Here is a 239729-nt window from a genome sequence, read left to right on the forward strand (position 1 = left end):
TTTAGCACCTCTTAGCTTGTTTTTGTTTTCCCCAAGTGCAAGGCGCATTGTGCCTTAGCAACCACCTAGAAACATCAAAAATCTACTGACATGTTTGCAGTGTTTATTGAAGGGAGGGGGGAGTCATTATTTTTAGCTTTCAGGATAATTGGCAGATGCGGCCCTCTGACAGAGCTGCCTGTCTTATCAGCAAAGTACAGAGCATATTTAAAATATAAAATAAAATAAAACTTCTGAGGCCATCTTTTCACAAGGATTTCCAAGGTTGTAGTTAGCCTCTGTCATGTTTATTTTATTTATTTTTTTTCCCTGCTGCGTAAAACGAATATTTCATTCCCCTTTATTGTTGTATGAGAGATCTTTCAGTGGCAGCCTGCTTTTTTTTTTTTTTTTTTTTAGGGATCTCTCTGTTTGCTGATTCAGGTTGCTCTATTTACATTCAGTGAATTCTCTTTATATTTCTATAGATATACAGTAATAAAATTCAGCTTTGGTAAGCGCTTTATCCTGGTCAGGATCGCAATGGACTCACGCAATGGCGTGAGGTGGGAAGGGAATACACACTGAATGGTATGCCAGTGTCAACAAACTTAGCACATCTTGATTTGGCAATTTTATTCCACTCTTCCTTGCAAAAATTCTCCAGCTCTATCAGATTGCAAGGGGTTCTCCTGTGCACAGCGCTCTTCAAGCCAGTCCACACATTTTAAACAGGTTCCGACCGGGACATTCCAAAAACGTTGATCATCTTCTTCTGAAGCCGTTCATTTGCTGGGTTGGATTTGTGCTTTGGGTCATTATTGTGCTGGAAGGTGAAAATTTTCTTCCTCTTCAGCCGTCTGACAGAGGCCTGCGGGTTTTGTGCCAAAATAGATTGTTATTTGGTGTTATCCTTGAGTCGCTCGATCTTGACTCGAGCCCCAGTCCCAGCTGAAGAGAAGCAGCTTCATAACGTGATGCCGCCACCACCATGCTTCACCGTGGGTATGATGTTCTTTGAATAGTAAGATGTCTTGGGGGTTTTTTTGGTTGTTGTTGAGGCAAATTAATATTTACTAAATGGAGCTAAATGGAAAAAGAGCCGTTTTTTTCCCCTGAAACTTATGGTTGTCACTGATAAATCCCATAATTCATTGGGGCAAATCCAGTCAACACACCTATGATTAGCTTTAGCTTTAGCTAGCTTTATGGGTTTGGAACCATATACATGAGAAGAAAAGAAGTAAACATTGGAGACTTTGTCTCCACAACTGCACAGCTTAATTTAAGCCACGTTCAGCATAAAATCTCCTAATAGTCCTTGAGGAAAAGCCTTTTGCTTCACCACAATCATGTGACATAATCTCCTGCATTTTTATAGAGGACAATCCTCTTCACAGCATGTCTATAGTCATTTCAGAACAATGCTCCAAAGTCAGACCTAAATCTAGCTAAAAGCAAGTCTTAGGTGCATAATGTTGCATTCTTAGACTGCATTCTTAGACGCCTTTTAAACAACGTTCACACCGAATAGTCATTAACATTTTGGCAAAACATATGCTGCATTGTGCCTCGTTCAAAAAGCAGCCTGGGCTAAAATGTGCTGAACATGCTGCTAAGCCTGGCCTGAAATCCACAGGGGGATAATAGACTTCAGCAACACATCTCTGATGTCTGGATCCCTTTGGAGAGCTATTCGCAGACATGTTTGCTTTCAGACAGCTAGGAACGGCACAGCTTGCTTCACATCTTCTGCTGCAAAAGATATAAATGTGTTCATAGTAATGACGTTGTCAGGCACGGACAGGGTTTGGACGCCAGTGCGGGGTTCTAGTCAACGAAACAGACAAATCCAAAAAGGGGAAAGACGGGCGGGGTATCAGGTGATCAGAAGACGGATTTAACTAGGGTAGCCAGAAGTCAACAAAACAGACAGGAACGAAACTGGAAAAGTGCGCACGCAAACAGAATGCTCGGTAACGTCAAACAAGACTTCGCAGAAAGATCTTTGTAAAGATATACTGAAATTCTGGGTTATTTACGGAGTGCGGTGCATCATCCATATTTCCTGAAGGTTTCATTAGAATATCTGTTACTCATTTAAATTGGTTGAAACGTTTGTTGAAAGGGTAAATGCAAGTTTTCATAGATTCACTGTTGGAAAAAATGTTTCATTTTAAGAGTTGAATGTTTAGGTTTAAGCATTTAATTCTTACAACTGAGGATATAAAGAAAATTCTTGGTAGTGGACACAGTTTGACATCAAACAAATCAACCATCCAAGTGACCAACAAGGGGGAAAAAATTGCAACTCATGACTAATGTGACTGATCCTTAATGAAAGTGTCTTGTTTATCATCCTTCCTGGTATTAGACAGCAGTGCACAGGGAGCGTGAACAGGATGCGGAAGTCCACTAGAGTGAAGGGTTACTGAAGAGTCCTAGATGAGTAATTTGGCTGCTGAACAGAATCGGCCAAAAGCACTCAAAGTGAAACCTCTTCACGTTGCCCGGAATTACAGACTGTTTGCGAGAGGTTTGAGTTCTTTTTGGTGTAATTACTTTAGAGCAGTGATCATCCACCCTGTTCTTGGAGCTCTATCTTCCTACAGAATTCAGTCCAAACCTAATCTGTCCAACACACCTGCTCTATGAACGTAATTAGTCTCGATTATCCAGGTCAGTTCTGTTGCAGATAATAAATAAGATAAGATAATAACAGATATAAAGGGCTGCAGCAAGGTACACCTTCAGGAATCGGCTCGGTGATCGACGCTTTAGGGCGCTTTCACACTTGACCTGAATGCTTGACTCGAAGGTTCATTTAGATGAGGGGCTCATAAGCGTAGATTTGCTTTCACATAAAGGAATTTCTTCCCTACCTTTGATCGCAATTCCGTACGTTACTTTTGTGTATGCAGGTTTGCAAAATGGTAGACACTAGGTTCTTCCGCTCGCTGTTTTGATTCATTTCCTTTGCCAATGAACTGGTTCCTTTGGTACCAACACTCAAGCAGCTTATTGGATGCCATTGCACAGGAATATCTACAAATAAGGGGCTGTTCTCTTTAGAAGCTGGTCTTCTAAAAGAAGATTTTCGCCATGAAGGCCAGCACGAGGTGTGCGTTTTTTGCTAATTAAAATGTTCCAGTCCTATGAAGAAAGTCTAGTTTTATACATCAGTAAGGGGTTCCATCTCTTCCGCTGACAAGCCTTTCACTGCAAACACTAATATAGAAACAGGAACTAACCTGACAAGTTGAACCAATCACGTTACTTGGTATGCAGCACAGAGAGAGATGTGGATTCCACCAAGGTTAATCTGAAGTGAACCTCAGACCACCATTTTAAAGCTGACCAGGGATCAGTTCTCTGGAATGCTCCAGGGCTCAAACAGCTTTCACACTTCACCGAATATACCAAACCCTTGGGGCAAACAACCCAGTGTCCAGAAAAGATGAAAATGACCGTAGAGAAGGCACAATGACCTTACAGTCCAGTGAAAATTCAAAGAAGCTGGAACACAAGAAGTGTGCTTTGAGAATCAATGGGAATCAGGAAAACAGCCGTGACACAACCTAAGATATCTTCATCTTCTCTTCTCTGGCTCTCTGGTCCCAGTCTAACTTCTGGATAAGGACGACCTTGGAGCAAGTACATTACTTGACATCGATACCGCTGGATTTCGGACAACATTTCTTCATGCTTGGTGATTAAAGGTAAAAAAATTCCCGGCTTCTTTGAGGTTGAGTCTCTGAGCCATCAGATCATTTTCAACATGCGTTGCCCATGCCTTCTTTGATGGCGATTGCTGCACTTTCCGGTGCTTCCAGAGAAGTCAGCATGGTACCTGACTGGCATTCATCTTGCACATGTGACCCAACTATTGCAACCTTCATCTCTGCATCAATAAGAGCATCAATAAGCGATGGTATGCAAACTTGCCGACTTTGATCCTTCCGCTTCGTGCCCTTTTAGCACCTTTTAGAACCGTTAGCTAGCATGCTAGCTAATAATTTAGCAGCACTAACAATGCATTCCTAGTTCACAATTGAGCAATGTTAAGTAGTATGTCAAAACGCTCTGACGTTTGATAACTACGATGAACCGCTTGATTATTTTCTGCCTTCCAGCCAGACCTGTTTTAAAAAAAAAAATGAATCAACACCTTCTGACCGATCAGAACGGAGAATTCAACAACTCTATGGTATAAACAATATTATGTGGGGTTTTTTATTTTTTTTTGAATGGAGCTATTGACTTTGCGAACTCATTTGTGTAGAACGTGAAATATCCACCACAATTGCTGAGAAACAGCATTTCTTCTTACTTCATAATGCCTACTGTGCTTTTCTCTGGCTGGCACACAATATATCCCAGCACAATATATTCAGCCTCTAACAAACGCGAATGTCTATGTAGACCCGTGCTACAATGCTAGAGGTTATGTTTGAGATGGTGGAGGGCCTCGGGGATTGTCTAGCCAGCATCCTTCACCGTATCTCTTTAAAGAGAAGTGACATATTCACTGTCAACCTCGAATTGCCGTGTGGAGTCTGGGCGAAGCAGATAGACCGTCTACATATACACACACATACGTACAGCAGCATACACTGACATACACACTCATCATCTTCATAGCTTAGAAGAATCCCACTTTTGTATGACTGTTGTAAGAATGCAGTAGGCAGGGCCTGTTCATTATTCAAAGAAAGACTCCAAAGATAATTGTCTTGCTTGGGGTTTGTTTTTTTTTTACACATTTAATTGCGTAGAGATGATGATCTCAGCGATTGGTGGTCAAGTGGAAAGTGAATGTGATTCATCAAATTTCTTCCGAAACCATGCTTCAGTGATACCCAGATGAGACTCCAGAAGAGAACGCAAAGCGTGTTGATTGTAGTCTGCAATGCATGACCGCGTGCTAGACGAGTCCTTAATTGCTACCCTGGCATCTCTGACAAAGATCTAAAATCGTTTGCCAGTCGAGTCTGAAATCTTGCTGCTGTTTCCACATAATTAGGATACAAATTGCCCCAAATGTATCCCCAAATGCCAGGCTGTTGAACGGAAATGAATCTGGATCTTTACAAATCGCCTCACCGGAGGTCTCGGTTTGGTGCCAAACACACAAAGCGGCATTACATTGATGTACAATTAACCTTTGGATGGATGTAAAACAGCTGGTGAAGCAGCGGCGCTGGCTGGAGATCAGTTGCATGACATTGTCGCCGGTGTCTATCAAGAAAATTTCCATAAAACACTTGATGTCTGACATTTCCAGAATGATGAGAAACCTGACGTAGGTAAACATGTGTGAATTAATATGCATCGTTACCTTCAGAAATGAGAAGAATTAATTGAAATCACAAGCAAATGTGAAATCATTTTTTTTTTTTTTTTTTTACATGCATTCACAGTATGCTAATAATCCATATGCTCTCCGGTGCCAACCAAACACTTGGACAGCTCGGTGGCTAACACACTACAGCAATATCTGACTGTTATGATAATGTGAGATATCCCCTGACTTAAAAGCAGTACTTTGATGCCAAGCTAGTCACTTCTGAAGTCCTGGCACCCATGAGGAACTGTCTGTGCACCGAGTGAAACCTCCGTGCGAGGACAGTTGCAGTGAAAATGGCTGCCAGAGGTCTCAGGCCTGGCCCGGGGCTCCTCGCCGTAAATCAGCAGGATCCATTAAGCGCGCAGTGAGCACTTTCCACCCTGGTAATACATCTCCTGGCAGTATTTCAATCTCCCTTTTTTTTTGCCGACACCTACAGCATTTTTTCCCTTAATCTTTAAAATAGCGTCGACTGGCGGTTAGAGACCTTGTCCCATTTGTTACCTTTTTACTGTGCGCTTGAGACATGCTGACCCACATATTGTGACACCAATTAAAGCAGACAATTTATTCTAGCTTAGTCGTGAATAAGGAAGATTCAGAGTCAGCTCTGGGCTTTCCGGTCAGCTCCGTGAACAAAGCGGATCTGTTACGATGTCCGCGTGTTTATTATACGAATAGACCTGGGGTTATTTATTTATTTATTTCAAAATCACGATTTCAATGATTAATCGAGTTACTGCGTATTATTTATAGGGAATACATTTTGCAGGGAAGGAGAAACTATTTACCCATTACAGCTTAGTAGGTGTCTTAGTTCTTAATCTCTGCGTGATTGATATTTAATAGGGGAAATAAAGAACAATTGGTGCGATAGGAGCAGACATTATTGGGCATCTGGCAGCAGCAGACGTTTTCTCTGGAACTGATAGATTCACAGCGGGGTGGAGGTAATGTTTCACTTCTCCACTGATAGGGGCATGACAGCTGGAAATCCAATATATGAGCTTGTTATGCATGACTCCGGTTTTATAACAAATGATTAGCAATGCTGCGTAGCCATGTGTTTGGATGAGCACCTGCAGCCCTTTCCTCTTTCATGATGAACTGAAAGAAAAGAGTGTTAAAAACACATAGATGAAATCCAGAACACGTATATATTTGGGTGGGTTTTCTGAGAGAACGGTTCGATGTAGAACCCCATAACAGAGTGTTTCCCTTAGCGTGAACCCTTTAGTTTTCAGCCCGACTTCACCTTTTTAAAGGACGTGTGAGTGGCACTGGCAAAAAGTAAGCAATAAAACATTCAGATTGGATGCTGGAAAAGGAAAATAACGAACAACGGAGTGGTGTGATGAAGTCCGAGGCAAAGTGAGTCACTGTTCCCATCCACAGCGGATTATTTTCCAATAACAGCACATCCCGAAGTGTTTTATTCCTCTTATACCACGGCAGTGTGCCCATTACAATTTTTAATGCATTAATGAATGACATGTACGTTTTTATCTATTTATAGTTACATTTAATGTTGTGGAACATCATTACATTACATTATAACAGCTATAACCAGCCTCTCTTTTTTCTCTCACTATTGAAGTTAATACGCACGTTAGTGAGAAACCGGAAAACGCAAAGTTTTTCCCCGTGGTGGAAAAAGTACTGTTACAAAGTTCTGACACTGGAGACTCCTTCTGTGAACGTTAAACAAACATCTCCTAACAGAAACCATCACCATATCAATGACTGTATGTTTCTCTGTGTTAATAATAATACACTTTATAAAATCAGATGAATTTATTATTAGGGTGTTACTAAATTGTTACTATAGAAACGATAACGTATTATATAACTATAGATAACATAATGTAACTATAACGTAACTATAGCAACGTAAATGAAAACTATAGCCCTGTGGTTTGCATTACGGATAGAACTACTGTCAGAGCTGCTGTTATAGGAATCAACACCTTTTGACCCCTAAATATGTGACATCATTTATTTAAATGTATTATTATTTTTTTTTTTTCTGTAATATAACTATTATCATTATTATAGAATGTTAGCTCCAGTGTTAATCTCGCACCCGGACAAATGGCAAGTCAAACAGCTTCTACACATTTCTGCCCTGTAGGTACTGTCTAGAACTGTATTTCTCCCGCATGATGACAGTATACCTCTGGGGTTCCAATGAACCAGGGGTTATCAATTCAAGGCTCAAAGAACCCTTACTGCTATACTTAAAAAAAAAAAAAAAAAAAAAAAAATTCATCTCTTGGCACACCTGAGGCAGGTAAGTGATGGAGAATACTAATTCCCCAGCTCAGCTTTGTGGACTCCATCATCACAAGCTCAGAAAACCGCTGTTCTAGGTACTTCATCATGCTTTTAGTGCGAGTAAAAGTAAATAAATAAATAAATAAATAAAAGGCATACACGTGCCTCATGAAACTTTGGTCAATCTAGTTACTTTTATGACCGAGAGGTTGTAGATGTAATAAAATAAGTGTACTTGTACGTTACTGGAGCGGATATATTTATGGTGGTCATTTGTTGGTTTGAGGAAATGAAAACCAGAGTTATAAGAACTATAGCTCTTCGTCGAATTACATGATGTCAGAGGTTCTGGCCAGACGTTTGACCTTTGCTTGGTTCGGCAATATATCTGAGCTGAATGTGTTCTAACGCGAGCAGTTATAATAAAGTATTGCTGCAATGAGCGTGGGAATACTGGGCCCTCGGCACACTCGTATTTGGACACACATACTGTACGCACACTTTCCTTCATTTCTGCTAGCTGTTGTTGTAAAGTCTACGAACACACAATAGCTTACCTATGTGAATAATGAAACGAAACCAAGCCCAGAATGCACATAAAGCACAACCGTTCCCCCATGGGATCAGGTTAAGCAACCAGTATAACCTTTTAGTTGAAGAAGTGCTGACAAGTAAACATTTCGAGGTAGATCTTGCTCATCGCAGCAACATACTCTACCCACCCTCGCGTACAAGCTCAGTGAAAATCCGAACATGCTACATGCACTATCGACGTTCTGTTGCATTACAGAAACAAGCCTTGAACTGCAATCCTTATTAATTTTCCTGTGACAACATTAATGGAGTGCAATGGCCCGTCCTGTTCTTTCTGTGCACTTGTCTCGGTGGGCCCTCCCTCCAGTGGACTCAGACACGCTTTCCTGTCACTCGGGGTTTGGGGGAGTCGCGTTTCATTAATACGAGTCAATTTTCACATGGTTTGCTCCGATATCAATTGAGCTCGTACGCATTCGAACAACCACGAACAAAGGATTTGCAGGAATCAGTGTAAGTTGGTGTGTTGTTGAGGAAAGAAGATGGAGGAAGATCTTAAGCCTTTTTCCTTGGATATGTATTGTACGGATAAACGCCCGAAGGCTCTTGAATGACATTTTGGTATTGTGTACAGAGTAATGAATTATACAGTACCTAAATGAAAGCATAGATGATAACGCCATGTTTGCCTGAAAACATCATTCAAACGTTTGTTTGTAGGTTTGTTGATCATATGCAGGAGTAATGCTACATAATTTGCTAATGACCCGATCAGAAGTAAAATATCCTGTATAGAACCAATATTTAGCATTGGCTAGAATTCGCTTTGCTGCCGAGCTAGTTATGTTATGTTAGTTACTGGAATCAATGCTAGTCTAACCTGGCATTAGCAAAGAAAGCATGCTAACTTAGTTAAACATAGCCGGTTAATGGTGGCAAATTAGCTAAAACATGCGTGTTGAAATTAGATGCTTCATTTTTATTTGCTTACTCCAGCATACCGAAGCATTTTACCGAGGTAGGGCCAGACGCACTCATCCTCAAGTTCCACACTGAAGTCCAGTGGCTTATCTACATTCAGACACACACATACATTGTGTAGTATGTGGAGCCAATTCGATTAATATATTAATATATTATCCACTGACTGGAATGACAAAACCTTTGAATACTTTGAAGGTCTAAATACAACTGTAATGAATAAAAAATTATTATATATTTATATATATATATTTTTTTTTTTTTAAAAAAATGGAAGTGTATCCAGTTCAATAACACCAAAATAAACATGGCAACATTATATTAAATTATTGCAACAAAGCCATTTGTGCTTGCTCCATGCTGACACGTCGCATACGCTCCGAACTACCAGACAAATGTATCCTAACTTCTGGCGTCTAAAATAAACAGGGTTTGCATGTCTGATGACTTTGGGGAGTACATTAAGACGGCGGGAGCCCCAGATGGGCGTCGCCGTTCCACTCAACGGGCCCCGTTTCATTATCTCGCCGTGTTCTCCCCTGACCTGCTGCAAAAAAATGACAACTGATTTACCTCAAGATCAATTTGTATGTAAATCAGCGAAGAGTTGGAGGAGCGACGGAGTGGATTAACAGTAGTCATTTTCAGGTCTGCTGACTGTCGGTCGGGGGAGGTACATCCAAATGGAGAGGTTAATGGAGCTGATTTAGATAATGTGACCCTTTTAAAAAAGGAAGCCCCATCCTCTACACGGCCCGACCCACCCTGCCCACGTTTGCCTGAATCTAATTGAACTGCACCCACTTCTCCCCCCCCCCGAACATTTGAACCATGAAAGCCATGGAAGGTCGTCAGTATTCAGACCACAACTGTGTTGTGCTGGAAACATTATCACACACAAACGTCTGGTGTCCTGGTTTTTAAGGCCCTGCTGTGGGGAGAAACAGCCCGTTCTTTGGTCATCAGCATGGACGTTAAAATATAGCAGGCGGTCAGTGAGATGACCTTTTATCTGGGATGATAAATGGCCGCTCTGACTCACAGACAGCCTTGCCAATTTCCTTCCCCTTTGATTCCCGACTAAGGCGAAAGGTCCTTTCTCGAACTTGTGTGGAGCATGCCGGATGTGGCGCTTCTCAACGGGAGCTGTGTGACTCTTTGTGAAAGCACAGATGTTTTGGCAGCATCTCTTCTTCACATCTCTCCTCGCCTCTTCTTCCTTCCTTCACATCTCTCCTAATAATTTCAAAAGCATTCACAATCAGACCACAAGACTTTACATGATTGTGGTTTTATACCAGTCAGTTGTCATGATTTGGGTGCCGTTTGGATCCTACTGATATTACATTTACAGATATGTACAGGAAAATAAAAGTAAAAGACATTTTAAACACGGGTAAAGTGTCCTTCACGGCAGCCTGTGCACGGTTGAAGAAACTTAAATTGACATTAATAAAGCCTACAAAATCTTAGAATACAGCATTTTGCTTGTCCCTGGCAATAATGTATACTTTATATAGACTTTTCCATCCATCTATCCTTTCATCTTCTGTACCACTTATCCTACACAGGATCGAGGGCGAGCCTGGAGCCTATCCCAGGGAACCCGAGGCATGAGGTAGGGGACACTCTGGATGGGGGATTCAATCACACACACATTCACACACTACAGACAATTTGGAAATGCCAATCAGCCTACAACACATGTCTTTGGACTGGGGGAGGAAACCGGAGAACCCGGAGGAAACCCCCGAAACAAGAGGAGAACACGCAAACTCCGTGCACACAGGGTCGGAAGCCAGAATCGAACCCCCAACCCCGGAGGTGCAAGGCGAACACGATAAACGCAAGCCACCGTGCCCCTACTGCACGTTCCCTTGAAATATAAATCATTAAATCTCATTATTTTTGCATTAATATGTGAATCATTTAACAGCTCATGTGCAAAAACATTCTTTTCCATGACTTATCTATTATCGGCGATAAAAAAATGCACATTTCATTCCTACAACGTTCACTTAACCCGTATGAGATAGTCACATGTTTAACAGCAAGTTTCCTGAAGAAGAAAATAAAAAGTTCTGTTTTTTGTTTCCCCTGATTTTTGATCTTATCTTGAGGCAAAGCTCAATGAATTGAACAGCTATCCTCTCCTACTCTCCTAGGTGGCTCACTAGGACCTAGACTGACTGGACAGTCGCCTTATCTGCGGAACAGGAAGTGACAGAGTAGATGAGATGGACAGGATTTTCTAAAGGAAATGTGCCCATCTCTTTCCACCCTTCCACATAGTACAGCTACGACCACTTTGATTTTACTGCATTTGCTTGCCCGGCCAGTCAGAGAGTCAAGAACAGCTGACCTTGTTTTCTGGTGCTCGTGTTTTCTCCACTTGAACGAATCGATTATTATTTTTTTTTTTCCTAAAGAAGCATGATTTTTGGATATTGTTAGAATGTATGTATGAATATGAGCCAGAGATGCCTTGACCTCTGACATGCTTTCCATGCTACCATCAGATTCTAGTTTCAATTTTACCGGCTTCTCCGCTACCCAGCTCTCTCAATCTGTGGGCGTCGTTGGATGAAGTCAAGGTGAGGTGAGGATAAATACATAGTACAGGCGCATACTTTTTTGAGATGAAAACTTACTGCTGTGAGAATCTCCGAATAAAGGAATACACAGTGCATTGTTAAGACTTTTAAAGTCAGTCTTTTTTTTTTTTTAAATAGATTTTTCAACATTGAATCTAAGAAGCATAAGAATTCTTGCATTTAACCGTTGTTCACCCGATCTCAGGTAACAACCCTGAAGGCTGGGACAATCATCATGCTGTTTCCTATAGTATGTACTGTAGAGAGGTTTTCATTCATGTTTTAAGTCATTTAACTTGACATGCACATTGTTCTTGTTGAGCACATTTAAAATAAATAAATAAATTTAAAAAAATAGTTTAAATACATATTTGAAAATGCAATATGATTGGATCACAAATAAAACCCCAGTCATGGAATCACCCAGATGTCATACATAATAAAAATAAAAGCCTAACAATATGCTCAGCAGATGTCAGATGCTCAAATGTCAACACTGAAAGAAATTTTGCTAATGGATCGAGAGTAAACTGTCTTTCGTCGAAGGTTCTCGCCTGCTTGTCCTCTGCTTTGGCTAGTTTTTCCGACACCTGTACGGGACGAGGACGCGGTTTGCGCCGTAGATTGATGGGTGACTTTGAAGGCTGAGAGCTTGTGACAGGTGACAGCTTGTCAATAGTCATTTTCGCCTCCTCTGTCAGTTCCTCAACCGGTAGCTCTGAGGAATTCTGATTATTAATGATTAATGTGTCTTTAGGGGAAGCATATCATAGCACTATCAAACACCATCAGTTGGTGATTTTCTCCAACATGAATATTTGATAGAAATGAATAAAAAGCCTACTTTACGCTGACCCAAAAGTGCAAAACAGCAAATGAGTATATATGTATGTGTGGAAGCAGGAAAAATGGGCAAGCGTAAGGATCTGAGCGACTTTCACAAGGACCAAATTGTGATGGCTAGACGACTGGGTCAGAACATCTCCCGGTTCCTGGGTATCACGCAGTGGTTAGTACGTAGTTAGTAAAAACAAGTAGTTAGCACCCGAGATAATAAAAGTGGGACTTGCTATAAATAGCCTTGCTTGATTTAGCATTATAGGCCAATCCACGCTCAACAAATTTCAATTACAGCTTCTTTTTTTTTTTTTTTACCATTCAGTCACATCAGATTTGGCCAATCAAGGCTCATACGAGCAGCGTACGAGCAGCCCTAGCAGTTCAGTGACGATATAGGGATATGGCATCCAGTCCAATTAGAGAGCTGCTAGTTTCACTCCAGCTGCACAACGACTCTTAATTAAATTATACGACAAGTATATAAATGTTATTGCAAATAAAAGCAAACACCCTGGCAATGATCAAAGCTCAAGAAGCAGCATGGTAGAAAATATACGACAGAATAAATGTGTAAGAACATACAATTAATACAAGCAATCATCCATCTGTGCCACTTATTCTACACAGGGTCGTGGGGAGTCTGGAGGGTATCCCAGGGGACTCTGGGCACAAGGCGGGGGGACACCCTGGACGGGGTGGCGACTTGCTGCAGGGCACAATCGCACCCACACCCACACAATCACACACCTACAAGTCATGTCTTTGGACTGAGGGAGGAAACCGGAGTATCTAAAGGAAACCTGGGGAAACCTGAAGGAAAGCACAGGGAGAACATGAAAGCTCTGTGCACACAAGGTGGAGGCAGGAATCAGACCCCTGACCCTGGAGGTCCGAGGCAAGCGTGTAAACCACTACGCCAGCTCGCCGCCCACAAACAATCATACGAAAGACAGATTGGTAAATTGGTTCTAAAGTCAAAATGAACACGCTTAATACATACTTCATCTCTGTGTACACATAATGGATTCAACCAAAGTCACATGACTGAGGATTTGGCTGTCCAGTCTCAAAATTTGCTGTCGTATTTTTGTCATCTTTCCGGATTATTTGTCGTTGTGTTTTTACGGGCGAACGTACAACTACAACATATTACTTCCATTGCTAACGTCAACCATTTTATTTTACCTCCTGCCTCTAATCCATTACTTCAATCAGAGTAATTATGCAGCGGTTTCCTGTTTGCGTCATCTTTTTTTTTTTGCCTCCGTTCCCACCAGATTCTGTACAGCAGATTTGGCACTGCTTCTTTCTCTTGTCACACACATGCACACACACTGACACACGGAGCGCGGCGGCTGCCACCAGATACAGGCCTGCTGTGCAAAATTACACCCATAAATCATGTCATGGCCAGTTTAATTTTATCTGCAAAGCTAACTAGGCTAAACAGCCAACAGCCAATCATGTGCCACAAATCCCAGAGATGGAGGAATAAAAAAGCTCTTTGGGTTATTAAATGGAGATATCATCTATGTCTGACACAACACAAGCTGCCTATGTTTCATAAAACGGTTTGTGATTTAGAAAGGGGGGGGGGGGGTAAGAGTATACTGTCTGTCAGTTTGGGTGATGGTAAGGTTGGTCGCAGCAAGGCTCTCTGCCAACACAATTCATCACACACACAACAGCTCATGTAAGCGTTTTTATGTTGTTGTTGCTGCTTAAGGTTATTTATTTGAAACAATAAAATATGAATTGAGTGTAATTTTAAATCAAGAAACTGGGGTTGTTGGTTTTTTTTCCTCCACATAGCAAACACATTGAAGTGTTTTTCCCCAGTTAAGCACTGCTTGTTGTCATTTTAATATGAAAATTGCCTGCAGGATATGAAGCTAAAAATCCCAGAAAGACAATGTGTGCACTTCCTGGGCAGTAGATTTTGTGATTTTTATGGCAGTGTGACAGATGGACGCGCGCAGGTCTTAATTGCACGTCTCACCGGATGGACGGTAAAGCAGCTGGACCACTTCCTATACTTCCGCGTCTAATGCCGTTGAATACAGTACATCAATGAGCTAGAACAATGCGCCAGACATTAACGCCACTTGAGTGTAGCTGCAGATAACAAATCCCATTTTACTCCGCTCTGCTCATTTGCTCAACCCTTTAGAGTCCTTCTCTAAATGTACTCCATATAAGATGGCAAGCTCTATGTGTCGCATCTTTCGCAATCCATTAACCCCCCCCCCCCCCCGAGGGCACCATCCTTCCCAGCATTCTAAAGGGTGATGATTTTAATGGTGATGATTTTAAGTACACGTGCCATTGCACAGCCTCTGGAAGGTAAGGGGATGCCAGGGGTGGGTGCTGATGACCTGCAGTTTTTATTTCTTCCATAAATAACTCCATTAAGATGTCTGTAAAAGCACGCCCAGATGCCAGAGATGGGGGGGAAGGAGCGAACATATGTTGGGTTGCATTGAGATTCTGGAGGATCGCCGTAAGGGAATAAATAGAGGACAATCATTATGCTAAAGTATCGAATAACAAGCAGTTCATCAAAAAACAGTCTGTCCATTTGGCAACTGAGATATAATGAAACACGAGTGTTTGTTTTTTAAACATATAACATGGAGCATATGCGTAATTACCTTGGACAAAAGTTTCAGTGTTTCCCTGTACAGAGCCAACACCCATTGGCTTGAAATTCACTTCGGACGGAAGGGAAGTTGTTGAACTCTGTAGAAAGAGTTCCATATAAATGCTCACTGATGCCTCGATAGCGATCTATAGGTTTGGATTGCAAGCCAGTTCGGAGGAGTTTCTGAGTTTTCATAAGCATGTCCGCTTCCCTCCCATCTCCCAAAAACATTCTGGTTGGTGGCTTGGCTACTCTAAAATTCCCCATGTGTCAATCCTTTGGGGGGGGGGCATGGTGGCTTAGAAGTTAGCATGTTTGCCTTGCACCTCAGGGGTTGAGGGTTTGAACCCCGCCCCCTCCCTGTGTGCGTAGACCTTCCATGTTTCCCCCATGCTTCAGGGGTTTCCTCCGTGTACTCCGGTTTCCTCCCTGATTGGCATTTCTAAATTATCCCTAGTGTCTTAATGTGTGTGGGATTGCGCCCTGCAGTGGGTTGGCACCCCGTCCAGGGTGTCTTCTCCACCTTGTGCCACGAGTTCCCTGGGATAGGCTCCAAGCCCCCCGCGACCCTGTGTAGGATAAGCGGTACAGAAAATGGATGGATGGATATCATGGGTAGGTATAACCAAAAAATAATAAGTGTAAGAGTGGGATCTGAAAAACTGTCCCTCTAGTTGAGAGAAATGATGAATTTGAGTGATGTAGTTGAGGTGTAGGAATTGTCAGGAGAATAGTTTAGTGTTCATATGGAGAACTAAACCGATACAGGTACAGTCATTGTGTTTATACCCTGAGTGTGCATGGTACCCTGTAACGGACTGGCATCCTGTCTAGGTTGTATTCACGCTTTACACCCGATGTTCCTCAAATAGGCTCCAGATCCACCACAACCCTGACCAGGATAAACCTACAACTGAAGAGTTACAGCTCAAAGGTTTCTGTTAGAAATATTCTTTTAATAACGTGTATGTCCAATCTTTGCCCTTATAACTGTTGCTCTCATCTCTGATATGTCCTCAGAACAGCTTTTGGATCTTCATAGTTGTAATATCCGGGCCCTTTTTGCCCCCCCCCCCCCCCCCCCCCCAGATGTAATACACTTGTCTCTTTAAATGAGGTTTGACTCGAAAACCTGACCTTGACTGTACACTAAAAGTGTAGAGATTAAGTTAAAGAAAATCTGTAGTATTGAAAGTACTAGTGCAGCAAATGCCTACTGCTTGAGGGCAAAGTGAGTTATGTGTCTAATCCTAGGTTTTAAACATCTTTAGGCAGATGGTGTTTATTAAACCGGATCCGTGCGGTGCACTTTGCAGACAGAAAGCCAAGGCAAGGTTAGCAAGTAGCCTAAATAGACACATTTCCATGTATCTTATCAAAACCGATGGGTTTTCCCAAACATATACTTAAGATATCACAGGATATGAAGTTGTTATAACAGGAAATGGATTAGAGACATACACAGAAATATATTTAGTGATTTTGGTGTCACTTTTTTGTCCCTTGCACAAAGCATTCTATATTGTTCAAATTCACCAAATGCTGTCGCCATCTTGGTTCTGATAGAAAAGGAATTGACATTCAGAAAGCGTATCTTTCGATGTTCGGCAATCAGCACAGCAAGCGTGTGTGTTTTTCCTCCAATTGTGTGTATAGTCTTTAATGACAGCAAGTCCAGAAGCCTCCAAGAAAGCACCGTTTTCAGATTCTGCTTTTCATACATAGCGCTCCAGTACTGTTTGTGTTTGTTTGACCTTTTTTAGCGGAGGAGCAAGAAATGGATGAGATGTCAAATGGATGGAAATGAGACAGCGCATTTGAAAAGGGGCCCATAAAGAACCTCGAGTGGCACCAGATCAACAATAAGGGGATGAGTCAGGTTTTACTGACGCTCTTCTCTCGGCTTTGGGGGTAATTTGCTGATGAAATGGTTTTATGTGTCATATAATGTGCTGGGGTTTTTTTTTTAAGAGAGAGAGAGAGAGAGAGAGAGAGAGATGAGGGGGGGGGGTTGGTGTTGGACGCTGCTTGACATGGCTTTTTTTCCTCATAAGTGGCTTGCCTTTAGAGGTGAAATGTGAGTTCTTGCTAAATACCGCAGAGGCCACTACATCAACAGTACGAAATTGTATTTTCTCAAGTGCCTGGAGGGGGTGCTCACACCGCTAGCGTGCTGGTTCTAAGATGTGCAACATGAATGGGAGGAGTAATTAGGTGAACACACTGTACAAAGAAAGAGTGCAGAGGGCTGAGCATCTTTTAGGTTAATAGCCCAAACAATATTGCTCACAGCCTTCTGAGAGGGAGAGAGAGAGAGAGAGAGAGAGAGAGAGAGAGTGAATGGAAAACACAAAGGCAACCCATGTGCAGACTCTTTGGGAGTGTGTGTGTGTGTGTGTGTGTGTGTGTGTGTGTGTGTCTGTTCCCGGGGCACTCGAAAGAATAAAAGCCCCTAAATAATAATTTTGACAACCCTAGGGGGCACTTGATGTTATGGCAGGCTCCTATTTATGCAGGCCTAATCTGCCCCCCCCCCGCCCCCTTTCTCTAAATGCACTGATCTAATTATTGCATGTTAAATGGGCATCTGGTAAATGGCGCATATAATGATGCGTTCCCAGTGATCTGCATTAAGTGCCCGCTTGTCCTGCTGCAGGCTCCGTCACACAAATCGGCCCCCGTCTCTGTCTCCCAGCGTCCTCCCCTCCATCTCCATCACAGCTTGGAGCCTGGCGAGTAACCCCACTTAGAAGTCGGCCCCGGGTCCTTGGCGCAATTAACGGAGCCACCGCTTTGATTGATTTAGTCCATAACGGGGTGCTCTCCGGGAAGTCAGCTGACCAATGCTGGGGAGGAAAAAAAAGAAAAAGAAAACGCGGAAGCGTCCTTGCTCGTGGCTGGGTTTTATTTGACAGTCGAGATTTATGAAACAGGCCAATTTTATGATTATTTTCTGATGCTAATTAATGAGCGAGGTGAAAAAGAAAAGCAGCTGCACAATGGAAAAGAGGCTAGCGCAGGGATCTCTCTCTCGTCCTCGACGACCTTCAGATTGCGTCGGACCCCACTGCCCCGGGCTCTGGGAACGGCATCGGGGTCTCAGTGGGATGAAACGTTTTGACATTGGCAAAGTGGTGCAATCATAACTCCCCACCCCGCTCCCCCCGCTCCCGCCTTTACACCGTCTACTGTTATTATGGACTAACACTTTCTGTTTGGTTTGCTATAATGAAAATTAGAACAATATAGCTTTCCCAAACCTTCCAGTACGCGCTTCATGTCTCGTTATTGTTGTTTTTTTGTTCAGAATGTGAACAGTTAATTGGCTGCACTGCTAACGATAATACGAGCAAATTCTGAAGTGAAAACAAAGTATTTCTCATTTATTATTCATCTGTAGTGACCGAGTATGAAATAACATCCATCCATCCATCTTCTATACCGCTTATCCTTTTCAGGGTCACGGGGAAACCTGGAGCCTATCCCAGGGAGCATCGGGGACAAGGCGGGGTACACCCTGGACAGGGTGCCAATCCATCGCAGGGCACAATCACACACACACTCACACACCCATTCATACACTACGGACACTTTAGACACGCCAATCAGCCTACCGTGCACGTCTTTGGACTGGGGGAGGAAACCGGAGTGCCCGGAGGAAACCCCGAATGAAATAACAAACCTTGTTAAATAACAGTCGTGGTTCTAAATCTTTGAGTATTTATCTTTACCATCAGGGAAACTTGTCTCAGAGTGCCACTTTGTAAATGCTCTTAAGTTGGGATTTATATATTATTATTATTATTATTATTATTATTATTATTATTATTATTATTAAGAGTTTTATTCTTCATCTGTTTTTACAGCACTGCATATGGAGCTATTATAACCTAATCCTTCATAATTCTTACTTTTTTTGACTCTTGAATCTTGAAGTTCACCCAGCCTTCCATTCTCGCTGCCTGAGAATAAAGATCATTAAAAAAAAAAAAAAAAAAAAGCAGATAAGCTCTATTTTCATAACTATAATGATCTTTTTTCCAAGCTGGAGCCAAACCAGTTGGTTGGAATCCCAGGGCGGTCTGTGCCTCCGGCTCCCAGGTGAGGCGTCAGAAGGCGACGTCAGATCTGGAACGTCTCGTCTTCTGCACACCGCAATGACCTTTCCTCACATTATCTGCTATCATATTATTAACTTTACGAGCTTGGATTTATGGAATGCGGCTCCTCCTGATATTCGCTCTAAATGTCGAGAGAAGGACTCATTAGGAGACCTTTAGACGGTTCTTTTCTCTCTCTTTTTTTTTTTTGGTTCTATTCTCCTCTTGCTTTAATTAGAGGGCCGGGACAACGTATGAAGAGCGCAGAAGAACAAAGGGACTGTATGTATTCTTCATCTCTCCATGGGGTGCCTTCGCTTTCCATCATACTGTAGCTTGTCATGGTGTTCCTGTTCTTTATACAAACCCACCCAGGATGGGAACTTGATATGGAGCCTGTGTGTTGTCCTCATGCTTGCTCTATCACTCACAATCTCGCGTACCAGTCACCTGAAAAATCTTTTATTACAATACTGAGTTTGTCTGACATAACAGATGGATTTTGAGCGAGGGGAGGACAGCGTGCAGCAGAATGAATGATCGTCTCAGGCTTTTCTTTTCTCTCTCTCTGCTTAATAAGACCCAAATAATAGAGGGGATTGTGACAACAGGAGCAGTCGTAGATCTGAACGAAACGGACAAGCCAGTATAAAGATCGTCGCTTGTTTTTTTGTATTTAATTTTTTTTTTTTGCTACTGTGATGCATTTATTTCTTGGCTCTGATGGCAGAAATCAGAGTCTGCTCCAGACCAGAGTCTCCAGTCCCCCATGTGCTTTAATAATGGGAGTTCATTGTTAGCAATTCATTATTAGCAATAATTGTTGACCTTTCCGCTTCGAGCAAGCTTGCGGTAGGTGCGCTAGTGAGCTCTATCAGCAGCTGCGTGTCGAAACCCACCGAACGACACGCTAATGAGTCGTGATGTTTTGCAGAAACGGAAGGGTAACTGCGCAGATCACAGGTCAGAATGAAGAGATAATTAGGTGAGCTGCGCCACGCCACCACACGAGGCAGCAGAGTGCAGCGAATCAGCTGGTTCTCTGCTCTCTCTCTCTCTCTCTCTCTCTCTCTCTCTCTCTCTCTCTGGAAGTGGATCCATGGATTCGTAGTGTTCGCCTGGTAAAGGAACCACTCCAGGGGTGTTTGAAGGACAGTACTGAGACAAACCATCCATCTTTGAGAACACTGGTATTTAATGTTCCTTTCCCCCATGTGGTCAACTGGTGCAATCAATTGTTCCATGATAGGAAATGTCTTCACACGGCACTGTGAATAATTATCAGCAGAAAGCGTCCTGATACGATAATAGCTGACATGCGGTTGGAAAGTATATGCTTATTGTCCCGGTAATGGACGTATCAGTCACACGGCTGCTGTCTGAACCAGGTATCATTAATTGTGACAGGTACGGTGATGATGAGGAGAAAGAAAGGACACGGAAAATGATTAATGCTCCATTTTTTTTTTTTTTTTTTTACAAGAGTCAAGTATTTACTAAGGAATGTGTTTATGCATATGGTTTTAGGCATACAGGTGCCTGTTCTTTATTAAGGGTTGAAAAATTGTGTCTCTTGTGATCAAATTCTCAATCAGTTATCCAGATGGACAATCGGAGTTAGTATTATGCCACAGCAGTGCTGAAGAAGGCGTTTATAATAACGAGCTCATACTAATCTATTATTGCTTGTATAGTAACAGAAATATGGAACGGACGATCTACAAAAAGGGATTTTGGATTTGATAAGGTGACGTTTTCTCTAGCGTGATGTTTGTTTGATGTTTATGGAAGGAGTCTCCAGTGTCGGCGCTTCAGTGGGAAGTCTTAGGGACGGGGAGTTTCTCTGGAACATGACAAGCTGTGGGGATCTTGGAACAACTTCAGTATTCTTATTGCTTGTAGTAATAATAATAAGAAGGTGAAGAAGAAGAAGAAGAAGGAGAGGAAGAAGTCAGAGAAGAATATGTCTCTACATGCTATTATTATTATTATTATTATTATTATTATTATTATTATTATTATTATTAAGGAAGTAATTGATTTAATTGATCTGGTTCCACTCACGTCTCTTCAAGCTTGCCTTAGTTTGACTAATTAGTTAATATGGGACCTAATTTCCTTATATCCAGGGGGGAAGGTGGGTGTGGTTTCAATTTGCATATTCATAGATTTCTCAAGGAGGGTAAACGTAAGCGTTTAGCACCTATTTTTGTTGCAGATTTATTATCTAAACCATTTACTATCTAATATAAACAAAATATGGTCCGTGAGCGACTTTTTGACACTTTTGTTAAAGTTGCAAATCAATCAAATTTTTGATTTGCTTTGTAATCAAATTGTAAAGCAACTAACCGGCACACCATGAGCAATTGCAATTCCAAGCCCAGGTGTGTATTACTATACTGCACATGTATAGCATCTCTTCCACATGGCACTTTATTAAAACGCCCTACTGTGTCCAATCCTTGGTGTGTTTTGGCACAGCTGCCACCAAACCAACTTTCTCCATTCCATCCAGCCTCTCTTGGCCATGCTTTCCTCCAACACAAAGCTCATCTGGCAAGCCTAATTTTTGAACAAACGCACAAAAAAACAAGAACCCAACTCTGCAAGTCGATCGGTGCCCGACTCGGTTTGAGGCCCCAACCACACCAGACTGGAGCTGTACACTTGAATGCGTCGGTTTACTGACGCCAGCTGACATGCGCTGTTATTAAGACACATCAACAGTTGGAGGGGGTTTTAGAGACATGATGCCGTTCCTGTTTTTCCCGAATGCTGCCTGGGCCCCCATCAGATCCTTCACCTGGCTCTCTGGGTCTTGTCCAGGAGTCCGCCTGCTTCTTACACGCTCCGCTGGGCTGCAGACTCGAGGGGGAGGATAGATCCGGGGCTGAAAAACACGGCTGAGGGAGACAGCAGGGCCAGCAGATCTACTCCTCTACCCACCATCCTGCCTGGAGCGCTGCAGATGCCACCTCGCCAGCAGGGATGGCACAGTGTATCAGGGGAAGCCAGAGCTGCTGGGTTTGCTTTTGGTTCAGCACAAAAACGACCGTTGTGGGCAGATGGGGCACAATTATTGTAGTTTGTTTGACAATTTTGGGGACCAGTCATCACCTAGCCGAGCGCAGGCAGATGATTGTTTTATTGTGTCGTTTCTGAGTCTTGCTTCCGAGGCTTGTATAATGCGTCCAAACTGATCTGTTAACATGCTGTCACGCCGGATGAATGTTTATGTATTTGTGAGAAGTGATCAAAGTAAGTGCTCAGAAAACGATGCTTATAGAGTGAAACGCCGCCCCTCCCGATTCGTTAACCCCCCCCCCCTTCCCCCCAAACCATAAATCGACGTATGTACAAACAAACGGTTCTCAGCACTCGCACAACGAGGTGCAATGAAGACGCTCACGGTGCCAAGCATGTGTCAGATGAGCGGAGGCAGAAGGGGAGGTTTGGGAGTCAGGCAGCGAGCCCTACAAATGATCTCTCAACATCAGCATAATTAAAAAGCATAAATCTATACAGCAGGGACATTAATATTGTCAATCATGCGCTCCGAGGCTTAAGATTGGATTGGATTCGTTCGCAGCGTCTACTTAGCAAAGAGTTGTCTCGCAGCACCCCGAACAAGGGGAATTGTAGTTCGTCATGTCTCCGACAACGTCGCGTGAAATCCCCCTGTGGAGAACTCGAGCAAAAAGGATGATTGGTTGTTTTGCACAGTTGAAGGTCGCAGAGGTCTGTCGCGTATCATTGCATCATTTCTCGGTACAAACAAACAAACAAAGAGTTCTCTCTTTTCCTGACAGTCTCCTCCACTGGGAGTCTATCAGCGAGGCGTATGACTGAGGCCTCCGGGATGTGAAGGTCACCTTTTTTATTTTATTTTTTTTTTTTTTGCCAGTTCCCCCCAGGTTGTGTTCACACCTCAGAATCCATCACCTGGCGTGGAAGTGGTGATAGGACGTCCTCCCCTCCTCTCGGCTCCGTTTTTGGGCAGACTCACTTGGGACTCAGGTGCGCCTCCCTCTCTGTGAATTATTGACCTGCTGCCAGAGGAATGAGGAGGTTGGTGATTCCAATGACGGTGAGGACACTGCAACTCGCAAGTTTTCTATAATCCTTCAGCGGTGCAGAGAGAGAGAGAGAGAGAGAGAGAGAGAGAGCGAGAGAGAGAGAGAGAGAGCACACTACCTTCAGGGTCACTGGAGAGATCATTTTGTTGTTTGTTCCACTTCTGCTCCAGTTGAGAAGCCAACGGTGCAACCGTGACTGAATAATGAACAGTTTTCTGACGATCTAAATACCCCACTCCATAAATCCTGCACGCATGCGGAGACGCCGTGCCAGATCGAACGAGTCGTTATCGAATGGTCATGGTTTAATGAGTGATAAATAAAATTAGCCAAAGGTGACGTTAGTCGATAAACAGACAGGGAAAGATGCTTACAAATCCTCCACAGATTTGCGACTTAGGCTGTGTTAATGAATAATGAAATCATAATCAGCTTCAGTGTTGACATCAAACACTTTTTGCATCTCAACAAACATTTCCGTTATGTTTTATTCGGCTAATTTTATTTTCACACTTTGCGCTCTAATCCCTGTAATGTAGTCAGAGATTTGAGGAATTACGCTTCGTATTTTTCCTTCGTCGTCCGGACCGAGCTAAAGTATCCTTAATTAAAACATAACATTCCTCTTGGAGTGTATCCACTGTCGGCTTGACGCGATTACACTTGGCAGAGATCTACCTCTTGTGAATAGTAATGTGCCTTCGACTTGACAATGACAAAAGCCTGGGAATATGATTGTGTCACCTGATATATGATACAGTATTAATACCCATGCATTAGCATGTCAGAGTAAATAAATGGAAGTGCATTAACGACTATTAGACCGAGGAAAAGCAGGGTCACGTATTACGAAGTATGCTTGCCGGATTCATTTAGATTTTTCTTTCTTTTTTTCTTGCAAAAAATTTATGTAATACGTGAGAAATAGACTTTCCCAGCCCGGCGTTTTATTAAAAAAATCTCAAGTACAAATCAGCCGCTATTGCAACAGCAACGGCAATATACTCCTCGTTAGATTTCAGCTAAAAACGTAGTAGTGTTGCACAAATTATGATTTACTGCTTTTAATAGATGATGATGGAAATAGGGCTAGCAATAGGGCAGAAGAGTGCAGGGAACAATTACACGAGAATCCTCCGGAGCGTATAGCCACCTATCATCAGTAGCCTTCAGATACAGTCCATGCAGACATCAGTCAAGATCATGATCACTTCAAATTACGGTCCCCAGGAGAAGCACCATGGCTAACGTAATGTCATTTCCATTGATTGTTATGATACTGACAAGCCATGTTTGGACAGAGGCCCTTGCATTAATTTTAACTGATGATGACATTGGTCATTTTTCCCGCTCTAATTCCATGTCAGGCTTGTAGCAGCGAAAGTACGGGCTGAGAACAATCGGCTAGCGAGGAGACAAAGGCATGCGCTGAATTCCATTGTGTCTCTCGTAGGGCCGTGTTTTAGAGTTGAGTTATGCGCGTGCGGTGAGAATTTAATACTGAAATTGTGTGCGTTTCTATTCAGGCTTTTTTCTTCGGTGACATTGGCTTGACCAAGGATGAGCAGTTCTTAAGTCCAGCTCCACTGGCCGTTTGACGTAACCAAAATATGTCATGCAGAAATGTATACGTTGGGCTGTATATACACTAAAAATACCTATAATGCCATTTGAGGCCAATGGTAAAAACACAATACTAGTAATTCATTAATTAATGAGTTCATTTATAGTGCACAGCACTAAAGGTAAAGGACACAGCATCGTAATCGGAGACATCGCTTCTCTCAAAGATTATGGATGAAATTACGAACAGCGCTTACTTAAATGCTTGGTCAGCTTATCTTTCAAAGTGTACGGTAACGGTACGTTTATTTTTTTACAGATGAGCACATCAAATGAACCAAAACATTGGCGGTTTTATTAATTGGAACAAAATGGGAAATTAAATGCGTGTCTTGAGGGTATCGAGTGCTATTCTATAAACGATCAACTGCCCCTGTGTTCGAATTTCATCTGTATTTCATCAGGATGTTCATTTGGGTACGCTTTGAGATTGTCAGGTCAGCTCGGAACGATTGGCGGGCCGTGATTCCAACAACCAACGGACCAACAACGGGTTAACTGACCTCACTAAGCACCTTTTTTTTTTCTTTTTCTTTGGAAGAGCATTATAAGCTTTGCCCTGAAGGTCAGGAGGATCGTTTCAGATTAAACCTCTTTCTAAACACGGCGTTATTGACAGCATGTGAGATTTACTCTGATCTATGGACATGTCCTGTTCAATTATGTAACATACTAGATTAAAAACATGAAATATTTAAAATAAAAAAAATTTAAAAAAGGCTTATTTTGAGAGGTTGCGAGGTAAAGGATTTAGCTGCTAGAGAACCATTTATGGGCTCTCACAAGTCTCGACTGCTCGGTCGAAGAAGATTAGGCAGTGACTAAAATTAAGGTTGCTATTCATATGCTAACTTCATACAGTATGTTCACAAGAAAATTACATATTCACAACTCACTCTTGGCACATTATCATTATTTCAGAAGTCTAATTTATTTGATGATTCTGAGTTGTGATGCGTGGCAGAACCAGTGGCAGTTCAATTTGATGCATGCTAAGTGCGAAGTATATTATAATTCGACCCAAAAAGCCTCTTTTTTTTTTTTTTTCATATTAGCGCGTACATTTCTGAGGAAAGCATTAATATTCGACTCACTTCCATTATCACTTTGTCTTTACACTGTTCCTAATTCACGCGTTCACTGGAGCGCGCTAGATTCTTAGCCGCAGTCATAAGCAAACTTATGTCAGTTTGCCAGCCATCAGTGTTCTCGTGACTAGAGCCCCTTTAAAATCGAGCGGATGGTGTGTTTGTGATAGATCGGATGTATGGATCGATACTTATTGACATTCAGACATTTCCTTTTTAAAAACAATCCTAATATAAGAATATGTGCTTATTTATTTATTTACTTACTTATTTATTTATTGAACAGAATGTGACCTTGAGAAGTCAAATACTGTAGGAGGTAATATTGATGTGCTACCTTCTCCTTCTGCCACCTTCTTCTCCCACCAGCCCATTTCTCACACTCTCTCGCTCTCTCTCTCTCACACACACACACACACGTACTGTATATATACGCACATTTGTCTTACTATTCTATTCTTAGGACGTTCCACTGACATAATAATTAATGCAGCTAATTAATGCTATACCCACACCTAAATCTAACCCTAACCTCAACCTTAACACCTGCACACCTGCTCATTCATGCAATTAACCAATCAGCCAATCATGTGGCAGCAGAGCAATGCATAAAATCATGCAGATACAGGTCGAGAACATCAGTTAATGTTTACATCAAACATCAAAATGTGGAAGAAGAAAAAAAAAGAAAAGTTACTTTGCCCATGGCATGTTTGAGTGATGTCACGACAGGCAGGTCTGAATATTTAAGAAACTGCGGATTTCCAGGGATTTTCACACAAAACAGTCTCTAGACCCGAACAGTCTTTGTAAAAGATCATAAACCGAAGATCTTATTTACCTACAAAATACATAGACCTAAGATTTCAAGGGTTATGAGCTCAAAATCACGATTTAATAAAAATCGCTCACTCTGGGGTTTCTGTGATGTGATTGGCCGTGCAAGGAGTTCTGCCTGGCAACAAGAGAACTGATGCACTGATTGGGAGATAACTGCAAAAGGTCTGGTCTGTTGTTGGTACCGGTGTAATGAAGTTCAAGAGTTCATCATGAGTAGGATAGACGACTCCGTGTGTGTTTACAAAGAAATGCATAAAATCATATAGAGGATGCTTTGTAAATAAAGTTACATTTTGCTAAAAAAAAAAAAAAAAAGGGTTAATTTCTCCTATATCGAGAGACTTTTGGGACACCTTGTATTTAAGGACACTTGAAGAGAACACCAAGTTAAGTCAGATGAATTATTTAAGTACACTACAGTATATGAGGACCAACTTAAGTGAACTTAAATATACGAGTTCACTCAATTGTGTATAGTCAACTGTAGATGGCTACAGTAACTCCAATAACTCCTCTTAACGACCGTGGCGAGCACAAAAGCATCTCAGAACACGTCAAACCTCAAGGCGGGACTGTCTACAACAGCAAAAGGTTCGGCAAAAGGTTCCACTCCCGTCAGCCGAGTCCGAGTTTCAGGACATTTTCACTTCGTTTATGTACGCAATTGAAAGGAATAAGTGATTTACGCATGGCAGTGTAACCTGTTTACGAATTTGCAGCAAATTTGCCAATTATACGATTGGAAACCTATGAATTGAGGATCACATTTTATGTAAATTTACATGAGCTCGGGGGTGGGACTCAGGGGCAGGACTTTTTATTTAAAAAAACAAAAAAAACAAAAAGATTTACTGGATATTTCTGAACCACATCTCTTGTGTAAATGCTCCTGAGAACAATATACAAATAAATCCAGCTTGATAAATGAGCACCATTGATTGCGTCTGCTTGTTTTTTTTTTTTTAAAACCCTCAAAATCTTAAACAGATCGGTCAATATCTAAAATATTAAAAGTATTACCCATAAGTGTTATTTGTACAGGGAATATCGATTCCAGGTGTAATTTTTTATCGATTCTGTCCCCTCCCCATTGAAGCAGAAAATGAGATTTTTCTATAATTTATATTCTTTGACGTGCAATGTCATTTCCTCTCAAATGTACCCAGTGGTCAGGATTTGGCCTAAGTGGACCACTTTAAAAGTTTAATGACTCTTTCAGGTTGTATCTCAAGGTTGTCGTATTTCAAAACCGAAGCCACATAACAATTATTTCTCCGAGTCTTGACAGAGATCCCCACCGATGGACGTCGACCAGGGTGCGGCGCGACAAATCAGCTCGAGCATTCCGTCTCCACGAAGCCTCGTTCAGAATAGCTAAGCGTAATTTTATGCCGTCCGCCCTCCCTGTCACAACAGTTTATTCATTACAGACTACACTAATAGGAGCTGCTAAAAGCAATGTGTCAGGAATGGCAGCCTGTTGTTTGGAATACAGGTTTTACTGTGGTCAGACTAATTTGCTGTAATTGGAGAGTTGGCCCGAGTCCTTATCGGAGTGTGTGCTGTCTCCCATCTCCACTGCACACGCCTGTTCCTGGACTCGCATAATTACTGCATTCAGTCAGCCTCCTTGGAGCTGCGTGCAACGAATTTCTCAGTTTGATTAGACGCGCAAGGCCCGAGGGTGGCTCCTTTGAGGTTTTAATGAACACAATCTTCCAACCCTTGTAGATTGTAATCTGAAAACTGAATGATGAGTTTAAGTGATCGTATTAAAAAAAAAAAAAAGAAAAGAAGAAGCTCTGGTTATTTGGAGGTCCGGGATAAAATTCTATAACGCAACATCTGCGCACGCATCCACATTAACCCGTTAATCTAGCTAGGTAATCCCCCTGGTAGATCTGCAAATTGTAATCTAAACATGTCAAGAACTAAATTAAGCCAATATGTATAAGCAGCACAGGTAATTAAACTTGTAAACATGAATGAAATCATCAGTGCTAATCAGCTTGGTCTCTGAGCAGGTCTGCTGGGGCTTTGCTAATCATCTTTGGGTCCCTGATAAGCTCTTATCAAAGCTTGGAGCTTGCAAACCTTACTAAGATGCTCTTAGAACCTGCCGATCTTTCCTAAGTCTTTGAACCCATGAAGACAAGCGAGGACATTCTGTGATTCAAGCATACCTCTTATGCTTTCCGTACGTGCTACAGTCAGTACGTTTACATGGACAACGATAATCCGATATGAACCCGATTAAGACGATACTCTGATTAAGAAACTAGCACGTAAACAGAGATTACTGATGACCTTAATCCGACTAAAGTCATACTCGAAGTAAACACGAATGGAATTAAGACGTGTGGAGTATTCCTGTTTTAATCGCATGATGGACGTGTGTTACAGACATGTACACGCCTTAATCACACTATTAACGCCGTGTGGGAGTTTTCACCGCATTGTGCGACAGGACACGATCACACACGGCAGCGCTCAACATTTTACGGCAAACAAGAGAGCGTCCCAAACCGCGTAATTACCTACTATAGGCCTGTAGTAGGAGAAATACGTGCATCTCGGCTACTATATAGACGGTAAGTACGCGGTTTGGGACGCAGCCCACGGCTTCAAGCAGTCGTCCATTTGCACGTACAGCACGACAAATAATTAACCGCACTTGAAAACATTTTTTCATAAAAACACCCAAAACTGAATACGGTCCCATAACGAAGATGAACTGTACGCCGATACGTGAAATTCTGGAGGGACGTCGGACGGCGTGGCGCGGTGACGTAATGACGTGTGCCGTTAATCGAACTATGTTCTAGAACACGTAAAACGGGAACATGACAGGAGTATTCTAAAAGCGACTCACGTAAACACCTCAATCACGTTATTATCTTACTCAGAGTAAGGTCAATAATTAGATCACTGCCGTCCATGTGAACGTAGTCAGTGTTTATGATGGCATTATTCAGCGTCCGCGACTTGTCAAGTCCAGAAGTTACGTCAATATATATACACATTTAGACTTGGGTTATTGAGAGATTTTGATTGGAGATGAAACCTGCAGGAAGGTCGAGGTCAAGGAAGAGAGCTGGGGACCACATGTCCAGACCAACACCTTTAAAAACAAGCACTTGTCCTTAGACCTGAAAAAACTCAGGGATAGAAAATGCGGACCGAAGAAGGAAATCTCTTTTTTCCCCCTTTGTAGTGAAATGTAATATGATGTAACATAAAAGCGAGAGACAATTAAAAAATATATATTATCAAAAAGATTAATAGAGTGATGTATGAATCAGAAGATGACAAGCATTACATGAAATAAGCATCTAATAATAGCCTAGTGTATTTAATAGTTCTCAATAATTATCACATTAGTCACTGTAAATGTGTTTTTATGCCTTTATTTAACACATTCCATCCATCCATCTTCTGCCGCTTACTCCTTCTTCAGGTCGCGGGGGAACCTGGAGCCTATCCCAGGGTGCATCGGGCACAAGGCGGGGTACACCCTGGACAGGGTGCCTATTTGACACATTGACACATTTTAAAAAAAAAAAAAAACACTCGAGCCAGCTATTATTATACTATTATTTAGCATTTTATTTTTTACATCCCATGCTGACAGTTTTTATCACACTTTTCACTCTCTTAATCTTATATCTGCAGATATGTCTGAGCTCGGAATACCACTGTGTGCAATTTTACTATGAAATTCTCACTGTTTTTGAACTCTGAGAAGGACCCATCTAGTATAACTAGCAAATGTGTTGCATTTGCTAGCTGTATTGGATCACGAAGCACTGTCAGCACGACCAAAGTGTATTGATGGATTTAATCGTCCTCCGGGATGCCATCTGTAGCTCAGATATTCTCCTGACATGTAGCTTAGCATAAGCAGGCCCGTCTCCAGCAGTCCATGATCCTCCTAAAGACGAAAGGCTGCAGAACTTCTCGGTGGCCGCACTCGAGGGATGGACCGAGCTGGCACTGGGTAAAATTAGCCTGATCCGTCCTAAAGCCTTATCGGGTTTGCTCACAAAGCCAGCTTGCAGATTTACACAGCAGTCCGTCCTGTGGAGAAGGCTTGGCTGTCTTAGCGTGTCTTCGTGCCAAGAGATCCAAGGCATGGAACACGTGAAAAGAGAGATGAATGATGAAAGACCATCTCATCCGAAAATAAAATGGCTACGGAATGAGTTTTGAGTCTGTTGTATGAATCAATATGTGCAAACTTATTCATGATATATATATATATATATATATATATATATATATATATATATATATAGTACCTATTATGAACAAATTTATTATACATGACACAAGGCATGAGTTTGACTCACTAATTCATACAGGCAGACTGCAAAATAACAGCCCCGTTCTGCATATCCCATAAGCCGTACATTTGATTGGTGGCTCCACTTAATACCTCCTTAGAGAGCATTCATCGGCTGACAGCAGAACACACACCTTCTGGAGTGATCTAACATCGCCTCGGAGCCAAATTAATGTGACAGTGACAGCTACCTGCACAATTCATTATTCAACCACAAGAAATTAAGGTCATAAAACAGAAATGAAATAATGCGCTGTAACTCATGGCCCTAGTAAAAAAAATAAATGCTTGAGAGAGGACATTCAAGAGCGAGTCGCTTTGCCTTGAAGTTTGAGTGACTCACCGCAAAATAAATCCCCCGAATTTGATTCCGGATTCGTTTGATTTGTATTTTAAGCAGGATGGCAACTCTTTTGATAATATCCTTTCGCCGCAAAGTATTGCTTCGCGTGCAATTTAAAACAAAATGTGGAACGGCTCAGCGGGGATGACCTTTTGCTAAGACGTGAGATTGTGAATACCTGTGCTCTCGAGATGTCTTATCGGAAATTTCTGCACGCCGTCTGTGGTGCTGTAATCAAAATTCAGCTTAAAGGAAATCGTTCCCTCCCGCATGCTTAATGAGGTTGACCGGGCTCGTTCTTGGGCTCGGAACAGAACACCTACATCGCCTTCGCTCTACCTGCGAGCTGTATATAATCAATCTCACATGGCAAAATGAATCAACAGTGAAGTCGCTACAACTCTCGCTTTTCTCACTTTGGACAAGACAGACACGCTGGGAAAAAAAACACAAAACATGTCTTTTTAATGGAACGTGTTTATCTTGCCAGGCTTCTTCGTCTCACCCTGCATGAGTGGGTCGTTGGGTTGTATTAGATTACTGCAGTGCCTCGTGGAGACGGAAAAGCGAGTCTGGGTGAGACAGCTAAGAGTTTTTCTCCCTTGCCCTGGATATTAGCCTCAATAATGGCACGGATTGTTTTTCCGACTCTCGCACAGCTGTATTCCCATCTGCCTCGGCACTCCGGAGATGCTGCCTAATTGATAAGCACAATAAGCACGTTAACAGTTTCGATGATGAAGGCCCAGGCTCATTTGCATAAATAGTGGAAACCCCATCAGGGATTGTATGTGTGGGGGTTATATAAGATAAATAGATAGAGAGATAGATAGATTGATGGCATGGATGTAACATAATGCTTTATTTGTAATGCGCATCCAGTGTAATGCGTTCTAAATGGATAGAAATACAGGCACACTATTATTATTATTATTATTTTTTCATCTGCTTGAGACTACGGGTGCTCATCAGAACTAAGATCTGAGGCCTTCCGCAGTGATGTCTGTTGTTGTTAAACGACACCTTTTGGCGGTACTCATGTTCGATGCACGTGAATCGAAGAGGGCTTTGACTGAACGGACGTTATGACGACGTCACGTGACGCGTTTCGCGCCAAATCCGTCGATCAATTTCAAGCTCTTCCTAATATGGCGGCCTTTGCTTGATTTCGCAGAATTGCAAAAATCCTGGAAGGACGGTTCGGCGGTTTAAATTAGGATACTTTGTGAAATAGTCTATATAGAGACAGGAATATTTGGAGAACTAAACAAATACAGATGCAGACAGCAGTATTTCTGAACAGTCTATAAGAACAATATAAAGTATACACAGACTACAGTAATATACAAAGGCGCTGATATATATATATATATATATATATATATATATATATATATATATATACTCGCTTTCAACATCTACTTCATTTTTGTGCATGCAGCCCCTCAGGTGATATAAGTCTGAGATTTTCGTTTGTCTTAGCTGATGTTTCTTGAAGAGGGCGATATTTTGAGTTATGCCTCTCGCCTTGCAGTAGTAATGAGAATACAGAATACACCATGAATTACACTGATATCAGGTCGGATCTGTTACCAAGCAGAGGCTGCGCCATTAAAACGATTAAAAGAAGTGATTTATTTGCACATGAGCGGTTCTTTCTGGCTGAGTGGACTTTCATCAGTTAAGTCACCTCCTTTGCCAGGAAAGAAAGAAGGGGGAAAAAACAAAAAGCTTAAAAGGCTTTTACACTGTCCATTACAATGCGGAATAGCAAGCGCAACCATGAGCATCCAATGCATTCGGCGATGCCCCGTTCATTTAGTTTGACATTCAGAAAGCAATCCATCACCCGAGCACGGCCATTACTGTGAGCCATACGAAAGCGTGCTGATATGTCGCATAGAGAGCTGTGATTCTTATAAATGTTTGTCACCATGATGGGAGAGCATCTGCCGTTTGCCCACGCTGTTTCCAAGGATACGATGGCGGAGAAAAAGAGCTCAGTAAGAACACTCCATCTGCTGCTCCTCTGTTCATCCCACTTGCCCACGACCCATTTCCCCCCAAAAATTCATCTGCCAGCTTGCAGTTCATTAGTGAATCTTGCAAGCATCATTTAAAACTTTTTCTCTCCACCGCCACGTCACGGCGCGCCATAAATCACTGTCTCCTCCAGCGGCCGGGTGGAGGAAGCGCCACGAGCCCGCTGCCAGGACGCATTGGAAACGACATTGCTTTATCCACATAACGTCATTTCTGTCTTGTCAGAGGCCATGAAAACATAACGTATGAAGAAATTGAATTCTCCGAACGAACCTCAGACCTCCACCTTAATAGTCCTGCTATGCCTCTTCAAGTTATATTAAACAGTGCTGTTCTGATCTCACTTCCTAAATGGGTTCTGCTTGGAAGCGCCTCTGGTAGGGCTAGACATAGAAGTTGCCCTGGATGAACAAAAACAAACAAACAAACAAACAAACAAAGCTTTAGCGTTCTAGCTTGAACCTTTTCCTTCTTTCGGCCTTAAATCACAAAGCAGTTATAGTATTAAATCTTCCCCTAAATATGACTAAGACCTTTATAACCAGATGTCCCAGGGTAACTGAATTCAAACTTACAGCTATCAAACTGATTAAGATGAACTCCAATCTAGGTTCTGGTCCATGCAGGAGATCCGCTGCATAAATACAAGATGACCAACGTGTGCTCATTCTTATTCTGCACACTACCAGCGCATTTTCTCCCTAATTCATTCTCTCCCCCGGGATCTCATTGGCGAGTCTATAAATTCACATTTTGGTGTCAGTTTTTGGATTCATTGTGGTGGGAGTTGGAGTGCAGGTTCAGCAGATCTAACGGGTTTGAGATAGAGGATGCGCCGTGGTCTTGGATGTGATATATTACTTTCTCGGAACCATTTGATAATTACACTCAAGAGTTTCTGCGCGCCCTCAGGCCAAAGCAATACGGTAGAAGGTTAACAGTTGATGAACATATAATTATTTTAGCCGGAAGCAGCCAAAACCGGGGAACGAAACATGAAATATGTACAGGATTTTCATTTTTAAACTTTTTCCAAATAATTTTGGCACTTGTGAATGCTGTTTAACGAATATATATATATATATATATATATATATATAAAAAGGTTTAGATTAATACATGGTATAATTCATTGTGTCATTAGTAACAGTGTACACTGGAACTTGTATAGCAGATGCTCAACATAGATTGTTGATCTGGTAAAGTTTTCTGTAAGGAGACATTTATTATTTAACATTTATGGAAGGAGTCTCCAGTGTCAGCACTTTGCATTAGTCAGAGGTATAGCTGTGACTTGAAGTTTTCCAAAACAGCAAAGTTTTCAGGACAGAACTTTTTTTTTTTTTAATTTTATTTTTTTTAATGCTTTTTGTTTTTCTCTGTTACATGACAAACTGCATTTATTTATTTATTTTGCATTATAACTTCGAGAGAGAGAGAGAGAGAGAGAGAGAGAGAGAATAAAATAGAGAGGCTGGTGAAGGATTACAGGATGTGATAACAGATGTGAAAACTAACTTGTTTCACAGATGTTACACAGCATTAAGCGTAACTATAAATGGATAAATTGTATAAATATATAATGAGCTAAATGGATAAATGACAGGGATATGATTTGTTGATGAGAGAGGCCAGGAATGGTACGGTAACTCAAGTAACTACTCTTTACAACCGTGGTGAGCAGAAAACCATCTCAGAATGCACAAAATGTCAAACCTTGAGGCAATCAAGAAATCCGAGGCTATAGAGGGCAGAGACTCGCCAAAACTGGACAGCTGAAGTATACTTTCTATATAAATAAATATAAAGATATGTTTTATGTAACAGAGTGCCAGAAAAACTGCATATCGACTGCGCTTACAGATATAAATGAAGGATCATGACATCAGGACTGGTATGGATTCACTGCATCAGTGATTACTGACTAATTTGGCTTCTTTATTTTCCGCTCTGGGCTTTTCTCATCGACAATATGCAGTAATAGTCTCGGGTTCACCCTAAGTGGGCTGATATTTTTCTACCATTGATGTTTAGACAAGAAATATGCATGAGCAGCAAAGAGGACAATATAAAGATGATTGGACTTGAGTGTGAGTCAGTCCTCATCAGATAATGATAGTGCCGCATACCACAGCCAAGCTTTTGTATAATTTTCCCAGCATCCGCATCACTAGAACATGGAGCAGGAGTCTGAGAGCTCTGTGTCTGGCTCTCGCTGCTCTCAAACACTCGTGTCTGGGAGCACCGGATGTTTACTGTGCCACTGCCAGCAGATTTGTGTGAAATCTCCAAACCCGATCCCCCGGAGAGCTTACGGCTGGCTCTGACTTGCCCGTCTGCACTTGTGCAAAATTAGCCCCTAGATTATATATATATATATATATATATATATATATATATATATATATATATATATATATATATATACACACACATACATACATATATATGTGTGTACCAGGATGGATTGTAAATAAACTCATTGCATGCATTCAAGCATTGTTTATATTCACAGGCCTGGATCTGATGTTCATTAGGCTTAGCTTTTATTTTGGCAGTTGGATAATTATTACAGTTTACAATGTAGAAATGTAGTTTGGTTGCGTTGCGTGGGTTTCACAGACAGCAATCTGTTTCCGTATCCAGTCCAAAGCTCTCATCATCGAGGTGGAGACAGGTTGCCTTTTCAAGCTCCACTGACTGTCCAAGAGTGCTGTTCCAGTTTTTTTTTTTTTTTTTTTTTTTCCCCCCCACTATTCCTTGATTGTTTTTTTCTTTCTAGTTCATGTACTATTGTATATTTGATTCTTAAAGTCAGTGGTGGGGTCTGTTCCTCTCACATTCTCACATTCAGTGGAAGATAGTCCAGTCTCTGTGGTGTCCCAGGCGCTGTAAAAAAAAATAATAATTAAAAAGTATGTGCATCACCAGGCTGTATACTTACCTGTCAATTTCACAACCAAAATTTCTTCCACTAACATTCAAGCAGCCTACTTTAATCAGTTTGGTATTGGGATGTAACACAATGACACTATCTGTACCTGTTTAATGCGCCAGTTATCTGTATCTGTATTCAAATTTAAAGTGGGCGTGGCCTAAACCAGAAGGGTTTTGTTGTTATATTTTGTTTACATTTTTTTAAATTAACCCTTCCACTATACCCCAGAAGTACAAATGTGTGCAAGACTGGTTTTTTTAGGTTGTTTTTGTTGTTTTTTTTTAAATCCTGCTCATGCAGTTATTATTTGTGTTCCTGGCCGCAATATATACCCGAAATAATAGACTCATTTAAAGCGAATGAACGAATGAACACTCTATGTTTATGTTAATGAACGTAGTCTTTGTTTGTCTCACAAGCTTCATATCTGACTGCTGTTAAAGTTATATATAAAAAAAACAACAAAACAAACAAAAAAAGTGCGAATGTTTCCCAGTGCACATCACTAGATTCAACCAGATGCCTTGGAAACCTTTATGGCAAACTTTCTTAAACAAAACAAAACAAAACAAAACAAAAAGAATAGTGTGCTTCCTGTTCACATTTGTATTAGTATCGGTTCGTTCCAAATAAATGTAGTCATATTTGGTTTGGGCCTAAGGAAAGATTGGATTTCAAAACTGATAGATTGAGTTAAAGTCTGACAAAATTGCTTACTGCACCTTTAACTCACCTTGAATTAATCTCATGGTAAATCTACAGTATCTGAATTGTAATTTGTATTATTTGATAATCTTTGGTTAATTTCATGTGAATGATGTTGTGAGAAAAGCAAAAGCTTTTTATGTGTTTGCCAAGTGTGTGTGTGTGTGTGTGTGTGTGTGTGTGTGTGTGTGTGAAATGTTTGTTCATACAGCATTTACGTGTTTTTTTTTTTTTTATACCATCAAAGCCCTCTCTCTATCTCATCCCCTAATTACACATGTCCCATGCCAATCCTTCAGCTTGAAGTTCTCTCCTTTGGATTGCTCTTTATTCCGAAGCTGGTCATTATCTCAACCATCTGCTGCACATTGAAACCCCAGATTCAGCTCATGTCGTCCTTTCTGCTGATCTTTTGTTATCAGCGTGCATCTGGAGCCTGTCCAGGAAGAGAGACCTCAGGATGCGTCACTCCCAGAGTTTTTCAAGTGGATGTTCACTCCGGTTCCTGTGTATTTCTTTTCGCGGGAAAAAAAAAAAATTGCCGTTGTCCTTTTTTTTTTTCCTTTTTTTTTTTCGGTTTCTTAACAATGAAATGAATGGAGTACATTATGCGCTCTGGATTGATGGTACCTAAAACAATTTGTTTTATGCAATGAATAATTAATGTCAGCAGTGCACTGAAAAGATTTAGTTATGCCTTGCAAAATGTTATCGCACTAATGGTATTATTCAATTCAGCCGTTCCTAAAGTACCAAAATAAAATTGACTTGAATGGCTGAAGGCTAATACATGGGGAAAAATGATGCACAATGATGAGAAATTGCAATGTTTCTACTTAACCGAATGGGTCTAGCTCATTCAGACGGCCGAGTGTGTGTGCGTGCTTTCGTTTTATTCAGAGGAATTGCATTGTTTATACTCATCTTTTGTCATGCGAAGTAAAAAAGAAAAAGAAAAAAAAAAGCTTTCCATTATGAGATGGCAATTAATTGCTTGCCTGCAGCGTTATTCAGACTTTGTCATTCTTGAGCTGAGGGTTCAAAGATACAGAGTCGAGTGTTGTGCAGAAAAACTCTGTCTGTAGCAGTGGCATTCTCAGCACTATCCCCAAAAGTCCTGGGCCATGGCTGATCCTCTTTGCCTGTCTCCTGTGACAGTCAGCCTTCCCACAGCCTGGAGCTGATTCCATACATTTGCTCTTCCTGTGCTCTGTCGCACAATCAATAGTCACCCTCAAGGGTCTCAGAGAGCAAGATCAAAGATCCCAGTCATCATGTCTGACAAAGTCTCCCCCCCTTCCATACTGTTTGTGCTCCTCCACTAAATCTGTGCCGTTCTGTTAAACTTTTAAAGTGCTCTCGATTCCAGTCTCGAGAAACAGAATGTTAGCTAATCAGAAATGTCACGATCTCTCCCTTTTATGCACGTTTCTCGTGCATGCGTGTCTCGTTTTTATATTTGTCGTTGACATCAGACTGAGTTGCGGTCAAGTTGGTATCTGAAAATGTTTAAAGTTCCCCTTGGACACAAAACGAGACATTTAAAGTGGTTATCTTTTTTTGGATAGCTGATTCTGGTCCTATAGATGTGTTGTTGTTGTTGTTGTTGTTGTTTGTGGATAAAATCTGTAACCAAAATGCGTTACAGTTTACTATTTAAAACATCCATTAAACACTTCTGTATTAGGAAGCCACCAAGCCTGCATGCTAATGGAGCTAACTGACTAGCTAACTAAGCTCATGTTAATGTTGAATATAGTTTAGGATGTGGTATATTTGATAGGTTTAGCTGATGTTAAATAAATTGCTGAGGAAACACTGATGAAAAGCTGAGACTCAGAAACTAAAATGCTGTACCTGTTACATAGGCTATGTGTCGCTAGCCAGCTAGCTAACTTAGCTAATGTTATGAGTGAATAAAATTCTCCCAGTTATGGTACATTTGGATAAGTTTGGAATGAGAGTGGACATAATAAAATGTGTCTGATTGGGAGCTAGTTTTAGCAGTTAGCTAGCCAGCTTTGTAACTTAGCTAATATTAATTAAAATAGTTTGTGTGGTAAATTTTTTTTTAACAGGTTTAGCTGGCACTGCATACATTTCTGAGGAAATGATGATGAAAATTTGAGACGTTAGTCAGCCACTATTTGGCAGCTGTTATATTGATTACATTTGAGTCTTAGATATCAGGCTAGATGCTAGCTTACTAGCAGTCCATTAGCTGGCTAGCTGTTATGACCAGCAGGAAGACAATAAGTTTTTAATCCTAATTGTATATTCATGTATAGCTAGCAATTTAATAAAGCCAAAGGTGTCAAGGTGTAGGCCAACCCCCCCCCCCCCCCCCATGTTTTTTTTTTTTACATGTTTAGGAGATATTCATTGCAACTGTGTGGTTGTTTTATGACTAGATTTTGTAGAACTAAACTGAACTGATGCTAGCAAGACACTCATTGAAAGATTTTTGTTTTGTTTTTTTTGCCACACCCTAGTCTTTAGAGGACAATAATGACATTGTAATGACTTTGTTAGCAATATATAAAGCGAAATTTTTTCATACTATTACTAAAAAATAAACAGCATTTTAATAATAATAATAATAATAATAATAATAATAGCACATTTGACTCGCACCTCTGAGGTTAAGGGTTCAAATCCCACCTCCGCACTGTGTGCTCAGAGTTTGCATGTGTTCCTCATGCTTCGAGGATTTCCTCTGGGTACTCTGGTTTCCTCCTCCAGTCCAAAGACAAGCGTTGTAGGCTGATTGCAATGCCCCCAATCCCCCGCTCCCCGCGACCCTGCGTACGATAAGCGATGTGGAAAATGGACGGATGCATTATGTGCCTGTCAACAAATCCAAAACCAAACACAATTTGACAGAAAATATATGGGAGAAAGAAATACAAAGAGAGGAAAACAATACAATGAGGAGAAAAACTCTAAAGCGCAAACGATACCGAGTGGCAAAAACTGCCAGGCGGAGATGAGTAATTGAGCCGTGTAGACTGAACAACAACAAAAAAAGATACTGATTTATTGTTCAGCTAGGTGCATGTTGCATGCTATGTGTGAGTGTTCATATAAACGAACACAATATGCAATGAATATGCAAACATTAATGAATGTTGCATGGTTCATTTAGAGAGGTGAGATTCATAAATTAGTTCAGTAGATGCTGCTTTTTGCTCCACTGCCCCTCGAGCAACGTCAGCCTAATTATAGGCCACAACACAAATCCTCAGTTCTGCTGTCTTGAAAACTTTCAGCTTGGCTTTGCAGTAAAACTCTGCTTTTGCAATAACTGTGGCTCTTTGTGTGCTTTCAGAGCCTGCAACGGAATTCTCCAGTTTCCTCTCGTCACATTTCCTTTGCATGGACGTAGTTCACGTTTACGGCCCCCATAAATATGTCAGCGTGTGCGTATAAAAGCATGCCATGAGTATTATCAGATGCACCGTATGCCGTGCGATAGGACTTTTGACCTTAGTTAAGAGAGCTCTCGTACGCTAAGAGGGTCTAATGGTTACACTTAGCGGTACGGTGGGTTTTTCAGACCTCTGCGCTACGTATCGTGAGTGCACTACATGAGCTGTCTAGACCTGTTGATGGGCATGATTGGTGCTCTTGTTTTAGCTGAGATCACGGTGAGCTCTTTAATAGCTCAGTCAGGGTCCAGGACGTGAGGCGTTATTTCCCTGCTCGGGTTTGGCCTTTCTGATTAAATTAAATGGTAAATTATAAATGAGGCAGCTGAGTTTAGCCTGGCTGCTCTATAATGATCTGTTGCTTGGATCTCCATTATCTTGTAATTCCTTTGCCCTTCATTTAAGTCCGTATAAAGACTGATAAAGGAAGTTAAATAGAGATGGCACGGATACATACTAAGTTTGACCACCAAATGCCCTTGCAGAAGATGGTTTATAAGATCCTACATTTAGGCTGGTTTTAAGGGAAACGGACCGGTCCAGAAATATGACCTTTTCCTGCTTCTGGTTCACAGGAGCACGAACTCCTGGTAAATGTTCCCTTATTCCTGCAGCTGGATGAGACAGATTATAGATAGTTAGCATATAATTTACATTATGATCTACTGCTATGAATGGATTCTTCTTTGGTCAACATTTAACACAGAGTAGATTAAATACTTATCATGTCCACACCTTATTTTAGAAAACGGTGTAATTTTTTTTCTCTTTTTTCTACCAAATGTGGTATTATTTTGCCAAATGCTGTCATGACAAACTGAAAATTCATCTGCAGTCCTCCAGGTGGCAGCCCAGCTGTTTACAGTCATCTAGTCCAACATGCAAATATAATAACAAGCTGCTCTCCACACTGACTTTCCAGAAAAGTGTAGCTGAGCTGAGCTTTATGGTATTCACATTTTCAGAGCTCGTATACAGTAAAACTAACCCTGCTACCCTGCACCCCCGTAAATCTTCCCTCCTGCTGAGATTAGATCCAGCCCTAATCTCACACACCCGTTTCAGCTTAATCAAGGTTTTCAGCAACATCTGAAAATGGGAGCCAGGTGCATTAGATTACAGTTGGAAAAGTCAACAAGAGGGCAGATTTTCTACAAAATGAGGTTGGGAAAGCTTCAGGTAGAGCGATCAACAGATACGGTAGGGTATGAACATCTGTAGCTGTGTCTCAAATCACATACTGTGACCTGATACTTGAAGGTATTTACTTCTAGATACATAGAGCATTGCACATTCTCATAATCAATTATTAGCTATTTTGGAAACGTCACCTGGTTTTAGATAGTTAACCAGTGTTTGCTGTACAATGTGTACTTTTCATTATAATGCTAATGCATTACGTAAACAACTATGCCTTTGTCTGGGAACTCCAACTCTAGAATCCCCAACCCAGAACCCCAGCCAAATCTCACCTGTTACTCATTACACCATCTGAGTGTATATATACACCTCTATGCCCATCAGTTCTTTGGTAAGAATGGTTTGTGCTTTCTCATCAATCAGTGTATGAAGACTGCTATCTTTCTCTGGATTTTGCCGCTGTTTGCTTAGTTGTTTGGTATTACGCTCATTCTGTTCTCTCTCTCTCTTTCTTCCTGCTTTGCCTCTGCCTGCCAATTTAGGAATGTTTGCCTAGTGTTATTTTCATAAAGAAAACCAGTGTTTGATTTCCATCTGTGTTCATCTCCGCTAATATTGTCAAAGGCTGACATATGACTTAACCTACACATGGTGGGCAGAGGTCCTGAGTCACACTAATAAGCTGTCGTCATTCAAGTGGTTCGACTGGACCCAGCTCTTTATTGCTTTCAGGAACAGCTGTCCTCTCTCGCTGCCACCGTAGGCAACTTTTCTTCCTAACTCAGGCTGCAAGACCAGCCATTATTTCATGTATGAATAGAGGCAATCTTTCATGATGTCAGGGGTTTGTTCTACAATGCTCATTATATATTGTTCATCAGTTCCCGAGTACTGATTCTTTCCGAATCACTTGTAATATATCTTTTAACAGGCAATGCACTTAAATGGGCGAATGCCATCTGTACCAGGGTGAAGAAGTGACTAGAACATTTTTCTGGACTTATTAGGAATCACTCTTGATAGAGGAGGACTAGGGGCAAATGAATGTTTCTGTTCTCATTGGGGACACGTTCACGTGCTTGAGTTCCATAGTCTGGCTTCAAGTAGTGGGAGACCCCTTTTGGTGGTCATTAGAAAGGGCCTTTGTTTGGACCTGGTTACGAAATAGGCCTGATGTGATGGTTCTGCTACCCTTGATTCTTGTATCGAACTTGCCATCCATTTGGACAGCCTCCTTCAAGAACGCCATTGGGAAAATCACGTTGAACCACCCACTTTGGAAAGACAAGTGGCTTCGATCATTAGTGTTCCCAAACCTATGCAGCTGGAAGGTTTCCACCTTTCTCCGATTAAAAAACTCTGGCGGTAGTAATGGAGGTGTTTTCTTGTACTGCGGAAAACCAGCCATCGCCATGACTTGTCGAACGAGTGACACTGTGCTTCTGTGCTTTACTGGTGCTTCTGAGAACTTTAATAATCTCCACATAGTGAAATCTGGCATCACAAGTATGACAATATCCCTGACTTTACATATTCAGGCTTTTCATGAGAGACCCACCCAGTATTTCCTCTCTGTTAGTGCCACACACCAAGATGAAATTCAGCTCTTCACGCTTTGGGGGGTGGGGCACGGTGGTGTAGTGGTTAGTGCGTTGGCCTCGCACCTCCAGGGTTGAGGGTTCTGTTCCTGTGTGTGCGGAGTTTGCATGTTCTCCCCGTTCTTTGGGGGTTTCCACCAGGTACTCTGGCATGACTGGCATGTACAAGTGAATGTGTGCGTGATTGTGCCCTGAGATTGATTAGCACCCCGTCCAGGGTGTCCCCCCATGTCCCATGTTATAGGCCCCAGGTTCCCCGTGATTCTGTAAGTATAAGCAGTACAGATGGATGGATGGATCCTTTGGGTGACACGATATTCTGTCATTTAGGCCTCCTCTGGCTCAGTAAATACAATCCTCACATCAGTTCAGAGAACCTAAACATTACTTAATGGTCTGACTCTTGCACTGAAAGCCCTAATTACTCATGTTGGTAGAGAGCCTATCTGACCAAACCCACATAGAGAATCCTGTCCAGTATCAAGACCTAGTAGCGGTATTTTGTAAAACAAACGCCATTGAATTGATTCAGGACACTGTACTCTCCAGGTTATGGTACCTGTTGAACACAAGACTATAGAAGAATACATATCTGAAACCCATGCTCACAGCTACAACAGGTCCTCAGAATCACCCTCAGCCACCAAATTTCTATGTATGTAAGACGAAAAGGCCTTCATATTGCCTACTGGACTCTTAACAGCATCACAGTAACCTAGCCATATCCTTTCCCACTAGTACCATCTGCTTTGCAACAGCATCAAGGTGCCAGTCTATTTACTAAACTTGAGTTGCGTATGAATGGAAGAGATAGAGATGAACAGAAGACGGCTTTCATCATTCATTCAGGTCAATATGAATATTTGGTGATGCCATAAGGCTTGGTAAATGCTTCATGTACAAGGTTTTAACAGACGTGTTGTAACCTTCTGTAACTGCTTATATTGACATTTCGATGTACTCCCCATCTGTCTTTGAATGTGTAAGACATGTCAGGACCATGTTAAAAAAGAACTCTTAGAGAATAAACAATTTGGTAATGCTCAGCTTACCGTCTGTGTGGAGCTTTAGATGGCATAGATAGTTTCCTGTTAGATGGCATGGTGACTCATCCCATTCAGGATGTACTGCTGCCTTGCACCCACTGATCCACTCTTTAATTTCGGTCATTACTCTAGAGGGGTTTACGATATACAACCATAATAGATAGTAGATACTGTTTGCAATGAATCCACTCTTACGAATATTAAGGAGTCACAGTGCTTCCTGTGCAGTTTTATTTTTGAATAAAAGAGGGCTAAAACTTACATAGTGTACCTTTATTGTAAGCGTTAGCCCAATTTTGTACGTGGAATACTCAAACGAAAACAGCGAATGGATTTGCATCGGTCTTAAATAATATACACCAGATGAGCAATATTGTTTATTACTTTTTGATAAACGATGGCGTTAAAAACAGGTCTTGGCAGTGAAGGGGAATTGTGCGATGACTACTACAATGTGTGCTTTAAAGTTCTGCATATTTATATAAGTGTATTCTCTGTACATTTCTCATGCTGTACTTTTTAAATCTGCACTCCTGCTCTTTAATAATGCCCCCCATTTCTTGTCCTGTCTTCCAGCTGTTTTCAATTCATGCCTAAATGCGACTTCACCCACCCACTGTCTGGCGAAAAGAGTAAGAAGAACAAGAAGGAAAAAACCCCAGCGAAAACTAGAGCGAGCATGGCCTGTGATGAAAAGATAGGGCCACACAAAGGCCATGTTCAAAAACAAAGGAGCCTGCCAGGCCGGAAAAGCCTGCTGGGTAATGAGGATGTGTCCTGGTGGCACATCTGCACTGGTCTGAACCCAATGCTGTTCTGTACAGTACTCAGTACACATCTCACACCAGTTTAGTTTAGTTTGATGGGTGATAGTTGATGTGATTATTTTGTACAGATTTGGACTGACAGCAGCTGCAGTTCAATCTCCAGTGCAGAAAGACAGAAAGGATAAGGAACATCCGGTGATCATTTGAAGGCAATCGTTTGAGGTTCACGTTATTTCCCAAACTCGAGGAGCTCTCGTAGCTCTCGATTATTTTCCGGTAGAAATACCGCAGGCATGGTGGGTTAGTGGTCAGCACGTTTGCCTCACACCTCCAGGGTCGGGGGTTCGATTCCCACCGGGGCCCTGTGTGTGCGGAGTTTGCATGTTCTCCCCGTGCTGCGGGGGTTTCCTCCGGGTACTCCGGTTTCCTCCCCCAGTCCAAAGACATGCATGGTAGGCTGATTGGCGTGTCTAAAGTGTCCGTAGTGTATGAATGGGTGTGTGAGTGTGTATGTGATCGTGCCCTGTGATGGATTGGCACCCTGTCCAGGGTGTACCCCGCCTTGTGCCCCATGCTCCCTGGGATAGGCTCCAGGTTCCCCCGTGACCCTGAAAAGGATAAAGCGGTATAGAAGATGGATGGATGAATAAATACCGCATTTCTCGTGTCAATTTCCAAGTAAATTCTCTCGTATTCAGCATGATAAATGAGACCCGATGTTTTTTAAACTTAGCAAAACTTTTACGCTGACGTGAATCTGTCCTCACATTTACAGCAGTACATTGGTGAGTATATTGGTGATAAAAATGACTGTTGAACAACAAACATATAATGTGCCATCTGTGGTGCAGTGCATTATCATTACCTCAAACAATCTGGTGCAGCTCAAAGAATTTGTCAAGGAGTAATATGTACCCGGGGGCAGAAACTGGGTAATTGATATCATCGCCGCTAAGTTTTTCGGGAGAGAACATATGGGAGTAGGTCTGCAGTGGAAAGCTTGGCTCGGGCGCTGAGGGAAAGGGTGCTCCTTGACATGTTTGCCTTCATTACTCATAAAGCTGTTGCTCGTCTTGACATATTTCCTTTTGCGTGTAAATATAAGGCAACACGAATTAAATCTTCGCATGTGATTGCAGCATTTTGTGGCTCGGCGGCTGTTTGTTTGGGGGATTTTGGAATTGCAGCAGACTTCTCGTGACGATGCTTGTACGTGGGGGGTTTCTTTCAGTAGACTCAAAATGTGTGGGTTTCTGATTGGAAGCCGAAGCTTTCGACGTGCGGGTTCATTACAGAAAAGAAACAAACGCAGATGCATAACAGATCAGAAAAACAGGAAGGCAGGCAGACTTGATGATGTGAGAGCAAAGCCTTCCAAAGCTGGCAATCTAAGACGAGGCCGAGACGTGCCCGAATTCACCAACGCTCGATGCGAAACCATGACTGTGCACTGCTCCACTGACTAGCCGCCGTGTCTGCTCCGGCCTGCCTGATTGATCGTCGGCATATAATTGACTGCAAGAGCTCTAGGGTTTTGTCGCTCCTGACCAATCCTGGCTATTCACGATGAAGAATAAATGCTATGCTACACCCCAGCGATAAATAATGGGCCAAAAACGAAGGAGCGCGTCTAGTCCCAGCGCCCATTTTACATTGCGATGTCTTCTAATTGCTTGATCTTGAATTCTATTACATGACTCCTGTACCTGTTCTCGTTCCCAGACGCATGTGTTCTCCCTGAATTTGAAATTCATGTACTGTCGGAATCGTCAGTCACGCTGACAGCTCCAGTGGAGACGGTGCTGCAGCTGGGAACTCGCAAAAAAAAAAAAAAAAAAGCCCCAAAAAAAACGTTCTACCAGAAATATTGCTTACATTAGAGGTAATTTTTCAAAGGTGGAAAGATGATGTGGGAAGTGTTAGAAATTGCACTGGAATTCCCCTCCCAAACACACACACACATACATACACATTGAAACTCAGGGTTGTTTTTGAAATATGATGATGCATAACACAACATGATCACTTTTATTAGTTTTTTTTTTTTTCCATTCAACCTGGAAATCTTTCATAAATACCCTAGAAAAACAATATGCGTGTGCTGTGCTTGGAAGGGAGCACCGGTTTTATGCAAGGAGCACACACGTTTGTCTCGTCGTATTTAGTCTGTATTTAATTTATAAAAGGGAATCTCACACACACACACACACACACACACACACGCAGTATGTTTGTCTTACTTTCCTTGTGAGGACGTTCCACTGGCAAAATGCTGAAATCTAATTCATTAATGCTATTACACTTAAATCTAAGCCCAACCCTAACCCCAGTGAACAAAAGGAAACCGTTTTCGGCTCTTTTTAGATTTCCTGATATGGAAAAGTCAGACATTTGGTCCCCACCAAGATATAAAAACATGTCCTTAACCCAAATCCCTTTCAATTAACCTCTCTATGCATCAGTATGGGATTTTCACAGTGGCAGGCATTACAGTAAACATCAAATTATTCTCTCCACGGCTCCTGAGCAGCCAGGAACTGTCAATTTAACGCCGCTCAATAGCTTCCCTCGTGCTCTACTTTCGGTCGGACCCCAGGACGCACTCGGAACAGACACGGCATTAAGGCACACGTTGCACGGACATGTTTAAAGACCAAACACTCATGATAGCCCTCAAAGCTGTTTTGCCTCGAAGCAGCAGTTTGGCCAAAATAAATAAATAAATTTTAAAAGCCCCGAAATCAATCAGGCAGTATATGTTTACTGTCTAAAATGTATTTCTTTAGCTACGAGGGAAGCTTATAACCTCTAGGTTCGCATTATTATACGGCGAAATCAATATGCACTGGCCTTAGACTTATGTGCTTATGTGGTTTCATTTAAGCAAGTCAGAGGCATGTAGGAGGCGTGGCCAAAATTCTTCAGGTATTCTACTGGGCTCCCTCCAAAAAAAAAGGTGTAGCTAACATGATGCTTACATTATGGCATGCTAGTTAGGCAATTAATTGCATTTATTACAGACTAAAGAAAAGAAAAGAAAGTATAATCTAAAGAAGAAATTCTACAGTTTATTCCTTTACTGTGATGTTGAAAGACCTTTATGTTCTGCAGGGACGTCTGTATGGAAACGACAAATAATTACACAGGTAACACGTAACCTAAGGACGGTGTGAACAGGGATGCATGACAGCTGACATCTTTGTGGTGTGCTCTTGTAGGAACTCTATGTACAGTGTGACAGGTGGTGTGATGCAGCCAGAGTCACTGTTAGCACCTGAAGTTTTATTTCGCTATAATAACACGTCCCAAAGTGTTGCGTTCTGCTTACACCACAGCACTTCGCCATGAGCGTTCTTTATTTATTAAAGAATGGCACACCTTTCCCACTTTCTTACAGACGATGTGATGTTTATGTTATGTAAACGTGTATTTTTGTTGTTGTTGTAGTAACTGTTGGAGCGTGAGAGAGTGCATTCAGCAAATAACTCCTGTTATATACCACTGTAATGGCCTTTGGGGCTGTCCAGGACTTTTTCCAGAACAGGAACAGATATATCTGTAAATCTTTGGGAAACAAAAACGCATCGAAACACTGCGTCGCGTCAATATTGACATTCTTCATATTGTTGCTACGAGTTATTCCCTTCACAAAGACACACTATGCAGGTGTTCTGAGCTGGAATGAAAATTGAGTGCTTTCACAGTGATGGGACCATTACACCTTTAACCGCAAGAGAAAAATGCTCCATTCAGGCTTCTAGGATTACTAGAAAATTACACGAAACATCTTATGGGGCAAGTCACGACATCTTTGTCGACGGAGCGAGGTTAGAGCCGGTTCTCCCTTGAACTAATGAATCATTGACAAGCCTGCATCAAGCTGACATTTGCCACTGCTTGAAGCGCAGCGTAATAACAGTGCAGTGGCAGTTGAACTGTTGCTACTGCTTTTTGTCTAGGACGATGCACAGATCTCCCTTCGATTGGGCATGCGTGTCGAGACAAAGAGCACTCCTCTCACGAGCTTCGCCAGACCTGTTTTCTTCCCTTTATTTATTTATTTTTTTAGCTGACGTTGCCTTTCAGGCCGCTCATCTTGAGCCTTAAATCTCTACCCCCCACGGGACATCTTTAAACCTGGACTTTAATCTAAATCCCGTGCATTCTCTGTCCTAAAGTCTTTTTCTCGACATCAATTATCGTATTGCCATTTCAACATTCCTTAGAACAAAGGCGTGGATAAAATGGCTTTGTGGCTCTAGGATGGCGTGTATACGCAGACAAGATATCAAATAAAAAATAAAAAATAAAAAAATAAAAAAATAAAAAGACACTGTAGGCCTGTATCATCCCTGCTGTGTATTTACATCAAAACCCAAGCTAATCTTCTCGGTCTGCGTGTCTGTAGGAGTGCATAGTGTGTAAATCAAGAGCGCAGTGCACATTTAACGATAATCACCCCAGAAGTGCTGTGAAGCAAGAGACAGCTGGTAAAGAAGATATTGCTTTCTTTTAAGAACTGAAATGAAAACATCTTTACATTTTATCATCAACCAATACGTGCAATATATTTAGTCATCAGCATACGCTGTCAACAATGTTGTTTACTAATAATAGCGTACATAACATTTTTAATGAACTAAACACCTCCGCATCATACTGTTTATCCATTTACAGCGACATTTAAGCTAGTTCCTGTGGTAAACAGCTATAAACAGCCGTTTCTTCACCAGACACTGTAATCTGTCTCTTTCTTCAAGTTAATGACAAAAAAAAAACGTAGCTTGATGTTAGAGAGAAAGCAGACAGCGCAACGCTCGTTGTCCTCACGATGGCGGGAGACTTACTGTTACAAAGCACTAAAACTGGAGACTCCTTCCATCGATGTTAAATAAACCACTACTGAAAGCTTCACTTTGTTAAGTAATGACACATTTTTAATCTGTTTATTCGATTATGTCGAATGCCCACCAGAGAAGTCCACGTGAATGAGTTAGAAATAGAAACGATAGCTATATTAGAACAAAGGCACTACTGCAAGAGCCGTGCTGTTCAGATTTGAGAATTCAACCGTGATATATATATATATATATATAATAGACTATATCCCAGTCTTTCAGAAACCATGTATTCTCACTACTGGGCCACCTGAATGTAGTAAAGTACAGAAACTGTATATAATGCCGCTGTCTCTCTCTCTCTCTCTCTCTCGCACCCTTCACTAATTCTTTTTCTTCTCCTTAAAGGAAACAGTGTCGTCACCATGATTATGTTAAGAAGTTGAATCCGCATAATGGTCCTGGCAAACGGGGTGCTATAATTAAAGTTAAGTGAGCAGATGTCGAAAGAGAAGCATTTTCTACCATAACACATGAGGTTTTGAATTTAACACCTCTGGGCAAAGGAACCCTATCTAAATGACCCTGAGGCCCCCGCCTCTTAAATAGTGGTTTGTAACCCTGGAAGTGGTGTAAGGGTAGCCCCTCCACCCCCACCCTCACCCCCACTCCTGCCTGTTCTCTCAGCCCTCTGGACAAGGTTGAAGCCCTTCTGTTTCAGAACGGATCAAATGTCTGCTCTTAAGTGCAGCAACGTTGTAAATGAAACTGAGATGAACAATATTTGCATTGTACCTACAAGATGCCTTCTCTCGCTCGCCGAAGCGAGAGGTGTGGGAGGGGGCCGAGAGCGTGTTTCCGACATTACGGGATCACGTTGCCACCCATTAAAAGCACGGAGCCTGCAAGTAATTGCGTTATGTTGAAACCGAGCCCCTTTTTTCACCCCAAAACTGTCAGAAGAGTGACTTATCTTCAGCCTGTGAGTCGAAATGGTTTATTCAGAGTGCGTCTCATTCCGAATGAAAGTAGGTCGCTTCAGATTGGCAGAAAAAAAGAATCCCTTTTTTTTTTTCCCCCACCACTAGAGTTATAATTATGGACTCATAACAGCAGGGGTAAAAATCTGTGTTTGTGTTTATTGACAGGCCCCACCATAGTTCACTGCATGAATTGTTTCCATCTGAGCAGAGGAATGGAAATCTCAGCGGTGAACCGTTGATGTTGGCCATTCAGGACTGAAGTAAGCTTTGTTTCTGTGACCAACCTAGCCTCTTTTCATGCTTTTTTTTTTTTTTTTCTTTTACAGTCGCTGAGCTTAGGTAATATACGAAAATGCCAGCAAACATGTAACATGCTGTACAGAAATGCATGTGGGTGTGTGTGGACTATGACTTTTCTGTTTTGTTTATTCCATGGAGTTATTTGTGGTCAGAGAAGAGCTTCATTTACCTCAGTGTCATTCTGTGTGACACCTCCAGGCCATGGACACAGTCCACCGAAACAGGTCTAGCATCCAGATGTGCTTCACAGTTAGTTGGATTCAGCTTTAATGTTAATGGTGTAAACCTTTGTTTATTAAAGAATGGCAGATGGGAAAACCTATCTGATGTTTTTATGTATTCTGACGCCTGAATATCGAACATCCCATTATCCAAAGCCATGGCCATGATTAATATCAAAGTGTTCTCCCTTTGCTGCTATAACAACCCTCCGTCTTCTGAGAAACCTTTCCACTAGAGTTTGGACTTTGGACAATGACTGTGGGGATTTGTGCTCATTCAGCCACAAGAGCACAAGAGAGCAGGCACTGAAACCGATGCCCGGGAAGAAGGTCCAAGGTGTTCATTGGGGTTGAGGTTCTATGCGGGCCACTTGAGTTCCTCCACACCAACCTTGGCAAACCGTGTCTTCACTGACCTTGTTTTGTGTACGGCGCAAGGTCATGCTGGGACATGTTTGGGCCTCTAAGTTCCAGTGAAAGTAAATCTTAATGCTACAGTATACAAAGACAATTGTGTGTTTAGAACTTTGTGGCAACAGTTTGGGGAAAACCGACATATTGGTGTTATGGTCAGGTGTCCACAAACCTTTGGCTATATAATGTATGTCATGATGTTGCCAAGATACCGGCGCCAACTGTTCTGGATAATCGAATAAATATTCGGTAACTATGGCAACGATTTCTGGACAAAAATAAAATCTCAAGTCAAAAACATTTACAGTTCATTTTTCTACCCCAAATGAGCCGAGTGAAGGGTTCTGAGAGGGCGGCGTTCTATGCACACGTTCAATTTAAAGTTCACCTGATGCCTTCCTGCCTCAGAGTACAGTGTAGATAGGCAACATTTAAAAAGAGATATATTTTGGACATTGTGCTCTTTACTTTGATAGCCATCTGCTTCACAGTGCTCAGCCACCTGCAATTTGGCGAATTTCCTTTGTCATTTGTTGGCATGCTTTGTAGTTGGTCTTTAATGAGAGGGTTCATATGGGGCTAGAGACTTCCAAAGTTCTGAGAGGAACCCCCACTATTACTGCTATAACCTCAGGGTCTGGGAACACAAAGGCATGCGTGATATCTCCCATCCAAATCAGGCCTAAAGCCGCTATTCGAACCCCCTATCAGGACCGTACCGTCCCCTCTCAGCAGGGGGGGTGAGTAGGGGAACCGAAAAATATGACAAGCCCTTCTCCCAGGGCCACAATCTGGATTTATTTAGAACAAAAGTGGCACTAAACCCCCTTTTGTTTTCTTTTCTTTGTTTTGTTTGTTGTTTTGGCATTTGGGCTCCGGTTTCTGCACCTTCTGCAAAACTCAGCCATCGAGTCCTTGTATTTTGTTCCGTGTTTGGTTGTAGCATTACTGTCACTGTATGAAATGCAACTCGCTGATGCTGAAACGCTTTGTCTCCATTACATGCTGCTCCCTGATTTATGAAAGTGTCTCCGGTACAGGATGATTTCTCACCTCTGGTTTACATATTCTTATTTTCCTCCAAGAAATAATGACTAAACTGGGGATAAGAATGATTTCGAGGCGAGACATGAATCTGTCGTTCAAATATTTCTCGGGTTTGTGTTTCATCCTTTATTTTTAACGTTCCATGCACACCCTGACACATTGGCTGCTTGCATAAGTCTATCTTTTTTTTTTTTTTTTGCTTCGTCCGTGCTATTCTCTGGTGATATAAACCGGCATATGCAAAGCTGGCCGATCCTCTTATGACTTGAGGATACGACTCTCCAGAGACAATTAAGCCGAGAGAAAATGTTTTGATTCTCATTTTCCGGGCTCGGTTTGCATATTGTTTCCTCCAGGGTGAAATTCATTAATGAGGCAAACAGGTCATCGGTGCCATTGTTGCCTTGGGAAAAAGTTTATCCATCATATACAGGCTTATTCATCCATCCATCAACATACGTGTGCATATTTTGCATGGACGCTTGTACTCATGCATACGACACCAATACGAGCTGATGACTGCGAAGGCGTGAGTTATGAATGCTCAGGGTTAGAGCTGGGGTGTGGGAAAGGGTGGCAGCTGTCACACTGGAAATAATCTTTCTGACGCCACACCGACTTCTGACGCCAAGTCATGTCTCTGCGAGGTTTATCACTCATATGATCTTCACGCAGACGTGAATCATATCTATCTTGATTTGAATCTTCACTGGTACCACCGGAGGTTTTAAAACGTTGAACTTTCAAGCAGCTTTGAATGATAAATGTCATCGATCAGGGTTGGGAATCGTAATGCGTAATACAATAACGGCATTCATTTGGCACCAAGGTGCACTAAGATTGCGCCAAGGTGCAAAATGGTTACTCTGTACATGCATGCCTTTCCTGTGCATGATACACATATGACAAAAGGAAGAAGGCAACAAAAGGAAGACAACATCTTGAAAACAGATAGCTTTGCCTGATCTCGGATTATCCTCTGTATCAAGTTTTGCATGTCTGCGTGAGTTTTTGTCTGGGTTCTCCAGTTTCCTCCCACTCCCCCAAAAACATCCCAGTATTTAGATTGCCTTGTCTAAACGAGTGTGTGAATGTGTGCTCGCTTGGCGCCTTGTCGAGGACTGGCGTACCATCCAGGGTGACGCTTGGGCTGGTCTGGAACAGGACTTTTTGGTGCATGGACTCTCATAGTGTGGGAAAACCTGCTATGACTAATCACAGTGCTCCAGTCCTATGAAAGTCTGGTTCAGTATTTCAATAAGGCATTCCAACCCTTTCCCTTCTTTTGGTTGACGCAAACCCCAGATCACTGATTTCAAGAGGACCACTGATCTGTTCTTTGGACCGCTCCGGGGCTTGTACACAGCTCTCACACAAACGCAACTGTGAAAACAACCTTAGTGTTCACAGTATCCACCTTAATCCTTTATTTAAAACCATTTGGAATGCCTTTTCTTTGTGAACTAAAGATATGCTTTTTTTTTTGTTTTTTTTTTTGTCTCCAGCCAGAAATCAAGAGGGATGCAATTAAACATTTGCACTCAACTATATCTGATGCAGTCCTTGTAGTTTGTACCTCCTGCTTTGCACAGTTTGAAGTTTTCCCTACCCTCAACACACCCGCTCTAACTTATTATGGATTTAGTAATTAGCTGATCAGTTGGATCAGGTGTGTCAGCAGTCAAGAAAACCTCAAACTGTGCAAGGCACTGCCGTTGCCTTAAGCTGGGTTTATACTTTAAAATCACAGCGGTCTGTCAAGATTATTACTTGTCACACAGTAGTATCTTGGCCAAATTCTAAACCAGACTGTGTGATAACATGTGTTCTATATGTCAGATCCCACGGTGAAGATTCTCTAACAGGCAGACCTGCAAATTAAGACAATTACTACGTTCTGCTGTGCAGAAACACAAACATTCTTCAAAAATAATAAGGATATTTTCTCCTTTTTTATCCTATCGGTGGCTTTTAGACACGTGCTATATATCACTATGTATTCGCTTGAACTACGTCTTTGTCGACCTCGTGTCTAAAAAAAAAAAAAACACTTCCAAGGTTAGTGACTTTTCTTATGCTTAAGTTCTTGTTTGAATTCTTACAGATACTCTGAACGCGATCCGCTTTCGCCTTGTACGGTAAAACAGATCGATTCGGACCCTCCAGTCCCTCCGGACGGCATGCTTCCCGATGCATATGCGCACGTGGTCGAGTAATGAGGCATAATAGCCTCCACCATGTTGCAATAAAACCCATACACACATACACATACCTCCACCCCCACTCCTTGCTGCAGCTCATAGAACCGTGCTGCTTCCTCGACGCTGCACATATGCACATACGCACATATCAGATGGCCGATATGCTGATGAGAGACGTGTGTGGTGATATGCAGCAGGCCTGCCTTGCGGTGTGTGTGGACTCCATGCCCCTGTGGAGCGCCCCCTCGCCCCCCCCACGCCCCCCCGCTAGGTCAACCCTCCTCCTCCCTCTCTCTCTGGGAAATGTCACCTATGTTTATCAGACCCGCTCTGATGCACAGGCTAGAGTTACACGAAAACGATCCTTGTCCTTTCCTCCGTGACCAGCATATGATCGTGCGTGGGAGACAATGTTAGGCCTGATATGCCTACCAGGGGTCAAATATTGACTGCTTGGGTGTTTTGTTGCTTCTTAACACTGCCTTGTTTAAACTGTATTACTCTGTATTGCATTTATAATACATTACGTTTATACCATAGCACTCTCGAGTGCGCGATTCTGATGGGTCGGAAGAAAATGCGGATTTATTTGCCGTACCAGCAGCGCCGATAGTTCTGGAATAACATAACGATATGTTAATATGAAGTTATTGTTACTATAGTAACCATTTATATATTGACTTATACAGTGCGCGTCCTGCATGAGGTGATTATACGGTGATGTTTTCTGTAAGATATTTATTTAGCTTTAATGGAAGGAGTCTCCAGTGTCAGCACTTTGTAACAACTTTAAGAAGTTTTCAGGACAGAGGAGTTTGTACTTCGGTAACATGACAAGCTGCATTTTTTTTTCTTTCTTTCTTCGTCTTATTAACTTCAAGAGAGAGAGGTAAGATAGAAGCTGGTGAGGGAACGGGTATTTTTAGCTGCTTTAATGTGAATGATATACAGGAACGAACTTGTTTTGTAACTTGGACGTTCTACAACATTAAACCTAGCTATAATCAGTCCCTCCAGGATTTTGCGATTTTGCGCAGAAAATGAATGCAAAATCAAGCAAACTCGGCAATATTGGGAGGAGCTTGCAATTTTTCAAAATTACCACAGATTCTCCGCAGATTTGGGCCAAGATGCGTCGTGTGAGGTCATCACAATGTGCATTCAGACAAAGCCCCCTTCGATTCACGTGCATCGAACATGAGTACAGCTAACGGGTGCAGGGGCAGATCCGTGGGTAAGATGTTGGGCTACCGATTGGAAGGTTGTGAGTTCAGATCCCAGTGCTGCCACTTCTGGGCCCTTCAGCAAGGTCTTTAACCCTCCACTGCTCAGCTGTATAAATAAGATAAATGTATGAAAATTTCTATTGGGCAGCGGTAGCTCAGTGGTTAAGATGTCGGGGTACTGATTTCAAACCCCAGCACCAGTGTTCATGGCCAAAACAATCCCAAAAAACTCCACGAACTCCTGCATGGACCGTACACTCGGATAACCGCAAACTTCTCGTTCTATTGTAATTGTTAGCCATTTTTGCTGTGGTTTAAATAATAAATGCTTTCAGGAATGCTGTTATAAAACAACGTGCTCCAAGTGTATTATTCCTCATTTATCTCACAATAAAACATCTCCACCATCTCGAACCATCGGTTAGCCACTTAATGTTGTCACATTAGTAAAATATGGAGTGTTTTTCATCATTTGCGTAGCGTTCTCGGAAAGATTTTATTACCTCCGACTTTAGTTTCCTGCAGAAATCCACATAAATTATCATTAACAGACAAGCTCGACACTCCACTCATTAATCATGACAGGGGATTTCCTTTCCTCTGCCAGTGCTCATATGTGAGATCTTCTGAAATCCCTCATCTTGTGATGTCGAAGACGACATGATTGAAACACACACCTTAAGCAAAAGCGTAGGTTCAAGCTCTTCCAAGAGGAAAAAAAAAAAAAAAAAAACCTAGACATGAAAGGTAAACTGAGAACGCTGGCATTTTAGCATGTTATGAGGAATGTTTTCAACTTGTCTGACAGAAACCGAGATTCGGAGCCTTTGTTTCAAACGTGGTGTGAAACATCTGGGTGGTCAAGAACTCCATTTCATCTGCTGTCATCAATCTGACAACACTGTTTTGTTTTGTTGTCTAATTCTGTTCCACTGCCAGTCAGATAAGTGCAATCTAACTGAAAGAAAGCGTTCCGAAGAGTTTAATATTCGACAAATTACTTTTTACAAACTTTGAGTTTTCGCTGTGGATCAGGGTTTGTTTCGGGGTTTTTTTTTCTTTCTTTCTTTTTCGTCTGTATGATTCAGGCTACTGGAAGAATAGTGATTTTTTTTTCATTATTTGACACAATTTGCACCACAGTCATTAAAATGATAGGAAAGTGTAGCTCTCAATTTCTCCCCGAATCATTTGAAGTTTTCAGCCACAATTTTCTGCCCCGCTACAGAAAAGAAAAGCAGATTACTTGTGGGTGCCACAGTGCAGGAAGTCACAAGATTGTTTTGAACTGTGGCAGTTACAGAAATAAATAGGTAATCACACATTATTCACATCTCTGCCTGATTGCAATCAGCCGTGCTATTCTCCTGCAGAGCAATCTCACAGCTGTTTACAGTGAGTTCCACTCAGCACTGAACAACAGGTCTCTTTTCCTGAGAGACGTTACTCCCGCCACAACACTGAGTCCGGTTTATCCTTCATACTTCAACCTATGAAGTCACACTGAGCCTTTAATACTGACGGGAAAAGGAAAGAGGTTCCACGAAGTTCCAAAAATGATTCAGATTCTTTTTGTGATGCTTTTTTTTTTTTTTTTTCTGTCTCCAATTTGCGACTTCCATTCAGGAAAATCGGGCGGAATACGGAGTTTGGATACTGTATTTGAATATGAAATTATTTGAAGTATTTGTATTTGAATATGAAAGTCCGTGGTATATTTAAGAAATGGCCATGTTTGCCAATGATCTGTGTTTGTTTTGAACGTGCTAGGGGTAAGATTTGCCTTTAAGAACATGCAGTGTTAAATTACAGACTTTAAAAAATTAAAAATCTAAACCCTAAATACAAATCTGAAAAACTGAAGGCGCCTCGGTGATAAATGACGTCGTGGAATTTAAACGTGTGCGTGCTAATATTTTGAATCTTAATGAAACTGATCAAATATGCGTTTCATAGATTTGAATTATACACACGTTATACACAATGTGTTTAATGAACGTACTTTTTCTTCTTCGCTTTAAATATGCAAGGGGGTATGGTTTGCCTTTGAAAACATAAAATTGAAAATAACGTCGTGGGTTTGAGATCCGAACCCTAACCTCAAAAGTTCAAATCACAAAAAATAAAATGATGTGACTTGTGCCAGAGGTGAAGCACTCAGGATTCCCAGGGAACAGTAGATGTTTTTAGACTATTCAAACAAAGAATACATTTTTATGTCCTACTCAAATAGCTAGTAATTGTTTATGGTTATATAATGTTGTCGCTCGGTAGACTATGCTAACCATGCTAAGTTTCGTTAGCAGTTAACAGCCGGTAATTTGGCTATTTCAGTAGAACATAAAAACATTAGATGCCCTTATGGTTCATATATTGCATTTTGACTCTAACTTTTGAGATTTGTATATAGGGTACTATTTTGTTGTTGTTGTTGTTTTGTTTTAACAATCTTAAAACCATAACCTATCATTTCAAATTGCATATATTAGAAAAAAAAAACAAAAAAAACTTACTCCTAACAAGTACAAACCAAAGAAAGAAAAAAAAAACATTGGCAAAACGTCACTTTATTAAGTAGAGCACAGGAAAAATATTATTTTATTTAATGCCACGTGCAATATGTAATTCAAATAAGATCCCGAATATTAGACTTTCCGAGTTGGAATTCTGGGACGTTATTTCAAAATGGCGGCTCCTACAGAACAAAGTACAAGCGACGGTAGTGTGTTTTACGCCATTAAAACAGACTTCTAAGCATAATATTTGTATTTCACATGCTTTATTTTCACAAAATACACCAATTGAAAGGCTCGTTTGCTTTGCGTAAGTTTTCCGATCAAACCACATGCTTTAGTTTTCTTTCTTTGTTTCAACGTTATGGTGCAAATCATATTCTATATCTTATTCTAAGTCCACTCTTAAAATAAATGAAGCACTAACCAAACAACCCTCATTGGACATTTTTTAAAATCCATTTGGGAGCTTTTTATGTGTGTGTTCACTTTTTCCATTTAAAACAGGAGGTGAGAAGTAGGACGTTCCAGTGTCGGAAAATATATCCGACTGAGTTCCCAGTGGTCTTGAACGCAGCATAAAATCTCTTCCCTTTTTTTTTTTTTCTCAAATAAAAAGAATACATGTTCCGGACATGTTCCAGTCTACCTCATGGCATCGTTTGGTTTTCCATGGTTCTCAAATCCAACAAGGGATTCTGGGTTTTTTTTTGGTTTTTTTTGTTATTTATTTTTGAATATACAGTAGTTCCGGGGGTGGAAATCTCAACTCACTGTTATCAACTTCATTATATTTATTATTAAGCCATTATACTTATTAGGCTGTTTCACTGGTCAATTTAATTAATTAATTAATTAACTAATTAATTAGGTTCAATCCAAACCTTTTTCTGGATTACAACATTTTTTAAATCAAAAATCATACATTTTAATTGTTATTTTTACGTTTGTGAGAGAAATCTGTACTGAAGGAGCAGTTTTTATATTTGATTGTTTGTTTGATGACAGTTAGCCACGCTACAGTAAATGAACTCAACAGAAGCTGAATCAATAATTAACGTTACTATCGGATCTCTAGTACAGGGTTGCCAGGTCTCGTGTTTTCGTTTGTGTGTGGGGTTTTTTTTTGTCCACAGGGTGGGGGCTGAACATTCTTTGTACAGTCGATATCACATAAATGTCTTACAAGTCAGGTAAATAAGCTGTAAGTTTCTTTTTCTCAGTAAATTCAGAGTTTTATTACATACTGTACACAATGCGGGGTTATGTTTAAAATGTTGTGCACTCACAGGTGAAATACAGCGTTTTAAGCACTTCATTTCACAGAACCAAGAAAATATTACCAGTCCAGGTTTTCTTTCTGAGGTCAGAGAGTGAGAGTTACTTGTTAATGGCCTTGAGTCATTGTGCTGCAACCAACACATGGCAATACTTCATGAATATGAAATACACACACACACACATACACACACACACACACACACACACACACTATTGGAACGGCAAGGCCAATTCATTGTTTGTGCTATACACCAGAGATATTTCGGTTTGAGATGAAAAGAATGATATTAGATGAGAGTTCAGGATTTCAGCTTTTATTTCCTGGTATTTAAATGTAGATGTGTTAAACAGCATCAAATATAGAACTTTATGTATCAGACCACCCGATTTTGCCGTAGCCTCTTTAAGTTGTTGCTTGTTTTTGCTTCAGGAGACAGTTGGGTTTCAGTTGGGTGAAGGTCTGGTGATGGACGTGTCCAGTCTAAAACCTTCCACTTTTCCCCCGTGATGAAGTCCTGTGTTGAGGTGGAAGTGTGTTTTGGATGGTTGTCTTGCTGCATGATGAAGTTCCTCCTGATTCATTCGGATGCATTTCTCTGTCAATTGGAAGACAAAATGTTCCTGTAAACTTAAGAATTCTTTCTGCTGCTACCATCATGAGTTCCATCATCAATAAAGATTAGTGAGAATGTTCCAGAAGCAGCCATGCAAGCCCAAGCCATGACGCTACCTCCACCATGTTTCACAGATGAGCTCGTATGTTCTGGATCATGAGCAGATCCGTTCTTTCTCCACACTTTGGCCTTTCCTTCACTTTGGTAGAGGTTCATCTTGCTTCCAAAACATTTGTGTCTCATCTCTGTATTTCTTTCTGTGAATTTCAATCTGGCATTCAGATTTTTACTGCTGATGAGCGGTTTGCATCTTTTGGTATGGAACCTATATTTCTGCTCTCTGAGTCTTCTTGAAACGGTGGATTGTGAGACGTTCACCCCTGCCCTGTGGAGATTGTTGGCGATGTCACTGACTATTGTTTTGGGGTTTTTCTTCACAGTTCTCACAATATTTCTATCATCAGCTGTTCTTGTTTTCATTATCTGTTCCCCAGTACACCAGAGGTTTCCTTCTTTTCCCGGGACATTCCAAATCGTTGTATCGGCTACGCCCAATGTTTCTGCAATGCCTCGGATCGATTTTCTCTCTTTTCTCAGCTTCAAAATGGCTTGCTTTTCTCCCATAGACAGCTCTCTGATCATCATGTTGGCTTATTCTTTTTAACAACAAATGCGGTCTTCACGGATGAAACTGAAGCCTAAAACCAAGAGTAGATGTTCAGAGCTATTTATCATTTACACAAACAGGACACACCTGGGTAACAAGAAACATCTTTCAGTCACATGTTCCAAAATTTTTGCTTTCCTACAAATTGGGTGGTCTGATACACAATGTGCTACGCTGTATGTTGTTTAACAAAAATACAATCATACATAAAATCTACATATAAAAACCAGGAAATAAAATTCTAAACTCTCTTCTGAGATATATATATTGTATTGTTAGTAATGGCCCTGACCTATTTGCCACCCATGCTGAAACTGTACTTGTTATTGCCTCCTACAGTTACTTTTTCTCTATTGTTACTGCTTGTTATAGCACAGTTCCAGCTCTGACCTATTTGGCAGTTGGTGAAGTGTTTTTGTTTATATATTTATATATATATATAAATCGAGATAGATTATTTACATTTTTATAAAAATCTGCAGAACTATAACATTAACAAAAACAAACTAAACAGACTATTGTTTAAAATGACACTTTATACCATAGCTCTATTGAATTCTCAATTCCGATTGGTGATTCATTTTCCATAAAAGCAGCACTGACAGTAGTTTGGCTGCAAATAATGGATGTACTGTATATTGGAACACCCAAAAATGCTTCGAAGCATTGAGTACTGAGTTCTCTTTTATAAAACTGGTCACATGGTTAGCACAACTACACTCCAAACTATTTAAACCAAACAATGAACCATTTTCCCCTCTTGCTTGGATACAACACGCACTAAGTGAGCACAAGTTCCCCAAATCTTTCATTCAGTTCTGTTAATCTTATGTGCCAAATGGTGTATTTATAGCCTGCAACGTGCAAATGCTTGCATACGCTAAATGGCGACACTTATCTCTTAAATCTAACATGAAAATGAACTAGGTATCAGATTGCTCTGAGAGTCACAAATGCTATGCAAATGGACAACAGTCAAAGCCCCCCCCCCCAAAAAAATATCATGGATATAGAAACAAACTACAGATTGAATGTATGTGAATTACCACTGATTCGCATTCCCATCTGACGTCCTACCCCTTGTGAACCATCTATAATAAGTAAAAAGAGGTCACTTCTGGAGTTATTTTGTTGACTGTGGGCCCAGCAGGAAACAGAGGACTGGATGAAAGTAGGAGTAGGAGTGATGGATGGAGAGCGTAGAGGAAAAGGGAGAGGAGTGCGAGTGTGTGTTGGCTGAGAGAACAGAGAAGATCCTGAGCTATTATTTTGCTTTTAAGCTAATTACAGCCCAATAATAATTACAGGATTAAAAACATTATATAGCAAATGAGTGTTTACTACTTCATTGATTTAGGTACAATAGTAGATCTGCGTTAATGCCAAGAGTTGTTCGGGTTTCTTAGGCGATTGATTGACAAAGTGTGTTTGCATTGTGTAAAAGTTCTGCCAAAAGCTTCCTGTTCACATCGATGTAAAAAACAAACAATAAAAAAATATTTTTTTTTTTCTTGTTACCGAACATTATAATTTCTAGGGATTTACATGATGGGCACTCCAAATAGTCTAACCCTTCTGATAAATTAAAAAAAACAAAAACATGGTATTTAAGAAGGAATGTCATATCATTTTTGATATGGTGCTGGTAACTTTTCTATAAGGACATATCTGTTTAACATTTAAAGGAGTCTCCAGTCGCAGTGCTGTGGAACAGTCAATAGGTTTTCCGCCACATGAAAGTCTTCAGGATGGAGGACTTGGTGCTCTCTGTTTTGTCACACAACAACAACAGCAGAAGTGGTGTTCTTTGTGTAATTAACATCGAGATAGTGGAAAAACAAGTGAGAAAACTAACGGGGGCTAACTTGTCACACGGATATTCCGCGTAAATATATCAAGCTGCAGGGCGGCATGGTGGCTTAATGGTTAGTATGGCTCGCCTCGCACCTCCGGAGTTGGGGGTTCCAATCCTGCCTCCACCCTGTGTGTGCAGAGATTGCATGTTCTCTCCGTGCCTTGGGGGTTTAGTACCGGTTTTCTTCCACCAGTCCAAGGACATGCTTTAGGGCTTGTTTGGCGTTTCTAAATTGTCCGTAGTGTATGCCATTCTCCCCTATCATGGGTTGAGAACTCCATCCAGGGTGTCCCCCGCCTTGTGCCCCGAGGCTCCCCTGCAACTCTGTGTAGAATGAACGGTATGGAAAATGGATGGATGAATGTATATCGAGCTGCATTAAATAACCCAGTGGTTGACTATTTGATAGAATAGCATGCCCCCAGATGTTTTATTCCTTCCTTTACAGTAGTTAATGGAGTCCATTTTGTGTGACTAGCAAATAACAGGAAGCAAATGGCTTCCAATAAAAGTCATGGCACGTTCTGTGGTCAAGCTCCAATGTGCACTCTCCATATCAATAATGCAAATGGAGAGAATGCCTCAGAAAAAGGCAAAAAAAAGCTATCCTGAAATAATTACTACAAAGAAAGTCACGATTCCTTGGTTTGGAATGCATTTTTTTTGTTAGTATTTTATTTCCGTCACCATTAGAGACCTCAATTTGACCTCAATTGACAACTCCTATGTGAGATCACTAATGCGGCTGTACGGGTAGTTTAATGGCACATATTGATCACCTTCTCCTCTGAATCTGTCAATAGAAATGGTTTTAAAGGCCTACTTAAGGATGAGGACACACGTGACAGAGGTAACGGTCCCTTTTACCGGCTTGATGGATGTCTGTTAAAGAACAGGCTGCTGTTTATCTGGCACGTGAAAAGCTCGAAGCACCTTTTGCCGAGTTCTTGCTGTACGAGTGACATCAGGGCTACACAGTATTCCTAACTTTAAAAATAGTCCAGATGCAACACAACGTACTTGGTGTCTCCTTTGTTGGGAAACTTTTTTCATGATGATTATGCACTTAATGGCGCCATGTGGTAATCTGTCATGGGCCGTGTGATCGGAGCCGCCGCCGTCATTGCTCACTGTTGCATTGGGAAGTTCGTCGTGATTAATAAATTTAGACCTCACAGGTTGTCCTTGACACACTTTTCCAAGGTGGGAAGTACACTGACCTTGTCAGCTGGCGCGGTGCAGCTCCCCCAGGACAGCAAAGCCCAGCGCCCCTGCTGCATCGATCTTCACAGCCCCGCAGTTCTCATTCCAAACCCACCCCCTCCTCCTCTTCAAATGCCTTGGGCTCACCTCCTGATAGCACCTTCTCCAGGTTTGATTAATGCATGTTTACTTCAGCAGGTCAAACCCTTCATTCGTAATAGAAGAGGAGGGGGAGGGGGGGTTTACACATTAAGCCAAAAAAAAAAAAAAACAGGAAAAGTGTGATTTCTCTGTGCTTTGTGATGGTTAAGAGAGAAACACACTTTTTCAAGAAGCGGTGAAAACTCATTTCGAAGCTTCCGATGGTTGTTGTCCCCCCTGCAGGAAGACGTGTTTCACAATTTCTCTTTACACAAGAGTCTCCAAAGGGAAGAACATTTCCTTTCCTGAATCAGAGGGAAGCTTGTTTTGTGCTGCAAGCGTGTTTGTCGAGTGTGCATGTGTGTACGTGTATTTATATTGGTAAGGGATCGAGGGAGATATTTGGACAGCGCTGAGGAGGAGTGAGCAAAGCCTCCGTGCCAGCGTTTGTGTGGGCGGGTACGGTGGATAGAAGAATAAACAGAAGCTTTTATGCTCTTTAAAAGGTTACCGAGCGAGTCTTTGATAGTGACTCATCCTTGACTTTCGAAGGCTGAAAGCCGATCGGGTCCTCCATGGGCACATGACGATGCGAAAAGCGTTCTTCTGTTCATTGTCATTGGAGGTCAGGGTTTGTACGATGTTTATCCTCAGGCATGTTTTCAACTGGTGCCAATATCTATTTTTTTTTTTTTTAAATCCAGTGTTTTTCTAAAACGCACGCTCCTACACGAAGACACGCTTAATATCAGCACATCGTTACAGTGGACGCGGTGCTGTGTAGGTGTTGTAGACAAACGTTCTGCCACATGCCACTCTCGTTATCTCTGACACCGTAGATCAACACGGCACAAAAAACGCGGGAAGCAGCTAATGATGTCCCGCTCCTTGAAAGCAGAAAGAGGTGACCGTTGAATCCTCCCACGACACATCTGCAAATGACTACAGCGCCAATACACGCCGCACAGTCAGGGCTTAAAAAGGAGCGGTTTGACTTCGACATTTATTAAAAAGAAATACACTTTCCGCTGTTCATTGGTATTTGTCAAGAATGCGCCATTTTTAACTGTTCGACAGGAATGGAAGGCTACAGGAGGCACAGGAGCACCAGAACTGGACAGTTGAAGCTTGGGAAAATGTCACCTGGTCTTTATTAATCCAAAGCTTTCCGTTGTCAGTGAACCCGTCCTTACTGTAGCATCAGATTCCTGACGTGGTCTTTTGCTGTTCTAGCCCATCTGTTTCAAGGTTCTTCATACTGTTCTGTGCATTCCGAGATGCTTTTCTGCTCACCATGGATGTAAAGAGTGGTTATTTGAGTTAGCATAACCTCCCTGTCAGCTTGAACCAGTCTGACCATTCTCCTCTGACATCTCTCATCCACTAGATGCTGCTCTCTGGATGGTTTTTTTTGTGTAAACCCTAAAGACTTTAAATCCTATGAAATCAGCAGTTTCTGAAATACTCAAACCTGGCACTAATCGATGTCAAAGTCACTGAGATCAGATTTTCCACCTTTCTGATGTTTGATTAACATTAACTGAAGATCTTAGCCTGTATCTGCATGGTTTTATGCGGTGTTTCCACATGACTGGCTGATTAGGATAACTGCGTGAATGAGTAGGTGTACAGGTGTTCTTAATAAAATATCATTTTGTATGACACAAAGATGCTCCTAAGACTAAAATGCTGTCATTCATTGACAACTAATATTTAATATTTGACAATCCTTATCGTTATCCGTACCGTATATCTTTTTAGTCAATAAAGACAGCGCCCAATTACATTTGAAATTCGTGAGATGCGATTAAAATACAAGTCAATATAATACACGTTAGCGGTGAAGAATGTATTTAACAAAGTCTAAAGTCTCTCTTGAGAAAAAGTCCAAAAGCTTTGTTAATATTTACACGTGGAAAGTTCCTCGTATTCAGAGTTGGCTTATGCATGTACTTGAATCGATGTGCTGTCAAAACAGGCTAATAAATATAAAAACGATAATTGTGCTGTAACACAAAGAAAAAAAAAAACAATTACGGATATTACCGACCCTCTGTCTGTGCGTCATGGAACTCCAGGGGTTCGCAGACATTAGTTATAGAACCACTAACCTTCGAACCCATCCAAATGAAGGCAAGGTTTTTTAAAAAGTCAACTTTTACTGCATTTTATACCGAAGTGTGGTTTAATTCTGAGATCTGAAAGTGTCCATTGATTTAGTTGGTTAGTTTCCGGTTGCGAGGGAAAAAATCCCTAGATTTACATGAATGCTCTCATTACGATGCGTTACCGTTTCTATAGTAACAGCTAACTCACAGGGACTTATGAACAGAATGAAAATGTTCTTTAATAGATCAAACAAAAAGAACATTTCCTATAACATTTAACAGTGTTAAGGACACTAATCAACGTTGGGGTGGTGACGGTATCGATGTTTTCTATCCATCAGGCAACACCGTTGATTATTTTCCTATAACAGCACATCATAAAGTGCTTCATTCCTTAGATAGGAAACCTTTTCAAGCGAGAACCGACACGGTTTCAGTTTACTAGGATATTTAGATATGTATCGATACGTTTGTGTTATTTTTCCATCATTATCGCTGTGTAGCTTCTGTCTGTGCACACGTGCCCTCTCTCCAGTCTAGGAAGCTCCACAGATGACCTGGAAGTGGCAGGTGGAGAGAGCGTGATTGATGACATCATTTCACAGGCGGTGGCCTCATCTCCGGCGGCTTTTGTGCGACGGTGGCGGCGGCGATGCGAAAATAGTCTTCGAATTAAAACACGCCCGATTTCGCACTGTGTCCTGAGAGGATCCGTCTTCCTGGCTCGTGTATCAAACCGAAAATCTCCTTGTTTGCTGGAATCTTCAAAGCAAACAGAAACCAAATGCCACGGAGGTGGCTCGAGGCGACCGTTATTCCAGGAACGGGAGGAAAGACCTGTCAGCGCGTCTGCCGGATCACTTTCACGTGCATACTTTGCGTTTGTACAGTCAGGAATATAGATGAAGGCTATCCTAAGTGAAAACATGTCTCCCCTGGTGTGTGTGTGAGGTCCTGTGTTAGGTTTCATGTGTCCTGACCTTCTTTTTTTTTTTCTTTTAACAGAGCTTTCACAAGTGCGGTGGAGCTTTGATCCTACTGCTGGAGCTGTTCACATCGGGCAAGCGTCATGACGTTTTATATTTTAAACACTGACAGCAGCCTAGACACAGTTTGAAGGTTTTTTTGCATGTCATATGGTATTGATCAATTGTTCAACTCACTGTATGCTTTTTTAAAAAAAAAAAAGAGTACTTCTTTGAAGGCAAAGGTTACATGCCGTGGTTTTATGACAACATTTTATTGCTACAGTACTGTAGACATGGCGTCTGGTTACCAAGTCGAGCAAGTTTACGTTATGATCAGATGAATGCGGTAGCTAGGACGATTACATATAGACCGTGCTTGTTCTGCTGTTTTCATTTATGCAATTTGTAGCTTCAATCAATAATTTCCCACTTTTTTTTTTTTTTTTTAAATGTGCATGTCACATGTCTTTTAAGTGCATGTATCTCATAACAAAATACTCCAAAGAGCACTTTGGAAATATTACTGGGTTGCCTGAGTGCACTATTATTCCAGAAAGGGCAGAATACTCATCTGACTAGCACACGTAAGGAATGAAAGACTGCCGCTATAGGAAAATAATCAACAGCGAGGTGGAGTAATGCGTCCGGACGAGAAGATGACGTACCCTTTCCACCCTCGAGTGGATTCTTTTCCAGTAACAGCGCAACACCGTGTTTTATTTCACTTATACCACAGCAATTTGCCAAGTATTTCAACGGATTATTTATGAATCCATGACACGTTGTGTTCCCTTTCATGTCGCGTGAACTTCACGCAACGTCTCGTTCCCTTCTCATGCGTAACCCAGACGTTTTTTCAACCATTTAAATGACATTTAAAGTGACGGAAGGTCTACCAAACAAGTTATTTCCTGTTATCACTTAGTTATTGCAGCTCTAAACACTCTTTCCCTCACTAATGTCTCTTTTTTCTTTCTCTCTCTCTTAAATCGGTGGGGGGGGGGACGCAAAAAAAAAAAAAAAAAAATCCTGCCAAAGCTGACACTGGAGACTCCTTCCCTAAACGTTAAATAAACATCTACTTACAGAAAACTTCAACATATCAATGATTCTAAAAAAAATAAAATAAATTCTTGCTAGATTATGTGAAGTCTCCTCCATAAAGGTCTCTGTGAATGAGTTGTTACTATAGAAACGGTAATACTATATACGATATACTATAATAACGGTAATATAAGGAGTGCATTAATATAAACGTAGCTTTAGAATGATAGCCGGAACTACTGTTAAAGCTGTATCAAAACCTTCTGACCAATCAGATTCTTCAATTCAACAGTGCTGTGGTATAAGTAAGGAATAACACGCGACAGACTGTGATCTTATACAGGAATAATGCGCTGGGGGCGGGGTGATGGGGTACAACGTGCAAGGGGATTGCCGCTACCCCTGAAGTTCATTATTTTTGCATAAAAGCACGGTTTGTTGTGTGTTATTCTGCTTATACCGCAGCGATTTGCCAACGATTAGGATGTTTAATTTATTAATAAATGACACATTGTGCATTGTGGTTTAGAGTTAGATTTAATGTGGTGGAAGTTAGCTCCTGTTATCACTTTTGTTACAGCTGCAATAAACAGTCATTCCCTCACCAGCCTCTCTCTCTCTCTCTCTCACACACACACACACACACACACAGTGCAACCTGTCATTTTACCGAGAAAATAGAATGCGTTACCGAGCTCGAGAGTGCTGAGAGAGTGCAGGCGTCTCTCTTTCCATAAATGTTAAATAGACATCTCCTAAAAAGATTCATCACATCAATGATTCTAAGAATTATGTTGTCAAACAACATGTTTTTCAATCCGTTTATTATTGGTCTTAGATTTTGTGGCGACCAAGCCCCTGCGTATGAGCTGTTACTATAGAAACAATAAGACATTACAACGAGCGCATTAATACTAACCTGTGTTTCATGTTACAGACAGAACTATGTGTGCTGCTGTACGGAAATAATACGTACCTCCGTCTCCTGACCAATCAGATTCCAGATATCAGCCTGTGGTCGTAACTTTTTTGACAGTACATACTGAGAATATGCTAGGAACACTTCTGTGATCTGGGTGACTCCTTTTAATGCATACGACTCAGCTGTATCTTATGAAACCTGATAGTTCTAGGCTATTTCTTCGAACAGAACCCAAGCGGGTTTCTCAGGTTTCTATTCTATTTTTTTTTATTATTATTAATTTATTATTTCTACTATAAAATATTTACCTTTTAAATTTACAGTAACGTCCTGCACATTTGCCAAGTAGCCACTGTAATGCATATTTACAACATTCTTACTAAGTACTAAGTAGAAGCGTTTGGTTGTAGCGATACGATTTGTCTTTAGATGTCCTCTTGTTCATCATCTGTTAAAGGTTCCTCGAACTCTGACAGAGATAAAGTCTCTGTCTCTGCTGTTTTTATAGCAAAACATATTCTTATAGATTAGATTAGATCCAGAAAGATCTGATACTTTCTGTCTGTGTGTTAGTCACAACACAACAATGAACAGTACGTGGTGTGTTTGTAGTGTACATATTAAGATTTGTATATATGGCATCACAGATGTGTCCATCCATGTTCCGTACACAGGGTCGTGGGGAGTCTGGAGCTTCTCCCAGGGAACTCGGGGCACCGACCCATCGCAAGGCACGAGCACACACATCCACACACTACGAAAACTTTCACACTTTCTTTTTATTGTAATATTATAACAGAAATCTCTTCTTTTCTTTTTTTTTTTTCCACTCAAAACCCACGCAAACTTTTGCACTCTACTGTGTTGCTTCATGTCCATGGTCATATCACAAATGATTTATCAGTATCAGTCACTTACTGTAAGAAGCGAATTTCTTGTTTTTCATCCATCCCGCCTCGAAACATGTTTTGATTTTTGATTATGCCATCATGCACACGAGGGGTAAATATATTAAGCAATATGATGATGTCATGTTTCATCTCACCGTCAGTCTACTATCATCAAAACCTGCTTCACTCTAAAAATAAGTCACGGCAGGTGAGATAAATGGGTTTTGGTTTCTGTTTATCTTTAAGCAAAACGTGTTACTGAGCCTGAGCCTGATAAAAACGTGTTGTTATATAACAAAGCAAAAATATATATATATAATTGTTGCTTCCCAAAAATATGCTTTGGTTATGAGAAATTGCCCCTAAGGAGTTTGCATGTTCTCCCCGTGCTGCGGGGGTTTCCTCTGGGTACTCCGGTTTCCTCCCCCAGTCCAAAGACATGCACGGTAGGCTGATTGGCGTGTCTAAAGTGTCCGTAGTGTATGAATGTGTGTGTGAGTGTGTATGTGATCGTGCCCTGTGATGGATTGGCACCCTGTCCAGGGTGTACCCCGCCTTGTGCCCCATGCTCCCTGGGATAGACTCCAGGTTCCCCGTGACCCTGAAAAGGATAAAGCGGTATAGAAGATGGATGGATGGATGGATGGATGGAAATTGCCCCTAAGTGTGAATGCATGCCTCGTAACGGACCAGCGTCCCATCCAGTGTTCCCATTCCTGCCTGAAGTCCGATGTTCCCGGGATACCACCGTTCCACTGACCTGAACATGAACGAATGATGAATATTATCTGTTCTTTGAAAGTCTCCACAGTTATTAATTAGCAACTTGTAACCCCCAGATCATACAGCTCACGAATCTTATCACAGCTGAGACAGACCTCGTATTTTTTTTTCCTTACTAATCCATGATGACATCATGACTTTGCCTATTTTTTGATGCATAGGACTAATAAGAAAGTAAATCGATATTTTGACTTTCGCCTGTGAGTATTTTTATCCCTTACAGGACGGTAATGGAGGAAGACAGTAAATAAGTGGATTGGGGGGGGGGGGGGGGGGGAGGTTCCTGACAAATGAATCCATTAACATTTCCCTGTGTCGCCTGGCATGAAGATTTGCCGTTTATGGGGCAGAAAAAACAGGCCCATAAATCTGAGCTGGCTGTGAGCAAAAAAGAGCCACACGAGCCTCAGCCCTGGAATACACCAGCCCATGATGCAGCACTTTATCCCACCCAGAAATGGCATCTTTATCTGCCTAAATTAAGTTTTGATTCCTTGCCACATACGGCATCGCAAATCACTTTTAACACTCATATCAAGTGCTGCAGTAAAATATGCCTCGGGCGGTTGGAAGGGCGTGTGCGAGGGGTGGAGGGAGAGGGGTATATTTATATTTTGTAGTGTCCGCTTTTGTCTCCAGCCAGGATGCCAGTAATCTGTCTTCTTCTCACCGAGCAAAAAAAAAAAAAAGAAAGAAAAAGGAGAACAAGTCAAGGTTTATAGCCAGAATAAATTTCCAGTTTAAATTTGATTTTTTTTTCTCTCTCTTTTTTTTTTTTTTTTTTTTTTCAAAAGTAGTACATCAAAAAATAGGTTAGTGTGACTTCTGTTTCAGTTCACTGCGCCGTGTGCCACGTGCCAGCTCGGCAGTTTTGAGCCTGGGAAGATTGATGGAGCGTGTTCAAGGGCGCCGATGGCTCGCGCAGATTGTTAATGTCTTTGTTAAGTGAGTTGTGGAGTGATGGGAAGTCTGACTGACAGGTCTTTCATCATTAAAAGGCTTCTGAGTGGCAGGTGATGTGAAAGCATATGCAGAAATCTTGAGAGGAGGGGAAATGGGGTGTATCACTACAATATCAGGTTCTGAAGGAATAGCTGTAGGTGTGTTCTTTGTTCTGTGGGAGGCCGTTGAGGGCGAACACTTGTACTGTTAAAAAATAAATAAATAACTTCCTCTGGCTGTAAATATATTTAAAGGTGCATTAGTGGAGAGGAAAAGGTCTCTAATGGTGAAACGGGTTGGGTTGAATAAGATTTCAATGATTTTTTTTTTTTATTGATCATTGAGCCTGACCCCATTTTCACCCATGAACACAAAGCTCCACCTCCAAAACCTATGGTGCTTCAACTAGATTTAGCTAGAAGACTGAGAAGAGGCCAATTAAAATATAAACAAACATTCTGGGCCAGAAGGCGGGTTTCCAAACTGGATTTTTTTCAGCTACTTAATACACTTGTTCTGAGACAATGGTTTAAACTATTTTTTTTAAAAATCATTTCTACATCATATTTAATTTAATCAAGAATTAAATAAAAAAAATATTGACTATTGTACCTTTAAGGAATTTTTATCAAATTGACATAACGTGAATGAGTTCTTAATGAGTTCTGAGCAATTTTTACTAGTAACATATAAACATATACTTTAAAAAAAAATAATAATGTATTAAATTTTACTATCTATTGTTTAGACCATTGATTTAAATAAGAACAACCCCAGATGAATGTCTTTTTAATTTAATTAATTATTAATTAACACGTAGGGCACTGTTCCTTTGCCCACAAGGGTGAAATGAATACAGTAACATTTATTCATTTAGCACAGGGGGCAAGGCCCCCCAAATGGCATTAACGCTTGACCGAGGCCCCCCTTTGCAAGATGTCTTTAAAACACATTAAAAATACAGACTTCTGAATATATCCCCCTTTTATTTATTAGTAATTACCTCTTTGATCTTTACAATACATTACATTACATTAGGAATTGATTGTGTGTGTGTGTGTGTGTGTGTGTGTGTGTGTGTGTGTGTGTGTGTGTCTGTGTGTGTGTGGTTGTCTGAGAGTGAGAATCATGTATTTATTTATTTTTCACACCAGATTGTTGAGGCCCTCCGGGCGCCCCCTGGTGGCCCCCAAGGGGGCCGCGGCCCCCACTTTGAAAACCACTGATTTAGCACACACTATTTTGCATTAATATTTGAAAGCAGTGTTCTATAAGTTTATTTTCAGGTGTTTAATCTCAGATGTCACTGTATATACTGTCATTTTACTGCTTTGTCAATCAGGTCTCCCGGCTTTAAATCGTCATGAGCAGTCACCCATTTCTCTCCTGTGCTCTTGCTCAAGTTTTGGGCCACTGCTCCTGAAAATGCCTGTGCACATCTTGAGATGAAATTATTGGTGTTTATTATTAGTGCGTCTTTCTACGTTCGATAATAAACGATTTGAAATCATGCAAGTTTAATTCACGTTCATTCTTATAGAGCCGGTTTGGTTTTGTTTACCCCTACGTGTGCTGTAGAACTAGTAGTTCCTTACTTAGAACTTCTACTTTCATTATTGACTGAAAGGGGTAATGATAATATCAAACCCGGAGAGAAATGTATGAACGGTGTCAATATTAGGGAACAGCCTTAGTGTGTGTTAGTGGCGGGTGATGTGTGAAAGCGTCTGCAAGAATATTAAGTGGAGGCAACTATATCGAGTTCAGAAAGAAGAGCTTTCAGTGTGTGTCTGTATTGCTGCTCTCGCTCTCTCTCTCTCTCTCTCTCTCTCTCTCTCTCTCTCTCTCTCTCTCTGTATATGTGTCCTTGTCTGATTAACGCTGGCACAATTCATTAACGTATAATGGCCCATTAACAGGTTTACCACTGTATCAATTAAGGGAAAAACCTCCCCTAAAAGGTGATATGCAACAGGCACTTTGTTTTATTTATGCATGAGTGCCTTGCTTGTCTGGATGCATTTTATCTTTCCACTCTTTATATCGCCGCACTTCCATTATGTACTAAAGAATCGGTTGATGCAGTTTTAATATGGTTCGTTCTGAGGTTGAACACTCCAGAGGCGCATGAAATCCTTTTTTTTTTTTTTTTTTTAACTGTAAAAAATATATCTAATGAAAAAGAACCACCTCACTCAAAAGTCAAGTTTACAAGTGTGCAGTAATAACCTGATTTTTTTGAAAAGGGTTCTGAGATGGTCATGAATACTAGATACTGGATTCCACATATTTATGATGCATCGACAGGCTGCATAAGATGTATTACTGTAGCACAATAAGCATAAAGTTCTTTCAAATCATGCACATATGTCTTTAATTTAATCATTTTCCAGATGTCCCAAATTACCAAAAAAAAAAAAAGGTCCAGGTTAATTGGGACAGTCTTAAAAGGGATTTAAAGTAAAACACACTGACATTAATCTAATATATTCTTGCCCTCTTATAACCCAACTCTAATTATGATACATTTATTGCAAAGTAGTATGGCACCAAAGAGACAAGCAGAGATACGGAGAGACCGAAAGAGACAGATGATAGGGAAGAAAAAAGAAAAAAAGGTTATGCACAGAGATTTTTACTTAGTGTATTGAGTTCATATAATTTTAGAGATTGTTGTTAAATGATCAAACATACTGTTCCAAATGACCAAACATACTGTCTCATACTGTTCCAAATGACCAAACATACTCTCATACTGTTCCAAATGACCAAACATACTGTCCTATACTGTTCCAAATGACCAAACATACTGTCTCATACTGTTCCAAATGACCAAACATACTGTCTCATACTGTTCCAAATGACCAAACATACTCTCATACTGTTCCAAATGACCAAACATACTGTCTCATACTGTTCCAAATGACCAAACATACTCTCATACTGTTCCAAATGACCAAACATACTGTCCCATACTGTTCCAAATGACCAAACATACTGTCCTATACTGTTCCAAATGACCAAACATACTCTCATACTGTTCCAAATGACCAAACATACTGTCTCATACTGTTCCAAATGACCAAACATACTCTCATACCATTCCAAATGACCAAACATACTGTCTCATACTGTTCCAAATGACCAAACATACTCTCATTCTGTTCCAAATGACCAAACATACTCTCATACCATTCCAAATGACCAAACATACTGTCTCATACTGTTCCAAATGACCAAACATACTGTCTCATACTGTTCCAAATGACCAAACATACTGTCTCATACTGTTCCAAATGACCAAACATACTGTCTCATACTGTTCCAAATGACCAAACATACTCTCATACTGTTCCAAATGACCAAACATACTCTCATACCATTCCAAATGACCAAACATACTGTCTCATACTGTTCCAAATGACCAAACATACTGTCTCATACTGTTCCAAATGACCAAACATACTCTCATACTGTTCCAAATGACCAAACATATTGTCTCATACCGTTCCAAATGACCAAACATACTGTCCCATACTGTTCCAAATGACCAAACATACTGTCTCATACTGTTCCAAATGATCAAACATACTGTCTCATGCTGTTCCAAATGACCAAACATACTGTCCCATACTGTTCCAAATGACCAAACATACTGTCTCATACTGTTCCAAATGACCAAACATACTGTCCCATACTGTTCCAAATGACCAAACATACTGTCCCATACTGTTCCAAATGACCAAACATACTGTCTCATACTGTTCCAAATGACCAAACATACTGTCTCATACTGTTCCAAATGACCAAACATACTCTCATACTGTTCCAAATGACCAAACATACTGTCCCATACTGTTCCAAATGACCAAACATACTGTCTCATACTGTTCCAAATGACCAAACATACTGTCCCATACTGTTCCAAATGACCAAACATACTGTCCCATACTGTTCCAAATGACCAAACATACTGTCCCATACTGTTCCAAATGACCAAACATACTGTCCCATACTGTTCCAAATGACCAAACATACTGTCCCATACTGTTCCAAATGACCAAACATACTGTCCCATACTGTTCCAAATGACCAAACATACTGTCTCATACTGTTCCAAATGACCAAACATACTGTCTCATACTGTTCCAAATGACCAAACATACTGTCTCATACTGTTCCAAATGACCAAACATACTCTCATACTGTTCCAAATGACCAAACATACTGTCTCATACTGTTCCAAATGACCAAACATACTGTCCAATACTGTTCCAAATGACCAAACATACTGTCCCATACTGTTCCAAATGACCAAACATACTGTCCCATACTGTTCCAAATGACCAAACATACTGTCCCATACTGTTCCAAATGACCAAACATACTGTCTCATGCTGTTCCAAATGACCAAACATACTGTCTCATACTGTTCCAAATGACCAAACATACTGTCCCATACTGTTCCAAATGACCAAACATACTCTCATACTGTTCCAAATGACCAAACATACTGTCTCATACTGTTCCAAATGACCAAACATACTGTCCAATACTGTTCCAAATGACCAAACATACTGTCTCATACTGTTCCAAATGACCAAACATACTGTCCAATACTGTTCCAAATTACCAAACATACTGTCTCATACTGTTCCAAATGACCAAACATACTGTCTCATACTGTTCCAAATGACCAAACATACTGTCTCATACTGTTCCAAATGATCAAGCATACTGTCCCATACTGTTCCAAATGACCAAACATACTGTCCCATACTGTTCCAAATGACCAAACATACTCTCATACTGTTCCAAATGACCAAACATACTGTCTCATACTGTTCCAAATGATCAAACATACTGTCCCATACTGTTCCAAATGACCAAACATACTGTCCCATACTGTTCCAAATGACCAAACATACTCTCATACTGTTCCAAATGACCAAACATACTGTCTCATACTGTTCCAAATGACCAAACATACTGTCTCATGCTGTTCCAAATGACCAAACATACTGTCCCATACTGTTCCAAATGACCAAACATACTCTCATACTGTTCCAAATGATCAAACATACTGTCCAATACTGTTCCAAATGACCAAACATACTGTCCCATACTGTTCCAAATGACCAAACATACTGTCCAATACTGTTCCAAATGACCAAACATACTGTCCCATACTGTTCCAAATGACCAAACATACTGTCTCATACTGTTCCAAATGACCAAACATACTGTCTCATACTGTTCCAAATGATCAAACATATCAAAAAAGTTCTCAGTCAGTTTTGCCATGCTTCTTCAGATTATGATGGAAACACTGAACATTTCTGAAATGTATTATGTGTTTGGGTATTTGTTTTCCCAATGGCAACAAAGCTCAAGTGACTCAGGTCACTTTGTGCAGTTTTATAAGTAAACTGGCTGGTAAGCATCTTGTACATCTGCCACTGTTCTTCTGGAGATTTTGACAGTCACAGTTTTTCTAATTTTGCAGGTAAATCCTGACGGCTAGCATTCGTCCCTTTTTTCTGAAAAGTGGTCTATTATGAACGATGTCACTTTCTTTACTGAAGTCGAAACATTTTTTACGTAACATATCATTTCGGCTGGAAAAGTAACGTTCGATCATCTATAATATATATGTTTTTTTAGTGACCTTATGATGCCGTAGTCATAAAATCTAAGACAAAATCCGTATTAAAAAAATAGGTTGATAAGACGTTTGCACAGTACTGTATACTCACTCTATTTTTTATATTATATTTACAATAAAGCTGCTTTAATTAAAAGCCCTCATTCTGCCCTCTAGAGGTTTCTTGTATGGGTGTATACGCACCCTGGTAGTTTCTCATCCTTCATTAGCAAACCATACCTCATTTTCATTTAGTAGTAAATAAATATGTTCACAGAGCAATACATGTGAGGATGAGCTCACACCCACTCTGTGTGTTAAGCAGCCTCTGATGCATCAGTATGCACCCACTGCTTTTAGTCATCCATAAAATAAACATACACCATCTATTTTTTGTTGGATGATATTTTAGATATTATCCCTGTGTGACATAACTGCATTGTTGTTGCATGAGAGAAAATAACATCAGGAGGTCAGAATGTAATGATAAGAATAACAAACATACAACAATATATTTACATAAAGCAAAGGAATCTACCATTTTAATGTCAGAAGACCAGGCACATAATAACCTCTTTAATTTTTTTTTGGCTTACCAGTGTAATGGGGATGTGAGACCCACCACACACTGAGTGTCCACAGCCCCATCACTGGCACAGCAGCAAAGCAATTTTCCACACAGCTCGTAATTCAAATCGAAATGCCAGGGAGATGTCAGCCACTCATCGACATCATTGTTCTCTTCTCAAAAAAAAAAACTAAATTGATGTGAGCTGATAAGAACGGCAAGTTAAATTACACTTCCATTTAAATACAGCCCAATTTAGCACTCCGTCTTGTTAGTCGTTAAACTGACTACCACCTTCTTGTTTATATTTATATATATATATGTATATATAAGCTTGCAGATATAAACTGGTCCAGAATGCTATGATGCTGTGATGGAACACTTTGTGAAGCTGATAATTACTCGTTTGTTTACAATAGAGAGTTTAACTTTAAATTCTCATAGAACATGTCAAGATTTACATTCCTGTCTCATGTAACTGCACACCTTCACTATTAGTGTCACTGCAGTTATGGATAATATGCTTTAAGGTATAATAAAAACTGTATAATAAGCCAAGACACTAAAGGGTTAACTATAGAGTCTGAAAGTCTGGGTCAATAGCAGAACCTGTTTATGTATTTATTTATTTATTTATTTATTTACATTTCTCTGTAGCTCAAGCGTTTTAGCCTCAAACAAGGTTCTTCAGCGAATTCTTCACCGAGAACTTTCCAAGAAGGTAAGAGCCTTGACCTTTGCATCTTTACATAACTATCCAGTCGTGTGAACGTCGGTCCAAAAAGAGGACTGTAATCAGTGTCCCAGAAGCATTGCAACGTTAGGATCATCTTAACTGGGTGAGAGAGTGCTCCGTGTGAGGCTCGCTCTACCATTTAACGCGCTCGGGAAAGGTTCGTCATAAAGAGACAACGCCAATTAACACTGTGTGTTGAGGTTATGCGTGTGCTGCTGTTTGAAATATATAGTAATAACAATCGAAGAAATAAACTGAATGAGCCTGAACTCGTAAAATAAATAAATAAATAAATAAAATCCGTACAAAGCATTCCACAGATAAACAAATATTTAAATTTCATGCAAAACTTCTTAAAAAGATCATATAAATTGGTCATGTATTTTTGCAAACAAGTCTTGACCATGAAGATATAGGGGGCATGCTTCCATGTGAAGATAATCAAAAATACGCTGGAGTCTAGAAGTGTTTTACTCCGCTTATACCACAGCAAATTTCCAATGAACATTTACACGTTTTTAGTTGTTGTTGTTGTGTTTAGTTGTTTTTTGTTGTTGTTGTGTTGTTGTTGCTGTGTTTAGTTGTTTTTTGTTGCTGTGTTTAGTTGTTTTTTGTTGTTGTGATTAGTTGTTTTTGTTGTGTTTAGTTGTTTTTTGTTGTTGTGGTGTTGTTGTTGTGTTTAGTTGTTTTTTGTTGTTGTTGTGTTGTTGTTGCTGTGTTTAGTTGTTTTTTGTTGCTGTGTTTAGTTGTTTTTTGTTGTTGTGATTAGTTGTTTTTGTTGTGTTTAGTTGTTTTTTGTTGTTGTGGTGTTGTTGTTGTGTTTAGTTGTTTTTTGTTGTTGTGATTAGTTGTTTTTGCTGTGCTTCCTTAAATACCTGTGAATGAGCTGTTACTATAGAAATAGCACATTATAATGAGCGCATTAATATAAACCTGTGATTTGGCGCTGCACCACTGCTTGCTATAAAGCACTCCTAAACATATATATTCCAGTGTAGTTACAGCACAACGCCTCTGTCTCACCTTCTTCACACTCACTTTCTATATAGTTATATAGAATTGACCAAACTCCTGTTACCCTTTAGGCCACACAACCTTGAGCGCAGACTTTCTGATTAAAACGGCTGCTACGAGGATATAAAGTGGAAATTGCACTAGATGAAGAAGACAGATTAAAGGAGCCTACCTTTGCTCAGCGTTCTAGGCTCTTTCTTATTGGGGACACTCAGCAGTGGAAATGATGTCAAGGCGAGTCACCTCTAGTGCTCTGTGGGATAAAAGCGAGGCATTACTCAACAAAACACAGTACACACTCCTGTCCGTGTTCTCATCAGTGAGCTGTCTTTTAGGTCTAGAAAGCCACCAGGTCATTACACCGGCCTCATGAGCTTTAGTTAACAGTGTATACCAATTCAAGTCTCTGTTCAATTCTCCAATTTGTCAGAAGGTGTTGATTAAACAGAAGCTCTGCCGCACAAGGCGAATCACAGGTTTATATTTATCCGCTCTGTCACATGTTATCGGCTCTATAGTAACAGCTCGTTCACCGGGACTCGTGTAGCACATAACCCACGCCTAAAAATGAGCGGATTGTAAACAACGACAGAAAAAAAAAATCACAGACGTGAGGCTTTATGTGAGGAGACATTTAACGTTTATGAGACGTGCCAGCACTTGCAGGTTTTGCGCCTTAGAGGAAGCCTTCAGGACGGAGGAACTGCCTCAGAGAGGAAGACTGCTGAGGGAACGACTGTTTACGGCTGTTATAACAGCAACTAACTTGTTCAGCAGCATTAAGTAACTATAAAATGATTTTTAAAAAAGTACATCATGTCTGTAGAATGTTGTAGAGACGGTTTGGAGCAAGTACAGAAACTCGGGTTTTGTTTTATTTGTGCAAATCACATAATAATAGTAATAATAATAATCTAACGTGTAGGTTAACACAGCAAGACAGGCAGGTGGGGGTCATCGGCGGAATATCCGTAATCCCAGACATTAAAACATGTGAGGGTTAAAACTCGGAACACGGAAATATAAACTGGGAAAACCCGGCTCAGTAACGCACAAACGCAAAGGAAGACAAAGGAACAGTAGCGTAGGAATATGCAAACTCATTAAAGGCTAAACACAAAACAGGCGCACACATTAAGTAACAGACCAATGACGGGAGCGGAACAAATCGACGTGGCAATGTGAACAAAAAGCACATGGAGTGAATTCAAAGCGAGACATGATAACATGATAGTAAGAGTAACTCTAAGTGTCGGATTCCTCACTGTTGTTTATACCCTGTGGCCTTGGTTATATTTCAAAAGTCGACCTCTTTCGATGCACCGCGTCTCTGGAAATGTAAAAGTTAAGATTCATAAGCGTTCTTTTTCTAAGCCCTCCAGCACAATGAATGAGACTTGACACCTCATTTTGCCTGTTACAATGAACGTCTAAGTAGTTGTGACAGCTTCCATCACTTCATGACTTCTTTTGTAGCACTATTGTGTCAGTTTTCTTTGGATGTTCTCTAAGACACACTGACACTGCATAGACGGCCATGTTCTGTCACATTCTCTGACACGGACTGTGTGTGTGTGTTGTTTGCATTTGTGTTGGATTTGGAATCAGAGGAGGTTAAGATGTTAGTGCGTGTTAAACAATGGGTCCATCCCCCCCCCCCCCAAAAAAAAGCTTAATAAGGAGAGTTATAGAGGGTTATAGAAGTGTAACTCCAGACCAATGCAAAAAGCCAAACAAAGTTTTACACACACACACACACACACACACACACACACACTAACAAGACTTAACAAGACTAATTACGAAGAACAAGTGTGAACAAACTACACACTGGTGCGAACAATGCCCACGAGTTGTGAACAGGATGAACCTGGAGAAACAGGATATAAACCGTCAGAGTTCATCTAGATCTCAAATGTCGTGTACCTTTTCTGTTAATGTAAACAATTGAGTTTTAATGAGACACATAATTTACAAGAACTGCCAAAAACACTTTTTGCACTCAGAAACAAAGCAATGTAAGTATAATAAATAAATAAATAAATAATACACTACTTTTAGATACACACTGTATACATCGATCAGCCATAACATTGAAACCACCTGCCTATTACTGTGTAGGCATGGACTCCACAAGACCTCTGAAGGTATGCAGCACCTGTTAGATTAAGTCCTGTAAGTTGTGAGGTCGGGCCTCCGTGGATCGGACTTGTTTGTCCAGAACATAACACAGACGCTCGATCGGATTGAGATCTGGGGAATTTGGAGGCCGAGTCAACACCTTGAGCTCTTGAAACCGTTCCTGAGCAATGTCTGCAGTGTGTCAGGGAGCATTATCCGGCTGAAAGAGGACGCTGATATTAGGAATACCGTTACCATGAAGGGGTGTACTCGGTCTGCAGCGGTGTTTAGGTAGGTGGTACGGATCAAAGTAACATCCACATGAACGCCAGGACACAAGGCTTTCCAGCAGAACATTGCCGAGAGCATCACACTGCATCCACCGGCTCGCCTTCTTCCCACAGTGCATCCTGGTGCCGTCTCTCCCCCATGTAAGCAATGCACACGAAGGCCACCTTCTTTCATTGCTCCATGGTCCAGTTCTGATGCTCGTGTGCCTAATTGTAGGCGCGTTCGAGTGTACAGCGGTCAGCATGGGCGCTCTGACCGCTCTGCAGCTACGCAGCCCCATACACAAGCTGAGATGCTCTGTGTGTTCTGACTCCTTTCTATCAGGGCCAGAATTAACTTCTCCACCAGTTTGTGCTACAGTAGATCTTCTGTGGGATCGGACCAGACGGATTAGTCTTCGCTCCCTACGCGTATCAATGAGCCTTGGGCGCACATGACCCTGTCGCCGGTTCACCGGTTCTCCTTCCTTGGACCGCTTTTGGTAGATACTAACATCAGCATACCAGGAACACCCCACAACACCTGCCGTTTTGGACATGCTCTGACCCAGACGTCTAGACATCACTATCCGGTCCTTGTCAAAGTGTCTCAGATCCTTACACTCGCCCATTTTTCCTGCTTCCAGCACGTCGACTTCAAGAACTGACTGTTCACTTGCTGCCTCATAAATAAACCCCACGCCTTCACATGAGAGAATCAGTGTTCTTCACTTCAGCTGTCAGTGGTTTTAATGTTATGGCTGATCGGTTTATATGTACTTGTTGTTTGTTTTTAATACGACTTCATTAAAAATGTATCATGTTACAATATATTATAACATATTTGACAATAACAGTCACGATTTTGTTTGTTTTTTTTCTAGACTACTACCTGCTATTTCGTCGTTTCTATTCGGTGCAAAACAATAGTGTGTTATTTGGAAATAGAAAAATCCAGGTATCAGTCAATTCATTATATAGATTTACATCACATCGCGGTTGAATTCTTGAATTTCTGATTGGTCAGAAGGTATGTATTTGTTCGAATGAATTCAAATCACAGGTTTATATGAATGTGCTCGTTCTAATACGTCATCGCTTCTCTAGTAACGACTCGTTCCCGTTGTTTGGCGGATGAGCATCATGAAAAAAAAAAAAGTGTGTAATTGATGATATGGGTTTCTATAAGGATAGACAATTATGTAGCGTTTTTTGGAAGGAGTCTCCAGTATCAGAGCTCAGGATTGGTCAGAGATAAAGCTGACTTTATCAGCAAAGTATTCCAGGATGGAGGAAAGTTTTGTAGCATAATATTTTTTCTTATTCATTTCAACAGAGGGGGAAAAAAAGAACCTAGTGTGGGAACAACTGTTTATAGCCACTATAACCTAAGTAACTTTGTCTTGTGGACCTTCTACAACATTAAATGTAACTATAAATAGACAAAACGTATCAGTTGTCGTTTAATTAACAAAAATTGTAATCGTTGGTGAACGACTGGCTGTGGTACAAGAGAAATAAAAGACTAACTGTTGCTAAATGTTTTCCTACGAGCTTTATGTTTTATTCCCTAGTTGAAAGAACTTATTTAGATATGAAAAGTAAAGCTAAAAGTGTCTGTCAGATGGTTAAAGATTCCTGTTTTGGCCTACATAGACTTTTTCTGAATTACCGCTTAAATAATACCTAGCCATGATGTATCATTACAGTGGAATAAACTGAGGAGAACAGTTTCCTCCCAAAGTTACAGCATTTAAATTAGCAAAATGTTTGTACAAAAAGTTTCTAAACTGAACGAACAGAAGGCAACTTACATGACTCAACGCGAGCGTTATTAGGAAAGCTCCCTGACAGATTCTACAGCAGAATGTGAAATATACTGCATTTTTAAAAGTTCAAACATCCCATATGCACGCTCCTGAAGTTTTAATTAAAAGGAATAGCTTGGCCGTGTCACGGCATAACCGTGGAAACCACCACTGAGAAACTCGATGTATTCTGCACTCACAGTGCCACGTCTAGCGTTACACAAGCAGACCACCCATGATAACACCCGCCTTGTGTGTAAATGTGCTTTTGGAGTTGTCACTTATAAAGATTAAAGGAAGTGCAGCGTTAATGGTCACACAGCGAGAAGGAAGATCTCTGATCCGAGGGCATGGTGGAGTTCCAGTGGCTAATATGTAGAAAGGCTCGCAGGAGAACTTGTCTGTGAACATGTCCAGCATCAAAGAGTCTCATGTCGTGACTTATACATAATACAAGCAAGTTGTTGCTTTGATTTTATGGCTTTTGATTTTCGTGCATTTGATAGGCCTGCCAGACTTTAAAGCTATCCATCAGGAACTGCTGAAGGAGCGCAGGGTCTTTTTTTTTTTTTAAAGGACAGAGTTCAGAGAAAGAGAACACCATGTGTTACGTCCACGCTGCTACACAGTAGTAGCTAGTGAAGGCTGTCAGTTCAAATTCCAAGCCTAACACAATCTTTCTCAATCATAACAGCTGGAGTCTCAGGAAATCACGGAACCCTTTTTTTTTTTTTTTTGCCAAACCATATTATTATTAAGGTGGATAAAGCAGGATAAAAAATAATACCAGCCATGGTAGATTTTCCAAGTTGTAGCCAAACTTTGGCTTTTATTAATTTGTTCATGCATTGATCAGGGTCATGGTGGATCCTGATCCTATCCGGGGAACACTGGGCACAAGTTGGGAATACACCCTGGATGGGATGCCAGTTCAATCGCGGTACACCATGCACACGTAGGATAGCCGACGATTCACCACCATGTTTTGGGAGGTGGGAGGAAACTGGAGAACCCTGCGAAAACCCATGAGAACACAAGGAGAAGTTGCAAAACTTGGCAGACCCAAGCTCAGAATCAAAGCAGACCCCTGAAGCTGTGAGGCACCAGTGCAACTCACTGCACCACCATGTTGACATCTGACTTTTAGCTAACATGGTTTACTAACCTAAGTCCATGATGTAACAATTCCATGCAGGATGAGATATACATTCATATTGCTTTTAGCCACTTAACAATCCAACGATCCATCGAGGAATGCGTTTTCTAAAAATGTACTTCAAACAAAGCTGCGCTAGCTTTAGCATGTGGCTCCCATCCAAAGATCCATTAAGAAAGCCTTAACAATCTAAAGATCTATTAAGGAACCCTATTTCTACAAGTGTAAATTGTTCAAACAATGTTCTGTTAGCGTTAAAAGCATTAAAAGTTCAGTTAGACTATCCACAGATCCATTGAGGAAACATTAACCATCCAAAGATCTATCGAGGAACTCTTTTTCAAAAAAATGTAGCTCTTCAAACAAAATTGTGTTATTACTAGCATATGCCTCCCATTGTGTTAGACCATCAGAAGATCCACTGAGGAACCCTTAAAGATCCAAAGATCCACTGAGGATCTCTTAAAGATCCAAAGATCCACTGAGGAACCCGTAAAGATCCACTGAGGAACCCGTAAAGATCCAAAGATCCACTGAGGAACCCTTAACCATCCAAGGATCTATCGATTAACCCTTTTTCCAAAAGTGTAGCTGTTCAAACTAAATTTGGTTGGCAATAACACGTGTCTCCCATTTTGTTAGACCATCCCAAGATGCATTGACTTTAACCATCCAAAGATCCATTGATGAAACTTAACAATTCAAAGATCTATTGAGGAATTTTTTTTTCTTCCATTGAGGAACCATCCAAAGATCCATGCTGTTCAGCATTACCATGTGGCTCCCATCCCAAGAACCGTTGAGGAACCATTAACCATCCAAATATTTACTGAGGAACCCATAATCATCTAAAGATCTATCGAGGAACCGTTTTTTCTAAAAGTTTAAGTGTTCAAACAAAATTTGTCACGAATCAAAGAAAAATCTGAAGCTTCGTATTTAATAAACAACAACAACAACAACAACAACAAAAAAGACAAATAGAAAAACTACTTTCAGGTTTAGACCACGCCCACTTTGGATTTAAGTCCAAATGCAGATACAGGTCATGTTATTTTGTTAAACCACTACAGTTTAACCATGAGCAGATGGATTTGGTGTTGTTAATTATGCAACGCTGCAATTTCTTGAACCATAAAAATGTAACGTGCCCCCAAAACAGGAACGATTGATGAGGCCATGTTGCACGACACCCCTCCTCTTATCACATCTTCAGACAACATGCACCAAGGCCTTGGGAGCAAAAATCTGCTCTAGCTTAGATAACTCAGGTTATCAAGGCTTGTGCTTCTCTTCCTGCCATAATTATCGATTTTGTCTCGTGACCTGAGAGCATGTTTTCGCAATTAGGGTAGCTAAATGAATATCAGGAGAGCAGCGATAAGCAGTGCAAATGTACTTAAAGAGGGAGAGAAAGGGGGCGTCGGTGATTAGATTCCGGAGAGCTTTGTGTCCTCCAGCCTGCTCAGTGATATAGATGTGGCAAATAGGGGAAATAATAACAAGAACGTTGTCTCCTTTGATGAAGTTAACACGGCTGCACTTTTGTTGAAAGTTCAGGAATTGGGTCAGAAAAACCAGTTGTTCTAAGCAGGCTGCAGATGTGTAGAGGGAGTTTTAACACCGGTGAAGTAGAGCATAATAAACAATGAAACAAACACGACTAGACATAGCGTAACGCCATCTATTAGCATCTATTAGCATTTTCTCTGCGCGCTAACTGTTAAACCAATCCGACCTCACTTTCAGTTAGCTATTCAAGGCTTATAGTACTGTAGGTACCATTCAGTACCCTTTTTTTTCCTGAATCCAAAATGTAATGACACTTTTAAAAATCAGTTCAAAATTGGTTTTTGCATTTCTCTTTTTTTTTTTTTTTTTTTTAGGATAGCATATATGATCACATTACTTTCGGTTAAAAAAGGAATTCTGTAAACACATGTTTATTTTTGTATGTTCACAAAGCATAACTTTCTTTCCTCAGCTCGGGTTACTCTCCACGTGGAGTCTCGCGTGTTCTCCGATGTCCGTGTGTTTCCTCTGGGTTCTCTGGTTTCCTCCCACCTCTCACACACCCACGCCAGTGACTCGAAATGGTGAACGAGTGTGTGAGCGTCCCTGTCCCGGGTGTGTTCCAGTGATCACGCTCCAGATCCACCGACACCCCCCCGAATAGAGCAATTAGATGAAAATATGATCTGAAATTGAATTTTATCTCCATGAATGTTCAGATATCTGTTACCTGTTGATTTTTGTTGTTTGCTTGTTTATATATATATATATATATATATATATATATATATATATGTTTATTAATGCAGATAATGCAGGCATTCTTTGTATAGCTTTGAGTTGAATCTACCTGAATTATTTGCTTTGGTAATAACATGATTTATAACATTCCAGCCAATAAAGCACTACTGAACTGAACTGAACTGAATTACGCGGCGTATGTGCAGGTTGATCATCCGCTCCGTTATTGTGTTATCCGCATCGGGTTTTCTCCTCGCTGCGTGCGTGCGTGTGTGTGTGTGTGTGTGTGTGTGTGTATTCGCGTGCGCGTGCGCGGATTGGTGGAAGCGGCATGGCGCTGGCGGAGAGGCGCGCGCTGCTCCAGCACTCGGTCAGAACGCGAGGCGCGCGCGCTTGACTCAGAGGTGAAGGAGACCGTTCAACCGGATGAGGAGCAGAACTTCAGTGTCACACCTTCACCGTGCTTTAACGTTGTTGTTGTTGTTGAACATGAGCTCGGCGCTGGACGGCTGATTCTTTCTTTCTTTATTTTTTTCCCTTCTTACGCGTCGCCGGTTCGGATCGCGCGAACAGACGAAGGAGGGAGGAAAAGAAGCAGAAGAAGCGCGCGCACCGGGGAGGATATTTACGCCGAAGCGTTTTGAATGTTTTGAGGTGCGGCGTGTTTCTCTCGGTTCAGGAGGCTCTCACCAAGAGTGGGGTTTTTTTGTTGTTGTTGTTGTTGTTTTTGTTTTTGTTTTTGTTTTCTTACAAACAAGGACAACTTCAACATTCCCCGACGGACGTTTGGTTTGCAAAGCGCACAAGTTATCATTTTCATCACATTGTAAAGTTTTGGTGGAAGCGGAACAACCTGACGCGCCGCGCGACTCTTTCAATCAATCAGTCAATCAGTCAGTCGGTCAGTCAGTCTGATGCGTATCCGTCGGCGGATTTCTCCCGGTGCCGTCATGGGGAAAACTAGGGAAAAGACTGCGAAAGGAGAACGAGGGAGCGCTGGATGCTTAGTGCACGTCATTAGAACAATTTTTCTGCTCGCCGTGTTCGTCAGCACCAGTAGAGCTCAGGGTAAGAGATCTCGCTTTGCTCCTGAACGCGGTAGGCGCGTGCGGAATGACGGGCGAACGCGCCGCGTGCGTTGCGCGTTAATGAAGCCTGGCGCGGCGCGGCGCGGCGCGAACTTCACAGATGTCAAGTGATATAACGTTAATGCGCCAAAAATAAGTTTCAAAAGATTCCCAGGTGAAGGCGTGCTTATTATTCTTATTATTGTTCTTATTATTTGCCGTTACGCACGCACTTGCAAAAAAAAAAAGATTATATTAAATGTATATATGTATATGTGTGTACACACATATACACACATTACATATATATATATATATATATGTATATATATATGTGTGTGTGTATATATATATATATATATATATATATATATATATATATATATATATATAGTGTGTGTGTGTGTGTGTGTGTGTGTGTGTTTGAAGTGCTAAAAGAGCACTTATTGTGCAGAATAAATAAAATAAAATAGAAATATCTATGGTTATAAGGTTATGCACTTGGAGAAATATTCTCAGACTGCTAAAACTAAAGATCTTTCTAAAAATAATTCCATATTAGACAAGTATTATTTCAAACTTAATAATAATAATAATAATAATATCATTATCATTACTCTTGCTATTTTTCTGAGACCTTAGTATGCATATTTTCCTACACACTGTACATACAGTAAAATACATATCATTCCTGTACTGTTAAAAGCCTCGATTATGCTTCGTGCTTGACATTTGTGGTGAAACTTTTTTCTTTTTTTTTATAGAATAAAGCGGTGTGATGAATAGAACTGATAAGTGTGATGGCTTCCGAGTCATTAACCTCCATTCCTGCGCTACTCGGACTTAATTATTTCTATATTACATATTCTGTGTTTGAGCCATGAAGCGTAAAGTGTAGCACCTGAACAGTTAATCGAGTTAATGTATGATTTAATATGTTTGAACTGATGTGTATTAAACTGATCACACAAGGCTTTGTGGGCACACACGCTGCTCTTTGCTTTCTGCCCTGGGATACGTGTTTGTGCGTTCTTAATGGACTCATATGCCACGTTTCTTGAGATGTTGGGCGTTTTCAGATCTCGAATTGAACCCTTGAACCTAAAAGACACTATACGGTCCTTGAACATCTCATTATTGAGACAGCTGGATGTTCTGGAGCACTGGGACGTTGAGACGCGTACACTTTATCAAACTGCTTGATATTTGGGTCTTAATGTGTAGTATTTATAGCAATCATACCTAAAGGATCAGACATCCATTTTATGTTCTCAGGCGATATTATGTTCACTCACTTTGTTTTTCTTCTACCTGTTTCTCATCAATAATTCAGAATTAAACTCGTGTTGGTGTTGTTGTTTTGTTTTTTTAATGCTGGATAGGCCAGCACATCTGTCAGACCTCTCATGCTTTTACATTCTGTCTCTTTGTGCTCCCGGGATGCTCTAGAGTCAAGTTTCTGTACTCGGTATGTTCCAGACGTCACGTCAAGGCATGAAACCTGCACGTCTTCATTCTGTGCCGTTTACAGGAAAAGCGTCAGGGGCCTCTAGGTTTAAGGGACGGAGTTGATTGTTATCTGGGTAAACAGTTTCAGTCATCTTGATCGTGTCGAAGAGACAACGTAAAGACCCGCTACTTCCATTAAAAGCCAGTTTGCTAAATCTGCACTCTGGCAAATGTTTGACAGAGGCTTAAACTCCCCCCAGAGTGGAGCTCAGATAGGTCTGGTGTGGGTTTTTTTTTTTCTTTTCTTTTTTTCTTCCAGTGCAGGTGGCCGACTTCTGCTGATCTTGTAGTTATGACGATCACAAAGGGAATGCAATTATGCCCAACTAAATCCAGGACAACGAATTTGTTTTGGGTGGGTGGGGGGTGGTGGTGGTAGGAGGGGGTGTTCGGTGGAGGCGGTGGTGGCGGCGATAGGGGTAAGTTTACACAATGCTCCTGTTGTCCTTTTGAATTCCATTTCATCCTCCAAAACCCTACAATGCATTTGAAATTGAATATGAAAATGAATAACCCGCTGAGCTCAGACTATTAAAAGACCATCACTAGGATGGATGGATGGATAGAAAGGAGAGAGAGAAAAAAAAAACACGCGCTTATCCAGGAACGCTTGCTTCGTTAATGTGTAACATGGGAAAGGAAGAAGGCTCCCCAGCTCCGGTTTCTGAAGGACACTGCAGGATGACATAATCCCTCCATTACATTCCATCTGAGTACAAAGGAAACATGAACCAGGTCGCTTCATGTCCATTAAGGAGTCAATATTCACGGAAAACACTGTTTGCACCTAATTAATGGGCCACATGTGTGGGGTTTGTTTATTTATTTATATATATATATTTTTTAAAGAAACCAAAAAGCTGTGCATATTCCCAAATTCCCCGAATCCCAAACCACCATGTTTCCACAGCACTATTTAGTTATTCAAAGACTCACTTGAATTCTTGAACAGCTGCCGCTCTTCTGAAGTCTGAAGATTCCTCTTGCTCTTTTCTTCCACCTTCTGCTCCTCAAGCTTTTCCATCACCCCTCTAATTTTCCACTCACGATACACTTGTTTTAATCAAGTGTACCAAATGCAGGTTACAGTGGCTCAGAAAGTGAAGTGCTCAATCCCAGATTGTCTCGGTGCTCTCATGACACCGGGGTTTCAGCTTGCTGTGGGGAGAGAGAGAGAGAGAGAGAGAGAGAGAATAAACCTAGTTGATCCAAAAGTATAGCGAAAACAACTGACATCTCGGGCAGAAAAACGTCTGAATTTGAACGAACTGTGCGGTGTCCAAGGCAAGTCAAGAGGGATGTGGGGAAGAGACTTTCGGTCTAGCTCTGAGAATCCTTCGTGGAAATGCATGATGGTTCTTCTGGCACCCAGATGGAATGGCGTGAGGATTTGGGGCTGAAGCAGGCCCGACTGTCTGTTTGAATATGTGGATCCTCCGTGAAATCTGAAGATGCCAAATGTGTGTAAATCGTTCTTGTAAAAAGAATCCGTGCCCTCTCTGACTTGACTCTTAAGCTGTGGTTTCTGTGAAAGATCTGGTTATTTCTCTCACAATTCATCGAGCACTACATAACTATAAAGCGTTTGGGAAGCGTCAGGGAAAGCTGCGCATGTAACGCTCCAGACAAGGGCTCCTTGTTTGTCCTCGGAGCTCATAATGACCTCAGAAAGCCGAGCCCGATTCGAAAGCCGCAGAGCCTGCCGAGTTGGTCCTAGCATGAGTTCACTTTTTCCTCTTCTCTCTTTAAAAAGAATGTTTTTTTTTTCTTTTTGAAAAAGATTTGCCCTCTGAGTTTTGTTTACGGAGCCTGATTGCAATGAAAATATTCCCACTACAAGGGCACGCACTCAGTATAACAGTCGCTAAGTGTAAGAACATCCGAGTAAGCACGAATGTTATTGCTATCATATTATTACTCCAACTACTTCCCTCGTTGCAAAGCGTTGGCGTCTCTAGGGCACTGCTAAGGTTACTGCCATCGCACAAAGGCGGCATTGTGCACAAGAAGACTATCACGCAATGACCTAGCCTAGGTAATTCCCTTAGGATGACATGATGTAGGACCGTTTTTATTCGCGGGCTTGGGAGGCCACGGACGGCGTAAAAAAAGAAATTTCAGAGCCTCTTTCAGACCGCTCTCTCGCTCTGCCTCCCTCTGTGAGTGCGGTTCGCTCGTTCCCATGCTGAGGAGATTTTTTGGGGGTGATAATTACTGTGAAAAGTAGCTTGCTGAGGTTGCAACTCTCTGTCCTGACGTCACGCGAGGACTTGAGATGTATTACCCGATGCAAGGAAGTAGCTGTTTCTCCGTCCAGCTGTGCAGGTAGGTTAGCCAGCCAAAGGCAAACGCAGTGACAGCTGCCTCCTCTTCCTTTTCCTCAGGTCTTTGTTGGGGGGGGGGAAAAATTGGAGCTGAGAGAAGGACTGCGTGCAATTAATCACCCACTGTCACTGCCGTAACTACAGGGAAGGCATCAAAGTGCAAGCCTTTAGTTCTATTAGCAGTCCATTAGCGGAGGCCGGCACAAGTACCAACACTTCACGTGAATTCCAGTGCAGAAGTGGCTGACCTGTCTGTCAACACTGCCAATACCTCTCTCTGTAAATGACTCCTCCGTCTACGCCAAAGTAGAAGCGTGGCACGTTTTGTTTCCCTTTGAGAATGACGCTACGTGAAACAGCTCTGTGTATCACACCTGTGTTATGATTGCGCAGAAAATCACAGGCTGAATGGCTCTCGCTGTGAAATCCAAACCCAAATGGCTCTTTGTTTTTCGTTCGTTTATATAGGATCTTCGGCGAGGATCTTCAGCACCCGATTACAGGCACGGATCAGAGGGGGGTAATTGATGGTTTTTACTCTGCCTGAAGAGGGTAATTGTGACCGGGAAATGGAGAGAGATGTGAGAGGTATCACCGGTTAAGAGGCCTCTTTTTGGGGCCTAAAAAGCAGAGTGACATGGTTGCTCTTTTGTAGACAGACCCAGTCAAGTCAGACTTGACACTTTTTCCCCAGAAGGTGACCAAAAACTCATTTATTGTTCCAGACAGACCAGGAGTATGAGTACATGCAGGGTTTGGTAATGAGGATATAAATTAAAGATCATGATCAATTATGTCAGTGTGCTTTTTTTTTGTTTTTGAGATATCATACATATTTTAAAATGAAATTTATAAAGTTTTGTTTTGAATAATTACAATACTTTTATACTCCTTTTCATTGTTAAATATTTTGAAATGACTTATTTAGTTATTAATTTATCTATTTATTATATTTATCCCTCTAACCGCATGAATTATTACATTTCTATAAAAAAATATATATTTTTAGATATTTTACAGGGGTTGGGTGTAGTTGGTGAATTGTTGCCATATGGCCCGTTTTGTTTTGTTTTTTTGCGACCTAGTAACGTAAAAGTTCTGTCTTCTAGAAAGGAACTGCGTGTGGACGGATTTACTCACTCGAAATACATGCAGACATATTTTGGGTGAAGTATCTTGGTGCAATTGCTAAATGTCTGAAATTACAAGTTTTTCTTACTTTGAATGTGAAAAAAATGTAAATATGCTATTAGAGAAGTCTAGTGTATTTTTTATTTATTTATTTTTTTGCTATGTACGCCTGTTTCACATCATGACTGCACACACCACGGTTCCATTATCGCATGTTGTTGCCGTAAGGCAACAATTACATTTGACCATTTAACAGAATACTTAAAATATATAAACTTGTTTAAATAAAAACATAAATACATGTTGACTTGTCTCAGATAGTGTTTCAGTTTATCTCTAAGTAGTTTTGCTTAAACATTGAATAATTAATTACATTTTGAGAGCCCTCTGAGGACGACCTTCACCATGCCATGTGACCGCATGAAAGGAAATGCAAACAGCACTACCTGGTCATCCGACATCTCAGAGTTAGAGCCCGTCTTTCCCAGTTACACAGGAAAATAGTGGTAGTTTTGTGTTACTGCATTGTCAAAAAAATTGGAGATAAATTAATTGTTGCCATATGGCAACACTATTCAGTAAAAGAAATAAATAGACTGATAAATAAATACATAAATAGATTTTTTGTACACCGACTAAAATAGCTTTAAAAAGTATATTTTATTTCAAAATGCAACACTTATATTGCTCGCAGTTTGTGAGCAAGCCAACATATAGTGATGCATATCAAATAACATAGAAATGCCTTTGAAAACCGTGACATGATATTTTTATCACATTGCCCAGCATGTTTTTTGGGTACTTGTTGAAACCATACTGATACTGATAGCGAAATGAGTAACCTACTTAGAATTAATCAATCCCAAGACTATCTTATATAGCTCTGTTTGCCTGGGTTGCTGCCATGTGCTCCTAGCAAAAGAACTCCTCGTGCTGAGTTTTATGCTTAAGATGTCGTCTTTTACGCAGTGAATTAACCCGAGCGTCTCGGCGAGCGTGGCTGTGAAATGACCAAAAGACGCAAGCGTGTCTCGGTGCTCGCTGAAGTGAAATGCTCACACTCCTGCACTCGTACTCGACGTGCGTGCTCGCGGATACCGCTTTGTGTGGTCACGTCAGCCGTCCTCGCGCGCTCTATTAAAGACACTGTTTAGGGAGATGCTGGAGTTCCTTGTATCCGCTTGTATCGCTATTGATGCATCCCAAATAACAGGAGTGCCTTCGTCTTTCAATTTGAAGCTCTTTTAGTTTGAAGCTGTCTCTGCCGAGGTGATTCCGACAGGAAATGATGCAATGAAGCTAAACTGACTTTTATTTTCTAATAAGCAAAAAAAGATGGACCTGCATGTACTGTACATTTCTGTTGCGGATTGATAAGTAATAAGAAGCGGGGTGAACAGGGTTAAGAGCACGCTGCATATTGCTTTGTTGAAGCCTGAAGTGCCACCAAAACAAGTGCTCTGCTTTTATTCTGTCCTTCGCATCCTCTGATGGCTGTCTCGCTACACAATCTTTGAAGATGTCTACAGGGATTGCATGACTGAGTGGCACAGAGTGGTGTTAAAAGCAATTTGTTCTTCAGCCCACCTCACTGAACTGTCCCAAACCTGCTTAATGCACAGAGATAACACGCCTCACTAGGCCCTTTTCGCAGACACCTGACATGCCCTGCAGCCGCACTGGTGCTAGTGTCGGTTTAATTTAGATCAGAATTTTTACAAAGAGGCTTTGCACTAAGTGTAGACTATTATTATTATTTTTTCAAACTAATGAGTTGCACTTGAGTGCTAGCCAAATTGAACCTTATGGTCTGGCTTCATGTTGCATACTGATTAGGGGTGTAAACCTCAGACTTCTCCACGATGTGATTTAGATTCATACAGCAACGATCCGTTATTTGGCGCCAGGGTACGATGCATTTCAATTTAGTCAATCTGACCAGCTTTAACATTGCATGGCACTGCCATGGCGCTAACATGCTAATACCGGAGCTTAAAGTTCAAAACCTCATTTTCTTTGGAAAACCAGGACAGTGACGGCACTCTTGATCATTCTCCTAAATCAATACTAGATGAATTTAATGTGTTTACAGTGTTAGAACTCAGTTTTCAAGCAGCTGTGTGGCTTAAAATATTACGGCTTAAAATACTCACGATGCTAACATGCTAATACTAGAGCTTAATGCTCGTAAGACCTCATTACTAAGAACGACAGGACAGCAATGACACTTGTGAGCATTCTCATAAAGCAATACCAGCTGAATTTTCTAAGCTTTGCTTTCAAGCAGATGAATGGCTTACCGTGTAGCTTAAAATGCTAAGGATTGCTAACATGCTAATACCAGACCCTAAAGCTGAACAGAATTATAAAGGAAAAAAAAAAACAGGACAGCAAAGGCACTCAGGACTATTCTCAGAAATAAATAAATAAACAAATAAATAAACTGAATCTGGTGTGTTTACAGTGTTCTGTCTCGGCTTTCAAGCAGCTGAATGGCCGATCGTGTAGCTTAAAATGCTAGCATGCTAATACCAGACCCTTAAGCTCATGAGACAAAGAAAAACAGGATGGATAGCACTCATGACCATTCGAGCAGTTGAAATTGTGCAATGTGAGGAATACGAGCCGAATTTAGCATGTTTTATAGTTTAAATTAGTTATAACCAATATAGCTTAATCATGTGGCTTAAAATGCTAACAATGCTAACATGCTACATTAATACTCATGCGGATGGAGAAGACTTCTGTAACAAATATACACCGCTGCTCACCTTCCAGGCAGTTAGGGTGATACTCAAACGATCGCCTCCCGGCTGGAAACCCGAGAACTTTCCTATCTCCAGTTTATCAGTGTGTGTCCCATCAACCCCCTCCCCCTCCCCCTGTCTCTGTTATTCTTCAGCCCTGCTGACGGAAGATGAAAGCATAGCACAGATAAATGTTTGCGCTTTCCTGTTTTTATGGGGCTTAAATAAAGAACATACATTTGTTCCACTACTTTGAGGTTTTTTTGGGTTTTTTTTAACCCCCTCCCTCATCGAAGTTCTGCTTTCCATTAAGGGCACGGTTACTGGTCTGTGATGATAAGAGGGCAACGTTGGTACCCCTATGGGCCGGACCGTAAAGTCAGCGCTGTAGAACGCCGATTGGGAGTCGGGCGTTAGGTTACGTGCTATAGGCCAGTCTCTGTTGGATAATGTTGTGTAATTAGAGCAACCCTGCCTTAGGGGGTGGGCCTGTTTGGGCTGATTGTACTCCTTGTACTGCATAGAACCTCAGGCCTCTTATTACTACCAGCAGGTGCTTTATGGGGAATGTCAAAGCCGTTTGGGGGGAAATGCTCGGTTAACTTTTGGGGCGAGGTAAATGAGGAGAGAGGCTCTAATGTTTAACAGGCCTCCCATGAGATGTGTGTGTTTGAGTGTGTGTGTGTGTGTGTGTGTGTTGCAGAGGTTACACTGAGAGTCTGCTTGGGTTTCTTCCTCTAATCTAAAGACTCTGCATCTGGACTGTATCACTTCTCAGCCGGAGATAAAGCGGCGCTGTCGTGTCCTCGTGCCCATTTCCTTCAGAACGAGAATGACAAACCCAGCCGGATCAAGACGCACAAATCTTCAGGGATCGATTTTTATAATTCCCTTTATAAATCTCACTCATGGTTTATGTGCAGAAACAGATCCTTAAACTGCTGTGCAGGCCATTAGTAGAAGACTTCACTAAATGTGTGTCAGAACGTAAACGTTTCATTCCCCCCCCCGCCCCCCACCTCTGTTAAATGAGGTGCTAAATTAGAGGCGCATTGTGTGATCAATGTTGTGCACGTAAAATTGCAGAGAAGATGAGGAAAAAGCTCGTGAAGAGCTTTCACGCTGCAGTTCTTTTATTCTTAATTCATGTTTTCTCGCATCGTCCCCGCGTCTCATTTCTGCCGTCACTAGATTTTCAAATTGAACGTCTAAATGAGAGTCTGGAGAGCCATGTGTTTACGTTTCTGCTTTTACACTGCAACTCCCTAATTTGCTTTTTATGTTCTGCTGAAATTCCCTCGTTTTTCTCCCACATATGTTCATCCCGGGTCTGAAACGCCGCCCTGTCTGTTTTTTTTTTCTTTTTTCTTCTTCCCCAAACCAGGCATTATCTTTGCTGCGGTGGCATTTTTGTGTGTTTGCGTTTCCTACATGTGATGTTAGTAGCATGTTTGCTAAGCCTGTACTCAGCACATTCGTGCGCAGCCACATCTCAACGTTTTGGTCTCCAGGGCCTGAGGAGCTGGGAAGTGCTTAACTGGGCCATGCTCGCTGGGGCTAATTTTACAGGCGCCCGGCCGACGGTCGTGCGCTAGCTGCTACGTCTCCCTAATGAAGGCGGCTTTCTGCATGACCTGCCACAAGCCGTACCCGGAGAGATGTGCTCATCACTCCAATCCTGCAATCGCGCTCTACCCGTAAAGGGACTGGGGGAGCTAGTGCAAATGACAAGCCGGCCAACACAAAGCCTTCGTTGAGAGAGTTAACCACGGTTAATCATGGCCTGAGCGTAACAAGGACAGTTTACGGTGACTGGTACGCTGTTAATTCTGACCTTCACTGCTTCTGGAGGTAACATTAAATCCTGGATGGAAAAAAATGCCGTCCCCATCCTGTGATTACAGCTTGAAGGAAATTAGTAGCAGGAGAAGAATCCAGAAGGATATGAAGAGCAGATCTCTCTCTAAACAGCAGTAGTTTACTCGCCCTTTGAAGGACCTCCAAATATAAGGAGGAAGTGGATAAATAATAAATCCTGTACTAAAGTACGAATCTAATGGATACGTTGAGCCCTGTGTAAAGTTGAGAGTCAGCAATCTGCAGCGGCTGGACGGGGACAGATAGCGAACTCCTTTCTTTCTTTTCTTTTTTTTCTTTTCCTCAGAATAGCAAGCAACCATCTGCAATCATGTGTGCAATAGCTTCTACCTCCCTGAAGTGAAGTGCTTTCTATTTGCCATACACATGCTCATCTTTCCATTTAATATTAACTCACTTTTTTTTTTTCTTTTTTTTTTCTCCCCTTCTTCGGAAATGCGGACCTTTTCAGTCAGGGGTCATAAAGTTGACCGCGTGAGGCACAAAACATGAGGTCTGCTAGCTGATGTAAACTGATATGCCATTACGCCGAGCGTTAAACATTCCCCGTGCCATTCTTTCGCTGCGAACAAATGATTCACTTCCAGTCTACGGAACTTATAGATCCCAAGCAAGACGACTGCCATGTTTTGGCTGCCGTCCGACTCGAGAGGGACTGGATTGGGGGGGGGGGGGGGGGTTTGCTCGATCTGTGGTAGGGCCCTTCCTTCCAGGGAGTTGTCAGATTTGAATTACAAGTCATGAACGCTCGCCTTCAGTAGCTGCACACATAAATTTAGGCTCTACACATCTCTCTTACGCCTCTCATTTGCGAGAAAGGGCGTCGGTAAATCTCGGCGCGTTTGTTGTTTCAATAAAACGCTGAAAGTTCTGCTCTTTCGGTTGCATTTCGTGTTTTATCAGAGTTATTGCCGTGGTTTATTGTGTAGACTCGTGCCAGCACTGACGAGCCTTGCCATCAGAAACACCACTATGGCTGTCTTCGTTGGAGGAAGAGAGTGTAGGGGGGTGTGTGTGTGTGAAGTGGTACAGAGGAAGGAAAGGATAGCGATAGCACAGACGCTTGTGTCTTACCCATAATCCCTGCAAGAAAGCACAGATTCAGACACATTAACCACAGCTATTGTGGACCACTTTATTTCTGGTGCTCTGCTTTGTTTCCTGCAAAAGAACCTTTCAGACCGATGGGAGGGGGGACGCAAAACAACATTAGCTCAGTCAGCATATGTAAGCATGTATTCACTTGTGGCATGTGTAACATTTCTTTTCTCTCCTCTTGTCATGTGCAAATGATTTTGTATGGAAATCTGATCTCTTTTGTGCTGCTTTTGGGGAGATTGTAATACAAGGGGCCGACTGTTGCGGTCTTTGCCACGATTTGTCATTCTGGCAGTTGTTTCCACAATGATTGGATTTCAGGGACATGGACTCGTGAAATATGGGCATAACTATTTACATTTTAAGGCCCAGACCTTTTCCTCCGTTTCTTCTGTTTGCTTTAAGAAGAATTTCACTTGACAGAACGCAGGGTTAATTTCGTGGACCTGGAGTGTTCAGTGCTGTTGAAAGCTGACCAAAAAAAAAAAAAGAACTTTTTTTGATGACCCACGCTGTACTCGTCCAACCTGCGTCCAATCAAACGCTCTCTGGAATGCCTATATACCGATAACTATGTCTATGGGTATTGCTCAACAGTTGCTGCTAGCATTCAAACATGGGCCATTTGTTGTTTGTTTATCTCCTGCACGTTTATTTCTCTTCCAAATCATCTCACGGTTGTTTGGATGCTATGCTTTGCTGAGCCATTTCGAGTTAAGATTACGAGCCGAGATCTTGGACTGTTGAACTTCCTGTTTTAAAAGGAAATGCTTTAACCTACAATCAAATCATGGCTCCCAAGCCAAGCATTTCAAAGAAAAGAAGAAGGAATGAAAGAAAGTCTCCGCGCTGATGAATCACCACGCGCATGTTATATGATCTTTCCAATTCCTCAGGCAGTGTCGCATCCCGTCTCCGCTCTCAGTCCCTTTCTGTCACTTTTCCTGTTGGCTTTTTATCTTCCTGGAAATCTCACCCAGACATTAGACAAAGCGGATTTTTCCACAGTTATTCTGTAATAATATCCTCAAAAAGCCCTAGCAGCTTGGCACAACTTTATGCCCTTTGTTCCAAAGTGGTCTCTGGTTTTTAACGAAAATCACATTCCATCTGCAAACGACGATAACGATTTCAGCTCCCGAAACTGTACACTGTTGTGCTTGCGTTTCCGTGCCATATTGTTCTGATTACGATGTGTGGGATGATGGCCTTGCTTTTATGCAAAAACAGTAGCCCCATTTTCTTGCGCACTTAGCCTCTGGAGAAATAGAGACGAGCTTTTGTTTGAGCCACTGTGGAGTGAAATAGCTGCTCCTGGTTCTCTGTGAGATGTGCTAGGGATGAGGTTGATAATGATTTGCTAACTAGCATCACGCGCTGCAGATTTCAGCGACTGCCCACGTCCCACGAGGCGGAACTTTTCCGCTTGGTAGTAAAATGTCGGTAATTGATTTGGACTCGCAGTGTGGCTAGTTATTCAAAGCATCCCGTGCAATAATGGCTCCGGAGTGCAGATTATGTTTTCCTCTGCAAACCAGCTTCTTTTGAAAGAGAAGCAGGAATGTAGGCCATATGCATATTTCGCCATCTTCCGTTTGCACTTCTGCAGCAAGTGCTTTGGATTTAGCACCACTTTTACTTTTAGAATCTCTCTCTCTCTCGCTCTCTCTCACTCGCTCTCTCACTCACTCACATCATCCATCTAGTTTATAAGAAAAGGCGTTGCAACCGGTAATTTGCCCCAAGTATATCACACTTCATATATTTTTTTCCCGCTCCACCGATCTTACAGTAAGCAAGGCAGGGCTTGGATTTGCCTAAGGTAAATTTTGCCTGAAAGCCCCACTATTCTTCTCAGATCACGATACATTAGGTGAGAGGAGGACAAATTAAGGCGACCCGGCCTTATACATCATCCGAATGGTCCCAAGCCAGAAGCCTTGCCTGCAGTCCTAGTGCGGCGTGGGCCTGAATGAGAATCACGGCACTCGATGCCATTTTCCCTTTATTAATCTCGTTCAGACCTTGCTTTGTCTCATCTTTTCTTTTTCTTCCTCGCCCTTTTAAGATAAATAACCATTCAGCAAAAGGTTTCGGATGGTAATTGACAGGCCATGTTAAACAAATCCACTTGCCCTCTGCGGGTGCCTCCTCTTTTTCCCCTTCCCCTCCCCGTATTGCCCCATCTAATCTAACTAATGCTCTCTGTTTGTGTGCTGGTAAGTGAATTAAAAACAGCCCAACTCAATACCTGATCTATATCGCCCCAGCTAGTTGCATGCACATTAGCTGTTTCTCCACAGCTCCTGTAATTGCATTACAGTACTCCGAGGCTGTAGCTATTAAGGACTTACACTGTCTTGGCTGTTGTTAATCATAACCCCTCCAGGCCCCAAGGCTCTGATTAGGGGACTGATGGAGGGAGGGATCGAGGGCCAGAAGCTCGCCCCCGAAGCTTCAGCGCAGCAGCTTTTCTAAGGGGGAGTTGTGGAGAACGTTCTGGGAAGCCTTGCACTAATCAGCATCTTTCCGCTCGCCACCATTTTTCATTCCTTTTGTGATTCCCCACCCAACAATGTGGCCTGCTTTCCTTAGCTTCGTTTTTTTTTTTCCTTTTTCTTTTTTTCTTTCCTCCAGCTGCTCATGTTCCTGTTCCTTACTATCTGTCTTCATTCTGGCATCAGGAACATTCTCTCGACCACACCACGTTTATAAGCTGTTCCCCCTGTGTGTTCTTCACATTTTCTGTTCTTGATAAGCCCGTGAAAGGCTGATTTATTTAATTTTTTTCTTCACTCAGGAAATGGCTTTGAAACTGTCTATTAGGTAGAAATATACCTTGCGGCTCTCGCTGCAGTTAGATGTGCATAAGAAGCTGTTCACGTCCGTATCTCTATCACTTCCTGTGCAGTTGGATATCAGTTGGAGAGGAGGCTGTCTAACAGGGCTGTGGTGTCTGGCTGGGGGGAATGCGACTTCTCACTGTAATCAGTAGATTGCTGGGGCTCGTCTTTCATCATGCTCCCTGTGTGTTCTGTAGGGAGATGCGTGGCTCAGGCGAGGATCCGTTTACACATTACAGACCCTCTACTTTTTCCAGACTGCAAGGCAGTTTGGGGATATGGTTTCTGGTTGTATAACCGTTTCTCCTCCCCCACTTCTGGGTTTTTCTTCTGCTAATGTCGGTAGTATATCATTTATCAAACAGCACTGATTTCGACTAGAACATTTGGGGTTTGAGTAGGATGGAGGATGAAGGTTCTTCTGCCGTCCGTAGTCATCAGTTCTGGCCTCTTTAATGGAGACATCATCATGAATCCAAAGAGCGGCTTTTTAAAAATTTAATACTATCTAACCGTCTGATTTATAATGATGGGCAATAGCGAAGTTGGAGAGCAAAAGAATATCCGTCAATACTGGAACAGGATGACGGGAGACGCAGAACAAAGGCGTTTATTTATTTTTTAACGTGTCCTCTATAGCAGGATCACAAAGGCAACTCGATTATTTTGGTGCAGTCAGAAAGGGCGAAAGGCTGCAGCTCTGTGGCCCTGACGTAGCAAAGCAAACAAGCGCGCCCGACATGCAAACTCCCATGCGACCCCTGCGCCTGCTCCCCTGACCTCCACAAAGTCACTTAAATTATTATCTCCCAGCCTTTTCTTTCCCAGAGAGCACAGTTGGTCTACCTGCCAGCTGACGACCCATGATCAATTACAGCAGACAGGGGTATCTGTGTCTGGGAAGCTCCCCGGGGCCGGATTTGTCAGAGATCAGGGCAAGGGGCGTGGGGCGGGGGCGATCAGATATGCTCATGAGGAAGAATTGCGGAAGTGTGGGGTCGGTCAACCATCTCACTCAGCCATCCAGCCAGCCAGACAGAAGGTTGTTTCGTCATTGGCTTCACTCACCACAAAAAACACTTTTGGTTACCTCTTAAAGGATTGTGATGGTGCCCTTGTCATGGCAGATCCTCCTAGTAATTTCCTTCGGATTTGGATTATAAGCCAACCCTCTACAGATACAGAACATCTTTTTTTTATTATTATTTATTCGAATTTGATTTTAAAATCGGATGTGTACATAAACAATACCTTTTGACCATTTACACGTTTCGTTATCCATTCCGTACTCCGATCAGAAGTCAGTAACAGGTTTGTTTGCATCATCAACCGATCCTTTATACCTTAATATCAAAAAAGAGGGATAAAAGTAATAAACCAGGCTTGGAGAAAGACCGATGAGACAAATCGAGAAAGCGGTTTCTGGTCCAGAGAGGAAAAAAAAAAACCAAACAAATCAAATCAAGTAAAAAATAAATAAACAAACAAATTGCGTGAAGGACATGCAGTGTGGTGATTCAGCCAAGCTTTGACAGATAATCCCTCAGTGAGAGGAATGAGGGAAATCTTTGGACAGATCTTCCCAGTGAGACATTAATCCTCCACGTTCATGCTGTTAGTAGCCCTGTCGTCTCAGTCAGGTCGGGAGAGGTGGCCAGAACCTCCATTAACTACACCCCTCCTTCCCAACCACAACCTAAACACCCCCCTCCGATTCTCAGCTGTCGGAGCTCTCCACCCCGTCCACCGTCTCGGCACCCGTCGCCTTCAAAGAGCTGTTTGTTTTCGCTGAAGTGGGTGACATTAGCCTTCAGTAATCCGGTTGAAAAGCCCATGCCAAGCTGCCACCGTTTGGTTTCCGAAATCTCTGAGACGGATAACTCGGGTGCCTAATTAAGCTCATTAGCATTTGCTAATCTCATCCTGCTACTCCTTATGACTAATTTCACACAGGTTGGTATAAAAGGCTGGCTGTGATGTCGTGTTGAATTAAAGCAGCTGCAGTACACACACTTGGCTGACGAGTTTTGGATTCGATCACGTAATCCTTCGTTTCTTTAAATAAAAAAAAAAACCCAAAATTTGCATATTTGACATTTGTGGAAGTGGTGGTATTTCTCTTTAAGTACAAGGTTGCGCTTTTGATCCTTTTATGTATTAAATTTATCCTGCATGTTCTAAAAATCAGTGTGCTTTCACCACTGTGTTCTCTTATTACAAACCCAAATGAATAAATACGAAAAGGTCAGACTTCAGAAAACGCCTTCTGAGTCTCGGGTTCGATTTTATTTCTCTGGAATTGTTTAACACGCCACATCTATCCTTTCCAAGTCGGGTCTATATAAAAGATACGGTGAGAGACATCACAGCCCATTGTTTATTAAAGTTATTACATTTTTACTGAGTTCTTATTCCTATTATCCTTTCTGTAGGTCTAAAAATAACGATCTGTCAACCGATCAAAGTGTGGATCTGTGGCTTCAATAAACGTTTATTGTTCATGTTTAAATCATTATATATATGAATATTTTTCTGACAGAAATGTGCGGTCCAGATTTTAGTTAGGAGAGCATTGATTTACAGACGAGAGACTCTTGGGTAAACAGTTTCATTTCTCCGTCCTTCTCATCCTCCTAATTTGATGCAGGTGAATGGGAGGGGAGGAAAGCGTACCGCTCTTGTCTGACCCGTGTCCCAATTTTGTAATTAAATGCCTGAATACACTCAAGGTTTTTCTTCCGTTGGGAGAGAAGAACTAGAGACCTTCGTCATTTATTGCGCTTTGATTAACAGCATTCAGGAAACATGTTGCTGGTCATTGAGCCTGCCTATTCAAGCCGTGTACTTGGCTTGCTTTCACTTGTGACTATGCTTTTGAAATTTTCACTGTGAGCACCTGGTCTAAAAACATCACTAGTATTAATCTAAAACACTAACTAAATCGCACCAGCGGGGAATTATTTAAAGGAAATATTTATTTATTAATATTTACCAAGAGACTCTAACAAAACCCTGAGTTGTTGCTCTTTGTGTGGGACTAGTTATCTGGACATATCCTGTATCTGTTAAGTAATGTTGATGGGAGAATGTTTGTAAAGCTTTTGAGCTTTACACGAAACGATCAAGTACCTTCACATCGTACGCACCAAAGAAATACACGTGGTCGCCTTTTAGTAGGTCACATGACCATGACCCGTGTGGGCTAGGAACTCGATAACGTGAGGTGAAGAGCTACTTTTCTGATGAGCGCCATTAAAGTTACTTGCTGTAACTGTTGTTAAACGTTATTTTTGTGTCATTTTCGGTACTTCCTGGTGCGTCTCTGTACTGCTCGAAGCTCTAAGATGATACGACTGAATCTTTACCACGAGATATTTTTGAGATTTCCATGAACACTTTCACACCGCTACTACTGTAAAACTGGTTTGTAGCATGAATAAGGTTAGATGAGTTATTGCTGATTTATTTATTTATTTTAGATATCACCAAGTCTTCTAATTTTTTTTTTTTAATAAGAGATTTTTTATTAAGAAATCAACGAGTAAGAAGCTGGTTGTCGGACAACTTTTGAGTTCTCCACAATGGCTGCTTTGTTTCACTTGTGATAACATAATTGAGCCCCAGGTACTAGCCTCGCCGGCAGGAATTGGCTTTCACTGTGTGAGGTGTAGTGAGATTTAATGTGCCATGTAGCGAAGCAAGAAAAAGCACACGGTCTATTCACACAGTTCCCGTCTTTCCATTGCTCAAACAGACCTGTTTTTCTCGCTACACGCATCTCTTAAACACATTTAGCTCGGGCAAGGCGCTGTGTTTTCTGTTGTTTGTATCAATTTGCCTGGTTTCCATTACATATGACTCTACCCACAGTCCACTCTGGGGAGGCTGACATACTATACGCCACCACAAAAGTCACTCTGCAATCAGGGTCTGTTTACCAGCTCCAGGTCAAGATGCTCTTGATGTCATTTCCCCGACTCGCAGGCTTCGTGTGTATACTGCAGGACATACACAAGCTCTCTGTTTTGCGCCGACTCGTCCCGCTTGAGAAAGAACGAGGTTAACTGGCTGCGTAAGGTCAGAGCGAGTCATCTCTTCAGCCCTCTCTCGCTTTCAGTAAATAAGAGCTAAACAAGAGGGCCCTTCATCAGCTTTTAACGCCCCGTGGGCCTAGCTTCCTTCTACCTCATTACGTCTGTCCAGTGTTTGGTCTTCCATTCCAAATATTGTTTTATCACTTTGAAGAAAACCAGCAAACAGGACTGAGGGTGTCTCAAGGGCCTGGCGTTTAGGGGCGGGGCAGCTTTAGCAGTCTGGGAGGCTCCAAGGTGTATGCAGAGCAGCCATTCACTCACATATGCACAGCTTTGAATCAGGCTTTTGATGCTGACTGCCCCTGACATAAACAATGTAGCCTTTCACAGTCTTTTCTTCCTTATAATTAACTTACCGAAACACCCCCACCTCCCCGATGTTTATTTTTCGAGCCCGCCTTACACCGGGGTCTGGAAAAGCCACAGAAAGACAGTGGGAGAGCCTACACAGAGGGAGAGGAGGGAAGAAAGGGTACAGGGTGTGAGGGAGGAATTAAAAGAGAGAGAGAGAAAGAGCCCCCTATTGAACCTTTCTTGTCTAGTGCCCTTTCTGCGCCGCCACAGAAAAAGAGAGATGACACAGCAGAGCACGGTACCGGCTCTCGCAAAGTTATCTGACCCCAGTGTGCTGACTCGAAGCCCCTCAATTCTTGTCCTTCTAAAATAGAGCAAACAGCTCTTGTGGGTGTAACCATAAGCAAGACAAAGGGAAAAAAATCCAATACTGCAGGCAAGCTGGCGCCTCTAGAGCCCGTCATCTGTAATGCTCCCAAGAAACCCACTAAGTCATAAAATAATTGTGGGAAGACTTGTGGAGTATTTATGTAGCGCTTCCTGGAAACAAACGAGAGACAAAAGGCTTGAGTGTCCAGTTCATAATGCCTGGAGGGTCCGGTAGTGGAGGCAGCATTTTTTTTTTTTTTAGTAGAATCATGTGTCCGTGTCAGTGAGTTGACGCTGAAATAATTATTACATATAAAGCCTGATTAATTTTTCTGATCATACAATGGAAAATATATATATATTTTTTTTTAAAACACGCATTTTCTAGTTAAACCCCTTAAGGCGGCGGACCAAGTCTCCAATGTGGCTCAGAAGACCTTTTTCCCTGCTTGGCGAAGTTGGACGGAAGTGAAACAAGGCACAATTGACACTAGAAAAAATATCAAGCAAGACAGCAGTAGTGGCAAAAAAAGAAATAAAGGCACGCAAAACGGCAACTTTATTCGAAAAAGATCACATTTGTATGTGTTGTGTATAATGTTAGCCGGCTTCGCTCGCTAGCTCGATTAGAAAACGCATCATGGAGGTGGCACTGCACTTCCTATTTGGTGCTATAGATCTTTCCAAATGCAGAAACTGTATAATACACAGCATAATGATAATGTAACTAAAAATCAATCAATAAATAAAGTGTTAAATGATTTTGGACCTTGTCTTGCCTGTTAATACGGGCAATGCAGTTAGTACAACAGCGTCTGTTCTGCTCAACAGGAGCCTCAACAGGCTCAACTCCTAACCCCAGTCTGCCCGCCTCGTAGAAATGGTCCAGAACCGCCACTTGATTTAATATCTTTCTCCTGCCTCCTGCTTTATCCTCTCAGAAGCATACTGTCTGCTCTGCCCTTTTCCGTTTTCACCATGATAAGGTTCATTAATTTATCATAGTGCATACACTACAGCCACAGACCACAAAATAAGCATTATTGATGCGTTTTTCAGCATACGCCTTCAGTAATGTGTGTTTCCGCACCTCTACATGACCTCTGTAGTCCGCCGCTGCTCCACACTCCACTGGGCCGTCAGCCTTAATTATCGCCACCATTTACCTATCTGGCTACATCGGGGTTGCGGATAGTGCTCTAACGTTTACTCGCTCTGACATGAGTCCATACTCCGGGCGAGTTATTGCGCTATGCTCGGTCCTTTTCACGCGGGCCCTGTCCACTGGGACGGCATGATTACTGTAGTTTGCGGTCGCAATCACTCACTCAAATAGTCTCCAACTTGACCCACTGTCATGAATGGGGGTCTTTGTGAGGATGGCTTATTGTTTTTTTTTCTTATCTTAGATGTGGAGTGAGATTTGACTTCATTAGTTTGAAGTGTTGAGACGTGGAACCAAAACATTGATTCGTCATGTGTAGAGTGGGTAAACTATTCAGAGCATTAGGTTTATGAAAGCCAGACTAAATGTGCCTGGCCACAAAAACGTCGAGATGAGAAGACCATCATTAATGAAACTATTGCTTTAAAAGGTTGAGCACGGTTCTTTCCCCAGAGATTTTACTCCATTAGTTTCCACTGATTAACTTCTAAGTTCCCTTTGCCCTGCCATCACCTCCTGTCTTACCTAGACGAGAGGAGATGAGATGTCTCAGCCAGCAACTCCGTACAGCCAGTGTTGATGAATTACAGTTGACAAAGCTCCAGTTCTGCTGCCCTCCCACCCCCATTCTTCTGCCATTTGCTTTAAAGAAAGTCTTTAAACAACCTGTATAACTCGGGGGGGGGGGGGACAAGGCACTCAGACAGGATATAACTTCCCCGGTAGTCCGCTGATGCCAAGCCAAGGTGGTAGTTATCCTGGGGAAAGGACATTTCAGGATGCTGCCAAAAGCCATGTAGCTGTAAGGTAGGAGTACCCATCATTGAGGACAGAGCCCTTGGGAGAACGATAGGCCCTGAGAAACATTTGTGAAATCCTTGTCAAGGACAAGGCAACGCTGAAGTTCCTAACCCACAGCACCATTGCTAGGAGAGTGCAGAGGGATTCTTGAAATTAATTAGAGCTGATGTTTGAACTGTGTGGTGCTTTCAGTGGTACTTCAGTGGCTGCTGCCTTTAAAAACACCACTTGTGAGGTGAGAAAAGAAACACTCTACCTGCTAATCTGCTGAAAGTCAAAAAGGAAAATATCGCTTTATGGTAGCTTCAAACCTACTAATTTGTACCTCCTGATTACACCTTTCGAGTGCTTTCACAGCCTCTACCTAGGCAAAGTTCAAGCAAAGAGATCTTCCAGCTTAAAATAACTGAGCTTTTAATAGTGCCACAAAATTCCACCATTAAGATGAGCATTGTTGGATTTGTAATTTTATACAAACCGCCCCCGCCCCGACCTCCTCCACAGAGCTTTCGAAATGTGAGAATGGGACTTGGCCAAAGAGATGCAGAGAGTTATTAGCAACAGTAAGTATTTAACCTCGTGCAGGCCTTCTGGCTTCCTCGCCTCTGGCTGAACTGCTTACCCTCTTTTGCTTGGGGAACATGAGAAGAGTGGTCACCTTCTGGAACCCACTGCTCTAAATGATTGAACAGGTCTCAGTCTGAGAGTGAGGAAATGAAAAGCAAAGTGTGAGCCACTGCTCCAGCATGGCCTGCACCGCACTACCTCCTCCCTCCTCGCTGTCAATCTACCAGGGAGCGAGCTGACTATAAGCATTGGAGAGGAGTTTTGCGGTTGCCCTGAGCACCCAGTGTCAGAGATCAGCTCATTGTCTCCAAAAATCAGCCTGCCATGCTACATCATACATCTACCTACTGTGTGAGAGGCCTCAGTCAACTCCGGGGAGCTCATATATTTATTCACACTATTGTTCTAACATGGCATTGTGTACTGAGCCTCCATAACTTTTATAACAATACCACTATTCACCTTATCAAGGAAAAACCCAAAGCCCTGTACGGGAGCACGAAGTAAAATTCTTCTCTTTCTTTGGATCCTCACCACAAATATCTTCAAGTCCTGCTTTCTTTCCATGTCTGTGGTTTAAATTTGTTTTTGTAAGGACTTGGCCTGTGCACTGGGCACAAACGCTTTGGAAGTTCCCACCCAAGCACATCATCCATTCAGAGAGCTGTGCATGGGAAAACCAAGTGCAGCTTTTTGAAGAAGGTCCGATCTGAACCCTGTCCAGTTGTTGCAGCAGACTTGGTCCCTGTAGTGGCAGTCTTATATTCAAGTCACTCTGAATGGAGGAGGCTGCTTTGATAACCCGACCTGTTTACCACCGAGTGCTTCCATGCCACATTTTGATCAGCTTCAAATGAACTGACCACTGAGGGAAATATTCAACATCAGTGATCTCAGTTGGTTTCTCTTGCCATTGCTTTGGGAGCTTTTCTTTTTTCTTTTTTCTCCCCCCCCGCTCCCCCCCTCAACCAACATGTTTTATCGTGAGTAAATGTTTGCTGGTATGCAGCCCTAGTAAATCTTTCACTCACTTACTCAGAGAAAACTTTTGCCAAACTTTACTTTCTAGAATCAATTCAATGTAGTGTATTATGCTAATCATATGGATGTGGAAGTCCAATGCAAATGAAGGAAAAAAAAGAGAGAGGGTTATTAATTTGTGGTTGTATTCTCTCAGTGGAGCCTTCTGGGAATGCAGTCCAAGAGTCCGTAAGACACCACGGCTTGACCTCGTTTTTTAACTTATGATCATGTGGATTTATGGGTCCTCTGCTTCAACACACGGGCTCCGCAGTGTATTCTCTTTCCTTCATAATACCTTATTGTTCTCTTAATCCATGTGTTGTTCATGAACGTGCTCCCTGCAGATGGTATTCTAGGCACATGTAATTTATAGATGGTGTGACACAGCCTCCACAGTAACACTGAAGCTCTGTGTAGTCCCTATCAAGACCCCTTCCTAACATTGAACTGATTAATAGCCTCCCACTGCTGTGCCATTCATCATCTTTAAAATGGAGACCGAAAACAGCACAGGAGAGAAAGGAGAAGGGGAAAAGAATGTGAGAGAGATCCTTTAAATTACCCCTTCGTCTCTGTTTCTGTCCTTTTTTCTGTCTCTCACCTTCCCTTTTCTTCTCCAAGTATTCTTGGTATCTTGCTTTTCCAGACATGGTATAATTGTCTGTCGGTGTGGTTGCAGTCCACAGCCATGCTGAGAAAATGCAGTGTAGCCCAGAATAAGAGCTGGCAGAAAGGTGAATCCCATATGTTCTCAGCCTGAGATAGAACGCTAGGCATCAAGGTCAGGTCGCAGCCCTCAGATTTAAAAAAAAAAAAAATTTATGAGATGCATCCAAATTCATCTGTTGTAATAAGTCAGGGTTCATATGCTTTGAGACTCGTTAGAGCAAATCTCAATTTATGCCTCTAATTTATTTTTCACTGCTTAATGTCAGTTTTCAGTGAGCCTATATGGCAGCCATCAGCGGTGGGAGTGGAGCAATTACGACTCCCATCTCCTCCAGGAGAGAAGATAAGAATGAGAAATGATCTACGGTATCAGACTTCATCCAAAATCATTTCTTAGCACGACTTCCAACTTGACCAGGAAGTAGGACTGCCCAAGTCCTCTAAAGAATTGGATGAGGAGTGCTTGAGCTGACAGATAGTTCTTTTCAAGGCTCAGCTTGTCAGAAGTATGTCCACATATCCAGTGCCCAGCATTGGTGGCTCTGAGCTTGGCTTACGTTCCAAGTCCCCTCTGTGCTAATGCTACCCGAACTCCATCAGCCCAGTGTGTGCTCTGGCATGCCATTGCAAATGCGTCTCTCCCCCCCCTTTCTGTCTGCTTCCTCCAGTCCGTGCCTGAGCCACTGCAGGGGCAGACTGAGAACCTCCGGGGCAGCTGGTCTGCCTGATGGGCCCAATTCATCAAACCAGTGAGGGAGGGAGGCACAAGGGGGCCTGTTGTTGACTTTATTGTTATAGTTATTAAATAAACCCTGATGAGAGGGCAGCGATAAGAATGCTTTCAACTTGCACGGTTGGGAGGTGCGTTCCAGACCTGGGGCCCAGCCACACAGGCGGAGATAAAGAATGATGAGCGTATGAAGCAGGCTTAAAAAAGACAAGGGGAAAAAAAGAGGGATAGGGAGTGTTGCCGGTTACCCGAAAGACGGATGACTTGCCTTAGGCCTGGGCTGAATGTCAGAACGCCCCTCGCGGTGTTGCAGTGCAGTGTCCAGCCCCCGGCATATACAGGCTTTCATTTGCTCAGCAGGAGAAGGGACAGCTGGGAAGGAGGAGGGGCAGAAGTAGGCTGACTCTTCAGTCGAGGTATTAACCAACAGCCAACAGTTGGCATGTGAAAATCAGTTTGGTTGTTCCCCCTGCTGCTGCTCACAATCCCGACTGCATTGTAATTGCAAGTAGCCTCCAGTCCCACAGTCCCCACTTTCCACACCCTGCCACCCAGCTGCTGAAGGACGAGCAGGGCCGAGCCTAGAAAGACCCCTGGGGTAAAAAGAAAAAGATGCTGGAAAATTCAGGATCAAACCCCACAATCTAGACAAAGGGAAGAGTTATTTTGTACCGTTTATTAGGGTTTTCCCCCCATACAGCCTTTTAAATGTTCTTCCTGTAAAAGGTCCCTGGACTCCTGTTGTGTGCATATTTTGAGAGTTCATCCACGTTGCTGAATGCCAAGCTTCGAGAGACGGTGCTTTGGGCATACGCTGTGATATGGGATTGAGACAGCTGCCGTGTAAAGACGGTTCTCCGGTTCTGCTCTGGGGGACAAGGGCGGGGGCAGATTAGATGGAGGGGGTTTAGGTGAGCCAAGTTATTAGGGGAGTGAATTACCCATGTAGTGCTTCATTACCAATAAACAAACCTCAAAGGCCAGTGAACACACACATGAAGGAGCGTTCCTCCCTCTAGCTTTAGTCCTGGCTTGCAGATTTATAATTGTCTGCTTAATTAAAACGGGGATGGACAATGACGAAAAACGCGTGCCGCCATCATTTCATTCTGGCTCTTTTCCTTTACATTAAAGACCTCTGAGATGCAAAAAAAAACATTCTTACTCAATATCACCCAATTCTTACCAAAGGTTTTTCATTAAAATATTCCATCCTTAGTCTTGTGTTCTCTCTCTCTCTCTCTCACTTGCTCGCACACACACACACACATATACATATGTTTTATATATATATATATATATATATATACATACATTATATATAAAAATAAAATCTTATTAAGACCATATTAAGATTCATAAATGGCCAAATGCTGTGCTCCGATGCTGTATACACTTCCTCGTATTTCCATTTTGAGTGTTATGCTTTAAAAAGGCTCTACAATACAAAAAAGGAAAAACAATATAAAACAGCACTTTTCCCCCTTAAGAATCTTTATCCAGGAATGAATAATTATGTTTCAGTGAAGCCAGTTCCACATGGGAGCCTAAAGCACAATGGATTCAGCAAACTGTATTACTGAGCTGCTGTTTGGAAAAAGATGCTTGGCTTCCTGTCAGCTCCAACATGGCGTTGTCATGTATCTGCTAAAGCTATTGAAAGCAAATGTGAAACAAGTGTCCCTTAAGTCTGTCTTAACAGCGCGAAATAGTAGGATGGCATTAACACAAGGCCTCGGTGTAGACGAAAGCGCGTGCAGGTGTGCGTGAGTAAGAAATCTTTCGTCCCACGTTTACAATTGCATGTAAACAATAATAACTTTTTTTTTTTTTCTTTTTTTTTAAAAAGCCCTCAAGGATGTGAACATTTCTATTTGAGTAACAACGTCAAGGGGTTTGTAGATAGACTCCAAAACCCGTATTACAAAAATGTGTCTGATTCCACTGTGTGATCTGTCAGATTCCACACAGACGCCGTGATTTACTTCACAAAACGTGCTAGCTGATTTACTAACAGGATCTGCAGGATGACAGGTTAGGGATTGGTGCTCAAATGAATACAACCAAAGGGCAGGTATTAAAATGGCGCGACCCTGTTTTCACAATTTGGCAAAATAAAAACATTAATATATTTAAGTCTATTAAAGACTACAAATTTAAAAACAGCTCATACTCACGTGATGTGTTGTGCCTTTTTGTCTTTTTGTCATTAATATCACTCCACCACTCTAACTTTGGCAAACCGTGTCTTCATGGGCCTTGCTTTGTGCATTGTCATGCCTGAACAGGTTTGGGGCTCTTCGTTCCAGTGAAGGGAAATTGTAATGCTGCGGTATACAGAGACATCCTATACAATAGTGTGCGCTTCCAAGAAACATATATGGGTGTGATGGTCGGGTGTCCATAAACTTTCGGCTATTTAATATCGGTTGGGAAGGAACACGGCAGCCCTGGTGGCGTAATCAGCATGTGCCTGTTGACCGCACTACTCGGGGGATCGTTAGTACCAGAATTCATTATTTCCCCATAACTGCGTTATCACCATCATCAACATCATCATCATTATTATTATTATTATTTTCATTCCACCCCCACCACTTATTGTAACAATGACCACACGTTTGGACTCACGTCGTGCCAGTAATGAAGTTGGAATTTAAATGCCCTCCAGAGAGATGTGTGAATAGCATTTCAGAACAGAAGCAAATATAATAGGGAGCAGGGCTGGGTCGAGGTAACCTTTTAAAATGCGTGCCTGTGTGCCATCGGTGCACAGACCCGGTAACAGCGACGAGGTTGTTCAGTTTCAGGGCTCCGGTATCGGCCTAGCGTGGTCGAATACCGTGCTACGTTAGGATGTTCAGACGTGTATTGTAATGTAAGCTGGAACTAAAATAATGTTTTGATAAAAGGCGATGTTTATGATGTTTTGCTTCACAGTCGATTATTATTAGAAGAAGAACATGTTCTTAATATTTTCCCAGGACATATTAAGTGTAAGTTGTTGCTATAGAAACGATACCCTACTAGAACAAGAACGTTAATATAAACCTGTGATTTGTCCTGCAGCTGTGTTGCTGTCAGAGTTCCTGTTGTAGAAAATCAATCAGCACCTTCTGATGAGGAAGAATCAAGAATTCAACCAAAGAACCAAAATTTTGAAAGGTCTGAAAATTAATAATTATTATAATAATAATAATATTGTAGTAGTAGTAGAGGGATTTTGATTAAATTGGACGGAATCCAGGCTTTAATCATAACCCACTATGATTTCACCAGGTTGTTGATGCACAGCATTTCAAGCCACACTTGCGCTGTGTAGCAGGATAATAAAAAATACGCTATTTTTGTGCGTGCAAGGCGGGCCCTGCTGAGCCGCAGTTGCTTTGTGAACGTTATTTGTAGGTAGTTATTTGGTCGCTGTCTTGCCCGGCCACCGCTGCGGTGTTGTGTAGCTGAGCTTGATAGGATCGACTCCTCTCTGGCGTTCAGGTGGGGGTGTGAGAGGCTTTGTTCTGACGTTCCCCCTCCTGAAAACCAAATCTCACATGCCGACTCGTTCTCCTCCCACACCGCTGGGTGCTAACTCGCTGTAAATGGATTACAGTCGACCGACTCCTCTCGGATTTTCGTCAAGTCAGATATTTTACAAAACGTGTCAGTTTGAGCATGTGCATAAGAGAAGGGAGTTGTAGTGGAAGTGTGTGTGTGTGTGTGTGTGTAAGTGAGGGAGAGGTGGAAGGTGTAAAGGAGGGAGGGAGGGAGGGTTGTGTTTATGTATTACCCATGTGAAAAGAGCTGAAGGGTGAAGGTAGTGCAAAATTGTGTCCCTCAGGCTCTATTTTAGCGTCTCCTCGGCTGCCTTTCCCATTTTCGACACCGAGTGCTGCATCTGTGAGTTCGTGCCTTTTAATTTTTCAGCGTTTTGTTCCGTTTGCATAACCTCCTGGCGAACCCTCCTCGCCGTTGTCAATCTCACACGGCAGATAAAATCCACCCCGCACCTTCTGCTTCTTCTCTTTGTGCACTTGACAAAATGTCTTTGTCACGAATATAATTACGGGTGATGGATCTGATTTCAAATGCAGTGTGGACGGTAATGTGCTTCACATCACCACAGTCCACGCACTCTCACTCTCGCTCTCTCTCTCTCTCGTGCTCTTTCTCACTCTCACTCTCTCTCTCTTTCTCTCTCTCTCTCGTGCACTCTCTCTCTCTCTTTCTCGGTACGCACTCTCTCTTTTGTAGAAATTTCCATTTCTAGGCTCATTTTAGTAAATCACCAGTTGCATTTGCATGCACTGCAGGTTGTGTAGCTACATTATGATGAATGCGAATGAAGTTCAGCGCTCGCATAAGTACTGTTTGACTCACATGCATCTGAAATAAATAGGCGTTTTCATGCGTTCTGTTTAGTGGGACGACGCAGTTTGTACGGATTTGCATGCGGCGAAAAACACGCAGTGACAGTCCGCGGTTGTTTCTTAAAGTAATCTGATTACCGTTCCTCATCATGTGAGCTGAGAATGTGAGGGGGGAGGGGGAGGGGGATTGTGGGGGGGTGTATATGGGGGAACCCAAGAATACGTATTTATAATAATTCAAAAGCGCCCGGGAGGGAAAAGGAAATATAATTGAGGTGGCGGCGGGTTTTGGTGCTTTATCAATAATCCGTTTGCAATTACTGCGCATCATTTCCTTCTTATCGCAGCATTCGGGTTCCTGTGGAAGAACTTTGCACCGCTGACAGCTGTTTCAACATAATTACCACAGAGGTGAAAGCTGTTTAGTGATGAGGTTAGTATTCAAATAGAGGGAACAAAATGCAGCCAAGAATGATGGAGGAGGAAGACTAGCGAGAGAGAGAGATTCAGTCAACATTTTTATAATATTCAGTCTGACATCTCACATTTTCCGAGTTCGAAGGCCATTTAACCCTGCCTCTTTGCCTGTGCAATATTAATGCTCTTAAAACAAGGATGAGGTGAATGAGGGCATGAATCGCATGGGACTACTGCAGGGATCATGGCTGTACACATGCACACAGAGAGAGAGACACACACACACACACACACACACAGAGGCTTCCACATAAGCACACTAGCAGGGCGAAATGCGTTGCTGGTGCTCAGGGTTTTATGGTTATGTTTTATGTGAGAGAAAATTTAGGGAAAATATTTCTATTCGATTACTCGCACGCACCCTAAGTCATGGCAGACCCAACAAATTATTGAGAAAACACCGTCGCTACGGCGATAAACGGTTCACAGATTTGTATTTATTTATTTATTCATGTTAACAGGCTGACTTTTCGAACCATCGTGGTTTCTGCTGCAGATCTCCTGTTACGGCTTGTCCAATCACGTGCGTTTATGCAAATGATTTAGCCGAAAGCAGCTCATTGGACCAGAGACTAACTACAGGGCTGGAGAAATCAAGTCAGAAAATGAAGTTTTCACAGCTCTTTGGATATATTTAGTATTTATTTAGTCTGCTTAGTGACGTGACGATCACATGTCACATGGCACGTCTTGGCCCAAATCTGCAGAAAATCTGCTGTAATTTTGAAAAACGGCAAGCTCCACCGCATATTGCGGAGTTCGCTTGATTTTGCTTCACTTCTGCGATCGCAAAATCCTGGAGGGATGGGACAACTTGGCTTGCTCAAAACCATGGGGTTTAAAGACCCAATCACTTCAAATTGTCTTATTTAGAGCCATAACCACGTTTAAAAGTAACTGTGTTCTCCGTTCAGTCACTTAATTATGACTTACCCGCGTCTTCATAAACTTCAAAGGAATTTTATGTAACCCTGCTGAAAAAAACCCAATAGAAACCATCCCAGAAATTCAAATGGTTTCCACTATAAATACCATTACAAACCATCAGCATTAAAACCCATTACCAAATGGTTTCCATTACATAGTAGGACATATTAAGGACGTAGGTCCTAAATGGTATCCACTAGACATAACATGGCACCAACAGAAAGCAAGAAATTACCAGTAGAGACCCACAGGGTCGTTAAAACGAATACAATTCCCATTATAACTATTAAAGAAATTCTGTGAGGGTTCAATTGTGAGGTTTTTTTTTTTTCAGCAGGGTGGACTTTCGTTAAAAATAAATAAATAAATAAAATGATGAATTCTTGTCCTAAACATGTATTACAATGCATTTCCGATATATAAAACCTTTTTTTTTCGTTTGTTTGTTTGTTTCGTAGCTTATTGAAAAGCTACACAGAATCGTATTATACATAAATATCCCCCGTATGCGGTCAATCATACAGTATGTCATCATGCAAACTGAAACAGACACACGCACAACATTACTGATTCATAATTATCCGCTCCGGGTCATATACAGTTACAGGCATGTGCTTTTTGAACGAGATGAATAATACTTTGAAACAGAATCTGGCTTAAAGCAGATTAAAGGATAAAGGTGTGTTTATTTGAAATCCCCCAGCCCCTCCGACTGCGCTCCACTTCCCAAAATTCCCCTTAAATACCTGCGCGTGTGCCAGAGGCTCTTGGAAGCGGTGTGGAATTTTGATCCGTGGGGAAGCGGGAAGTGAGAATGGGAAAGGGGGGTGCGCGGAGAGTGTGGGGAATCTGAATAATGAATAAGTGGAAGGGTGAGACGGCGAAGGGAGAGAGAGAGAGGACGCATTAAGCGTGTGAGGAAGGTAAGTAAGTCGAGACAGAGAGCGTGGCACAACGCTTAAACCTGGCTGGATTACATGAGCTCTGAGCAACAGTGACATTGCACATGTCCGCCTTCTTCACCAACCAATATAAAAAAAAGTCCTGGCTTTTTGATGCACATTTCCTGATTTAAAAAAAAAAAACATGACTAGAATTCTCAGTAATGTTATTGACAGGATCTCTACTATCAGTCGTACCAGCGTATACGGTTTTGACGTGTTCCTTTTGATGATATGCGACACCTGAAAACTTGCGAACCATAAGATCCATAGGAAACCCACATGGACCAGGGAAGAACATGAAAACTCGGGCAGTAACCCAAGCTCAGGATCGAATACTCCCAGCTTGAACTGGGGATGAAACGTTCCCGGTTTCACGATAAAATTCCCCCCACGGGAATCATATTACTGTGTCACACCAGGGGGAAGAGCGGGAAAAGTGCTAACGAAGTGCCCAAGCCCCCTTTTGCAGCGACTTTCTTCTGGCAAGCTCTGCAGACAGGGTTACCCTCTATTATTAAGTTTTTAATAAAAATCCAAAATATGATCACACTTCGGATTTGGTCCTCTTGGAAGATTGGAAATTCTCCCCAGCGCTGTCACGGCCTTCCGCCATGTTCTCTAACTGAACTAAATGATTTCTGTTACTATAAAAAGCAAAACGACAGTGTGGGCGGTGCCACGCTGGGCAGGTGATGTAATCGGTGTGAGACCGAACACCTGTAACACCAGGGACACGGACTATCGCAGCAAGCCTAGTGCCAACCATCCATCACTTTACAGTTGAATATAAAACCTCTTTAAATCATTTGGTGTGTGTATCACGTACTTTTTATACATTTTCGGCACATTTTAACAATACCGTGATAGTTTTGATCGTGAATATCGTGATATGTAATTTTCATACTGTTACATCTCTAGCCTGAACCATCCTTAGAAAACGTTAGGAAAACGTTCTCAGAACCTTAGTTGGGACTTGGTGTTTGATTAGTGATTAGTGTTTAATGTATGAGGGTTCTGGGAAACAATATTATTCGTTTGAGGGGGAAAAAAAAAAAAAACCCAACCTGTTACTGAAAACAGCAAAAAAAAAAGATGAGATGACCACCAACACCGCGAGTCCACTTATCACCGGCCAATGACGTCACCAACAAGCAACCTCTGGCTTGACCCTACTTTCAAAGTGCTATATCAAATCATGAGTAGCAGTTGGTCCACCGAGACCCCCAACCACTCCCACACAGCCCCAACCAACACACACACACACACGTCTAGCACATCCCAGTTCCATTATCACCTTCTGATGGCTCAGCCATAATGGAAGCGACAAACAGACAGCTAATATTGAGCATTAATTTTTCATACGTGCAGGAAAATCTATGCACGTCTCGCTCGTACGTCTTCGTCTCCCACACGCGTCACGCCAGGCTATCGGTCAAGCTAACGAATATGTTTCGGGTGACAAGGAGCAGTGTTCCATTTTTGGAAAACGCAATCTACTTTTCCACTTTGGGCTTAAGTGTAGGTGGCCATGATGTCAAATCATCTCTTCTCCTACACCACTATTCATAGACAGTGTGGCTTGGTCTTCGTAATAGGTATTTAGGATTTATGTTTCCCAGAAAGGCTAAGTGCACTGTTTTCTGTGGCCGGACATGGGCCGGGTTTGCAATTCTTCGCCAGTAATTGCACACTGACTGGAGAGATTAGTATCTCCCTCCCCCCAGTACCCCCCCTTCTCATTCGAGAAAAAAAAAAAAAATGGCAAGCTTGACAAAAAGACAGTGTGGTTCTTGAGTATAAATTCTGGATTGTGCTAAGAGTATATCCAAGAAGGATTAGTATAACAAGGAGGGTTAGAAATCGTCTGTCTGTAAGACCCGGCTCTTATTTTCATTAATCATTTATTCCTCCCAATGCTAGCTGGCATGACATTGTTTGCACTGGGTGCGTTAACCCCTCCTGAGCTCTCCATCGGCGGGGTTAAGTGTTCGTCTCTCGAGCACTCTCGAAAAGAAGAGAGGGAAGGAGGAGTTGTTAGGCAGAGAGGGCAGAGCAAGATGGCAGCTGCCAACCAGATGACAGTCTCGCACAACTACAGGTGGACAGGCTTGCTGTGAGACTCGCTAATCCGCACCCCGGTCACATTTCTTTACATTCCACTACTCTAGCTACACCCCCTTCTTTCAGCCAGTGCTTGGCTTAAGTTGAATTAACACCGGATTGGATTTCTCATTTCAGTGCTGAGTGAGAAATGCTGTTTCTGCGGGGTTAACAGCAAAATCTGACTCTCAACTTATGTTTACACATCGTAACTGTGCTCGCGGTAGCGACGATGCCGCACTGTGATAGAGTAGTACATAGGATAACACAAATACAGCCTTGCTAGCACTAGGATCGCTAAACACGTTACAAATATTTCACAACAAACACGTTTGATGTGTTTCAGGGTGGAGTTTTCCTTTAACGGTGCATCTTTTTCATAGTGTCAGGCTTTTTTTCCCCTTTTTCTCACTCTCTCCCACTCCATGTCTGAAGACGGTGTTTTTCAGCGTGCTTGTCGCGTGTAGGCTGGAAACAGGATGCGTTGTGTTGCGATTTGTCAGCCTGTTTGAGTGACGGTGCGCTGATGAGGCCTGTGCCTGCGTGAATTGCGAGCAGTGAAGGATATCATCACAATGATATCAGGAGTGGAAGGCGAGGGGGGAAGAAAAAAAAAAAGTAAACTATCATGAGTAATATGACCCAATTTCCTGCCACGCTTCATTAAAAAGCCAACGTAACGTCTCTGCCATCACATTAATTTCCTAACAGCTTTATTTAATAAAATGGGACAAGAACTTGTACCATCGCTATTAGCATAATATGGAAATCCTGGTCATTACCGACACGTAATGTATGAACCAAACCGAGCGCCAAATAAAGAAGCAGCAGGGAACGCAGGAGAGGCGCTGTTGATCCAATATGGGGAGCTGATTATCAATAGGGAATTGGAAATTAGCCTGAGAACCAGCGTGAGGATGGAAATCAAGAGACACGGAACGGTCCCTCTGTTTGGCAAAACGCTAAAGCCGTCAGAAGCCTGCCTGGCTCCTCGAGCCTGCTGTATGCGTCATGTAAATAACTAATTAGAGCCAGTAGCAATTTCCGTGATCTGCGAATGACTGGACGGGGAGGTGAGGTGGGGGAGGAGGACACCCCGCTACACTCCTCCTCCCTCAGCTCTTCCTTCTACTGCTCTACTTTCATCTCCTCTCACTTATGGAGACATCTCATCTGGCTCCCTGCCTCTCCTCCGTCCCCTTCTCGCACTATCGTTCTCTCGCATGCAGTCTTCTCATTTCCGCACCGCTAGGTCCCCACTGAGCAGAGGAACATCGTTGCCTACTGCGCATCAAGAAAAGGCTGGAAAATTGCAGGCAGTCTTCATGGGGCGCACAAGCCCCTTAGGGTCGTCAGTGCAACGTGGAGGGACTGGTTTTTGTTTTTTAAATGAAAATTTTTACTGTGGGACATTGTGCCCCAGACGCTAGTTTTTTGTTGTTGTTGTTGTTGTTGTTTTCTTTATGAGGTGTCACTCACCCTAAGTGAAATAAGAGCACAGCTTTCTAAAATTATTGTGAAGAGTCTTCGTGTTTTATTGGACATTGTTGACTTCGTGAAGAACGCGACATGGTTTTGATAATGCGCCGTCGGTCACGTTCTCAAACAAAGACAGAGTTTGCCACAGCCACAAAAAGATCTTGCAGATCTCAGAGGTGGTAAGACCGGGCAAATTCTATTACTCATCGGAAGAAATGCTGAAGTTGGGCTTCAAATTCTTCACTGGTTAATGTTTTGTTCGTTCTGATATTCTGTCGACTCGAGCCTTGCAAGTACGTCTAACTGTAGTAAAAGTCATCATGCCGAGTTTCTCTCAGCAGTTTGTTTAAATGTGAGGTGATTGCATGTTAATTGCACTTTAACCAATTAGGCCACAGATTTCAGCCTCAATGCCACTGTAACCTACCAGGCCACAGTTTATGGCCATAATGTCACCTCGACAACCAAGATGCCACTGTAACCAGGTCATGGTGTCCGGCCAAAATTCTTCTGTAACCAAAAAAGCAATCAATCCAGCCACTGTAATGTATTAGACCACAGTTTCTGGTCATAACGCCACCGCAACAGCCAGAAAGCCATTGCAATCAGTCGGGCCACAGTTTTGCTTGTAACCAATCAGCCCACGGTTTCCAGCCAGAATGCCACTGTAACCAATCCAGACCCAGTTTCTTGCCAAACATATCCTGTAGCCAATCCAACCCCTGGAGAAAATGAACTGTAACCAATCAGGCCACAGTTTGCAGCCAAAATGCCTCTGTAACCAATTGCAAACTGTAAAGGCGTAAAAGGCATAGCGCTGCATTTCCGAAACGGTTTATGTCTTCTGTCTGGCGTTGATCTTTAATCATCGTAATTGTATTTGATGCATTGTACGATAAAAGTTAAACAAACATTAATTCAAACATATCTTTCTATCCAATCGTGATGCTGCATGATGCAAATACTAGAGCACCAGAACCCATTGCTTTAAACTCTCTCCCTGAAGAGTTAATGATTTTAAAGTGCTGTAGGGAAACCAAGCAAAGCGCTTCGCAGTTCTTCTTTAATTGATTTCTTTACCTTGTTTCATGTAGTACACACACACACACACACACACACACAAAAAAAAAAGAAAGAAAAAAATCCTTCCACGGTGCTTTTGCATTAGAAGGACTAGGCAGTGATCCATTTCTCTTCGTTTATGATCAATGATGAGCTCTCTTAGTGAGGAGACAGCGCTGCTGTTGGTGATTTATCGATTCGGTCGAAGCCATACCGTGTGCATGATAATGAGCAATTGAATACGTCACAAAGCCGTGAACGCTGAAGTGTTTTCAAATTATTATAACGCCGCCTCAGTGCCTTTTCATCGACTTTTCCTTCCCAGCTATCCTTTTCATGTGGTCCGTGTGTTGAAAGCCACACTGGAATTACACCCGTCTGCTTACGGAGGCTAGAATGAGTTGATAAATGTTGTTCGAGGATTAGCATGGTGGTAGCAGCCAGATGAGCTCATGTGTTGGAGTTTTAACACTTTTTATAGTGTGTAAAGAGGGTGTAAAGGTCGGTTTAGGTCGTCACGCTGTAGTGTGTGCACCTGTCGAGTTTTTTCTTTCTTCACTGATGTTTTAATGTTTTTGCTATAATGTAGCATTGAATGTTTTATTTAGTTCATTTTGCTGTGTAACATGCATACTGATAACGTCGCCGACTTGGACTTTTACTTATTTATTTATTTATAATATCTGCCGATTTGGAGAGGACAGCTAGTTCGGGATTAATCCTGCTGAACCTTGGCATCATGTACTCAAATCGTGAGGCGTTGACTGACAAATGCATGTTTATAAGTTTTACTGCAATGCTTTTTTTAAAAAAATTATTTATTTATTTATTTTTTTAATTGCCCGAGGGCTTACATCTTCCCTTTGATCTTCCCACAGTAATATCTGTTCACATGGCTGTGGGTGCTGAATCAATAACAGTTTGACAGGACTATATTTCGGATGCATATTTCATATTCCTAGTGTTTTCAGATCGTCTGAATCAAGTGCTGTTTCAAAGGCAAACAGTTTCCAGCAGTTTCATTGTGATAACAGCTACATGTTGTGCCAAACCCCACTTGCAATTCAGTTCTGAATGCATTCAACCCACTTTCCACTGCTTGACTAATCCCTGTTGTTCCCAAAATGTCTCTTTCCTGCTCCTTGAGCCATGGTTTACTTTTGTCTCCTAACAAAATAAGTGAATGCCAGAGGAAAGGCAGGTGACAGACTGCAGACCCGAGGACTTGTACTAATTAACTTGTTTAAACAAACTCGACAAGGGGAAGGGGAAAAAGCTTTCAGTGCTCCCCCCCTCTTCCCCCCTTTCAAAAAGCCATTACCAGGAAAGGGGCAGGAGGACAGCGAGGGGGCCAAGCAGCGGTGTCACCATTACTGATGGACACGGAATGCACACCACTCTCTCTCTCTCTCTCTCTCTCTCTCTCTCTCTCTCTCTCTCTCTCTCTCTCTCTTCTTCTACCTCGTTTTTTCTCCTTTGAGATGGAGTGCTTTGAAGACTTAGAGGTAGATTATATGGTACTTAGGGGTCGGGGCTTGTCAAAAACTGGGAGCTTTGTGAGCAGTTCCAGACTTCTGACAAGCTGACCTTTCATCCCTAGTAAACAGAAGCCAAATTTCAGTGTTTATCACTCTGAGAGGGTCTGGGGAAGAGAAGAAGGGAGGGCTGGTGCAACAAAAGCAGCCAGGAAAAGGTGAGTTTATACCCTAAGGGATCTACTGGAACAGAAAAAAAACTGTGGGGGAAAAGGCTTCATATCGTGCTCACCTAATTCTTATCCACATATGTTTTGTTTAAAGGAAAAGTCCACCCTGAAACACGCATCATATCCTTACGTGGAAGTCTTCCAGCCATTGTGCTGTATTTTTCATTTGCATTTTCATTGTTTCTCATTCAGTGTTTCACAGCACCGTACAATGTCATGTTAAAGAGAACCCCCAGTATATAAGTTGCAGAAATGGCAAACGCTGGACTTAACATCTGGAAGTTCTAGAATGCAATGCGTCGTAGTCGCACTGAGTTACAGAAGAAACTCAACCGGTCGTAGTTCGAGATCTACGAGTTGACGAGTGTGATGATGTTTTTAGCAGAGTGTACAGTGGAGGTGGTGAGAGAGTCGGACCGTTGAAGTCGCCGCTGCATTAGGTAGAGGTGAAGCAAGTGGTGAATTCGACTGGTGACGTTATTAAAAGGTAGTCAAATAGCATTGTGGGAAATGTAGGAAACACGGACCAACTAAAAACACCGCTGAACATCACGCGTTTCTAGCAGACTTTTCTCATTATTACTACCTACGGCATGGAGAGGAAAGGGGAGAAGGGTAGAATGGGGGGGGGGGGGGGAGGGGAGGGTGGAAGGTTGAGGTGCATGAAAAATGATCTCATGAAAGTGGACTGTGTTCTTTGCTAGGGGAAATTACATTACCGTTATTGTTGACGCTGCATCAGTAAAGGCCGTCCCAGCTCCTTTGTTCCCGCAGGGGGATTTTTTTTTTTTTTTGCAGCATGCTCTGCATCTTAACCTTTCTTCTCCCACCAAAGACCTTCAGTGATAGACCCTGCCTTTGCAGTCGCAACACGATTTCTAGTCTATGTTTTAGGCTTTGCCTGTAAATGATTAGATCCTTGGCTCGACTAACTCGGCTAACTCATCTGCAGTTTGTCCGAGGTAAATTACAGCTCAATTATAGCTACTAGATACCAGGAGAATGCTGAGTCTCTGAATCAGATGAGCTCTCTGCAAGGCGTACGTGTTTCTGTCCTGCTATTGAAGGCTAATAGAGACGTGACAGGTGGAAGATTGAAGCCGAGCGAGAGAGAATCTGAGGGAAGGACCTTTCGCTCTTCAAAGGGAAGTGGTTCTGAGGATAGGCGGCAGGCGCAAGTGATCACACATTGTAATTAGAGAAAAGACCATTATCTCGCAAAGATGTTTTCCTTCACAGGCCAGCGGAATATTTGCCTCAAGGATTTTCTGCCGTAAGTTAATAATAGAAGTGTTCAGGTTCATTAGCAAATGCACTTCCGAAGGGCTAGATCTGTAATAGGAAAAGTCTTCTCAGCTCTCCGCTCACATATCGTACAAGTCATGCGCCACTTTCTTTCTTCTTCTCTCTGTCTTGGCAGACTCACACTTTCTTTATATGCACTTTCCTAAGACCGAGATTAAGCCTTTTAATGAATTTAGAGCCTCTCTCTGTACAGTTAAACATCATAGAGACTGAAGAAATTAAGTCAGGGCGAATTTATCTCTGATGATTTTCGCTATTTCTGCCTTTTGGAATTAATGCACTTATTAAACCAACGATTTGAGACGTTCCTTATTAATTGGCGAAACCACTCGAAGGTGTTGGGGAAAGCACGCGGCAGAAGCTTGAAATGAAACCCGAGGCTGTTAATTAGCAAACAAAATCGCCCACTCGGTCTAAAGCCCCATCATCACCCCTTTGCGCTTATAAATTAATAGATCGAGCTCGTAAAAAAAAGCTAATTTCGCATCTAGCTTTAATAGCTACTGAGATCTCCACAGAGCCAGTGGGGGTAGTCTGGAAACAGCGGCATCTCCGGCTTACGTAGCGCTCGACTCCAAGGCTTTTGCTTGTCAGCATGTATCAGTTCAAAGGCAGCTGCACCAGGAACCAAGTGGGAGGATCGAGCACGGGAGGGGGGGTGAAAGGTTTTCATCCGTGGGGTTCGGAATTAGCCTAAGTGCTGCGCTAGAAGTAGGAGGTGCTAACGAGAACAGCAAGGCCGCCGAGCTCTGATTGAGTTGCAGCTGTTGGACACGTCAACAGCAGCCGCTCCAGGCTGGTCTTTGAGCATGTGCAAACATAGCCTGGGTGGCCACATGGCTTTCATTAGTCGGGGCCACGTGCCCGCTCAGGGGTCCACCAGCGGCTGTGGAGTGGAGGGGAAACGGAATGATCTTAAATCAGGTGCCGCTCGTCAGAAAATTGATAAGCCGCCAGAAGGCGTTTGCCTGGACCATTTTTCCAAATTGTCTCTGGGGTTGCTTTACCCATCCTGATTGGTCTTTTTATTGGACTCATTACCTTCTATTCTGTTTGTTTTCTTAGCGAGTCCCCTTTAACACCACCTCCTCCAAATGATCCCCTCCCACCACCACCACCATCACCACCACTACTTCACCCCTGCAGGCGGACCAGTCATCTAGGCTAATGGAGGCACTTACCAGGCCTTTTAAATCCCAACAGTTCTGCTTAACCCCTTATTGATGCTCTCTTGCTCCTTGGCCTGTGGGCAGGTGAAAGAAAGAAAAAAAAAAACGACGTCTGTGCGGCTGTTTTTCACATTGTCAACCAAAGGCAATAAAAGAAAAGAAAAAAAAACGCTTGTAGCGAAATGCCGTTATCTACTCAGACTCATAAACTGGGTTCAGAGTGGGGTAACGTTGTAAAGAAGCTTAACATGAGAAACGAACTACCTGAGGAACAAAGTAAGTCCATAATGGCTTTCCATCCTGTTACTTAAGAAGACAGAGACCACTCTGACTGTAAAAACGGCCTCACTTTGAAAACCACCCATGTCCTAGGGTTAGAGATTGGGGGCAGGGAGGAGGGGTGTAAAAAAATTAAGCACAGTGATACCCAAGTTCACAATGATCCTTGAAGAGGTTGAATCCCGGAAAGAATTTCGACTGTTACTAATAATGAGGCACTGCTGCATTTCGACCACCCGTACATACACAGAACGAAGAATAGATACGCAGCACGGCTTGTCTTGTGGCGAGTGTGAACAGTGAGCAGGTGCGTCACTCGCAGTCACAACCCTGCGACGCATGCCAACTTTCAAACTGAAACTCTTTAAGGATGAGTTTATCGACAGGGAGCAGTTGTCCCCCCCCAATAAAAAATCTTTGAAACACAGTTGTGTTCTAAGGTTTATGAAACTGGGAACCTTGGGAACCTTGATGCATCCAAAACACTATTAGTTGCAACACATAGCGTATACAGTAAGCATACACTCAGAATACATCTTCAATGCAAATGTGCCTTGTATATCTCTGTGAAATATAATCTATCAAATACATGTTGGTGTTTATGTCATCAGGATGCAAAGAACAGCAACTGGCTCCTCTTGCTATTAGACAAGGTGGACATGTGTTCCATGTTAGCCGGCTGTTAAATTAAAACCTATAAATCACCCAGACGGAATCAAATAGAGGCGGCTATGTTTGAGCTTAATTCGAGCCAGTTCCTGAAGCCCGTTTCCTCTACAGGGAACAGGATACTACAACATGTGTCCTGAAGTGCAGGAGTGGGGGGGGGGGTTTAGGATGGGGGGGGGGGGATGATGTACAAGCGTAAACACCCGCTTGTGTTTTGAATTTGCCACTGACCTGTAACTTACCTCAGCCCGTCACTTACAGCATTAATAGCCTGGATTTATGACCTTGTTCGACCGTGCTGTCCCTAAGAGAAACATTTGAAGCATAAAAAATGTGAAGTTTATTTTCCAGAAGCTGTTGTTAAACTTGTTTTTCTAACCCAAAGGCCTGGCTTGCTCAAAAGCCGTGCTGCAGGGCTCATTAATTTGCATTCAAAGGCGGTCAAAAAGCGAACGTTCTTAAGCTGGAGTTTCGAGACAAAAGGAATAACACACTTTGATTAGGAACACGCCAGCAGTGGTGCTCATTAAGGCATTTAATTGCTTGTTTGCATGGATCGTAGTGATGGAAGCTCTTCATACGCAATGCGAGGCTCATTTTCACACAATAGTGAATGGATTTATAGAATCGGGACCGTTTTTTTTTTTTTTTTAGAAAAATCACAGCCTTATAGAATGAAGACGAAATTCTTACATAACATAACTGGCAACTTTACATGATGCATGGGAATACACAAGATTTTAAACAGAGCTACCGAGTCAAATCCATTCTCTTGAATACATGTGGTGGCCTGGGAAAAGCCTTCATACGGTGAAGCTCTGAATTTAGTACTCTGCATATTTCTAGTAAGTAAAGTTCTAGCATTTCAAGGTGGTGAAAAAGGGTAGAACAGGGTATTTAAAGATTTCATTCCAATTCTACTTATGGAAGAACAACATTACGTCTTGAATTGTAATGAACGTCCAAATGTTTAACATCAAATCAGCTGCCTCCAGTTCAGTTAAATGAAACGCATTTAATCCACAATTATCTCCATATGCGTATTGTGGGATAATTTAATCACAATGTTGATATTATTATATCGTCATAACACCCAGCCCTAATCCGACCACTTGATCAAAGCATGACAGTCGTTGTGTAAGTAAAACACACTTTGCTAGCAAGAAATTAGCGTAGATATAAAAACATAACCACATTGTATTGTTAAAATATTTGTGTTTTTGTAGAGTACGTATATTACAGAGTTAAAAGAAATTTTATTCCTCATCTTTGGTGGTTTTCTAGAATCTGACACGTTTTCCAAGACTGCCACACAGATTAAAGTAGACGCTAAGCTATATATTTAATCGACGGGCTAATTTGGAGTGTTGTAGCGGTCAGGCAACAATTTATGACGACAGAGAAGCAATAGAATCCAGCGCAAGCATACGCCACTTTTATTTTTACTGAATTCAAGTACTTTGACACCAAGACTGTATTATCATTAAAAGATGTCACGGAGTAATATTGAGAAAACGTCCTCGTGCATCGACTCCGACAATCGTTCGGCGTCTTGTTGTCACAGGCAACAGAAAATCAAAGCTTGACTGATTTTCTTCTGACAATTTATTCAGGTTCAGATCAAAGGGTTCGTGCTGTGTTATTGCCAAGCTGAAATAAAACCCTGAGAAGTGGATCGTACATGTGAAAAATGTCCAGGATATTTTAAATCCCGGTGTTATCCAATCTCCAGACTTTCCGACCGAGGCGACAGATTGATGCACGTGTGCCCGTATTACCCGCATTAGCTTTGACGTCCACCATCAGCCAGGAAGCACTTGTCTTCTTTTTTATTGATTTTTTTCTTCTCCCTGCATTTTCAACATAATGACCATTTGGCGCATTACTTGATAAGAGCCTTATTGAATCGCCTGTCAAAAATCATATGCATAAAACCTGCTGATGAATTAAGCTAAAGAAAATAGCCAGAGAGAAGCGTATAGTAGTTGACTGCCCGGACTGGATATTAATGGCTTTGCTAATGGCATTAATTCATTTTTAAATTGACTTTATTCTCAAGATTATGGGTGTTGTGCTGAAACATTCTGAAATGCTCAACGGCATCATCTCAATGGTTACACGCAGCACCAACACCTGGTGACCTGCGTCAAGACCTAGATCCTATTCAGTTTAATTTAAAATAGAAATAATTTGGATAGAGCTTTTAACAGTACACGCTGTCACAAAGTAGTTGTACAGAAATCCGGATGTAGAGTTAGACATCAGACGTCACAGCAGCAAGGGAAAACTCTAACTCCCTGACTTGACATGAGGAAGAAATCTTCAGAGCAACCAGACTTCAAAGGGAACCTCTTCTAGATAGTGGGATAGGACTGAAGTCAAGAACACCATCGGACTAACCAAGATCCGGTTAAGACGGGGACTTGAGGGGGTCTAGACCAGGTCAAGACTGAGAATTAAGGGGGTTTAGGCCAGGTCAAGACGGGGACTTAAAGGGGGTCTAGGCCAGGTCAAGATGGATTCCAAATGAAAGCGAGATTGAGTCAATATCAAGACCAATAACCATCAAATTCATTTCAAGGCCAAGCTTTTACTTCAGCGAGCTGGCATCATTCATTCATTGCACCGATGTTTAGGCTATATTTTCTGGAAGAAGGAAAAGACAACATGATTTTGACAAACTCTCAGGTTAGACCAAGGCCAATAGCCAAGACAGAGACAAGTCTAAATACAAATGGCAATAAATCCAATAAGTCCAAGTCAATACAGAAAATTCCTGGAGACTGGAATATAGTGGAATATAGTGGAATTCTAAATCATTACTTTTCTACAACTATATATATATAGTCAAATCAAATCAGTCTGAGCAGATTGTCACTAAGAGTCGAGCTCTTCTCCTACCCTAAGAGTCAGGATGGTAGATGCCTTCACACGCTCCTTTATTTACTACTATCTCTGATCCTTCATTGAATTTTCCTTGTTTTAAAGTCTCAAGCAGAATGAAATCCTCCCACCCAGCTGCTCAGTGCCTCAGGGTCACCTTCACAGAGCCCAGCATACTCTGTTTAATGCTCATCATTTGGTAGCGTAGTTTTTTATTTCTTTTCTTTTTGCACACAATAGATGATGTTAAAAAAAAAAAAAAAAAGCATAATCACAAAGCATTCCTGCCTGAATGACAAAAAAAAAAACAAAAAAACAAAAAAAAAAAACAACATTTTGCTTTTTAAACATCTTAAGTGGCAAGACATCCTCTCATACAGCCGGTCTTCGTTCCGGAAGCCGAATTTCTGTATTTAAAGATTTGATGCATATTATCTCAACCAATATGTAACCGAGCAAAACTGGAAGAGAAATGTTATATTAAAAGACATTAAGCAAGGTTTTTGATTCCGTGACGGCACGGGCATCATCAATTCCTCCCACTCAGCCGCTTTGGTGACCTTTACAGGTCATGAATTTCTCTGCTTAAGAATGATGATTTAATGTTTTAAAAAAATTTCAACCAAGAGATGATGCAAAATAAAAGGAAATTTGAAGCCATGGAAGGTTTTTTTTACTCGATGAACAACCTTAAATTCTTCCATTTCTGTCAGGAGAAGCCCTTGGATGCATTATAAAGCATCTTCAATATCCAGTCGCCTTGATAACAGACTTACGACTGCTAGACATTTTAAATGGATGAGTGAAAACAAAAGGTCTGCGGAGACGCGCTCGAGTGCGGAAACGGATGAATGTCCTGTATGCTGATGAGAGGATGTTGGCTGGAAGCATGGATTTGTGGGAAGATAGTCCGGTGTGGATAGCGGTTCCAGGAGACGGGGCGGGGGTGGGGGGGGGGGGAGCTCGCTGACCCATGGCAAGGTTCAATTAGCATTTGCAAATTACACCTGCTCTCCATGCTGCCGCGGTGAGAGTAGAGTGCCCGCGGAGCTGGTGGGCACAGCGGGGAGGGGGCGTGGGTGGGCGGTGGGGTGAGATGTTGTCGGTGTTATTGCTTGGCTCTATGAAATATTAAAGTGGCAGGGCAGGCTCTCAGAGTCTTGTCGCTCATCAAAAAAAGAGCAAGGAGCGAAAGGATGGGGGCCGGGGGACGGGGGCCGCGGGGGTGGGGGGACGGATGTGAAGGCGAGACCGAACCAAAGTGAAAGCCGGGGGCGTCACCAAACCACCCAAATTATAATGAGTTTAACCTTCGCCCTCACCCTATCCAGATAGCGAATGACCTAAGCAGCCGTTCTTCCTTTCACTCCCGGGAAAGGAAGGAAGAAAAAATAAAAATGATGCTTTATCACGGATACTGACATCTAAACTGCCATTTGTAAAGCCCACCTTTTCACTCTGTCCCGCACACTGGCCTGTCTTTAACGATAATGTATTTAATGCATAGTCTATTAGAATTCAAGTCTTTTTTCTGTCCTCAGTGCGTACTTCATAAACGCCAAAATCAAATAGCAGCCACTTAATTAAGCAGAGTGTGGTCTTCAAAGTGGACAATTTGTTGTCTGTTTCTCCATTTACCGCCGCTCCGGCTCGCACGGCAGGCGAACAGATGATGTGTTTGAAGTGAAGAATGTGCCGCGAAATGCCTCGAACGAACAAAATCAGCGATGTAATTATCGCTCCGTCAGCGTATCATTTGCCGGAATTGGAAGGCAAACAAATTGTTACTTTGGGTACTTCCTCGTGCGTGCTTGCTCGAGAATGGAAATGACACTCAAATTGCACGGCCCGGCCATACACATCAGACATTGTTCTGGATTCATAAAGGCATGCTGGGAAGCAAGCCCATATGTCCTCTGCAGTTCTGATGTGGCTTTCGTGGCTATGAGCAACCCAGCTTTGTCATGCAGGGCCTCTATAGATGTACAGTAGACATCCTCTTGAAGCAAGCTCTTTGGGGCGTCTTTGGTGGGAAGAGACCATATGGCACAATATCCAGTGTCCCTGATTTGAATCGTGATGAATTTGCAGTACATTGCTAAGCAGAAATATGTCTGGAGGCCTGGGAAAGCCATTCACGTGGTTTTGAAACCTACTGGCTTTCCTGAACCGAAATATGTTTTCTTTTTGCGTGTTTCTCCACCAAGTTCTCTCACTTGTTCTTTTAATGATTGAAATCGTGGTTAAAACTCAGAACAAGCAGCGTTCACCATGCCAGCAGCCATGACGCATGCTGAGACCAGCAATTTGTGATGATAACTGCATTTATTTATAGCCCACAGCTTGTTTTTTTTCTTAAAGTGCTTGTAAAAAAAAAAAAAAAAAAAAAAACCAAACACAATTTGGTAACACTTTACAATACGGCTCTACTACACAGGAAGGAACGAATAATGCAATATTAACGTTCTAGTAACTACTATTAACTAACTAGAAACTCTGATTAAGGAATTACTAAGTAAGAGCACACAGATGAATGCGGTAGTTCACTATTAGCTCATCAATAACTACTATTTCTTTCATGCCTCCTGGAGAACTACTAAGAAACTATATACGGTTTCATAATTAATGCGGAACTGCTACCGTCAACAAATAGACAAGAATATCGTTTACATAATCAATAGGTTTGATAGCAGAACTGAACTCAAATAACCGAGGACGGAACAGAACCGAACAAATAAACGAACAGAGGCGGTAATACAGACGGACTAGTCCACTTTAGACACACGGGGGAAACAAAACACTACATTCTAGTTAGATAATAGTAGTTACTAGAACGTTCCCCACATTTGTAGTCATTTTTGGCTCCAGAATTCAACTGCAGCGGTATTCAATGGGTTTTCCGAGGCTACCACACATCAGCTTATTAGCCAGCCTCTTTAATCTGAAAGGAAAACTTCAAATTGTGGTTTAGGAAAAATGGAGTTAAAGATCATTTGCCTCCTTCTTTGTAGGGGGGAAGAAAAAAAAAAAAAGACATAAAAACACTTAAGGAAGTCCTGTGCACTCTCTTCCCACTATATGTGAAATACGTGTTCCTGGTTTGTTTACTCAAGAGGTCTAAGAGTGTAAGAACAGGAGGGGCATGTGTACTCTGAAGGACAATTTTCCTGCCAGGCAGGATAGAGGTCTTAATGGAAACCGTCACTTAAGCTCCATTTGAGATTTTAGGCTGCCGGATGGCACCTGGGCATTGGGTTATCAAGTGGCACCACACTGTCCGGCCGAGATGTCGCGTTCTCACCTCCGGGCGGACAAAGAACACTGAGGAGAGGTAATATCAGGTCATTTTGAAGGACTCTCTAACACACCCTGATGGCAGATAGGCACACTCCTGCAGATGAACTACATGTGAATATATTCCCCCCCGCCCCTTCCGTTCTACCCCAGTCAGGTTTTTTTCAGGACACTCTATGTGCCTGTCTCGTGGCACAGGGCTGATAATGTGTGAGACCTGACTCGGAGGAGAGCAGAGGAGAATGGTTAGTAAGGACATCCCAGGGCGCCGCAGCCTTTCTCCCCCTCACTTGATTAGATGTGTGGTCTTCGGCAGCCTGGAAATCTCAAAGGCCACCAGGAGACGCGTTCAGGCAAAATTGCATTTTTACTGCGTGGCCTTTTGGTACTCCGATACCACTGACGTGTCCATCATCGTGTACAGGAATAGGCTTTTTGCTCGGGTTTCTACACAAGCCCGTCCATTGCCGCAGCGCTGCTTGGCTCCGGCTGCTGTGCTGAATTATATCGAGCCGCGAATGGCTTGGCGTGGCGACGATAATCACAGTACAGTGGGTCACACGCAGTATAAACAGTTATAGATCCTGAAGGACTCTGTCGTGAGGTGTGGGCCGTCTTCGCCGTCTTGTTCTATTGCCTTTAATACCGCGATGGTGAGATGGTGGCTGTGTGTGGGAGGACTAGGGGGAGCAAAGCCTATCGATCAGCAAAATTACAATATAACAGCAACTGTAATCTTGCGCGATGGCCGTTTGGATGAAATACAGTTCCTCGGCGAACGTATATTCTCTGTGTTGGTGAGAGGGTGTGTGATTTCACGCTCTCGTATGTTGTGCTTGTGCGATTTTGAAACAAGGAGACCATGTGGTAATAACTCTTTGCAAACCATACATATTAATCTTCATTCGTGATTTAACTCTGTTTAAAACACGGGCCCTCAAAGGGATTCCTTTTACTGTGAAATAAATGACCTGGACTCCTTTTGGAACGAAATCTAATTTTTCAAAGAATCGGCTTGTTATGTAAATGTGTACAATAACAATCACATTTCGCACAATATCACATTCACACACCCCACTTTGAGAACCACTGCTTTAAGTCATTTCAAGGAACAGCTAATGGCTATAGACCCCAAAGGGCATGGATAAATTGTGGACAGGGTTCCAGGCATAAATCCCCCCCCCCTCCCCTCCCCTCAGTCTGGCCAGTATTCTTTTTGCGATTAGAGCTCAAAAGTTATAATAATGTTTAGCGTATTCGCCGCTTGAGCTGTTCACTGGAGCAGATAGTGCATTAATCACAGCTGTCTTGGCCGGCTGCCGCTGCCTGGCCGCACATCTCCCGCTGCATCTCGGGCTTGCCTAGTGCTTGCCTATCAGAATAGCTCCACTCTGCAATAATTGAAGTTCCAGTGTCCCACTGTCACCGTCTGTCTGTCACAATGTGTGCGCACTTCTGCACATGCGCGTTTTTTCCCGAGATCTGCAGCGAATGAAGACCGTTTTAGGCTTGACGCATGCAGATGAGCATTATTTTAGTCAAGTGCTCAGACAGATGCCATCACACCAGGCAACTCCCAGCAAGAAGGCTTTATCGGAGGAAGTGCAGGCATATGTGATATCCATTCCCAGGTTCCTCGATGATTCAAAAACTGAGCGGTGAGATCTCTTTCACACCGAGCCACATAAGTATTCAGGGCGGCGACGTACCGCTGAGGAACCTTGCAACATCGGTGCACTGCAGGAAGTGCTTCAGGATATCAAGGATTGGAACTTATAGCATCGTTAAGGTCTCTGCCTCAGGACCTTGGCACTTTGACTCATCTTTGCTTGATTCGTAGCATACAGATGAACGAAATCGCAGTCATGATACAGAATCTGGGACATTCTTCATTTTGCTCGGGGGGGATTGGGTGTTGGGGTTGAGGCTGGTTTCCAGACCAAACTTTCCACCTTTCCATCTTTGAAGGTGTGGGTTATGTGTAAAAGAGAGATAGAGAAGTGAGAGTGACTTAGTGACATCAAAGGAAAAACTGTGAGACACCAAAATCCTCATGGGGCATGGTTCAGACTTTAACCCATGGCAACTTGGGTAGATGTCATGTGTCAATTAACCTTGATTTCCATCATCAATTTATTGTCAATATTTAATCAGCCCTCATAGATGTATGATTTTTTTTTTTTTTTTAAATAATGATAATGCCAGAGTTGATGCAAATGTCAAGAGAGGATTTTTTTTCATTTGCAGAATAGAACGGTGTATTCCAGTCTCATGGGACTGACACTCTAATTCTGTATCTGTCTCTTTCATCTGTTTGTCTGTTCCTTTTTCTTTTTTTTTCCCCCTCTCAGTCTCTCTCTGAGGATACTAAAAAAGAACCCGCTCCTTTAGATAGGTCTTTAAACATCTCCTTTGAAAGAGGAAATAGAATGTCATGAAGAGCCCAAAAGAAGTCTCCAAGCAACCCAGATTGATGGCCAAGTCAAATATTTGGATATATGAGCAGAGATTAGGTTTCTGATTAGGGACTCGCCCGATGCACATGTCAAGAGAGGCCTAATGAATATTTACTGGAGCTATTTGAAAAGGAAGGCATGGTCTAGCCGGAAGTAGTGTTTTTTTTATTATACATTAACTGTGAACCACACCACTATGTCCCCCAGGAAACTCGAGAAAACACCTACGGCTGCTGGAAAAAGAAGTCATTTTTCTTTCACAAACTATAACAACAAAGTATTGTTTATAGTTGAATATTTAACCTTTTTTTATGTCTTAGTGTTTGCCACATTCCAGAAAAATCCAAAAAGTTTTCCACCTCCTGTTCATATCTGTATTTGCGTTTGTTTAGCGTCGTAAGCAAGAACCTCTGCCGTCGCTTAGGAGGAGCTTCTTACATATCGTTCGATTTAATAAGCTGGAACTGCTCCATAGCTAGGTTGTTCGCTTTCTGCACAGGCGACAAATCAACATGCAATACCTGGTCTCTATTAGGTTCTTTCTGACCCAAACAAGCCCTGGCTCGAGAGGTGCTTCTCCATAGCTAGGTCTTATTGGTCTGAGTGTCAGTGCGTCCTCCAGCCAGCCAGTCAACCTGATGAGAATGGCCTTTCCTTTCCCACAGAGCCTCTTAATGAGATGGTGGTTGAAATCCCTTGCTCAGTATTTCTGCCGCAGAAGTGATTCTTGTTGCAGCCCGAAGCCAAACGTGAAGGGGGGGAAGAAAAAAAAAAAAGCCGAAACGAAAAGCCACAATTGCCAACATGATTGGCGATGGATTCTTGGGAAGCAGTGGGTTTGCCATGCTACCTAAATTGGTCCAGTGAGCAATTATCTTTGCAGAAAAGGAGACTGTTTTAGAAACTGAATAAAGTAGTGGCGAGTCAGGATCTCTGCGTCTCTCAAAACCACCGTCGTGGCCAGACATTTACCCGCCGAATGAGAGACGGACCGAGACAACAGCGTATATTAGTGGCCATCTATTCCAGGAGCACTGTTCTCAAGGCAGCCACTCGTGTCTGCAGGGAAATGTCTTACAAATAAGTCGGAATGGATGCTTGAGTTTTAATACATTTGCGAGCACCTTTTTGATAGCGAATGTTGACTGGGTATGGGTTGTATATGAGCCTGGAGACTTTCAGTGCAAATTGGATGTGGCTCTGCTTGCACCAGTTTTGTGCTCTCTCTCTCTCTCTGTGCTGAATCAGCTCAGGTCTTCTTAGGAGTTTGTAATGAAACGAAATTACCTAACCTGCTACGATCAACTTTGAGATCTATCTGTACTTGCTTAAGCTGGGAACTGACTCATTCTGTTTCGTGCCAGAGCCAGTGCGCGATCTCAAAACACTTCACGCTTTTTTCTACCCGATAAGACCCGGCTCTTGGCTGGAAAAATTGGTTGTATGCTGGCACCGGAAACCTGCCGAGGACCATCACTCGAGAGTGGCCAGTTCAATTCACAATTTTAGTTACACACAAGTTATTTGAATGACTGCCTTAAAAATCATAGCAGAGAAGCGACATCAATATCAGTTGTCCAGTTAACAATCAATAAGGGGATCCTGGAAGCAGCAAATGGCACCTGTAACAGATTCTACCATTATGGCTAGTACGTTGCCAATGGTAACAATACTCCGCATCAGAAGGTATTGCTGTAGCATAAAAATAAAGTGTGAACAATGATTTTTTTTTTTTTTTGGACTCCTTGCAACAGCGGTACAGGGGTCATCCTCAGTCTTGAGATTGTACAAAACCAAGTAGTCTGTAGAAAATGAAGCTGCTTATTATTAAGTAGTGATAACAGTGGACTTTTGCCTTGTTGATTTCTTACTGTTGCCGGGGTAAAAAAAAAAAAAAAAAATGCTGCCTTTTCCACCGGCATGTGCTTCGATTCTGCTAAAGATTTTAGGTTTTGCTCTACGTGAAGCTTAGACAGTATCGCTAATGCTAAGAATCCTTCGACTGGGCATCCACACAATCGAGGTGTGTACGTACCATTTACTTTTTTCCCCCAGTTTTCCTGGGATAGACTCCATGACCCTGACCAGGATAATATGGCTACTGCAGATGTTCACAAAGGACATGATTTGCCAAGATTGTTCTAATGATTTCATCATGTGTTATGCAATGTTTTGACTCATAAAAACTTTTCCGGGGAACTTTTCCTGATTCCTTTACTGGACATGGAGTAAATAATAGACTTAATCGTGCTGTCTATCTAGTCCAGCTTTGATGATATTATCCCGATTCGATTCAGTTTAGGTTTGCTCGGCCAGCTTTGACATTTCTTGCATAGGTGAGGGGTTCGGGGGGCAGAGGGGCACATGCTGCATCAGAAGAACTCTTTCTCCCTGTTCATGACTTATGCATGAGGGACAGTATCCTCGTGCATGAAGAAGAGTTGGAGAAGGAATGAAAGCGAGAGCAGGCAGACGAGAGAGGTCAGAGACGGACGAGAGGAGTGCCAGGACGGACGCAGTGGCCTGGAAAGCAGCCTTTGTCCGCTGGCCACCGATGAGCTTCGGTGAGCTCTGCTTGGTGGCGCTGAGCGGGTGATATGGGATTTGTTTTCTTTTACCCGCTTCTCGAGCCTTGCATGATGGCAGGAGCTAAAGCGCAACGTTAGACAACTCGTATCTCTGGTCCAGCGTACGAAATAGTCCTACGTTGTGAATGTGTGTTTGCAGAATAAATTCCTGGCATGGGTTTTCCCACTGTGCCCCATTTAATGGTGTGTGTGTGTGTGTGTGTGTGTGTGTGTGTGTGTGCGCTTTCAGACTTGTGACTCATTGTTTGTGTTTACTTGTCTTTTAAGTTTCTTGCGAAAATGCAAATAGGGAGGTACAGGCAGTGTAATGATAGTGTGTGGTGTGTGTATGCATGTGCATGTGTCTATGTGCAAGTGTTATCAGTCCGTGTGTGTGTGTGTTTTGAAAAAGAGAAAGAGCAGGAGGCCTGTAGGGTGTTGTGGCTGGCTGAGTGAGTGTTGTGACTGGCCGGTGATGCGTGGGTCTCCATCAGCTCTCTGCCTCAGTTGGGGATCTGATCTCTCTCTATCTCTGTATCTCTGACACTCTCGATCACTTTCTCTGTCTCCGTGTGTGTCTTTGTCTCTTTCTCTCTAATTCTCTCTCTCACTTTTTCTCTCTCTCCATCTTTGTCTTGCTCTCTTTTGCCTCTCTGTCTCTGTCCTTTTGCTTTCTCTATTTCCCCTCTGTCTTTTTCTCTCACTCTTGCTCTCCTATCTCTCTTTTCTCTTTCTCTCTCTCTCCTTCTGTCTCTCCATATTTCTTGCTCTGTTTCTCTCCTATCTCTCTCTCCATCTGTCTGTCGTCTGACTGTCTCTGATGCTTACTCCCACTCACTCTCTGTCTGTCTGTCTGTCTGTCTGTCTCTCTCTCTCTAATGGCACTTTGCCCCTCATTGCCCTTCTGTTATGTCTGGTTGACCTACTTCAACAGTGACCGAACGACTGAAAAGAGGCAGGGTCTTCTGACTACAATAGCTGTGTGTGTGTGTGTGTGTGTACACACACACCCCCCCCCCCAATCCATCCACTCTCACTCTGTGCCATTTTTACACTTAACACCTCCATTACTGGCGCACGGTCCGAGCTCACTTCCTCTCGCTTCCATCTTTTCACACTGTCCAGAGAAACACCTTCCTCCTAAACCACACACACACACTCAAATGAAATTGTCACAACACATAGGTGTGTGTTAAAGTGTAAGAGATTGTGTTCCTTCTGACAATGACAGAATGAGGTGGAGCCGTTCTGTGCTCTCGCCCGGGGCTCAGATCAAGCGGGTCGTCTCATTAGCTTAGCTCGCTCTACCTCAGACCTGCCTCTCTGCGTTCCTCTCCTCACTTCCTGACTGCTGCAGGCTCAGATTTGCGACTCAGCCTCTTACGTACGCCACGTCGCATTAGCACAAACATCAACGCTCGCCTCTCAGCTACACAGCCACCTACATTGTCTCTGATGAGTCTGAAGTGTGCTTAAATCTGCAATCCTCTGATTTATTTTATTTATATATTTATATATATATATATTTTTTTTTTTTTCTGCGCCTGCACTTCATCCACACGGAGGGCCCGGGGTATTAATTAGAGTTGAAAAGAGAAAGCAGGGGAAAATGGGTCTTTTCGAGGTCGGGGATGATCTCTCACTTTTTTTTTTCTGCTAGGATTTAGGGAAGGGAATGTGTGACAGAGAGGGGATTTCAGCACACTTTTTCACACTCGCTTAATTCAGGATGGAATGAATTTGAGATTGCCGGAAAGGAGGAGGGATGAGGTGCTGGGAGAGAGAGAGAGAGAGAAAGAGAGAGAGAGGTGGAAATAAATTGACTCACACGGGCAGTGAGACAGACTCTCAGAGTGTACCTGGCTCAAGAGGCTCTGTCTCCCACTCGATGACATATTCAGTTCTCTGTGTCCTTCAACTCAATCACAATGACAAGCTCCGGTGCATATGTGAGATGGAGTGAGTGTGTGTGTGTGTGTTTGGGGTCGTTGCTATCCAATATACATGCTGACTTTGGTTTAAATGTAAAGAGTCATTTCCAAAAGTTCCGAAAGAAAAACTCCGCCCTGAAACACGTTAAAGAACACCGGCTTCCGTTCTCGCACACGACGTTTAACGTTACAGTAATAACGAACCTGACGTAGAAGTAGTAGAGACGTTGGTGCCAACATTGGACTCTAACGATCCCAGAATGCAGTGCAACTGCATTCTCGACCCTGCTAGCTGGGGATCTACAATTACATCACATTCATGGCATCTGGCAGACGCATTCCTTCTTCAAATGAAATTCGGGAAGCTGATCTGTTTGTTTTTGAGCAGAGAGTTAAAAAATAATAATAATAATAAAGCGAGCAGAGTTTATTTAAGCGCTGCTGCATCACACTATTTAGGTGCACATGAAGCAAGGGGTAAATCCCAATAGCACCACTAGGAGCATGCAGGAAAGCATTAAGCAAAGTGAAAATAGACCAATACATCACTAAAATAGTCCGAATTTTATTACAAAATAGACCTTGGACTCCATTGAAGATCACGTTTATTATTATGTATATATATATATAAAAATTGATACGCATGTCATTCCTGGTGGAGTTGTTCCTTCAAGGAATTTTTCACTTGTAAACGCCAAGGACTGACAAACCGAATCAAATTAATCAACATCTTTGATATCGTCTCACTGTAAAATATCCCTGTACATGATGTTCTTCTTTTATTTCGGTTGTTCTCTGGTGTTCAGAGATTCACAGCTGCTCTGTTTTAGTGCGTGGGAATTGAAAGCGATGCCTAATACATGCGTTACAGATCCACGCTGGGGCGAGGAGGGCAAGATTCACTGCACTTGTGAAAATCTTTTTTAAAAGCGCCTTTTAATCGCACGGGCGATGAAGGAAGAAAAAAACAAACCCAGCTGTGAATCTTTGACCCGAGAGTGATGCATCTCGAGCTCTATCGTTGACACATTTCTAGGGGTGTCTCATTTAGAGTGATGTACCCCCCACCAGGGGTGTGTGTGTGTGTCCATTCAGACACAGTGCCATTATTTATTAAACTCTGATGATTAGTCAAAAAGTCTGAAATAGTAGTTGTCCTGCATGTGTGAATTGCTCAAGTTGATGAAAATCATTAGGCATTAGGGGAGGTGTGTGTGTGTGTGTGTGTGTGTGTGTGTGTGTGAACCTTCACTCCCTGATGAGCAGCCGTGTTCTGCTGACTTTCATCTCCTCGCGGCGCCCTTTTGATTCCGCGTGTGAATCGGTCATCGTTAATTGTCTCCAATATTTAGCCTCCGTCTGATTTTGCAAATAAGCTTTAAACTCTTGCTCTCTCATCGCTGCACGGAATATCAAACACCAGAACCGCTCTGATGCCGGTGGGCGGACCGCTGTCGAGCCACTCCGCAATCAGACGGGGAATATAAATAGTTTAATTAGCCTGTTGGTTCACTAGGAGCTAAAAGCTTATTAAAACGGTGACGCCCAAACCCAGGCGAAGCAGAAACGAGCATATTGCAGCTCTTTGGGAAATACATCAATCGTAAATTGTCATATTTTTTTTCATCCGAATGTGGTTTGAGAGCTTGGATTATTAGTGACGGCGCCGTTTTTTGTTTCCTCGTCTGGAGCAGCGGCAATGCAGGAGATCATCATGGCTCCGAACATAAATATACCCACTAAACACCTTGATATACTGTAATGTCATCCTTTATATAGCGACATGCTTTGGCAAGATATTATAGACGTAAATATCCATGCAGAATTATAAATGTTCTCTAAAACACCTCGGGACTCAATGACAGGGTGGCGTGATGTGGCTTAGTTACTGTTACCTCCGTGAAGTGTTTTATTCATCTGATACTACAGCAATTCTGCCCAAAATTGTTTTTTTATTATTATTTATTTATTAACAAATTACTTGAATTGACGAAATTGCATTAAAGTGTCTTTCAGAGTGATGTTTGTTGGTAAATGAGACCTTTTTAAGCTGTACTCGAATCACTGAACTCACGTCATGATGACGTCACATGACACGTCTCGGCCCGAATCTGCAAAAAAAAAAAAAAAAAAAAATCTGCTGTAATCCTACAACAACAATAAAAAAATTTTTAAAAAGCAAGCTCCTACGGATATTGTTGGGTTCGCCTGATCTTGCGTTAATTTCTGCGATCGCAAAATCCTGGTGGGATCGTCTGAAACTGGAGACTCCTTCCTCACAGACGCTTTTCTTTGTTAAACGTGGCCACTTTTTTTTTTTTTTAATCCGTTTATTACGAGCCCTGGATTATGTGGAGCGGATGCCATACCACCGAGTCCCTTTGAATGAGCTGTTACTATAGTAACGATAGTGTATTAGAACGAATTATAAACGCGTGATTTGAACTACAGCCGGAACTGCTGAGGAAACTGATCAACACCTTCTGACCGATCAGAGTTGATTCTGTCATGTAAGTGCTGAAAGACTGAACAGATTTGTAATATCTTTCGGAAAAACCGTCTGCATATGAAGTAGCTTCGTCCGCAGTGATCTTTTGCGCGCTTGTGCGAGCGCTCTGTGTGCTTTGTGGTGCTTTGTGGGAACGAGAATAATAAATAAATAAATAAATAAACCAGTGGCCACTGCATTAATTATCCATTTTATCACGTGTGTCTCCGTCTGGTCTGCTTTTCTCCTTTTCTCTCTCATGTTCTTGAGGTGCAGTAATGAGCGCTTGCTCGCCTCATCCATCGCCTCCGCGTAACGACCCAGCCGCTAGCAGAGGTGGAGTTGTATCGGAGTACCACTCTCGCCAATTAGCAGCTGGCGGCTCGATGGGCACAGTGTGAGGTCACAGGGCACGAGACGGCTTCTTCGATTCGCTCTATAGGAGTGAGACGTCCCTCTCGCTCCCGGCACCCCCCACGCAGTAGTACAAGTGTGACGTGCGAGACAGTTGACGAGACGGCACAAGGGCGTTGGTGGGGGGGGGTCAGGCTGTGAAACGGTGCCTGGCACCATCATTAAGTCCACACATCAGTCATGCCGTGTCCTCACCTCTCGTCTTCTCTGCTGCCTTTCAAAAAGCTCCTGGGAGGAGCCGGCGGCACTGTTTGTCAGCGGAGACGACGCTAATTATGCTGTTGTTTTTACCTGAAATACAACGTCCACCCACGACCCCACATCGAGGCATTTACATGCTCCAGCCATTAGCAGTATAAACTCTTGGTAAAGTCTTCAATTTAACTGGGGTTTTTTTTTTTTGCTATTTAATTATTGTTTACCTACGGTTGACTTTGGTCATTCTTGGGGTCAAATTGAGTGCGTAGCACAAAGTTTGAAAATAGTTGCTGCGAAGTGTGTATTAAGAAATAGAACTAGACTAAACGAAGACTAAATGAGACTAAACAATAACATCTAAGTAGTAAAGACAAGCATGAGGTGCAGCGGGGCCAGAAGTCTGTATCATTCTCTGTGTATAGAGTTTCATTGATCGCGTTGTTGATGGTGATGCACTGGCTCGAGGAAGTGCGCTGCTCAGCAGTACATCACGAAGCCAAACTCTCGAGACAGACAGGAGTCAGAGGGACTCGCGTGATCGCGCTGGCTTCGAGCGGATCTCTGCTCGGCGAGCTACGGCTGCGTGCGTGCGGCCGTAAATTAGTCCCAGGCGGTGACACGCTGCTCGCTGGGTAATTTGGACAATGGGGCATTTGACAGCCCACCCATCACAGAGACTGCGCCCCAGGGAGTCACATCCCTCTCCCTTGTTTTTTTTTTCCCCCCTCCCTCTTGGCCGATGGTGCCACGCTCTAAGTAGCAGCATCATTCTCCAATCAAGCAACAAAATGGCTTTTCATCCGCAGAAACTGAGCAGCAGTACAGGGAGATAAAGTAGAAAGCAACAGATTTTCATATGTTTCCTCCTCTGTTGTTCATAAGCTTCCTCGGATGCCTTTTATAGCCGAATCGTGGCGCGTGTCTGCCACAAAGAGATGAGCGTGGGGTGGGGGGGACAAAAAACAGGATCCTTTTTGCGAGACTTCAAAGAAGAATGCCCAGCTTTGCAATACTGTGCAACAATGCAGCTGAGATTGTACAAGAGTTGCGCTGAGGTTTATTTTGATATCATGACAACTTTGAGCTACTTTTCCTCATCATAGCACGCGTTTTGTTTCCATGACACCCCAGGAATGAATTTTTTCCACTGCGAGCAATGCATATTGCTTTCAGTGGTAATAAGGCAGGAATGTGTGGCCTTTTACGCTTCCCTCTCGGAATGGAGATCGCAGATACTGAAGGAACGCGATGCGTGTGGCAGAGTTTCTCGGTGTGGATTTTCGAGCATATGGTCTCAGCAGGTCACACACTGGGTCAGAAATGAGCACTCGAACTATGGCCGGGTGGCGTCCTTGGAGTGCCCTTTTCTCCGTTTAGACCTCTATTGCTAGTCCGCTTACTGCCAAGCAACCGGTCTCTCTCTCTCTCCGGCTCTCTCCGGCTCAGTTCTAGGCCATGTGAGTCACAGCCTTTTAAAAGACGGAGCGTCAGGCTTTTTTTAATCCCTTGATCCCAAGTGAAGATGGAGCTACATTCCCGAGTCTTCCCTCCCTCGCTCCGTCTCTGGAGAGACGCCAGCTCCCGTGATGGCTTTAACCCCTTGTAAGGTCGCCACCTATCAGCGGAAACGCCGTAAGCACTCAGGTTATGCACACTTCCAGGCGAAGGTTGAGCTCTTATTACGCACGGGCAAATTTGTCACCTCTCCACACAGGTTTCCTTTTGATTCGGTTCGGGTTCGGATTCAAGGAGAATGGAAAATAGAACGAATGTCACGGCCACCTTGTTTTCAAGCGATCGTTTCTGTGCGCCGCAGCACATCTGACCCGCAGAAAATGGTACAGAGCGAGTGCGTGGCACACACTCATCTCTCAGGAGCGGGCTCTCCATCTCTGAGGTCGTACACCAGGCGCAGTAATCACATGGCTTAGCTGTCTCTAGACGACCACACACACACACACACACACACACACACCACTTCTTACCTCCTGCATCTAGGCGCACAAGGTGACAGTGCCCTTTTTTCCCCCCTAATTAACAGGTTTCATAATCTTCTCTCTTTTATTATTTTTATAAAGTTTTTTTATTACTAAAATGCCACTGCTTCGACACCGGCGAGGAGGACTAAATCGATTCTTTGCAGATTAATCTTCTTCATACTTGCATACAGTATAAGAGCTGTGTATACTGGAATTCGCAGAACACTGCCACCATTACCACTTCATCTGTGAACCCAGTTTGAATAATTCATTTTGTTTTATTTAACTCTGTAGGCACATCCGAGGCCCCGTTAAGCCGGTCGCTGTAATGGAATGTTTCGCCAAGGGATTGATCGGACCCATCTCTTGTTTAACGATGCTGCCTCCTGAGTCTTAACTTTCTGCCTGATAAAGGGAGTGGTTGCCGGGTGGGCGTGTGTGTGTGTGCGTGTGTGTGTGTGTGGGCTGCTTTTTACCCAGGAGAAAATAGAAGCGTGTAGAGGAGGGGGTCAGCCAGATGCTAATGATGGTCGATAAACATCCGCATGAGTGGGTCTCCTCCCGGTTACTGCGAGTCGTCCCATAATAAATGTCTGCATTAGCGCTCGGTAGCCAGCAAAGAGGAGATTAAGATTTTAACTGGATTACTTCGCCCTTCAGGCAGCCCTCGGGCTTCGGGTCGAACGCAAGCATATGTTTATTTATGAAACGGGTCAGGTCACTAGGCCGAGGTCATGCACGCACGCTTCAAAACGCATCATCTTTCATCCCGGGTCTATACGTTACGTTCCGTGAATCGTAAGTTCTCCTTTATCTCTCTCTCTCTCTCTATCTCTCTCTCTCTCTCTCTCTCGATCTCTGGGACAGGCAGGATTTATGCGAGCGCTCGTCCGTATTCACGCTCGACTCTCCTCAGATGGCAGGGGAAAACAGCAGCTCGCTTGATACAGTGCCTTCTTGGGAACGATAAATCTGGTGATAGAATGGAGCTTATCTTTTACAATGGTGTCAGGGAGGAGCATCCTCCAGCTGCTGTCACAGCTGTCTGAGGCATCGGGGAGCAAAAAAAAGAAATAGACATGCGACTGCGGGTGTCGGGAATGTAGCATAGAGTTCTACAGTTAGACAGACATAGTAGATACCTGTAGTAGTCATATGCAGTGACAGTTTACCACAGTGTGGTTGGATTCTGGATTCTGATTGGCTAGAAGGTGATGATTCATTTTCATCGCCCTGCGGTGGATTGGCACCCTCTCCAGGTTGTACCCCGCCTTGTGCCCCATGCTCCCTGGGATAGGCTCCAGGTTCCCCCGTGACTCTGAAGGAAGGATAAGCGGTGTAGAAGATGGATGGATGGAAAGAAAAACAAACAGATCGTAAAGGTTTCTAGAATTATGGAAGGAGTCTCCAGTTTCAGTCAGTAAAAGTATTCAGGATTGATGATTTTCCGGGTTCTTCTTTGATTTGGACGATTTTCGATTTCCGGATGTTGTTTTTGAGGGTAACGTTTGCAGAGATTCCACAATATTTTAGAGGTTTCTATTAATGGATAAAAGATTTTGCCAGTCTTTAATGAATAAAAAAAAAAAAAAAGTGCAACAAAGCACTTCAGGAATTGTTGTTATAGGAAAATGGGGTGTTGACATGAGCTCTGCGTCATCACACTGTCCTGTAGCTGATTATTTTCCTATAACAGCACAACCTGAAGTGTTTTATTCCTCACCTGTGTCTGATTACACGGGATCTCCAACCGATATTCCTAAAAACGTCCAAACGCAATTTTCTCTTGGAGTTTAAATCAAAACACTTAATTTTCCAGCTTTGTCCAGACCATCCTCTCGGAAAGCACTCCCAAGGGTGCTATCGAAAGTCGTCCCCGGAAAAAAAAAAAAAAAAAAAAACCCAAAAAAACGCTGCTATCTTACAGCTCTTGAAGTGCTATCGCTCTCTCTCTAATGTGCTTCAGATGTAAAGGCACCACATCGAAACTGTGCATTAGATGATTTTTAGATATTTTATTCTAGCCGCTGGCTGTTTTTTCACTCAGAGTCAATTTGGAGCCAGACCTTCTCGGATAGGTGGACGTGGCTCGGGGGAAGTTTTACTTCAAGTGAAAAAGTAATTAATCCCGATGACAATGAGGTTTTGTTTCTGAGGCTCTTCGCTGAACCTGAACTAAGAGGCCCTGACAACGGCGTTTAACTCCATGTGACCTCACCTCAGAAGAGTACACGGTACGTGTGTGGGGAAATTTTAAAAGATGAATATTTGGGCTTTGAAGATGTCTGAAGCTCAGTGAACTACAAAGCCCTGACGGCACCACAGGTCCGTTTCATCTTGGAGGTGTAGCTTGGTTTTCTGTAAACTCCACACCGCCTTGATCTGCATGGTGGCACTATCAGTGCGATCATACCCTTATTCTGGGTGGTTATCAGCAGTATCCTCACAACCATATCTCAAAAAATGATCACACCATCCTCCTTCCCCCCCCCCCTCCCCTCTTTCAGAGGAACAAAAAAGCCCTGTCTCTGATGTGTCACCAGTTTGGTAGTGGCTTTGTACTAGTTTCACTTACACAAAGAAAGCAAACATTGGTCATGGTTAAAAGCCTGTGTGTGCACTTTCAAAGCGACACTAATCGCTTCAGATTCTGTGTGGTGTAGCGCTGCATTTGGAGGAGAAGGACTTTAGGAGAATGTACGGCTCTGTAGTGAGATTAGCTCGACTGGTCTCTATATTCAGGACTCAGAAAGGACCCCAGAGTTTTTATGAAAAAATTTTTTTCCTGCAGGAGCAACCCAATTTCTCATTCATATCACCCAAAAATAAATAAATAAATAAATAAATAAATTCCGTAAAAGGTTCTCTAATTACAGACCTGAGGTACACCTTTGATTACACCAATGGTCACCAACCCTGTACCTGGAGATCTACCTTCCTGAAGACTTTAGCTCCAAGCATAATCATTCCCACTTGAGCATCTAACCAATAGAAGCCTTAAGAATTCTTGATCTAGATCTCAAGGAAGAGGGTTGATGACCACTGGGTTATACAGTAAGGATCCAGTGTTCCAATGTTTCAAACTGGGAGTGCGAGCTGTTTTCGGCAAGTTTTCACAAAACCTTTTATTATTTATTGCTTTCGAGTTTTAAACGGAATGTGGTGACAGGAAGTAGTCTAGCGTGGTGATACACGAGTGGAACGAGAAGCAAAAATACCGGGTCCTAAACTCCAGACCTGAGGTACACACTCTATAATTACTGTATGGTGGATCTTTTGTATCTATGGCTTGACCATAATTTTAGAAGATGATCGGTCACAAGCAGCCATGTTGTGACTTGGGGAAACAAAAATATTTTTTTCCCCGCCTGACAACATATAGAAGAAGACAGAAAGTAAAGACTTTTGTTTTTTTTTTTTAAATTTGTGCAGAAGGTGCCAAAAGAAATCTGTTCAAAGTGTCTCTGCAGTTGGGTGTTTGTTTTTAATATATATAAGATGAATGTATTAATATAATCTGCTTATGCAGAAATGTGTAAACAGCACGCACCCACGTATGAGGCCGGATCATTATTAATGACTATATTTAGCCGCGGAAAGCGCTACTTCTCAGACGTGATGATATAAAATATGGAGAATAGTTGCGCGTGTGGTGATAATTTCTCATAGAACTTATGAAATTAAATTTTAATACAAACACGTTAGCAAGCTGCTATCTTTACTGATTAAAGGGAAATTGCCAAATTGGATATTGCAGGGGGGAAATAAGCTCGTAGTGTAGGTTGGTTCAGGATGAGCAACTTGAAAAACAATACTGCAAAAAAATATATTTAAAAAAAAAAAAAAACCCTACCTGAAAATGTTAACTACTTTAAGCACATTGTTCTGGTTTTCAAGGGGTGTGACCAAGACTGCTTTAAATCAACAAATGCTATGCTAGAAGGCACCCTTCCCCCCTCCCCCTCCCCTCAGAGCTCGGATTCTTTTCTGCCTTTTTTTTTTTATTATTATTATTTGTTTGAAAAGAAAGAACGCTCACAGGCCCAGTGTTAAGAGGGTGAGGTGTGGTTGAGTTCCAGTCTGAATGTTCCAAGATGGCTTTCGTGATAACAGGCCCCACTATCAAATTACATCCCAGAGCACCCCATCAAAGAGTGCCAACCTAGCATGAAGAAACACTCACACACATGATGGCATACAGATGGTGTGCACAGGGTCTACATGCTTCTTTCTGCCATGCATGCTTATTCATGGAGTTTGTACGCTTTCTATGTGTTCGCACCTTTCCTTATAGCCAGCCTCATGGACGTGACTCCCTGACAGTACGACGACACTAGTGTGAGCTCTGTTGTAGTGACTGCAGTGGAAACATTCATCTCTCTTTATCCCGGTCTGCCTCTGTATCTCTCCCCCCTCTCTGGAAAGAACTGGCTGAAAGAAAAATGCAGACCTGCCAACCCCAAAGAAGAATATTCCACAGTCCTGCTGAATGGGGAGGAGGGAAGGTTGTTATTTAAACTCGGTACTCAGTAAAAAAACAAACAAAAAAAAAACATACAGTAGTGCTTGGAAGTTTGTGAACCCCTTTGAATTTTCTATATACCTGCATTAATATGACCTAAAAAAAAAATTTCACCTTCAATTTAACTGCTAATCCTGGAGGGTCACATGCTTTTGCCACTCACAGATATGTAAAACTGAATCGTTTTCCTCAATAAATAAATGACCAAGGATAATATTTTTGTCTCTTTTGTTTAACTGGGTTCTCCTCGTCTACTTTAAGACTTGTGTGAAAATCTGATGATGTTTTAGGTCATACTTATGCAGAAATATAGAACATTCGAGCACCAATGTAATATAGTACATTTCTCGATATAGTGCTTTTACGACTCGCCTTTCGAATGTCCGTGAAATGGTTCCACGAGGAAAAAAAACAGTGCTTTTAATCACTTTCTAATTAATCATTAAACCTAAAATCATTAGAACTAACATTTGACTGGAAATCTGACCCGAAAAAAAAAAAGATTAAATAGACTTACAAAGTGTTAGAGTTTATAATTTGTAAGTCTATTTAATCTTTTTTTTTTTTTTTAATTTTTTTGGGTCAGCCTTTTCTAAAAACGAAAATAGACTAGTTCACTAAGCCAATGTCTATTCAAGTAACTCTAGATAGCACATCAACAAGTTAATCGCCGGTAATGATAGCATGTCCCAGTCTCGAATTACATCCCAGAGCGCCCCAGCAAAGAGCGGCAACCTAGCATGAGTTAACCTCGGGTAAATCTGGTAAAAAATAAAAATGAAACAGCTAACTCGTATCATGTTAGATGATGAATATACACCTAGTACATATATAAAAGTTACAGTCAGGTAATGTTGAAAAAAAAATGTAGCTAGCTAACTTTTACTAGCTAATGAACGTTGAGACATGCTAGGCAGTACACAAGCTAACATCAGGTAATGTTTGAAAAATAAATTAGCTAGTAAATGAACTTAAGATTATTTGTAGTGTATTATTTTACGCTTCGTTGTTTTTATTTGGGGGGGGGGGGTTGTTTTACAGTCAATAAATATAGCTAAACGATGTTAAATATACACTTGTCTATAATGTTCGCCCCGAATAACACACATTGATCGAATTTATTTCACATTAATGAACTCAAAACATGGTCCACTTACCCTGACAGAAAGCAACAGCGCCGTGTCTGTGCATATTTCAAAAGATGAGCGCACCAGTTGAAAGCTTACTAATGTGAGAGAGAAAGAAGGGGGCGTGGCTTCCAGGGACGTCTGTTAATAATGGACAGTTCAGATAACCAGTCAGTCAGTTGCTGGTTTTTAAGATTTTTTTGAGTGATAACTCGGACCAGCGTCCTCCGATGTTAAAACGAATGAAGTTTTAGGTCGTAAAATGTTAGGATTCTCCTCTTTTTTTTTTTTTCCACAAACTATGTTTATAGTATTTTGGCTGCAGTGATAGCTGGTGATAGCGAGTGCACACAGAATCCTTTCATGCTGCTGTCTGATCTCTGATATAGTTCAATGACGGGGAAGAAATAGTAGAGCAAGGGATAGAGAGAGAAATGAATGTGCTGGGCTTTTGAAGGCAGTTTCTAGGTCAAGGTCTGGGATGTAGCTGTAAAAGTCTTTAGTGTGAGTAATATTCAATATTGGCTCAGTGCAGAAATGTTTACGTTCACATGTATGAAAGCGCTAGCACATTTTAAACATTTTTGATGAAGGGCATGTAATCTGTTTCGTTAGGATACCGGTTAGAATGATTTGAATTCTTCTAAATCTATAAACACACATACATTTGGTCTAGATACTATATTCACTCAATTCGATCACTTGCTCGACTGAGCTACATCATATAAATAGTCTAAACTAGCAAGCTAACCGAACTAGCTACGGTTTGCAAAGAAAACTAGCAAAGTCGGCTACTAGAACCACTAACCGTGGCTAGCTTAATCGGCTAATAAATAGTCAAGTAGGACGTCACAAGCTAATGTTTTCAAGGAAAACTGACTAGCGGAATTAGCTAATCTATATTCAATTAACACTAGACAGTATACACAAGCAAAAGAAGGTTTGAAAAGAAAACTGGCTAGCTAACTTGGCTAATGCTTCTTTATTATATTTATTTATTTTTTTTTTTACTTGTGATACTTACTGAGGAAATGTTCTATCCTAGCCTGTTCAACTAGCGCTAGACACATACACACATAAGCTAACATCAGGTAATGTTTGAAAAGAAGACCAGCTAGCTAAATTAGCTAGTGATTCTTTTCTTTCTTTTTTTTTTTACTTACATGTGATACTTACTGAGGAAATGTTTTGTCCTAGCATTTAATTTGTTTCTGGCTGGAAAATGAGTTCTGTTGTACTATAACTGGATATTTTTGTTGCTGTATATACAACAGAACATCGTCGAGCCCCGTTTCTGTAAGTATGTGGGTTTACACAGGAATCAACAAGAGATCGATTTGAGATACGTACTGAGGTGAAGAGGTTACGTGTGTGTCTTTAAACCCTGGCATGTTTCTGTGTGTTTTATCTGCCTGTATGTTTCAGTCTGAGTTTAATAATGATCGGCTGATGAGGCCAGCTGTTTTACTGGGTCATGGTTCTGGTCCAGGGTTCATACTGTAGCTGCACCGGAGCGTGAATTTGATAAAACGTGCTCTTGCGTTTCCCAGATCCTGATACCGCTTCACATTCTCAGGCATGCGGAAAGCCAATTTTCCCAAACTCTTTTTTCCGGTAAACACCCAGCCCAGCAGGATGTTCGACCTTATCTGTGATATATTTCGCTGACCCATGTCATCTGTTTTGGTATTATACAGGCACGGTTGTAATATTTGTTTCAATAGCACACTCAGTATTTCTCATTCATCTAATTCATTAGTAGTGTAAACCAATATATCAGAGAGGGGAAAAAAAACAAACAACAAAACACATCCAAAAGCACGGCAGGTGTGCGCACAGATGTGAGCGTAAATAAGAAAGGAAGGGAATGTGACAGGAAATAAAATCATGTGTCCTGTTTCATTTTTTACCAAAAAAAAAAAAAAAAAAAAAAAACTCAGCCTGAGCATGACGAACGTCATATTTATTAAATCTTCATTAGTGAAATTGAGTGCATAAGATTTGATTGGGCGGGGGCGGAGTCCAATGGGGTTAATTTTACAAGATAATACCATATAAGGATTAAAATAGAGATTGTTTAAAAGGCATTTTAAAAGCATACTCTATTCATGCAATGCAAATGTACATACTGTATACATTTGTTTATATACCACGACCAAATCATATCTTTACATACGTTAAAGGAATACCCCATCGCTTTTTTTTTTTTTAAACCTTATCTCTACTCACCACATCTGTAACACATGTGCAATTACCGTGAACAAGAACTTCCACATGTTTCCCTGTACTATAAATAAAACTGAATTTCTGCTTATGGGAAACTGATGAATAACAGAAGCCAAGGGGCAGTTGTTGAAATCTGTCAATAAGCGTAAAAAATGTTTGACAACTTAATGTAAATATAAAGAAGTTGTTGTTATTATTATTATTATAAGACGTTAGAAAAGTATTTATTTAAGCTGTTCTTATGTAGTTTATACAGCTTTCCAAAAACAGATACGATACTGTAAAAAGTAGTTCCGGTTACTACAGAGGAATCCCATACTACCACGTTCCCACGTCCAAATAATCCACCTCTGGAAGATGCGTTAATCGGATATAGATCTGAATTTTCAAATGTTTGTGACTGAACAGTTCATGAACGCTTTCCCGAAGATTTTTATTCAGCATCTGTCCTTAGATTTCAAATGATATACCTTAAGGTAAGGTTTATTCCTTCCTTTAATAGATAAATATATTGCTGCAAAGTGTGTATATATATAATATAATATAATATGAGATGTATATATTTCCCCCTTTCTTGTATTCTCTTCACTGGTATACACAAACTTACTATAAAGCTGCAGCCCAGGGGTCAGCTAGAGTTTACCGCTCCTCTTCAATTAGCAGATGACTAGAGGCTGATGACAACACAGGTGTGATCCCAGAGCAGGTTGTGATAAAAAGCAGACTCTGTGCCCCGGGGCAGCCTCGCTGCTTTCCTGCCCTCCTTCCACCGTTTCCCTCACATCTTATGCACTTTGCACTCTTTTTCCTCCCTCTCTGCCTCTACCACGGCAGCACACACCGACTCATGCCGAATAGATCCTGACACGCAGGCCAGGCTCTGACATCAGAGGCCATATCGACGGCGATATTGTCTTCCTGCCCTGACAAGATTTGTTAAGACTCGGAGAACTCGAGGATTGAAGAGCGGCCCGCAAACCAAGTCGGGGGGAAAGAATCGCAGATGTGGTGATTTAACCTTTTTGCCACAGGAAGTGATGCGCCTCCTTTTCCAGACTCATTCCTATTGGGGGGTAAATAATTGATGTCTAGGAGTTGGGTGTTAGGAATAGAAAACGGAGCAGAGGTGATAAATGGGCTCTGCAAATGGGTTTCCTCCCCCGTCTGCAGAGTCAAAGGCCGGATATTGAGCCGGCCTGACAAACCTAGAACGGCCACCCTTGTGTGTGTGTGTGTGTGTGTGTGTGTGTGTGTGTGTGTGTGTGTGTGTACGTAGGACTAAGCCTTTGACTAGTGTTCAGTGTTGAAGAGGGAATTTTGAGAGGGTCTCTGGATGTCCAGTGCAAGAGATTCATTTTTTAAATGGGCTGATAAATATAGGTGTGCGTTTGATGGGGCCAGACAGCAGTCTGACGGAGAGAGGCATGCTGATGAAAGAAAGCAATAATTACAGGGGGCTTAACCATCTGCAGCCCAAATATCTTCGGAATTAAGTACACCAGAAGCCCCTAGACCGGCTGTGAAAAGAAAACAGGGCTCCAACCGCAAGCGGTCTGGTTTGGGGGAAATATAAAGAGGTGCACATTTCATTTCTTAACAGCGAATGCTGTCGCTGCTTCTGGTTTCAAAGTGCTAACGGTAGCTGCGGTTCAGGGTGGAAAGAGCAGGAGCTCGGAGCCAATGTGGAACCTATCCCAAAACATCTCCTTGCCAAACCTGCTTGTATAAACATTCGCCTCAATGATAAACGAGCTGTGATGTTGCTCTGTGATGTATGTATCAAGTTTATAAAGCTGATCCTTATCACCCCCCCCCTCTCTCTCTCTCTCTCTCTCTCTCTCTCTTCTTCCGACAGATGATGACTACTTGGGATTGGGCGAGCTTCCTGAGACCTTCCCTTCAGACCCGCCTGAGCCCCTCCCCCACTTCCTGATGGAGCCCGAGGAGGCCTACATCGTCAAAAACAAACCGGTCAATCTATACTGCAAGGCCACGCCCGCCACACAGATCTACTTCAAGTGCAACAGCGAGTGGGTGCCCCAGAAGGAGCACACGGTGGAGGAGCGCGTGGACGAGACCTCCGGTCAGTACCATCTTCAGTCCATTTGTGAAAAGTGTAGGGTTGATGGAAAGAAAACATCTGCTCAAAGACAGTCTCACCTTGGGAAGGAATCACGAACATGCACTACACGTCATACAGCGAATTCCAACAAGTGTCGCACGCCGTCGGAAAATTGGCCAAATGAACAATTTTTACAGTCCACCCCACCCATAATGAGAGTGGAATTTCGCTGCAGCCTTTTTTAAAGCTAAATTGCCTATAAAGCTAGAGTAGGACTGCTTCTGTGCTGTTAACATGATGTTTATGTTTCTTGTCTGGTTCACGAGACATCATTAAGGCTCAGACAGTGCTGACACTGAGCTCTTTCGTCTGACAACGCTACTAGTAGCAGACGCACTTGGGACTGAGTGAGAGACAGCCCAAAAGAGAGCATGTAGAGCGAACTAAACAAAAAGGAGAGACTCATTTTGAAGCGTTCTCTATTGGAGAGTATGGTTTTAAATATAGAAGCCCAAAAGAATGTCTGGTGGAGGTGAAGGTCTTTTTAGGGCAATCCTAAAAATATTCATTTTATAACTTAGTTTTCCAATTATTTTGTGTTTTGCTGCTGTAGTTTTGTGCTCGAGCTTTCTTCCCCTTTGCAACAGTGGCTATGAGACTTTGAGATCCATCTTTTCACACTGAGGACAACTGAGGGGCTCGGAGACGTCTATTACGAAAGGTGCAAACGTTCGTCAATGCTCAAGAAGGAAACACGAGGCATTAAGAGGCAGGGGGGTGTAAACTTTTGAACAGGACGATCGGTGTAAATCGTGTAAATATCTTACGTAGTTTCTGAAGAACAGTTCTAAATGAAAAAGATTTTTAAAATAAAAGAATAACAATTTACTGCACACTGATCGTTCTGTTCAAAAGTTTACACCCCCCTGGATCTTAACGTATCATGTTGCCTTCTTGAGCATCAGTGAACGTTGGCACCGTTTGTAACAGTCGTGCACGAGTCCCTCGGTCATCCTCGGCGTGAAAAGATGGATGTCGTGATCATATTTGACGCAAATGTGTGAAGATTGAATCGCACACACGTTCAGACACTACAGACAATTTGGAAATCAACCTACAACGCATGTCTTTGGACTGGGGGAGGATACCGGAGTACCCGGGAGAAACCCCGAAGCACGGGGAGAACGTGCAAATTCTGCGCACACACAGCGGAGGTGGGAATCGAACCCCCAACCTTGGAGGTGTGAGGCAAACGTGTTAACCACTAAGCCGAAAAGGGATGCCAAAAATAAACCTTTATACCGTTTGAAAGACAGAAGACTTCACCCTTTTAGTACATTTCTATCAGCCATCCTTGAATCCTTGCTTCAGTTTAAGTAGAATATGGAGGCGTGTCATTTGCGCTAACAGAATCTCATCTTCTTTGATTTGATTGGCCGACTCAATCTGATAAGGAACATCACAGCACTTTCTGGTAAAGGTTCCACTTCTGTGAAGTCCGAGTGGCGGTATATTTTCGATTATTGTGGAAAGTGTTATCTAAATGGCACGACAAAGCCCATTATTTGCCAGGGGAATTTAGTTCTCTCTCTCTCTCGCTCTCTTTTCATCACCATGTGATGTCTCTTTCCTGTCTGTGTATTCACAGGAATATTGACTAGCGAGTCCAGTTTCTCTCTTTTCACATCGTTTCTCTCTCTCTCTCTCTTTCTCATATACAATGACAGATCTCAGTCCTCGCCACGTAGCTCGTGAACCGTCATTACGCCGATTAACAGTTCATTAAAACTGAACTGCCGTCCCATGGTAACATGTTTAGTCCTGATGAGAGTGGCATGTTTTTATGGCCCTGTTTGTTCGAGTTGAAAGCGGTGCGGCGCAGTTCTGGGCTGAATGCAAACACATGCCGCTATTCTGCTTACTGTCTGTGTGCTGTTAATAAGCAGCAGCTCAATAGTGTCTTCAGAGCACAGATAGGAAAAGAAAGTGCTTCAGAGACTGGCGTGATTGCTACCTGTGGGCTACAGGGACAACTCAATTTCCCTCTTTGGCAGCTGAATGCAGCCAATCAAATAGGCCCTGTTGTCTGTAATGGTTCCAAAACCCTTGGGGGGGATTTTATTCTTTTTTATTTTATATTTTTATATATATATATATATGCCAGCCTTTGCGGCGGTACGGTGCTGGAGCCAGACTCGAATAGTACACACATGTTTAGATAATGCCGGGAACACACACACTCATAGACACACTTTTGTGCGCTTGTTAGAATTTTCACCAGTACTTAAAATAACGCAAACCGTCGCATTTCTGCTGGAATAAAGAGGAAAGCATATGGCAAATAGCTTTTTTTTTTTCCTTCCATTTTTCCTTTGGACGACAGATAGCACAAAACTTCCAGCCAGTGCTGGAAGGATGCACATGATTATAAGTCTGTACAATGCAAGTGGTTTGGTTTTGCCAATTGTTGTATTTTAGCAAATGTATACTTGCGATATTCTATTTTTTTTCCCCCCCACCCTTAAGCCTTGGGCGCACTATACAACATATTTAGAAAAGGCTGGGCTTCCCACACATTTATGGCAACACTAAGTGTAACACAACTTCTAACTAACTAATGAACTAAGCACACCAAACGAACAAATCAACTGCAAAGCTTTTACGGTATCAACCCTACTGGGTTTTTTTGTGTGTGTCCGAGTGGTTCTTTGAATGGATGATGTACTGTATAAGCCCTGTTGTTCCTGCTACAGCCTGCTTAGGCTTGTTCTCCATCTAGGAGTGCCCCAAATGCTTGTTCCTTATCTATTTCCAGTATTTTTTTTAAAGCTATTGATAGGATCTGTTCAGCATACACCACATCTACAGTCCAGTTGCAAAAAAAACCAAACTTTTTTTTTTTTTTAAAGCAAAATCATACTAACTATTATACTTTTACACCACCTCGAGATATAAAGAGATATTTATTGAACTTTTTCATTTTATGGAAGGAGTCTCCAGTGTCAGCGCTTTAGTACTTTCAGTAAGGTTTCCACAACGGGCAAGTCTTCAGGACGGAGGGCTTTGTTATTATTTTTCTTCAGGTTTTTTTATTTAAATTTGATTTTATTTACTTCAAAATAGAGGGGGGGGAAAAAAAATAGTCTGACCAAGGTAAGACTGTTTGTAGCTTCTATAACGTAAGCGATAACTGGAACTAACTTGTTTCACAGACATTCGACAACGTTTAAATGTAACTATTAAGTGCGGTAAATGGATATCATCATCCATTTTTAACCAATCTTTTAAAATGGAACCGTTGGGAAATCGAGAGGAAATAAAACACGGGTTCGTTCTGTTATAGGAAAATAATCAAGGGCCGTGTGGTATGACGCGTTAAATATTTGTGCCACTTTGGTAAATAATCTCCGTTAAAAGTCGCACCAACGGAGCTTAAAAGGGAACACTGAGTCATTTCTAAACTCTTCACACTCTCACCATGCGATAAGAAGATTTATCCAAGGTCAGACCACCAGGAGGCACAACATCTTAAGTAAGCTTAGCTCGGAGCGTACGAGTGTTGTAGCGACGTCTTCCCAATTAGCAAACAGCTTATCGCCGATGTTAACTTGCTGACACAAATATGGCGTCGTTTTGCACGTTATCCGAATTACAACCTTGTCTTCGTGTTAAAAAGGGGTTGGTGCGATGACGTGGATCAGCCTTGCTCACTGCCTCTTCCCTTCTCTCCCTCCGTTTAATGTTGTCTCTGCTCTTTCGAGTTTTCGTCTCTCTTCCTCTGCTCTTCTGTTTATCTCCTTTTATTGGGGCTCTGGGTGCCTCTGCCCACTCCACTCCTCTCTAATTTCCCCTGATTGACAGAAAAGAACCGCAGATAGAGGCTGGTCAATAGCCATCCAAGCCGACAGAAACATGATCCAATGCCCACACTCATCCTCTACCCTTATCCCCCTCTCTCTCTCTCTGACTGTATTGGGTAGGGGAGTAGATTAACAGGCATTTAGGCCAGCAGCGGGCCGAGCCGGAGTGTTATCTGCACCAGGCACCAGGCTCCATGCCTCAGTCTTTCCTCTTTCCTCCTCCTCTTCTGGAAAATAAAGAAAGAAAGCCTATGCTTGTATGCAGGATCATTATCTCCCTGCAAATGGATTTTTTGGAAGTGGCTTCAAGGAGAAACACCTACTCAAATGTTCCAGCATCGATTTGCTCGCTTTAACCACTGCCTCAGAATCAACAAAAGGAGAGGAAGGAGAAGGTTTAGAAACGCACCTGATTAAGGTCACGTTTGAAGGAATACTCGGATGGATGTTATTCAATTTTGATACCGATTGTAGTAATACTGTTGGTTCTAATGCGAATTCTACGAGAAATTACAGCCGTTTGGTTTTTGGGGTTGGGGTTTTTTTTCTTCCCTGATGGAGCACTCACAGTAGCCGGGACGAGTCAGTAATTCCGTTACTCGGTACACATTTGGGTCCAAGCAATAAATAGCCACTGGATACTCCAATGGGCAATGGGTGCTTTTAGCATTGGAGCCAGCCTGACTCGGATGTGTTGTGCACTTATCCCAAACGAGCGGCCCGATCCGATGCCGAATGCTCTCTCTCTTGCTCTCTCTCTCGTTCTCCAACACTTAGGCACTGCCCGTGCTAATCTGCAGCCGGCCCATTGATCGCTACAAATGAACCTAAGTTAATTATGTCGAGTTGCAGAGGTGTAATGCACACCACGGACACACCATCACCCCCCTCTCCCCCGCAACCCGCCCCTCCAATTGGGAGGTGAAATGGAGGAGAGTTATTTTGGAAATGCAGGCGCAAAAAAAAAAAAAAAAGCAAAAAAACTAGTGCCCTCTCGCTCCCTCCCTTTCTCCATCGCTACTCTCTCGTCTGACTCTCGCAGATCAATAACATCCTAAAGCTAATAATGACAACCATGCTAATAAGGTATCCGTTTTCAGCAGTCAGCCCCACAGGCAAGATGTGAGAAATTACGTAAAAGAAGATTCAATTGGGAATCGTATCCGAGGAGCATTTCTTTTCTTTTTTTTGTTTTTTTTAAAAAAAAAAAACATAAATAAATCATAAGCATGCCATATTAGATGACAGTTATTCCTTGGTGATTATCTTGCCATTTTATTTAGTATAATGCTGTAAGGCTGTAATTCTAAACACACACCAGGAGTATGATGTAATGGGTAGTAAGCATACACTCCGTTTCCCTGTACTCAATTGTTTATCAGTCATTTTGTACCACACAAAGGTGAAATAACTACGCTGGGGAAATTCGCGAGCCTCAATAATGAATGTTCGCACGGGTACATAAACAAGGTCAATTATGCCGCGTGTCAGTGAACAGCGAAGATAGCTGCTCTTAAGAGAGCGCTGTAAAAAAAAGTGCCTTCAACACAACCAGCACTCTCATTTACCACCTTTCAGCTGTTCTTTCTGTCCTGATACGGTATAAACCTGCGCTGGTCTAGTTAGCGGCGTCTCGCTTTTAAGTCTGTTCACCGTTCTCACTAGGATGAGATCCTCCTTCTGAACCAGATAAAATGATATGAATGGAGTCATGTGTGTGTGATCGTGTTCTCCCCAGTCGAGCTTTGATGTCCTGCTTTAACAGATCAGAGCACGGCTACATCAACGCTCAAACGGATGCTAGCCAGCGTTTGATTTCAAGCAAAGGGGCTACTTTCGGATTTAAAAATTGTTGATGTGACACTACGCGTCTAATAGGCCTGCATTATAATTCACTGATGTTTTTTTTTGTACTTTTAATAAAAATAATAGTGTAGACATGACTTCTTAATGTATAGGCTACTTATACCAATCAGCCATAACCTTAAAACCGCCCATGACCCTGTCGCTGGTTCACCGGTTCTCCTTCCTTTGACCACTTTTGGTAGGTACTAACCACTGCATACTAGGAACACCCCTGTCGTTTTGGAGATGCTCTGACCCAGACGTCTAGACATCACAATCTGGCCCTTGTCAAAGTCTCTCAGATCTTTACACTCGCCCATTTATCCTGCTTCCAACACGTCAACTTCAAGAACTGACTGCTCACTTGCTGCCTCATAAATAAACCCCACGCCTTGACAGGTGCCGCTGTAACGAGATAATCAACGTTCTTCACGTCACCCGTCAGTGGTTTTAACGTTATGGCTGATCGGTGTATGTCCTCTGCAGTAAATGGTCATATTCACGCAGTCAGAAATCCTGTTTTATGTTGGTGTTTTTTTTATTTTTTTTGAGAAACACACACACAAAAAAAGCATAAATACACAAAAGACAACCAATCAGCATTTATTAATTCATAATTAAATGACTTTAAAGTTGCCTGAAATCAATTTACAACAGTATTTAATAAACCAATTAAACCACTTAATGAACTAATGTTTCTGCATCTATGAGGGGAAAAAAAAACCCCAATGCACAATGACTAGTATAAAAAAGCAATGCTTTAATTAATGTGTTTTGTAGTTAATTTCATCCAAATATCTGAGACTATCATTATCACCAATTAGTGACATGTAAAGTGATTTGTTCTCATTTACTGTATGTGGACTTATTACTGAGCATCGGTGTATTTTGCTAACATCTCAATAAAACATCAATTAGCACATCTGCTACCTTTCATGTTTTGTTCCTGGTTTAACATAAAATAAAATAAAATAAAATAAAATAAATCAGTAAATAATGTTAGTTAAGTAAGGAATAAAACATGGGAGAACGTGCTGTTATACGAAATTCATGCACATCAGGGTTCAGGGTGGAATGGCGCGGAGGGTTGCTCGGTGGGGGGATGGGAGGGGTGTTGTGGAGGGGTTTTGGGGGGTGGGATTGGTGCGCGCACAACGTCACATGACCATGAGCACGTGAATCACGTTGTCCAAGTCACGTATCGTCTATGTATCTTTAGTCGTTGCAATTACAAGAATTACTTTGTTAAACAACACGACTAGAGCATCTGCCATACAAGACCCTGTGTATGAGCTGTTGCTATAGAAACAATAACATATTCGAACCAACACATTACATTACCCGGCCGTGGCGGCTGTGGCTCAGGTGGTAGAGCGGGTTGTCTAGTAATCGTAGGGTTGGCGGTTCGATTCCCGGCCCACATGACTCCACATGCCGAAGTGTCCTTGGGCGAGACACTGAGCCCCAAGTTGCTCCCGATGGCAAGTTAGCGCCTTGCATGGCAGCTCTGCTACCGTTGGTGTGTGAGTGTGTGTGTGAATGTGTGAATGAGACACAGTGTAAAGAGCTTTGGATAAAAGCGCTATATAAGTGCGCCATTTACCATTACCCTGTTGGTAATGTTATTGTATGAAATCAATGCACACCTGGCCAATCAGATTCGAGCATTCAGTTGTGTTAGCCACTAAGCCACCACGCCCGCCAATATGACATTTTGTTCTTTAATAGTCGTCTCTACAGTGTCTATATACAGTTTCACTCTACATGTTTGGTTCAGTCAGTGACATCACCAACAACCTCCACAGGGAAGGGGTGAGGGTCTCACAATCCATCATTTGAAGAAGACAGACTGTGTGCTATGGCACAAGATGCAACTCACTCGTCAGCGGTAAAAAAATGGAAGAAATACAGAGATGATGCACAAAAGTTCTGGAACTGATATGAACTTCTACCAAAGTGAAGGAAAGGACAAAGTGTGGAGAAAGAAAGGATCTGCTCATGATCCAGAACATACAAGCTCATCTGTGAAACATGGTGGAGGTAGCGTCATGGCTTCGGCTTGTATACATGCTTCTGGAACATTCTCACTAATCTTTACTTTCAATTCAATTCAATTATATCTGTATCGCGCTTTTTTGTCTCAAAGCAGCTTTACAGAAACCTATGAACACAGGGTACAGATTTTAAGTGCGTGGACTAATCCCGACTGAGCAGGCCGGTGGCGTTACTGATGATGTAACTCATGATTTTATCAGTAGAATGAATTCAGAAGTTTCTGTCTGCTTTCATTCTGTCTGCCAACTGACCGAGAAATGCATCCAAGTTAATCAGGAGGAACTTCATCATGCAGCAAGAGAACCATCCAAAACACACTGCCAACTCAACAAAGGACCTCATCAGGGGGGGAAAGTGGAAGGTTTTAGACTGGCCAAGTCAATCACCAGACGTTAACCCAGTTAACGCAGAATTTCACCTCCTGAAGAGGAGACTGAAAGGAGAAACCCGCCGAAACAAACAACAACCGAAAGAGGCTGCGGTAAAAACCTGGAAAAGCTTCACAATCGAAGACACCAACAACTTGGTCGATGCCGTTATTGCAAGCAAGGGATATGAAACTGAACGTTAAGTGTTCTTTACTTTCATCTACTTCAAGACTTATTCGTACCTATACTTCTGCTCGCCTAAGAATTGGGTGGTCTGATACAAGAGCTCCTATGTTTTAATGTCGTGTAACACAACTAGATGTAAATACCAGGAAATAAAAGCTGAAATCCTGAACTCTCATCTCTTTTGATCTCAAACCCAGACATCTTTGGTGTATAGCACAAATAAATGAATGAATTAGCCTTGCCGTTCCAATAGTTTCGGAGGGGACTGTATGTATTTATGAATGTGGTTTTTTTCCCCCTGTCGAACATTTAAACCGGTACAGTAATCTTCCTGGATTCCCGTTGTTTGTTTTTTTGTTTGTTTTACTTTGTTTTTGAATTGTGTCTTCATTAAAATAAAAAAGCCCCCGTTTCAGTTTCGAAGAGTTAGGAATGTAACCGAGACGTGTCGAGTACGCACTTTGTAGCGGCGGCTCTCGGGAAAACTCTGACGGGGGGGGGGGGGGGGGGGAAACGATTGAGAGCACTCGACTGCTGATGTCTGAAAGAGGAGTGACGTTCACTTTCTGCACAGTAAGATCATTTCTATTTATAGAACGTTATGATTCTAGGAGAAGAGTTTACAGATTTCTCCATTTCTTCTAAACACCACGTGATTGAAAGTTTTCCTCCTCCTCCTCCTCCAGCCTATTTAAAGCGACGCCCCCTGGCTGTCTGACACCAAGCCCAACGGCAAACACACAGGGATAAACTTCCAGCTCCAGCCAGGAGCGAGGGATGAGCCATGAGGATGGTGGGAGTGGTGGAAGAGTGGAGAACAGAGGAGTGGAGAGGAAGTGCCATGTGCATGGAGGATTATTCTGACTTTAATTCTCGGGCTGCTGTCTCTGGCTCTGCAAGCCAATCAGTGCTGGAAGCCACCTCCAGGGCTCATTGGACACCGACACACACACACACACACACACACACAGCAGTGCTAGGAGTCATTCTATCCTTCGCACAGTTGTCTATTTTTGAAAGAAAGAAAAAAAAACAAAGAGTCAGACCCGGAGAGATGATGCGATACTTAGCGTCCCTGATTTGTTTAGCGATATCAAACCCTCGTGCGCTAATCACACACCTGCACCGCTCTAATCCGCCATGATCATATATAAACAAGTCTGCAGAGGGATGAAGGGATGAGAAATGGAGAAATGAGCGCATCTCTGATCTGGCCTTCATTTGATCGGAGGCCCAGCTGAACAGTAATCACCAGGGTTAGCAAACGGGATTCCGGCTCCAAATCCGGCTCCAGAGGTCCCGGACTTCTCAATCATCATGGCATCCCGGCGGATTGCAGGCTTCCATCCGGCTCTGCTTTATGAACGCCACTTTAATGCGGGCAAACTCACCACGCACGATGCTAATGATGGATGGATCCGGCACAGTCATGTGATGTCTGTGGGTTTCCAATAACTCACCTTGTTTCGCTGGTGTTGTTTTTTTTTTTGGCTTCATGCTTCCGTCACGTGACACGCTTAGCCGATTACTTTTAAACCGATGAGAAACGAGGAAAGCTTTCATCCTGTTCTTCGAGTGGTTTCATTTAAAGCGACAGTTTAGCAAACTTTTTCAAAAGTTTTCACCTAAAACCAGTCGATACCGGGGATTTGGTGTTTGATTATTTAGATTTGAATTGGAGCTACAAGGTTAACATTCAGTATATTGTTCCATATACAGTATAAATACTGGAAAAATAGTATGCAATCATTTCTAACCATCAGCTCGGTCATCAAACTTTGAGCTATGACTCTGAAGTTCTGAAGAAGAAATTCTAGATCCAAGATGGCCGCCGTGACGGACTGATTTTAAACTCGTGTGTCCGTTTATTATTATTATTTTATTTTTTTAGAAATTGCAGGTTACGACAGTGAGTGTCACTTTGTTTACTTTAGCTTTACCTTCCGATGCTAATCGGCGGGGTTGCCAGATCTCATCAGAATTACAGAAAACACGCCTGAAACTAGCCCAAACAGTTTGTGTACTGGAAAAAAAAAAGGAGATACTATTTCTCTCACTTTTTCTTTCTTTCTTTCTTTCTTTTTTTTTTTAAATAAACAAGTTCACCGTGCTGTGCGCACATTTCTGATTTGCTATGTTACATCACCTGGTACGTACATTTTACACTCCATAACCCAACTTCTTCTCTTTCAAATGCATTTCAAAACAGAATCGTAGATTCGTAGACACTTTCTTCGCCTACACTTTCCCTTTGTTTGCAGTAGCCTGCAGTATATATTGCGGAAATGTGTCCAATTTATCCCGATTATTTGCTTTAAAACAAGATCTTGGTGGCTTTGGAATATTTTTGAAACCACCCCACACCGCATTTATTGTTTAGGTGTAAAAAAAGGCAACCCTGGCAACCGTTCCCAGACTATTTTCGAGCTATTGATAGATATTCATAAACGGTTAGTCCCCATCAAGTCAAAAAAGTTTCTTTTGTGGCTTATGTATAGAAGCTAGTGTTGCTCCAAAACAGTGACAAAATTCGCATTTAGAAGGTACATGCGTTCAAAATTGACACACTCTGTCTACCACCGATACCGATCAACAATTTTGATGACATCACTCTACACTTCAGCTTCTCAACAGATTTTCTGTCCAATCAAACGCTCTCTAGAATCTGAAGTGTCCCGTCCACAACGTTATAAAAATCCATGGTATTAACCGTCAAGCACGGCTTAGCCGGGGACGGTGAGGTAAGCTAAACGTTATTGGCTGTTTAAAAAGGGGGCGGAGCCACTCTATATCTCTCGCCCTGACTTCCTGTTTCAGTGGAAATTACGTCAACACCGAATAACGCTGCACATTTCAAGGCACTTCACAGCGACTTTAAGTTTAAAGAAGTATTAGTTCTGTTTTTGTATTATTTGTTATATATATACATATACACACACACACACACACACACACACACACACACGTTCAGCTTTTGGTTGAATAGCAGGAAGTGAAGCGAGCTCAGCCACTTTAAATCGTATGTCGTATAAAACTCCGACACAGGCGGCGGTGACAAATGTTGATTTAGTGACTCGCAGTGAAGCGTTGCAGTTTTTCACTTACACACAAACATCCTATACAGAGCTTTTAATCTGTACTCAGTGTAGGTGCTGAATTATGTACTGACTCTCTACCTCTGTTTTCTCTCCTCCTCCTTCTCCTTTCTCTTCAGTTCACGTTACCTCTCTGTATTTCTCCTCTTCCTGTTCCATCCCTCGCTCTTTCTTCCTCTCGGTTTCACTGTCTGTGTCTGTATTATTTTGTGTCTCTCTCTCTCTGTATCACTTCTCCTCCTCTCTGTGCCTCTCTTCAACTTCGTTTCTCTCGCTCTCTCTCTTTCGGTCTCTCTTCCATTCCCCTCATTTCCCTGCCTTTCTGTTTGTCTGTTTCTCTTTCTTTCTTTGATTCCAAATTTATCTCTCTTTTCTTTCCCTTCTGTCTCTCTCTCTATCTTGGTGCTCTTTTCTTTCCCTTCACTCCATCTTGTGTGTATGTCTATTTCTTTTTCCCTTCAATTCTCTTTTCTTTCCCATCTCTTTCCCTTTTCTCTGTCTCTATATCTCTGTCTTTTCCTACTCTTCTCTCTACATCTATACATCTCTCTCATTTCCCCTTTCTCTCTGTCTCTCTCTCTTTTCTGTCTCCTCTCTCTATCTCTGTAGCTCTTCCCCCATTCTCTCCATCTTCTGTATCTAATACTTGTCTTTGTTTTTCTTCCACCCTTCCCCGTTTCTTCATTTTCTTCCTCCTTGTATCTTTCCGTTTTTTTTCTTTCCTTTTATTCGGTCTCTCTTCATATGGATCTCTCTTTTGTGCCCTCTTTTGTTCCCCCCCCCTATTGTTCTCCCCCTCTCTCTCTCTCTCTCTCTCTATGTCGATCTTTCACTTTATGTTTGTTCTTCTGTCCATCTCTCTCTTGCCCTTACCTCTGTCTCAATTTGTCTGTCTCTGTTCATCTATCACTCTCTCCGTCTTTCACTACTCTCTTGCCACCACCCTCTCTCTTTCCCTTTGTATCTCTCTCTCTCTCTCCCCCTCTCTGTACAATTCTAAAAAGAGGAGCACCTTTTTTTATTTTCTTATATCCGCTAGAATATTATTTCATTTTCTGTATTTTTTAAAAAGAGGTTGAATGCATCAATATTAAATATATTTTTAAAAGTAAAAGTCTCTCTCGGTGTGTCTCAGGTCTGGTGGTGAGGGAGGCGAGTATCGAGATCACGCGGCAGCAGGTGGAGGAGCTCTTCGGCCTCGAGGATTTCTGGTGCCAGTGCGTGGCCTGGAGCTCAGCCGGTACCACGAAGAGCCGCAAGGCCCACGTCCGCATTGCCTGTAAGTCTCTCTCTCTCTCTCTCTCTCTCTCTCTCTCTCTCGCACACAAATGGAAAACTCTTCTTTAACCTCAGTGGAAAAAGTCTCTTAGGATTTCTCCCGTTCTGAGTAAAAACAAGCCCGGGGGCAGAGAAATGGCCCACACACTTCACTCAGTCTGAACAGAATGTGACCACGTCCTCCTGTGCTTACATTCTTTCTTTTTTTGTGTATCTGCTGTCTGTACTGCGGTCATACAGGAAATACACAAACCCACAAACTATTGTCTGTTAAAATGCCACGTTTGAAAAGGCGGTTGCAGAAAAGCTGGACGTTTGAATGCTTTGCTGTGCATTTCGTGGTTTTTTTTTCTTTTTCTTTTTTTTTTTTTTTTAAAAAACAACAAGTTTTATAGCTGAAACGTGGCAATTTTTGGGATGCAGGATTACCTGACTGCTGTAACACTCACTGTAAAGGCCACAAAAGGGGGGGGGGGGGGGCATGGCAAGCAAGAAGAACACTGTCAGAACGTTCTATAAAGTTTAAAAGTTCTAAAAGGTGCTTTTTTTTTTTTTTTTGGTACCTCCCAAGCAGTCCGATCATAAGATGGAGGGAAGTGAGGAAGGAAAAACAAACAAACAAACCAACATGGAGGACATGGAGGTTTTGGGCTACGTCCATGTTAATCCGGATAGATCTGAAAACACTGGCATTTTCCATACCGAAACAAACTTTAGAAGCTTTGGTCTGCGTCATTCCATTTATTTATTCAGAATACGCAAATCTAAAAGAGTTGTACAAAGTGACCGACATTCAACGTTAACAAAGCTATCAAACTGGATAGCAGGCACAACAACTGTAGTACACCTCGTTTGTTTCGAGTTGAATGGGTCACGTGACTAGAATGGGACTAAGTGGGAATCGAACACCCCCACTCCCCCCCTTCCGGACCCTGGAAGTGCGAGGCAAACGTGCTAACTGTGCCATGCTAATGGTTGGAGAAGGAATAAAGTACAAGCGAAAACAAATCAAACAAATAACGTGTCATTTTTCAATCACCGGCTATTTCTCATCAAAATCATAAGACATTTTTCTCCAAACTGCCTCTTTTCACCAGTGCCAATATTTTTTGTCAGGCCTTTTTTCATACCTAGGTTTGAAAGTCAATAAAAATGCTCTCTTTCCAAATAGATATGTGGTGTGATCTTTATATTTCAGCACAGATAGATCGAAGAAAACACAGACCTGTTGCTGAACGACCAGCCGTGCGATCGCTGTAGGGACTGAGCAGCAAAATGTACGAGTGGTCAGAAGGTCTTGCCTGAAAAGCTGCAGGCCATGAAACTGGAAGAGAAACTAAAATACAAACTCTCTCATAATCCAAACAGTTTTTACTGATAAACTGTGAAGCTACAGGTGAAGCCGTGTGATTACGTGTTCATGTTTCTGTGACAAGATGCAGTTTAACTCTTTTGACCAGAGACCAAAAAAATGGAATATCCCCCTGTTTTGGGGTCGCCCACGTTCAACATTGAATGCATTCGTGATGTCGTTCTCCTCAAACCACAGTAGTGCTTAATGGCTCGTATGAAAGTGGAGAGGTGTGCAGATGGCCTCAAACCCCTCCCCTTTCCCTTCGCCGTGCTCAGCAGCAGCTAAACACAGTCAGGATACTCTTCACACAGAAACCCAACAGTGTCCTGACTCATCTTATAACAGACTCACGGCGATAAAAGAATACCGATTGAAAATATCCGATAAGTCGATTGCAATTCTTCTAAGGGTTAAAGTAAGTAACATTACGGAAACCATTCAAATGTTCCAGCAGTGTTGTAAGAGTGTTTGTTTTTTTGTTTTTTTTTTTTACATGGGAAGAGCCAGAAAACTAAAGAATGGCCTAAACGTTTTCGCGAGATATAAAACCCAGATATAAGAAGCACAGCATGACTGTGTAAAGGTCTAAAGCAAGCTAAACGTAGCGGGTAAAAAAAAAAAAAAAGAAAAACAAAGCTATGATATCAAAACACTAGCGGACTATAAAACATGACTCATCCTTTTCAGTTTCGCACAGAATCGTGTAAAACGACAAGCTTCACTGCGCACAGCAGGTAAGAACAGTCAGGTCGATTGTTATGGAAAACGAAGTGGGTCAAAACAAAGAGTCCATTCTATCCGGAGATGAGTGGGAGTGTTGTGAGCATCACGTGGGCGAGACAGCTGCATTTGCGGTACGTCATTCCATCTGCATCCGAGTACCAATTCCCTGCCAGGTAAAAAGACGTTTCTGCGTTTTGCGAATCCGCGTGTGTGGGGAATCTGTGTTTACCTGACCGTGGCTAATATGCTGGTGTGTGAGACGCACACGTGCTCTCTGCTCTCCGCGAGATGAATCAGTCATGCTAGATAAACAGGACCGAGACGAACGAGCCTTCCATATACCGGCTTTATCTTTATTGTTTGGCTCTTTCTTTTTGTTTTGTTTTTCCTCGCTCTTCTGTCCTTGTGCCGAGAGTAGACAGCGCTCAGTTCTGGCTTTGTGTTGTAATCAGATTTCTGCAGAACAGCTTGAGTGCCTCATCTTCTCTTGTTCCAGCACTTTCCAGCTACTTATTGAGAACGCCATTATCAGACATAGGAGGCTTAGAAAGCAGGCCGATGAAAATGTCAAAGATGCGGAACATCCGGCGCTGGAACATCTGACGATCTCGAAGCCCGGGGGCAGTTCGTGTTTGCTCAACGTCAGCGCTCGAACTGTAATGCATTTTTAAGGAAGACGGCGGGTTCGTACACCGTCTCGAGTGTCTCGGCTGCCGACCTTTCATGAATTTTGCGTAAGCGTTTTTATCATCGGAGTAGGCTGGTAGGAGTTCACTCAAAAATACGCCAACACAGCTTCTTTCATCCGTCGGTAGCCAATCGACATATGGATCTAGAACAATTGAGAGTTTCTGAGGTGTTTTGAACTCTCCGATATGAACGGACAGCCAAGGAAGCCCCGCCCCCTTCCCCCAGTGACGAATGGTTCGAGTTCGTTAATGTGAAATTGAATCAAATTTAAAGAGAATCTTTTTTCAATGCTGTACATAGCATTTTTTTCCCCGTTAGAACAGGAAGCAAGAACATTCCTAGTGTCCATGTCTAGCCTACGAGCTACGATTACGCTAACAAATTTATGACACAATGTCAGAAAAAATATCGGTCCTTCCTGTTGTCGATAAATACCAGTGGTGGCGTTTTACAATGCGAGCACGTCGTCATGTCGCCGGGAATTGAGCTATCAGTCCTAATGTGGAGTGAGCCAGGGTCCCTACAAGTACCCAACCTCGTGTACACCATATACTGGTTCATGACCTAGGGTGCCAGATTGAGACTCAAATTAAGCAGACGCGTTTGTTGCAGCTTTTGTTCCCCCAAGCACCCGGTGCTTACGGTAAAACTCCAGCTTCTACATTTTAGAAGATATTATATTGAAAACATACGCCGTCCTTAACCGACTTTCCTTCTCGGTCTTGTCTAAATGGCTTCTCTCATGCTTCCGTGTCGTGAAGGCGCCAACCCGTGCCAGAGTCTCCCATCTGAAACCGACACTGTCAGCTCGTTGTCCGTTTCCCCGACCCAATCCGAGACCAGTTTTGAAGTTCACACTGGAACATTTATGTCTAAGACGTGATTCAGAACAGCAGGAGAGGGCGCTCTCTAGTGAGGGATCGCCCGCAGACTGACTCATCTCTCTAATTGGCTATGATCGGCTGCCTGCCATCACTAACCTTTCCTTCAGATCTGAATAAATTCCTCATCCGCTCCTATTAAAATCTCACCCTAGAGACTACTGGGGGGGAAATCAAGCTTCTCTGTCCGTTTTGGAAAGACGTTTTAATTAGCGGCTAAGCAACACTTGGCTCAATAAATAAGCGTGCATTTGTTGTTGAGGAATGGCGATCAATGTTAAAACTATAAAGCGGGGGAGCTGTAAAAGGGCAGCGGTGGTCGGATGGAGGTTATTAATTGGGGGCGTGATTTGTGGGGACGCTGGCGTCCAGGCGCTTTCAGAGTGAGTTATATGAGGGGGAGGTGTTCGAGCCGCTGGGACGGAGACGGACACGAACATGCTTTCTTCACAACAAAAATTTGTATTATTTTTTTTTTAAATGAAGCTGGTCAAACTCATCCGATTCTGTGAGAGTAGAGAGAGGATGACGGAGAGAGGTAAGCAAGAGCGACAGAATGACGACGAGAGAGCGAGAGAGAGAGACGGATAGGGAACAACAAAGCGAGAGAACAGTGAGTAACAGACTAGGACAGAGGAAGGGAGAGGGAGACATGAGAACAGGTTGTTCAGACGCAGCCATTCCAGGTGGGACGCAATTAGGAAAGCGCAAAGTGCGACGATTACGGAATGACTCACAAGAGGAAATGGTACCCTTTTTTCTCTTTCTCCGGCTTTCTCTGTGCGAATGAGTCAGAGTCGTCCTCGATTCAGTGCAGGAAATTCGTGTTTTGTTTGTTTTTTTAAGAGCCAGAGTGAGCTGTCGCGCTTTAGGAAAGGCACGCTTCCTGATTAATGAAAAGTTTAACATTTAGTCATGTCATCGGCATGAGAGTGTGAGAGAGCGAGTGCTTTTTCCTCTCGCCTTTCGGAATTCACGCTGTTTTGAAGTTTACCATGGAAACTGAAGGCGAGTCGGAGATGCCGAGTCCGAGGGCACTTATTCTGAAAATAAGAGCTCAGCAGTAAATATATATATATATATATTTTAAATCTCAAGTCTCCTTCTTGCTGGCACTTCTCACGGCAAAAACGTGTCTCTACCCTCGAACCTCAAGCTATTATGACTTTTACTGTCGTGCAGGTAAAATGCCAACACGCTCCCATTCACCACAGCGATCTGAAACGGTGCCAAGCCTTGTTTTTGCAGCATCAGGATCAAACCGTTTAACAGGGGGATGGGTGGAAATAAAGGATGGAAATAGCCCATAATTCAGCAAACTTGTGTAATTTAGCATGACAAGTAGCCAAACACATCCACTTAGAGTAATTGTCCTCATATGTGGCGTCTCGGCCTAGATTTCTGCGGCGAATCGAGGTAGCTCCGCAGGAATGTATCCTCAGGCTTCTTCCTTTCCCTTTCCTCCTCCCAGCAACGTCGTCTCCCCAGGGATCACGTATACACAACTAAGGAAGGGAACTTTCACAGATTAAGGGCTTTTTTTTATTTTATTTTTTTTTTTTTTTAAATCAACTCATTACTAAACATCCACCTTCTTTTGTTGCCGCCACACACAGATACACAGCCACGCAAAGCTTTTCCTCGTGTTCCTCGTGCCAAAGTAATCATTTTGTTCCCCGCAACTCGGCTGTGAATTTCACAGCACGGCGGTAGCGTTCAGCATAAACGTGTTATTTCTGCAGCGACGACGTCGAATGAGCTTTTCCCTCCCCCGAAGCTACACGGATAGGTCAAGCGAAGCTGTTCTCAAAAACATTGTGTCTTTGTGTACTTTTAATTGAAGTCAGGTTTATTATTCACCCCATCCCTCGGTTTAAATTTGATGTTTGAAAACGAAAATGCAGCTTGGCTGAAAGCGCCGAGGCTGGAACGCTTCACAATAAGCAAAATGGCCCTCTACATCATTTGTCATTAATTTGTAATGGCAAAAGAACTTTGTGTTGTGCCACTACATATCACCGATGGCATTGTAATGCATTTTGTCCATTAGAGTGAGTAATAAATCCAGTGTTTTTTTTATTCTGCCGTTTGCTTATTTCCACTGCCCCCCTTCATTCCCCTGAACATTATTCACCACTCATATTTCTTCAAACTGCTGGAAGTGCACAAAAATATGGACGCCGCTTGTTGGAGAACCCCAAAGTGCTTTTACATGGCAGCGATCTGGCTTCATTTACCGCTTAATGCGTCACCGTCTAGAACTCCAGCCAACAGGCTTATTGTCGGTGGAACGGGGACAGAAGGAGCGAACGAGAGGCTATTGAAGAAGGGGAATAATTGCGGTGATCAGACAGCCGTCCAGCCTCCAGCCAATCGACTCCAGAAAGAGCCGCAGGTCCAAAACGTGCAGGCCTTCTGCGGAAACGTTTGCGTTTCTCGCGCCGTTCAAGAACTGGCTCAGAGAGAATGCGCTAAAATCCAGGAGACAACTCACTAACTGCCTACGTGTGATAAAAGCGACGAACTAAACTTAAAACCGAAGCGAAACAAGACGGAACTTCAACAGGCGCGCGATTTGCTGTCGGGCTCGCACGTGGAGCAACACAGCCAATTAATTCCACCCACACTGGTCCGGGGGAGCGCTAGAGGCCCCCCGGGGGAGGAGGGGGGCGCCGGCGGAAGGCCGTAATGGAATGAAAATGCTCGTAATTGGAGCGAGTTGTTTAAAGTGCCAATCCCAATGCAGTGCAGCAGCCAGCTAGCCCAGACGCCATCGCCGCTTTAAAGTGGGACCCACTATGCATTATTACAGTAATGGCCCTCGAAGCATACGCCACTGACAGCAGGCAAACACATTTGGGTAGATGGAGAGGTGTGTGTGTGTGTGTGTGTGTGTGTGTGTGTGTGTGCGCTCTGTGTTTGCCAGAAAGGATGCCGCCTTGTGACAGAGGACGCCATTACGGTTTAACTTGACAAATTTCAGATTGCATCATGGGATGACTCAAGGTTTAGAAACCGAGTGATGGGGCAGCCGGTAAACAAAAGGGAGAACAGATCCTGGCTGACATCCCACACAAACACTGTTGGGTTTGTTTTGGGTTGTTGTTTTTTTTTTGTTGTTTTTTTAAACGGAAAGCCGCAAGTCATTCCCTTTTTCCTTGTGTAGAAGGATAAATGAAAGTCGTGGTCTGAGCTCGGAGATGGGAAGCGCGCTCAGACCTGTAGTGGTGTCACCATTGTGTCAGTGCAATTAAAGTGAATAGAGAACGTGTGAGCTGCTGGAGGAACAGTGACTTCTGTGCGCCTGATCTCTCACACAAACACACACACACTCTTCTGTGTGTGAGAAAGAAAGAAAGAAAGAAAGAAAGAGAGAGAGACAGGCACGCAGTGGACAGACCCCTACAGGGCCACGTCATGTCGCTGGCTCAGTCTGCTCAGACAGGCTGAGCGACCCGCTGTTTATCAGCGCCCACACACTTTCTCACTGACTTTTCTCCCATTACGCAGGAAGCCAGAGGCACTGTCGCTCGATGCTGATGCCTTGGGTACAGAAACCCTGTGTGTGTGTGTGTGTGTGTGTGTGTGTGTGAAGGGTGAGCTTTACGACAGAAATATCATATCACGATACTTGACACATTTCTACAACACACTATATTTACTATACATCACAGCATACTTATTTAGCATTAATTAATGTTTACGTCATTAATTAATGTTTACGTCAATGGAAGGTCCTCACAAGGATCGTAAGACAAGCATTTGTGTGTGTGTGTGCGCGCTTGTCTTTTTGTACCCTCTCTGACCCAAGAACAGGTTATGTGCACTCCCGCAGCAAGTGCACTTCCAGCACATAAAGAGGAAATCTATTTCCCCACTGAGACCGTGATGAGGCTACCAGTCACACTTCCAAAGCTGTGTTTTGGGAATATGGAATTATGTCTCCTGCTTGCTCTGCACGGGGAAAAGAAAAGAAAAAAAATGCAGGCGCATAAATCTAGATCCAAAATGATAAAAACATTTCGAATGAATCAATTCTGTCGGAAGTATTAAGCTCGCACAGAATAACTACTCTAACAGCACTACGCGGGAATTCCGCAGATTTGAAACGCCACCGTTTTCCAGCCACGTTCACCGAGGAGCCTGAACTGTTCTGCGTTTTTCTCTCTAGAGGACAGAACCTCGCTTCCGAGTGTGTCCTTATCTGAGCCCTTTTTCTTTGTCTAGTTGAAATAGAAGTGGAAAAACTGGTGATCGTATCACATGTAAAGCAATTACCGTTATCGGTTTATTATATATGTATATGAAAGGAAGTCAGCGCACGTCCGAGATAATAGTAACGGCTCAGATTTGGAAAAATTATTCGGATATTAGCATTCCAGTCGATCAGATGGTCTTCCCTAAGGTTGAACTCGGACGGTTGGCGTGAACGCTGTCGGATTTTCTTTACCGAGAAAGCCGTGCTTTAGTTGTGGACCCCATGCTGGTGTGAGTGCTGCTGGACTGAGCTTGGTTTATTGTGGAAAGGTGGAACTGATTGGGCAGCGGCCTGCTGTGTATGTCGGTGTGTCCACAGCGCGTTGATGGGGATTAGTAGCAGCGAGGTACTGGCTCGATTTTTCTCTCACAGCTTCACACCTAATTCTTCAAGTTTGAGCAAGGTTGCCAGGCAAGGCTGAAGGGCGTTACGCTTACCGGTGTCATTGTTCGTAACATGTGGACACCTGCTCATTCGTTCAGTTATTCAGTCAGCCAGTCATGCATCTGGCATCGTTGGTGGTGCTGCTGTTCGGACTGGTTTGAGTATTTCAGAAACTCTGGGATTTTCACACACGACAGTCTGGAGAGAAAACACACACACAAAAAAAAAAACCATTCGGCAAGTGGCAGGTCTTCCGGATGAACTGGTTCAAACTGACAGGAATGGAACGTTACTGTGTTTTGTTTGCAATTATTTGATACCCATGAGAGGGGAGTGTTTTTGTGAATTATTTGAACCGAAAGGTCGGAAGTTTAAACAATAACGAAAATGTTTCACAGCCTTCTTTGCTCATATTTACCAAGGGTGCCAATATTAGTGGAAGGAACTGTATATGTAATGAAGCCAGGAGCTAGCCATGTGAGACTCACTCTTCTCTGCTCGCTCTATTCTCCTGCCAGGCTCTCACCTATTTCATCAAGTACAAGAAAGAAGGAGAACTATTGGATTTTTATTAGAGCAGCGCAAGAAATCCTTCGCTTTCCCGCTAGGCTGGCGCGGTTGAGCGCAGGATTGCAGGAGATGGAGAGATGGAGAAAACCCGGAGGTGTCAGCACCAGGCTCGGTCATCCATCACTGTCGGCCAAACTAATTCATACGTGAGATCAGGTTTGAGGCCTGAGGTGACTCCAACCGCCAGTCATGATGTCAGACAGGAAGATCAACCACTAGCGAGCTGAGCGTTCACCCCGCCTTCAAAACAGACCCCCCCCCGGTAGCACTTTGGCACTATGTTTTGCTCCGAATGGTAATTCCACATGTTTTTACACAAGTTCGACGAGAAGCAACAAGGCTTCACGTCCTCCTTGGTGTCAACCTGTCATAAAAATGAAAAACATTTTAGACGCTGTATTCTAAACATGTCACAAGCGTTAATCAATCATTTCTCTCCAAAGGGATTACACTGTCCTGAGTGGTTGGACAGGCAGCAGTATTAGTGTTGGGTTTTTTTTTTCCTTCTTCTTCTTTTTTTTTTTGAAAGCCTTGCTGAGTTGTTCTACTATTGCTATCAGGGAGAAAGGGGTTGGAAGCCATTTGTCATGCTGATCCCGCTCTGCTCTCAGCGATAACGCGAATAAAAGTGTCAGCAGATAAACAGGAAGACTAGTCCTGAGAATTATAAACGTCAGATCCTTGTGTCAAAGCGGCAACGCTATAGGGCTTGGATTCAGAAAACCGTAAAGCGTTTCCTTTTCACACCTAAACGTTTGTGTTGAAGCCGAATTCCTTCGAACGTCTCCGAAATCCACGTCCTCGTCATACCAAAACAGCTTCCTAGGAAACCCACCGCTAAATAAATAAATAGCTGCAATCAGCATGTACTTCCTTTTTACCATCTTTATATCAGTGACATTGCTGTACTGGAGCTAAAATCAAATATGTATTCAAGGAACGGGGGGTTGGGGGGGGGGGGGGGTGCACGGAGCAGCGTGGTGCATCCCGAGTGAAAAATATCTTTATTCCAGCAAGCGTAGCCGAGTCAGGGAGGAAGCTGTGGACAGATTTATGAGCACCTGAGAGGGGAAAAAATGGCACGTGGACGTAAATATTGAATCCGTCTTCACAGTTACGGCCTGGATTTCCAGGGCAGGAGATGCGACCGGTCCAGAGAAGACTGTTGCGTATAAATAGAAAATTTAATTGCGTTCCTGATGGGGTCAGAAAAGAGAATCTAACACATCTTAAACAAGTTCAAATGAAATATGCAAGGAACGAGCATAACAGAGTGGTAAAATTGGATGACGGCGCTTGTGGGGAGTCGGATTGCGTTTGAGGTGTGGGTTTATCTGCCGTTCGAATTAAGAATTGAAAGGCACCCTAACCTTTAGGAAATGTATTTTCCCCATGTTTGACAGTAGTGTCACTGTAGTGCTGGGCAGTTAATTAAAAAAAAGTTCTATTGCATCAGAAAATATAACAGCCAATCATGTTCTAATATGCAAATAGAGGTCATGCGACAGGGGAAGTGAGTGGTCATATGTAGTACTGGGGGAATTTCTAATTTGCATATTCATAGCACTTTGATCAAAGTAAAAGTGTTGTAGCTTCTCAGCCATTCTGGAAGTTCCACATCAAGTAGTTCATTATGGAATGGAATTACAGTCATGAGCAAGGGATTAGGGATGAAACGGTTACCGGTTTCACGATAAAATTCCCCGACGGTTAGTACCACAGTTAATTATCATTATACGTTACATTTACATTTAATTATCATTAAAACCGTGCACGATTATCGGCATACTGGGTAAGAGCTGCTGTTATGTGGCGTCGATAGACGTATTTTCTTGTCTAGTTATCGCTGTGAAGCAATGCACTCCTTGTTCTGATCTTAATGTTTACGGTGTTTTATCATCACGCGTCCAGATCGCCGTCACCTGCCGGGACGAGAAAATGAGAACTGTATCGGACCGATGCACGATGCTAATTTTTAACAACGTCTGTATGTTTTTATTTGCCAGATCTCCGCAAATCCTTTGACCAGGAGCCTTTGGGGAAAGAGGTGTCTCTCGAACAGGAAGTGCTCCTCCAGTGCCGTCCACCCGAAGGAGTTCCTGCTGCAGAGGTGCGTCATGTTGACCTCATCCTGACTCGCTCCTGTAGCACAAACACGACGACAAAACAACACCGCAGCACTCTGCTGATGAAGTTTATATCAAATTAGAGACTCGCTTTTGTTAGCAGAACAAAAGGCAAGCCAAAGTCCATGCTAGCTGACGAGCAGATAACTAAATCACTAAGCCTAAATGTCAGACATTGTTTAGAAACATTTGCCTCAGTGGCCACCTGTTAATCTGTATTTAGCTGCACGGGACATATTGATCCGGACATCGATTGTACCTGCAGTGGACTGTCAGATGAACTTGGCCTAACTATACCAGAAAGTTCCAGCTAAATAGGATTAATACACAGGTTCTTTTTTTTTTTTTTTTTTTTGCTGCAAAGCTTTCTGGTTTCTTTGAAAAGAAAAGAAAAGCTATTAAAAGGAAGGCATGCATCTTTACAATGACAAAAAAAAAGAAAATACGACTTAAAACCCCGAAGCGCAATGACAGTAGGCCACGTCGCACGCCTCGAGTACAAATTTATGGAAAATCCATGAGCCGAGCGTCCTGCAGGCAGGCTTAACCAACCAAACGGACAGATTTGAGAGGAAGGTTTACCGTTCCGTCCTTAGGCTCGGTTGTTTTCTTTTTTCTTCGCTAGCCTCATAATCACTTAACACGTGTCACCATTAACTTTATCGTATCTACCGTACGGCGCGCCGTCCCTTAACACGGGAATGCTAAATAGGAGTGGGAGTGTGTTCAAAATAACGCCAGAAAGAAGGCGGCATGACATTAGGGTTCATTATGTATGCTTACTTTTAAAAGGTCCCTAACAGAAAAGGCTTTTATAAAAAAAAAAAAAAAAAAAAAAAAAAAAGCTGGCTCAAGGCGGAATTTCTGCAGCGGTTTAAATGGATGGCTCGGTGCAGATAAGAAGCTCTTTCAAGCCCTTTCACACCTTTTGAAACGTAGCACCGAAGTCTATTTTCGACAGACTTCAAATGCTTGTGCGGAATGGCCGCTTGCTGTTTGTCTACCCCGCCGCTTCAGGAGTCGAACATTAGCATTAATATAACGTTAACAAACCTGCACGAGTGAATTATCCCCAATTATTGAGTTTAATCTTTATCGATTATATACTGATGAGACATTTTCACAGTGCTCGGTTTACTACCAAGCGATCATTTGCCTCGCACCTCTGGAGTCGAGGGTTCGAATCCCGCCTCCGCCGTGTCTGCCTGTTCTCCACGGGGTTTCTACTGTTGTACAAGACGAAATAAGGCTTTCTGACCAATCAGATTTGAGAATGAAACGGAAGCTAGGTTTGCGTCTGCCGTGTTAACGCCGTCTACGACCGTTTGAACGTTCCGATCGGTCGCTCGGAACCCTGACTGCTGAACCGCTTCGCGTCCTTTTTTGGTCGTTCATTGAACATTTAATAACACCTTATTACTCTCAGCCTGAAATGACCCTGAATATAATCCGTGCAATAGAAACGGCATTTTAAAAATGATAATCCATGTTCGTTAGAGAAACGGCGCCAAGGCCATAAGGCTTTATGTGTTCGATAGTTAATAAATTAACCGTGCGCTTGGCCGAATGTCAGTACTGAGCGTTTTCAGGAATCATATTTATATTACTGAGAGATGATGTTCAGGTCATTTTGACCTGAGAGTAATGAGGTGTGTGGGTTTTTTTTTGTTGTTGTTGTTTTAGATTTTTGTGACATTCAGTCTTTTATTTACACTCCCACGGCGCGCACACACGCACGCACGCACGCACGCACACACGCACACACACACACACACACACACCATCAGCAGGATTGCTGAACATGCCCATTTCCATTAGTATTGTTTAGATTGCTAATTGAAATCAGAGGTGGAAAGCGCTTAAATAATTACACGTAGTTCCAACATAAGATTTGTACTTTACCGGGAATAATTAAAAGTAATAACTTTGTACTTCTACTTGATTACATTTGCATGGAAAAAAGTTTCACTTGTACATTTAAACCGTCCAGGTACACTTTACAAAGCTCATCACCGAGCAGCCATAACATTAAAACCACTGACAGGTGACGTGAAGGTCAAGGTCTCCTGTCAAGGCGTGGGGTTTATTTATTAGGCAGTGAGCAGTCAGTTCTTGGAGTTGACGTGTTGGAAGCAGGATAAATGGGCAAGTGTAAGGATCGGAGAGACTTTGACAAGGGCCGGATTGTGATGGCTAGACGACTGGGTCAGTGAGTCTCCAAAACAGCTGGTGTTGTGTGGTGTTCCCGGTATGCAGATGTTAGTACCTACCAAAAGTGGTCCAAGGAAGGAGAACCGGTGAACCAGAGACAGGGTCAGTGCTTGGTGAACCTTCAACTTTCCAGCTCAGTCAGAGGGTTTTGTGGTTTCTCAGGCAACCAACAGGACCAGCTACCGACTTGTTTTGTGGGCATTCCACGACATTAAATGTAACTATAAACGGATAGAAAGTGCAACTTTTTTTTGTCGTTCTTTAATAAATAAACCCTGAGATGTGCCGTTATTGGATAATCAACTTTGGGTTGTAAGAGTAACTCCACCACACCACTTCACCATCGATCCTTTCCTGTAACAGCACGGCCCCCGAAAGTGTTGAGAAACTTTTTTTATACAAATTGAGCAATGCAAATTGTTATTAATTTTTTTAAACAGTTAATAAAACGATTTCCTTTCCTCCTGCTTTTAAACCCTTTGCTTAGATTTAAAATTGGACAGATTTTAGCTTCCAGTTCAGTGTCATTTTGACTTCCACCTTTACCCAAGTAACATTCAGGGGTTTTTTTTTTCTTTTCTCCTTTTAACCAGTGATCAAAATGCACGTAATATCTGTTGGGTATTTTGCAATAAAATATGTATTTGAGGTAGAACGTGAGGGCTTAAACTCGGGGAAAACTGCTTTCGGGGTAAAATCCGAGAGATGTCAGATGCCGATTTGAAAGCAGAGAGCACCGATTTGCTGTTGCTCTGAAAAGGGGCTTCGGCTGACCTGGAAATGGGCAGTTAAGTGACTGGAACTGCGGTGCCTCCATCGCCGACGGACGTGCTGACAGTACTAAGCGGGCCGTAATCAGCGGGGCGCTGCTCACCTCTGATTTTAGAAAATGGAGAGTGCTTTCTTGTTTAAAAAAAAAAAGAAGAAGAAAAACTGATGTTTATGCTGGAGGAACACCTAAGGCAAAACTGATTTAACATTTCAGATACTGAAAAATGCTTTAGATGTATCAGGAAATTAAAAAAAAAAAAAAACCCCAGGTGTTTATAGATGTATAGCTGCAAAGAGGTTATAACAAGATGAATAGAATTAAATTCTAGCCAGCAACATTTTGTTGTTCTATACACTTGATTGATGTCTCTCGCTCTCGCTCTCTCTCTTCATCATGGCGGTTCTTGCAGCGAGGGCGCATCGAGCCAGAATGGCCGTAATGAGAAGTCTAGCAAGCCAGGAATGAAATTACACAGATCATGCAATGCAATAAGGACTCGTTGTGTGTTCAGCAGTGTAAACAGCTCACCTCGGGGCTGTGAGCGAAAACACAAGTCCTTCCCCCTTCACTCTCTTTCCCCACACACACACACACAACAGCGGAATCCTCTCTGCAATGACATCTAGCACATTTTGCTTCTTTCTCTCTCTCTCTCTCTCTCTCTCTCTCTCTCGTTCATCCTGCTAAGCAATTACATCTGGCGTAAGTGACAACAAGCTCGGAGTAAGCATTAAAAAACAAGACAATTTGATTTACTCCCCTCGCTGTTCTTTAATGAGATTGGCAGAAACGTTAGCGTAGACCCTGAGAGGTCGTCAGCAGCTCAGGAAGCTGATCTGGAAGTTTGGGGTTTTTTTTAGCAGGGAGTAAAAGGGGATTGGTTCATAGGCTGGTGATGGCATTGACACTGTGCATCTGCTGCCCTGTTGGCATGACCGAGTGCCAGGATCTGGCTGGGAGACGTAGCGAGAGGCAGAAAGTGCACGGAATCGGACAGAGCCGGGGTTAGCACCGCCTGCCAGGCCTGTCGGCTCACATCAGCTCCTCGGGACACTGAAGGATCTTCAGCGTGAATAAACCGAAGGTGTGTTTTTTGGCGGCACGCGGTGGCCTTTGTCGTTCTGCCAGATTAGTTCCCAGCTCACCTCACCTCTAGGTGAAAAAATAAATCCGGGCCTAGTGGTTACTCAAACGCACGCTCAAAAAGTCACCGGATGACATCATGGACTAATTTGCATATGCATCGAATTGTCATTATCATCCGCAGGACAAAACATGTTACGTGAAGCAGTGTCAGAAGACACTGAATTCAATAGAGTTTTAGTAGAATAGAAAATAATATTGGAATAAAACATCCATGACAAGGTCATGCTGTTCTAGGAAAATAATCAGTGACAGGGTGGGGTGATGTGGACTGCTCTCCCATGGAGGAAAATCTTATCATTTGCCTTACAGTCTACTGTCAGAGCTGCTGTTATAGAAAATTCAACAACCTCTAACCAATCAAATTTGAAAATCGACAGTGATTGGTTGTTGGAGACAGTGGTGATCAGTGATTGGTCATTGGAGACAATGACGATCAGTGATTGGTCTTTGGAAAAACCTCTAACCAACCAAATTTGAAAATCAACAGTGATTGATCATTGGAGACAATGGTGATCAGTGATTTCTTGTTGGAGACAGTGGTGATCAGTGATTTCTTGTTGGAGACAGTGGTGATCAGTGATTGATCATTGGAGACAATGGTGATCAGTGATTGATCATTGGAGACAATGGTGATCAGTGATTTCTTGTTGGAGACAGTGGTGATCAGTGATTTCTTGTTGGAGACAGTGGTGATCAGTGATTGATCATTGGAGACAATGGTGATCAGTGATTTCTTGTTGGAGACAATGGTGATCAGTGATTTCTTGTTGGAGACAATGGTGATCAGTGATTGATCATTGGAGACAATGGTGATCAGTGATTTCTTGTTGGAGACAATGGTGATCAGTGATTTCTTGTTGGAGACAATGGTGATCAGTGATTTCTTGTTGGAGACAATGGTGATCAGTGATTGATCATTGGAGACAATGGTGATCAGTGATTTCTTGTTGGAGACAATGGTGATCAGTGATTTCTTGTTGGAGACAATGGTGATCAGTGATTGATCATTGGAGACAATGGTGATCAGTGATTTCTTGTTGGAGACAATGGTGATCAGTGATTTCTTGTTGGAGACAGTGGTGATCAGTGATTGATCATTGGAGACAATGGTGATCAGTGATTTCTTGTTGGGAGCAGTAGTGATCAGTGATTGGTCTTTGGATACAATGGTCATTGATTGGTCTTTAGAAATAATGGTGATTAGTGATTGGCTGTTGGGAACAGTGGTAATCAATGAATGGTGGTTGGGAAGAATAGTCACCAGTGATTGGTCATTGGAAACAATAGTGAATAGTGATTTTGAACTGATGATTAGTGCCGATTGAACCTGAGGAGAGTTGGAGAGCCATATCGGGTGCAGGACGTTCACTAACCTGTGCTCAAAAAAGACACTCGACTTGTAACTAAGCTCTTTTTTTTTTTTTTTTAAAGAAATTTGATAAAAGGTGTCTAAAAAGTCACCAAATCCAAGTTGGCTAAACTGCTCCCGATTCTTGTCTTCTGGCTGTCTCTTCTTCCTCAGCTTCTGCTTTCTTGCTTGTATGTATTTCTACAGTCGCAGGCATCTTAAGTTTCACAAAATCTCCCAGAGAGAAAACAGATGGCTTGCGGCTACGGCTGCGTATGCGTTTACAAAAAAAAAAAAAAACAAGAAAATCTGCAATTATTATTCCTCCAAAAAGGAAAAGCAAAGATATCTCCCAACTGCAGACAGGAACCTGAAAGAGAGAGACGAAACACGCTGCAACACCAAAGCTACGGCTCACGTTTGATCCCCGGCATAACTCTTGCTGTGCACAGGGAAGGAAAAACAATCTGATTAAGCAGGGATTATAGTCTAATGCAATCGTCCATCCTACTCGTGTTGCTCATACATCACGTCCTTTTATATGATTTAACTATCAGCCGTTTGGATCAGGTGTACAAATCCCCAATCAAATCAGACTACAGTGAAGTATAGCAGATAGCTTTGTTTTCTGTCCGCTTCTTGTGTACTGTATTACACACGCAAAAAAAGGGGAGCTTATCAAGATTTTATCACGAATCAATTTGTGAAAATGGAGTACGATCGCCGGGACGTGTCCCTTTTTTTTTTCTTTGCCGTTATGACTGTACCGTGTTAGGATTGTACTGTCCACGCACAAGCGATTAGGATTATGCAATGATGGAGGTAACATCGGTCAAATGTAATCAAAAAAACCCGTAGAGCGACGCATTATGCTAATGGCCTTCTGAAGCAAGCCAGGCATTGTTCGGGCTGGCGAATGTCACCTGTAAATGTAGCGTACCACCGCTTCCTATGCAAATGCACACCGTGTTGTTTGCCTCGGAAATGAGGCTTACGGAATGCACCGTTTTGTAACCCGAATGCACGAACAATCAGATAATTCATTTCCCCATCACTCAGGAGGCACATAAACATCCAGGCCAATTGGACTCGCAGAATCCATTCACTCGGAAACTTATAAACTCCCTTCCAGGAAGCGCTTTGTCTGTCTGCGCTTCTGTCTTGACAGACGAATCCCTAGGCAGAGAGATGCATTTCAGCCTGCCCTTTGCCGGCCCAAGCTGGTGGAACCATCTTCATCTGATAGTACCAGCACTTCCAAACCCGTACAAGGAAAACAAGCTGCAGACATTTATCTTGGCCCTTTCTCCTGCCCGTTAAGAATGTGCATGACACACTGCGACTGTGGCTTTTTTTCCCACTGCAAAATAGCACAGCAGTTGGGTCATTCATATGAATCATGCGCTGTGAATATACTAGAGCCGTTCATTCAGATTCACGGCCTCTCTGGAGTTTTCTTTGCATGGGTTTCCATTCCCCTTGCATTCTTAAATGGGTCTAATGAAGTGTGAGAGAAAAGATTTGGGATTTTAACATTAAACGGGAACATTATTGTTATTTGTTTGTTTTTTTTTCCCGCTCCCAGCTTGTAGTTTTGCTTTCACGAGCGCCCGTCAGTTCATTTGAAGAGATGAATTTCAGCTGGAGGGGGGGTCAAGGATATGAGGATTTGTCAACCCTTTGAAAAGCCTCGCTATTCATTTCCTCCCATGAACTCTTTTATGTGCACTCGATCACAAGCAAGCGAAAGCTTTTTTTTTTTTTGCCTTTTCTTTAACCTCCTTTCACAGCCTCCTTTTGCAAGAGCAGCGTCTTGGCAAGCCCATAAAATGGTCTTAAGACTGCTCTGTGAAAGAAGGCTGTATTTCTGTTTCTCTCTTCCTTTTCTCATGGCTCTTAGAAACACTTGTCAGAGTGCTTAGATAAAGACAGGGTTCAAAGGTGATGGCATGCCGATGCGCTTGGTGAGCCCGTCGCCATGGCAGCGGACTTTTTCATTCAGGCAGTTGCCGGGCAGGCTGGGGTCCTGCCGGGCGCTGGTGGGGAGAAAGTTATTGGCGTACCCTGGGGTAGAGGCCTACGCTGCCTCTGAAAAACACTGACCCATTTTACACAGCCTGGGAGACGGCTGGAGGAACGTCCAAACCCTCGCTGTACGCAGCAGGAGTGCAATACCCTCTGCCAACTTAGAAGCACCAACGTGCACTCAGAAATCCAGATTGTCTCCCTGTTAAGACTCGACGAATGCACCGAATACAATGGAAGCGTTCGCTGGATTGACAGCAACACAGAATTCATTTAACATTTATAGCTTTCACTTTATATACTCTTGACTACGGGGTATTAATTGAGCCATTTTTAGCTTAGAAACTTAACACTTTTACTTAAACAGGCCTAATACCTAGCCAAAAGTAAGCTAGCTTGCTAGGGAACGTCTCTGCTGGTTTATACAATATAATACTTAGCTTAAGGTTCGCTAGCTTGCTAGGGAACCTGTACAGATTATAGTATAATATAATTGACCTAAAGATAGCTAGCTTGCTCGGGAACATGTACACAATATACAGTAGTAGCTATTCTAAAGTTAGCTAGCTTACTAGCGAGCATATCTATTGGTTTGTACAATATAAGACTTAGCCTAATGTTAGCTAGCTTCCTAGGGTACGTGTACACAATCGAATAGTTAGCCTGATGTTGGCTTTTTTTGACCTCATGTTTATCTACCACATGCTTTGATATTTTTGTCATCCCTGTTACAGACACACGTGTTGCTATATACTATAGTTTTAATTAGAACTGTGTGAACGTTTTCACATATATGAGTATTTTTACTCCCTCTTTTCACTGGGATTGATTCAAAAAAAAAAAAAAAATTCCTTCTTTTCAATCTTATATTTGTCATTCATATGACCATCCTGAAGCACATCCTAATTTTGCTGGGTGATCACATGTCAATTAAGAACAATTTGACATCGCACGATGTCCGCAGTCTTCAATCAAACCTCATAAATCATCCAAAATAGAACATTCTAGAAGAGAGAGAGAAACTTACTTGTGTTTTAACAGTCAGAATCCTAGCTGAGAGACGATGTAACTTCCTGGAAGTGATGTCACTGGAATGTACCATTATTTCCACAAGGGTTTTTTGGTGAGGGTAACAGGGCTGACATCAATTTGCCTTCAATTTGCAAATTAAAAGTCCTTCAATTTGCAAATTAAAAGTCCTGCTGAAAACGAACAACCATAGCAAATGGCAGGCCAAAACCCCTTATCCTAAACAGCATAAATGCAATTTTAATTAATTAAAATAATATTTAATTGACTTTAATTGAATGTAATGTTGATGAAAGAATACGTAGTATTATTATATTTTTAAATCGCAAATTTATTTGTTATAGTAATTCTATGTCTGATTATTTCTTAGGGGCGCTTTAGTAGGCGTAAAGTTTTGCCTAATGGCCCAATATTAAAGCGAGCCTAATGTTAGCCAGAGCTTCATTTTAATGAAATGATGTAATGCTTAGCCTAACATTAGCTAGTGTGCTAGCAAACCCGGGGAGCTAATAAAGTCACAAGTTCTGTTCTTTTAGAGGTGCTGTACTATTTGCTTTAGATATTTAGATACTTTGGATTCATTTGTATTGAACAAATATTGAACAAATACTGAATATTATGTAAAACGCTAACCGTCCTGTTTATTAGAAACACCTGTGCTCCTTCACATAGATGCAGTTTTCCAATGAGCAGCACCATGCTTCAAATCGCGCAGCTAATCAAGAGCTTGTTCATGTTCACAGGATGGGTAGGGGGAAAATGTCATCTGTGCATTTGAGCAAGAAACAGAGTGAGCGTCGGGTCTGTCTGATGAGAGAGGTCAGGGGAGAAGACAAGCTGGTTTGAGCTGACAGGAAGTGCATAGTAACTCAAAGAACCACAGAATGTACAACGCATCACAACAGCAAAAGACCACATGAGGGTCCACTCCTGTCAGCCAAGAACTGGAATCTGAGGCTGTAATGGGCACAGATTCATCCAAACTGGGGAACTTTAATTTTAACATTAACATATCAATATCCTAATGATATATTAAGGATACGTGCTGAATAAGACTATGTTAGAAAACTATGTGTAATTAACCTTCAACAATTTTTAAAGGAATGACAGTGAATGAATGAGGACCATGTTGGCAAAGTGCGTTTATACAGTAGTTGTAGTGTTTGATGGTAAATTATTAGTGTGTTTTTATATATCTATATATAGCAAAATATATGATAGCAAAATATATGATAGCTAGCAATATATATATATATATATATATTGCTAGCTATCATCCAGCGTGAGCGAGCGAGTGAGGAAGGTATTGCGCTTCAGCCTTATTATAATGAAATAGACAACAGTGTGCTTAATGTTATTTAATGCCGTTGTTCACTTAGAACTCTTTAGCGCTCGTTTATCTTGTTATCTTCCGTTTTGTTTGGTCGAGGTTCGTTGCAGTGCAAGTCCGCAGGGAATCCTTTTTTTTTTTTTTTTTTTTTGCTGAATTAGTGCGTTCATCGTAAAAAGATTTGCAGTATTAATGAGGCTGCAACTAACCCCCTCCTTTTCCACGAGACCTGCACACTGCTGAATCAGTCGAGGGTTCATCGTTTGTAAACGACTCGAGTTGTGTCGGAGAATTCCCCGCGCTCGCTCTGCAGTTCACCGAGCGTTTCGATCCTGTGTGGTGTATACACTGTACTGTACTGTGAGTGGGAGTTGTTCTTGGCCCGGGCTAGGCTTAAATAAGGCATGAAGAAGGTGCAAAGGGGTGCACTTTAGAAGTGTGAGCAGAATGTGTGAGTTCACTATGCAGGACCTGAAGGCATCACACACTGTTGTGACCAAAATACATCTCAATAGGCAGATGGCCCAGGCGCTATTTCCGAGATATGAGTATTGAGTATGAGGGAGCTGTTTGAGTTCAACATGGAACTACCAAACTGTTTTACGGTAGCGCAGAAACCTTGGTGAAAATCAAGCTGCACCGCGCGGTATCGTTTGCGTATTTTTTTGTGTAAATAATCAGACGCGGTGTATTATTTAAGACCCAAGGCCACTGCAGTTTAAATCGAACATCAGAATGAGGGGAAAAAATGTGATCTCGGTGACCGTGGCCTGGATGTTGGTGCCAGACGGTCTGGTTCGAGTATTTCAGAAACTGCTGATCTCCTGGGATTCTCGCACACAACGGTCTCGCACAGAATAGTGCGCGAGGGGGGAAAAAACTCACATCCAGTGAGCAGGACTTCTGTGGGCTGAGAGAGGTCGGAGGAGAACGGGCAGACTTGTTTGAGCGGACAGGAATGCTATTGAAATTCAAATTCAGCCACTCTTTACAACCGTGGTGAGCAGAAAAGCATCTCAGAGCGCACAACACATCGAATGTTGAGGTAAATGTGCTATAAGAGCAGAACACCACATAAGGTTCCAGGATGACTGAATTATTTGAATATTTATCATGACTTACCACAGACTTCCTGTCCGCTCAAACCAGGTTGGCCATTCTTCTCTGATCTCTCTCGTTAACGAGGCTCACAGAACTCCTACTCACTGTATGTTTGGGGGGCGGGGTTCTCGGGAAAAAATGTATTTAATGTGACGTGTATATAATTAAAATAGATGCATATCCAAATTGTCGTTGTGTAAGCTCTGTAGTAAACTCCCTTAATCAGATCTTGGAGCGTTTCTTTAAAATGGATCATTTGTGCGAACGGTTAGTAGGTAAATAAAACAAACAGAAGGCAAGTGTGTATTAGAGATATACAGACGGAGGATTTCTCAGATGTGAGTCATGAATAAGGCAGAGATGGTCGAGCGTTCCGGTTCCTGTAAATGTTGCGGTTTGGGAGGAATTATCATTAAAAGCCTTCTCTAAACCCATCTCTCTCTTTTCCTGTGTGTAAAACCTCGGCAGTTTGATCAGTTTCTCTCAGCTTGGCAAGGTCACCGCTAACTCTTTCTGTGTCACGGCATAGATATCCATCGCACAAATGATACCGTGCGCTCCGGAACATTCTGCGGTATTAATATTTATGCACATTGATTTTGCTGCACATTTCCATATTTTTGCTCGTAACAGATATATGCCAGGCCTGTGCTACTCCACTTTGATTGAATCAAAACTCATAAACTTTTGTGTATCATTTTCTGACAATTTCGTACGCCTTCGTAGACGGAATGTAATTGTAAGCTATAAGAATAATAGACGGGAAAGGGGAGGGGGAAAAAAATAGACATTACAGAGAGAAGGAAAGAAAAGTTGGTTAGAGCAGTTGTGCTGATTCGGCAGAGATCGCAGCGCCGTCAGAACGCAGATCAGACTGCGAGTTTGCGGACTCGGTGAGCCGCACATTCACAACAATTGTTGTATAAGCAATCACAGGAAAGCAGAGCCATAACTATAGGCAACGGGATTCAAGAATGAATTGTAGTTTCGTGCAGTCCGTTATGGGAGAATGGTTTTGATTATCAATTTTCCTTTAATAACATTTGTTTTGACAGGTCTCAAGATAATGTGAGCCAAATTTGGTGAAGATTAGACAAAATTTGGAGGAGTAGCAAAGATGCCACTTAGATGGAAGCATTTGGGAATGTTATTATAACTTTTGACCAGTGAGTGGCGCTGTTGTGAAATTTGTTGCATAGCCTCAGGGTATGGTCCTGAAGATGCCTACCAATTTTTTTTTGTCAGTGCATAAGTCTTTGATAAAGCATCAGGTTCTGTTTACCAGCTACGTTGTAGGATTTGTGGGCCCGTTACGGACAAACGGTTTGGAGTGCTCAAAATTCTTTTGATAGTGATTATGATTTAAAATGCCTGAGATGTCCAAATTGGTGTTTCAGGGCTTTTTGTACCTGTCCCTTAGTCTTATAGACACCATGTGGACACCACATAAAAAAAATAGAAGAAATAAAGAAGAAAGAAGAAAAAAAAATACAAAAAGTTTCAATTTTATAGTTCACTTCCAGGATATTTTTCAAATTTATTTCTTTCTTTTTTGCTGATTCATCCAGTAAAATTTCCACCTCCAGAGTTTAATGTTGCGGAACGTCTATGAAACAAGTTACTAACTTTTTTTTATAATGGTCTAGTTTCTCCTTCTATCATCTTGTTTTTTGGAGTTTTTAAAAAAAAAAAAAAAAAAAATTTACTCCAGCTCCAGTTCCGAGAGGTGAAAAGGTTTTCTCAGCTAATTGCACGTTTCCCAGCGTTCTCCAACTCCAACACTGAGACGAATCCATGCTCTGAGACATTCTTACGAACTCATGTTTAGTGAAGTGGACGGGTATAGTGATGGCTCTCTGGCACACCGTAGTAGTAACAGGCATCACTACTCACCTGAGGAGAGTAGAATGAAAATAAATGGTGTAAAATCGAGCGAGAGGAAGGCGGGGCCGTCTCGGCACACCTCAGCAGTCCGCTCGACCTTCAGTGTTAATTAGGACATCTGTGCACGGGCTTTCCGGAGAGGCCTGGTGGGTGAGCCTCCGTCTCTCTCTGCCTCAGTCTAGAGAGTGAGCCTCTCACGCCTGGCTTTAACAACACTTATTAATCACCTCTCTCTCCCACTCGCGCTCTCACACTGTGTGTGTGTGTGTGAGAGAGAGAGAGAGAGTTTTCCACCCACTCTTCCTGTGTCCTGGCGTTTACGGAATAACTGTGGGTTTTGCATCTCTGCTTCTCTGACTGAGCACATATTTTCTCAAGCTTCCCCGAAAAAAAAAAGAAAAAGAACACAAAGCCATGAACACATTTATATGAGAGGTAGAAAGGAACAGTATATCCCATGAAATATTTATTCCGGTAGTTAGGATTTGTCGCATTCCGCTTTGTTTTAGCTCAGCTCACCTTCTCCCAACAGCACCCCCACCCACCCACCCCCGAAGCAAACAGGGTTGTTGTGAATTTCGCCCGGCTCGTACCGATAAGCCCCATCCACGTCTCGAGTGTGAATTATTCAGAAGGGAAGCCGAGCGGGCGAGACGACTGCGGCGTGCTTCCATTCATGTCATATGCACATCGCTCTCTGGCCCACAAATCCCAGCAATATGGAGGCGATTAAAGTGGGAGCAGATTGCCGCGATGTTTTCATTTCATTTCTTTGTTTTGGGCGCTTTCATCTGGAAAGCATCTCCGATCGCACCACCCCATTACACACAAAATCGCGAGCTAGTGAGAGTGCTGCTGTTTTTGATGTCGTTTTTTTCCGAGGCATAAGTCAAACCCTGGAGGAGACATTACTACGGTCTGCTTCGTGGCAGAAGGAGGGCGCGACTGACACCGAGACTCGACTCGGAGAAACGGAACGGGGGGTGGGGAGGGGGGTATTACCGAGAATTCAGACTGCCTTCCTGTTCGGATCAGTGTACAGATTATTTCAATGCTCCTGCCATTTAAAACAGTCGCCACACTTCATTAGATATTAATGTGAGCTCGCCTTCATCTGCATCATTAACTCAATCACACTGAGGCTTAATACATGCCACTCGTGAATGCACCAAATAATATATATATATATATATATATATATATATATATATATATATATATATATATATATATACACACACACACACAGACAGTATAGTAGGTTGTATTTTGATACAGAAGATACAGAAACACATAAGGGTCATGAGTACTAATTGTGTGCATTGAATTGCATCAAATCAACCCGTTATATTCTCTCTCTGGTTTACGAAGTATTACAGCACGGCTGAACGGCTGCTCCGATCTGATTGGTCAGGAGGTATGCGTTATTTTCGTATAACAGCCCATCTCAGAAAGTAGTTCCAGCCGGAACATGAACGACGGGTTAATATCAGTGCGCTCGTTCTAATATGTTATAGTTCCTATAGCTCATACACAGGGACTTGTACGGGCAGACGCTCAACATAATCTCACAGTGGACTAACGATAAATGGATCTACATACGTGTTGTTTAACGGATTATTTCTTCTAGTCATTGATAATGGTGAAGGTTTTTGGAAGGAGACTTTTATTTAACGTTGATGGAAGGAGTCCCGGCTCTCCGTCTCGGTCAAAGACGTGCGTTGTACACTAGGCGGATTGGCGTTTCCAAATTGCCTGTAGTGTGTGAATGGGTGTGTGAGTGTGTGCGATTGTGCCCTGCGATGGCTTGGCACACTGTCCAGGGTGTCCCACGCCTTGTGTCCTGAGTCTCCTGGGATAAGCTCCAGGCTCCACGTGACTCTGTGTAGGATAAGTGGTACAGAAACTGGACGGATGGATAATAATAATAATAAGAAGAAGAAGAATTGCATGAATAAGCAGGTGTGTTAAAGTGGTCGGTCAGTGTATAGTCCAATTCGTGTTTTCTTAGATGCTATGAAGCACTAAATGACAGCCCAATCATTGGATCACCCTACACACACACACACATAAACACACAAATACTCCAGCATTCGCAGGTGCTCAAAATTAAATTGATGTCTGCTTCGCTTGATGCAGTTAGGACAAAATAATTGGCTCCTAATGTTTCTCTCTATTTGTGTAATGACCATTTGTTTTAATTTCCTGCATGAATATTAGTGCCTGAGCAAGCAATAATCAAATGCCCGCTTTCTCCTCTGTCTCCTAACTTATCTAAATGAAGACGTCACACTCTTTAGCAGAAGACGGCGCTGCTCTGTCGTGCGCTGGTCTGGCTCTCGCCGTTTCCCGCCACTAATTTTCCTCTTTTGCGGCTTTTTTCTTTTTTTTTGTGGCAGGTGAACATTCTGCTTATTGACGTGTTGCAATTTCCTCTTTGTTAATGACAAGAAACGTGCCAATTACGGCTGTGGATGCTGAGCATTGGTCGTGTGGGAGGGAGGGACGGAGGGAGGGAGGGAGGGAGAGAGAGAGAGAATGGGGCCATGACAAAACAAGACGGAAAAGCGACACTTTTCCCCGTTCTCGGCCATGAGTACACGTGGGTGTGTTGCTATGTGACGCTTGTACGTGTTAGAGTTTCCACTTGCCATGATGTGGCTCCGCTACGTGTTTAAGAATGACTTCAGTTCCATCAAAAACACGCACTCACACTGAGAATAATTCAGCGATACACATACTCGTCACATGTTGGGATCTAGAGAGGCAGGAAAAAACAGTTAATGCTGTCAGGTTTGTACCGTCATACTACCCGAGGTCTACACGGGGTCATGGGGGAGCCTGGAACCTATCACCGGGGACCCTGGGTACATCGACCCGTCGCAGGGCACCATCGCACACACACACATTCCCATACTGTGGACAACTCGGAAATGCCTGCCAGCCTACAATGCATGTCTTCGGACTGGCCGACGAAACCAGAGTACCCCTAGTAAGCCCCTGAAGCACGTGGAGAGCATGCAAACACACAGGGCGGAGGCTGTATGTAAAGCCCCGGCCCCAGAGGTGCGAGGCAGACACTTGAATAAAACCCATGAGGACGTGCTGCTAATGTTGAGTATTTAACTCTAACAGCACGCGCTGTAGTGTTTTTTCATCCCCAACTTAGCGTATGGTTTAGGAAAGACTTGACAGTCTGGTAGTTCTTTTGTGCAGTTATAAATAGACTACAACTTAAAACACGTCGTCCTTTTGATTCCCAGACAGAGCATCAGTCCACTCCAGTGCGCCATTCCTTTTGTCTTTTTCATTGCCGTATTAAATTTTAAACGAGTTATCTCGCGTGTTGTTCATTCATTCGACGCTGGCGTTAAGCCTCGGAGCCTCTGAATGAACTCTGAAAAGAAACCGACTGTAAGCAACACAATATCTGCCCGGCATGCCGTCTCGCTGACTGGTAGACGCTGCCTCACGCCGGCGCCCATGGCCTTCGCGCTCTCGCCGTTTAAAACCATCGGCTTCGGGTCAGCGTCGACAGGTTGTGCTCGACTCCGCCGCTGCCCATGCGAAGGCGGAGGGAATTTTTTGCTTTCCGACTCGACGTCGGACTCGCAACTCCTCAGGGAGCTGTGGCAGAAATAACAGGATCAGCGAGCCAGCGGGGAATGCGTGCCCCAATCAGCAGCGGAGCATTACACAGCACGGAGATACACACACTCGCTTCCTCCAAATCCTGAAACGCACCTGCGTCCAAACACACATGCGTTTTCAATTATTTAGATCTGTTACGGTACGTTTTTGAGGGCTTCTCTTTAGAGGCGCACAAACAGATACACACACGCTTACACGCAATGGCATACCATTACATATAAACACATGCTCCAGCATGCTAGCAATCACGAACACACACACACACACACACACACACACACACACAAACACCGAACCACTTCCCGTCAGACTGGTTTGTGTTTGCCTGTTTGTTTTAGCAAACTGAGTGATGCATATAATCACTTCAGGCTGCTTCGTGCTCGGTGGATTTATACGTAATCCTCATCGATTTCACTCACAATCCGACTTCCTCTCGCTAACGCCGTTATGTTGTCTGCATCGTAGTTCTGTGACGTTAGGTTTAGATGTTACCTTAATGTATAGCGAAGCCATCTGAGTGCAGATGTATTCCGTTTTGTCTGCATCCTGGGACTAAAGCAGCGACTGACTGGAAACATCCATAGGCGTCTATTATGGAGTCAGCTCGGTCTGATTTATGGCCCATAAATAGATGTAGGTTCATCGTGTCGTGTTATGATCCGGGCCAGACCTATATCTCAGCCGAGGCAGTAAAATGATCACTTCACTTCATTTTTATTCATATAGTGCTTCTAACATTGTCAGAAAACAGGAAACCAGGCGTAGATTTAGGTCTGTAATGAACAAGCCAGAGGCCGCAGTGGTGAGGAAAAACGTCCGGAGACAGCGTGAGGAAGAAACCACAAAAAAGAGCCAAACTCAAAAGAAGAAGAAGAAGCACTTATTTGTCACGCATCCATTACAGCACACTGAAATTCTTCTTCCGCGTATCCCAGTTTGTTAAGAAGCTGTGGTCAGAGCACGTGATACAGCGCCAACTGGAGCAGAGAGTGGTAAGGGCCTTGCTCAAGGGCCCAACAGAGGCAGCTTGGTGGTGCTGGGGTCTGACCTTCCGATCAGTAACCCAAGGTTTTGGTGAGCCTGTGCCCGACTGTAGCCTCACGTGCGTGTTCTTCTGCTGTTGTAGCTCATCCACTTCATGCTTTTGACGCGTTGTCCGTTCTGAGACGCTTTTTTCAGCTCACCGTGGGTGTAAAGAGTGGTTCTCCGAATTACCATAGACTTCCCGTCAGCTCTAACACGTCTGGCCAGTCTCCACTGACCTCTCTCAAGAACAATCGTTTCCACCTGGATGTTGTTTTTTTTTTGTTTTGTTTTTCACAACCGTTCTGTGTAAAATCCCAGGATATTCAGCAAACTGAAAAAAGTTTCTGATATAATCGGACCGGAAGCACCTAATAGCCAACATGCCCGCTACTTAATGAGCTACAAAAATGACCACGAGAAAAAGAAAAAAAAACGTCGTTTTACAAATATTAACTTGATCTGATGACTTGAGAATGACGCATAGTCCTAAACTATTGTAGTTAGGTGTAATTAGTTTCTATTATAATAGGCACGGTGGACTAAACCCTCAGCCTTCCGGCTTGTCCTCACCGTGTGACAGTGTGCAGTGTGGAACAGGAAGAATGGTGCTCAGAAATGGATGAGCCTATAGGGGATGTTATCAATCCTAGCGTTAAGGGAGTACACCAGCATCTCAGAAGCAAGCGTCCAGTCAGCCTTGCCCGAGAGCACACACACGCCCGCACACACACATGCACGCAAGCCTATTAAATATTTATAAACAATAATGGGAAGCGATAAAATTGAAAATTGCACATTATATGCAAGAGTTTGCTCTTATCACAAGCTGATCCCTTTAATGACTTGGCGAGGCAGAATGGTATTTTTAGTGTCCTGCTAAATCAAACCGGGTCAGCAATGAATGTGTCTGCTCAGCTGTTGCTCACGCCGAGGGGCCGCGCCTTCTCAGCCAGCACTTTCCATCTGAAGTAGCGCGAATTCAGAACGCTGTAGAGTCGCCGCAGCCGGCCTCTCACTTTTATATCATGCTTTTAATCTTGCGTTACTTTCTCTAGTTTGTAGTGCTGAATGCTATTTCCAAAGCAGGGTTACGTGCATTATCACTTGTCCAGCCGGATTATATCTTAAGGAAATGAAACTGCATGCCTAAATCGTTTCATACCCGCCTCAAAAGCCACCGAGTGTCTCAATAATAACAACTGTAGATAAACGTGACATGCACAGTATAAATCCATGTAAAAAATATATATATTATCGTTTCATTTCCATCTGTCCATCCGTATTCCGTACTGCTTATCCGCACGCTGGGTTGCGGGGGAGCCTGGAGCCTATCCCAGGGAACTCAAGGCACAACCACACACGCATTCATTCATTCATTCATTCATTCGTGTCTTTGGACTGGAGGAGGAAACCGGAGTACCCGGAGAGCACAGGGAGAACATGCAAAGTCTACACATCTGTCTACAAGTCTGCGGAGGCAGATTCAAACCCCCAACCCCAGAAGTGCAAGGCAAACCTGATAACCACTAAACCACCGTGCCCCCCTCTCATCTGATTGATTTGACTGATTGGTTGGTTGGTTGATTGATTGATTTACTTCCTGAATTGCCAAATTGCAGGACAAAAGCGTTTTTGTTAGCAACGTATCAAGTTTTTATAGACTCCTAATGCTATTCCTATGAGCAGAGGGGAAAAAAGATTACAAAAGGCAAGAAAGTTACTCTTTAACCTTTGGACCTTGAATCTTGAACCTTCTTTCACATCTGTCTGATGCTTGCACGGAACCTCGCAAACTACCCCGAGAAATAAAACGATTCCGCTTCCATCTGGACACAAAACACCAAAATCATCAAAATAAATAAATAACTGATTTAAAACTAGGATTATAAGTGAGAACAACAAACCTTCCATGTCCACCCAAACTTCCCCATGTTCTGTGAGGAAACTATGGAGACCTGAAGAACTGGGGGCGGAGCTAAATTCAGGGCCGGAAAGTTGCTCGATTCATTGCATGTTGTGAATATTACAAATCAGTTTTTCTAAGGTATCTTTTGAAATTTTGTGAATGTTCTAAGTATAGAAATACTTTTCTAAAGTGTGCCATTATGTGACAGTCAGTAATCTTATTTCAAGACGGCTGCCGCAACCTATTTTATCGATAACTGCTTCATGCTGTTGGGTATTAAAGTCGACAGTTGAGAGGATCCTGCATATTACAAGAGAATAAAACAAGCCCAACAGGTTCCGACAGGCGTTAATTCCTCCTATTGTCCTCGGAAAATCCAAAGATGTTTCCTTTTTTTTTTTTATAATTCAGTTAAACTGTCTGTACAACTATATGACCTTGCTTGGCTAAATCTCTCTCTTCGTAACTCTTCTTCTTCTGCTTCTTTCTCTTGTTAAAAAAAAAAAAGTCTAGAAGATGTACTGTCTGAAAGCTTTTACAGTCCTAACCATCCCCTGCTCTCTAAAGCAATATATAGCCCTAGTGATGACCCGTAATGGTCAGCAGTTTGGACGTGTCCGCTGCCTCCTCTCCTCACTCATTGAACGGAGTATGCATGCAGTTTGACCAAGCAGCCTCCGGAGACACACGGTAGCAACTCGCCATAGATTTCAGCTGTCTCAGGTCTAGCGTTGTATTGACTAGCTACAATCTGTAACGCTGCCTCTAGAGGGCCGAGCAGCAAAAAATCAGCTTGATTTATGGTCAAATAAAACCTCCAAACAGTTACACACTCTCTGGATATGACCTCAGGTCTAATATCGGCATCACCGGGAAGTAGGAACTCATAAGGAAAGGTCGAGGAGGTCCAAGAATAACACTGTTTTTCCTTCACTCCTGAACATCTCTTCTGTTCAGGGCGAATAAAAAGAGAACATGATGGGTATTGACGTTTTATAGAAGTTCAGGCTTAGCAGGCATAAACACCAAGGCGGTTATTGGACTTTATTGAAATGTAAGCCGGGGCTATGTGCAAATGCGCCTTTAAACGCTTCACTTTGATTTATGGAGGCAAATTGGATCGATATAAAAATGTCCATATGAAAATGTCCATATGAGAACGTCTCTATTGTGCATTAGCAGCGCCTGGTGCTGACTGAGATCCGTTTTTGCCGTCTTATATCTGCAGGTCGAGTGGCTGAAGAACGAAGAGGTCATCGACCCTGCAGACGATCGGAACTTTTACATCACTATCGACCACAACCTGATCATCAAACAGGCTCGTCTGTCCGATACCGCTAACTACACCTGTGTAGCCAAGAACATCGTGGCCAAGAGGAGGAGCACCACGGCCACCGTCATAGTCTATGGTAATGTTAATAGATTTCTTTTTTTTTCCTTTTGGTTTGTTGTGTTGATATTTTTAAGGACGTACTTGGTTTTTGATACAGAGACATCACCGACAGCACTTTGATCAACTAAGAGTTTAAGATGAGTGGCTAGGATCAAATCTTTATTGTATTGACAGGCTGTTTTTGCTACTCCTCTAAGCACCTTTGTCTTATCTCATCATACGTTTTTGGGTTTTTTTGTTTTGTCCCGTCCCCCCCCCTGCCCCCCCGAGTCTGATCTCACCTCGCCGCGCCCCAGAGCAAGAAGTTTTCTTCTTAAGAAGTGTTAGATGTGCTGACAAGCTGGAACTACCCCCTGCCGAAGTTCTCAGGCAATTCCTCGCAGTCTTAAAGAACGAGAAAAACACGAGGGAAGTTCTCCACTGAACGCAACCCCGCCACGTTTCCAATGCTAGGATGATGTTTTAGGAAGGCAGAGCCGTAGCTGTAAAAGACAAAGGCTCTCTCTCTCTCTCTCTCTCTCTCTCTCTCTCTCACGCAGGAGAAAATCTTCAGTAAGTCAGAGCTTGCCACCCGCTGCTATCATAGTTGGTTTTCCTTCACATCAGATTCTAGAATCCTGCAACCGGTAGTTTTCACTCTCCCTAGCCATAATAAATCACCTTCTTTTCCTCAGCTGGAGACTTGCTGGAATTGCTCCTGGGTCTAGCTTGAAGAATAAATGACCTCCTTGAGGGGAATTGAGGAGGCTTGTGCTTTGGAAGTGGTGGAAGGGGCAAAATTGGTGAGGAGTTCAGCCTGAGCTGCAAATGCGAGTTTCAAACGGAAGACAGAGCAAAGAGATTACTTTTGCTCATTTGGTTGATGATTTTATCCAAAGCAACTTACACTTGAGAGAGGATACAGCTGAGCTTAACAGTCGCACTGTCCGACAGACACAAACATCTGAATAAACTCTCACTCTGGTCGGAATCAGGGAATGGGGGCATTGCTGTTAGTCATCCGACTGCTCCTTTGTTGTTTGTCTAAGATGAGATCCAGAAGTCTATCAGAATTCCTTCTCCCTCCCTCTGGATATGCCTGTGGTGGTTGGTGGCTCTCAGCAACCGCTAATGTCACCGGGGTCAAGTTTCACCTTGGTCTCTCACTTCTGACTTCCTGTCTGAAGCCACAACGGAGCTCTAAATCACTACCGTGGCACTGAAAGCTTGGGGATTATCCCTGCGCTATTATTTTAAGTTCTTTCCTCTCCATTGCCATTATACTTTTCTTTGTTACTACTCAGAGAAATAAAGACACGGGAGGTTTCATCATGTGCGGCTCAGGCAAATCCAAAAGAAGCATTTGCAAAAAGGGCTGGATTTCTTTTCTTTTCTTCTTTTTTTTTTGGGGGGACCATGGGGCCAGAATATTCAGGCCTGTCTTTGTAGTTCAAAATGCAGACCACAAGAGCAACACGGAGGGGCTTTGAAGTCGGCTCATCCTCCAAAGAATGCGCCACAATCTATCTTCCTGCAGTGCCCATGTTGCAAGGCATGTCTGTGGCGTTCCGGAGAGACCAGAGCTCAATCCGGGCAAGATAAGGAGTGGAAAGACTCATCTTCTGATTAGAACAGGAACAGCAGGAGGGAAGATCAGACTCACAGAAGTTCTAGCACGACCACAAGAAGAAGCTTCTGAAGAAATGAGAGAAACCCAGGATTAAAAAAAAAAAAAGAAACTGCTCTGCTTTGACTTCTTCAAGACTCTCATTCCAGTTTAACCCAAAAGCGCATTCCTCCTCACATCTTGAAGAAAAAGCCAAGTCATTAGAAGTCCAAAGCCGCAATGTGTTTCCCAGCCGCAGTCTCTCGAACTGTGATGAGTGAAATGGATTTTTGCCATTGTCTCAGGAGCCATAGCAATTGTACATAAATAGCCACTGCAACAGAAAACATTCTCTGTCTTCTCTTTCTGTTCTCACCAGAGGAAAAAATGCATAATGAATAGCAAATGGAAGCGATTTCGTTACTGCCAAGCATTTAAAGTTTATCCAAGTTAAACTTTTTGGTTCTTGTTTTGCTGTGGTAGTGAACGGAGGCTGGTCGACATGGACCGAGTGGTCAGTGTGTAACAGTCGCTGTGGGAAAGGCTTCCAGAAGAGGACCAGGAGCTGCACCAACCCAGCACCCCTCAACGGGGGAGCCATATGCGAAGGCCAAGCCATTCAGAAACTGGCCTGCAATCCGTTATGTCCAGGTACCGTTCCCAATTAACTCTACTGATCTCTAGATTTCTGTCCAGAGTGGAAATCTTGAAGTGATCTCAGATTCTTTCTTGGTTTATAGAGCTTTTATCCATAACCGCAAATCATATATCTTCACTTTAGATATTCCTCCCTCATACCTGCAGATATCGGCCATTTTCTCACCTACTTTATAGGTCACAGTGCAAAGTGGAGCCAATCTCTTACTAGGCACAATTGATCCCTATCCATTAGCGGACAGAAACGTCCATAGAACCACTAATGACCAGATATTACTTTAATAGCGGACTGTCATCAGCAGAGCCGGGACAGACGCACTGCCAGTCAGAAAGCGTTTAAAGACTTGTAATTTCTTATGCTTTCTTACAGTGTAATCACCGTTAATCCCAACACAAAACATCATAAGTAAACAAAAAAAAACCCACAAAAGGCCTAAATTTTAGTTTTACATGCTTACACGCCTCTCTCAGACTTGAATAGGACTGTAAATGAAAGAATCAGACTGTAAAATAAATACGTGCCTAATTAGAATTTCCCATTTTTAACTGTAAAAGAAATCCACAGCCCACCTCAGTACAGATTTATTCCACTGCTCAAATATTAGGCTCGTTATTTATGTACATGCAATAATGTTATGTCTATTTTTAGAGCTATAGGCCTTTTTTAATCACGTGACATTTAATCAATTTTCCACTGACGGGACAAATTAGGTCCGAGTCGCCGTTATTTATTTATTTATTCATTCATTTATTTATTTATTTCTATCCATTTTCGAGCCTAATGAGTTCGGATTAAAACCCGTTCAATTCAAGTGAGCAGGCGCGCAGGCGAATCGTTTAAGTAAGCTAAGAGTTTGATGATGAATATAATAACTTCATGGTGAGTACGAAGGGGGTCAGATGTTATGTTATGAACCACCACCACCACAACTGTAAACCCTGTAAACACTGGGGGGAGACAAAAGAAACAGTGGTCGAAATGGCAGCAGTGTCAGTGTGATATGTGCATGATTCTGTGTTGCAAAATATAAACAGACTAGTACCCTAACGTAAACCACGACAGACTTGACCAGGCGGTTACTAAGGATGAGTGAACGAATGCCGTAACATAATGTTAACGAATGTGGACTTGCGTGCTTCGTACCGGATCGTTCACTCGTGCCTGGCTGAAAGATTAAACCTCCTTGCTCGTCTCGTCTCAACCAGATACCCTGTGGAACGAATCGTGAGAATCGGGTTAGAACGCATTCTCTGCGCGTTCGATCGTATCCTAGTGGATAGTGATTTCCATCACGCTGTAGACTGACTTCAGTTACAATTTTAGAGAAGAGCGTGTACAAGCGGTTGCTTGAAGTCTGAGCAAAGATGCTAAAACGCTGTATGTTTCAGTGGACGGGTTGTGGACTGAATGGAGTAAATGGTCAACATGCGGGACAGAGTGCACCCACTGGAGGAGGAGAGAGTGCAGTGCACCGGCGCCGAAAAACGGTGGCAAGGACTGCGAGGGCATGGTGCTCCAATCCAAGAACTGTACCGACGGCCTGTGCATGCAGAGTGAGTACCGATCTTACTCCGTCTCGCTTCTTCGTCCTCGGCTCACTTTTTTGCGACTGTTTAATCCTCTTGAAAGTTTATTAAACCTCATTTCTCTCTCTATAATTTCTCATTTCCTTGTTGTTTTTTTTTCTACCACTAGCAATAAAGCAGATCTATAGATATTGGATGTGGGATAGATAAATGATCCGTAGCTAGAAAACAATCCAAACCTTTTGTTTAGTCAAACCAAGCACGGAGACTAAATATAGAACTCAGGAGTGTTAAATCACGGCTCAGCCTACGCGGCAATGCAGAAAGTAATTACCCCTGTCACAGACCCACCATTCAGGAGCTATATTTAAAATAACGATAAGCGATTATACTGTACTTAGAGAGAAGTTTCAGTGATTACTATGATCCGGAGTCTAATTTAAAAACCATGAAATGCAGCACGCGAGATGGAAAGGAGACAGGGGGCCACGGAGGAGTCGCGCCAAAAGTCTCACACTTGATTTTTTTTTTTTTTCATTTTTTTATTTATTTCCTTTTTTGGTTCAGCGGAGCAAATTATAAGTGTTGACAAGATGACAAGTTTTTTTTTTTTTTTTTTTTTTTTTAAATAAATAAATCTTACCTCTGCTGCACACTGGCAGTGTTTTAAAACTTAAAAGAACGAGGGGGGGAAAAAAATTTTTTTTTTAGTTCTCTATAATAATTCCATCAATCTATAACAGTTTGCAAAACCAGAATGTGTTTTGCGAAGGAAAATTGCAATGAGTGCAGAAGTTTTGTGTATTATGTGTTTATTTTTATAGGAGGGAATGGTGCTGAAGTACGTTTGCCTCGCTCCTATGGGGTTGGGGGGGGGGGGGGTTCGATTCCCGTCCAAAGATATATGTCGTACTATAGGTTCCCTGGGATAGGCTCCAGGCTCCTCCGCAATACTGTGTAGGATAAATGATACAGAAAATGGATGGATTTGATTTGTTTTATATATTTGGCTGCATGTAGTAAAAACATTGCCTTGCTTATATTATATTGAAGTGCTGCTGGAAGATATGTAAAACATTGTTTGGTTTATGCACGGTTTTTTTTTTTTTATATGTTTTGGGTTTTTTTTCTTCTTAATCTAATCCAGGCTCATAGCCCTTCTTTCCTGAACTGGCATTTTTACACGGAATACACACAAAAAAACAAAAACAAAACACACACTCTGTGAAATGCATTAACATAAATTCCTGTGAGCAGAAAAACAGTAGCAGGTGCCAGAAAAACAGCAGAGCCAAAGAAAGGATTATTATTATTATTATTATTATTATTATTATTAATAATAATAATAATAATTTTAAGTTCAACTCACCTTCAGTAAGCGCTTTGTTGGTTCGGTTTTGCATTAGATCCGGGTTCTATGCCAGGAACACTGAGCTTACTGCGGGAAAACATCCTGCTTGGGACGCCAGTCCATCGCAGGATAACAACGGTTAATGCTAAATAGATTCTCCTGTCTGAACATCACGTTACGGTGTCATTTATCACGATACTGATACCGTACAGTCACGTTTCTCAGCCTCTTGGACTCTCGGCCCGAAAGCGTATTCGATACATGAGACAGCGATGACTTTGAAAGCACTTTTACTTTCATATTATTCGTTCAAGTTTGGCACGTTTGCGCTTAGGCTTTAATTATTACACCGCTCAAAAGGCCGATTGATTAAAAGGACACCCCGAATTACACTAATGACATTAAGAAATCCAATGCATGATTAGTCATTTTAGTCAGTTTAATTTGAAAAGCCTCTACATGTAAATGAGACAATATCGGTGACCCTATTGATTAGAAGAATCTCGGCGGATCGATAAAACCGTAATCATCTCGCGTTAAAAATAAATAAATAAATAAATAAATAAATAAATAAATAAATAAATAAATAAATTTTAAAAAAAGCAGCCTTGCGTTTCAAGATGTGAGATTTATAGTGTGTGTGTGTGTGTGTGTGTGTGTGAGTGAGTGTGTGTGTGTGTGTGATGCTCTTCTCTGTTCTCGCAGTTCTGTTTTTTTTTTTATCATTTTTTTTCTTTTTTTTTAACGAAAGCATTAGTTCCGTGTCAGATTGATGAGCAGTTTGTGGAGAATATAAAACCCATAACGATATAGATTTAGGCTCACTTCCCCTGATTGATTTTTTTTTTCCGCTCTCCCCGAGTTAAAAGGGTGAAACCACTTATGTCCGTGCTAATGACCGTTTCACTGTGCATTTAGGAGAAATCCACATTCTCTAAAAGCTCACATTATTGCAGATATCATTGCGAACAGGGTTTTTTTGTGTGTGTGTGTGTGTGATATGTGAACTCGCACTGCTCCAGATGGACCCTGATCTCACCCTGAGCAGAAGCCTTTCGCCGTTCCTACAAATCACTTATATAGAATTTTACATTTCCTCTTCCCAGAAGGCACTTCAGAGCATGCAGACTGCTTGTGAGCCTCTCAAATTACGTGCTAGAGAGACTCGCTCCTGCGTTGTTGTGTTTCAGGTTTAAATAGCATGCGCAGTCCTGTTATTCTGAGATATAGACTTAAATATCTGCTTTAGATTTCCTACTCAGACTTTTTTTTTTTTGTGCTTCTTCAGCAGTCTGTGTTTGTTATGATGTTCCTGTTGAGGGCTTTGATTACTCAACCCACAGACAAATGACATTTTCTTGACATATCGATCTCGCAGAAAGGGCAAGACAGACACAAACACAAAGGCAAATACAAGCTGTTTCCCGAGCGCTGCAGCTGCAGCAGAAACGTACAGCAGAGAAAATCCTGTTTCTCAGACTGTATTGCCGAGGTTTTTGTTTCCTATGCAAGTTGAGCTGTCTGATGATGTTTTATTAGAATATCAAAATAAAGGCAAACTGTTATTGGTGTTATTTTTGCTGTTATTGAAAGAAAAGAAAAAACCCCGTAGTTACCCGGAATGGATTATTCTCCTATAAAATAATAGCACAAAACATCTATAAAACATCGCTACCCTTTCTTTTTTTTTTTCCCCCTCTCTCAGGACGTTAATAAAGACCTCGTCGAACCTGAAAGTGCACCGTCCTCTGTCCTGAAGACGCTCCTCTGTCCGAAACCTTACTGTAAAACAAAGCACTGGCGCCGGAGACTCCTTCCGTAAATGTTTACTAGACACTCAAAGTGCTCAAATATCAATAAATGCGCGTTCTGTAAACGATGACGGGTTAGAACGAGAACTATCGTCCGAGCTGCCGTTATAGAAAATGAATCAACACCTTCTGACCAATCAGAATCAAGAATGCAACAGCACTGTGCTAGAGTATGACCGATAATATCACCTGATATTTGGTGGAAACTTATTTAGTCATATAAACTGGAAGACCTGATATATATTTAATGACACGCATATAGAAGCAAAAAAGACAATATAATGATAGGGGGGCGAGTGTTTATTTCCATCCATCCATCCATTTTCCATACCGCTTATCCTACACTGGGTTGGAGCCTGGAGCCTATCCCAGGGAACTTGGGGAACAAGGTGGACGGGGTACTACCCTGGACGGGGTACTAACCCATCACATGGCACAATCACACACACGTTCACACGCAACGGACCATTTTGAAATGCCAATCAACCTACAACCTACAGCGCATGTCTTTGGACTGGGGGAGAAAACCAGAGGAAACCCCCAAAACAAGTTGAGAACATGCAGACTCCATGCACAAAGAGTGGTGGTGGGATTCGAACTCCAAACCCCGGAGGTGTGAGGCAAACCTGCTAACTTCTAAACCACCGTGCAACCACCGTACCAGAGTTACTCCAAACCACTACAAAGTTCTCCTGACTGATCACCTTTATCCCATGAAGAGACCTTTCAATCATAATGGGTGTGGTCTCTTCCAGGATGACTCCGCCCCCATTAACGAGCTCTCACTGAATGATTTGATGAGTGTGAAAAGGATGCAAGTTATATGCCATGGCCTTAAAATCTCACTCCGGTTGAACGTTTGAACGTTGAACGGGAGTGACGCTAGTGACAGCAACAGCTCTCTTCACGACCGTCATGAAGACACCGGCTGAAGGACTGTGTTTTGGGAGAACGTTGTTCGTTTCTCCGGTAGAATCGACGCTGAGGCGCACTGTTTTAGTGGCACGTTATTAACACGCTTCACACCGTTTTGTTTTCTTTCATTTCTAGCAGAATTGATTTCGGTTTAGAAAGACGTGACCATTCAGAGCCCTTCCTAATCTCCTTCATGTCAGATGCTTTTCACTTCCCTGTCTGTCCATGATGTCACGGGTGAGAAACAGACGATGTGTATACAGCTGCCTTGGACCAAAAAAAAAAAAGAGCTGATGATCCCTCAGTGGAATCTGACTTCATAGACATATGCTCTGGCCATAAGTCATATCATTCATCCCATATCCGACATCTCCAACATCTCTGTTTTCCAGCTGTCTCTTTCTCGATCTCGAAAGTTTACCCCGTCTCCCGCTCCTTCATGTTTGATTATGACATGGCAGTAAATTCGACATCCATCAAGCGATCGATTACTCCGTCTGTCGATGATATCTACCTGCCTTTCCATTTTGACGGCATCTGCACAAAAGTTTGGGGGGGGTTTCCTCCATTTCTCTTCTTTCCTCAGTTTCTCCGGTCACTTTATGTTGCATTGTGCCCTTTTTTTTTTTTCATTAAAATTATAATCTGTATAATATAATAAGCATCCTGAGCATCTCTCTCTCTCTCTCTCTCTCTCTCCCTCTATCTCTCTCTCATTGAGTTTATGTAGATATCGAGCTTGTCAGGCCCCATCGCTTGCCTGTTCTAGGCAGCGCCGATTTGATTTAGCACCCTTTCCAGCATGCTACATTAGCGAGAGGCCCATGTGCTAATGGCGTCCACCTTCACACAGTGAGTGAGAGAGTAAGAAAGAAAAAAAAGAAAAGAAAAGAGAGGAGCGATTTCTCAGGGCCTCCTTGGCAGATGTTGGGCCCTAAGTGCCTTTGACTCATTGACTCGGAGACTGTTTATCAGCTTAAGACAATCCATTGCATGCGATCATTAGTCCTAATGAAGCACTAAAACGTGCCTGACGGATGGTGACATTGGCTCTCGCTATCCAGACAACCCCCCCCCCAAAAAAAATACCCCCCCCAGCACTCATCCGTCTGGAGAGCGAGAGCAGAGAGATGGGCGAAAGTGACACCAAATGGAGAAGGATGGCTGTTTTGCATTACCATTACTCTTGCCTTTGTTTCCGTGTCTGAGCTTTGTTCAGTCAAAGTTGTGTTAAATTTGATTTTTTTTTTTCACCCCCCACCCCAATTCCCTTTTTTTTCCCTCCCTAAGGTTCCCTATATCAGAAGTCATCTGAACCAAAAGGCAAGAGTGATGATTATGGATATTCATGTGAGTTTTGATTTGATTTTTTTTTTCCTATTCACCTCTTCCTTCTATATTTACTCATATTTTTCTATTTCTTTCAATGCTTCATCCACTCTCCTTCATCTCACCTTTACTTTTGCATTTGTTTCATCCACTGAATGTGTTAATAGAGTGATAGAATTTTCCAGTCTCTCTCTCTCTCTCTCTCTCTCTCTCTCTCTCTCTCTCTCTCTCTCTCTCTCTCTCTGTCTCTCTCTCTCTCTCGCCCGGGGGCAGCGGTTGCTGCACTGCGTGCCTCTTTCACACTCGGCTGCTGTGATCACTGGCTGAGGAAGACGAGCTCCGACTCTTTCACCATCCTCACACACACACACACACACACACACACACTCAGGAGCCCACCGCTCAATAACCCTATCGTGTTTGTTTTTTATTTTATTTTTTATTTTATTTTTTTTCATTTCCAGACTATTATTTCTCTTTCTGCCTCTACCTGCGATCACTCATGTTCAAAGAAATGTATTAATCTAAGTGATACATTCGCAAACCCCCTCCAAACCCTTTACCCCGCCGTCTTTGCCTCCTTTATCATCAGACGTGTGCGTGGAAGATTGCAGAGCTGAAGAGATATACGTTAAATAACCACGGGGAGGTTTTACAGCAAAGCCGCATTCAGATCATAATCTCTAAACTTTCATTACTCTCTCTCTATCTTTCTCTCTATCTCGCTCTCTCTCTGCTTCTCTCTCTCTCTCTCTCTTTCTGCTTCTCTCTTTCTCTCTATCTCTGCTTCTCTCTTTCTCTCTATCTCTGCTTCTCTCTCTCTCTCTATCTCTCTCTCTCTCTGCTTCTCTCTCTCTCTCTCTCTCTCTCTCTCTCTCTGTGTACTCTGTTTCCCAGCTGGGCCGAGATTTGAGCTGCTTATTCGGATATGTTGTTTGTTTGTTTGTTGTTTTTTTAAAGTCGTTTTTTTTTTAAACACTGTAAAGGCCCGTTCACACCAAGTACGATAACTATGACCGTAACGATAAAGATATCGTTCTAAAAATCGTTCTAAATATACAAGAATAGCGGAGTCCGTACCGCAGCTGTAACGATAAGGGCACGGAGATACCATATCGTTGGAATCGCTTTCAGAGGGATTCTTTTTTCCCAGCTGATGAATGATAAACACAATGACAGCCAATCAGAATCCGTCCTGCTTTAAAGAGCTGGAGCATTGAAAGCAGCAGATGACATCACCGCAGCAGAAAGACATCCCGTGTTGGTGTGGACACTAATGTAGTTGTCGTTCTTGGTGTGAACAGGCTTTTAAGGTGTAATGGCGTATTATGGAGTTTATTCATAATACAAAGCGTTTCAGACTCAAAAGTAGCTTACACGTAACCAAAACCTGACTCTTGGTTCATAATCTCTACAGAAAGCGTTGGACTGATTAGGCTTAAAATGTGGTAGATAATCAACACCGCTCTCGTCACCTCCGCCGGATTACTGGGATCACAGGGCGATCGATGGATCGGTTCCTGCTGCGTCATGTGACCAAATCAGCACCATGAGTCAGGAGCAGAAGCTCACAACCACCTTTATCCGCACCATCGTAGAATACAGCCTGTTTCCAGATGACTCGGGGGGGGGGCAGGCATACGATTAATCTGATCCGTATCCGATTGAGTCCGTGACCATGTAAGGTCCAGAGTGTGAGTAGTGAGAGGAGTGTGGCGTTAGAGGTCAGAGCAGTCAGGTTTAGAGGGCAAGACTCCCATTAAGAAAGATTAATTTGGAACGTTACAGCAATTAAAGCCAGCGAGGACCAGCACTCAGATTCTCTTTATTTACAAGCGAATCCGAGCAGCCTCGAGAGGCCAAAAAAAAAAAAAACAAAAGAAAGGCCCGTGATAGAAAATGTGAGCGAGAGCGCTCATCATTTACTCTAAATGTTAACCAAATGTGTTCATCCTCCACCCCAAGTTTTCCATTAAAGCTTCATCGTAACGCACCATTAAGCATTTGCAGGAAGCTTGGTTTACAGGACAATACGCGTTTTCGAAGTCTATGATATGCAGCACTTACAGTACAAATCGACTTTTATGGTTGCTACTGCCACCTAGTGTTCATGAGTACAACTACAGATATCGACTCTGTAGTAGTTACTGTTTAAGTGCACAGCTAATTTATGCACTCCCACAATCCTGCTCTCCACTTCTGGCTCCGGTGCGAGCGCAAATAACAGAATCGGGCGCACGAATCCATTCAGCCTTTCCCTGCCACACACGAGGGGTTGATTATGTCCCATTTAAGGTTGATGGAGGAATCAATAGCCCTTACCCGCTTGTTCATGTAGGCATCGGCACCGCTCCGTGTTTGGGAAACGAGAACCGTTCCCGTCGCCCCGGTGGCATTCGAACACCTTTTTAAAAGTGGACTCGTTTCCCTCACTTGACAGGTGGCTTTGACGCCGAATCACATTCATCACAATTATCACGAGGACAAAAGTGCCTTCTCAATGCAGATGTGCGCCCAACGTCAGCCCTAATGACGGCTTGTCAGTAGAGGTATAGCTGCAGCCCGCGGTCCCGTATAATCAGTAATAGATTTTTGCAGCTGGAAAGAAACAATAGAGAGAGGAAAAAAAGAGAGAGAGGAGTGGAATATGAAACAGAGGGCTATTTCTAGATTTTATGAGCCAAGTCAAAATGAGGGAGTGAGTTTGTGGGTCTTCCTCGAGGCACTGTATGAGGCTTCCAGTTCATTCTTTTTGTATTCAGAGCCTAGATATTATGCGTACGGGTAATATATATATATATATATATGTCTTTTACACAACTCAAACATCATCCAGCGTTGCCACATTTCACATTTATCACTAAAAATTGCTGTCAAATCAAACGGGAATAAAAGTTTATTATTAGTTATACCTCAGTGCAATTGAATCCTCAAATCTCTTTGGTTATACGAGGTTTATTTGACATTACGGAAGGAGTCTCCAGTGTCAGTGCTTTGTAACAGTCGGTAGGTTGTCAACTACATGAAAGTCTTCAGGCCAGAGGAATTTGTGCGTTTGGGGGGGGGGGGGTGTTTGTTTGTTTCTGTCTTAAGTTTAAGAGAAAGAAAAAAATGGACAGAGGACGGTTTATACAGTAGCTGCCATAATGTAAGCGATAACAGGACCGAACTTGTCTGACCGACATTCCACAACATTAATGTCGTTTGTTAGTAAATTAAAACTCACCGTGGTATAAGAAATGAAAGAACTTTGGGACTTATTCTTGGTTTTATATATATATATATATATATATATATATATATATATATATATATATATATATATATATATATTTTTTTTTTTTTCCCCAAACATGACACGCTTAGTCATCTCCATCATCGTGCCACTTTTTCATTCACCACAAGAACCATCCTGTGTTTTTAATTCCTTACGTAGTGTTTCTTACTGTGTCCTGATGCGCACTCAGAACCTTTCGCCTTAACGTGCTGTGCGGTATTCAGTCCGCCTTTTGTTTACCCTTTAAAGGGGCGGGTTGTAATCGTTAAAGTGCCGTGCTGTTTAAAAGGTGAATTGAATTCGCATCGTAAACACGTTGGGGAAAATACATACCGTGTGAACAGTTGAGGGAAAGCAGGCTGGACAGATCGGCTCAGGCTGGAGATTATTTCAGGGCCAGAAATGAAATAATCAAACAACCTAAAGAGAAGATAATAATGGAGAAACTAGTCGGATCTTTTGCACGTCAATGCTACAGATCTCATTTGTATTATGGTCTATGTGAATTGATGTGATTCTTACAGTCCTGGAAACACTTTTTAAAAAATTGCGAGCTGCACCTTGAAAACTGACCTCGTATGAATCGTATGCATGCGCAATAGACTCTGAGAGCTGACTCTTTTATATGGCCAAATATATATGACCGACAGAAGCCATCTAGGTTTTCATTTCTCAATCCTTTCCACCTGCTGTATACACAACACCTCATTCACAGATCTTAAATGAGTTCCTTTGAATTCCAGTCAGGAAAGTGCCGTTCACTCAGTAGAAAGTAATGAAGTCCTGCATTTATTAATATCCCGAACTCTCTGTGAACAGGATATTGGCACCCAGACAGCATCTCCTTCTTAATTTGACACAGTTTTAATGAAAGTGCTATCAATCAGCGATGATTCATTTTTGATGTCCACAGCCCCTTTTAGTTCAAAGCCTTTGGGACTTATCTTCTTCTTTTTCTTTCTGTCTTCTGTTGTCTTTTTTTCCACTCACAGCCGCCCCGAGCACAGACGACGTGGCTCTCTACGTGGGCATTGTCATCGCCGTGATCATGTGCTTGGTCATCTCCGTCATCGTGGCCCTCTTCGTTTACCGCAAGAACCATCGCGACTTCGACTCGGACATCATCGATTCCTCGGCTCTCAACGGCGGCTTCCAGCCAGTCAGCATCAAGACCGCTCGCACGGGTGAGACAGATGAGAAGATTGAGTGTCAATTTGGTCAATTCATATTATATCATATTATATTATAGTATTTTATACAGGTGCAATCAAAATGATTCAACCTCCTGTTGCAAGTCAGGTTTCATGTCAAAATGTACAGACTCTCAGCTGTTTTTGATGAACAAGTCAAACAAAAGCGATCGAAATAGTTCAACACAAGTGGTTTCACTAAATTCAACTGAAAATGCAGCTTATAATGACTTCTCCAGTTTTAAAATTATTCACCCCCCTTCATAGCAAGCATCTTTAATACTTCTTTTTTACTGGAGCTCCTTTTGCTGTTGTGACGAGATGCAGAGCTTCTCCAGCGTTCCTGAGGAATCTTCTCCCGTTCCTCATGAGCAGTGTCCTCCAGTTCAGTAATATTCTTGGGTTTGCGTGCTGCATCCGCCTTCTTCAAATCCCACCAGAGATTTTCTATGGGGTTCAAGTCAGGTGACAGTGATGGCCCTGTAGAATATTCCAGGACGTCTTCTGCAACCAAGCCTTGGTGGAATTTGAGGTACGCTTGGGATCATTGTCCTGTTGGAAGATCCGATGACGCCCGAGCTTCAGCTTCCTCACAGACGGCTTGATGCTTTCTCCAAGGATTTCCTGATACTTCAATGAATCCATCTCGCCTTCCACACGCTGCAGGTTTCCAGTGCCAGAGGATGCAAAGCAGCCGCAGAGCATCACCGAGCCTCCACCATGCTCGACTGTGGACAGAGTGTTCTTTCTTCATTCTTCTTCCTCCAGACGTATCGCTAATCCATCGTGCTGAAAAGTTCCAGTTTTGTTTCATCGCTCCACAGAACGGAATCCCAAAACTTCTGTGGATTATTTACATGATTCTGAGTCGAATTTTCTCGTGCTTTTGGGTCAGTAGAGGTGTATGTTCATGTTTTTCATGCGTTCCAGCTCAAGCACACCTGGTGCAACTAATGAAGCCCTTGATTTAGTTTAGTATCAGGTCTGCTTGAGACGACACCCGTTTTGCCTACTTCTTCTGTTGTGAGGGATTCTATTCAGGGGGGTGAATAATTTTGAGACTGAAGAAGTCATTATAAGTTGCATCTTCAGTTGAATTTGGGGAAACCGCTTGAATCGTTCGTCGTGTCGAACTATTTCAACTGCTTTCGTTTGTTCATCGCAAAAACAGCTGAAAGTCTGTAGATTTTGACAATAAAGTTTCAGCGCTGTCCATTCTCAAACATTTTGACATTTTCTCAATGCCACCCTAATGCAGAAAAAAAGGAACCTATAGTCTGATGAATGCAGGCGGTGTAACAGAGGTGACAGTGGAAGATTGAGAATTGATATGTGCCAGAAGCCTCACCGGGAGCCGTGATGACACATTCATAATTCAGGCGTGACTGTTTTTCCCCTTCCACACTGACGGGAGAGCATAAAAGAGAGAATGGAAACGGGTGGAGGAAAAAGGCATGTAGGTGATGTTTCTGCCAAGACACCATTAGAATGCTTGTCACTTTGATGTGAAGGCAATCTGCAAGTTATCACGAAGCCATAATTAGCTCCGCTTGCACGGCACGTTCAATGATAATTAGATATCATCCACGCCGGGCCGACTGAAAGGTGTCATGGAAGCGAGGTAAACATCGAGGAACGCAGGCAGGCCGAGCTAAATACGAGGGCTCGGCATTCTCTTGACATGCTTTCTGCCTCCGTCGGCGTGTCAAATCAATACGCGGTATCTGAGAAGAATCGCGAAAAAAATAATAGATGGTAGTTAGCGAACTTAGCGGAGCTGATTTAGTGTCGGAAACGACCTGGTGAACAAGACGCCGTCCGTGAGAGGAAAAATGTGAAAAAAACGTGCAGGGTGTTAGCGTGTTCTCCACAAGACCTCCGACTAGCACTTAACACTTAGCGTAGCACCCATCAGGTTGCTGTAATCGTTGTCATGGAGGCACAAGCACAGGAATGAAGCACGTGTGTGTGTGTGTGTATGTGTGAGGAGAGGGCTGTGAGGAGGAAGAGCGCTCAGCATGGCCACCACTCCCACTCAGCACGCCCACGCGTATTCATCTGTGTACCTGCGAAGGGATTAACTCGTTAATAAGGATGCCATCTGCTGCCCGGAGCACGGCACCGAAAACTCCGACCCCGAGCTTTAAAGAACCCGCACAGGAGCTTCACCTGCTTCAGAGGAGTGAGGAAGAGACCCAAAGCAGTGATTTTGCGTGTCCGTGGAATGCGGTGCGGTGTACGGGGAGAAGCTCGGCAGAACGGTCCGTAGTACCTTCTTAAAATTCTTCTGAAAGTAGAAAGTCATTTTTTTCCCAACTTTACGCTGCACTCGGTTTCCATTTTGTCAGATACACCGACAAAACACAACTGATATTCCCAGTGTATTCACCCCCCTCTGCCTCAGAAACCACCACTGACTAGACCAGGGGTGTCCAGTCTTATCCGGAAAGGGCCCGGTGTGGGTGCAGGTTTTCATCCCAACCAAGCAGCAGCCACACCTGAAAGTTCCCGAAATCTGTTAAGCGATCATGCATTTGAGTGACAGCTGACATTTTTTGCCAGAGCTGCTGTTGTAGAAAACTAATCAACAACTTCTGACCAATCAGAATCAAGAATTCAACAGGGCTGTTGTATATACGATTTCTGTCATTTAAGCTTTTCAGATTTGCATGTACTTGATAGTATCCATCAGATTAAATGATTCCAACAATCAATGATGAAGCGATTTGTTACGTACTGTACAGAAGAGTCCAAAGATGTGATAGTTACACCGTGGCCTGTCGGAAGCCGAATTCGACTGTAGCGTCAGCTTACATCTTGTCTGCTCTCTTCCCTTTTAGCCGATCTCCTGACCGCGCCCCCTGACCTGACCTCGGCGGCGGCCATGTACCGCGGTCCCGTCTACGCCCTCCACGACGTGGCCGACAAAATCCCCATGACTAACTCCCCTCTGCTCGACCCCCTGCCCAACCTGAAGATCAAAGTGTACAACTCGTCCGGCACGGTGACGCCGCAGGACGAGCTTTCCGACTTCTCGTCCAAACTCTCTCCCAAGCTGGCGCACTCACTCATCGACAGCGAGACCATGGGACGACGCACTCAGAGCCTGGTGCGGTCCCGAGACCCGTCCTGCACCGCCTTCGGCTCCTTCAACTCCCTCGGAGGACACCTCATCGTGCCCAACTCAGGTGTGTGAGCGTCGTGATATTGCTGGTATAAATAACGTCACATAAAAAGTGTGAAATTCTTAGGTAAGGAATAAAACATGGCCGGAGATGCGGTTTTCACCTTGATGATGATTAATTCCCTGTAACAGCATGGTCCTGAAAACACTTCAGTATTATTTGCCATACTGTGACATACTGAAAAATACTGAATTTCACGGTTTCATAAATGTGTCCTGCATTTCCACCTCTTGGTGTGAATGTTTTTGTTTAAAGTTGGTTACGAGGGCAACTTCTGCTTCTGGCGCACATCTTGAAGTGATCCAGTAGCATGTAGTGTATATATGCGAGTGTCAGCACATGGTGGTAACCCCGGTGCTGCCAGCCGCTGATTGATGTTAAACTGCTTAATGAAGAGCAGGCCGCGCCGGGTGCTGCTGACGGAGAGGCGCTGTACCACTTACAGCCAGGCCTATAAACACCGGCAGCTTAATGAAACATTGCCAGAGTCCACAAAGAGTCTCCAGGACGTCAGGAGATTGTGAACTTCACGCCGCCGTGTCTGCTTTAAAGAGAGCTGATCGATTTAGGGCACGAGTCCCGTTCTGACACTCATATAGGCATGTGGAGAGAGAAATGAGCTGCTGTGTGTACACACACTCCGCCTGAGGTGCTATTTATCAAGGCTTACACCAGTCAAATACAAGACGAGGGGTGGAAGGGTGCCAGGGATCACTGTAAGCCTTCCGCAGGGTGAGGAGCCAGCTAACTCTGTCGCTGCATTATTTTTGAAAAGGACGTGCCAGTTCATCGTAACCCGTTCATCGTTCATCTTTTTATGTTTTCACGGGCCAAACCGAACCTGACATTCGTGCCAGATTTACAAAAATCTTCAGACGTTGAGAAATGCCGTTCGGCTGTAAATGCAGAGTCTAATTTAGATTTAGTGACGCCCACGAAATGACAAAATAATTTAATCTTCCAATGAATATAGCTCAGCCACTGCAGCGAGTCTGCTACTGTAGACCCACGCTAACGTGTCCTCCATTTACACGGTGCCATTACTTTCTTCTTAATCCAATGCCTAGTCGTATTCATCTTCATTTATGGATTTTTTCCTAGCTTTCAAGTCGTTAATATAAAACGACGTTACAAAGTTTCACGCGGACGTAATCCGTATAAAATCGCAGTAACTCTTCGCCGAGGACGGAATTTGAAGATCAGAAGTTTGTATTAAAGCGTCAGCTTAGATGTAAATCCGAACGTTTTTACATTTTCTAGCACGTCAGGAAGTTGGGGTCAGAGTGCAGGGTCGGCCATGATACAGCGCCCCCTGGAGCACAGAGGGTTAAGGGCCTTGCTCAAGGGCCCAACAGTAGCAGCTTGGCAGTGCTGGGGCTTGAACCCCCGCCCTTCCCATCAGTAACCCAGAGCCTTAACCGCTAAGCCACCACTGCCCCAAAGTAAACGCCCCCTCAACTCAGAATTCCTACACTGGAACTTGGGACTTGTCTCCTCAACCCCGGGTTCAGCAAGTGACATCAAATCAACACGCTGTCTATAAAAGTATTTGCTTTAGATCATTCAACATATTGTGTATGGTTTATTCCCCCCCCCCCAGGTTGTAGCGGTCGAAAAATGACGTAATTCTAAGCTCGGCCTTCCCGAGGTGAATGGAATGCAGCGTAATTCCGCGCGTATCTGCGATATGAGAGATTGTAGCGCTTCTCGTCTTCTGCGCTCTGCTGGACATGGCCTGATAGACACACCGCCTCATTATCTTATCTCAGCGCTCAGCCTGATGTCCCCCACTCTCTCCAGGTCAATAGTTCTCTGTTGTGTGTCCAGCTAAAGTCATGCTCGAATCCTCCATATCATACAGACCGATTTTATTATTTTTTTACAGCTCCCGCGAGAGCGACAGAACAGCGCTCAAAGTGACTTAATGCAGCATTTGTATGATATAAAGGGATTAGAGATTAGTGCGCAATAGATCCGCCCTCATGTGATAGTAACACCCCCCCCCACCCCCCACCGCCAGCACCGCCCCACTCCCTTCATTCAATTGACCACGGGAAGCTCAGAATTACGTCAATTTTGACCTCTACAAAGTTGGGGGGAAAACATGGCCGCCTTCACGTTTGTCTTTTATCAACAAGCAGAGCGCGTTATTATATATAACCATCCGTTCATTATGAGACAGGATTGGAACAATGCCCTTACCGTGATAAGTAACATAGCTTAAACCCACATGTGCCAGCTGTTCTCCACAACATCAGGAACAACTCTTCCAAGGTTCTCTCGAGCACTAGGATGCGTGGCTCGTTCGCACCGCGTGAAGCACGTGTGCAAGCAAATGTTTATAGGTTCGAGAAAGTTTGGGTTTTCTCCAAGGCTCCTCCGTTCGTTTACACACGGCATCCTTGTACGTTTCAGCAGGATGAATATTTCATGCCTGGCCTGGATTGAACTGAGAAGCGTAAGAAGTCCGGTCTCAGTGGGACTTTTCACAGTTTCGCGTTGGCTGATAAATAAAGCTGGAAAGTGTGTGTTAGTGTGTGTGTTAGTGTGTGTGTGTGTGTGTGTGTGTGTGTGTGTGTGTGTGTGTGTGTGGAGAAACCCACTGAAACAAAGGACAAATTCAGCTTTCATTTCATCACAACGCTGAGTGTCCATTTAAAACCATTTAAAAACTGTTTAAAATCGCCAAAATCGGGGACGTTCTTGGTTTTCTTGGTCCGTTCTGGTCGTTTCGAGTGTGTTACCATGAAAGGTTCAGTAGAAGGACAGGAAAAACAAAATCAATGCTCTCTGTGTGACGCTGTGTGAGGGAAGGAAGCAGGCAGCACTTTGCCAGAGAAAATCGTCCCAATCAATGGTGTCGCATCCAAGCCTGAACGGGGAATTTCCACACGAAGCTGGCTCTGTGCTGGGTAGCCCAGACTGTGTGTGTGTGTGTGTGTGTGTGTGTGTGTGGAAGTGACATTGACAGGGCTTTGCTCTTTGCACTTTGCCTGGCGCCGTAGTGAGCACTGGCAGACACAAGGCCTGGCAGAGGGCAATGTGTGGCAGAGGTCACAGTTTGATGACAGTTGCTGTGTGTGTGTGTGTGTGTGTGTGTGTGTCTACCCACAGGCGTGAGTTTGCTGGTGCCAGCGGGTGCTATCCCTCAGGGACGAGTGTACGAGATGTACGTGACGGTGCACAGGAAGGAGACAATGAGGTAACGTCCCTACCCAGTCACGCCACAAGCAAAGCACTCCTGTAGGCTCTAACATTCATCAGAGCGACCGGACAGGATTGTGGGAAATCATCTGCACCCCCCCCCCCCCCATCTGCACACACCCCCCACCCCCCCACCCGCGCGCACCATGCGGCGCTCGTTTTCCAATACCTCCTCCAGCTTGGCCCTGACCAAACAACATAACGAGAGTCCAAGTCAGTGTTTCCAGTAGCCGAATCTCCATCTCTCAGGGCCGCTGGGGCTCGTCACGACCCTGAAACGACCTGAAAATAATCTCTGCTATAGAAATATGGCTTGAAAAAAAAAACCACGTTTCCATGTTTGTTAGACAAACTCGAGCCAATATACACAGTTTCAAGTTGGAAAAAAAAGTGATTTTAGGCTTGCAAATGTCCAAGTTCATTTCCACACAAACCGCAAGAGAACAAAACGCTTCGGAGATTGGAACTCGGTATATGTTTTATCCATTTACAGTTGCGTTAAATCTCACGGAACGTCTGTGATTCAGGTTGTGCTAACCGTCACCACCGGAGATTTGTGCGATTGTGAAACCGGCAGAAAATTAGGTACAGAAGTCGAACGTTAGAGTTAATGAGACAGACGGAGACACCAAACGGTGTTTGTGTCACAGCCGAGGTGGATTTCATCGTGCCTGGTTTGATGATGGAAGTGTGTAATGTGTGTCCTCTGTGTGTGTGTGTGTGTGTGTGGGTGTGTGTGGGTGTAGACCTTCAGTGGATGACACTCAGACTGTTCTAAGCCCAGTGGTGAGCTGTGGACCTCCCGGAGCGCTCCTCACCCGGCCGGTCATCATCACCATGCACCACTGCGCTGAAGCCGACAACGACGATTGGCTGATTCAGCTGAAGAGCCAGTCGCAGCACGGCCAATGGGAGGTGAGTACGGGTGACTCACGGAATTTAAGCCTGGTTCATTTACTGACTCGGGGACATGAAACCGCTAACGCCGGGGAACGCACACACGCGGGGTGGAATATTTAACGACCGTATCCTGTTTCAAAACTAGTCTTTTACATCTTTATTCGGCGAGAGATGTGTATGGCGCTCGAGCAGGTGCGTGTTTGCAAACCGTCGAGCCGGGTGAACATGTGCTGCTGCCAGATAGCACGGCGGCTCTGGTCGGAGTTTGGAGAGAGCCGGAGTTTGTTCGCACCACGCTGGGCGAGTCTCGGTAAACAGAACCCAGAGTTAATTAGATGGCAATGGAGAACAGTGTGTTATCAGGCAGCCGGTGCCCGTGCCTCCATGTGCCTCCCTGTGCCTCGCACTCCAGGCTTCAGAGAGGAGGAGATGAGCTTTTTACATTTTTTTTTTTTCAGAAGCTCGTGAGCTGCTGATAGCGCGGGCCACCCGCCAGCCTCGTCATTAACACCGGAGAAGTTATCTGGAGTTATCTGAGCGCGGGGCCAGGGGCATAGCTGTGAACAAAGCACTCGGTTACTGCCCTTTATTGTTATCACACGTGAACACAACACCACACTCTAATTAGCCTACGCGAGAGCTTCCCTCGAAACACTCTCTCTCTCGCTCTCTCTCACTCACACACACACCGCAAACGTTCCACGCGTTAAACATCCGGAGACGTGCTGTTGCAGGAAAATAATCAACAACAGCATGGTGTGATGGAGTAGAGTCGGCACGTCCTGAAGTGTCGTATTCCGCTTAACCCATAACGTTTTTGCCAACAATTACATGTCTTTTATTTATTAAAGGATGATACGTTGAGCTTTTTAATCAATTCAGAGTTCCAGTTGTTGTTGCGGAACATCTTGCGTCATAGCAGCTATAAACGGTCGTTCCCTCGGCAGCCTCTCTTTGTTTATTATTTATTTCTTTTTTAAAAAGTTAATTATACAGAACACTCCGCTTGTGGCGTTACTGAGAAACCGCAGCTCGCGAGAGACTCCTTCCGTAAATGTTAAATAAACATCTTACAGGAAGTAATATATTTTTCTTTGTTAAATACCAACGTGGTCATTTTCAGGTCTGGGTTCTGCATAGCAGTCCGCATAGTATCACGTGTCTGAGGATGAGTTGTTGCTATAGAAACCATATAAATATACGAACATGCGTGTACGTTAACCCTTTACCGCATGTCGTTGCCGTATGGCAACAATTAATCTATCTCCAACGTTTTGATAGGCAGTAATCCAAAACGACTATTTTCCTGTGTAACTGGAAAAAGATGGGCTTTAACTTTGACGTCATAAAAAAAATGCCACGTCTGATGACCAGGAAGTGCTGTTTGCACTTCCTTTTCTGCAATCACATGACCTGGTGAAGGTCGTCATCGGAGAGCTCGCAGAATGTGATTCATTTCCAATATTTAGGCAAAACTACATTAAAGGAGAAAATGAAACACTATCTGAGGGTTTTTTTTTTGTCATTTAAACGAGTTTGTATATTTTAAGTATTCTGTTAAATGGTCAAATGTAATTGTTGCCATACGGCAACAACATGCGATAATGGAACTGTGGTGTGTGCAGTCATGATGTGAAACAGGCCTACATGCGCTTTAGTTCATAAAGAATAAGAATTAAAGATACTTCACCCAGAATATGTTTGGATCTAATTTTTGTATGTATTTTTAGTGAGTAGATCCGTCCACGTTAAAAAATAAATTCTGCAAATGTAACAATTCATGCAGCAGAGGGTGAAATACATGAACCTGCGAATTTGAATGACACGTTACGATTTGATTGGACAGCGCTGTATTAGACTGCCATGTCATCATTATAGCTTTATAACTGAGATTGCCCGGAACGAACATTTGGAAGCTTCTTAGATAAAACTGGTCACTAAAGAACATTTTGGCCTCATTTTCCTCCAGTGCGACAGTGTCGTCCATGTCACACGTTCAGAGCTGGAGCAAATCATGTGCAAACATGGCCCATCTCCTTTAGATCGCTCCAAGCAGCTGTCAAATTCCCCGCTCTGGCTTCGATGTGCATCCGCGTTCGTCTCCCTGCAGAGCCATGCCGCTTTTGAGCTGCTTAGCAGCCGTCTGTGACCTTGTCTCATCTTATCAAACATAAAACACTCTTGGGTGGTCATAAGAAAAAAGGGAAAAAACTAGCAAGGCTTGGATAGTGGGGGAAGAAAAAAAAAAGTAAAAAGAGCACATAATCACAAAGGCATGGAGCTGTTTTTCTCAGACAAGATGCGTTTAAGCGCTGATGGAAAATAACTTTTTTTTGGTGTTTTTTTTTTAACAATGTGGGAACTGTTCCAGGAACCCTGTTGCTGAGAGACACATGCACTTTATAGTTTCCCAACATAGTTAAAGATTTTTCTTGATGTGATACACACACACACACACACACACACACACACACACACACACACGCACACAAACTAACAAAACAAAACAAAACATATGAGATTAGTTTTGAAGGCAAGACACTAGATATGAATAAGGTCATTTTTAAAAAACAATAAACAATAGATACCACGATGAATCTTTCGCAGTCCATCGCTGGTAAATTTGTTTATGCAAATGAGGCTTTGTCTAATTAAATATGCACACATTTGCATACTTTATGAAAGCAAAAATCTAATTTTTTGGGCTGATGTTTGTTTCACAGTGAACACACCGTGTGGAAATCAGTTTGTTGGAATTTTATTTTATTTATCACGATAAGAATGAACATAAAGATTTTTTGCTCTGAACTTCGGTTAAAAGGAAAAAAAAGACAAACAAAAAAAACAACCACCATGCAGCGAGTGGCAGTCCCGTGAGCCGAAACGCCTCGTCGATGGAAGAGCTCGCTGGTTTGATTCGACAGGAAGTCTAAGGTGACTCAAATAAGCACTCTTTCCATCCACGGTGAGCAGAAAAGCATCTCAGAAAGCACGAAATGTCAAACGTTGAGGCGGATGGACCACAAGAGCTGAAGACCACATCGGGTTCCTCTCCCGTCAGCCAAGAACTGAAGCTGAGGCTACAGTGGGCTGCGCGGGATCATGCTGAACAGATGAAGATCACCGCAGAAAGAAACCGTGTAGAACAACGGCGGTCAGAGACGGATCCGAGGGACGGAGAAGACAAAGGAGGACAAGAAAGGAAGCTGTGGAATGAGAGAGAGGAGAGGAGTGAAGAAGAATGGAGGAGTCACTGGGGAGAGAGTGATTAAGGGCAGAGCTCAGATGGCGAGAGAGAGAGAGATGGTTGAGGAGCTCGGTCTGTAGGGACTGCTGTTGCACTCGCTTCACTGAGCAGAAGATTACTCACTCCACAAAGTCCATTTCTCTCACAATGCCATAAATCCTCCGTTCCAGAACGTGCCTGATTCTGCATAACGGCTCACCCTGACACCGGAGAGACACTCCAGCTGAGGGGGTTTCATTTGCGGTGCGACGCTGATGGATGTCGACGTTGTGGCGCGAGCGCTAAAACCAAATGTGCATTGCAACCCTTTAAACAAAGAACTGGCTATCGATTAGCTCTCGCAGCGAGGGAAACCCGGCGGGCGGCGGGCGGCGAGGTGAGACGGAGTTCACGGCCGTGGGTTTTGTATAGACGTCGCCTTCCCGGGTTCGCCTTGTCCAAACGCATATGCTCCTCATGATCATCGTATATGTATGAGAAATGCATATGAGCTTTTTCCCCCATGATGCATTGCTGAGCGCTTGACAGAAAACATCTTTTTGTGCAGAGCTTTTTATTAATATCAGTTTTCCAGTAAGCAATTAAGGATTAAAAAGTCTCTTTCTCTGTCTGTCTCTTTATTTTTATTTTTTTTAAACGAGCGTTGTGATGGATTGACTAAGAGCTTGGGTAAATAAATCAGTTCTGGAAGGCATTAGCCCAGTTTTCCTGTGCTGTTTCCTCATTATCTCGCTAACTCCGTGCAATCCGCCGCTCCCCCAGGACCCGTTACAGAGGCTAATGACCAGTCATAATGCTGCTGTTTAATGGCCGAGCCGACAATAAAGTATTTTAATTCCTTTTCTCTCTCTCTCGCTCGTAATGGGATGAAATTAATGTCAGCGAGAAGCCTGCAGAAGAAGCGCGAGAATGATAACGAATAGAGAGAAGAGGCTCGGCCCGAGATCCGACGCCTCAGACGGTCGTAACGAAAGCACAGGAAGCGAGGCGCTGAGAGGAGCGTTATTATGGGGGTTAACTGTGTGGGGTCTGAACTCTACAGCTGCTTTATAAATCAGTGCAGTCTGACCACGGGGAGCGCCGCGCTTTCCGCGAGTCACGTACAGTTCGATGTCATTCGCTCACACGTGCACGGGACGCTTTTGTTTCAAAATGAAACGTTCTCTGCGAAGGAAGTCAAATTAACGAACAGAAGTCGTGAATGACTCGGATCCGTGTCAGCAGTCACTGGCTAGCTGGTGGGAAGAAGACGCCGGACTGCCATTAGTGCCTGAAGTACTGCTAAAAATAGCGAGAGGAGAAAATGGCAGCAGGATTTTGCAGGCACTGCGATTTAAGAATATTTTAATCACCCCCCCCCCCCCCCCCCCCAAAACGTATTTCTGCATATCCCATTTTTATCACATCTTGTATGGAAACAGTGAGAGTCTCCGAGTAAAAACTGGAGAATCATCTGTAGGATTGTCGACTTGTAGTTTCTAGGTCAACTCTGGATTTCATGAAACAAGCATATATTAAACTAATTGTATGGGGGCGGGGGGGGGGTGTCCTTTTTTGTTTTGGGGCAGGACAAGAACAAAACAAAAGTACAATCAAGTAAAAAGCTGCTTCTTTCATTTCCCTCCATTTTGAAACGGCGCATGAATGAACACGTGTACGGCGTGTTAAATGATATTGTTTTTCTTTGCTAGCTAACACGAACCGAACGTTTGTTTCCGTGAAATGTGGCGCACTTTATTTCCCTAACAAGCATTCGGTGCACGTTAAGCTTGGCGTTAGCGTTAAGCTTAGCTTACCTTCACACTTGCTACTTTTAGTTGAACAAAATAGCGGTTTAGTTCCCTGTCTAAGCTTGCTAGCCAGCTGTTAATGCTAGTCAGCTAGCTAACTCTTAGCATTGAAGGAAAAATCCATCGTATAAACTTTATAATCTCCGTGATCTTGAACGGTCCCAGATGGATCTTGTAACGAAGCACTTTAAGTTCTTTAATGTGTCCCTGTGTTTACAGATTCACGCTAATAGCGAGAGCGAGAGCGTCTCTGGCGTATAACTCTGCGCAGTCGCGTTGTATTGTGGTGCTGGTTTGTTGGATGCATTTTCGGTTGTTCCTGCGAGAAGTCCGTGGTTATGTGCCGCTCTGACGTCACGTCGTGTCCGTCGTCTTCCCCGTGTGTTCGCAGGACGTGGTGGTGGTGGGGGAGGAGAACTTCACCACACCCTGCTATATTCAGATGGACGAGGAGGCGTGTCACATCCTGACCGAGACGCTGGGGACGTACTGCTTAGTGGGTCAGTCAGTGAGCGCAGCCACCACCAAGAGACTGAAGCTGGCGGTGTTCGGCCCCGTCACCTGCACCGCCCTCGAGTACAACATCCGCGTGTACTGCCTGGATGACACGCAGGACGCCCTCAAAGTGAGTCCGCGCTTCCACGTGCACACCTGTGCAACACACACACACACACACACACACACACATAAAACAGCACGATAACAAAAACACACACTGTTATTATTATAAATTATCATAAACCAGAAATGTTAGGAGTAGAGAAAGTGGTGTGTCACTGTGATCATAATTATAGTTCCATAAAACATAAACACGACCACCATCGTCATTATTATTATTATTATTATCATCATCATCATCATCATCATCATCTCCTGCTGAAATTACACTTCACCCCACTCTATTATTAGGAAAGTTTTTATTTGTGTGTGTGTGTGTGTGTGTGTGTGTGTGTGTGTGTACATATGTGCAGTTATTTTAGTTGCTTGGTGTTGTATGTGCTAATTTGTACGTGTGTGTGTGTGTGTGTGTGTGATGGTGTACATGTATACAAATTATGTAACAGGTATGCATATGTTTTGTGTTAGCTTAAATGTGTGTGTGTGTGTGTGTATTTAGGAATGTATCAAATTAATGCATGTACAAACATTTAGTATTTGTGTGTGTGTGTGTGTGTGTGTGTGTGTAGTTGTTTGTGTACATGTGCTGTATACGTGTTTGTTTGTGTTTATGTATGTGTTTGTGCTCACTCTTGTATACTTACATTGCACGTGTGTGTGTGAGCTGTGTGTGTGTGTGAGCTGTGTGTGAGGTGTGTGTGAGCTGTGTGTGTGTGTGTGTGTGTGTGAGCTGTGTGTGTGTGTGAGCTGTGTGTGTGTGTGAGCTGTGTGTGAGGTGTGTGTGAGCTGTGTGTGTGTGTGTGTGTGTGAGCTGTGTGTGTGTGTGAGCTGTGTGTGTGGGAGAGCACAGATGAGTGGTAGGAGGCTACAGGCTCGCTTTCATGCTGCATTCATTTGAATAGAAAGTCCGTCAGCCAACTGTTCTCACACACGGAGATCTCAGAGCTCAGAAGAAAAAATTCATTCACGCCTTTTATCGCTCTTCTGTCCCGTTCCGTCCCGTCTCTCTCGGCTCTCTTGGCTCTCTCGGCTCTCTCGGCTCGACCCAGTCTAAAAATAAAGGAACGGAATACGGTGTAGGTTTTAAAAGCATCACAAAGAGCTCCAGAAACAATGACAGTCTGTTTGAAATGTGCTACCTGTAATTAAGAGCTAACTCTGTGTGTGTGTGTGTGTGTGTGTGTGTGTGACCTGTAGGAGGTGCTGCAGATGGAGAAGCAGATGGGTGGGAAGCTCCTGGACGAACCAAAGACCCTGAACTTTAAGGACAGCACCCACAACCTGCGTTTGTCGCTGCATGACGTCCCGCACACACAGTGGAAGAGCAAACTGCTGGCCAAGTACCAGGTACTCGATCTGCAAACGGAATTAATAACAAACATGGAGAATTTATTCTCGCTTTCGGGAAACGTGCTCCGATATGCAAACCGAAACCCGTGAGCGTGAGCGTGAGTCATGGCTGCCGCCCGGGAGCCTTCATTTCATTTCTACAGAGAAGTGTAATATAAAACGCCTGATTAAATACCGTCTTGATACTCTCTGCAGGAGCTGGCGTTTCAGCAGGTATGGAGCGGTTCTCAGAGGAACCTGCAGTGCACCTTCACTCTGGAGCGCTTCAGTGCCGCGACGGTGGAGCTGGCCTGTAAACTGTGCGTGCGCCAGGTGGAGGGCGAGGGCCAGATCTTCCAGCTCAACACCACGCTGTCGGAGGTCAGTGACGCAGCTGTTCGGTCCGCTTAACGGGAGGCACGACACGTCTAGAGCATCTAGATGTAGATTTTCAACCCAAAGAACCTTGAGAGGAACCGTCCTCTTCTGGGTGACACCAGATTTATAAATCGTTACTCTTTTACTACAGAAGCGAGTGTCTTAGGAGGGAAAGTAATCTACCTTGTCCAGGTGAGAAGCAAAGGTGAGACGTCCGCGTAGGACCATCCACAGCATCCCAGACGGCTTTACGGAAGTTCTGATCCCTAACGAGCAAGTCGGTGGCGGTGGGGCAGTTGGTCCAGCTGTAATTCCATTACAGTGTGCTTTAACATGTAATAGGACACAGTGGGTCGGTGAACAAAGCATATTTGTGTCGACGTACCGTACACATGTATCCGGTTCTCCATGTTGGTGTGTTCCGCATCGTTCATCTTCAGCGTGCGATCGGTCAGAGCTACGGTGGATCCGCAGCGCACTGAAGCGGGAAATGCGCTCTCGATGGGAGCGTGACCGGAGACGTTATTGAGAAATCCGTTACGATCCACGCAGGCCAGCCGACCGATATGAAGCTGACGGAACAAACACCGTTGATTAACGTGACCGTGAGTTGCCATGCCATGCGTTTAGCGCCCGTTTATTCCTTCATCCGTAGTAACCGTCTGATCAGGGTGACGATGGTTTAAACTTAGATACTACAGGGTGTCCCAAAATTCTCCGTACGTACGCGGAAACGAACACTTTGGCTAAATGTCTTGCAAAATCTTCCGTATTTCGTTTATATCCTATAGATTTTTTAAGAACGTCTTCGAATGAAATCGTTCCGGCGGCTGGGTCGGGAAGCCGTCGCGAGGTCGCGATGGGACTTTTACATGGAAACGTGATGAGCAGACCTCACACACACCGTTACCAAACTCGTTAACAAGACTCGAACAGACCGAGAAGCGTACATCCGCTAGGAAAGGTACGACCGACGTATGCCGGCCAACACGCTGTAGTCCCCTGTGTACAGACACCATGTAGTTCATTCATATTTCGGGACGTAGATCCAACAAAATTGGGAATTTGCCGGGTGCACGCAAAAATAATACGTGTGTAGGCGGGATCTTCTGAACAGTCCCGTGCGCGTCTCTCGAGTGAGGTAGAGTTTGAGGGACTGTTAGTGCCAGAGGAATGCTGAGAGGTTACAGCTAGCTCGCCGCGTTGCCGTGACAGACAGCACGATCAGAGCGGCGTTTTGGAGTTTCAGAAAGGAGCTGATGTTCGGCTCGCACACGCAGCGGGACGCTGGGATGTTGACAGTCTTTTATGAGTCTCACAGACGCGAGATGTTCGGGAGAATTTTTGGATGCACAATTAGAGCCGGTGTTTTAGTAGCCTCAGCGTCGTGTTTGCACCACATCGATTCTTTCAGCTCAACTCGGAGAAGCTCTTTCTGAGATGAAGGCTAATCAGCCTCCTGTCCCTGCAGCTGACATCTGTGCGCAACAGAGTGGAGTGATGAAGGTGCGGACGGCTTCCTGCACATCACTCTGAAGCGAATTACACACTGTTTGATTGTTCTTGCCATCGCCACGTCTCCCTTGATGGCAGGCCATCTGATTTCTCTCTCTCTCTCTCTCTCTCTCTCTCTCTCTCTCTCTCTCTCTCTCTCTCTCTCTCTCTCTCCCCTTCCTCCCGAGAGGGCCTCCATGAGTGACTGGGCACTCGGCTAATTGTCATTAAGTCCTGAGAGCTGGGAGATTGCACATGACTTTCTCTGCCTGGTTCCCACAGGAACTCCTGCAGGCTGCCGCTGCCGAAAACAGCTGCTCAGCCTCAATACTCAACACGCCATGCTGCAGTGACGTCTTAACAAACAATCGAATCTTCCGGGATAAACGATTAATTCGTAAACGTAATCTCTTCCGCGAACGGGTTATTCCAAAGTACACAAGACTTCTGCTCGGTAAATATATCTGAAAATACTGTACGAGCCTCTGTTCCTATCAGCTGTCTAACAGATTAGGGGTTATGTTTTACTTGTCGGTTAGTTAGAGATACACTCCTCCGCCCCCTTTAAATTAGCCTAACGGAACTGGAGTGTTCAGGCATAATTAAAAATAAATAAATAAATAACCAGATTTAAACAGGACAGATTGTGAAGACAAGGTGTGGCGTGATGCAGCCTGAAGCAGAACGGAGTCACTCTTCACTGGTGACTATTTACAAATAAACGTGCGTCCTGACGTTCCTCTCGTACAGCAATCCGACACCGATGACCTTTATAAATCATTAATAGATACTTTTTGTCCGTTTATAGTTATGTTTGTTGCTGAAGATGGAAAACTTCAAGTGACAGCTTTAACAGTCTCGAATTGTTACAAAGCGGCGACACTGGAGACTCCTTCCATGAATCTTAAATAACCCTAACCCTAGGAAAAATGTCAATTCAACCATAAGTGCAACTAAATCACTCATTTTAAAACACTCGCTGATTAAAACCTGTGGCTGTTAACGACTCAGACAACTTTTTGTTATAAAAAAAAAAAGTAATTTTGAATTGTTTTATATTCTTATATAAAACACTTAAATCACATTTAAAGTGGCGTTAAAACGTTTTCATTTGTGGACATACACACACACACACACACACACACACACACACACACAGTATAAATGGGTCTATACAAATGAATTAAAAATGAAAACAGGAAGTGTCAGCTGCTGACTTGTGCCATGTCTCTGTCGCCCCCTGCAGGACTCACAGTGTATTGATACGTCTCTGCTGGACCCGGCGAGTAACATCACCACGCTGGTGGGCCCGAACGCCTTCCGTATCCCTCCATCCATCCGGCAGAAGCTGTGTAGCAGCCTGGACGCCCCTCAGACCCGCGGCAACGACTGGAGGATGTTAGCACACAAACTCAACCTGGACAGGTGAGCCGCAGTGTGTGTGTGTGTGTGTGTGTGTGTGCGCTGTGAGAAAAGGCAAAGGCGCATACAAAAAAGTGCAGCTAAATTCTTGTGCTCCCCTGCAGCACTGCTTCTTTCTCTCCCTCTCTCTCTCTCTCTCTCACACACACACACACACACACACACACACACAGCCCCCCCCCTTCCCCTCCCCTCCCCCCCCCGTTTGACAGCTTGTGTGAGAAGTGCAAACTGTGTTTTCAGTTATTGAGTTCACATCTCAGCAGGAGCCGTCTTATCTTCAGCAGCAGCAGGAGCCCGGGCCAGCGGTGTGTGTGAGAGTGTGCGTGTGTTTTGTGTGTGTCCATAAGGCATGGAAGGCCCTCCCCCTCTCCTCCTTTTCTTGATTTTTCTCTGTCCGCTTCCCGTCTCTCTCTTCCTCTTGTTGCTGTTGGGTTGGATCGTCTCCCCTCGCCATGGGGAAAAACCACGCTGCTGTGAAAATGGAGGCGGGGATGATGAGAAAATGACCTCGTTGTCTTATACATTGATAAAGACGACGACTCAGAAGTGTCATGTTTACTGTAAATGGTCATCTTCTCCCGAATGCCTGTGGGTGTCTGAGTCAAATTTTGTGATTCATCATCGACTTAATGCTAGCGATGAGCATCACAGAGTACACAGTGTGAGCTTGGTTTGTGATGTCATTAAATACTCATCTCAGCTTTGGACCAATCGAGTCGAATATGCTAATTAGAGAACAACGCTGTAGAAACTGGGCACTTTTTTAAGTGCTGGCTTATTTCGCTATAACGGCATGTCATGTTTTATTCCTCGTACAACGACGGCAACAATTCCAATTTTTTCAATTCATTAAGGACCGGCGCGTCACGCTTTGTATCCGTTTATAGCCACGAGTAATGTGGTGGAACATCCCACGAGGGAAAAACTGTCCGGGGGAGGGGAAAAAAAAAAGTGCCGACACTGGAGACTCCTTCCATAAGGGTCAAAGAAACTTCTCCTTGTTGAAAATGTCCCCACAGCAACGATTAAAGATTTTTATTGTTAAATAACAGCACGTTTTTAATTAGTTCCTTAGCATCCTTAGATCATGTAGACTGTCCACCAGACAAGTCCCTGTGAATGAGCTGTTACTATAGAAACGAGAGATATATCACATGAAAATGTTTATTTTAGTGCATGCACTAATTTTAACACTTTCTAATGATACATTTAGGATACCTTAAGGCTCTTTAAGGACAATTTCATCCTCTGTGTTTAATTACAGAGGTGCCATTTACCAGAAGTGTGAAAGATTAGGTATTTATCTCTCTCCCTCCCTCCCGCCTCCTCTCCCCCCCACTCTCCTCCCCCTCCCCCCTCTCTCTGCAGGTACCTGAACTACTTTGCCACTAAGTCCAGTCCAACCGGTGTGATTTTGGATCTTTGGGAAGCACAGCACTTCCCCGACGGCAACCTGAACCGATTGGCTGCCGTGCTGGAGGAGATGGGTCGCCATGAGAACATTGCAATGTTACCCATGGCAACCGAGCACTGATGCCCGTCAGGCACATCGGAAGACTGCAGAAGTGATGGGTGAATAACTGGGGGAAGGAGCGCGGTGGACTGGAACACTGCAGCGGGACACACGGGGCATGGTGGCTTTTCCCCACGCAGCTCTACGCTGGTGGGAATCGAGCGGAGACTCTCAAATGCTTTCGTTACCACGGCGACGTATACAACTACAAAAAAAATTATATAGAGGACCGGAATGGAGAAAATTCAGGACACATTGTACTTAACGCCCTGTCTGTACACTTCCTGGTACAGTCTGTTTTCGTTTTCTTTTTGGTTCCTGTTTTGTTTCATTTTTTTTTTTTTTTTTTTTACTATTTGTCAAATCAGTTTCTTAGGAAACGCGTGACTTCTGCTGTCCAGATATTGGACCTTGTCCACTTTCTTCTCTGACATATGGGATAATCTGTAATAGACCGTGATTGGGGGTGGGGTGTGTGTGTGTGTGTGTTTAGGCAAGGCCCCAGGTAAGAGGAATAAAAAGCATAGAAACCCCTCGAGTGCCATCGACCCGTGTCAGTCCTTAACGCTTTTCCCATTAAAATTGATCAAGTTGATATAAACATTCCCTTGATGATGATGATGATGATGATATTTAATATTGCCTTTATTTATACTCATTTATTACTATTTTCCCTCATGCAGCGTCCCATTATGTATTTTTTTTTCCCTTATCATTTTTCTACCTTTTTTAAAAGAAAACAAATCCTGCATTGTCTGCCGTGTATGTTGTTTTTTTTTCCACAGTGCCACCCAGTGGGCATTCTCTGCAACTACAAAATTTTTCAAAAATATGCAGCTTGTAAATAAGCATTCAAGACCATTGTACATGTAAAGTTTAACAGTGTTATCGTTCTCTGGTTATTATTTTCGGATTAATTGCTTTCGGTTGCATTTGTGGTCTGTATTTAATCGCAACTTTAATCGAGACATGAAAAAAAAAGAAAAATAGCAGTCAAATGCTTGCTTTTTTATTTTTTTAAACTTTTTTTTTTTTTTTAACCAAGGTCACGCTGTTGGAGGTTTCGTAAACATTTCTCCACTGTTACTGGGCCCGTGTTCTCTGCTTTAGTCTGCTGGGAGAAATCTAACCTTGGCAAAGGAAATCAGGAAAACAGGCACGGAGAGGAAAAAAAGCCACTGATCGGTTACGGATTTAGTCACAGGTTTTATCCAAAACCGCATACTAATGCACTAAACCATATCAGAATCATTTTTTTTTTTAATAGTAGGAATAATAACAATACTAATAACAATAATAATAATAATAACAATACAGTCCATTGGCTACATCCAAAACTACAGATTATCATAGGAAATGGTATTGTAGACAGAATCTGTACACCTTGGCTACGTCCAGAACACCAGGTGTGGGCGATATGACAAAAAATATCATACCATATCATATATGATACTTGAAGCCATTTATATGATACACAAAAATGTATCGTGATATTTGCAAAGAAAATTACATCAAAAACAATTATGTATAAAAAAAATAAATTAAAAAAATTAAAATGCTTTTTGCCCTTAATGCCCTAAAAATTCAGTTATTTAACACTGAAATGGAGGAACGGCAACAAATTCTGTGAAATAAATAATAAATAAAATAAAATAGACTTTTGCCTCAATGGAAAAAAAAAAAATCAGTGCAAAATTTTCACATCAAATCAGCTGCTACACTCTGTTTTTAATTATTATTTATCTGTGATCTCAGTATTGTGTTGTATTACAGTATCGGTATTACACCGATCAGCCATGACATTAAAACCACTGACAGCTGAAGTGAAGAACACTGATTCTCTCATGTGAAGGCGTGGGGTTTATTTATGAGGCAGCAAGTGAGCAGTCAGTTCTTGAAGTTGACGTGCTGGAAGCAGGAAAAATGGGCGAGTGTAAGGATCTGAGAGACTTTGACAAGGACCGGATAGTGATGTCTAGACGTCTGGGTCAGAGCATGTCCAAAACGGCAGGTGTTGTGGGGTGTTCCTGGTATGCTGATGTTAGTATCTACCAAAAGTGGTCCAAGGAAGGAGAACCGGTGAACCGGCGACAGGGTCACGTGCGCCCAAGGCTCATTGATACGCGTAGGGAGCGAAGACTAATCCGTCTGGTCCGATCCCACAGAAGATCTACTGTAGCACAAACTGGTGGAGAAGTTAATTCTGGCCCTGATAGAAAGGAGTCAGAACACACAGAGCATCTCAGCTTGTGTACGGAGCTGCGTATCTGCAGAGCGGTCAGAGCGCCCATGCTGACCGCTGTACACTCGAACGCGCCTACAATTAGGCACACGAGCATCAGAACTGGACCATGGAGCAAAGAAAGAAGGTGGCCTTCGTGTGCATTGCTTACATGGGGGAGAGACGGCTCCAGGATGCACTGTGGGAAGAAGGCGAGCCGGTGGATGCAGTGTGATGCTCTCGGCAATGTTCTGCTAGAAAACCTTGTGTCCTGGAGTTCATGTGGATGTTACTTTGATCCGTACCACCTACCTAAACACCGCTGCAGACCGAGTACACCCCTTTACGGTAATGGTATTCCTAATATCAGCGTCCTCTTTCAGCCGGATAATGCTCCCTGACACACTGCAGATGTTGCTCAGGAACGGTTTGAGGAACATGACAAAGAGCTCAAGGTGTTGACTCGGCCTCTAAATTCCCCAGATCTCGATCTGATCGAGCCTATCTGTGGGATGTTCTGGACAAACAAGTCCGATCCACGGAGGCCCGACCTCACAACTTACAGGACTTACAGTGGTCTCTCAGTGGTTAAGACGTTGGACTATTGATCATAAGGTCGTAAGTTTAAATCCCAGCACTGCCAAGCTTCCACTGTTGGGCCCTTGATCGAGGCCCTTAACCCTCAACTGCTCAGTTGTAAAATTGGATAAATTTAAGTCACTCTGGATAAAAGTGTCGGCCAAATGACTTAAAGGATCTGCTGCTAACGTCTTGGCGTTAGACACCACAGCACCCCTTCAGAGGTCTCGCGGAGTCCACGCCTGGACGGCTCAGAGCTGTTTTGGTGGGACTAGGAGAGTGGGACCTACACGATATTAGGCAGGTGGTTTTAATGTTCTGGCGGATTGCTGTACATCATGATGATATCCCGTAGCTCTACACAGCACGGTACTTGTGTTAACTATAGCAACCTTTCAACTAGTTCATTTCAGTCGTGAATCCTGTGTGCGGTTTTATTGTTTTATTTAGTATGTGTTTTTGACCTTTCCCCACTGGGTAGCAGGAAAATTCGGACGTAGCCAGGAGGTGAACTGAAAAGCTGTTCGAGTGTTCATTATTAGGCTGCGGTTTCGGAGTGTTCACGGCGACTCTGCCGTGATTTAAGCCGAGGCAGAGCTGCTGTACGTTAAAGAGCAGATTGACGAGAGCGCATGTCTCCCTCTACGCAGTCGCGACCGACTCTGCTCTTTTTTTCTTTTTGCTCATTTCATTTTTGTTGTCCAAATTTCTAAAGCTGTCTATGCAACTTCTGCATCCTTTCTTTTATTTTTTTTTACGAAAAAAAAAAAAAAAAAGATAATGAATTAATTAATTGTACATGCATACAAAGCTCTAGCGGTTGCATTCCATAGTTCCCATAGCTCTGGATTATTATATTTATAGTGAGGATGTTACCTATTCTTTTATGGCACGTTCATGATGTAATTTGCTCAAACAAAACAAAACAAAACAAAAAACAAAAAAAAAGCTTGCATCTCCTCTGTGAAATTTCTGTACAAAATGTAAGAAAGAATTTTTAAACAAGTAATAAATTATATTTATATGCAACACTGAACTCGGGTCTCACCTTCTCGGATTTGTTATGGTTTCGTTTTGTTTGTTTTTTTTGGTTTTTCTTTCTTCCCCTGAAAGTCTTCACGTTACACCTGAGGGTCCGTCACGTGATGCACGGTGGCTCCGGTCGGATTCTGACCATCTGACACCTGACAGTTGTTAACACTACAAGGGGTAGTATTTTTCTCTCTCTCCTTTACACACACACACACACACACACACACACCAAACAACCCATCAGCACCCTGTGATATCCAGAACTCATTTCAAAATGCAGTGCTGCGTTCAGATATGTGCCTTGCTAAAGTAAACATTTCATTAGTCTGCGTAGTTCCAGATCAAGTTTTCCCCCTCAGTGATAAAGCAACTGTTCACACATTCTGTGAATATTGGCACTTTTCATTTTCTGAGCTCTGGGCTTTGTGCTCTTATTTTAATATCCATGGACGACATTTGTCTTGCTCACTGCTTGGCCCAAAATAGTGCTTTTAATCTTTCTTGTTATTGCGTATTTTGCGGCACATTTCACAAGCTCTGGCTGTGGTTATTTACTCTGATTGTAATTGGCCGTCCTGCTGAGGAGGGAAAAAAAACCAGCCTAGAGGGATTTTTTTTTTTTTGCTTTCAGTAATACGGCACGGTATTTTTGATCATCGGGAGTTGTAGTACTTTGATCTGGAGGCTTGTTCGTCGTTTGAAGTTACAGGAAAGAACACGGCGTGTAGGACTTTTAAGCCTTTTATTAAAGGGGAATGGGAATGTTAACCTGATACACAGCTGTTAAATCACTCCATTTACATACATACTGACGGAAGAGGAGAAACACACGCACGAGTGTGTACTTTTACAGCAAACCTATAACCTACAATACAGCTCGTGCAGTGAGGTATTTGCCATTATAATCACAGTGTGCACGTGTATCCGGTGAGATCCAGGTGCAAGGAAACCTCATCAGTCGTGGTACAAACCAGATCAGATCTAAGCCCTCTGCCATGTATAAAGGCCAGGCGGTTTCCTGCGCGTCACACGGTGGAACAAGACACTGCTACGAAGCGGTTATTACGTGAACATCCCCAGATCTGATCATCACTTGGAAAGTGGAGCGCTCTGACGGCCACGTGATCGTCTGTGCGTCTGCGGGTGCGTCAGGCCTTCCTACAGGAATGGAAGAAAATCCCCTAACTGGACATTTAAAGAGCGAAACGAACGATCACCTGTCGCCGTGTGTTCTTTCCATCAGTACGCCACGTAATAAACGGACCTGTTAAATAAAGGCACAAACCAAAAACAGATTCCTTAAGGGAAACGCAAGAAAACAGACATTTTACTGATTCAATCCATAATCAACAGTACAGTTCAATGATCACTATTTACATCCGTATTTTGCGTTACAGTTATGTACAGGTCGAACACAAATGGACGGAAAGGAAAGGTAACAAAAATGCCTACGGTAGGTCTCGTCTGCATCTTTACTTGGATTAAATCGCACTCAAAGCACAGGTCTGGGCCGTGTGGTCACCGCGTCACAATACGTTTACACTGAACTAGCGCACGTGTGGTGCGTATCTTCAGAACACCGACCGACTCCACTGTTACTCACAGCAGGCGAGGTACGCTCTCAGAGGTGGTTTTTTGTTCAAAAAAAATCCAGCACTACTTTTTTTAAAACAATTTTTTTTTGCATATAATATATATATATCCTTGTGTTTCAGGCGTGTCATTTTTCTATCCGTATTTG

At 42.7% G+C, this 239729-nt stretch overlaps 1 protein-coding gene and 1 long non-coding RNA gene across 3 annotated transcripts; one reads left to right on the plus strand and one right to left on the minus strand.

The window, feature by feature from the left end:
• Positions 1–36395: 36395 nt before the first annotated feature.
• Positions 36396–40382, minus strand: LOC128620359 (uncharacterized). Its single transcript, XR_008388128.1, has 2 exons — positions 39926–40382; positions 36396–36537 (listed from the first exon to the last, which is right to left on the minus strand). It is a non-coding gene; the product is annotated as an uncharacterized LOC128620359 (long non-coding RNA).
• Positions 40383–88085: 47703 nt separating this feature from the next.
• On the plus strand, positions 88086–235594 carry unc5cb (unc-5 netrin receptor Cb). Of its 2 annotated transcripts, XM_053645279.1 has the most exons (17): positions 88087–89068; positions 156730–156957; positions 169481–169624; positions 180490–180593; positions 201267–201447; positions 203500–203667; positions 205063–205227; positions 210568–210627; positions 214876–215067; positions 217914–218261; positions 221373–221460; positions 222209–222377; positions 227791–228024; positions 229215–229364; positions 229563–229727; positions 232465–232643; positions 234012–235594. In XM_053645279.1, exons 1-17 carry the CDS (start codon positions 88915–88917, stop codon positions 234175–234177), a joined length of 2895 nt encoding a protein of 964 aa, XP_053501254.1. In that variant the 5' UTR covers positions 88087–88914; the 3' UTR covers positions 234178–235594. The 2 variants fall into 2 exon arrangements, with proteins under 2 accessions (XP_053501255.1, XP_053501254.1); XM_053645280.1 differs by lacking the exon at positions 210568–210627 and having other exon boundaries at positions 88086–89068.
• The last annotated feature ends 4135 nt before the right edge of the window (positions 235595–239729 follow it).

Source organism: Ictalurus furcatus, chromosome 16 (assembly GCF_023375685.1).
Source record: "Ictalurus furcatus strain D&B chromosome 16, Billie_1.0, whole genome shotgun sequence".
Lineage (NCBI taxonomy): Eukaryota > Metazoa > Chordata > Actinopteri > Siluriformes > Ictaluridae > Ictalurus > Ictalurus furcatus.

Bases quoted from the DNA above. Each gene is read 5' to 3' on its own strand.
- unc5cb (XM_053645279.1), top strand. From the start codon at position 88,915: ATGCGTATCCGTCGGCGGATTTCTCCCGGTGCCGTCATGGGGAAAACT. The intron at 203,668-205,062 runs GTACCGTTCCCA...TGTATGTTTCAG, and splicing joins CTGCAATCCGTTATGTCCAG to TGGACGGGTTGTGGACTGAA. The intron at 229,365-229,562 runs GTACTCGATCTG...TACTCTCTGCAG, and splicing joins AACTGCTGGCCAAGTACCAG to GAGCTGGCGTTTCAGCAGGT.